At 45.3% G+C, this 288358-nt stretch overlaps 1 protein-coding gene across 2 annotated transcripts; it reads right to left on the bottom strand.

The window, feature by feature from the left end:
• Positions 1-62985: 62985 nt before the first annotated feature.
• On the bottom strand, positions 62986-189048 carry wdr11 (WD repeat domain 11). 2 transcript variants are annotated; one of them, XM_070876672.1, is made up of 29 exons: positions 188843-189048; positions 174354-174465; positions 163102-163255; positions 155019-155192; positions 140940-141123; positions 132450-132615; positions 129991-130105; positions 127901-128099; positions 123240-123346; positions 117222-117398; positions 114171-114255; positions 108554-108660; positions 104209-104284; positions 103522-103630; positions 98556-98680; positions 97257-97404; positions 93909-94015; positions 93499-93613; positions 93075-93246; positions 86159-86267; positions 85805-85867; positions 85032-85097; positions 81558-81714; positions 79311-79406; positions 77753-77918; positions 74252-74349; positions 70091-70236; positions 68138-68214; positions 62986-63968 (listed from the first exon to the last, which is right to left on the bottom strand). In XM_070876672.1, exons 1-29 carry the CDS (start codon positions 188950-188952, stop codon positions 63808-63810), a joined length of 3681 nt encoding a protein of 1226 aa, XP_070732773.1. In that variant the 5' UTR covers positions 188953-189048; the 3' UTR covers positions 62986-63807. The 2 variants fall into 2 exon arrangements, with proteins under 2 accessions (XP_070732773.1, XP_070732774.1); XM_070876673.1 differs by lacking the exons at positions 62986-63968; positions 68138-68214 and adding an exon at positions 67581-67678.
• Positions 189049-288358: the final 99310 nt, after the last annotated feature.

The raw sequence follows: 288358 nt of genomic DNA, 5'->3' as shown, positions 1-288358 counted from the left end.
CTTCATGATTTTAAACACCTCCATCAAATCTCCTTTTAGCCTTCTCTGCTTCAAGGAGAACAACCCCAGCTTCTCCAGTCTATAATCCCTCATCCTTGGAACCATCCTAGTAAACCTCTTCTGTACTCTCTCCAAAGCCTTCACGTCCTTCCTAAAGCGTGGTGCCCAGAATTGGACACAATACACCAGCTGGGGCTGAACTAGTGATTTATATAGGTTTAACATAACTTCCTGGCTTTTGTACTCTATGCCTCTATTTATAAAGCCCAGGATCCCAGAAGCTTTGTTAACCTGTCCTGCCACCTTCAAATATTTGTGCACAAGCACCCCCGGGGCTCTGTCTTCCTGCGCCCCCCTTTAAAATTGTATGATTTAGTGTGTATGGGCTCTCCTCATTCTTCCTACCAAAATGTATCACCTCACATTTCTCTGCGTTGAATTTCACCTGCCACGTGTCCACCCATTCCACCAGCCTATCTACGTCTTCTTGAAGTCTAATGCTATCTCCTTCACTGTTTATTGCACTTCCAATATTCGTGTCATCTGCAAATTTCAAAATTGTGCCCGGTACCCCCAAGTCCACCTCACTATTGTCTATCAAAAACAGCAGTGGTCTTAGTACTGAACCATGGGAACGCCACTGTCTACCTCCCTCCAGTCCAAAAAACAGCCATTCACCACAATTCTCTGTTTTTTAGCCCTTAGCCAATTTTGCTAACAAGTCTATTTTGTGTTACTTTATCAAAGTCCATAAACACATCAACTGCACCATCTCATCCACCCTCTCTGTTACCTCATCAAAAAACTCAATCAAGTTAGTCAAACACAATTTGCCCTTAACAAATCTGTGCTGGCTCTCCTTTATTAGTCCATGCTTGTCCAAGTGGCTGTTAATTTCCTCCCAGATTATTGTTCCCCACTACCGACGATAAACTGACTGGCCTGCAATTTCCAGGTTTATCCTTCTCCCTTTTTTGAACAGGGTATAACATTTGCAATCCTCCAATCCTTTGGCATCACCCCTATATTTAAAGGGGATTGGAAGATTGTGGAGAGCACCTCCACAATTTCTACCCTTACTTCCGTCAGCAACCTAGGAAGCATGCTATCCAGAACAGGTGACTTATCCACTTTAATTACCGACAGTTTTCTTGTACCTCCTCTTTATTTTTATCTCATACAGTATCCCAGCAACCTCCTTGTTTACCATAGCTTTGGCAAAGTCCTCTTCCTTGATAAACACCGATGCAAAGTACTCAGTTAGTACCTCAGCCATGCTTTCTGCCTCCAGCAATAGTTGTCCATTTTGGTCCCTAATCGTCCTACCACTCGTCTGCACCTCTCAGTCATTTTTTTTTAGCAAATCTGCTCCTCTATTTCCTTTCCACTATTCGGTGGCCTATAAAATACACTAAATAGCATAATAGCTCCTTTATTGTTTCTCAACTCCAACCAAATAGATTCTGTCTTTGATCCCTCAAGGACATTTTCTCTTTCTAGCACTGTAATATTTTCCTGAATCAAAATTGCCACGCCTCCTTTTTTCTTTCCCTATCTTTCCTGAATATCTTGTACCCAGGAATATTAAGCATCCAATCCTCCCTTTTTTGAGCCAGGTCTCAGTTATCATCACTGCATCATATTCACACGTGGCTATTTGCGCCTGCAGCTCACCAAGCTTATTGACCAAACTTCATGCATTTACACACATGCAATCCAAACCTTTAATACTTGAAATAAATAATGGAAGCACAGTTTACTGTCACCAATTATAATGTCACCTGAATCCCCACACTAATGAGATTACTACGTGATAATCACCCAGAAATGTCAAACAGAACTTGTTCTTTGCTTCTTGCAGCAGGTTACAGATTGACTTAATCAGGGACATAGGCCGCGATTTTGCTCACCTCGGCGGGTCCGTGGCAGGCGATGTCAGTGGCAGGTCCAGACCCCGCTGTTGGCTCCATCCCAGCCTCAAATGATTTTTCCTTGATTGGCCTTGCCTGCCCAGCGCATTTCCCGGCCAATTAGAGGAAGCGGGTCTGGTGATGTCATTTGCTGATGTGTCATCAGCTGGTTTCCTTAAAGGGACCATGCCCAAATCTATTATGACATTTGTGTTGTCAGTGTTCTACAACATTGAGGTGCTGCAAACAGTGACAATGACAGGGCTGCACCCAGGCTTTTCCAGGACTCTCTCCATATGCTTATAGAGAGAGTCACAATGCGCAGGGAGATCCTCTTCCCTTCTGATGGGCAGAACATAAGAACATAAAAAATAGGAGCAGGAGTAGGCCATTTGGCCCCTCGAGCCTGCTCTGCTATCTAATAAGATCATGGCTCATCTGATCATGGGCTCAGCTCCACTTCCCTGCCTGCTCCCCATAACCCTTTATTCCCTTATCGATCAAAAATCTGTCTATCTCCGCCTTAAATATATTCAATGACCCAGCCTCCACAGCTCTCTGGGGTAGAGAATTTCATAGATTTACAACTCTCTGAGAGAAGAAATTCCTCATCTGAGTTTTAAGTGGGCGGCCCCTGATTCTGAGACTATGTCCCCTAGTTTTAGTTTCCCCTGTGAGTGGAAATATTCTCTCTGCATCCACCTTGTCGAGCCCCCTCATTACCTTATATGTTTCGATAAGATCATCTCTCATTCTTCAAAATGGCCTGCTCCTGCACCTATTTTCTATGTTTCTTTGTTTCTGAACTCCACTGAGTATAGGTCCAACCTACTCAACCTATTTTCATAAGTCAACCCCCTCATCTCCAAAATCAACCTAGTGAACCTTCTCTGAACAGCCTCCAATGCAAATATATCCTTCCTTAAATAAGGAGACCAAAGCTTTATGCAGTACTCTAGGTGTGGCCTCACCAATACCCTGTACAGTTGTAACAGGACTTCTCTGCTTTTATACTCCAACCCCTTGCAATAAAGGCCAACATTCCATTTGCCTTCCTGATTACTTGCTGTACCTGCATACTAACTTTCTGTGTTTCATGCACAAGGACCCCCAGGTCCCTCTGTACTGCAGCATCTTGCAATTTTTCTCCACTTAAATAATAATTTGCTTTTCTATTATTTCTGCCAAAGTGGATAACCTCACACGTTCTCACATTATACTCCATCTGCCAAATTTTTGCCCACTCATTTAGCCTGTCTATATCCCTTTGCAGATTTGTTGTGTCCTCCTCACAAATTGCTCTCCCAACCTTCTTTGTATCATCAGCAAACTTGGCTACATTACACTTGGTCTCTTCATCCAAGTCATTAATATAGATTGTAAATAGTTGAGACCCCAGCATCGATCCCTGCGGCACCCCACTAGTTACTGTTTGCCAACTGGAAAATTACCCATTTATCCCGACTCTCTGTTTTCTGTTAATTAGCCAATCCTCTATCCATGCTAATATATTACCCCCAACCCTGTGAACTTTTATCTTGTGCAGTAACCTTTTATGTGGCACCTTATCGGATGTTTCTATTGGTGAGAAAGCAGGAATGGGGTACTGAAGTTGCATGTTCAGCCATGAACTCATTGAATGGCGGTGCAGGCTAGAAGGGCCGAATGGCCTACTCCTGCACGTATTTTCTATGTTTCTATGTTTCTATGTCTTCTGGAAATCGAAATACACCACATCCACTGGTTCCCCCTTATCCACCTTGCTCGTAACTTCCTCAAAGAACTTCAGCAAATTTGTCAAACATGATTTCCCTTTCATAAAACCATGTTGACTCTGCTTGATTGAATCATGCTTTTCCAAATGTCCTGCTTCCTTAATAATGGACTCCAGCATTTTCCCAACGACAGATAATTGGTCTATAGTTTCCTGCTTTCTGTCTGCCTCCTTTTTTAAATAGGGGCGTTGCATTTGTGGTTTCCCAATCTGCTGGGACCTCCCCAGAATCCAGGGAATTTTGGTAGATTACAACCAATGCATCCTCTATCTCTGCAGCCACTTCTTTTAAGATCCCAGGATGCAAGCCATCAGGTCTAGGGGCCTTGTGCGCCTTTAGTCTCATTATTTTACCAAGTACTACTTCTTTAGTGATAGTGATTGTATTAAGTTCCTCCATCCCTATTGCCCCTTGATTAACCACTATTGGGATGTTTTTAGTGTCTTCTACCGTGAAGACCAATACAAAATATTTGTTCAAAGTCTCTGCCATTTCCCTGTTCCCCATTATTAATTCCCCAGTCTCATCCTCTAAGGGACCAACATTTACTTTAGCCACTCTTTTCCTTTTTATGTACCTGTAGAAACTCTTACTACCTGTTTTTATATTTCGTGCTAGTTTGTTTTCATAATCTATCTTCCCTCTCTTTATCATTTTTTTAGTCTTTCTTCGCTGGCTTTAAAAATTTCCCAATCCTCTGGCCTCCCACCAGTCTTGGCCACATTGTATGTCCTCGTTTTCAATTTGATACCATCCCTTATTTCCTTAGTTAGCCACGGATGATTATCCCTTCTCTTACAGTCTTTCCTTCTCATTGGGATATATTTTTGTTGGGAAGAGACCTCTCCATGAGATCTACACAGCCTGGCTGCACATTGCACAGGAGGGCCCAAGCACGGATCTGGTCAGGGGGACCTGGCTGCAGTGCCGCAAACTTTTCACTGATCTCAGTAGATCACAAAATGTTAGTACAAAGTCACGCTCAACTTCATCCTGTGCCTCGCATCACATCCCCATCACTTTGCCTTCCCTACCCTACTCCTGCACATCCTTATTCACACCAACTTATCTTGCACCTCCACCCATCCCTCTCTCTCTATCTATGTTATCATATCCCCATCTCACTAGCCACCCCTCACACTCACGCTCATCCTAGTGCAATCATACTAACAACACTCAAGGGTAGCCACTTGGGTGTTGTATGCAATGACCATGTAAGGTTTCTGTTAATGTGGTGTCAAACATTGAAATCTTTATTTTCAATATTTTGCGTTCTTGGACATGATGTGTCTGCACCTTTGGAAGTGGCTTCATGCGTTGAAGTGAATGATGAGACGTAACGCTACCCCCACAGTGGCGATGAGTGTGAAAGGAATCGCTTGGGCATTGTAGGGATGCTTTATAGTGTTGGTGTAGGGTGGTGCCAACCTGGTGCATCATGTGGCAGCCAGGGTGCACAGCATCAACTGAAGTAAATCTAGCCATGGTGAGACCACCCCTGGCCTCCCAGGCAGCATGGTGGTTGGGTGTTGATGCCCTCTGTCCTGGGCAGCATCAGTTGATTGTGGAAAAAGTTGCTGTTGTTGGTGCTGGTTGGTGTGCCTGGTGCTGCTGGTGTTGGGGCTGATCGTGGTGGGATTCTGAGGACTAAAGTGAGACTGTATAAAGGACACCCATGCCGATGGAATAGATGGCAGGTCAAGTAGAGATGACAGAGCGATCTGTCAATGGTGAGAGAGGCAATGAGGTCAGACTGGATGGAGCAAAGACTTGCAGCATGATGAATCTGTTGTGGAAATGCAGTGATGAAGAGCTTTTGGCAGAGGGAAGATATCTCGGAGCTTTTACTTGATGTTTGAAGTTGTCAACTCATCAGCTGATTCAATGGCCACTGACCTCCCATCTTAGCTCCACAGATATGGTCTAGCAACAGCGTAAAACTCATGGGCAAGCTGCCAAAATTCAAAAGTCAGTTTAAAACAAGCCACTGATCATTTAAATTGGCTCCCCCGCCGCTGCGTGTCGGGAATGCTCAGTGTTGACAGACCCGACATTCGGCAAAGGTGCTTGGTGGCTTGGTCCCAGCGGGGTCCCGATCCGCTGGGGGGAAAATCCACTTCCCCACCTGACCCACCACCGTGCCACCGCTCCCCTCCACCCCCCACAGTAAATCTCAGCCATTGAGTCAGTTGTTTGCTGTCCATTTATTGCATGAGAAAGGAACTAACAAATATAAGAATGCAGGAACCGAAAAAGGCCATTCCACCCTACTAGTCGTGTACATAGAGAGAAAGGCAAACTGGGATTAAAACTAAATTATTGTAAAAGAATTGTTGCCTTTTCGATGCATACTCCTTGTTACAGAGGCTGACTGGGAGGAGCATCCAACTAAGGTCTGGTCAGGTAATGCAGCTGCAATGTTTGGCACTCAACACCAGGACCTCATTGTTATATAGTTCCAGCAATGACACAAGCTAATTCTAAGTAACCAGCTGCATAGTACGGAAGGAATAATCTGTATAACCTCACCTCAGCAAGTCTAAAGTTAACAATGATTAATTTTCCGACTTCAGACTACTGGTGGGGAGCCTCGCCTGCCAGGGGTGCACGTCGGAAAATCAGGAGCATGCTGCACAGGTCTTTCCAACCATTTAACTGAATGTCTGATAGATGTTAGCTAGCTTGTGACAGGCAAGGTTCCTGGCAGTAGCAGAATTACGCCTGCATGCTGGTTTTGTCCTTTTTGACATTATTAAGAGGTAGCATATTTGAGACACAATACTGTTATTCACCTTAAACAGACTGGTCTGTGCGCTGGACCTAGATCATTGTGGATTAAGGCAGTGCCATGGGAATTCGAGCAGCGATTGATTTATTGGAAAATCCTGGAGGAAATGGACTGCAGCTCACTATAGACTGATATTTGCTGCCCCCCGCTGGAACACACTTTATGAACATCTTCATTGCACATAAATCAACATTTACGATTGATTACCATAACTGCTGATTAATAATTAGTTGACTGTGGCTTTATTCATTTGATTTTTTTACACTATCATGCTAATAGGTCTTAATAGCCTAATACACCCTCGCATGTCACCTGGGTCCTGGCATAACTACCATCAGTCACAGTTAATCAGTTATTCCGTCTGTCCCTCTTTCCCTATGCCTTGAAAAATTACTTGGAATATTAAAAAGCTTTGGGGAAATATATGCCAAATAGGAAGATAGAATCATAACATTTTACAGCACAACAGGCGGCCACTTGGCCCATTGTGCCTGGTTTCCGAAAGAGCTATTCCTTTAGTTCCATTCTCCTGCCTTTACCTGATGCCCCTTTGAAGCTGTCACTTTCAATAATGCCAGTTTTCTCCCCCGTTCAGGCAAAGTTGGAAGTCACCCCCATAAAGTCCAGCAGCATAATACGACCATATTCCATATTTAAATCAATTCAGTTTAATGACAATAATGGTGTAGTTATGTTGTGTCATTCTGCAAGGAATCGGTAAACAACTGATTATGCTAAGTGCTTAGAATAGCCATAGCAATGGTATCAATTTGCTGCAATCAAAGCAGTTGGCAGAAAGTAAAAACTGAATAAAGCATTAAAACTATCCAAAATTACATTTAGTTGAGATCCCAATGGACTATCATCTTTCTTAATTATTAGACAGTATCAGTTTTAACAAGGTGCAGAATAAAGGGGCATTGTATTTATGTAATAAACATGTTCTGTTTGGTGGCTCAATTTACACATATAGGGAACAGTAAACATTTAAAAGTGAAGCAGTGAAATTCCTTTGGAATGGAAAATGGTCCAGAATAGGTGTTGGCAAACTGCAACGCTATAAAGAACATGAAGAGACAGATCTTACAAATCCCTAGTTATACAATTTAACTCTCAGGTTGAAAGACATAACTATATGGGCCACCGAATATAAATAAATCCAGATAGAGGAAGCTGGGAAGAGAGGCAAAGGAATCCTGGCAAAGGTCCTCACTGCTGGATCTATGCTTTCTAGAGGGAGGGGGGAGGTGAAAACGATTGTTTACTACTATGGTTAGGGACTCCAGCAAAATGGTGGTTTAAAATTCAATATGATTGGGTGGGGGCATGCTGTGGGAGCAGGATTTGTGTGAGCATATATATTTATTTTGATAATCTTCAGGGAAATGTTATGCTATTTTGCAGACATATGTTCAAATACCTGCAGATACATGCATAATAGGTGAGGGAAAGTGAGGCAATCTGCAGAGTGTGCCAAATCAGCCTGGGAGCAGTTATTTTCTATGAGGCAATGCATAGCTGATGTATAATTCAAGCATGCGTTACCATGGTGTTTTTCATTTACAAGGGCATGGAGTCCATCCAAAAAGCTACGGGAAAAATATTTTTATTTGGTTCACTGGTCATCCTGACACTCGCAGAAAGCCATCACCGTTCAAGAGTCTCCAAGCCAGGCTGCAGCTTCTATTTACCTGATATGGAGGAAACACCATGTCCCCTAGAGCACATGTCATTTATCTTAGACACCCATTTCAAGTACCAAGGCTTACGGAGCCCAAGGGCTCACAGGAATATTGGTGAAGTTTAATCCGACAAGCAAATTGGTTTACGAGGCAAACGTGACATCTAAGGAAGGGGCTGGTTGAAAAGTGTGTCAGATGGATGAATTAGATTATCACCCAAGACACTGCAAGTTAGTGGGTGTCAGTGCGTTACTGTGCCTCCGAATTTAGTGTCATCTGCAAACTTGGATCTCTGAGTCATTGCTATATATGATGAAAAGCTGAGGGTCCCAGTACAGATCCCTGATAACATCACTTGTTGCATCTTAACGATCAGAGTAACAAACCCTTTGTCCATACCCTCTGTCTACTACCTCCCAACCAATTTCCAACCCTGTTGCAAGTTTGCCTCCAATTCAGTGTACTTTCATTTTTGCTAATAATCTCGTGTGTGTGGAACCTTATTTAATGCCTTCTTGGAGTCTATATAGATAACATCAATAGACATTCCCATATCCATCATGTTAGTGGCCTCTTCAAAATAAATCGACTAGATTAGCCAGATATAATCTTCACCAATCCATGCTGACTCTAACTGATCAGTTTATACGAGTCTAACTGCTCAGTCACTCTGTCCCCAGTGACAGATTCCAGTAATTCCGCACAACCGACGTTGGACTGACAGGGTTGTAGTAACCTGATTTATTTCTCTTTCCGTTCGTAAAATAATGGAGTGACATTTTTAATTTTCCAATCCAATAGCAAATCTAGGGAGCCTTGGAAAATTATGACCAATGCATATGCAACTTCCTCACCTATTTTTTTTTTTTTCCGAGGGTGGAAACCATCAAGTCCTGGAGATTTGTCTATCTTAATTCCTGTTATTTTCTCCATTACCAAGTTTTTAAACTTAGAGTAAATCAAATAAATTGCTCCCCTTGACCTAGGGAGAAACATTGAGTAGTTTTGTCTCCTTTGGAAATACATCATTAAATATAACTTAGGGTGCATTTTTTGCATCTCAGAAACTGGTTTTAATAAATCTAACAGTTTCTCTTTGGTAATTTTAGACGTGTCAGTTGACGGAAATGAAAGCATACAAAACAGAAGGTACATGCTGTGTGTTTGTCCTCTTCCCTGGCTGCTATGAATGCTCATAACTTGTGATGTTTAACTGAATAGGATCATAAACAAAAGACCCTTTTCCTGCATAAGCTATTTTTCTAATGCCTTTCCTGTTAAAATCTGTTAGCAAATGTTGTTATTGGCCTTGACTTGTAATAGGCTAATCTCCAGAAAATATTGCACCATGCCAACCACAAAAAAGAATGTTCTTTCAGTAAAATACCAACCATATTTGCTTAAGTTCTCTGATTACAGTTTTGCACCATTGAAGTCTTCATAAAATCATAGAAATTTACAGCACGGAAGGAGGCCATTTTGGCCCATCATGTCTGCGCAAGCCAGCAAAGAGCTATCCAGCCTAATCCCACTTTCCAGCTCTTGGTCCATAGCCTTGTAGGTTACGGCACTTCAAGTGCACATCCAAGTACTTTTAAAATGTGGTAAGGGTTTCTGCCTCTACCACACCGTCAGGCAGTGTGTTCTAGACCCCCACCACCTTCTGGGTGAAAAAAAATCCCCTCAAATCCCCTCTAAACCTCCTACCAATTATTTTAAATCTATGTCCCCTGGTTGTTGACCCCTCTGCTAAGGGAAATAGGTCCTTCCTATCCATTCTATCTAGGCCCCTCATAATTTTATACATAATCTTATGACTGTTTAGGTCAAAAGTAGGAAATGTCATTGAAGTAGGCAGAAAATGTAAACAAAATGTGTTATGAATGTAGATAAAATAGACAACGATTCCTGAAGATATCTCATACCTGCTTCATGATGAAATAAGGTGGCATGCTCCATCTCCTTAATGGTCCCAATTCCAAGGAAGCACCAGCTGAGACAATTTCCCCCTATTACCCAGCACACAACAGGCACACACACAAATCTAGGTCCTCATAATAAATACTCATTGATTGGGATTTATAGATTTCAGTTATAAATGGATATCATTTGCCTTGCCTCGGGGTGACCACACAGATTTAAAAGCTTGTTAGCACAGCTGTTACACAGTAAAATATCTCCAGCAGTCCATGTGAGATGCAGAAGAGTTTGGTATACAATCAAGTTTGTACATAACAGCTTAAAGTGCAACTTGTGTAATAAAACGACTTCACATTTATACCAAGATGCCAATGTATTATTCTTTCCTTTCCCTAATACTTAATATTCATTTTCTCATAAGGATACAATGAGAAAGGGCAGATCTGAAACCCATTCTTGAGGATAAGCAGCTAAAATACTTGGGTCAGAAAACAGCCAAAGGCAAGGGAAAGGGTTGGAAGTGACCACAATAATTACTTTCCATTAAACTGACAAACCACCAAGCATTGATCATAATGTTATAACTGTTGCAGTAAAACCATTTTGAGAAGCAATAAAAAAAGTGACAATAGTCAATTGTGCGTTTTAAGGAAATTAGTTTTTGATACTCCAACATAGTAGCTCATTCACCATGTCTATTTAAGGACAATTGTCCAACCAGAAGTGATTGAATGTTCGCAACAACAAAAAACCTTTAGTGTTTCTGAAATGTTAAACACTAAATATAACGTATTTACTGGATCAGCTTGTATTTTGCGTGTGGGTAAATGATATGCACCAGAAGGTTTCAATTAATAAAAACTGTGAATGCTTATGCAGCTGTTTTCAATCCAGTGCATAAGAGAAGTAACACACAAACATTAACTGCTGAGCCTGTGCATTTCACCACCTGCAAATTATTCTAAACACTGTTGTGGATCTGAATTTTGGAAAAACAAATCCTGTGAAAATAAATTGTAATTGCAGAAAGTCAGAATCAGACAGTCAGTAAATTCTATACAGATGTTACAGGTTACTTACTATCAATATCTGAAGAAAGGCTACTAATTTCATCTTACATCCCACGAAAACCCTAAATGAGCCACAGCAAAGTAGTTTTATTGTTGCACTGGTTTTTAGAGCTGCCCTTAGCTGTTCTGGGTCCAGAAGGAAGATCCTGTTCCTCTGCTCCCGCCACCCTCTTCTTCAAAACTCCCATTTCCTAGTCAGGACTTCAACCTTTTTTTATCTGTATTGCACTCTACCTTTATGTCATTTAAACGATACAAAATGATTCTTGGCTCTTATCAATGACATTCTTATCCCGTGGGTGTAGAGCTAGAAGCACACAAAGGCATCAGTTAATATAATGTGTTTCAAGAACACCTGTTCTGTTAATACCAAGTATGCCAGAGTTCATTCTTGCATTGTGACAATCTGTTCATTCGGCCCAAACAGATGATCTGGTGGCAGAATCATTCATGTCTGCCTCGAAAGATTCTGAACAGCAAAAAGAACAGGGAATAGAACATGTGAGACTTTCTCTGGAAAGGAAGTCTTCCTACCTCCTCTTGTTCAGGACATAACTTCCCTTATGTTATCCAAGGAAACACAAGGAAACACAATAGTGGAGAGGCGATTGTTTTTTTTCCACTGTCTTTCAGAATCATATGTTTGCAATATTAACTTGTTCACAAAAACTGGACAAGTGGCATGGATCAATTAAAACTGCAGCCTCTGCAGGCCATTTTACCAGCTGATATTAGGTGAGGAATGACAGTAAAAGAAAAATGAAGGACTTGCATTTATATAGCGCCTTTCGTGACCTCAGGACATCCCAAAGTGCTTTACATCCAATTAAGTACTTTTGAATTGTAGTCACTGATGTAATATGCCTGCAGCTAGGTCCCACAAACATCGATGTGATAATAACTCGGTAATCTGTTATTTTAGTGATAAATCTTGACCAGGGCACTGGAGAGGGAACTCCCTTGCTCTTCTTTAAAATAGTGCTATGGGATCTTTTATGTCCACCTAAGAGGGCAGACAGGGCCTTGGTTTAATGTCTCATCCAAAGGACAGCACCTCTGAGAGTGCAGTGCTCCCTCAATACTGCGTTGAAGCGCTAGCCTAGATTTTGATCTCAAGTCTATGGAATGGGATTTGAACCCACAACCTTATGACTCAGAGGCGAGAGTGCTACTCACAGGCAAGAGTGCTACTCACTGAGCCACAGCTGACACATAAAGTAAACTCACCACAATAACTTAAATCGTTTGGGACAACATTTTTTTTTAAATGGAGTTAAGGGAGGAGACAAAATTAAGGGGCCAAAATTGCCCCGCGCCCTGTTTGGAGGCGGTAGCCCTCTGGGCTTGGTACGTTTATTGGTTGAGCCGGAAGTCCCGCCCCCGGCATACAATTGGGCTTTTCACCCCTCAACTGAGGCGCAGTGCAGTCTCAGGCGCTCTGCCACATTAGACGGGCACTCCCGGGGCGTCAGCACCAGACAGAAGCTCCGCGTAGCGCTGGTGCGCTACAATGCCCCTCCCCTTCAGTTAAAGGGGAGGGTCACTGTGCATTCTGCAGGCCTTTTGGTGGCTGCCACTGGGCCACCAGAGACGCGCTTGACTAGGCCAGCGGCCCGGCACCCAAAAGGGAGTGCCAGTCTGCATGATGGTGGCCCGGTCAAGGCGAGCCAGCCCACAAAATAAAATGGCGGCCCAGGGAGCACACGGCCTCTCAGGGGCCTAACGGCGGCGCACATGGCCTCCCTAAGGGGCACCCCGGGCGGATGTCAGTGCCCCACGACAGCCTCACAGCCCACGTGGCAATTTCCCCCAAGGGCCACAAAGAAGTCAGCGCGCGCGGCGATGATGTCATCTCAGGGGCAATTTCGCCCGAGGCGCTACCGCCGCCCGCCCCCAGGAGGTGCTAACGGGGCGCAAAAAAAGAGCAATTTCGGCCCCTAGGTGTTTGAGGAAGCAAGAGTCTGTGGAAAGGGAAAAGTGAAAGGATGAATTGATATATAATGACTTCATCTTGCATCCGTCTGACCTGTATCTCATGCAGACAGATTGCTCCATTTGTTCCTTGCTCCCATTTTGGAGTCTCCCAAGTATTGAGATGTAATTGAGTGAAATTAAACATTGTTTCCTCTCCTTTCTTTATTCTTCCGTGAATGAAAACAAAAACACATTAGCAGCATCTACTATGACTATCAGACAAAAATATAAGATAGAAAAAAGAAAGAAAGACTTGCATTTATATAGCGCCTTTTATGACCACCAGACATCTCAAAGCACTTTACAGCCAATTAAGTACTTTTGAAGTGTAGTCACTGTTGTAAAGTGGGAAACACGGCAGCCCCAACTTGCGCACAGCAAATTCCCACAAACAGCAACGCGATAATGACCAGATAATCTGTTTTTGTTACATTGATTGAGGGATAAATATTGGCCAGGACACTGGAGATAACTCCCCTACTCTTCTTGGATGCCATGGAATCTTTTACATCCATCCGAAAGACAGCACCTCTGACTGTGTAGCACTCTCAGCACTGCTCTGGAGTGTCAGTCTAGATTGATGTGCTCAAGTTCCAGCCTACTGACTCAGAGGCGAGTGTGCTATCCTCTGAGTCACAGCTGACACATATAGAGAAATTAAGAGGAAATATAAAACAGTCCTATGAGTAAGTGAGCTTTTGGTTCTTGAAATTATATTAGTGATTTAAATCAATACAATTAAATCCATCCATACTACCCTTCACCTTCGTCACAAGAATAAATGATATAGTTATGGATCCATTAACCAGTCTGAAGATGTTAGTTAGTTTTAATGCAATATGTGATATAAGTAGAAGAATGTAAAGTGCTCATAAACGTTGCACAAGTGCTGACAGGTAGATTAGAAAATCTTTCAAAAAAGCAATTCAAGTGGGATGAGAAGAATTTATACACAGTGCTATCATGACTGAGAAATGTTAGTCCGAACTGCATGCCTTTCGCAGCCTAACTGAGATGACCATTATATACCACATAACAGTTTTCATCTCTTTCCAGTTTTTTGATGGGTTTCTGACTGCTCAATAGGTCTTCACTGTAAACCATTCTGCTCTGTCATAAATTTTCTATCTATGCTTTTAGCAGCAAAACAATAGACTAGTTTATCAGTTTTCCAACTGACATGAGTTATAATCTAGGGCTATGAATGTAGCCTTCAATTTGCATCCAATGGAATACCTCAGGGGTCTTTTTCTGCTCTATAGATTAATGATCTCGTTAACATTTAGTTCACGACTAAAATTTGTACGTTTGCAAGTGATACTCATTATTCAGCCGACCCTTGGGCCGAGAAATTTGAGCACACCCTAAAACGAGAACAATTGATGCACATGGATAGGCCTGAAGTGCACAGAACATTAGGCCTTGGCTCTCATCATTCAAACCTACGAGCGAGCATAGCACATCTAATGGCCATCTCCAGGTAGCTCGTCAGAGAATAGGAGTGGAAGATCGAACTGTAGCATCACCGACAGCGGCCCTCAGATAAGTTGTTGAAGGGGATTGGAGGAACGGAATTGGTGGCTGACATTGAGAGAGCAGGTATCAGCTGTGATTGGGGGGTTAAGGTCATGATTGGGGTGAGGAGGGTGAGCAGTGGCTGGCAGCGGTCCATGTGATTTAAATGTGGGTGCAGGAGGAACACTCCTGCTCCTCATTCAGGTAAGTATATTTTACAATCTTTTGGTGGTGGCCTGCAGTGGTCCGTTTAAGGACTGAAAAGAAAGACTTGCATTTATATAGCGCCTTTCATGACCACTGGACATCTCAAAGCGCTTTACAGCCAATGAATGTACAATGTAGTCACTGTTGTAATGTGGGAAATGCGACAGCCAATTTGCGCACAAACAACTCCCACAAACAGCAATGTGATAATGAGCAGATAATCTGTTTTTGTTATGTTGATTGAGGGATAAATATTGGCCAGGACACCGGGGATCACTCCCCCTGCTCTTCTTCGAAATAGTGCCATGGAATCTTTTGCGTCCACCTGCGAAGGCAGATGGGGCCTCGGTTTAACATCTCATCTGAAAGATGGCATCTCCAACAGTGCAGACACAGCACTGCACTATTAGCCTAGATTTATGTGCTCAAGACTGCTTGTTAGACTGTGTGTAGTCCACGTTTTCCAAAACACAGTTGACACCGACTACATTAAAGCAACCCAATTATCCACAGGAGGCCTCAAACAGTCATTTGGCCCCTTATCTGCCTGTACAAAGGGCTCAATGCCTGTTTCAGGCGTGGGCCCTGGACGCTTTTATTTTGCTTATACCAATATGGTGGGCAGCTCATATTAAGCGTACATTTCCTGTCCGCCATATTGGAGGCTTAGACCGCCATTGAGCAGCCGCAAAACAGATGTTACGCATTTGAATTTCTAGACCCATGTGTCTGTCAGAAGTTGGCATCCTGTCAAGGGAATTATTCTTGGTTTGTTAGTCATTTTCTCATTCTCATCTGATTCTCAATTGTGATAAAAAAATGTCTTCCTTCTACAGTATGTGTGTTGCCGCTCTCCCGAGATATTTGGATGCCATTTCACAAAGCCCATTATTAGACGTTAGAATTAGAAATTAAGCAATGGTACTGGCCCAAAGAAGAGAATATTAAATGCCATGGTGTGTTAGGAAAAATCAATGAAAAATGACGTGTTGAAAAAAAAAAGAGTGATAGATGAATGTCCTGGTAGAATTTAATGCCAGAGAATGGAAAACAATAACTATAACTTTACCCAGAATTCACACATGCAACTGTTGTCAAAAGTTGAGAAATCTTAGGGCTGGACTTTCCACTTAGATCACTAGGGCCCAAAAATGAGCAATGTTCCAGCTTTGGCGATGTTTAAGCTCTTAGGATTGCCCATTTTTCGGATCGCTACATTCGTTTTTTTTGGGGGGGGGCGATAGCTTAGCGATGTGAAATGGGACTCAGCAATGTGGAAGGCAAGGCATCCCTAGCAATGGCCTTTCTGCGCATGCATTTTTTTTTGCAGAGATGTTTTCCCGAGATTCGGGAGATCAAGGGTCATCCAGGCATATGCCGAAGGTGAGAGAGAGAGAGAGAGAGAGAAAAGGAGAGAGAGAAAGAGAAAAGGAGAGAGAGAGAGAAAAGGAGAAAGAGAGAGACTCTGATGAGACGAACGAGGTCCATAGCCGGTGGGGCCAACTAACCCGGGATGGGCGTGGGAAACCTCCAACCCGGGCCTACCGTAAACTGTGGAGCGAGATCGCCGACGTGGTCTCGGCGGCTTCCAATGAGGCGAGGGCATCGGACCAGTGCCGCAAGCGCTGGAACAGCCTGATTGCTTCGGCAAGAGCAAGTATTAAATATATTTTACATTGTAATGATCCACATAATATGTAAATCTCCCGGATTGAAATTAAGCTGGTTATTCTTGCATATAATCCCTGCTAAGATCTGGGCAGGGCTCAGAACCTGAGCCCTTAAGTCTTTTTAAATCTAATTTTGGCACCATTTCCTTTTGGGTTCCGTTGGTGGATGGGACACGACTGGTCAATGAGGGGTCTGGTGACCTTTACACAGACTGTGTCAGTCTCTCCGGCTGCTGTCATTTACACAGTGAGCCAGCCTGGACTGGGGGAGAGCTGTCCTGGCTCACTTTCTGCCCTGGGACACTTTCGGACATTAGCTCCTGTCATTCCCAAGCGCTCCTGATTACCTCCCCACCCCCCCTGGGGGCCCTCATGGAGATTGTAGTCGAGATGTTTTGTGTCAAGCATTAGATCCTAAACACGATCTTATAAGATATTTTACCCAAACGTAAATGTTATAACCATGCATCAATTGTGGATACAAACCGTATGAGCATATAACGCTGGAACCTGTTGTCTTTCCATGATAGTACCTTAGCTCGTGCCATGCTATTGTCACATTTGCAGAGGAAGATATCGAACTTCTGAACAGAGCAGCGGCACACCAGAGGAGGCCCTGCTCAGTTACAGCTGCTCAAGGACCTCGAGGAGCATGCAGCGGCACTTGTGGGGACCCACAGTCGCTCGGCCACCACCCGTGGTGTTGTAGAACCCTCCCTTGCATCGTGTGAGTAGTATGTAAAGCACTGTTAATTCAAAGTAATGTAATGTCATTTCATTATAATATACGAATGATGTCATGTTATGCATGCAGCTTCTGTGCTACTCTCAGGTTAACAACATAAGAACGTAAGAAATAGGAGCAGGAGCAGGCCATCTGGCCTCTCGAGCCTGCTGCGCCATTTGATAAGATCATTGCTGTTATCTGATGTAGGGTTTGGCTCCATTTTCCTGTCCGCTCCCTATAAACCTTCACTCCCTTATTATTCTGTCTATCTCCGACTCACATATAGTCACTGATCCAGCCTCCACAGCTCTCTGGGGCAGTGAATTCCACATAGATGTACGACCATATGATTAATATGTACCGTCTCGCGGTCACATTTATTGTAGTAGTGCTGCTCCTATGTATGCCAGCGCAGCGCAAGAATCATGTGTTCCCTTTGTTCTAATAAGCTCAGTAAGTTCAATTGTGTTTTGCAGGTCACACAGCACCAGAGGCGCGTAGGGAGGCCGCACCTGCCTCTGCACCTGCACCATTGCAGGTGGTGAGGAGGAAGAGGAGGAGACCACCGAGCCAGAGGAGGAGGAAGTTCTGGAAACTGAGGAGGATGCTCCTTACAGCTCTGAAAATGTTGTACCTGCGGGCACTTCATCGTCGTCTCTAACAGAAGAAGTAGCGGGCCCAGGCGGCTTGCAGCAGGCGACTCCAAGGCATACAGTGTTTCCGCCGACCTCACGGAGGTCGGCACGTGCCACGACGGGCAGATTGCTACGAGGGCATGTACAGACTGTGCATGGAGAGCATCACGATAAGTCGCTAACTCCTCCAGGCGGGTTAACGGAGAACATTGCCAGGATGTCCGCTCGCATACCGGAGGATATGCAGTTGATGATCAGGGAAATGCGTGAACAGACCGCCACCATCCATGCCTTGCGGCATGCGATACTGTCAGGAGACGGCATTGCACTCCAAGGTGCCGTCCCACCAACCGCCAGCACAGATGCAAGTCAGGACGAAGAACTTCCTTCCGGCTCGGAAGTCGTTTAGTCAGAAACATCTTCTCCTCCCCCACCACCCCCTGAGAGGATCCTGCCACCGTCACCTCCCCTCCTCCCTCCCCTCCCCTCTCCCCCTCCCCTCCCCCTCCTCCTCCCCTCCCTCTCCCTCCCCCCCTCCCTCTCCCCCCTCTCCCTCCCTCCTCCCCCCTCCCCCTCTCCTCCCCCTCATTCCCCCCCCACCCCACAGCAGGAAATCTTGATCTCGCTTGCTGCAAGTTGTCCTGGTGCGGTTACTCAGGGATTAAACCGGGTGCTTGGATACGGGGGGGAGGGGGGGCGGGGGGAGGGTACAGGATCTGGAGGGAAGCGTGTCCACAGGTAGGTAGGGGCATGTTTTATTGTTGTTATTGTTGTTATATTGTTCTTATTGTTGTTGTTTTTTTTTATTTATTGTTGGCCTGTTGGGGGTGGGGGGGGGGTGGGGGGGAGGGTGTTACAATAAAAATAAAAGTTAAATTGTTAAATTATTAACATTTTTAATTGCCTTTTACAATTGTTGTGCAGTGTCTTATAATAACGTAAGGTAAGGTAAAACATGAATACAATTGTTGGAAAACAATGGCCAGGCCAGACCAGGCAAGGATGAAACGTAACGCAACTACAACTGTTGTCTTTCCGTAACTGTAACTGTAATAAGTTCATGCAAAGCGTTCATTTATGAGCTGCTGACACAAGAGTTTTGCAGCTGCGTAACTCCCACGGGGCTTTTCCAGTCTTATGTGGGGGCATGGGTTCATCGCTAGGCTGATTGTCCTCCCCGAGGTCCTCGGCATCCTCCTGCTCCTCCTCATCTGCCTTTTCCGCCTCCACTCTTTCCTGAGGTGGACCAGCAGCCCGATCTGGCAATTGTTGTCCTCTCCTTATTTATGCAACATGCAGCACACCACAATAAACTCAGCGACCTGGTCAGGGTGGTATTGCAGGCTGCCTCCACAGTAGTCCAGGCATCTGAAGTGCTGCTTCAGCACTCCAATTGTCTTTTCGACGATATTGCATGTAGCTATATGGCTTTCATTGTAGTGCTTCTCGGCTTTCGTCTGGGGATTATGCAGCGGGGTCATGAGCCAGCTGGCAAGGCCATATCCTTTATCCCCAGCATCCAACCGTGACCTTGTGGCTGTTTATTAAACAGGTCAGAGACAGTGCTCTTATGCAAGATGTGCGCATCATGGATGCTGCTTGGAAAATTAGCATTTACTGCCATGATTATTTGGTTGTGGTCGACACCAAGCTGCACATTCAGGGAGCGGAATCCCTTTCGGTTATGAAACACCTCCGCATCCTTTAAAGGTCCTCTCAGGGCTATGTGCATACAGTCTATTGCTCCCTGCACCTTGGGGAAGTTTGCTATTCTCAAGAAACCCAAAGCCCTCCCGGTCTGCGCCTTCCTGGTCATAGGGAAGCTTATAAAGTCCATCTTGCATGCGTAAAGGGCTTCAGTCACCTGTCGAATGGAGCAATTTGTGGCGGGTTGAGGGATAGTGCAAATGTCGGCAGCTGAGGCCTGAAAGGAGCCCGATGTGTCGAAGGAAAGTGCCGAAGTAATCTTTACCTCAACGGGCAGTGCGGTCCTGATGGTGCTGGTAGGCTGCAGATCTCTCTTGATGAGCTGGTATATCTCAGCGATGACTTCCTTTCGGAAGCGCAGCCTCCTAAGGCACGTGTTATCAGACAAGTTCAGATATGATTGCTTTTCCCTGTAAGTTCGTCTGGTGTAAGGTCTCCTCCTCCGCATCAGTCTGCAACCTCTTAGATTGGGCACGTAATGCTCCTCAATAAACCCATCTTCATTCTCCAGCATGTGATTATTCACCAATGATGGTAGAGAAGTTACAGACCCCATCACTATTGCTAAAAATGGTCTAAATTTTGTCCTCAATAAATAGAAATGTGAGCAGATGATTGCCAAAGAGTCAGTAAGGCCCATAAAATAACTTTCAAATTATTTCTCCTGATAAGCCCCTTCTTCAAGCAGCCTCTCACTTCCTCCGATGTTTAAAATGGCATCCGTAGTGCCGAGTCCTGCCGAACAGTGCCAGTCAGGAGCAGCTTTTACATAAGAACATAAGAAATAAGAGCAGGGGTAGGCCATATGGCCCCTCAAGCCTGCTGCACCATTCAATAGATCATGGCTGATTCGATCATGGACTCAGGTCCACTTCCCTGTCTGCTCCCCATAACCACTTATTACCTTATCGTTTAAGAAACTGTCTATTTCTGTCTTGAATTTATTCAATGTCCCAGCTTCCACAGCTCTCTGAGGCAGTGAATTCCACAGATTTACAATCCTCTAAGAGAAGAAATTTATAAGAACATAATAAATAGGAGCAGGAGTAGGCCATAAGGCCCCTCGAGCCTGCTCCGCCATTCAATAAGATCGTGGATGATCTGATCATGAACTCAGCTCCACTTCCCTGCCCGCTCCCCATAACCCCTTATCCCCTTATCGTTTAAGAAACTGTCTATTTTTGTCTTAAATTTATTTAATGTCCCAGCTTCCACAGCTCTCTGAGGCAGCAAATTCCACAGATTCACAACCATCTGAAAGAAGAAATTTCTCCTCATCTCTGTTTTAAATGGGCATCCTCTTATTCTAAGATTATGCCCTCTAGTTCTAGTCTCCCCCATCAGTGGAAACATCCTCTCTGCATTCACCTTGTCAAGCCCCCTCATAATCTTATATGTTCCTGTAAGATCACCTCTCATTCTTCTGAATTCGAATGAGTAGAGGCCCAACCTACTCAACCCTTCCTCATAAGTCAACCCCCTCATCCCCGGAATCAACCTAGTGAACCTTCTCTGAACTGCCTCCAAAGCAAGTATGTCCTTTCGTAAATATGGAAACCAAAACTGCACGCTGTATTCCAGGTATGGCTTCACCAATACCCTTTACAGCTGTAACAAGACTTCCCTGCTTTTATACTCCATCTCCTTTGCAATAAAGGCTAAGATTCCATTGGTCTTCCTGATCACCTGCTGTCCCTGCATACTATCCTTTTGTGTTTCATGCACAAGTATCCCCAGGTCCCGCTGTACTACAGCACCTTGCAATCTTTCTCCATTTAAATAATAACTTGCTCTTTGATTTTTTTTCTGCCAAAGTGCATGACCTCACACTTTCCAACATTATACTCCACCTGCCAAATTTTTGCCCACTCACTTAGCCTGTCTATGTCCTTTTGCAGATTTTTTGTGTCCTCCTCACACAATGCTTTTCCTCCCATCTTTGTATCATCAGCAAACTTGGCTATGTTACACTCAGTCCCTTCTTCCAAGTCGTTAATATAGATTGTAAGTAGTTGGGGTCCTAGCACTGATTCCTGATCCCTCACTAGTTACTGGTTGCCCAAGAATGAACCATTTTTCTGTTAGTTAGCCAATCCTTTATCCATGCTAATATATTACCCCCAACTCTGTGAACTTTTATCTTGTGCAGTAACCTTTTATGTGGCACCTTGTCAAATGCCTTCTGGAAGTCCAAATACATCACATCCACTGGTTCCCTTTTATCCACCCTGTTTTTTACATCCTCAAAGAATTCTAGAAAACTTGTCAAATATGACTTCCTCTTCATAAATCCATGTTGACTCTGCCTGACCGAATTTTGCTTTTCGAAATGTCCTGCTACTGCTTTTTTAATAATGGACTCCAACATTTTCCCAATCACAGACGTTAGGTTAACTGGTCTATAGTTTCCTGCTTTTTGTCTGCCTCCTTTTTGAAATAGGGGCGTTACATTTGCAGTTTTCCAATCCGCTAGGATCTCCCCAGAATCCAAGAAATGTTGGTAAATTACAACCAATGCATCCACAATCCCTGCCGCTACTTCTCTTAAAACCCTAGGATGCAAGCCATCGGGTCCAGGGGATTTATCTGCCTTTAGTCCCATTACTGAGTACCACCTCCTTAGTGATTGGGGTGATTGTGTTAAGTTCCTCTCCCCCTATAGGACCTCCACTGTTGGGATAGTGTTAGTGTCCTCTACCGTAAAGACTGATACAAAATATTTGTTCAGAGTTTCTGCCATCTCCATGTTCCCTATTATTCATTCCCCGGTCTTGTCCTCTAAGGGACCAACATTTACTTTAGCTACTCTTTTCCTTTTTATATACCTATAGAAACTCTTGCTATCTGTTTTTATATTTCGTGCTAGTTTACTTTAATAGTCCATCTTTTCTCCAGTGATCTCCGGCGATCTTCTCGGCGAGCGATCAACCTAGCAATGTGTGGGCGATGTGGTGAAATTGCGGTTGGTGATCACCTTGGCGATGTGAACTTCTTGTGTGCCGAAAGTTGGGCAGGCGATCTTTGGGCGATATTCCGGTCCAACTTTCCACTTCTAAGGTAAAATGGGTGATAGCCTGCCTATTTGGCCAATAGCCCAGCAATCATCAGAGGAAAGTCCAGCCCTTAATCTTTATTTGGCTCCATGTAACTAGGCTAGACTGCGGGGAAATTTTATTATAAAAACAAAATACTGCAGATGCTAGAATCTGGAATAAAAACAGAAAATGCTGGTATTCTCAGCAGGTCGGGTAGCAGCTGTGGAGAGGAAGCAGAGTTAACGTTTCGGGTCAATGACCCTTCATCAGAACTGGAGAGTGTTTGGAAAGAACAAATTTTTAACAAACACTGAAAGGGAAGGGGAAGAAGGATCAAAAGGGAAGGTCTGTGATAGGTTAGAAGACAGGAGAGATTAGAGAGACAAAAGGGATGATGGTCCAAATTCAAATGGTAATACCAGGAGTTAGAAAAACATTAGTCAAGATAGCGTGAATGATGGGATAACGACCAACTTCCATTAGAGACAAGGAGGGGAGGAGGGTGTGGGGGGGGGGGGGCGGGGCAGGGGAAGGGAGCCAAAGATGGGCAGCGGTTATGCTCTGAAAATTTTGAACTCTATGTTGAGTCCAGAAGGCTGCAAAGTGCCTAAATGAAAGATGAGATGCTGTTTCTCGAGCTTGCGTTGAGCTTTGTTGAAACAGTGTAGGAGACCGAGGACAGAGAGGTCAGAGTGGGAATGGAGTGGAGAATTTAAGTGACAGGCGACCGGAAGCTCAGGGTCACACTTGCGGACTGAACGGAGGTGCTCTGCAAAGCCAGTCACCCAATCTATGCTGGGTCTCCCCAGTGTAGAGGAGACCACATTGTGAACAACGAATACAGTATACTAAATTGCAGGGAAATTTTGACATTTCAACTAAATCTAATCAAAACATTATCCCAGTAATGAAATGAGGCCAGTGACACTGTAAATATTACAAAAATATCAATATATTTTGACACGGCATACTTTCCTTTAAAAGCGTGTAGTCTTTATTAAAAAGTAGCAAGTCTTTGTTTGCAAACACAAGATGTAATAATAAATCCTTCCGTGACATTTTGAATGTTAAGTGGAAACACATTGTTCTTATTGCTATTTTAGAAGTATTTACAGTGCTAGTGAGTCACAGGATTACAAAGTAAAACTACAGATTAAAATGAGTAGTTTTTGGAATCTTATACTGTAGGATAATGATTAAACCATCGGCTGCCATTACATCAGAAAATTCAGTGCATATATGGAAAAACCACTAAATTAACTGAACAACTTTATAAAGAATGTAATAAAGTAAGACTCCTACTTTTCATTATTTTCTCTTCTTTCCTGGTCTCACTTTGCAATAGACATTCTTCAAGGTGGAGGTCACTTGACCTGATCCCAGTCCTCTGCCATTTCTGCTCTAGTCTCCTGGACAACTTTTGACCAATACCACCAAGACAGTGGAAAAGAGAAAACTAAGAGGGGATCTGATAGAGGTCTTCAAAATTACAAAGGGACTCAATAAAGTGGACATGCAGAAACGATTTCCACTTGTGGACAAGTCCAGAACAAGAGGATCAAGAATTTAGGAGGAATTTCTTTATACATAGGAACAGGAGTAGGTCACTCAGCTCCTCAAGCCTGTTCCAGCATTCAATGAGAACATGGCTGATCTGTACCTCAGATCTATTTATCTGTCTTTGTTCCCTTACTCAACAAAAATCTATCGAGCTGTCTTGAAAATATCAATTGATCCAGCATCTGCAATTTCTTTTAATACCAGGGTTGAAACAATCAGTTCCTGAAGATTTGTCTGTCTCAAGTCCCATTATTTTCTCAGCAACCATTTATTTCGCTTACATTAAATCCACAACGTTCCTCAATCTTCCCTTCTGCATGTTCATTTTTGCTCCCACTCCACTGTGAAAAAGGATACACGGTACTCATTTAACAAGTCTGCCATTTCCTTATTATCCATTATAGCCTCGCCTGCATCGATCTTTAATGGGCCCACATTTCCTTTTACTACTCACTTTCTCAATAAATTTATCAAACTTTTACTGTTCGTTGTAATATTCCTTGCACATTTTTTTCAATATTCACTTTTTGCACCTCATTACTTTCTTTGAATCCCTTTGTTGCTTTTTATAGCTCTCCTAATCAGCTGGATTTCCAATCTTCCTAGTATTTGTGTAAGCCTTTTCTTTTAGCTTGATACTGTTGCTTACCTCATTTGTTGACCATCACAGAGAGTGGTGAGAATTTGGAACTCGCTGACACATGGGAGTAGTTGAAGCAGATTACATTAACACATTTAAGGGCAGGCTTTATGCATATGAAGGAAAAGGGAATAGAGGGGTATGGGGGCAGAATGGAATGAGAGTGGGTGGCGACTTGTGTAGGGGGTATAAACACTAGCATAGACCAGTTGGCTCGAATGGTGTGTCACAGTACTGTAAATTCTATGTAAGACATGATTAGTCACTCGTCTTATTGCGGACTGTGAGATTACATAGGATATACAGCACAGAAACAGGCCATTCGGCCCAACCAGTCCATGCTGACATTAATGCTCCACCCGAGCCTCCTCCCATCTTTCCTCATCTAACTATCAGCTTAACCTCTATTCCCTTTTCCCTCATAAGCTTATCTAAATGCCCCTTAAATGCTTCAACCATTCCCTGCGGTCGCGAGTTCCACATTCTCACCACTCTCTGGGTAAATAAGTTTCATCTGAATACCCTATTTGATTTCTTGATGACTATCTTATATTTATGGCCTCTAGTTTTGCTCTTCCTCACAAGTGGAAACACCCTCTCTGTATCTACTCTATTCAAACTTTCCATGATTTTAAAGACCTCTATAAGAACATAGAAACATAGAAACATAGAAAATAGGTGCAGGAGTAGGCCATTCGGCCCTTCGAGCCTGCACTGCCATTCAATATCATGGCTGATCATTCCCTCAGTACCCCTTTTCTGCTTTCTCTCCATACCCCTTGATCCCCTTAGCCGTAAAGGCCATATCGAACTCCCTCTTGAATATATCCAATGAACTGGCATCAACAACTCTCTGCAGCAGGGAATTCCACAGGTTAACAACTCTCTGAGTGAAAAAGTTTCTCCTCATCTCAGTCCTAAATGGCCTACCCCTTATCCTAAGACTATGTCCCCTGGTTCTGGACTTCCCCAACATCGGGAACATTCTTCCCACATCTAACCTGTCCAGTCCCGTCAGAATCTTATACGTTTCTTCGAGATCCCCTCTCATCCTTCTAAACTCCAGTGAACAAAGGCCCAGTTGATCCAGTCTCTCCTCATATGACAGTCCAGCCATCCCTGGAATTAGTCTGGTGAACCTTCGCTGCACTATCTCAATAGCAAGAACGTCCTTCCTCAGATGAGGAGACCAAAACTGAAAACAATATTCCAGGTGAGACCTCAGTAAGGCCCTGTACAACTGCAGTAAGACCTCCCTGCTCCTATACTCAAATCCCCTAGCTATGAAGGCCAACATACCATTTGCCTTCTTCACCGCCTGCTGTACCTGCATGCCAACCTTCAATGACTGATGAACCATGACACTCAGGTCTCGTTGCACCTCCCCTTTTCCTAATCTGCCGCCATTCAGATAATATTTTGCCTTCGTGTTTTTGCCCCCAAAATGGATAACCTCACATTTATCCACATTATACTGCATCTGCCATGCATTTGCCCACTCACCTAACCTGTCCAAGTCACCCTGCAGCCTCTTAGCGGCCCCCTCACAGCTCATACCGCCACCCAGTTTAGTGTCATCTGCAAAGTTGGAGATATTACACTCAATTCCTTCATCCAAATCGTTAATGTATATTGTAAAGAGCTGGGGTCCCAGCACTGAGCCCTGTGGCACTCCACTAGTCCTGCCTGCCATTCTGAAAAGGACCCATTTATCCCGACTCTCTGCTTCCTGTCTGCCAACCAGTTCTCCATCCACATCAGTACATTACCCCCAATACCACGCACTTTGCTTTTGCACACCAATCTCTTGTGCGGGACCTTGTCAAAAGCCTTTTGAAAGTCCAAATACACCACATCCACTGGTTCTCCCTTGTCCACTCTGCTAGTTACATCCTCAAGAAATTCCAGAAGATTCGTCAAGCATGATTTCCCTTTCATAAATCCATGCTGATTTGGACCAATCCTGTCATTGCTTTCCAAATGTGCTGCTATTTCATCCTTAATGATTGATTCCAACATTTTCCCCACTATTGATGTCAGGCTAACCGATCTATAATTCCCCCTTTTCTCTCTCCCTCCTTTTTTAAAAAAAGTGGTGTTACATTAGCTCCCCTCCAGTCAATACGAACTGATCCAGATTCGATAAACTGTTGGAAAATGATCACCAATGCATCCACTATTTCTAGGGCCACTTCCTTAAGTACTCTGGGATGTAGACTATCAGGCCCCAGGGATTTATCGGCCTTCAATCCCATCAATTTCCCTAACACAATTTCCTGCCTAATAAGGATATCCTTCAGTTCCACCTTCTCACTAGACCCACTGTCCCCTAGTACATTTGGAAGGTTTGTGAAGACAGAACTGAAGTATTTGTTCAATTGGTCTGCCAGTTCTTTGTTCCCCATTATAAATTCACCTGAATCCGACTGCAAGGGACCTGCATTTGTCTTCATTAATCTTTTTCTCTTCACATATTTATAGAAGCTTTTGCAGTCAATTTTTATGTTCCCTGCAAGCTTCCTCTCGTACTCTATTTTCCCCCTCTTAATTAAACCCTTAGTCCTCCTCTGTTGAATTCTAAATTTCTCCCAGTCCTCAGGTTTGTTACTTTTTCTGGCCAATTTATATGCCTCTTCCTTGGCTTTAACACTATTCTTAATTTCCCTTGTTAGCCACGGTTGAGCCACCTTCCCAGTTTTATTTTTACTCCAGACAGGGATGTACAATTGCTGAAGTTCATCCATATGATCTTTAAGTGTTTGCCATTGCCTATCCACCGTCAACCCTTCAGGTATCACTCGCCAGTCTATTCTAGCCAATTCACATCTCATACCGTCGAAGTTACCTTTCCTTAAGTTCAGTACCTTAATTTCCGAATTAACTGTGTCACTCTCCATCTTAATAAAGAATTCTACCATATTATAGTCACTCTTCCCCAAGGGGCCTCGCACAACAAGATTGCTAATTGGTCCCTTCTCATTACACATCACCCAGTCTAGGATGGCCAGCTCTCTAGTTGGTTCCTCAACATATTGGTCGAGAAAACCATCCCTTATACACTCCAGGAAATCCTCCTCCACCACATTGCTACCCGTTAGGTTAACCCAATCAATATGTAGATTAAAGTCGCCCATGACAACTGCTGTACCTTTATTGCACACATCCCTTATTTCTTGTTTGATGCTGTCCACAACCTCACTACCACTGTTTGATGGTCTGTACACAACTCTCACTAGCGTTTTCTGCCCATTGGTATTCCACAGCTCCACCCATACCGATTCCACATCATCCAGGCTAATGTCCCTCCTTGCTATTGCATTAATTTCCTCTTTAACCAGCAACACCACCCCACCTCCTTTTCCTCTCTCCCTATCCTTCCTAAATGTTGAATACCCCTGGATGTTGAGTTCCCAGCCTTGGTCACCCTGGAGCCATGTCTCCGTAATGCCAATTACATCATATCCGTTAACTGCTGTCTGCGCAGTTAATTCGTCCACCTTACTCCGAATACTCCTCGCATTGAGGCACAGAGCCTTCAGGCTTGTCTTTTTAACACACTTTGCCCCTTTAGAATTTTGCTATAATGTGGCCCTTTTTTGCCTTGGGTTTCTCTGCCCTCCACTTTTAATATTCTCCTTTTTATCTTTTGCTTCTGCCTCCATTTTATTTCCCTCCGTCTCCTTGCATAGGTTCCCATCCCCCTGTCATGTTAGTTTAACTCCTCCCCAACAGCACTAGCAAACACTCCCCCTAGGATATTGGTTCCGGTCCTGCCCAGGTGCAGACCGTCCGGTTTGTACTGGTCCCACCTCCCCCAGAACCAGTTCCAATGTCCCAGGAATTTGAATCCCTCATTTTGCACCACTGCTCAAGCCACGTATTCATCTGGGCTATCCTGCGATTCCTACTCTGACTAGCACGTGGCACTGGTAGCAATCCTGAGATTACTACTTTTGAGGTCCTACTTTTTAATTAAGCTCCCAGCTCCCTAAATTCGTCTTGTAGGACCTCATCCAATTTTTTATCTATATCGTTGGTGCCTATATGCACCACGACAACTGGCTGTTCACCCTCCCTTTTCAGAATGTCCTGCACCCACTCCAAGACATCCTTGACCCTAGCACCAGGGAGGCAACATACCATCCTGGGGTCTCGGTTGCGGCCGCAGAAACGCCTGTCTATTCCCCTTACAATAGAATCCCCTATCACTATTGCTCTCCCACTCTTTTTCCTGCCCTCCTGTGAAGCAGAGCCACCAACGGTGCCATGAACTTGGCTGCTGTTGCCCTTTCCTGATGAGTCATCCCCCTCAACAGTACCCAAAACAGTGTATCTGTTTTGCAGGGGGATGACCGCAGGGGACCCCTGCACTACCTTCCTTGCACTGCTCTTCCTGTTGGTCACTCATTTACTATCTGGCTGTGTACCATTTACCTGCGGTAAGACCAACTCACTAAACGTGCTATTCACGTCATTCTCAGCATCGTGGATGCTCCAGAGTGAATCCACCTTCAGCTCCAGTGCCGCAATGCGGTCCGTCAGGAGCTGCAGGCGGATGCACTTCCCGCACACGTAGGGCACCGGAAGCGTCCCTGACTTCCCACATAGTACAGGAGGAGCATAACACGTGTCTGAGCTCTCCTGCCATGACTTAACCCTTAGATACACTTAAATTGGCAACAACAATGCTAAAGTTTACTTACTGATATAGAAAAGACAAAGAAAAGCTACTCTCCAATCACCAGCCAATCACTTACCCCCTTGGCTGTGACATCACCTTTTGATTTCTTTCCACTTCTTTTTTGCCTTCTCTCCCCGCTGCAGCTGCACCAGCTGGGCCTTTATAGGCCTCACCACGCTCCCCAGACTGCCCAAACTCCTCCGACTGCCGCCTCACCGACACGCTGGGCCTATAAGAAATAGGAACAGGAGTAGGCCATATGGCCCCTCGAGCCTGCTCCGCCATTCAATAAGATCATGGGTGATCTGATCATGGACTCAGTTCCACTTCCTCACCTGCTCCCCATAACCCCTTATCCCCTTATCGTTTAAGAAACTGTCTATTTCTGTCTTAAATTTATTCAATGTCCCAGCCTCCACAGCTCTCTGAGGCAGCGAATTCCACAGATTTACAACCCTCTGAAAGAAGAAATTTCTCTTCATCTCAGTTTTAAATGGGCGGCCCCTTATTCTAAGATTGTGCCCTCTAGTTCTCGTATCCCCCATCAGTGGAAACATCCTCTCTGCATCCACCTTGTCAAGCCCCCTCATAATCTTATACATTTCGATAAGATCACCTCTCATTCTTCTGAATTCCAATGAGTAGAGGCCCAAACTACTCAACCTTTTCTCATAAGTCAACCCCCTCATCCCCGGAATCAACCTAGTGAACCTTCTCTGAACTGCCTCCAAAGCTGTTGTGTATGCAATAACTCAATAGACTGAATACTGTAAACTCCGAACAAGTACAAACCTGGCTCTACTTTATTAGGACCCAAAGTGATTACATTACAAGATGGCTGGCCTTTTATACCTGGGCCGCACACACGTGCGCTCAGCCCAATGACATCCGACAGTGGCGCCACCTGGTGGCTAGTAAACCCAAGCATACATACATGACAATATCCCCCTTTAAGATATTAGTAACGGTCTTTTTACAAATTGAGATGGTCCGGGACTTTCCGCTCCTGAGTTGAACGTCTCAGTTCAACTCCAGCCTTGGGCGAGTGTTCTGAGGCTGTTATGACTGGGGGCTGGGTAGCTGATCTGATGGGAGTGGCAAAGACCATGTCAGGGATTGAAAGTCCAGATTCATTGATGACAGCGGAGTCCTCTGATGACTGAGGGTAGGTTGGTTGGTCACTGATTGTGTCTTCCTCAGACTGTTCTGGTTCATCCGTGTGCCGCAGCTTTATCTGATCGACATGTTTCCTGCATGTCTGCCCATTCTTGAGCTTAACGATAAACACTCTGTTACCCTCCTTGGCCGTAACAGTACCGGCGATCCACTTGGGACCGTGACCATAATTCAGTTCATACACAGGAGCATTGATAGAAATGTCGCGTGATAGAAATGGAGCGCGATTATGATACTCTTGCTGACTTTGACATCTGTATTCGACACGATTATTCAAGTTGGGGTGGACAAGGGAGAGCCTGGTCTTGAGACCTCTCTTCATCAATAGTTCAGCAGGGGAATGGTGCTGACCTCACATGTTTGATACCATTGAGTTTCATGAAATCTTGAAACTCCATACTGGTGAAGTAAGATCTGTTGTCGCTTACAACATTGTCAGGCAGACCATGCGTAGCAAACATGACACAAGGGCTCTCAATGGTAGCTGTGGATGTGCTGGATGAAATGATTGTACACTCTGTCCACCACAACTAAGAACATCTTTCCCAAGAAGGGACCTGCAAAGTCGATGTGGATCCTGGACCATGGTTTAGATGGCCAAGACCACAGACTCAGTGGCGATTCCGCTGGTGCTTTACTAAGCTGCATGCAAGTGTTGCACTGATGCACACATGATTCCAGATCAGAGTCAATTCTATATATGAGATCTGGCAATGGCTTTCATCGTGACAATACCAGGATGCGTACTATGTAGATCATGCATAAATTTCTTTCTGCCTTTCTTGGGCACAACAACATGATTACCCCACAGTATACAATCTGATTGAATGGATAGTTCGCCTTTGCGACGGATGTAAGGTTTGGTCTCCTCACAAATTTGCTTGGGTATGGCATACCAATCACCACTAAGGATACAATGTTTCACAACCGATAATATCGGGTCTTGGTTGATCCAGGTCTTAACTTGTTGGGCCGTGACAGGGGTTCCTTCACTTTCAAAAGCATCCATGACTAACAGTAGGTCTGCCAGTTGTGGCATTTCCACCTCCAGTGTGGGCAATGGCAGATGGCTGAATGCATCGGCACAATTCTCAGTGCCAGGTCTATGGCGAATGACATAATCATAGGCAGATAATGTCAGCCCCCACCTCTGGATGTGGGACGATGCATACCTTTGTTTTCCGAAAACAATGAAATGAGTGGCTTGTGATCTGTTTTCAGTTCAAACTGAAGACCAAACAGGTACTGATGCATCTTTTTAACCCCATACACACAGGGTAATGCTTCTTTCTCTACCATACTATAGACTCTTTCCGCCTTTGACAAACTTTTTGAAGCATATAAAACAGGTTGTAATTTGCCCAACTCATTAGTTTGTTGGAGCACGCAACCTACTCCATATGACGAAGCATCACAGGCCAATACTAGACGCTTACACGGATCATAATGTATCAGCAGCTTGTTAGAGCAAAGCAGATTAGTAGCTTTCTCAAAACCTCTATCTTGAGACGCACCCTGTAAGGGATAAATTGTAAGAGTTGCAAATAGATGGTCAGAATTATGCTGAAGGTAGTGAACTTATCAGTATTAGGAGGGTCTGTACAATTGCCTATGTATGTAACACTTGCTTATATAGGTATAGCACACTTATATGCATTAAACTATAGCTTAACCTTAGTAACACTTAAACAGCCGAAGTCAGCAGTTTTGTTTAGAAGTCCCTGAGGAAGAGATAAGGAAGCCAGTACAACCACACTAGGCATTGGATAGACTGGGGTAGAGGGCAAAATGGAACAAAACAATGATGAGAGATGGACAGTTGCATGTAGAGCCCGTCGGATAAGAGTCGACGAATCAATGTAACTTCGCTGATAGCAATAGACCTATCGTTGATTTTGTAAGAGGATAGCTCCTCTCCAAAACCTGTAAAAATTGTACTTGAAACCTCTTGTAGGTCAGAGGTTTCACGACTGAACCGTCCCTTGCAATTGCTCGAAATAAAAGCCGGCTGAACCTGGGATTTTGTTTGTTTACTTCTGTGGTGGATATACAGTGGAAGACGGGCGGGTGTCGATTAACTGTATCAGTTAGCCCACCATGAAGGAGAGAAGCCTCCTTTTTACCCCAACATTTGGCGTCACAAACAGGATACAGACCCTCCAACCCCAGGATGTGGCAGCAACTGTGGTGAGAAAAAATCTTTTTACCACCTACAAGTTAGAGCTGTAGCATTGAGGGGGAAGGAGGTAATCTGTATGAAGAAAGAAGAACTGAGTTATAACGAACCACGGAAGGATAAAACCCAAGGTGAAATAAGGTGCATGTCCCAAAGTGTGACACGGTAATAACACGGAAAAGCCGGTATTGATCGTGCGCAGTGCAAACAAGAAGGAATACAACCTAAAAAGGGGGAGAGGACCCCAGCGATCGTTGGAGGAAAAATGGCCAGTGAAGTAAAATGGGAATGGGACCCGCAAGGATTCCTAATATATATGCTAGCTGAGAAAAATAGAAAATTAAAAAAAGAAAAGAAAAATTGAATGTCTGATTGGGAAAAAAAAGTGTTTGCGATGGTCTTCGGTAGTTTAAATTAACAAATTCACAGAGACACAAGCCCTCTGTGTAAAATGCGACCTTGAAAGCTACACCTGCTAGAAAGAAAAACAAAGATGTTTAGGAAAATGGACTGGAGGAAGATCATCAAAATACAAAACCTAATTTGAAGAAAGGAGATTTAAATTGGCTGTGAAAAAGATATTGGTTTAAATATAAAAATTTACGAGTTAAACGTGACACAGCTTTATGCCGAGAAAGAGAAACAAAGATGTTTAATTATGGACTGGAAGAAGGTCATCAAAAAATGATTAAGTTCGGATTCAAAAGGGGGAAAAGACCTAAGCTCTACGAACTCAGCACAGAAAGAAAAACCCGGGAATTAGTAAATTCTTAAAAAAGATGGAATCAGCACAGAAGTTTAGATTTTGTACCAAGAGAAATAAAACACAAGATTTGCTCAGTGACCGGGACAGTAAAAAAAAACAAGTGCTGGAATGTATATAGCCTGTGTGAAAATTGGATTCCAGTAAACAAAATAACTATTAAAAATGTGTAGTCTCGTTTTAAATCAATTAAAAAAAAATCTTTGGCAAGTATTTGAATTGGAAGTTTAGAAAAATTGGAGTTTAATCTAAAATGCTGTCTTTCCCGATGAGAAGGTTTTATTGTGACAACTTTACTAATAATTTCTGCTGTTTTACCGGATTCCTAATTTCTCAGCAAGTTTTGAAGGCACAAAGACTTGGGGAAAATTTTTCCGATGATTACACAAAGTCACGTAATGACGTCAGACCTTCTTACAAACCTGTAAAGGAGTTAACCCTTTCCATTGACAGCTGTTTTATACTGGACATTATTCATTTGGATTTCTTAATAAAAGACAGACAGAGGAAATGGTGGGTTAGTCAGAATAAAAATAAAATGAAGAAAGCGTATGTAATAATACTCGCCTGCTACAGAGGACAGATAGATACTCAAACAAAACAAATTCAAGAGTTAGAAGCTAAGATAAATAAGCTGGAAGAGATAAAGGCAGGACCAGACAGATAGTGCAGTGCACAGCTATAGCCATACGGTAACAGAGCCAATGTACCCCATGGTGGGTAAGTGTAGTCCACAAACCCAACCTAACAGTAAACCAGACTGGGATAACGAGTGCGGAGTAGAGTGGCCCCAGCACATGATAATGGCCATTTATCAGCGGCACCGATACGCACTACCACCGTTCCCACCAACGGACATAGAGCAGCCCACATTACCATACAGGAGGTACCCCTCAGCCCACAGGAGAGACAAATTCTATTGAATAAGTTACCAACCTCTAAAGCAAAATAGTAGAATTACAGAATTTTGACAAAAAGATTGGAGTAGAATACTGTGACCCAAAAGGCAGGCAAAAGGGTTGGGAAGTACGGGGAATGAAAGTGGATTGAATACAAAAACCACTCTGGGGCTGATGACCCCAACAAAAATGATGCAGCATTATTGAAAATGTTTAAAGATGGACTAGGAGAGGCACGTCAAAAGATAATTAAGTTTGGATTTAAGATAGGAGATGATTACGATGAAACTTTGGAATGGGAAGAACATGTAGAAGAGTTAAAATCAAAACAAAGGGAGAGGATAGCAAAAATAGCAGCAGAGACGAAGGAGGAGGCGACACACCCCTGTGTAGTTCGCCTGATGTTTTAGCTGCAATAAGGGAGGAGGCGCAGGAAGGCGAGGCCCACAACAGGCAAAGAAAGGAGCACCCTTTTGCAGCATGTGGATGATACCGTATTGCCTCCAGCACAGAACAACAACACGTACTAGCTTCAACTACAATACTAGGAGCTATACAGAGTGCAGATTAAAAATAAATCCAAGGAAGGTGCAGGTGGGAAGGAGCGAAGTAACATCTAGGATACATGTCAGATGCCTAAGGACAGAAAGGAAGCAATTCAATCAATGGCCAGGCCAGGAACCGTGAAAGGAGTAGGGCAGATACTAGGGCTATTCAACTACTGCAGAAATACCGAGATCAGGAAATTGTGGTTGTAAGGTTAAAACAAGCTCTCACAAGTGCTCTCGCACTGGGATTACCCAACCAGAATAGGCCCTTCCATATCTATACCCACCACAGTAAAGATCATTACATGGGGACAGGCATAGGCCAGTGGCATAGTAATGTCGGGATACATACCCAGCATACCTTAGTGGAATGGGAATGTGGTGGCCCCGGAATGTATCCAGAGGAGCCTATTAAATTTATACCACAGGTATGTCCACACAGGTAGAATCAACATGATAAGCTTGATGTCCAGATGCTGGTGGTGGAAGGAAATGGGTAGAGATATCGAGGACCACTGTAGAAGGTGCGTGACGTGTGCAAAATACAACCCAGGGGGGAAAGTAAAAGTCAGAATGGGACATCAGCCCCGACCGAAAGGACCCTGAGAAAACTTACAGATAGATTTTTCTGGACTGTTACCCAGCAACAAAGGGAAGACATACTGCCTAGAAGTAATAGACCAGTTTATGAAGTGGGTAGAAGCTTTCGCCACTAGAAATTGTTCAGCAAAAACCGTGACCAGAATCCTAGCAGAAGAAATAATGCCACTACAGTAGACTTAAATCAAGGTACCCACTTCACAGGGAAAGTGATGAAACAAGCCTGCGCTTTACTAGGGATTCGGCAAAAATATCCCATATCAGAGACTGGAAAGGAATGGGCAGACAGAATATCCTGAGTACAAATGAAGCTCAAGGCAGCCCCTAGTTGGATGGCAGAACTGACACCCTTTGAACTAAAAAAAAGACAGGCTATGGAAATTTGTAATGGAACTCTGTAAGCAGTTACATAATTTAAAGACACAGGCTAGAGATTAGCAAATCAAGGACTTAGAGAACGACACTAAGGAACAGAAGGTCCAAACACCCCAAATAGGCAATCAGGTGATTACCCCAGAGAGGTCCAGGCTGGCACCCAAATGGACCGGAACTATCAGGTAATAATGGCAAGTTATGGTAGTTATAAGGGGTATCGGCAAGTGGAAACACTGGGCCCAGTTAAAAAAGCATGGTCACGAACTGACCGGTGATGACCGGGAAATATTGTTTTTTTGCAGGACTGTAGTGCTCGTGGAAACAACGTGGGGTAACGCAGCCTCATATCAATTGATAGAGAATTCAAGCTCTGCAGCCCGGCTGCAGTTTTGAAAAAACACAGACCACATTGCATTAAGTCATCAATCAACTTGACATTTTAGGACCTTGGGTAGCGAGCCAATTAAAGGTTAACAGACTACAGACTATCAAATGAGCCAATAAGGTCAAAGAAGGCGAGTTCTTTTCTGTAAATTAAACCAGGTATAAGTACAGCCATTTTGGCCATGTGGTCTCAGAAGGACAAAGGCTTGGCTTAAAGCCAAGAGCTTGTTGCTGCTGCCAGAATAAAATTACATTAAAACTACAACCGGAGATCGTATTTCTGTGGAAATTAAGAGATCTAACAATTTTGGCGTCATGAGCAGGATCGCTGAGGGAAGAAACTAAATTTTGGACATTGGACCTACATACTGAGGTAAGGACTCCTCTTTATAAAAGTCCTCGGACAAAAGTCTAAATTCGCCTCTCCTTCTACGCGATTCCGAAAGCCTCTGGTTTGCGAACCCTCTGGTTGGTAGTTGGCTTGAGGTCCCATAGACGTCTAACTTCGGCGGTATGTTAGTTAATTAATCACCGACCCACTGATCGACTGGAAAGCCTACGACTCGAGACCCCAGTAAAGAAATCAGAATTATGGCAGCAGGAGATAAGAGCAAAGAATTGCCTACAACCATTAAAGGTGGGCGGGCACCACCTGAGGTTTCGATAGATGAAATCCTCCAACAGTTGAAAGAATACACAGAGCAACAATTCAACTTATCTAAAACCTGTATTAAGATCGAACAAAAGTACGGAACCTCCAAAGGACAATGGTCCTTGTATGAGATTAAAAGGGTCTGGGGAACAATGACCCATATGAAAAATAAAGAGCGAACTAGATGGTCCCTAGCCGTTATGGGACAGATCCGAAAGCGGAATGAAATTATAATGCGTTCCCAACATGATCGAGAACTGACCAGTACAAAGGACCAATTGCAAGCTGTTTGTGCACAGCTGCGACAGACAAGACTTGAACTTGAAAAATCGGAAGCGGAAGTTAAAGATCTTAAAGGTAAAATTAAAGAATAGAAAAAATCATTAGGTCAAGAGACAGTAATAGGAAAAGGAAAATGTATTGGTCAATTCCCAGGGTACCCATGTTTGGATAAATTAAAAGCGCAAACCCGAAGACACGACCGAGGAATAGATACGGATTCTGAGTCCTCCGACGATACAGGGTCGCAGGATGAAGAATTAGGGGTGCGCTTTGCCCCGTTTAAAAAAAGACGAGTTGTAGTCAAATCAGAAGAGTCTGCGGATAAGGGCAGAACCAAAAAAACGAGGAAAAGGGTGTATGCAGAATACTTATTTCATGATCCGGCAGACCCAGAGAAAATTGATAAATGGTCCAAGGAGTTGCCCAATCCAAAGAAAGAGGGAGTGAAAACGTGGGACCAATTGGGCCGCTTAAGAGATATATATCAACTTCATCCCTGAGACGGAGTGCAAATTTTGACCATAATGGTGCCAAAAACACAGGGAAGAAAATTGCACGACAAGGTAGAAGAAGCTTTGGGGCAGGATGAGCAAGAATTAAACGCAGGATGGAAGGCGATTAAACACTGGCTGTAAGCCTTCAGTCCAGCTAAGACAGACTGGGGAAAAATTGCAGCCTGCCAACAGAAAGGAACAGAGGAGGTCCTGGAGTATGACGAGCGGTTTAGATGCACGTGGCTAGAACATTCGGGTATGAATAATATGGATGAGGAAATGGATGAACAAGTGTTTGGACCCCTGAAAGCAGCTTTCATGGCAGGTCTAAAGCCAGAATTGTCCAAAATGCATAAGGTAGTGTTACCGGACTGGGAAGGTAGAGGAACTACCTTTGCAGCATTGGTGGATCGATGTAACCAATTAGATCGGGATATGGGAGCTAAAGTCCGAGCTGTACAGGCTATGGGATGGAAATCCCAGGATTCCAATAAACAGTCATTAGGAAAATTACCCGGAAAATGTCATTATTGTGGGAAAGAAGGTCAGTGGGCCAAGACGTGCAGGGCAAAACAGCAAGGTCGTGGCCGGGGAAGAGGATGCAGCCAGGGATACAATTCAGCCAACAAGCCAGGCTTGTCATAATAATGACCTCATAGAAGCATTTAAGTGACTGACAATACAACAACAGAAGGAGTTACTTGGGATAGCAAAAAACGATTAGAGCCCACCCTGGTTCACCTCCTCGCACTAATACAACAAAGGGAAAATGGGCTATATATAACTGTGAGGGTGGGTGATAAGGATGTGGACTGTCTTTTAGACACAGGGGCGTAATTAACATGCTTACCCCTACAAAATGGAGACTTTTTGTTATTGGATGGTAGGGCACGTACAGCCTATGGAGTTGGGGGCCATAAAATGGAAATTAAAAGGACAACACCGGTACTTATAGGGCTGGGTCCACATGAACTAACCACGCCGGTCTGGATAGGCCCAGTAGATCAACCCCTTTTGGGAATGGACGTTCTAATCCAAGTAGATTCATCGTTGCATTTCGAGGATGGTCGGGTGACATGGTCAATTAGAACTTTGAAGAAAGAAGAATTGAAGGAACACCCGATATGGGCTAAAGATAAGAACGATTGTGGCCTACTCCAGATGGGGCCTGCATCATTTACCGGGACCAAGCCTCCATGCACTAAACAGTATCCCATCAGTCCAACTGCCATCGCGGGAATCTTACTGGTTATTCAGCAATTGGAGAAACAAGAGGTGCTTATTAAAACGCATAGCTCCTGCAATAGCCCCGTGTGGCCGGTACAGAAATCTAATGAGACTTGGCATTTGACTATCGATTTAAGGAAAGCTAATGTTCACTTAATGAGTGACACTTTGTTATCATACTGTCAGAACTTAACCAATGCTATTAATTCTGTTTCCCGACAGGTATCGGCAGCTTGGGGTAATCCACCCGAAGGAGGACACGACATCATCCCGTGAGTCTGGGTGTATGTGAAAAAGTTGCATAAAGAACCTTTGGGTGCCAAGTGGGAGGGACCTTATCAAGTGTTATTGACCACCCAGGCAGCTGTTAAAGTCCAAGGAAAGAAAGCCTGGATCCACGCTTCACACGTTAAACGAGCACCCGTAACTGAAGCTGAAATCTAATAAGAACAATTACTTTTTGCCAAAATGTATAAATTTACTGTATTACTGACTGTAGGTATTCTAGGCATTTGCCTACTTCTTACTTGCTGACCCTCTGCACCAAAGGGAAATAGTAGAGTACCAAGGGAATTACATGTAAATACCTTTTTATATATGTCATGCATTTATGCCAAACAAGGTAACATTTCTAGTTGTTGGATGTGTGCGCATATTCCTATTCACTCAAAGGGAGGGATTCCCTTGAGGCCAGTTCCCTTCAATATATCTCGGAAATGGCTGAGTGGATAATTAATCAAAACAAAACAGGAAAGGCATTTCAGGATACGGAAAACTGGGCACGTAAATGGAAGTCAGCAGGTTACAATCTGACTACCTTTGAAGATGGATACCAACCATGCTACAATAATTCCAAACGGCCCCCATTTTTTGTTATCACTAATACAACGGGGATAGGAAGACCGGGGGAATCAGTCTGTCTGATTAGAAACATCAAAGGAGGCCAAAATATGGGGTATAGTAACTGCTCCCGGAATTATAATATAATCAAACCACGGAATCGTCCAAACTGGGCCGATGTGGGAATTCTTAATGCAACGGGGATTCTGAATAAAACAGATGGAAAAGCCTGGACAGGCCCTGGAGTGTTGCTGACAAAGAAACAGCTAACCTTCATTGCCTATAATAGCACCTATTGGGTGTGCGGCCACAAGGCCTACCCTTGGCTGCCCCAGAATTGGACGGGATCCTGCTATTTAGCCTACATTGTGCCATATATGTATCATATAGAGTCACTATCAGAACATTTACACCGTCCTAAGAGAGCTATCACAGAAACAGAGAGATTCTTTGCCAGGTATGGGACTGCCAGACTGGCAAGGGAATCCATTAACATGGCATCCGTTGTGGAACGGGTAGCCAACGATACCTCAGAGGCCCTAGTTAAAATCAATGCAGAAATGGTAGCAATCCGCACAGTAGCCCTACAGAATAGACTGGCCCTTGATTACATCCTGGCTGAAAATGGAGGTACTTGCGCCGTACTCGGAACTGAGTGTTGCACATATATCCCAGATAGCTCCGAAGAAATTACCCACTTAGCAGAGCATATCCAAAAGGAGGTAGAAAAACTTAAGCAACCCCCATCATTCACTTTGTGGAGTGGAGCCACTGAATGGCTAGGTTCAATAGGAACTTCGTTGGTGGAAGGTTTAATTCTATTTGTTGTAATTGTTTTACTTTTATATTGTTTGTTTATGTTGATTAAATGTTGTTGCAACCAGGCGGCTGTAGCTGCTGTCCCGCATGTGAGACACCTTGCAGGTCCCAGCAGACCGTCTGTACGTGGCACAGGGGTATGTTATGCTTAAGTGAAGGTTGTTTACTGGTTGAATTAAGATATTGATTTGGATTAAATTGTAATAAGGTTAATTAACCTACTAAAACCAGACTTCCATTGTGGCCATGATGGAATTCGGGTTGGTGTAAATTTGTGTGGAAGCTACTAGTCCGGACATGTGGCGAAACACATCAACAAATTTTAGAAGGAAACTCTATTAACATGTATGAAATTATTTTTTAGGATGTTTACCCAGTGATACCTGATGTTTTATGATTCAGTTTGTGAAAGAATCAAAGGGGGGATTGATAGAGAATTCAAGCTCTGCAGCCCGGCTGCAGTTTTGAAAAAACACAGACCACATTGCATTAAGTCATCAATCAACTTGACATTTTAGGACCTTGGGTAGCGAGCCAATTAAAGGTTAACAGACTATCAAATGAGCCAATAAGGTCAAAGAAGGCGAGTTCTTTTCTGTAAATTGAACCAGGTATAAGTACAGCCATTTTGGCCATGTGGTCTCAGAAGGACAAAGGCTTGGCTTAAAGCCAAGAGCTTGTTGCTGCTGCCAGAATAAAATTACATTAAAAGTACAACCGGAGTTCGTATTTCATTGGAAATTAAGAGATCTAACATCAAGGACAACAGGTTGAGGGACGGCAAGGTGTGTATTACAGAGACTCAGGCGACATTAGTTTAATAAAGAATCAAAAACACTGATGATGACGGACAGAGCAACAGTAGACTTAAATAATGGGCATAAAACAACGTAACGAGGAAACGAAACAACATTGGGGGTGGGCCAGTAATACGGGACCAATAATTAGTGAGAATATAATCAGGAGGGTCAGAGATACTGCACCCGGGGGAAGGGGCTGCAGATTTCACTCAACATCTATGAATGGTGGTGGAGGGTTATCTCCCAAGATAGACCCACCAACACAGCCCCACCCACTACTTTAGCAACAGTGAGCACTACCAGGGCCCTGATCATCACACCTCCAGCACCACAAACATGTCCAACTATGAACGCGGGGGCAAAAGGGGGATTGATAAGGCAGACCAAGGATAAGATACACTTTGGGGAACGTCAGCGAATAATTACTGTATTCCTAAATTTAAACACTATAACCACCCCCAACTTCTGCGGGTTAAACACTATAAGCCTGTATAAATACCTGACCCTGCGGGCACTTGAAGTCCCTGAATCAAGAACCATGAAGTTTAATGTGGAAAGAATGTCAGTTATTCAATGGAATCGGGAAAAAAGAGGGATACTGGACACGGTAGACACGGGATACGCAGCGGGAGTTGCGATGGTAAACACTATAGACCTACACACAATAATTGATCGAGTCAACGCTCTAACGCGAACCTTACAGCGATTGCTGGAAAGGGATAAGGATATGAAAAGATACAGGCACAACCGGGTAATGGCGCAGAAAGGGAATTATTACAAGTGGCCCACACATTGCGAGACCACGCCAGAACTATAAATTCGATGAATAGAGCTGAACGGAACTTAAGTAAAACCATACAGGCAGAACTAGTATGTACAGGATATGGAGCATGGTTGCTCAATGGAATATAACATAACCTAGAGCAGCTTCAGAATGGAAAGGTGCCAGATTGGATAACACTTGATGTATTTACCAACTGGACCTTGGACAAAAACATGACTCATGCCTGCGAGGTGCGGAGAAACAGTCATGCTTGGGTCCCAAAGGCCAGATGTGTAACCGGACATTTAAATATAATAGGTTTTGTATTATCTATACCACAGTATGATGTGACAAAGGGAGATCCTCTATACCAAACAATGTAGGAGAAATAAGAAATCAAACTCGTGTGTGGTACCATGACAAACCAGAAATGTAACTGAAGAGAACAACAGTAGCAAGAGTCTCAGCATAGATGATTGTTATAAAAATAACCCAGTTGCTTTATATTGAGATCCACTATGAATGATCAAAGATGACTGTGGATATAACCATGAGGACGGGCGCACCTCGAGTATCACCCCTTACACAGGACTACTAAATTATCGCTGTTCCACGAGGAAATGGAGATTGATGTGTGAGCACTATTGCAACTGAAATGAAGAAAGGAACACCTCATGCACCATTACGGATATTGACTTCTGCTTTACTCCGCTTGACGAGACAGATATAAACGTGTTTATTATAACCCCTGAGCTTAAGGAGGAAAGATCAATGGGACAATGATGGACATTACCTGAGGAGGTTATGCGAAGGCCATCGGGCCACAAGGAAAACCAATACTCGAACTGAAAGAGGATCAAACTCAACTGAATTGGACACCATTCAACAACATAGAGGACACCCCAAGTGGGGCAGAAATTCAGCAGAATAGAGAAGACCCCAAGTGGAGGAAATATAAAAGAAACAGAGGATACCCCAGGCAGGGCATAATTCGAACACCGAGAAAATGTTGGCTAAAAAGGACTTATACATGAACTATGCTGAACTAAATGTACTGGTTGTAGTGCAAGGGAACTCATCTTGCTAGTATTATCCTGTAAAAAGGTGTAACTGACGTAAGAGGCAGGCCCTAGCCCATACTACAGTTAAAACATTGAATAAAGGGAAATCAGACAGTCCGGCAGAAAGGACTTAGTATAACTTTGATGGGAAAGCCAACAGGTAGATCCTGCAGCTCGGGAAGTAACGCTCCCTAAGCGAAAGGACAACTTTGGAAGCTCACCCGTGAGGTATTAATTGGGAAATATCTTGGGCATATAGCCAAGGGCCATTAGGGGGGAATTGTAAGGGATAAATTGTAAGAGTTGCAAATAGATGGTCAGAATTATGCTGAAGGTAGTGAACCTATCAGTATTAGGAGGGTCTATGTATGTAACACTTGCTTATATAGGTATAGCACACTTATATGCATTAAACTATAGCTTAACCTTAGTAACACTTAAACAGCCAAAGTCAGCAGTTTTGTTTAGAAGTCCCTGAGGAAGAGATAAGGAAGCCAGTACAACCACACTAGGCATCGGATAGACTGGGGTAGAGGGCAAAATGGAACAAAACCACGATGAGAGATGGACAGTTGCATGTACCACTCAGCCTGTCGGATAAGAGTTGACAAAAATAAATGTAACTTCGCTGATAGCAATAGACCTATCGATGATTTTGAAGGAGGATAGCTCCTCTCCAAAACCTGAAAAATGGTACTTGAAACCTCTTGTATTTCGGAGGTTCCACGACTGAACCTTCCCTTGCAATTGCTCAAAATAAAAGCCGGTTGAACCTGGGATTTCGTTTGTTTACTTCTGTGGTCATTATACAGTGGAAGACGGGCAGGTGTCGATTAACTATATCAGTTAGTCCACCTTTTTACCCCAACACAACCCAAACCCAGTTGTCGCCTTTTCTTAGCAGCATGTACAGTGGCTCTAATAAGGTGTTCAATCTAGGTAGGAAATTACTGAAGTAGTTGAGTAGACCAAGCAACGAATGCAACTCCATCACATTCTGAGGCTTGGGTGCATTTTTGATTGCCATGGTTTTCAAGTCCATAGGCCTGATGCCGTCAGCAGCAATTTTCAGTCCCAGGAATTCGACTTCCGGTGCCATGAAGACGCACTTCGAGCATTTCAGTCTGAGTCCCACTTTGTCCAGATGATGTAGAACCTCTTCCAGGATTGTTCAGATGTTCGGCGGAGTTACGACCTGTGACCAGTATGTCATCTTGGAACAGGACGGTTCTGGGAACGGACTTTAGTAGACTCTCCATGTTCCTCTGAAATATGGCTGCAGCCGAGCAAATTCCAAAAGGGCATCTGTTGTAGATAAACAGTCCTTTATGACTGGTGATGCACGTAAGTGTCGACCAGCTTCTGTTTCATGCAGGCTGACGTCAGATCCAGTTTTGTGAATGACTTCCCCCAGGCTAGCGTTGCAAACAGGTCATCAGCCTTCGGTAATGGGTATTGATCCTGTTTCGGAACTCAGTTGATCATAACCTTGTAGTCTCCACAAATCCTGACAGTGCCATCATTTTTCAACATGGGAACAATGGGGCTGGCCCATTTGTTAAATTTGACTGGTGATGTGATCCCTTCACGTTAGAGTCTGTCCAGTTCGATTTCGACTTTCTCCCTCATCATGTACGGAACTGCCCGAGCTTTATGATGGACGGGTCTTGCATCCGAGTCCACGTGGATCTGCACCTTGGCTCCCGTGAAATTGCCGATGCCTGGTTCAAACAGCGAGGGGAACTTGCTCAGCACTTGAGCACGTGGAGTATCCTCCTCCAACGACAACGCTTTGGTCTCATTACAGTTCCATTTGATTTTTTCTAACCAGTTCCTGCCAAACAGCATTGGACCATTGTCTGGAACAATCCATAACGGTAAATCATGAACCGCGCCATCATAGGACACCTTGATTACTGCACTGCCAATCACTGTTATGAGTTCTTTAGTGTACGTATGGAACTTGGCATTGACTGGACTCAACTTAGGCCTCACAGCCTTAGTATCCCACAGCCTGTCGAATGTTCTTTGGCTCATTATTGAATGACTCGCACCCATATCCAATTCCATCGAGACTGGCACACCATTAAGTTTTACATTAATCATTATTGATTGGCTCTTTGTTAGGAATGAATACAGTCCATACACTTCCTCCTCTGGTATCTCGGATTGCATATCCGGATCCGCACTAGACTAGTCATCATCCTCCATGTGGTGTGTCGCAGCACGCTTGCTCAGTTGCGGACACATGCGCTGGAGATGCCCCACTCTTGAACAGCCTTTAAAAATATACTGTTTAAACTGACACTGATGATGCCTATGATTTCCCCCACAACACCAACACGGTGATATCGGATTCATTCCGGTTGGCGGACTTTGAGCAGCCACAGGTTTCGCGTACACAGTCGGGTAGGCCCTGCCATATGCAGCTCTGCCAAACGACGATACTATCTTGTTTACAGTATTTTCCAAGTTCCGATTTTTCAATGATATCTGCTTTAAGTTTTTGTCCGTCGTCATACATGATTGGGAGACCATGATGGCCTTGCTCAAATCCAGCGTCTCTGCCACCAGTAGCTTACACAGGATCACCTTGTGGTTGATGCCGATTACAAAGAAGTCCCACAGCATGTCTGCCAATGCAGTTTCGAACTTACATGGTCCAGCTAGACGTCTGAGGTCGGCAACGAATTCCAATATATCCTGGCCCTCAGAATGAACATGCATATAGAATCGATATCTTGAGATGATGATGCCTTCATCTGGTTTGAGATGGTCACATACCAGAGCACACAATGTTTCATAGTCCTTGTCCATTGGACTTAAGGGCAAGAGGAGATTCTTTATGAGTCCATAGATTTTCGGACCGCAAACCGTGAGGAGGACTGCCCAGCGCCGAACTGCGTCTTCCTCTTTCTCCATTTTGTTGGCCACGAAGTACTGGTTCAAGCGGGGTACAAAGTCTGCTCAATATTCTCCCTCAACGAATCATTCCAGAATTCCAATTGTGCTCATTTTTGCATGCGAAGGTTCTTGCTACTTCGTCATCAAATGTTGTGTACGCGATAACTCAATAGACTGAATATTGTAAACTCCGAACAGGTATAAACCTGGTTCTTCTTTATTAGTGTTATGTATGTAACCCTTGGCAACCTGTATCACACCACCACCAGAGGGCCTACCTGTTGGAGTCCCAAGGGATCCCAGCATCCCTTCAGAGCACTGTATATAAGCATGCTGTTTAATTAAAGGAGCTAAGGCCATACTTACTCATTGCATACAGTACTCAGTTGTATCACTTCATTATGAGCGTTAACAATTGGCAAAGAGATAACAAACAACCACGCGAAAATGCAAAGAACTATTGGTATCGTGGAGAAATTCACAGAAGGGGATGATTGGGAGGCCTTCATGGAGTGACTCGACCAATACTTCGTGGCCAACGAGCTGGAAGGGGACGAGAATGCTGCCAAACGAAGGGCGATCCTCCTTACTATCTGTGGGGCAACAACCTATGGCCTCATGCAGAATCTCCAAGCTCCGGTGAAACCAACAACCAAATCCTATGAAGAACTTAATATGTCCTTACTATACAGTACAAATGCACTCGAGGCCCATACTAGAGAGAAGGTCACCCTGTGACCAGCAACCTTTGTTCCAGCACTGAAGTGGAGAAGATGGGTGGAGCTTCCCCTTTTATACCTGAAAGTCCAGGTTAGGAGTGTCTCCCACAAGTTCACCACCTAGTGGTCAGTGTTCTCATGGTGTACAACTTAGGTCAGTTTATACATGGATTACAATGACAGTTGAATACATGACATCACCTCCCCCCCAAAGTCTTATTGGGATCACAGGTTAAGTCTCTCTGGTGGTTTACGCTCCCTTGTAGAGTGCCTGAGTTGGGTCTCCGGTCATTGCGCATTGGCCTGAGTGTCTGCTGTTTGCAGTGCCTCAGGCCTGTCCGGACTGCCCACAGTGACTGGGCTCTCCTCCACTTGGTTCCGGTGTTCGGTCACCTGTGGTGGAGTAAACTCTACATCGTGTTCTTCCTCTGCTTCTTCTATGGGGTTGCTGAACCTCCTTTTAGTTTGATCCACGTGTTGGCGGCAGATTTGTCCATTGGTAAGTTTAACTACCAGAATCCTATTCCCCTCTTTGGCAATCACACTGCCTGCAAGCCATTTGGGCCCTGCAGCGTAGCTGAGGACAAAGACAGGGTCATTGACATCAAAGCATCGCGCCCTCGCATTCCCGTCATGGTAGTCACATTGTGACCGGCTCCTGCTCTCAACAATTTCTTTCATAGTAGGGTGTATAAGGGATAACCTGGTTTTGAGCGTCCTTTTCATGAGCAGCTCTGCGGGTGGAACCCCTGTGAGCGAGTGTGGTCGGGATCTATTGGCCAACAGGAGGCATGATAAGCGGCTTTGTAGGGAACCCCCTTGGATTCTGAGCATCGCCTGTTTGATTATCTGCACTGCTTGTTCCGCCTGGCCGTTTGACGCCGGCTTGAATGGTGCCGTTCTGACATGGTTGATACCATTTCCTGCCATGAAGTCCTGGAATTCAATGCCTGTAAAGCACGGGCCATTGTCGCTGACCAAGACGTCCGGTAGACCAGGGGCGGCGAACATTGCCCATAGACTTTCTACCGTGGCAGAGGATGTGCTTGAATTGAGAATGTCATACTCGATCCATTTGGAGGCATCTACGACAACCAAAAACATTTTTCCCATGAAAGAACCTGCGTAGTCCACATGGATGCGTGACCATGGCTTGATGGGCCAGGACCAGGGGCTAAGGGGGGCTTCCCTGGGCGCATTGCCCAGCTGGGCACACGTGTTGCACCTGCGAACACAAAGTTCCAGGTATGCATCTATCCTTGGCCACCAAACGTGTGACCTGGCAATTGCCTTCATCATGACAATGCCTGGGTGCTCATTGTGGAGATCTCGGATGAACGCCTCTCTGCCCATCTGGGGCATGACTACTCAGTTTCCCCACAGTAGGCAATCAGCCTGAATCGAGAGTTCATCTTTGCGCCTGTGAAATGGTTTAAATTCCTCAGGGCATGCCCCATACGTGGTTGCCCAGTCCCCATTCAGGACACATTTCTTGATTAAAGACAGTAGCGGGTCTTTATTTGTCCAGACTTTGATCTGATGGGCTGTCATGGGTGAGCATTCGCTTTTGAAAGCTTCAACAGTCATGACCATCTCAGCAACATGTTCGGTTGCCCCCTCAATGGTGGCTAGTGGGAGCCTGCTGAGTGCATCGGCGCAGTTTTCGGTGCCCGGTCTGTACTGAATTGTATAGTCATAGGCGGCTAACGTGAGTGCCCACCTCTGTATGTGGGCCGACGTATTTGCATTTATGGCCTTGTTGTCGGCCAAAAGGGATGTTAGGGATCTGTGATCTGTCTCCAGCTCAAATTTCCTGCCAAACAGGTACTGGTGCATTTTTTTTACTGCATATACACATGCAAGCGCTTCCTTTTCGACCATCCCATAGTCCCTTTCTGCCTGGGACAGACTTCTGGAGGCATAAGCTACCGGCTGTAACTGACCCTTGGCATTAACATGCTGCAACACACACCCGACCCCATAGGACGACGCAGCGCACATTAAAATGAGTTTCTTACATGGGTCATATAGCGTTAACAGATTGTTGGAGCATAACAAATTGCATGCTCTATCAAAAGCCCTTTCCTGGCTCTCCCCCAGACCCATTCGCGACCTTTGCGTAGGAGCACATGTAGCGGCTCTAGCAGCGTGCTCAATTTGGGAAGAAAGTCACCAAAATAGTTCAGAAGCCCCAGGAACGAACGCAGCTCCGTCGTGTTACAGGGTCTGGGTGCTCTCTGGATCGCTTCCGTTTTGGATGCCATAGGTCTGATCCCGTCTGCTGCTACCCTCATCCCCGGGAATTCTACCTCTGGAGCTAGGAAGATGCACTTCGCCTTTTTCAGTCGCAGACCTACCTGGTCCAGTCTGCGTAGCACCTCCTCCAGGTTGTGGAGGTGTTCTTCAGTATCGCAACCCGTGATGAGGATGTCGTCTTGAAAAACCACCGTCCTTGGAATCGACTTGAGGAGACTTTCCATGTTTCGTTGAAAGATCGCGGCGGCCGAGCGAATATCGAACAGACATCTGTTGTACTCAAACAACCCCTTGTGTGTCGTGATGGTGGTCAGCTTCTTCGACTCACTCGCCAGCTCCTGGGACATGTAAGCTGAGGTCAGGTCCAATTTTGAAAAAAGTTTGCCACCAGATAGCGTCGCAAAGAGGTCCTCCGCTCTCGGTAGCGGGTACTGGTCTTGGAGCGACACCCGATTGATGGTGGCCTTGTAATCACCACATATCCTGACCGACCCATCCGACTTGAGCACCGGCACAATCGGGCTCGCCCAGTCACTGAATTCGTCTGGCGAGATGATGCCTTCCCTCAGCAGGCGGTCCAATTCGCCTTCTATCTTTTCCCGCATCACGTACGGCACCGCTCTGGCCTTGTGGTGTACTGGCCTGGCGTCCAGGTTTATGTGAATCACATGAAAGTGCCAATGCCGGGTTGAAGTAGTGAGTCAAATTTGTCCAGGACTTGTGAGCATGATATTCGCTCCACAGAAGAAATTGCATTGACATCGCCCCATTTCCAGATCATGACAGCAAGACAACTCCTCCCCAGCAGTGCGGGACTGCTCCCCGGGGCAATCCAGAGTGGCAACCTGTTCTCCGAATCTTTGTGGGTCACGACTACCGTGGCGCTGCCTAGCACCGGAATGATCTCCTTTGTATATGTCCGTAGCTGTGCGTCAAATCGGCAATAATTTTGGCCTCCTGGCCTTGGACGTCCACAACTTGTCGAACTGTTTGATACTCATCAGGGACTGGCCCCCGTGTCTAGCTCCATTGATACTGGGGTGCCATTGAGGAGCACTTTCATCATTATCAGTGGCGTCCTGGTGTATGAATTGTATATGTGCTCCACATGAACTCGCTGAACTTCAGCTTCCAGCGATTTCCCCGTGTCCATTTGGCCTCGTAGGGCTTGCATCAGGCCCATCCTCCTCGTACATCAACCTGGCTGCAGGCTTCCTGCACATATGCGCCAAGTGACCGCTGACGTTGCAACTTCTGCAGGTATATTGCTGATACCTGCAAGCTCTGGCTTGTGTTTGCCTCCACACCTCCAACATGAGCCGTTGTTGGAAACAAAAGGTCCATTACCAGTCGATCGTCTCTGACTGTCTCTGTAACTGTCATTAAACGCGCCATTGACAGGTGTTGATGGCCCCATTACTGGCCGCATTGTCCCTTGCGATGGCATGAATCGCCGTTCAGCTAGCCATTGTCTATGTTGAATTCCCCCTTTGGGTTCGACTACATGCTCAGGTATGTCCGATTGCCCCTGTCTGCCTGGAGAACTGTGTGCCACGTTAACAATGTTGACTCCCTCTCCATTTGCTGCATTTAAACCAAGATTTTTGTCAAACATCATTCTGGTCTCTTCCTCCCCTGAGATAAATGTCTGGGCCACTAAAGCCGCCGTTTCCAGGGTCAAGTCTTTGGTCTCAATCAGTTTCCTGAAAACCCCAGCGTGCCCGATGCCCTCAATAAAAAAGTCTCGCAGCATCTCCGCTCTGCATGCATCTGGGAACTTACATAGGCTCGCCAGTTGCCGGAGGTCTGCCACGAAATCTGGAACGCTTTGACCTTCTCGCCGCCGGTGCGTGTAAAACCGATGTCTCGCCATGTGCATGCTGCTCGCCGGTTTAAAGTATTCCCCGAGCAACTTACTGAGCTCTTCAAAAATCTTGTCCGCCAGCTTCTCTGGCGCTAGAAGGTCCTTCATCAGGGAGTACGTCCTGGATCCACAAACCCTCAGGAGATGAGCCCTGTGTTTGTCGGCTGAATCCTGTCCCAACCATTCCTTAGTGACGAAACTTTGCTGTAGTCTCTCAATAAAATCGTCCCAATCATCACCAACACAGTACCTCTCGTCTGTGCTGCTAGTGGCCATGCTCGCGTGGTTTAAATCCCAGTTTCTCGTCGCCAATAATATGTCCTTACTATACAGTACAAATGCACACGAGGCCCATACTTGAGAGAAGGTCACTCTGTGACCAGCAACCTTTGTTCCAGCACTAAAGTGGAGAAGATGGGTGGAGCTTCCCCTTTTATACCTGAAAGTCCAGGTTAGGAGTGTCTCCCACAAGTTCACCACCTAGCGGTCAGTGTTCTCATGGTGTACAACTTAGGTCAGTTTATACATGGATTACAATGACAGTTGAATACATGACAGAACTGTGTACGCTGGTCCAGGAGCACCTAAATCCAAAGGAAAGCGTTTTGATGGCAAGGTATCGGTTCTATACGTATCAACGGTCTGAAGGCCAGGAAGTGGCGAGCTACGTCGCCGAACTAAGGCGCCTTGCAGGACATTGCAAATTCGATGGATTCCTTGAACAAATGCTAAGAGACTTTTTTATGCTTGGCATTGGCCATGAGGTTATCCTTCGCAAACTATTGACTGTTGATACACCGAATCTGAGCAAAGCCATAACGATAGCCCAGGCATTTATGTCCACCAGCGATAACACCAAACAAATTTTGCAGCATAAGGGATCCCAGCATCCCTTGGGAGCATTGTTTATAAGCAGGCCTCCCACGCTGTTTAATTAAAGGAGCTAAGGCCACACTTACTCATTGCATACAGTACTCAGTTGTATCACTTTATTATGAGCGTAACAATTGACAACGAGTTAACGAACAATCACGCGAAAATGCAAAGAATTGTTGGTATTCTGGAGAAATTCGCAGAAGGGGACGATTGGGAGGCCTTCGTGGAGTGATTTGACAAGTACTGTACACAAAGTAATGTCATTTTCAAGCAGGAATGTATATGGCAGAATGTAGAGGCCGGCAGCTGCACGACCTCAGATGACCCATAGTCCGCCATCAATTGTTAATACGAGGCAATTAACACCTTATTGGCGTTGTGGAGGTGATCATCGGGCCCATCAATGCCGCTTCAAACACTATGCGTGCAAAGGCTGTAGAACAATGGGACACCTCCAGCGGATGTGCAGGCGAGCTGTAAACTCTGCAAATCACCACGTTGCAGAGGAAGATCGATCCATGGTGGATCAGACTGAACTAGAGACTCAAACCAAGGAGGCAGAAGTGCAGGGAATACACACCTTCACCACAAAATGTCCACCGATCATGTTAAAAGTTGAACTGAACGGAATTCCAGTATCCATGGAACTGGACACGGGTGTGAGTCAGTCGATAATGAGCAAAAAGGCCTTAGACAGGCTGTGGAGCAACAAGGCACACAGGCCCAAGCTTAGCCCCATTCACACCAAGCTAAGAACTTACACCAAAGAGCTGATCTCTGTTATTGGCAGCGCAGAAGTAAAAGTCTCCTATGATGGAGCAGTGCACAAACTCCCACTTTGGATTGTGCCAGGGGATGGCCCCACACTGTCCAGCAGAAGCTGGCTGGGAAAAATCCGCTGAAACTGGGATGATATCCGAGTGCTTTTGTCTATCGACGACACCTCATGTGCCCAGGTTCTGAGCAGATTCCCGTCGTTGTCTGAGCCAGGCATTGGAAGTTTCTCGGGGGCGAAGGTGCAGATCCACTTAGTTCCCGGTACACAGCCCATCCACCACAAGGCACGGGCGGTACCGTACATGATGCGAGAGAAAGTGGAAATTGTGCTGGACAGGCTGCAGCGAGAAGGCATCATCGCGCCGGTGGAGTTCAACGAGTGGGCCAGTCCAATTATCCCGGTACTCAAGGGCAATGGCACGGTCAGAATTTGCGGGAACTATAAAGTAACGATTAACCGTTTTTCGCTGCAGGACCAGTACCCGCTACCCAAGGCAGACGACCTATTTGCGACGCTGGCAGGAGGAAAGACACTCACCAAGTTGGACCTGACCTCGGCCTACATGACGCAGGAGCTGGAGGAATCTTCGAAAGGCCTCATCTGCATCAACACACACAAAGGTCTGTTCATCTACAAGAGATGCCCGTTTAGGATTCGTTTGACCGCGGCATTTTTCCAATGGAACGTGGAGAGCCTGCTAAAGTCAGTTCCACGCACCGTGGTTTTCCAGGACGACATACTGGTCACAGGTCGGGACATCATCGAACACTTGAAGAATCTGGAAGAGGTTCTAAATCGGCTAGATCGCGTGGGACTCGGGTTGAAACGCTTGAAGTGTGTTTTTCTGGGACCAGAAGTCGAGTTCTTAGGAAGAAGAATCATGGCAGACGGCATCAGACCCACCGACGCCAAGACAGAGGCCATCAAGAACGTGCCGAGACGACAGAACGTAATGGAGCATGGTCGTTCCTGAGACTCCTCAACTATTTTGGTAATTTCCTACCTGGTTAAGCACCTTGCTAGAACCTCTACATGTGCTACTGCAGAAGGCAGATGACTAGGTATGAGGGAAATCACAAGAGCTGCTTTTGAGAAAGCCAGAAATCTGTTATGTTCCAATAAACTGCTTGTTCTGTATAACGCATGTAAACGATTAGTGCTAGCTTGCGATGCGTCATCATACGAGGTCGGGTGTGTGTAACGAATCGGGAACATTGCAACTAGTCGCTTATGCATCCAGGAGTTTGTCCAAGGTTGAAAGGGCTTACAGCATGATTGAAAAAGCTCTGGCATGCGTTTACAGGGTGAAAAAAATGCACCAATATCTGTTTGTTCTCAGGTTTGAGCTAGAAACTGACCATAAGCCGCTCATATCGCTATTCTCAGAGAGCAAAGGGATTAACACCAACTCCTCTGCCCGCATCCAAAGACGGGCGCTCACACTGTCGGCATACAACTATGTAATCTGTCACAGACCAGGCACAGAGAACTGCGCTGATGCTCTCAGTCGACTACCATTGCTCACCACTGGGGTGGAAATGGCACAGCCTGCAGACTTGCTCTTGGTAATGGATGCATTCGAAAATGAAAAGTCACCTGTTACGGCCCACCAGATCAGGACCTGGACCAACCAGGATCCTTTATTGTCCCTGATAAAAAAAACTGTGTCCTCCATGGGAGCTGGTCCAGCGTCCCAGCAGAGCTGCAGGAAGAGATTAAGCCATTCCAGAGGCACAAAGACGAATTGTCCATACAGGCGGACTATCTTTTGTGGAGTAATTGCGTGGTTTTGCCTAAGAAAGGCAGGGAAACGTTCATATGCGACCTACACAGTACCCATCCGGGCATAGTAATGATGAAAGCTATAGCCAGATCCCATGTGTGGTGGCCTGGCCTCAATGCAGATTTGGAGTCTTGAGTGTGCCAATGCAACACTTGCTCTCAACTGAGCAATGCACCTAGAGAGGCACCGCTAAGTTTGTGGTCATGGCCCTCCAAACCGTGGTCTAGGATCCACGTTGACTTTGCGGGTCCATTTCGAGGCAAAATGTTCTTGATTGTTGTGGATGCTTACTCAAAATGGATTGAATGTGTAACAATGTCTGTAAGCACGTCCACCGCCACCATCGAAAGCCTACGAGCCATGTTTGCCACACTGGGCCCTGTTTCACCAGTGCTGAATTCAAGGAATTCATGACGCGCAATGGGATCAAGCACGGCAGATCTGCCCCGTTCAAGCCCGCATCCAATGGCCAGGAAGAACGGGCAGTCCAAACCATCAAGCAAAGCTTGAAACGTGTGTCGGAAGATTCCCTGCAGATCCGCCTGTCCCGAGTCCTGCTCAGCTACCTCACCAGACCCCACTCGCTCACTGGGGTTCCCCCAGCTGAGCTGCTCATGAAAAGGGCGCTCAAAACAAGACTCTATCTTGTCCACCCTGATCTCCATGATCACATCATGGGCAGGTGGCATCAACAAAGCATGTACCATGATCACGCAAACTTGACACGAGATATTGAAGTCAATGACCCTGTATTTGCACTCAACTATGGACATGGTCTTGGTACAAATGTCTGTGTGTGTGAGTTGGTTGGTTCTTTGCTGGGCTGCTGGGCATGGTGAGTTCAGCTTCGTGGTCAACCGTGATGTCAGTTGCCACTTGTGTGTGTGTTGGAGTGTCGAAGTTGGTGATGTCCTATTCAGGTTGCTCGTGGCTGTTTGTGAACCGCAACTTGGTTTGGTCCAAATGCTTTCTGCACGTTAGTCCATTGGCCAATTTGACCTGACATGGTCCCAAATGGCTTGCTGGCACGGTCATAGCCAAAGAAGGGAGTAGGGTGTTTCAGGTCAAATTGGCCAATGGACTAATGTGCAGAAAGCATTTGTACCAAACCAAATTGCGGTTCACAAACAGCCACGAGCAACCCGAAGAGGGCACCACCAACTTCGACCCTCCTACACGCACACAAGTGGCAACCGACATCACAGTTCACCACGAAGCTGAACTCACCATCTCCAGCAGCCCAGCGAAGAACCAACCAACTCACCCACACTGGCATTTGTACCGAGACGATCGACAAGGGAGCGAAAAGCCCAAGATTGTCTCACCCTGTAAATAAGTGTATTATTGACTTTGGGAGAGAGTGATGTTATGTATGTAACCCATGGCAACCTATATCACACCACCACCAGAGGGCCTACCTGTTGGAGTCCCAAGGGATCCCAGCATCCCTTGGGTGCACTGTATATAAGCAGGCCTCCCACACTATTCCAGCACTCTGGAGTTTAATTAAAGGAGCTAGGGCCACACTTACTCATTGCATACAGTACTCAGTTGTATCACTTTATTACGAGCATAACAATTAGGACCCAAAGTGATTACATTACAAGATGGCTAGCCTTTTATACCCGGGTCGCACACATGTGCGCACAGCCCAATGACCTCCGATAGTGGCGCCAGCTGGTGGCTAATAAACCCAAGCATACATACATGACAAAAGCAAGTATATCCTTTCATAAATATGGAAACAAAAACTGCACGCAGTATTCCAGGTGTGGCCTCACCAATACCTTATATAGCTGTAGTAAGACTTCCCTGCTTTTATACTCCATCCCCTTTGCAATAAAGGCCAAGATACCATTGGCCTTCCTGATCACTTGCTGTACCTGCATACTATCCTTTTGTGTTTCATGCACAAGCAACCCCCCAGGTCCCGCTGCACTGCGACTTTGAAATCTTTCTCCATTTAAATAATAACGTGCACTTTGATTTTCTCTGCCAAAGTGCATGACCTCACACTTTCCGATATTATACTGCATCTGCCAAATTTTTGCCCGCCACTCGCTTAGCCTGTCTATGTCCTTGTGCAGATTTTTTGTGTCCTCTTCACACATTGCTTTTCCTCCCATCTTTGTATAGTCAGCAAACTTGGCTATGTTACACTATTAGGTCATCCCTCAACCTTCTCTTTTCAAGAGAAAAGAGACTCAACCTGTTCATCCTTTCCTAATACGTATACCCTTGCATTTCTGGTATCAACCTTGTAAATCTTCTCTGCCTCTATATACTTTTTATAATATGGCAACCAGAATTGTATGCAGTACTCTCAAGTTTGATCTAACCAAGGTTCGATGCAAGTTAGCATAACTTCACTACTTTTCAATTCTATCCCTCTAGAAATAAACTCTAGTGCTTGGTTTGCTTTTTTTAAATGGCCTTGTTAACCTGTGTCAATACTTTGTGATTTGTGAATTTGTACTCCGAGGTCCCTTTGCCCCTCTACCCCATTTAGATTCTTATTTTTCAAGTAATATGTGACCTCCCTATTCTTCTTACCAAAATCTGATACCTCACATTTATCTGTTGAATTTCATTTTCTAATTATATGGCCTTCTGCAAGTTTATTAATGTCGTCTTGTAATTTGTTCCAGACCCCTTCAGGAGTCTGTACGGATCCGGGAAGGCAACGCAAAAGCCGGTTTTCAGCACACAATGTGCATGCGCTGAAACCAGCTTTCCGTTGTGTCAAGTTTCTGGCTTGACAGGTTATCCGTATCTCGGGAGCGAAGACATTTGCAAAGGCAAAATTGCGGTATTTACCCATATCTTGCCCAGCAAATGTCCTGAAATCTCTTGTGCCTGATAAAAGCGGGCGCATAGCGTACTTTTACAGGCGCAAACGTTTTAAAACACAAAAATATAAAATAAAATTTTAAAAACACATTTTATTGTTAAAATCCTCCTCCATTATGGTAAGTTTATTTTAAACCATAATTAAAAAAACTTTAAAAATCGGGAAAATATATATTTTTTATAAGACATAAATAACTTTAATTTAAATTAATGTAAAATATGTGTTTTTTCCCCCTGTTTTTTTTGTGTGTTTGGAGTGGGGGGGGGGGGGGGGGGAGGTCGCGGTTTCTCAAACATAATAATGGGAACTCCAACTTACGGAGTTCCCATTATTATGAATGAGAAAATACTTTACCTGGATTGGCTGCCCAGAGCTCTGTGGACGTCCCAACGTGCACGCGCTCCAACGCACAGTGAGTGAAGGCCTCAGGACCGGGATCGCTCGTGAGCGCAGCAGGTTCTGGTAAGTGCGTATCTCTTTTCCCTTTTTTAGCCGACCGGGATTTCTAGACCAATATTGGACCATGTTATGAAATCCTGAGTATGTTTGATCAAATGTTTATTATTTTATTATCCAATATATGGGTCAAATGCATTGAGGGTATTAGGTATCCCTGAAGGATTTTTGGACATTTCAAAATCAGTCTGAAGGAAACTAAAGGATTGACTAGAACCCTGGGTTAATTACCTGCTAAAGGAACTGAGTTTGATTAAAAGAACTGTTTCATTGACTGTTCAAGGAGGCATGTTGGGAAAGTTGACTAAAGTGTCATGTAGACTGTCTGGAAGTCTACAGATAAGGAGGTCTTGAGATAACCGGTGCTGTTTGGTAGCATCAGGTTGTGAAAGGGAGAATGGAAAGTTACTGAAAAGTTTATTTTTATCAGCAAGAATGACATAAGAGCAGCGATTCTAAAGTGAAAAAGAGGACAGTCCACGAGACAGACCCGAACAACACCTTAATAACCTCTCAGACTCCCGCAGAAGAATTTCCCATTCTGAGTTTCAAGGTTGTACTTCTATTTAAGATTGTACGAATCTCTATCTGTAAAAATTTGTAGCATTTTAATGTTAATAAAACCAATTGGTTAGAAAAGTTTAAAGCCTTGGTTGATCTCACCTCTAATTACCCTATATTAATGTGGGCCAATGTTTGTTTTTAGTTTTGCAGGCATCAGCATTGTGATTCCATCCATGGAACAGAAGAAGTTCTGCTGAAGCTATAGACAAAGACCTATGTTTTACTGAAAGTGAGAGAATAAGGGCACCACCTTTTGGTAAAACAACCAAAAACCATTAAATCAGTGAGATTCTTAATCCAATTTTAATCAGTAAAGAAAGTATAAGAGTTTCAAAACTTGTATCCAAGGATTCAGGGGAAAAGTGTGGAAGTGGGGGAAGATCAGTCTTTTCAAAGACATTTGAAGTATACTTTCTTATAATGAAACTGACGCACATCATTTTTGATCATGTGGACATTGTCCACAGATGTTGCTTAATCTGTTGAGCGTTTCCAATATTTTGTTTTTGTTTCAGATTTCCAGCATCTGTAGGTTTTTGCTTTTTGTTTTATGAAATTCAAAGTTAGACCTACCATTAGTTATATTTAAGATTTGTTCTCAGAGTTCCAGTTGTGAATTTATGTAGCATTAAAATGGAGAAGGATTAAGAAAAGCATTGAACAATTTTCCAGCTGGCTCTCGCATCACTGTTAGGGTCAGATGGTTGTCCAGCCTTTCTCCACATTTGCATTCATATTCATTATTTTTGGTATAAAACCAGTTAGAAAATTGGGGTTGATCACTGCTGGGTGTGGAATTGGGGACTTAATAAACTTGATGAGAAAACGCACTGATAATGCAAGACCTTTATTTCCTTTATTTCACCGGCATGTTTTCTAACTTTCTAATCCTATATTACCCAATGCATAGCAGCATTACCTCCATGACTAGCTCCCTCTGCTACCTATACAATTATATAATAGTGTAAAACACTAGAGACACCAACAGTGGAAAACAGCTACAAAAGATCATAAACCACTCCAAAATGCTGTGACCTTAATTTTTTTTTTTTTACAAATCTTCAAGTTTCCTATCTCCTCCTCTTCTATTTCCAACCTCAATTACTGCTTTGTAGCATTTCAGCTTACTGCAGACAATGAAGAACTTCAGTAATTTTATAAGATAATGAATGGGCCCAATGTAAACCACACTAGTATAACACTAAATATACAGAGTGCAATGAGGCCAGTGTTGATACAGAAATCAATTCTGATAGAGACAATGATGATGACAGAGCTAGCCCACAATATGACCCGACAGCAACTTCTGAATTACATTGTAATCTGAACTACTGAATAGCAGAGGTCTAAGGTTTGGAATAGCTGAGTAGATTTCTTAAAAATCATTCACAACATACCAAAATACATCGATGCTGCCTTGGTTAAACATGTGAAGATGATGAAAGATCACAGGTTGCATAGTCAGAATTCAAATAAACCTACAACAGATTTTATAACAATTTATGGTGAAAAACAAGATTCACTTGAGGGCCTATTGACCAATTGTCCCTGCTGCACTGTAAACTAGTTACCATGGAGAACAGAAAAGTCTGCTCATGGAGTCATTACTTCTGGTTTACATGACACAACTTAAAGAAATCAAGTGATTTCAAGCAAATTCTGTGGCCTGGAAGAAATATTTTGTTGTTGGGAGGATCTTTAAAATGCAGCTGTAACAATGATGGGCGACATTTACTGAGCTCCCAAGTCCACTGTCAACTCAGCCCATTTTTAAATGAAACAGCTAAATGAGAAAAGCCACTAGTGAAGTTTGAAAAAAAAATCAATAGCAATTTTATATCTTGCATAATTATACTGGTGCGTTGGGGCTATTGTCTACTTTGTAACATGTGGCAGAATCAATAAAATGAATTTGAAAACAAAAAATTTGAAAAAAATCAATATATAGTAGATTGCGGTGGGGGTGGGGGAAAAAGAGGGCTGTTTGATTGTTGTCTGATTGAGTCAGGAACCATCCAAAGAGTCTCTGCGTTTTCCAATCGCATGTGAAGACAGCACGCTGTGAGGATGGATGCGTCAGATGACCACAGGCAAGAGCGGGGTAGTTGGAGGGCAGTCATATGATGAAATCTCATGGTCTACATTCAACCAGAATATGCAACCTTATCCAAGTAGGATTGCACTTTGCAGACATGACAGATGACTCCGTTTTAGGTGCTGTAATCATACTAATATGTACCACAAGGAAGCTCATATCAATACAGAAAAGTTAGATTGATAACATTCTTCTTAAAGAACTTAAAAGCACTCTCACAACCCTTCATTGCATAAGTGTGTCCTCAGGCGATTATTCACATCCACCAGAAATAACAGCATAGTCTGAGAGAGGGAATTGAAGGGGAATTTAAAAAAATCTTCAGAATGTATGCAACATTGCCAAGGATGTATTTCTAGTTGCCTGGAGATATTTGTGGTATTTTATATTAGTACCTTATAGATACAAAACAGCACAATATGCTGGAATTTAGCAGAGAGGTATGAAAAGATAAAAATATAGGGGTTGAAATTCCCCAGCGCCCCGATTGGGTGGTAGCTGACGTGAAATTGCGGTTATGGCCCCACAGAAAGTGGAGCGCAATATCGAGCTCCACGTGGCGCTGATGCCTTTCAACGCCCCTCCCCTTCAGTTAAAGAGTAGGGGCGCTACGCACTCTGCCGGGCCTCTGATCGCCTCCACTGGGCCACCAGCCCGGCACCCAAATGGAGTGCCAGACTGCACGATGGCAGCCCAGATCATGCCAAAGAAACAATGAATAGGCCCCACCGGTGAGTCAGTTGGAAAACTGGTCGGCCAGAAGAAATTGGTGGCGTGCGGCGTTCCCAGCTGCCCCTTTCACTTCTGCCCTCTGAGCGGATTGCAGATTGTTTAACAACCCGCGAGGCTGGCGCTAGCACTGCTCGCAGGGCACTGGCCAATTCCTGCCGTGGGACGGAAAAGGGCCTGGCGAGGTTGCGCGGTGAGCCGGGGGGAGGGTTACCGGCAGGGCAGTGCCTCTGCTAACTCCCATATAATTTCTCGAAGTTTCGGGTGCCGTTAGCACCTCAAAGGCGCAAAACTGGGCTATTTCGGCCCCATAATTTTAGTGGAGTGCAGCATCAAAAGGTTGGATACTCAACATTTATCACATTGCTGCTCGTGGGATCTTGTGTGCAATTTGGCTGCCACATATGGTTTCTTCTCCAGGTACCTACACTTTGAATGATTAAAGTACCTTTGTCAATCGTCCCTACGAAAATGAAAGACAACCATTTGTCACTTTTTTCACCCTTACCTGCACTTAACAAGGCCAGGATGGAAAGGAAAGCACCTAAAGTAATGTATGTGAGCACTGTAAAGGAAGAAGGCAAACTTACTTATCCAGTAAAAAAATAAGTAAAATACAAGAAGCCTAGAGGTGGAAAGCTGCAGTACTTTCTTAGAAATGCTTCTGGTGATGGAGTGGATGCAGAGAGATTTACACCTATACTGACCGAGGGCATCATAATATGCTATATAAATGCCAATTTTTTCTTTGAAGATAGGCACCTGGAGATGCTTATATCGTGCTATGTTGTGCCAGAAGAGGGGAATACAGTTGTTCCATCTTAAAAGGAAAGGTAACGAAGTTGGGTCAGCCTTAGCTCGGTCGTGCTCTTACTATGGGTTCAAGCCCCACTCCAGAGACTGGAGCACATAAGTTAGGTTGACACGTCAGTTCAGTAGTGAAGGTGGCTGCACCATTTGAGGTGCCATCTTTTGAATGAGATTTTAAAATGAGGCCCCATCTGTCCTCTCAGGTGGTACTTTTCAAAAGATCCATGGTACTTTTCATAAAAAAGAGCAGAGGACTTCTCCTGCTGTCCTGGCCATCATTTATCCCTCCATCACCACCACCAAAAACAGATTATCTGGTCATTCATCACATTGCTGGTTGCAGGATCTTTTGTGCACTTTGGCTGCCACATACGCCTACAACAGTGACTACACTGCAAAAGTATTTTATTGGCTGTGAAGTGCTTTGGGATGCTCGAGGTTATGAAAGGTGCTATACAAGTGAAAGTTCTTTCTTTCTATAGTAGGGGAAAAGAAGTGAATTGGGCACGCGGGCATTGTACTTATATTGTGCCATAAGGGGCGATCATATAGTTCCATTTTAAAAGGACAAGTGTTCATTTAGTTATTTTTCCTGTTTGTAGAGATAACCTACTACAGCAACACAAGGAAAATATTAAACCCTTTTCCGATCAGTGATGTGTGTAATATACATCATGCATAAGAACACAGGATTGAACAATTTACCTGCAGAAGCAGTCAAACTCACAATAAATTTTCCAGCACTTCAGAATAAAAATATTTAAATAGGTCATGGTGAGTGGAACACTGGGTACCAATAGGAAACATTTGTTCATTTAATTTCTTAGTATTTTACACCACTCTGCTCCTCCCTTCCCCATCTTATCTTTAGACTGGAGGAGTTCCATGGTCAAGAGACTGTTCTGGTCAAAGTCAGTCACTTATTTCACCCTGTTACTGTGGTCTTGTCATCTTTCTTCACCAGCTCTTCTCCTCAATACATCTCTGTGGTACCGATGTCACCTGGTTATATACCCACCTGGTGCTGAACATGCAACTTTCACACTAGAGTTCGGTTTCATGTCTTTAATAGATTTTGGAATCAGCACTTCATAGCAAACTAAACATTGAATTATATACAAAGTGTAGCTATAGTAATATTTGATACTTCATTTTATAAATCACTTATGCACATCTCACATTTGAATAAATCTAGTTTTTTAAGCAACAAACACAATTATTTGTGTAGCGCTAAACAGTTAGAAGGATCGAAGTGCAATTATACCCAGAAAACATTTCCAATCACATAATACAAGATGTTCACATCCTCTAGCCTAACTACAGAAATGAGAGTCTTTTTTAGCATTTAAAATAAATCCTATCCGTCAGAATGACAACTGTATGGACAATTTTTCTTGTCTCTGAGGTTGTCTATGGAAGCCTAGAGGTTGTCTATGGGAGCCTACAAAAATATTGCAGCCAAGGTTATATTAGAGAGGGATTTTATCCAGATTCTTCATCCATGTGGGAGTCATAAACAAAAGAAGCACAATCCACAGTGTACCAAAAGTCTCAATATACCAGAGAGCGTTACAGTGATAGACGAGCGTATAAGTTATTTTTGCTGATTTTCACTGTGGAATAACAACTGGAATGTATTTTATTCAGATCACACAATTGGAAACTGCAACACAACATTTAAAATGCTATACATTAGTCACCAACTGGTTCAATTAACCATTATAACTATGGAGGGCCACTGTAATTTCAAAGGTTTGCATTTACAAGTCATGAAGCATGTTTATCTTCTTTGCTCTGCTCCAGCTCCTTAAGTAGTTCAGCTCCTGCATCTCCTGCTTTCGTGGAAAAGAGAATTGCCCCTTCCTTTAGATTCAGCATCTTTAAGTATTTTGCATAATCTGCATATACTGCATTGTAAAGTTTCTGTGGAATCTTATTAAGGAAAATGCTTTTAAAGTACAACCACATTGCTATTGTCTAAGAATTAAAATTTAGCATGGATCATCAGACATGTATTCAAAATGTTTTTTAAAAAATAATTATGGCTAGTATGTATTTTAAACCAATACAATTCTTAAATCAACAGCACAATCAACTAAAGATAATTATGGACTTATTCTATGTTTTTCTTTGATGTTGCTAAGCAGAATTATATAAAGGTATAATCAAGTTATGGCATTCAATGTTGCATTTTAGGAATCAATAAAGTACTCAATTCACACATAGTAATCTAACCATGTTATAGTATAATGTGCTGTATTTTGAGCAAATGTCCAAACATGTTACTGCAGAACTTTTTTTTCCAGTTTAAAAAAAGTCATTACTGTTTACTCCTTTACAATTTTGTAGAATCATAGAATTTACAGCACAGAAGGAGGCCCATTGTACCTGTGTCCATACTGGATCTTCAACTGGAGATATTTAATCCCAGTTTCTTGCTCTTTCTCTGTATCCTTTTATGTTCTTCCTTTTAAAATATGTGATTCCCTTTCCAATGGTGTTATTGTCTCTCTCTCTCTCTCTCTCAATAGTCGCTTATGGTATAGGATTTCATGCTCTAATAAACCGCTGGTAAAAAAAACCGTCTTCCACAAGAAAAAAAGTGAACACCGTTCAAAAATTCACTTTTACGCAGCTGGGCAAGTTTGCAATAACTGGGCTTTCCAGATTTAGAGCAAAGACATATTCTGCATGAAGATTAATTCCACATGAATAGTGACAATGGACCTGGTGAAACACTGCTATCACTCCCTGTCATTACCTTTGAGTATTATAATAACCTAGGTCAGTAAATTAACATGCAATTTTACCAATATTGTGAAATCATAAAATCTACAGAGTTAGAGCTCCGTGTGTTCTATAATTAAGGTAATCTGTAAACCTGAGGAACAGATGTGTTCCAGAGATCTTCACAATCCTAGCAACAGTGAGAAGTGGATGAACTGACGAATGGATCTCAGCAGCACAAGAACACAATCCACATCTTTCCAAAATGACTTCTGTATCTTCTACGACGCATCAGAAAAAAATAAGATGTTTGGAACTGCAGCTTTTAAAGGGTCCTTTAGTGTGAAAATGGACAACAAAGTATGTGAGGAGATAGGGTGATGTAAGGATCTTAAATAAAACTCGTTTGGACAGGCGAATCTCTGGTCCCAGTAGTTGTGAGCCCATAACACAAACCTGCCTGTAACTTGGTACTAATTGGGCAATTGGTTTGGAAAATGACAACACACTACAGTAGGGGATGTTTGCTGAGGTTGAGGTTAACTCTTTGCACTAGCACAAATCTAAATTAAGGTCTGAACAAACTGTACTGCACTTGGCATTAACCAATTTTGTTTCAGCATGGTTTTAATTTTTGGGGAAAATTATTCCACTACTTCAAACAAAATTCAATATTAATTTAACAAATACAAAAATCTGTATAAAACAGAAAAATGTAACATTGAGGTATAATTTCACAGTCAAAACTTAGTACTATTCCTGTGAAGAGCCTTGGGACGTTTTACTACGTTAAATGCACTATATAAATACAAGTTGTTGTTGTTCTATTATATTAGCACGCCTGCAATTGGTGAAAGAGTTTAGGTAAACTACTGGATTGTTTTCCCTGCACAGAATCTATACACAAAGTGCAAAGTGGAAACATGTCCCATTTTCTCAACTCCATTGCGAGATGAACACAAAATTAACCTTTTCTCATAATAAATTTCACGTCAGTTTACTCACCTCACCAAGTGTTTGTTTGGTCACTCCACCTTCGGAGAGACTGAAGGACTCGTGCGGTTCAGGTTATGCGATCGTGCAAGTAGGTCAGGCAGTGAGAGTCAACACCCATAAAAGTAAAATGGTTAGACTGTTTATGGGACCAAGTGACACTAATGAATTGAAGAACGGATCCACAGCAGACCTGAATTTGTAACACTCCGTAACAAAAGACTGGAAAAAATTGAGATATTTCAGAGCTGAAAGGGGGCATCGAAGGAGACCAGATAGGAGGTATATCAAATAGTAAATGGGGCTGAAAAGATGCGCATTGTTTCAAGTTGAAGGACAAGGAGGCACGAGTTGAAACTGGTGAAAAACAAATTCATGTCAGGAAGTTCGTCCGCACAGGAAGAGTTATTGGGCTCAACTTTCCTCTTTGCCAATTTTTGGTGCCCAGGAGGATTAATGGTAGATTTCTTTGTGCCTGATTGTGCCAAAAAAAAAGTTGGAACTTTCACCTAAGTAAAATTTCATTTTGGCACTGCGGTACCCGAAGTTAAATCTGAGGGTGAAGCTTCAAGTCTGTGCCAAAAGCCGAGTTTGCCAGGGTAACGAGAGACACACTGAGGGAGGTTGCTAAGGGTAATGAGAGACACACACAGAGGGCTGACGCTCCACTTACCTGCAAGTTGAAGTTCATTGGCCAGGGCTTGTCGTGCAGGGGAGGGGGAGATTGCAACAGGACCGGGAAGGGTGGGGACGGCCCACTTAGCCCGGGATTGAAGCAGGACCCGGAGGGGTGGGGGGTCATTCGGCCCGGGATTGAAGTTGGGGGGGGGGGGGGGGGGGGGGGGTGAGGGGGGCTATTCGGCCCGGAGTTGCAGTGGGACCGGGGGCAGGGTGGGCTCCATTCGGCCCAGGATTGGGGGGGGGGGGGGGCTTTTCAGCCCGGGATTGCAGCGGGGCCGGGGGCAGGGCGGGACTTTTCAGCCCGGGATTGCAGCGGGGTCGGGGGCAGGGCGGGACTTTTCAGCCCGGGATTGTAGCGGGGTCGGGGGGCAGGGCGGGACTTTTCAGCCCGGGATTGCAGCGGGGCCGGGGGCAGTGCAAGGCCATTCAGCCCGGGATTGCAGCGGGGTCGGGGGCAGGGCGGGACTTTTCAGCCCGGGATTGCAGTGGGGTCGGGGGCAGGGCGGGACTTTTCAGCCCGGGATTGCAGTGGGGTCGGGGGCAGGGCGGGACTTTTCAGCCCGGGGGCAGGGCGGGGCCATTCAGCCCGGGATTGCAACGGGGCCGGGGGCAGGGCGGGGCCATTCAGCCCGGGATTGCAGTGGGGTCGGGGGCAGGGCGGGACTTTTCAGCCCGGGATTGCAGCGGGGCCAGGGGCAGGGCGGGGCCATTCAGCCCGGGATTGCAGCGGGGCCAGGGGCAGGGCGGGGCCATTCAGCCCGGGATTGCAGCGGGGCCAGGGGCAGGGCGGGACCTTTCAGCCCGGGATTGCAGCGGGGCCGGGGGCAGGGCGGGACTTTTCAGCCCGGGATTGCAGCGGGGCCGGGGGCAGTGCGGGTCCATTCAGCCCGGGATTGCAGTGGGGCCGGGGGCCGGGCGGGGCCATTCAGCCCGGGATTGCAGTGGGGCCGGGGGCCGGGCGGGGCCATTCAGCCCGGGATTGCAGCGGGGCCAGGGGCAGGGCGGGGCCATTCAGCCCGGGATTGCAGTGGGGCCGGGGGCGAGTGCCAAGTACCAGAACAAGTAAGTAATCTTTAATGTAAAGAAATACAAGGAACGTACTAAACATGATCATTATAAACTATCTTTAATGAACAAGACTAAACTGCAAAGAAACAGCTCCGATATAGACTAGAGCGCCGATTTCCTTAAAAACGTACGGTTTGCTGATCGTTACTTAAGGTCACTCTGCGCTGTCCTTAAAAAAAAAAAAATCAGTGTTAGGGAAAATCGCTTAAATGGCTAAAAACGGCGCGGAAATCAGTTTTCACCCAGACCTGCACCAAAATATCTGGTGTACAAAAAATCTAGCGCTGACAGTCGCCGCTGGCATAAAAACTTTGAGGAAAGTAGCAAAATCAAGATTGCTCAAAAAAAATGGCGCAAAATTGAGCCATTTAACACATGGAATGAGATCTTGAATAGGACAGTGGAGGCATAACCTTGGAATAATTTAACAGTCGGATGCTGTGATTGACAGGATGTACGTTTTCTCGATGGATGAGCTAAAATGGAATGAATAGTCTTCCTCAGCTTGTGATTTTGTGATAAAAGACAAAAAAAATGGGTGAATTTATAATAGCAGTCCAACCATGAAAATGTGATTTGGTCACAGAAATATTTAGTTTTGTACCAGTTAAATTAAAAAGGATATGTGACTTTTCATTTATTTCAATAACCCCATATTTGAGACAAGCCTCCAAGAACAGAGCAGCTCTGTCAAAATACCGCATACTGAAATTGGAAAAAAAAGTATATATATTTTTCCAGAAATATTTTAACTCATAACTACTAAGTTACTAACAGAAATAACACCGCAATGTTATAAAAATAAGTGAAGAATTAAAATGTAAACAATTTTAGAAAATTGTAATTAGTCTGTAATTTAAATTATCTAGTTGTTGCTCCTAGCCTAGCCCTACATTATGCACTTTCTTTTCAGCATCATCCTCATTCTACGCTCACTTCCTGGTATATTATTTGATTATTATTTGAATGGGGAGAAATTACAACATGCTGAGGTGCAGAGGGACCTGGGGGTCCTTGTGCATGAATCCCAAAAAGTTAGTTTGCAGGTGCCGCAGGTAATCAGGAAGGCAAATGGAATGTTGGCCTTCATTGCGAGAGGGATGGAGTACAAAAGCAGGGAGGTCCTGCTGCAACTGTACAGGGTATTGGTGAGGCCGCACCTGGAGTACTGCGTGCAGTTTTGGTCACCTTACTTAAGGAAGGATATACTAGCTTTGGAGGGGGTACAGAGACGATTCACTAGGCTGCTTCCGGAGATGAGGGGGTTACCTTATGATGATAGATTGAGTAGACTGGGTCTTTACTCATTGGAGTTCAGAAGGATGAGAGGTGATCTTATAGAAACATTTAAGATCATGAAAGGGATAGACAAGATAGAGGCAGAGAGGTTGTTTCCACTGGTCGGGGAGACTAGAACTAGGGGGCACAGCCTCAAAATAGGGGGGAGCTAATTTAAAACCGAGTTGAGAAGGAATTTCTTCTCCTAGAGGCTTGTGAATCTGTGGAATTCTCTGCCCAAGGAAGCAGTTGAGGCTAGCTCATTGAATGTATTCAAGTCACAGATAGATAGATTTTTAACCAATAAGGGAATTAAGGGTGATGGGGAGCGGGCGGGTATGTGGAGCTGAGTCCATAGCCAGATCAGCCATGATATTGTTGAATGGCGGAGCAGGCTCGAGGGGCTAGATGGCCTACTCCTGTTCCTAATTCTTATGTTCTTTATGTTCTTATGTAGCCAAGTGCTGGTGCCTCAGGAGCAGCTTCCACAAGAACCACCTACAGAAGCACTAATGATCATGACTGTAAGCAGCATCAGTTACACCAGTTTCGGTTATCATCATTTTTGGCCAACTGCCACAAAGCTCCAACAGCGGAACACATCAGCAGTTCAACAAGAATCTTAGCGTTCTGTAAGCTATTCACTAGATTTAATTAACTTACTAAAATTACATAATTAATTTTGTTACATTCAATAATTAAGATACTTGTTGCATTTAATAATAGAATCATACAGCACAGGAGGAGGCCATTTGGCTCATCGTGCCTGTGTCAACTCTTTCAAAGAGCTATCCAATTAATCCCACTCTCCTGCTCTTTCTCCGTAGCACAAAAGATGTTTCCTTTTCAAGTATTTATCCAATTCCCTTTATTATTGAATTTGCTTCCACTAGGCTTTCAGGCAGTGGATTCCAGATCATCATAACTCGCTGCATAAAAATTGTTTCCACATTTCGCCTCTGATTCTTTTTCCAATTACCTTAAAATCTGTGTCCTCTGGTTATTGACCCTTCTGCCACTGGAGACAGTTTTTCCTTATTTACTATCAAAACCCGTCAAGACTTTGAACACCTCCATCAAATCTCCCTTAACCAACTCTGCTCCAGAGATTAAATTCATTATATTTTTGAAAAAAAAACAAAAGCAAATATGAATCAAAAAGTTGCTTAAGAAAACTATTATATTTCTGTCTGTATTGATTAAGTTCTATTATTAAACCCATCCATCTTGCCATATCACTCCCCATATCAACTAGTATTCGATATAAATATAATTTTGTCTTAGCGGAAGCCACATTTCTTACCTGTGTAGCATTTCTGCAACTTTGCTAAAACAGCCCAATGAAAGGAGGACTAGAATGGCTTTGGACTTCTGGTTCACTTGTGGTGAACAAAGATGATCTACCCAACGTTTCAGTACTTCTGCACACTCCGCTGTGTTTAGACGCACCTTTATTAAAGAAATTAAAAAGACCATTCTACCAATATGTACATCTGATCAACAGGATGAGATGAGTCACAGCACATTCAAGGAGTTAACAGGGCACTCACATGAGTGTCCATGATCTTTTAAGTACCACAATTTACTCAGATACATAACCATGGCAGATGAGAACAACATTCAAATGATTCTTACATGGAAGAAAGACTTGTTTACTATGTTATGCATAAATCAATAATGGCAATTTGCAACAGTCTGCCATGAATTCTCAAATGCATCTCTTGATACTTGTGCTTTGCAATTTGACTCCTCAAACAGTAGCAGACAAATGTTTAATGCTCTCATGTGAAATTCCTTTATCTGCTATAATACAGAAGTGCCAACCCATTTATTTTTTGGGTTGAAAAAGTGGGGAAAGGAAATTTCATATGAACAAGCTCATATGCTAATATCTGAAATACGTAATTTCAAAAATTATTGCTAAATAGGCAAGAGTCAGTTGTTGCTTTCCATATATGTTATGTTCAGGACTAGATTTTCCTATGTTCCTAAAATATAAGTCATATTCTCCATTAATTATGGCATTTGGTACTTCTGATAACTAACTGACAGTGTTACCCAAATTTTTAATCTTAGTTAATATACACTTAAAGTTACAGTAACTTTTCTACTAGCCCTGGCACAAGTTCCAATATGAAAAAGTAGACGTCCATCTGAACTGGATGAATGTCTGAGAAGATTAACTTTTCTGATTCCCACGAGTGTGTAACAAGCTTTGCACTACTCAATTACATGCAAGGCATTTTGCAGTGCAAAACATGCCATGTGCCATGAATTAATTAAAAGAGCGAATAAAGTTATGATTAACAGAGGGTCTTTTATTCCGTTGCTTGATAACTGGATTTCGACTAGAACTTGTAACTGAAACAGATACCAAATAACTGAAACCTGTCATTAATTAGAAACATCTGTCTTTTTTATACTGGCCTGAACACGGGACATTGAAAACTGTCACACTATTTAAAATAAAAATATACAATCATATTTTACAAAATGAGCACTTTAGTTATTAGAACTAAAAGAAAAAAATGGAAATGCACAAGTGCGTCAGCAAATGAAAGAGAAAAAATAGGGTAATGGCCCATAATTTATGGTCTCTGTGGTAGTGTATGCTCAGCGTACACCATTGTCAGCCTTCTGAAAGGCCCCGCAAGTTCCGGGTTTCTACATGCGCAAAATCCCGGGACTTGCGATCTGTCAAGGTACGCCTTGACAATTCGTCCAAACCGACTAGAAATTCACTTTTGTTGACACAGAGCTGGGCTATTTGCCCAATTACTGCCCAGCAAATGCCGACACAAAGCTCTTGCGGCTGGTAAAAGCAGGCATAAGGGCCTGCTTTCACCAGAGTAAGGGTTATTATAAATCTTAAATTAAAAAGTAAAACATAAAAAATGACGCACAAACACTTACAATTAGTTTATACAAATCTTGGCCTGGATTAAAATGTTTATTATTTTTTTAAAAATTAACATTTTTATTGTATTCGCTGTAATTAATTACTCTTAATTACATTTGAAAATCAGAACATTTATTTTTATTACAGATGTCTAAATTGTTCAAATTATTTGGGGATTCCAGTTGGGATCATGGGGATTCCATTCATAAATGGAATCCTTTCTCATTGAAGGATCTGGCTCGTGATCCCAGGGACGCTTCCGAACCGCCTGTGTCCCTGGGATCCGTGGGCCTTTAAGCAGGCGTATACTTTGAGGCCCACGACCCAAACTCTCCTGTGCTGTGGAGCCAAGAGGCAAGTTCGTAGATCTTTCATGGTTCGGAGGTGTACTCTGGAGGTATGCCTCTGACCACAAATTCAGGGCCGATATTTCAGATGAATATTCTTTGTGTAAAAAGGACTCTGTTATCTTCCTATACAATTCTGCTGGAGGATTTCCAACCCTGAAAATGTAACCCATTTCTCTTTCCAATTTTAATAGTTCAAGTCAATTCCAGTATTTATTCCTATTATTTGAACAGTACTCAAGAATAGGAAGACATCTCAGATCACTTTACAGTTTAGCCGACAAGAAGCACTGAATGCAAGCAGGAGCAGACAGGGAGAAAGGAAATGGATTAGGGTGGCACACTCAAATAGGAAGGTTTTGAGAAGAATTTTGAGAAGAAATTGAGCAGACTAGGCCTATATTCTTTAGAGTTCAGACAAATGAGGGGTGATTTCATTGAAACATACAAAATTCTTACAGGGCTAGACAGGGTAGATGCAGGGAGGATGTTTCCTCTGGCTGGGGAGTCTAGAACTAGGGGTCACAGTCTCAGAATAAGGGATCAGCCATTTAGAACTGAGATGAGGAGAAACCTCTTTACTCAGAGGGTGGTGAATCTTTGGAATTCTCTACCCCAGAGGGCTGTGGAGGCTCAGTCTTTGAGTATATTCAAGACAGAGATCGATAGATTTTTGAATATTAAGGGAATCGAAGGATATGAGGACAAGTGGAAAGTGTTGAGGTGGAAGATCAGCCATGCTGTTCTATTTTTCCAACCAAAGTGGATAATTTCACATTTCTCCACATCTTTATATTCCACTTGCCATGTTCTTGCCCATTCTCTTAGCTTGTCTATATTACCTTGAAGCCTCTTTGCATCCCCCTTACAACTTACATTCCCACCCATCATCAGCAATCTGCGGGAACCGTTCTAGAATCTATGGAATTTTGGAAGGTAGCTAATGTAACCTCGCTAGTTAAGAAAGGAGGCAGAGAGAAAACGGGGAATTACAGACCAGTCGCAGGGAAAATGCTAAAAAGCATCCACTATCTCTATAGCGACCTCTTTCAAAACCCTAGGATGTGGGGATTTACCAGCTTTCAGTCCCATTAATTTCTCTGGTACTACTTTTTTTTTTACTAATACTAATTAGGATTGAGGCCGAGTGTCCGGACAAAACGTGCAAGCAAAGTCAAGCTTTGAGGTGATGAAGGCATAGTCTAGGGCTTTGGCAGTGACGTAGGGGTGGAGGTAGGTGCTGTTGCAGAGGGGGAAGAAAGCAAGCTTAATAAAGGAGATGTGGGGAATGAAGCTGAGCTCAAGGTTTTGCAACTTGTGACTCAGCTTGAGGTGGCAGCAAGGGAGGTTGATGAAGTCAAGGCCAAGGCATTTAGGCATTGGCAAGAACCAAACAATATGGCTTCAGTTTTGTTGACATGAAACTGGAGGAAAAGCAGTTGGAGAGTTGGCTCGAAGGAGGAGGTGGACAGGTAGAACAATGTGGAAGATAACCCCATGCTTTAGATGATATCACCAAGGGAAAGCATACAAGTTGTGAAGAGGAGGGGACCAAAGATGGACCCTTGATATACATCTCAGGTGATCGTGCAAGCAGAGGGGAGGAGAAGGCATTGAAGGGAATGCAGTGCCTGTGTGTTTAGCATCACCTGGCTGGAGCTGAGAAAGGACAATCTGGGGGGGAAGAATCTTACGGGGGGGGGGGGGGGGGAAACAGAACTTCAGCCTGGACGCAGTCCTTCAGGGCCACAGAGAGAGGGGCAAACGGCACTTTGGTCTTTCTTCACTGACAGCAAACTCTCCATGTCGATTAATCTTGGTGTGTAAAAAATGTGTCCCAGCTGCTCAGTTGTTGATGCCAGTTCATTGGATATATTCAAGAGGGAGTTAGATATGGCCCTTACGGCTAAAGGGATCAAGGGGTTTGGAGAGAAAGCAGGAAAGGGGTACTGAGGTAAATGATCAGCCATGATCTTATTGATTGGTGGCTCGAAGGGCCGAATGGCCTACTCCTGCACCTATTTTCTATGTTTCTACGTATGAATAGAACTAGGCAACAGCAGTCCCACGGAGGTGAAATGCAGAGGAGAGATGCTGGAGTGATGGCCAAGGATGTTGAAGGCAGCAGAGGGGTCAGCAGGATGAGGAGAGACAGAAAAGACAGATTATTGAATCAATATTTGCTCTGTTGTGTCTAAAATGAATTATGAATTGTTACCTTTGCAAGCCATGCAGCTCGATTCCACTCTCCATACGTCTGCAAGTATCGACAAGCATCCACAGCTTTATCTATGAGACAAAGCAGCTGGACTCCTTCTGCAAGGATAACACAAAATAAAAATACTGAAAGTAAATGAAAACACCAAATCAGATGTACAGCATGAGTATATCAGTAAATCTTTACAGGTATGAACAATTCAAATAGATATTGTTAAAAAATTTTTTTTTCCATAATCAGGTACGGAGATTAAGCATGAACCCTTTAAGGCAAAACCAGATTAAGAATCCCTGGCGTCCCGGACACCAAGAGCATTAAGAGCCCTCCGCACCCCCAGCAACAGCAAGTGTCAGTAGTTATATTGTAACGAATCGGTCAACTCTACTTCGCCCCCCTACTGACAATGGGCCATATATTGCGGCCTCTCCGGGTACGTACGACGTGTGCACGCGTCCGAAGAGGCCCCACTAGTTCCGGGTTTAGGCGCGCAAAGCACATGCACCTAAACCCGAAACTTGCGATCTGTCAAAATTTCTCTTGACAGATCCAACGCATACGAAAGTAAAGGGCCTCCGCAGGCAGGGAGTTGGGCAACTTGCCCAACTCCTGCCCAGCGAACATCCTTAAAACTCTTAAGTTGGTAAACGCAAGGCCTGCTTTTACCAGCGTAAGAGTTTTAAAAGATAGAAAAATTAATTTATATTAAAAACCCTGTCCATTAAGGTAAATTTATTTTTAACCCTATTAAAACATTTTTTTTTTAAATTCAAAAAAATATATTCAATTTCAATGAATTTTAAATATGTGAGGTTTTTTTTAATGTATTGTGTTTGTGTTTTGGGGGTATTCCCATTCAAAATAATGGGAGCTCCATACAAACGGAACTCACCATTACTATCAATGAGAATATTCCATGTTCATTGGTGGTCCAGGCCCACATGATCCTAGTGATGCGCCTACGCTTCTGGGATGTGTGGACCTCTGCACTGGGCTGCGCATCTAGGCCTCGGAGCCGAAGAGTTAAATCCTCCGGGACCACCAGGTACTTTCGAAAAAATGTTTGCGATCGGAGGCATCCGCCCCAGGAAGCCTCCGACTGCAATTTCTGGGCCAGTATTTTTTAAATACTAGAATATTTTTATCCAGCTCTGCACTGGTGAGTTTTACTAGAGGCCCCCTATTTACACGGGGCCTCTAGCAAGCATCCCATATTTGGCTGGGGCCTCATAGGCTTGTGCATTAATCTGCCTCTGCATTATAGAAACGACATTGAAGCTATAGAGAGCATATCGCTTAGATTCACCAGAATTATGCCAGGGATGGAGAAACTATAGCTAGGAGAGACTTGAGATACTTAGACTGCTTTCACAGGAGCAGAGTATTCTTGTAAATAAATAACTAATGTTCCGATAAATGAAATATATATGGACGTCTTCAAATGTTGTAAAACGGCTGAAGAGGTTTTGCCTTGAATTTCAGGCACCACAGCTTTGTGATTAGTAGGAAGTATGGTAAGAAGCCTAATATTGGCAGATTGGGGGAGGCAGCGGGATAGTAGAGTGCAATGGAAGATGAACCTGGGTTCATAAGTTCAGTATACTTCCCTTGCACCTCTTGGACTTGGGTGCAACCAGGCTTGACTATTGGAATAAAACTCTCCTTTCTGCCAGCCATTAAAGCTTTAGCAGGTGCTTTAATATTATTTGAATTCAAAGTGTGAGATACAGAATACTCTGCATGTGCAGAACTTTGTTTTCCAAATGGTACCGCATGTTGGCAATGTGACATTTGGCAGGTCCCAAAAAAGATATGCACAGAACTGATTCTAACCATAGACTTATGTTTTAAGAATTTTTTTTCCCCCTCAAAATGTAAAATTTCAGATTCACTCAGTTCAAACACGTCCCCTTCCTCCTCCTTCCCACTCCCAGGAGAACCCAAAACTACAGAGTGTTCTAACTCTAGCCTAATCATTGCTTTATACAACATTTCAGCACTTCTAATCTTCCTTTTCACCTCCCCACTACACTTTCTATATTCCTCATGATTATTTGTAGTATTGTTAGTCTGAACGTTGTATGTCCTTTTTGCTTTGTTTAGTTTTAATCTGTTTATCCATAGAATTCTATTTAATGCACTCTCTTCTCATTGTATGGTAACATATTTGTTTTATACTCTCTGCAGCTCACATTTGGAGATATTCTGATACAGTATCCCAATTTAGTGTCCTGGCTAATATTTATCCCTCAATTAACATCACTAAAACAAATGATCTGGTCATTATCACACTGCTGTTTGTGGGAGTTTGTTGTGCGCAAATTGGCGGCCACATTTCCTACCTTACAACAGTGACTACACTTCAAAAGTACTTATTTGGCTGTAAAGTGCTTTGGGATGTTCTGAGGTCGTGAAAGGCGTTATATAAATGCAAGTCTTTTTTATATTGTTGTCGACCCGTTTGTTAACTTTTCTGCCTTAATTTGAGCCAGATCTCTTATCTCACTGTAGCTCGTCTGTTTTCCAGTTTAGCATCTTATCTGATGCTATTTTTCTATTTTTACATTGAACCTTAATTGAGTACAAGCCAGAAACTAATAGGAGACTTAGAAGTGTGAAGGGTGATGCAACAGTAGTTTTTAGATTCAGGAACCAAAAAAACCCCACGGGTGAGTCACAAAATTGCAGCAGATGGCCAATGGAGTTTATGAGGTGCTGTTGGATTTGCCAGATCGGTGTCTATCTGAAGCTTGACGGAGAATGGCATTAGTGGGAATATAAATATAGAACACATTTCTATATTTTCAGAAGACAGGTGCCTGGCTGATGATTTGAAAAACATAAAATTTGAGCGTGTTGAGACAAGGTAAATGCAAATGGTACTCGCAGTGCCAAAGAATTAAATACATTTTTGAATATTTGTTATTCAATTGCACTTTTAAATTGTGTAGTTGTAAAATCTGAGTCAGACTATGTCCTGAAATGGAGAAGTAGAAAAAGTTCTGATAATTTCCCATTATCTATTAGTTGAAGTTTTAACATTTAATTTAGATTACTAAACTTTTTAGACAGACTACCAAATATGACAAGCAGATAGGTTTGTTGCTGCCTGTGAAAATATTTTCAACACTCACATGAATATCCAGTATAAGTAGTTTTTGGTATGCAGAGACCCCTCTAGGATCTCTAGGTTTTAACTGTTTTGAAGTTCAATTTCTTTTGAGATGTTTTGATCTACCTTGGATTTATCATCAGCTGCCACGCATTGCATTGACTGGGAAAGGACTGCAAACCTGGATAGTTTTCTTTGCTTTTCTAAATAACTCGTTCTCTAGGGCCACTGAAAATGTTCCACAGTATTGGCATTCCAATTTAAATCTCCACAACGAATGCCAACAGTATCAAAGCTACTCTGGAGACTGCTATGTGTGAAAAGCGCACTTGTAGAATTTTAAGTAAGCCATAATGTACCTGCTTGAATTTACCTCACAGATAGAAGATTACCTGCTAGCTTTCCATTTGCTATCATGTTAGTAGCTACCAGTTTTATGGTGCTCTGGGAAGGACCCGAAGAAGTAATGGTAGTAACTAGACAAGCTTTCAGGGAGTCACAGTAATAGCTTGGATTCTCTGCACTTGTTTCCAGTAGCAGCTGCACTGCCCTGTCCGTCTGTCAAACATAAACAGTGACATAATAAGGTCAGTCAGCACAATTCAAAGAGCATATATACCTTTTTTTTACCAATACAGCTATTTCCTGTATCTGTAGAGAAGCTATCTTAATACCAGAAGTGGTATTGCTGATTGACCTTAACAGAATCAATCAGCAAGGATGATCAAAGCGTTTTGAATTTAGTACATCTTTTATGCCCGTATCATTTGATGTGGTTTGAGCTCAGAGCTTGTTTTCCAACAGCATTGCTGCTGGTTTATATCCATTTCACCCCTCCCACCAACAAAAACTTCTAATCAGGCAACTATAGCAGAGAAAATATATATTAAGGACTTGAGCATTTTAAAACATTGATTAGAGTTTCACAGTTCTTTGACTCATGTACATCTATGTATTAAAAGTAACAAAAACAGAAAATGCTGGAAATCTCAACAGGTCAGGCAGCATCTGTGAAGAGGCAGCAGAGTTAATGTTTCGGGTCGATGACCCTTCATTCCGACAAAACGTTTCATCGTTTATTAGCCGAGGCATAGAATACAAGAGCAGGGAGGTTATGCTTGAACTGTATAAAACACTAATTAGGCCACAGATGGAGTACTGCCTGCAGTCTGGTCACCACATCACAGGAAAGATGTGATTGCACTGGAGAGGGTACAGAGAAGATTTAGGAGGATGTTGCTGCACTGGAGAATTTTAGCTATGAGGACAGATTGGATAGGCTGGGAACAGAGGAGGCTGTGGGGAGACCGTATTGAGGTGTATAAAATTATGAGGGGCTTAGATAAGAGTTGATAGGAAGGACCTATTTCCCTTAGCAGAGAAGTCAACAACCAGGGGGCATAGATTTAAAGTAATTGGTAGGAGGTTTAGAGGTGATTAGAGGGGAAATTTCTTCATCCAGAGGGTTATGGGGGTCTGGAAGTCACTGCCTGAAAGGGTGGTAGAGGCAGGAACCCTCACCACATTTAAAGAGTACATGGATGTGCACTTGTAGTACCGGAACCTATAGGGCTACGGATCAAGAGCTAGAAAGTGGGATTAGGCTGGATAGCTCGTTTTTGGTCAGCGCGGACATGAAGGGCCAAAATGACCGTCTTCCATTGTAAATTTCTATGATCTACTGTAAGTGCCACACTTAGTTTCTGCCAAACTTTGTTGATAACACCCCATTTGTAATAAAACTGCCCCCCAAGTGACTGTCAGCAACACCAAGAGATTCTCCCAGTATTGTACAACACACAAGGCTGCAAGTACAAATTCCAATCTATTTTATTCCGATTCTCTTTACAAACCTAATTCCCGTAATTTAAACATTAATATTTTAACTTGCAAACAGAAGTTAGACATTTAGCAGTTTATTGATGGTCGAGGAGGATGTGGATTTCTTACCTGGCCTAATAAAAGCAACTGGTCTGCACATTTCCTTGTGTGATCATATGTTGTTCTTTTTGCCTCTTGCAGGTTAACTCGCTCAATCTGCAATCTCTATAAATAAAAAAAAACATTTTTAAACCTGCAGATAGATGAAAACTGATCACAATATAGCCATTTATGAAAAACATCGGATATTGCCGAGAAAAAAAAACTTTTGTAAGATGCAGAATATTCTCAAAACAGGATATGTTTGGATCATTTACATAAATGAAAGAAAAATGGGGCATAAAATAAATGATTTTATTATACAGGATGCTCGAGTCACTTTATTGTATCTCATTACAATATAACCGTACTATAAACAGGTTGTTTTTCTATTGATGCTCCTTTTAAAATTCAACTACAAAGATTCATGAAAACCTTCAGAATCACTTTTTCTAATTTTTCTTAATACATTTGTTTGAAACTGCAACAAATATCTGCGAGAACTAACTTGGGAAATTTACTGAGCTCATGTGCAGCATGGCGATTAATTAATATAAGATAGCTTTTCACTCCGGAAGTTATAGCATTTCTAATTTGTGTTAATTCACACCTTCAAATGGTCCTCTAAGCCAGTTTAAGCAGAAAAAGTAAAGAAAAATTCAAAAAATGAAAACAAAATCAAGATATACTTCATGTTGCAATGACTTTAAAGCTGCTAATAATGTCACATTTCAGCTGCACTGCAAACACAAGTTTAAGGATATCCAAAACAAGAAACGAGTCAGATAAAGAGATAAAATGTCCACTTTTCCTGGGCATTGGTGTTTTAAATGGCAATAATTGCAGTGCCCCATTTTCTTTAGTATTAAATAACGTTACTTTGAAAATCAGTTCTACAATTTAATTATTTCACCTGTGGTATCAATTGTAACCAAAATATCCGAACCGTTTGCTTTTGATGCACAGGAACAACATGGGAATGATCAATCATGTTGATGTAATTCCTGCAGTCTGCACTATGGGGCACTGCAACCATTTGTTCAATAGGTTATATATTTTACTGCATCACAACCATTTATTCTCATTATCGGTGAGTTACAGATTTCAGTTTAAGCACCTTGTTACATATTTTCCATTTTACTTTCAGCCCAGTTCCTGCAAATCTAAAACTTTTATTGTGAAATCAGATTGTATAAAACATGTTAACGATTAAAAGCATATTTCCTTTGCTTACTTCCAAATCATCACTAGTCTTATAATTTGTACTGTTAATAATACTGAAAAATCAAACAAATGTTTAATTAGGCTGAATCCAAGAATAAAAACATCAGATACACGAGTATTGGAATGGAGATAAAGGAATATAGGAACAGGAGTAGGCGATTCAGCCCCTCGAGCCTGTTCCGCCATTCAATGAGATCATGGCTGATCCGTGTCTTAATTCCAGCCACCTGCCTTGGCTCCATATCCTTTTATACCCTTGTCTAGCAAAAATCTACTGGTCTCAAATTTAAAAATGATTGAACTGGCATGTACTGCTTTTTGTGGGAAAGTATTCCACACTTTTATCATCCTTTGAGTGAGTGTTTCCTAACTTATTTCCTGAATGGCCAGGCTCGGATTATAAGGTCATGTCTCCTAGTCCTAGACACCCCCTCTCCCCCCGCAACACGAGCCAAAAAAGATTTTTTTCTATCTACCCTATTAATTCCTTTCTAAATCCTAAAACTCTCAATAAAATCACCTAACCATGTATAGTCCAGGGAATACAAGCCTAGTTTATGTACTCTCTGCACATAATCTAACCCTTGGAGACCTGGTAACATTCTGGTGAATCTGCACTGCACTCCTTCTAGAGTGTGGTGCCCAGAACTGCTCACAGTACTCCAGATGAGGTCTAACCAGGGCTTTGTATAGCTGTAGCAAAACTTCCTCCCCATTATAGTCTAGCCCCTTAGTTATGAAGACTAATATTCCATAGGCCTTTTTGACTATTTTTTGTACTTGACTACTACATTTTAGTGATCTGTGTATATGCACCCCTAAATTTCTTTGGATCGCCACTGTTCCTAGCTTATCACCATAAAGATGAGCTTTTTATAGACTGGCCAGAAACAGAACAAATCGACATGGGCTGGGGTCCAGGATCATTTTTAAGACATATCTATAAAGGGAATGACCAACTAGAGGATGTGTAGTCTGCTGGGCATTGACGTCACTCATGCGTCACAGGAAGGAGAAAGTACAACAGTGTTTATTAGCTGCAATTTGCATTACCTGGAAGTAGGAATTTTCACAGAGTATGTCATAGCAAATATCCAGGGGATTCTCTTGAACTGTATTTGGTGTAACAAGCTCTTTTCCTTTGGAGAAGCTGTACAAATAATGAGCAGCAACAGTCCAGAACTGTAGTTCTGACTCATCACCAAAAAGTCTACAAGAGAAAAAAAGCAGTGGCGTCATTAGGAGTATATCAACAGTACTGAAGAGCTTTAACAAGGAGACACTATGCGGACGCAATTCGATAGTGCCCGGTTTGGGCTTTAGCGCCCCAGGAAGGAAGCGGGCGGTCAGTGAGGTGTTAATGAGCTCAGTGGGGCGCTGATACCAGAGCGCTATCCAATTTCAGATGACCTGTATTCAGCGATCATCCTTCAATCCTTCACACTGGCTGATTCAAGCTCTTAAAGGGGAGGTTATATCTAACTGCACCTGCTCATTTTCAGCAGTGCTGCATTTGAGAGAGAGCTGTGAGCTCGTGCAACAACCTTCTGGGATGGCTGCTGCAAATCCTGCTGGAAGAGAGAGGGCAAGGCGATTCAATGATGTGACATTAGAGGCATTGGTGGGGGCAGTGGAGAGAAGGAGGGATGCGCTGTTCCCTGCATCTGGAAGGAGGTCATTACCATAACTCTTCAGGACCACGTGGAGAGAAGTGGCTGAGGTGGTGTCGGCCAGCACTGTAGTCGATCGAACCCTCACACAGGGCCGGAAGAAGTTCAACGACCTCAGTCGGATGATGAAGGCGAGTACAAGCTTCCACACCTCCTACCTACCAGCTTTTTAACCTCTGTGTACATTGCGCAAACCACCATTCATCCACCAAATAGATGAGCTACTCAAACTCACATCCTCATCTCATGCCTTGCCTAGATTCACAGCTATTCAGCAACAGAAGGCATATCTCCCACATATATAGCTGGACTGCAGGCCAAGATGGTACATAATCGGAGGGAACAACAGAGGACTGGTGGAGGTAAACCTCAGCTGCAGGAGCTGTCTGATCTTGAGGAGCAAGTGCTGTGGCTCATTGGTCCGCAGATGGTGGGCGGAGACGTCGACCACGCTGAGTGCAACAATGGTATCTTTATCCCTCTCCTTTTCTCATCCCATTTCCCCGTCACACCAGAAGGCTTTATCACTTTCCAGCTCCTGATACTGTCTGCCTTCGCCCCTCTGCCCTTACCTTAACGCGAGTCTTGTGCTATTTATGCTTTCAGATAATCAGCAAGCAGATGAGCAGCCTGTACCTGAGCCCTCCCATGACACTGACGAGGGAGAAGAGGAGGAGGGGGACCCAAGCACTGAGTCATTGCATCTCTCACCTGCAGGCACCAGCTCAGAGACTGGTTCTTAGAGGTTAGTTTAGCAAAGGGGTCTACACTGGGTGATGCACCGGGGCCTAGCAGGCTGCAGCAAGGTCAAGGGGAAAGGGTAGCTCGGGAGTCAGCTCCTCGGAGGGAGAGTTCATGTGTCAATCTGCTGCACAGGACTCTGATGAGGACCTTAATGGGGAGGCGTTCACAAGAAGGGTGATAGCCATGCATTCCAATATGATAGGTGCAATGACAAGGGTGCACAAGAGCCTCTCAGCAGTGGTAAGGTGCGTGGAGGAGTTTGCCTCCAACATTGCACAGAGCTCTGTGCACATCATGGAGCCCATTATTTCTAGTGCAGACGATGGTGGACTCCCAGAGAGACTGTGCAGATCCAGACGCCATGGCGTGTGTCATGGGCAATGTGGTAGCTTCCATTGCAGCACAGGCAGAAGCAACCCAAAGTCTTAGTGCTATCATGCAATCAATGACTGCTGGCATCAAGTCTCAGACTGCTCTCATGCAGTCTCAGCTGAATGCCACGCGAGCTATTACTGCTGACATCACTGCTGGGTCCACTACAGTGTTGCAGCAGGCCACCAATCTGTGCTCTGGCAGATTGGTGGGGGTGCTGAGATACTGCCCTGGGTGAGTGGCACTGGGTCAGTGAAGCAGGAACCTGCTTCTCTCAGAATGACAACATTCCTGCCACTCTGCCATTGCACTTGTCGCTGCCCGTCACCCAGCTAGCCCAGACTGCTGCAGCCCAGCCTGAGGTGGTGCAGTCTACAGCCGGGCCTTCCAGGCCCAGAGCTGGTCGAGGGCATCCTGCAAGGCCATCTGTAGTCTCTGGCCCTGACACACAGCAGCCTTCCACCAGCCCTGCTGCAGCCATGGGGACACACTGTGGGGGAGCTCTAGAATAGTTAAGCCGAGTGTTAAGAGTGGATATAAGATATTGCACGAGGGTGATTCTTAAATATATTTGTTGCTTATGATACTGTTAAATGTTATCAAATAAATTTTAATTGGAATGTTGCATCTTTGTTGGTGTCTCTTATTTCAGTTTTGGGGCTGTGGTATGGAAGGGGAAATCGATGTGCTGTTGAACCGGGAAGTGGGATGTAATTAATTGGAACCGAAATCTGTTAAGACGGTCGCAGACCACCCTTGCAGAATCTCGGTCGAGTGGCTGACTCCTCTGTCGCTGCTCCTCGTCCTCCTCCTGAGGTGGTAAAGCTATGCCTGGTGGCAATGGCTGCGCTCTCGTGATGGCCAAGTTGTGCAGGATGATGACGACGATGACCCGCTCAGCCAAGTACTGGAGGACTCCTCCAGAGTGGTCAAGGCAGCGGAACCGTAGCTTCAGCACTCCGATGGTCTTTTCAATGAGCTATGACAGGAGGGGGGTCAAGGAAGCAGGACACTTTAAGGACGAAACAAGTTTAATGACAATGGGGGAGGAAATAGAAACGAGACTATCGAATAATGGGTAGATATTCTGAGGGAGAGTGAACATTTTGGGTTGGGAGAGAAAGGGGTAGATCTTGGAAGGGCTAACAGAGCCAACACCTTTTGTTTTAAACATGAAAAATTCCATGAACTCCTCATATTTTATGAGAGAACAATGGTTGAAGGAGATGGGCAGTGTGTGAGGACAACGGTTGAAAGAGGTGGGTAGTAGTGGAGAAGAGTTTAGTGTTGTTGCTGTTCTCCAGGATTAACATAAAATAGCACAAGTAGGCTGTGGAAATTGAGCAATGGTAGATATTGAGCTGCTCACGCCTTATTCAGCAATGGACTGACATGCTACTCACTTAAGCTTACGGATGTGAGACTTCAAAGATCGCTGTTGTATTGGGGAGAAGTGGGAATAGAAGTCTGTCTGAAATCTACTGGAGACAAGTGCGTTGAAAGAGGTGTCGGAGAGGGCAATTGTGAATGTGTGGAGGAGTCTTTTATTCCAGGGGTAGGTGGTCATGGTGGAGATATGAGGGAAGTACCTGATAGAGCCTTTTCAATAATAGAGGCCTTGAAGGTTTTGAAGCCATGTGTTATGACAAAACAGGGGAAGTTCATGTGTTTAGATGGTTAAATATGGAGGGCGGGATTGAAGAGGGCAGGGATCTAACTAATCTAGCTCAGTCCAAGTTACCTTGCTATAAGCAAGCATCTCTGCAGCAGTTGGAACTCTGGATCTAGAAGAAGATACTGGATGTCACTGTAAAGAAAACAGATAGCATAATTATTCAACCACATAATCAGAACATAAGAACATAAGAATTAGGAGCAGAAGTAGGCCATTCGGCCTCTCGAGCCTGCTCCGCCATTCTATAAGATCATGGCTGATTTTCTACATCAACTCCACTTTCCTGCACTGTCCCCGTATCACTTGATTTCCTTAATATTCAAAAATCTATCAATCTCTGTCTTGAATATACTCAAAGACTGAGCCTTCACAGTCCTCTGGGGTAGAGAATTCCAAAGATTCACCACCCTCTGAATGAAGAAGTTTCTGCTCATCTCAGTCCTAAATGGCCAACCGCTTATTCTGAGACTGTGAACCCTGGTTCTAGACTTCCCAGCCAGGAAAACACCCTCCCTGCATCTACCCTGTCTAGCCCTGTAAGAATTTTGTATGTTTCAATGAGATTACTTCTCATTCTTCTAAACTCTAGAGAATATAGGCCTAGTCTACTCAATCTCTCCTGATAGGACAACCCCCCCCCCCCATCCCAGGTATCAGTCTGGTGAACCTTCGTTGCACTCCCTCTATGGTATTAAGATTGTTGTAAAATGCACACAAAAGAATGGGATTTCTAAAGTACCATACACAACTGTAAAGTTTTTATGTTAAATAATACAAAATACACCATTTCAATTTTGTGGCATGAAACTCATTCTTTTTTTTTTTAAGTTCTTACTCACTTTGACAAAGAGTTCAATTGCTCCAGCATAAGACATTTTACTTCTTCACTTTCTGAATAATGACTGCAGGAAATAGCAGAAAAAATGGTCAGGGTAAACATATGCGCCATTCACTAACTGCTGGTGCCACAAATAACTGTCCATAAATATACAATTGATATAAAATTAAGTACGGAGAAATGACCAACTCTTAATGGCTTTAACAATATGTTCATATGTAATCAGTAAAAACTAGTAAGCATGATAATAGCGATGTATTCAAGTCACACAAAATATCGATTTCCCTTTAAGCATTTGTTACATTTTGCGACCAATTTTGAAACAAAAATGGAGTTAGGATTGGTACGTACTTACATTTGCATAATATCCAGTGAATACTGTTCATTCCATGGTTGGTGCAACAGGAAAGCTTTTAATACAAGACAAGATCTGGGAAGTAGGAGGTAAGGACACCAAAGTAGATCTACACAAGAAAAACACAATTAAAGTCATTAACTTATACATGAAGCAAGCTTCCTCATGGAGTCACCTCACTTATAATTCTCATTACACAGTGTGATCTCAATTAGTTGCAATGCCATTATCCACATAAGCATTATTCATGATTATTTTGCTGGGAGTTTGGTCAAGTTGGGAGAGCACAGGAATAGAGTCCTGGTTGGAAAAGCAGCATGTAGTTGTGAAATATGAGGAAGAAAGTGTAGAAAGTACCGACATTGGCCCTTTAACTAACTGAGGCAGTAAGATCTCTGAACTCAGAGGAGGGGGTAGAGTAAGCATGCAAGTTATTGGGAACTTTAAAACAAAAAAGTGATTTTGGAAAGTAAAATATATGAGAAATAAAAAATTAAATCTATCACTTGCATAAGAACATAAGAAATAGGAGCAGGAATCGGCCATTTGGCCGCTTGAGCCTGTTCCGCCATTTAATAAGTTCATGGCTGACCTGATTTGGGCTCAGCTACACTTCCCTGTCCGCTCCCCATAACCCTCGACTCCCTTATCATTCAAAAATCTGTCTATCTCCACCTTAAATATATTCAATGACCCAGCCTCCTCAGCTCTCTGGGGCAGAGAATTCCACAGATTTATGACCCTCAGAGAAGAAATTCCTCATCTCAGTTCTAAATGGGCGGCCCCTTATTCTGAAACTATGTCTTCTAGTTCGAGATTCCTCCACAAATGGAAACATCCTCTCTGCATCTACCTTGTCAAGCCCACTCAGTATCTTGTATGTTTCAATAAGATCACCTCTCATTCTTCTAAACTCCAAGAAGTAGAGGCCCAACCTACCTTCATAAATCAATCCCTTTACCTCAGGAATCAACCAAGTGAACCTTCTCTGAACTGCCTCCTTAAGTAAGGAGACCAAAACTTGAGACCAAAACTGTACGCAGTACTCCAGGTGTGGCCTCACCAATATCCTGTACAGTTGTAGCAGGACTTCTCTGCTTTTATACTCCATCCCCCTTGCAATAAAGGCCAACATTCTATTTGCCTTCCTGATTACTTCCTCAATACTAACTTTTTGTGTTTCATGCACAAGGACCCCCAAGGTCCCTCTGTACTGCAGTATTTTCTAATCTCTTCCATTTAAATAATAATCTGCTTTTTTATTTTTCCTGTCAAAGTGGATAACCGCACACTTTCCCACATTATACTCCATCTGCCAAATGTTTGCCCACTCACTTAGGCTGTCTATATCCCTTTGCAGATTCTTTGTGTCCTCTTACAACTTGCTTTCCCACCCATCTTTGTATCATCAGCAAACTTGGCTTCATTACATTCGGTCCCTTCATCCAAGTCATTAATATAGATTGTAAATAGTTAAGGTGCCAGCACCAATCCCTATGACACCCCACTAGTTACCGTTTGCCAACCGGAAAATGACCCATTTATCCCGACTCTCTGTTTTCTGTTAATTAGCCAATCTTCTATCCATGCTAATATATTACACCCAACCCACTGAGCTCTTATCTTGTGCAGTAACCTTTTATGTGGCACCTTATCGAATGCCTTCTGGAAATCCAAATACACCACATCCACTGGTTCCTCCTTATCTACCCTACTCATTACACACTAAAAGAACTCCAGCAAATTTGTCAAACATGATTTCTCTTTCATAAAACCATGCTGACTCTGCTCGACTGCATGATGATTTTCCAAATGTCCGGCTACCGCTTCCTTAATAATAGACTCTAGCATTTTCCCAACAACAGATGTTAAGCAAACTGGTCTATAGATTCCTGCTTTCTGTCTCCCTTTTTAAAATAGGGGCGATTCATGTGCAGATCGATAAATACAAATAAAAAGATGTGGAGACTCTTGGGCTAAGTTAGGAAAACAGCAGGTGTCACGTCTAGGTCAGAAGACCAGACGGAGCTAGGGTTTAGTGAGAAAATCTGTTTAATTAAAAACCTTATTTCATCAGATCTTATAATAAAAGGACTGATCACAGCAAAAGTGCAAGAAAAAAAGGATCAAAAGTAGAAGATAACTAAAGATAGTGAATAATGGCAAAAAGCATTTACATTTAGAATACAAGATGTTTCCCAATAAAATTATATTATTTCCAGCAGCTTGAAAAAAAAACACTATAATGATATACATTCATGAGGAACTTTTTTTTTTAAGTTGACACAAATATCTTGCAAACCCGAAAATTTCATACAAATACCAATGAGTCACAGGAGAACAAGAGCGAGACTTTCAAGTGTGCTTGAAAGGTAAATAAAAGTCTTCAGCATAAACCAATTCCTTCCTTTGAGCACAAGTGACTGCCTCTAACCTAATCTGAGAGGAATGAATAGAAAGATGATAGAAGATGTTTGCTGTAGTGGTGGGGTTCCATCAGTAGGTGGAGTTCAGGCTGCACATAGGGAAACTAAATAATGTAGTACTGTATGATGAGGATTAACACCCATCCATCTGCTCATCAATGGTATAAAGGGATTGCTATTTGTTTCTATAATTATGGCCAACTGTGCATTATTTACAAAGAACATAAATAACACTCAGAACTACAACAGCACTTCAGTACTCAAATCAAAAGGATGACTTTTGTGTAGTTTAGTCAAAGAATGTCAAGAAATAATGTATTTATGATTCTGTACATTGCTGTAATAGTTTACTAAAAACCATTATTTTCAAGTACATAGAAACATGTATCTATAAAATGAGTCAGTTTGACAGACTCAAAGTACTCTGATAGTCTGCAGCTAACACTACTTGAGCTCAGTGCTTATTTTGAGTACTTCTCTTTGGGGAAAGTGTGCCTTTATAAATGATACTCTATTACATGCACTGAAGTGACTTGCACTAGCTCCTTCAATTATTGGCAGAAATCTGTAGCCCCTCGAGACCAATTTCTGCCACCAGCCCAACTAAATTCTGTGGCAAGAGAATATAGATTATTCAGCAGTTTCTGTGGCACATTACTCCATGATGTATACATATTTGTCTTTAGAAAAATGTAACAGCACCAATTTGTAGACTGAAAACACAACACAAGTTTCAAACGAGGTACTTGAACTATAAACTTACACACAACTGATGAGGAAGAGAGAAGACAATGAGCTCAAAGCATAAGAGCTCAAGCTGAGACCTGGAGTAGTCAGTCATCATTATGGGCGGTCCCTCGAAACGAGGATGACTTGCTTCCACGCCAAAAAAAGATGAGTTCACAGGTGTTTCAATGAAGGACCCGAACTACATCCTCAAGGGTGGAGGATGCCTGTGCATGGATTTTTTTTTAACATGTGGTGGCCATTGCACACCAGCCACCACACAGGCTTGACAGAGCTAGGTCTTGGTCCAGTGACAAGGATTAACCAAGTCGACTGGAGACCAGCTCTGCCGTACGGACCTAGTGCCCACACATATTGCAGTGTGGGCTGGCCCGTGCTGCCCCTGGGCTCCGAACTCGAACTCGCGCCTCCCCTGGGCCCAATCACGTCACTCTGCAATCTCTCGCTACTCCTTCGCCCTGACCTCGCCGCTCCTGCTGTATCTGCCCATGCTCCAATCACTGATCTTGATGACGTCACTCTTCGCTGCCGTCGCCCTCCTGCACCAGCTCGCGCTGCTCTCTGAAGTAGTATACCTCCACGCTGCTCCAGAGGCCGCTCGCTACTCCTTTTATGGCCCCAACCTGCTGCTGGTGTTGTCACGCAGGTCGGGGCCTCCACACTGCTCCAGAGGCCGCTCACCGCTCCTTTTATGACCCCGACCTGCTGCTGGTGTTCTCACGCAGGTTGGGGCCTCCAATAGTGTAGTCACTGTTGTAATGTAGGAAACACGACAAGCTTCCACCAACAGCAATGTGATAACAAAAAAACCAGATTATCTGGTCATTATGTTGATCGAGGGATAAATATTGGTCAGGGCACTGGGGATAACTCCCCTGCTCCTCCTTGAAATGGTGCCATGGGATCTTTTACGTCCACTTGTGAGAGCAGACAGGTCCTCAGTTTAAGCCAGTAGCAGTATAGGGAACATACATGGAGCAACCAGCCACAATCAACCAGTAGCAGATAATGGTGGGGGCGGCAAGGGGGTGGAGGGTGGAGAAGGAGGATGGAAATTAAGCTCAGTTACTTGCAGAAACAGTGGCATCATCATCAGGAGCAACCATAAGAGCAGGAAAGCTAGAGAGTTGGGGAGATGCAAGAGATACAGCTGGCTGTTAATGTAAGCTTTTTAGTTAATAAGGAAGTCTTTGGGAAGCAGGAATGACAATGCAAGGTTTCATATCAATTTAGTTAAACGGCGACCAGATCTCTCGCAATGCTCCAGCTCCCGACTGTGCTGCTTCTGCGCAAAGGCAGAAATTCTGCAGAATATTTCGTTATCCTGATCATTCGGGTGAGGAGGTGACCTGACACTTTCAATCTCATCCCACTACTTATACACCCTTATCCATTCTGCTGATCACGTAGCAACATTGGCAGTGATTCTGAATGAGTCTTTTACTTGGATTCTTGCATTCCTAAATTGAATTTTAAAGAAGGTAATTCACCTATAGTGCTGCATTATGGTAATTGTAACTTGGAGGTGAAAGAGCCATAAGAAATTAGTATACCAACCATGACCTCAATCAGCTGGAATGGAATATCATAGGAATATATGCATCTGGTGCGCACTTCGCTGTGTGAAATATAGAAAATACATTGCAGTTTGCCAAAGGATAGGGTTTTATATTCGAACTAGTTAACCTGACTGAACACAAGTGACGTGTGTTAGGAGGCTTGGTTTACAGGTTGCATTTTCAAATACAGGTTGAACCTCCCTTATCCGGCACCCTTGGGACCTGGCCTGTGCCGAATGAGGAGAGGTGATCGGCCTTGAGGGGCGCGGGTGGGAGAGGAGGTTGGCAGCCCGAGCAGGCCCCGAACTGTCGGCGGGCCCTGAAGAGACGGGGCGGCCGGAGCAGACCAGAGGATACGGCCCACTGGCCCGACCCCCTGGAGGGAGCGCTGTGGAGAGGAGAAGCCGGTCCGAGGACGGGGCCCGCTGGCCTGACCCCCCCCGGATGGAGTGCTGTGGGGCCGAGCGGCCGGCCCGAGGACTGTGGCTGCAGGAGTTCCAGCAGGACGAGGAGGAAGCAGCCGATAATCCCTGCATCGAGGAGAAAGATTATATTGGCGAGTAGGATTTTGACCGGCTGCGTTCTGCACATGCGTCACCCAGCAGCCAGGAATGGTGCCGGACGAGGGGGTAGTGCCGGATAAGGGAGTCCCAGATAAGAGAGGTTCAACCTGTATAACAAAAACCCACCAGGGTTAGTCAAGTAAAGAGTATAATGAAAATGCGAAGATTGTGTTGGTAAAGTCGAGTCTGCAGGTGACAAAGGCACAAACAAAAGTTTCAACAGCAGTGAGGTTGAGGAGGCACTCAGAGGTAGAAGTGGGACAGATGACGGACTGGATGTAGGTTTGAAGCCCAGCTTAGGTGTCAAGAATGGGCACTCAGGGTGACGGGAGGGAACAGATGCTTAGGTGCAGAGTTTCTGGTGGAAGCCAAACAGGATGGCTTCGGTCTTGACAATGTTGAACTGTAAAAGTTCTAACTCATCCATAACTTGTTATTCGACAGCACAGCAAGAGCTATGTGATCAGGAGTGGTGCTGAAGATGGGCATTGTTGGCATACATATGGAAGCTGGTTCCACGCTTAATGTCAGTGGCACAACATATAGATACAGAATACAAGGGGGCAAGGAAGGAAGGAGGCCACATTCCTGGTGTTCTGGTATCGTGTTCGGTGTTGAAAACGGTTATGTATGTAACTATGTAATACTTGCCACCAGAGGGTGTGACTGTTGGAGTCCTAATGGTCACCTGCACACACGTGTAGGGCCAGTATAAAAGGGTTGGCTGCCATGTTGTTTAGGCACTTTGGAGTTGTAATAAAGAAGACTGTCACACTAAGTTTAGCTCACAGTATTCAGCCTCGTGGAGTTCTTCTATACACAACAAAAACCGCAAAGATGCCAAGTAGGATGAGAGATAACAGACTATGGCCACAGTAACAAAGAATGTTGCTAGTGACTTAGTTTGGGTGGTAACGAAGCCAGATTGATGGGATTTGAAGAGGGAGAGTGAAAAAGATGAGCAAGGAGTTGAATAACAAGAATAATTTTCAGAACCTGAGTGAGGAAGGGAAAGTTGGAGTGGCTCTTTACCATTTACCAATAGAAACTATGGCCTGGATTTTGTGGTCGGTGGCTTAATTTATAGATTACCGCCAGCATCTGAACTCAATGTGCACTTTCCTGTTGTGAGGCCCCTCACAACAAGTTGCTTTCAGATGCTACAGGATTGAGTGAGCGTAGTGGCCCACAGATCCCAGGGGTGCACCATTTGTGGAAGTGTACCTGGGATCATGTCGGGCGGTGCTCCAATCAGGAAACAGAAGGTCTCCCATTCTCCCCCGCTAGATGCTACGGTATTTTCTAGGGAGAATATAGCAGCTAATGCTGATAAAAGTTTTTAATCATTTTGTACCCTAAAAAGTCACCTGAAGAGGAGAGTAAGGGAAGTATATTTTGGATTTTTTTTTAAATTTGCAAAACTGTCAATTCCCCAAAACAGTCTCTCACTCTACCCAGTCTGGATTTACATTCCTTTTCATATATATTTAAACATATCAAAAATAATTATATGCTTTTGAAAGAAAAATGATTTCAGCAGCATTTGAGCAGTTCTTACAGAAGCTATACAGCACACATATTCAGTCATACCATGCTTTTACATTTAGATGTGTATTCACACCTGTTAAGTCCTGTTCATCTATTCTGTAACTTGCCGATTTCATTGCCATCTCCAGGACCCGGATACAGCCATCGTCTGAAGCCAAAACCACTTTATCGGAACTGCACCAATCTATATCAAGAACCTTGTAGTTGACATTCCGACCAGTCCTCATGCTGCTTACCATCTGAACCTTGAAACAGAAGATTCAAAACTGATTAATTCTATTTTTTAAATGCAGTTAAAGCCATTTCATTAAATTGATTTCTATAGTTTGTGTTTTTGATCAAATGCATTTTATGGGACAGTGTGACAATTTCAAAAAATGAAATAATAAATTTGACAATTTACTAACAGCACATCAAGCGTTATGAACTAGAACTACATAAGAAATACTTATATAAAAAGAAAAGGACAAGGGAAGATTAAACAACATATTTACTACCTCCTTGGTATCCCAGACTTCAGCCCCATCATTAAACATCACCAACAGCTTCAGGTTTCCCTTCCCAGGAGCAAAGCGGATCTTCTTTACCCAGCCTCGGTGAGTCGGAATTCCTCTATTAAACAAATGCAGCAACAAAGTAAGTCCATCAAATTCTAACGTAAAGCAAAAATTTTAATAATGAGCCTCAACATCAGTTATTTTTCAACAAAAAAAAATCAAACACATTTTAAGACAACGATGCAGCTGAAACTGACAACCAAGTGGACCCCCAACCCAAACCTCTGAAGTGAACTCGCATCAGGACGGCAAACACTGGTAGGCCAAAATGCCAAGACATCACACTGCTGTAGGATAGTCAAACATTTTACTACTAGGCGCAACATTCCAGAAGTTCTAATATCCCTTACCTTGAAAGTCTAGCTTTTAAATCCCAGAAGTTCACATTGCCATCAACGTCGCCGAGTACCAGGATGTCTCCCTTCCATGCAATGCATGTAATGCTGCCCATGCTTCCCTGCAATTAGTTTGGAGAGCTATTTCAACAGATTGAACATTTAAGTAGAAAAACAAAATTGTACTACAGCAGCAAACTGTATTCTGGTGCATATACTACATACACACTGTAGATGGAAGATTAGTTGATGATTTCTGTTTGATTACGTAATTTATAGAACCCTGAGTAACTTCAGTAGAAATCAGTCTTCATGCACTTGAGACTATGACCATAACATTTACAGTGGCATTTATGCAGTGTGTGATTTTAGCTTAAAGACAGCATTATTAAAGCATATATAATGCGTATATATTTTTAAATAACAGACATTTTGGGACTGAAAGATTCGATTTGTTTCACACATGTAAGATAATTTCTCATTATCTGGACAGAAACTTTTATTCAAGTCTAATCCACAATTATGCTTTCACTGACGATCTTCTTGCTCATGCTGTGCACCTTGAGCAATTTAGTGATTAATTTTGTATTGCCTTGGACACGTCCAAGACCTTTGACAGGGTCTGCTACCTTGCACTTGTCAACTAGTTAAGACCATTTGGACTTTTACCATATTCATGGATACCCAGTCTCCTCTCAGACAGCTTTAATTGTACAACAGTTGGTGATTCTCCACTGGCTCTTTTTAATGCAACTCCGTAGCTTCCCGTTATGAGGTTGGGAAAGCTATTTTGGATGAAACATTGTTTTGCTCGTTGACATTTTCACCATCAATCAGAGAATACAGAGCAGCGATATAAAAACAGAAACCACCCCTATAATAATCGTCAGCAATAACAGTTAACAGTAAGTTACGGTTGTGCTGACAGTATTAGACAGACCCATTAAAAAATACCAGGGTGTAGCTCATCAGTAATATCTAGTGCTGTTTGCATTTAAAGGGAATGTTATATTGTCATGGTGCTCTTATTTCAAAATAAAATTATAGATTTATTAATTCATAAATTCACAAATCAAACTGCAAGTGAAATTGAAGAAAATGTTGTTGCCATAAATTCACCTGCGTCTCTGAAACATCAACATCTGACAAAAATGCTGTACATTGCATCTGGAAGCGCAGAATCTCATTAAAATGAATTCAGTACACACTCTACAGTGAAGAGTCTGTCAATTATGAAACATTATTTATATATAAACACAAGTGTTGCATGTCAAAAAACAATATGTAAGCAGATGAGTTTTTGTACAGGGAGGCACTTAGAAATGTAATAGCAATTCATTAAAATCATCCTGGGAACTTGCTGGTGCTTTACAATTAACTATACTATAAAGAAACAAGAAACTACACAGAAAATGAAGCATTCCGGCCTGAAAAACAATTGGTAACCACAGCAACACTGTATAGGATAGCACCATACAAATGCTGAAGTACTTTATAGCCACACAGTCTAGGAATGGACCAGCATTTTACAATTATCCAGCCTATAAAGACAACCATTTGCAGCAAAATCGTTATTGAACTTCACTTCTGAGTGTGGTAGGCCAGTACCACAAATAAAATTCCCTAGCTCCAAAAAAATACGTGATTGGCTGTACGTGCACGAGAAATTATCACGAGAATGAAGGCAGGAAGCAGAGATCTGAAAAATTTATTTCATAATACAGTCAGTGGCATGAGCACTGGCCCCGCAAAGCCCTAGTGATTCAGCCTCCTACAGTCCATTCAATTTCTAATTATATTTTTATGCCACTGGGTTTGCCTATTTGAACTTGGTGGGGTTGCCTGTTAGGAAAGTCAGTTCTTAGCAGTGTAGCCTGAATGGAGAACAAATCCTAAATCAAGTAAAGCAGTGCTGAAAACAAAGCTTCCAATTACCCAATCACCTGATCCAAACTCGAATGGTTGAACTCAGCTGCATTAAGAAATGTAACCGAAAAGCAAAGCTCAGCACAAAATTGAGCACAGCAGCCATATTCACAAAGGCAAAGACTCCAGTCCACCAGGGCAATCACAGAGCATTGCAGGTATCATTGCTCAGCAATTGCTCTCCCCAACAAGAACATTTTCTGTTTCTGCAACAAAGTGTTTGCAGGACAGATCTTTCCTCGAAATGATGAATAAAAGCTTCGCTCTGCCCAATGTGTTTTTCAACCCCAACTTCAGAACAGCAGCCTTGATTACATTATCTTAGTATTTTTTCAATCCACACACCATTCACCCTGTGGCTCCACTGTGGCAGACTCAATAATCTGTCAGGCAGGGAAGGTCACTAGCACTCCAGGGTATGGATAATGAACTGGAAGGAGAGAAGGACCAGTCACTGGGAGCTAAGATTCATCCCACCCAGCTTCAGTTAATGCCAAAAGCCAGTGCTGATCCTGGAAGCTTACCAGGGCTCTGTGTCTGCTGTCTAAAGTCCAGCGGCACTCCTACACACATTTGGGATTTCCTAAGCTTTGGCCTTGCAAACCTGCACCTAAGCTCTAGGGTTAGGTGAGGGAGAAAGTATGCACTCCAAATTAATCAAATAGAATCTCTGGTTTGGTGACGTTTAAACATGGCGATGGGTTTTCACGTGTATCAGACAAACGTCAACCAAACTTTTGATTCTTTGACTGAAATCTCTAATTTAGTATCAATTAGGGTCAGCTTTTTGCCACGATCCCATGCCCACAAGGAACTGGATTAATATTGTGAACTTTACAGATCATGGGCCGAGGAAACTCTCATCCCAACAGTCTGAGCTGGATTTGAACTCAAGTCCCTGAGGCGATAGGCCAGTGTCTAACTTACTGGACAACTCAGCCCGCCTGGAAAGCACAGTTATAACAGAACACAAGGAAGCATGGGGTTAGGAAGCAAGAGAAAAGGTAATTCGGTCAATCAAGCCCAGTCTTTCCACAAACTATGTACAGCCAACTTTATAATCTTCGGATGAATGATTTGCATCAATAATCCCTTATTCCTAAATGCAACTAGCAGTTGGGAATTTTAACAATTGTATCTTTATACTCAACCTTCTACTTTTCTTTCAATTATAAAAAAATAAACATCTAAATTCACCTAATGCTGTTCACTGATTCTAAATATTGAAAATTGTAAATTAAAATCCATGATAAACTCAAAATATCTAGACACTACTATTAGCAACAGCACAGAATTTTGCATCTGCTCTTATTACACCAGATAGTTAATTGTCATTTCTATTTGTGAGTCATTTGGTAAGTCGTGCAATTGGACGGAACTTCAGCTGGTATGCGAAACAAACCCATTATTTCACAGCGAGCATTGTCCTGAACTTACATCTGGAGGAATTCTGGCCCCGTCCTTCACCAAGTTTCCTTCTACAGTGAGGTGGAAGACCTGTCCATCGTTGTCAGTAAATATAAAGTGCTCGCGTGCAGAAATATTGTGGCTAATTTCAGCTTTACTTTCTGCCTCCTGCAGCAAACTGGAGAATTAAAATATCAGATGTATTCAATTCACAATCAATACATCTTAACCTTTCTTGACAATTATGGGGCCGAAAATTGCGGCCTCACCGGGTGCGTACGATGTGCGCACACACTTGGCGAGGCCTCGCAAAAGCCGGTTCATGGGGCGCAATGCGCATGAGGCAAGAATCGGCTTTTCCAATCTGTCAAAATTTCTTTAGACAGAGCGCACGCATCCCCGTAGGAAGGACAGCCGCAGGGCAGAGATTGGGCTATTTGCCCAACACTTGTCCAGCGAATGTCCTTCAAACTCTTACGCCATAGAAAATTAAATGTAATCAAATCATTCTGATATTAAAAACCCTGTCCACTAAGGTAAGTTTATTTTTAACCCTACTACAACACATTAAAAAAAATTCCAAAAAATATATATTTTTTCTAAAACATTTAATTACATTCAATTTCAATTAATTTTAAATATGTGAGGATTTAAAAAAAAAAAATTATTGTCTTGTCTTTCTTGTTTTAGGGGGGGGTATTCTCATTTATAGTAATGGGAGCTCGTAAAATCAGAGCTCCCATTATCAATGAGAATATTTGATGTTCAGTGGTGGTCCAGGCCCACTGATTCCAATCTAGACTTACGTACATGCAACGAATGAAGGCCTCAGACCCGGAATCCTACGTTACTCCAGGGCCAGCAGATATTTTCGTCAATTTTTTTCGGGTCGGAGGCGTTCGTCTGAAGGAAGCCTCCAACCGCAATTTTCCCACCATTTTCATGCATGGTGACGTTAATTGACTTAAAAGCCAAATCTCTTAAAAAGGCACACTATGGCACCATCATTCCTAGCACCAAATATAGCAGAAATGGTGAACTAGAATCAGAGAGAAGCAAAACTAATGGTTTCTTCCTTCATTTCTTACTTAGCAAGAGATCACTCTGGGACTAGAACAGGCTGGCAAATAAACTCACAGTAAAGAGAGAAATCTGGTTATGGCGGGATCATCAGTGTTATACATACTGGCATAGTAGGCCCACGCATGCTGGTAATGCAGCCTCATTTTCTGGCCACTGCCTGCCACCCACTCCACCCCATGCCATCAGGGCCTTGCAAAAATCAAACCTATTAACGCCAGCAGTACCCAGCCATCCTTTCTAAGTCACCTGATCATAGGTGACTCAACGTTACTGGCTTCTGCGTCAGAGACAACAGTTTGTCTGGCCATGGCTTCTCGAACTGCAAGCTGCTTTCTTCGCAGACTCTTCAGGTTGTGGGAAGGAGACCATTCCTGTAGATAAAGAAGTGTCGTGAATTCCACTGTGTTGGCAACCCATCAAAGAAAATCCCTCATTTTTTTCTACACACAATATATTAAACTGAGCCTATCAAAAGTCAGCAATCACTCTTCTACCCTTTATGTCACCATCTAGGCATAGATGCCAGTTATAACATTGTTCTGCAATGACTACGACACACAAGGTGGCCATACAAATCTTGCTGAATGTTTAAAAACCCATACATCATCATCAGAGGCGGTCCCTCGAGCGAGGATGACTTGCTTCCACATGAGTTCACAGATGTTTCAGTGAAGGCTCCGATGTTCCAGTCCTGAACTCCAATTGAGGGGGTGGAAGATGCCTGTGCATGGATTTTTTTTTAATGTGTGGTGACCGGTGCACATCATCCATCACACGGGCTTGGCAGAGCTAGGCCTTTATCCAGTGGCAAGGGTTGAAACCAGGATGACTGGAGACCTGCTCTGCTGCACGGACCTAGTGCACACACATATCACATATTGCAGTGTGGGCAGGCCGGTGCTATCCCTGGGCACCGTACCTTCATTCGCCGCACCTTCGCCCACGATGTTCCAGGGTCCGCCGCTCCAGCTCTATTTATAGCCCCGACCTGCGGTGGTGTTCTCACACAGGTCGGGGCGGCCCACGATATTCCAAAAACCCATACAGAACTTATGACATCAGTACATCTAGTTCGTGCTGGATGATGTAGGACATCAAGTCTGGAACTTACAAAATCGGCAACACAGTCCTTAATTGTGCATTTCTTCTACATATTTATTTGATCAGATTTCTTCTCATTTTGTGTTGGCATAATCAACAATGAAACCGATATTCATGTACTTCTGTACATACTATAATTCTGTGAATACGTTAATTTTTCCTGAAATGTTAGTAAAGCCACACAAAAGTGAACACAAATGATCTAGAGTTAGGAACTGAGGGAGCGAATTTGCTGATGACACCAAACCGGGGAGAGGAGAGGGGAGTGGCAAATGTTTTTATGAGATTTGGAAAGTCTGCAAGAGGACATAGATAGACTAGCAGGAAGGGCAGATAGGCTGTAGATGCAGTTAACTGTAGACGCATGCGATGTAACATATTTTTAAAAACATGGAAAGGTTGCAGTGTAGATTGAATAGGATGTTACCAGTGATGATTAGTTAGTTATGAACAGACACTCAAGAGGTTAGGGCTATTTCCACTGGAATCCAGAAGGTTGGGGGTGACTTGATATAAATCTTTATGACGAGTTACGATAGGGTAAATAGCAGTACATTTTTTCCATCTGTCAGAGAGAAGGTATAAAAGGACATGAATTTAAGATAATCACAAAAAGAATTGAAGATTTAAAAATGAGTTCAAAAAAATTCTTTACACAGAGCATGGTTAGAACGTGAAATTCTCTGCCACAAACTTGAAGAGGAGCCCATAAATTATTTGAGAGGGGAATCAGATAGATGTTTGAAAAGAGCTATATTAAAGATTATGGGAGCAAAGAGAGCCGGATTACACTAGGTAGGACATTTGGAAAAAAATACCAATACAGACTTTGCTGAGCCAAATAAGCTGTTTCTGTGTTGTGACATTCTACGCTTCTATGAAAATACTCATGACAATTTCATCACTATCTCATATATATTCTGCTAGTCTAATTAAATATGCAAGCAGTGGATGTTTATTTATTTTAACAAATGGAACTTGATTTAAATTTAAATCTGAATTCTAAGTTGACCTCAACGGGGACCCATACACACCGCTGAGGAAAGCGCCCACGAAAAGCTGCCCGAAACAGGGCAGTAGGCAAGTACCCTGAAAGAAAGGTAAGTTAAAGGTTTTTATAATTATTTTTAAAATTCTAAAACGGCGATTATGTTAAAAAGTGTCTTGAGAATGTTTTATAACTTTTTATTTTTTGTTTAAGTGAAAAAATATTTTTTGAGTTTCCCCCCCTCCCTAGGCCCAACCGTAGCCTCGGACTAAATACCTGATCAAAATCTGCTATGTTAATGTTGCAGAGTAAAAGCAGTTAAATGTTTTGCAAAAATCCAACATCTATTTATACACAAGTCGTGGGAAAATGTTGACACTTCCATAGGGCACAAATCATTTGGACACTTGTAGAGGTCTATTAATCACTTGCTGATGAATAAACGACACATGTCCTACCACGAACTATTTAGGAGCCTCAGTTCCCTCAGTTTCTAAAGCTACCATTATAGCCATGCGAGGAGGCTTGTCAATCACGCGGAATAGGAATAGTGGGAAGAGGCTCCTAATGCTATTCATGCTAGAGGGAATTCCAGATAAAAGTTAAAAGTTTGTTGATCAGCTTTTCACCTTCATCACATCACACAACTATGAAGCATTTGAGTTTAGCTGCAGATGCTTTGCTGCAAGAGATGCCCCTGTCTAATTCAAAGCTGAATACAATGCAGCCTGTCCTTCTGCACAGTGTGAGCAACACCACAGCAAGCCAAAGAGTACATAATAATCATAGAAAATTCTGAACATCTGCCAGAAAAGGTTAACAAGTTGAGTAGAGGTGTCCTAGACAGAACTGAGAGTCTCCATGCAAATGTTAGCTCATCTTTTATTAAGATGTTGATAAACCCACTGTCTATTTCCAGAATTTTAAAATTTTCTTTCTCGAATATGTAAAACAAGCGTTTTAAAGTTTTCTGTGAACCTCTTGGACTAATCTATCTTTTTAATAGTCTGTCTCTATACATTAGTGTTCCTGTGGGATATGGTGACAGTTTCAGCTGTCACATAAGATTGCAATCTAACTTCACTGAGGTGCAGTGCAGGTTATACAGCCCTGAGATAAGGCATTGTGAATTGTTCCGAGAAGGATTTTCTTTCTAGTTAATGATCACAAGTACCTATCCCAGGAGACACTTCCATACAGGAACTCTTCTTACTAATGGCAAGTGTTGCCACCTTGTTAGTTCTTACGGTTTCAGCATGCATTTTAAATTTGGATCAGTTGATGCTCATTTCCTTATCCTCATTTTAATTGGGTCAATTCTTTTTGTTTTTGGTTGCATTTTCCCAGTGATTTTGAGTGTTATTTTTCATTTTGAAAACTGTGTGTGGGGGCAGGTGTCTCACTTTCCTTACTGCAGCAATTCTCATTTCCAACGTGGGCTGAAGCATTTCAGCTTGTTTCATCCTCATTGCGAACTGTGCCAACGCTCCTTAGGACTCAGTTATTGTTTGCTGAGTGTGGTTCATTTTATCAATGAATTCAATTCATCATATGTGAACATAAGCATATGTTGTCTTCCTCTTCAGCCAATTGGATTTGCTGTGCTTGAATTAATTATGTGGCCTCTTAATAGTGTCAAAGCGAACATAACTTCTTACCCAGCAGCTTGTGATGTGTCTCCCTTGTCTGGCCCACTTTTTTGGTGGGATTTTTTTTTTTTCTATGTACATTGCATCACGACCACATCACAAACACAATCATTATGCTAAGTAACTGTTTTGCCATGCACACAGGAAAACAAAGTAGAAAATCCATAATAGACAGTTGTCAGAAAAAGAGCTACTTCCCCTGCATCAGAAATGAATGCGTGTAAAAGACAATTTTAATTGAAAAACCGTGTAAAATTGGGTCTCAAGAACACTTAAGGTAGTTCCAAGAGAAGACATTCAAATTTAACCAATTAAATCACGAAGCAAATTCTCAAGCAGTGACGCATACAGGGCAGACCCATTTTAAAGACCTATTTCTTCTTGATAGTTTTCTAGGCCAAATTTCTTCCTCACCTAATCTCCTGAAGATTGATGACTCCTTCCTGGGGTGCAATTCCATGGAGTGTCACTCCAGTATTGTGTGGTAAAATCTGATAATTTCTCTCTCTGGATGTGTCTCTTTTAATATAATTTGGGTTTAGGGGGGTTAGCGTGTCTAAATAGACTTAGTTTGATGTTAAAAATCTATTTATGTCTCATCCAAGTGGCATCAAGCAGGCTTCACAGGTGAGCCCGATGCGGTCTGATCCAGCATTCAAACAGCATTCAGGGGTTGCCAGACAGCGATCAGAAGCACGAGTACATACGGATTTCCCTCTTCCTATCCTAGGAGTGTAACTGTTGTATCCTACTGAGATCAGCTAACTCAGCACTGACCACGAACTGAATCTGCTGGGACCTTTCTGGTCTGCATGTTGAGTTAGCCATGGCTCAGTGGGTAGCACATTCGCCTCTAAATCAGAAGGTTGTGGGTTCTAGTCCCACTCCAGGGAGTTAAGCACATAAATCTAGGCTGACACTCCAGTGCACTGCTGAGGGAGTGCTGTACTGTCGGAGGTGCCATCTTTCAGATGAGACAGTAAACACAGGCCCGTTTGCCGTCTCAGGTGGACGCAAAAGATCCCGCGGCACTATTTCTGGTCATTACCACATTAAAGTTTGTGGGAGCTTGCTGTGCGCAAATTGGCTGTCGCGTTTCCCACATTACAACAGTGACTATACTCCAAAAGCACTTTGAGACGTCCGGTGGTTGTGAAAGGCGCTATATAAATGCAAGTCTGTCTTTCTTTTTGACTGTTTACGAGCATACATTTTGAAGTGTAAAAAGATAAAATATCTAATAGTTAATCCTCAGGGGCAACATTAATGTGGAGTTAAAATCTTCCTAATAAAATGATCCGAGTTACAGCATATCACCTCCTTAATGATAACTAGCTTACTGAAATTGTACCATGTTTAGTAATTTTACATTAACTGAAGTGTATTATAACTACAATATATACACACACGACCATAGAAGCAGCACAATTTGCAAGAAAATGCTTATATTGCCGGTGGTAAATGGGGTCCATACCAATGCCGTTATTGCAGGAAAGTTCTTTGTCATTTCACGAAGGAGAGTGCAAGTTCTAATATCCCAAAGTTCCAAAGGTTTGTCTCTGAACACCACAACCAAGAACTGCCTAAATAAAACAAATATATCATCCTTTAGGTGGAATTGAAATGGTCTAATTGCTATTTTCAGCAAGACATTTATCATATAAACTGCGACTTTTAGTGAATAAGTAAAACCAGCACATAAATTTTTGCAAAAAGAGCCCAAGACCTATTTAATTATTTTGTAATTTGATTAAGCGCATTTGCTTCATAATTATCTAATCAAGATAAGGACACATCTACGAACCTCTAGTGCTTTGTCCTTCAGAGGGATCATCAGCCCAAGATCAATGACAATGCAAGTATCAAGCTACAAAAAGTGCGAGCGACAGTGCTTATGCACAAGAATGAACAAGCACTATATTCTTAATTTTAAGAACTGTAATAAGCATGGTGTCTTTTAAATGATTCAGCTATCAATAGGATGAGCCAACAAAATTGCCACGGTTATATGTTCATCCTACCTCTAAATATCCAATACAGTATTTGTGAATGGAATAGCAGTGGGGCAAGTGAGCAAGTTTTTAATACTGTAAAAACAGAAGGCACGAAAGCTCAAGGTTACATTGGATATTAGAGCATTTTGGAACACAGCCATACTTACTTCAAATGGGACACTTTAATCATTTCTATTGGTGGTTCGTCATTGCCTCGCTCACCTCTAAATGCAATACTTTTTCCTAGGAAGCAGAGTTATTTACAAAGAATCAGAAAATCAAACCCCATGGAATAGACAAAAACTAATGTAATTGCCCTGCCAAATCTCCTGCATATCAATCTGTTCCAATGCATGCCGTTTGCTGATCAACAGTAACAGAATCAAACAGCATCTCAATGATTTGGTAGAATACCTCAGAATGGCATTATTTATGAAACTACAGCAAACTAATGTTTTTGAATGGCATCAATCAAATCATGACAGCTTGAGGTTTTTCGTTTTGTATTTCAAATGCGTGTCACTCCACGCATTCTTAATATATACATATATTTTACACCAGTCTGATAATATTCTTGCACCAAGAAGTTATTAACAAGATAATAACATTTCTACCAACAGATCTAGTGCACACATTTATACACACAGAATTTAAAAAATTGTCCCCTGTACTTTAGCATATTACGTCTCTTAATATTGCCTTCCACTGCAATGCTGCTTTCGAGGTCAGATTTATATGATTGAACCCCTTATATTTGATGCAGTTCTCTGTTGTTGTCAGTGCTCTAGAAAGCACCCCATTGACAGTATGGGTAAATCCCAACAGCACTGGTAGCTACACAAACAGCTGTTGACAATCACAGTAACAACTTTCTGGTTTATGGACCTTCCAATAGGCTAGTGAGATACATAGCTACATGCTCAGAGCAGACTATAAAATTCGAGTTATGGATGTGACATCCGAAATCCGGAAACCTCGGGACCGAGGCCATTCTGGATTCCTAGTTTTTGGGGATTTCAGAACATCTTTGCCTGGGCCAAGAAAGGTAGGTAGGGAGTGGTGCAGTCAGGTTAGCGAAGGTCGGTCGGGGCGAGGGGTCGGTGTCAAGCCGAGGTCGGGGGGGGGCGGGATGGTGTCGGTCAGGTCGTTCGGGGAGGGGGAAGAGTCGTTCAGGCCGCCGGAGGTCGGGTCGAGATGCCGGGCCAAGGCCGGCCGGGGTTGGAGGGGGGGAGGTCGGGCAGAGGGGTAGGGAGGCCGGGCTGGGGCCGTGGGGGGGGGGGGGGGGGGGGGGGAGGGAGGCCGGGCCGAGGCCGGAGAAGAGTGGTCGGGCCCGAGGGAGGCCGGGGCTGGGCCAAGGGAGGTTGGGCCGAGGCCGGGGAAGGGAGGTCGGGCCTGGGCCGAGGGAGGTCGGGCTTTGGAACATTTTCCGATTCTGGAACTCTGGATTTTGGACGTCACATTCTTGTTATTTATGCAGTTCACTGCTCCTTCGGAACAATAATGTGACCTCCTGCAGCTTAGTGTTATTACTAAAGCTACAAATGTAATAAAGAGCAAGTATCACCATCAGCACTCAAATTATTATAATGAATTTCCAATACTTCCTGGCATATTTCTAGAGGGTTTTTAAAAAATTGGTTTGTGTAAGTTGCAAGACACCCAAATCAGTGGAAAAAGTCATGCTTCAGTTATGTTAAGGGATCAGAGTATGTTTTAATTGAGACCCACTTCAAACATGGCTGTTGCCGTACCATTTCAAGTAATAGTCTTATTTTTGGTTTATGAACCCCTTACTGCAATCCAAAACAGCCCAATACAGGGCATGACCAGAGTGTGCATCATATTTTGCATAGAAACAAATGTAAAAAATATGGGCGTTTGAAGAAAAATTAATATCAACATAATTAAACAGCGGAAGACACTAATACCAAATTTGTATCAATGAACTCCTTGATTAGTGTGACCACCTTAGAAATGTAACCTGAATAGAAAACAATCTTTTCTGGAAATATGAAAAAAACAGTTTATAGATTGAAAGTATTCCCAGTTTCAATCTAAATACACAGAAATCCATTAAGTAATGACAGCTCTGTAAATCTGGAAACACTTTATAGACATTATGAAACTCATTTGAGCTGCAATGCAACAGCGTTCATTAAATTTCGATTACATTAACCTACTGGAATATCTATAAAATATATTTCATGGATACAATAATTAAGATATTTTGTTATACCTCTCCAGATTACTTCAAATATATTCCAACCATATTATTAACATTTTCTTTTATCTCGAGGGCTTTGCTGCACGTTAAACATTGAGAGCTCACTTTATTAGAATAATTAATACTACTGTGAAAGAAATTATACTCCTCTGCTTGAAAAACATAAGTCTACGCTCCAACGGTCTGCTTTTTCTGCAATATAAATTCTCCAGTAAAGCAGAACGATGCAAAATATAAAATGAGATATTTTCAGCATCTCTCTTGAATTCCGCAGACAATATACAATAGCAAAAATTGGCTGGAATTGAATACAACTTAAACAAAATAAAAAGATTTCTTGGATTTAGTTGCTGTCATCATTCTTTGAACATATAAGTCAATCTCCCTTGGAGTTTTACGTGGGGAGTTAAGACCCAGTGAAGTATTCAGGTCAAACATAATTGAAGGCTGGGGTGATAATTGAAACCTGGCTGATGGGAGAGAGGGAGGGGAAGTGGATAGCATTGTGGAGGGCAATAAAGAGGGTAGGAAGGGGTAAGAGTAGGAAAGCAGATGAAATAGAGGGGCAAATGAGAGAAGAATAGTGGAGGGAAAGAGGGATTAGAGCAAGAATTGGTGGGAAGGAGAGGGGAGTGAGGGGGACAAGGGAGTGAGGTATAGAGGGAAGGACTAGGGGAGAGGGGTAAGGTGGGGCACCATTAATGGGACAGGAGGACGGAAGGAGGGAACTGGGCAACAAACTGCCTGTCTGTCGTAACGACCCTTCCATAAACCAAGGAATCAAGGATATATCATCCCAGAATAGAGACAGCTATATCCTGATGTTGCTGGATTTAAGTTCAGTCTACTGACAATCCTCTCCTACACTTTTTAGCAGCAATCAGGCTCCGACTAGGAATAAGATGACTGTCAATTCTTTAGCTATGGAAGGTTGCATGGATAGAGGCACAAAATATTAAACTCAAAAGAGTAAATTCAAATTACTTCAGAGGAACTTGTACTAACTTTGCTGCAAGTTCACAACACTAGAGGGACAATTAAGACCAGTGTCCGTTACAAATCTGGACAGCATAGTTTGCAATTAAAAGGAACTGATCGTATAATCTCACATTAAACAATGGCATTTCTCTATCAAGATCCTTCAATTTTGTACTTTTCTTGGGCCCAATTTTGCCCAACCCCTTTTTTTGGTGCACTTATCTCAAGTGCACCGACTTTGCGCGCTGGAAAGGACGCCGGAAAAAAGGGGCCCCATCCTGGCCGCTCTTCCGAGTCCCGGCGTGGTGTGCATTCTGAAGTGGGGGGCGAAGCAACAGGCCAGCGCCGAAAATAGTGCCGGCACCTGCGCTCATGCTCAGTGAAGTCTGCGCGCATGCTCCTGCCCTCCCAGCATGTCCTGCGGGCTGTGAGCAGGACCCGATGCTCACAGCCCCATCCTCGGCCGAAGGTACGCCCGATCTCGCCGCACCCTATCCCCGGCTGAGTGACCTCCCGCACCGGCCAGCCAAGTTCCCGGGCAAGGTAGGACTTTGGTTTTATTTTTTATTTATTGGTTGTGCTTGAGTGTTTTGATTGGCCAGGGGGGGGGGGGGGGAGGAGGAGGAGAGTTTTGGGAAAGAGAAAGAAAGAGTGTTTTGGGGTGGGGGGGGGGAAGAAAGAGTGTTTTGTATACCTCTCTCTCTCTCTCTCTCTTTTCCCACCCACCCACCCACCCAGTGACATCGCGGCCAGCAGCTCACATTTCTCCGGTAGGATTTACTTCATTTATATCAGTATTTTAATTGTATGAGCTTTTCCTTGCAATGTTTGGTGCTTAGTTGTTGAGGTCCTCTCCACAGTTCCCTTCCCTCCCCTATCCCTGCCCTAATGTCTGCCGAATGTGCGCTGCTTTTTCTTCACTGCCCGCAAGGTTTTTCAAAGCTGGTCACAGACGCTGACCTAAGTCGAATGAGTACGTTTTTGCTGGCCCAAGTGGCATAAATGGCCAAAACTGGCGTAAGTGTCTGGGAATATCCCGTTTTGAATTTTAAAAAAACTGACAAAAAAAAAATCGTACCTAACTGACTTATTCTGGAGCAAATTTTGGGGGGAAAATGGCATTTTTTTTAAACTTACGCCAGAAAAAACTTACTCCAAAAAAATTGATGCCAGTCATGACCAAAGTTGGGCCCCTTCAAAGAACCATTAAGTTTGTCAAGCCTATGAATAATTCAAGGAGTAACTGATCATTCATCATCAAATTTCAGTTATGCATAATATCAGTCAGCAGCAAATTCTGTTCTCCTGACCTGTTGGTAGATCGACCAGCTGTAGCTCATTCCGCACCAATCCCAGGTTGTTCGGTGTTGAGGTGGCAAAAGAAAGAAAACTGGCCAGGCTTGCCCACTCAATGCCCCTATACGAAGTCCAAAAATAAAGATATAACTGAAACTTGTACTCAATCTCAATTCTTATCATAAAGCAACTTTAATAAGCTCAGCCGCATGGAAGTTAGCAACTCATTGCATTAACCTCCAATTATATGGCAGGCATTTTTTGAGGCAACAACTTGCATTTATTTAGCGCCGTTAATGTAACAAAACGTCCCAAGGTACCTCACAGGAGCGTTATCAAATGAGGTAATTGCTAGATGAAATAGTCACAGCAACCAGCAGATTGCTTTTTTAGTGCTATGGCCAAAAAGTGGCTTATACATACATTTTACAACTGTCCAGGAAGTAGTATCTTCATCACTCTGCTCAGTCCCAGATAGCTGGCCTCATAGGTCTATGACTTGCATTACAAGAAATTACTGCCCAAATTGCTTTTAATAAGAACATAAGAAATAGGAACAGGAGTAGGCCATACCACCCCTCATGGCTGATCTGATCATGGACTCAGCTCCACTTCCCTGCCCGCAGCCTATAACCACTTATTCCCTTATCGTTTAAGAAACTTTCTATTTACGTCTGAAATTTATTCAATGTCCCAGCTTCCACAGCTCTCTGAGGCAGCGAATTCCAGAGATTTACAACCCTCAGAGAAGAAATTCCTCCTCATCTCTGCTTTAATGGGCGGCCCCTTATTCCAAGATCATGCCCTCTATTTCTAGTCTCCCCCATCAGTGGAAACATCCTCTCTGCATCCACCTCGTCAAGCCCCTTCATAATCTTATACGTTTCTATAAGATCACCTCTCATTCTTCTGAATTCCAATGAGTAGAGGCCCAACATACTTAACCTTTCCTCATAAGTCAACCGCCTCATCCCCAGAATCAACCTTGTGAACCTTCTCTGAACTGCCTCCAAAGCAAGTATATCCTTTCGTAAATATGGAAACCAAAACTGCACGCAGTATTCCAGGTGTGGCCTCACCAATACCTTATTTAGCTGTAGTAAGACATCCCTGCTTTTATACTCCATCCCCCTTGCAATGAAGGCCAAGATACCATTGGGCTTCCTGATCACTTGCATACTATCCTTTTGTGTTTCATGCACAAGTACCCCCAGGTCCCACTGTACTGCAGCACTTTGCAATCTTTCTCCATTTAAATAATAACTTGCTCTTTGATTCTTTCTGCCAAAGTGCATGACCTCACACTTTCCAACATTATATTCCAACTGCCAAATGTTGGCCCACTCACTTAGCCTGTCTATGTCCTTTTGCAGATTTTTTGTGCCCTCCTCACATTGCTTTTCTTTCCATCTCTGTATAGTCAGCAAACTTGGCTACGTTACACTCAGTCCCTTCTTCCAAGTCGTTAATATAGATTGTAAATAGTTGGGGTCCCAGCACGGATTCCTGAGGCACCCCACTAGTTACTGGTTGTCAACCAGAGAATGAATCATTTATCCCAACTCTCTGTCCTCTGTTAGTTAGCCAATCCTCTATCCATGCTAATATATTACCCCCCAACCACATGAACTTTTATCTTGTGCAGTAACCTTTTATGTGGCACCTTGTGGACTTAGCACAAGCATTTGGGGGGGGGGGGGGGGAGATTTTAACCCCCAAAACAGGTGACTTGGGTAGGAGGTTAAAGTGTTAAAAATTTGAATCCTGACCCCAACCCGCCCACTTGCAGTTTTAATGGAGGCGGGTGGAGGGCGGGCAGCCAACCTAGGAAGCAGATTGGCACTTTAAATATGATAATGAAGCTGGAAGCCTCAGATTTAACCTGCCCATCAATTAGGCTGACTTCTGGGCAGGGAACCTGCCCATGATGTCATACGCATGTGTATTGTTAAAACTCCATTGTGTGGGGAAACCTGGACTTCTCTCTAGCTCTACCAGGCCCCCACCCCACCCCATCCCCACCAGGGCCAAAAGCAAAAGTTTCGGCCTTTGTGTCTACTTCCTCTGATTTACAAACTAGTTTGCATATTGTTCGGAATTGAGGTGATAAGAATTGAAGCTGCCCACAAAGATTTAGAGGGTTCTGTGGCGTCGATTTTGTCTATTCCAACGTTAGTTTCAATCTGGGGCCAGCTTTAGGGGATCCCCGGTGTCTAGCAACAGTGATGTCATCAAGCAGGCTGAGCACCCAAGCAAATTGAAGACTTCTCACAGACCGCAAACCAGGAAGTGAAAAGTACTAATTATCGTTCACTTTTTAATAATTTTACAGAGCTAAAGATTGGGGCATTCACAAGGGAAGATGGACGCTGAACTATAAAACAAACTTTAATAAAATAAAAATTAGTTTTTATTATTTTAAAAATCTATGGAATTATCATGGAAAGACTTGCATTTATATAGCACCTTTCACAACCACCGAACGTCGCAAAGATCTTTACAGCCAATGAAGTACTTTTGGAGTGTAATCACTGTTGTAATGTAGGAAATGCAGCAGCCAATTTGTACACAGCAAGCTCCCACAAACAACAATGTGATAATAACCAGATAATCTGTTTTGTTATGTTAATTGAGGGATAAATATTGGCCAGGACACCAGGGATAACTCCCCTGCTCTTCTTCGAAAGAGTGTCATGGGATCTTTTATGTCCATCTGAGAGAGCAGACGGGCCCTCGATTTAATGTCTCATCCGAAAGACAGCACCTCTGACAATGCGGTACCTCCCTCAGCACTGCACTGGAATGGAAGGAATGACACTCCACAATTATAAAATTAGTTTTTCAGGGCCAGTGAGGTTGTTCAGCAGTAATTGTGACTTACTATGCTGTTTAAAAACTCAATTATACCTCATTCAACAAGGCTCAACTTCTGCAACGGTTTTTATAACGTAAAAAGTTGAGGTTCTTGCCAAATCTCCGATTTCTGTGTTGATTTCATCTGTGAAGACTGCAACAGCACACCCTGTGGAGGAGCAGAGTATCATGGACAGCAACCTCCAGATTTCTGCGTTTAACTATGCATGTGCGGACGGCAGAAGTTGCTGTCAGTTTTACACATTAACAATGGTGAATGCTGACAGTTTCGCTGTAATTACAATCGCAAATTCCGGGCCATTTTATGTCTGTAACACTAGTGAGCCAGCAATGCTGCTGATTAGTCTGCAGCACCAGCCTCTTATCATGGACTAATCAGATTGCAATACTGGTCTATATTAAGCACATGATTCCACTGCCCAATTAGGTCCCCTAAGAACTGTTGTAGGAAAATTGCACGACAGGAAGCAGTTGGGTCAAGTTAGTTAGCTTTAGCAACAAATATATCCACACAGAACACAGACAGACGGAACGAACTGCCGTTATGGCTATTCTTGAGAAAACGACTCTTGATCTAATTTTTCAGGAAAGCAAGTTAAGAAAAAACAGTTGTGAAACCCTCGCAACTGTGTGTTCAAGGTAGACAAATCTATCACTGGGGTCTGGCCTTGTGAGAACCATTGTCTATTCTGAGAGAACAGCTCAAGAATGTGGAGTCAGTTGGAAAAACAAGGAACTGGGTAGATAAGCAAAAGCATATCCCCGCCTGTGAGTCATAGGCGCACCTAGGCATCTGTGCATACCCATCCTGAGTATGCACAGATGCCTAGGGCACCATCAAGCTGGATGTGCTAAATAGATTAAGCAAGCAGAGAATATTCGAATATTGATAGATAAGCACTTATGTGAGTCAAGCAATTATGTGAGTCGAGCACCCGGGGACCGCCCCTGGTAACGCACGGACAGGGACTAAGAGAGGTAAAAGAATGTAACCATTTCTGCGCTCCCCCTCGAGTGGTCGAGAGAGGCTCTCCTTGCATATGCTCGAATAAAGCTTTACAGAATGCCATTCAAGTCTGTGTCAAATGCTTAGATAGTATTCCACAACAAGAACACATAAGGCTGTGATTTCCCTGACTACCCCCCCACCCCCATTAGTAGCAATTAAAAATATATATTTCTAGCATACTGCTTGATGAAAAGAATCTCCCCATGTGTCTGTTTGTGAGAGAGAGAGAGAGAGAGAGAGATTGGATGAGTGCAAGAGATAATTACAGGAAAAAGAAACCTAATTCAAAATTGTTGAGATAACAAGGAGAGAAACCAAACATCTGCCAATCTAGAAAAACATCCAACAATAATTTACCTTCAATTGACCATACGATTTATTTATACCACTTTCTCATCAGAAGTGTAATTAAGGAAAAGGTCAGGTTAGCAGCTCCTGACCCCAGATTGCTCATAAGCAATGCCACAGAAAATCAGCTGGCCATTTAAAATTTTACTTTTAATTGATTTGAATTTATGTCTTCTAGTCCTACTTGAATTAATAGCCCACACTAATCTATGCCATTTAATGCTTTATAATCCTTGATGAGGTTCCCGTTAACCTTCATGTTTCTAGATTGTACACCTCAAAGTCCCTCAATCTTTTCTCATAGCTCATCATATTTGCACTTGAATTAAGAGTGACATGGATTACTTAAGACTTAAAGTTACAAAAAGAAGTTGCAAGATACTAAGCATATATATTTTTTAAGGTTCCAATCGTCATTCTCTTACTCAAAAGTTAACATATAAATTGCTATGTTTTCTGATGTAATTTCCTGAATATATCTAAACTGTCATACAGGCATTATATGTAATCATTACAACAGATGGCTTTCCATTTGGCTCTTCCAACAGCATAATCATATTAATTATGTTTGCCTGTGATTTTTTTTAAATAATAGAGGACAAGCTTTTGTATTTTGAAGAAATGTTTCTCCTTTACCCCTTCTCAATAACCTGCATCATGTGGTCAAGAGCAACCTGCTAAGAAATGTTAGGAAAGGCGTGTGCATGTGTGCACTCCTGAGATAACGACCCATTTTATTTTGCCTCTGTTCCTTTAAGGAAAAAAATGATCTTCTAGTTGCTGCCTCACCACGGTGGTACAACTAAAATGATTAACGGAGGAGACTGGGTAGCATAGAACAGGTCAACTTGAACAGAGTCCTGCTTTGTATGGTTTTGTGTTACATCAGGCAATACATTTACTAACTAAGTCACCTGTGGATGATGCAAATGATCTTAAATAGGTCTTGGACTATTTATATCAGTGCAAACCTCACATGGGTATGGCTAGTGACTAAAGGAACCTTCGCCATTATGAAATGTCAAAGACATCAACTGCAGCCATGCTTTCACAGTGATTACATATGCAAAAAGAGGGTTGAGAATTTGGAAAACAGCTGCTGCTACATTCCGTCTGATGGCATTGCAATGCTCCACTTCTTTTTATTTGCAGCAAGGCATGTGACTACACAGATGTTTACTGGAAATGCTAGTTATGTGGAACAATGCTGAAGCTCTAAGGGAAAAACGCAGGGTCACCTTTCGAAATAGGGAGTCAATTTTCCATTCTTTATGCTAATCCTGTTAAATCAGTGTCTAATACACAGCTGATTCATACTGACGCCAATGACATCTTAAGTGTATTTTTTGCATTGCTTTAGAAAACTCACATGCAAGGAATTTGTACATTGAAAATCTTACTTGACTTCGCAGGAATGAATACTTAATTCCTTCTGTAATAATCCGCTGGTAAGATGATAAATCAACACAGATCCGTTGCTCGTACCTGAAATACATATTGATTAAACAGTTGATGGACATGTTTTTATGCATATAGCAATAAAATAATAACCACACCAATACTATTTATAAAGAAAAATTCTGTTGTCAACTAATTGATCAGAGACAAAAGATGCGTCATGTTGGCTCACCAAGTATAATCCAGTGATAGCCATTGAATAGCAGTTGGTTATAATCACATCTACTGAGGTTAAGATCAATTCTACAAGATCAGAAATACTAAGCCATAGGATCTCGTCGATGGCTCAGCAAGTTTATCCAGCGGCCAGATGAGCCATATCATATCAAACCTGGAACCTTCGAAGCCAAGAAGGTCCCATTTGATCCCCAGTCTTGCTACATTAGTTGATCTCAGTTGGTAGAGTAGCAGGGTGTTACAATTGACTTCAGTCCCCCTGGTTAGGGAAGTAACAAAAAAAGAGCCAGAATTCCTGCTTCGGATTGCTATCCAGCAACCCCTGCCAGGAGTCTGTATGTGCAGTCATTGGGTGGGAACAGGATCGGGATTGGCGCGATGATCCTCACGGTCCCAATAGCCTGCCGGTAAATTCACCGTCAAGATCCACACATGAATAATGGTCTTACACAAGCTACCACAGGTTGACCAAACGCTGATGGACTGGACCAAACAAGCAGCCAATGCCAAAAAGGAAGGAAAAGTAGAGATGGAAAATTGCCAGAAGGGAAAAAAAATGAAGCGTAATTCTAGTTTGGTAAATTAAAGGGCTCCAGAGTAAAAGGTATTAAGAATGAATTAGTATACAATGTAAACAGAAACATAGAAACATAGAAAATAGGTGCAGGAGTAGGCCATTCTGCCCTTCGAGCCTGCATCGCCATTCAATGATTTCATGGCTGAACATGCAACTTCAGTACCCCATTCCTGCTTTCTCGCCATACCCCTTGATCCCCCTAGTAGTAAGGACTACATCTAACTCCTTTTTGAATATATTTAGTGAATTGGCCTCAACAACTTTCTGTGGTAGAGAATTCCACAGGTTCACCACTCTCTGGGTGAAGAAGTTTCTCCTCATCTCGGTCCTAAATGGCTTACTCCTTATCCTTAGACTGTGACCCCTGGTTCTGGACTTCCCCAACATTGGGAACATTCTTCCTGCATCTAACCTGTCTAAACCAGTCAGAATTTTAAACGTTTCTATGAGATCCCCTCTCATTCTTCTGAACTCCAGTGAATACAAGCCCAGTTGATCCAGTCTTTCTTGATATGTCAGTCCCGCCATCCCGGGAATCAGTCTGGTGAACCTTCGCTGCACTCCCTCAATAGCAAGAATGTCCTTCCTCAAGTTAGGAGACCAAAACTGTACACAATACTCCAGGTGTGGCCTCACCAAGGCCCTGTACAACTGCAGCAACACCTCCCTGCCCCTGTACTCAAATCCCCTTGCTATGAAGGCCAACATGCCATTTGCTTTCCTAACCACCTGCTGTACCTGCATGTCAACCTTCAATGACACCCAGGTCTTGTTGCACCTCCCCTTTTCCTAATCTGTCACCATTCAGATAATAGTCTGTCTCTCTGTTTTTACCACCAAAGTGGATAACCTCACATTTATCCACATTATACTTCATCTGCCATGCATTTGCCCATACACCTAATCTATCCAAGTCACTCTGCAGCCTCATAGCATCCTCCTCACAGCTCACACTGCCACCCAACTTAGTGTCATCCGCAAATTTGGAGATACTACATTTAATCCCCTCGTCGAATTAATGTACAATGTAAACAGCTGGGGCCCCAGCACAGAACCTTGCGGTACCCCACTAGTCACTGCCTGCCATTCTGAAAAGTACCCATTTACTCCTACTCTTTGCTTCCTGTCTGACAACCAGTTCTCAATCCACATCAGCACACTACCCCCAATCCCATGTGCTTTAACTTTGCACATTAATCTCTTGTGTGGGACCTTGTCAAAAGCCTTCTGAAAGTCCAAATATACCACATCAACTGGTTCTCCCTTGTCCACTCTACTGGAAACATCCTCAAAAAATTCCAGAAGATTTGTCAAGCATGATTTCCCTTTCACAAATCCATGCTGACTTGGACCTATCATGTCACCTCTTTCCAAATGCGTTGCTATGACATCCTTAATAATTGATTCCATCATTTTACCCACTACTGATGTCAGGCTGGCCGGTCTATGATTCCCTGTTTTCTCTCTCCCTCCTTTTTTAAAAAGTGGGGTTACATTGGCTACCCTCCACTCGATAGGAACTGATCCAGAGTCTATGGAATGTTGGAAAATGATTGTCAATGCATCCGCTATTTCCAAGGCCACCTCCTTAAGTACTCTGGGATGCAGTCCATCAGGCCCTGGGGATTTATCGGCCTTCAATCCCATCAATTTCCCCAACACAATTTCCTGACTAATAAGGATTTCCCTCAGTTCCTCCTTCTTACTAGTCAACTAATCAACTTGCATTGCAACCGCACTGTATTTTTATTCATTTGAGCTGCGCAATATGGCATGTAACAGACAGTTTGAACATGCATTTTAAAACCTTATACAAAACTTTCACATTCTCAATCATCACATTTTGCATTCTTATAGTTTGTTTTTGAACGAAAGAAATGATCTGGACTATATTTGAAACATAACCTGCTCCCAGAATTTTAGCCTTCTTAAAATTAAGCCAGCAGCATTTGAGATATTAATAATCGTTTACGAAGCTGCTCACTTCTACGTTATAATAGAGAACACAGGGGTGAGCAAATGTTGGGCTCTTGACAAAGTAATTTATTGACATAAACATACTGTATGAAACAATGAAAGTTGATACAACTTTTGTTTTGATATATCTAGGAGCAGCAAGATTTTTCTTGTGAAAAAGAGGAAATTATGGATTACTGTAAACAGAACCTATCATCTTTTGTTCAAACAGTAATTTCTACTTAATCTTAATAATACAGTAAACTCTACATCAAGTACTCACCCACAGCCAACAAAGGTTGATAGTTCTTTATGTTCTTGGTAGTGAGTGGTGGACACATTCGTATGACAAACGATGGCAGTGGGAGACCAGACAACAAACCAGTCAGTAGGAACTTCAGTTGAACCTCTTGTTGGTGCAAAACCCGAGGCTGCTCTTCACCTATCACTAAACTTTGTCCTATCAAAAAGACAAATTGTGAGAACAGAACATGTGGCAGATCAAAACAAGTTATCTTAATCTTATATAGCACTGGTGAGGCTAAGAACTCAAGAGGATTGAAGGTTCTAGGAAGAAATGTAGAGACAATCAAATATACGCTAGCCAGTTTTATTCTTGATTAGGTCGCATTCCAGGAATGCAGGGGCTCTCGGGGTTTATATTACTATTTCCACTTCTTTATCCTAGTGGTACAATCGTGGACCCGTTAAAAACAACTGAGCTCGCTCATGGGCACTGGTCTCTTGGAATCCTATCGAAATCAAGACTATCTAAAAACAGATTACTGTGTAGCTGATACCAGCAAAGTATCATCTGTGGAAAGTAATTGGCCAGGATTGAAGGCCGGCTGCAAGTTAGAAGCACTTTGATTCACTATATTACCCAAGAAATTTAGCAAAGCTTTCCTTGAGGACATTCAATGAGTAAAATATATGACAAGATAGATTGAACATAGTTTGTGGAGGGGAAAGGCTTGATGGGCTGACTGGCCATTTCTTGTCTGGTGTTTTATGCTTTTAAATGGTGACCCTGCCGAGACATGAATCACTCTTAACTCAAAAAAAGGTACAATAAGCCCAATATCAGTTAATGCCATTGAATGAAATTCGTGGGATAAAAGTGCACTGCAGAGTAATGGCCATTTTTTTATACTGGCAGTTCAGTGGGATATAAATAAATTAAACAGAATCAAAAGTAACGTGTTTTATTATAATCACAAACTCTACAATAATAGGCTATGGAGTTAAGGTCAATAGAGAAAAGGTGAACAGAGACATTTAATTACTTTATACAAATAGTGAATATATGGAACAGAGAAGGTTGTGGAGGTAGATAGTATGAACAAATTCAAGAGGGAACTGGATAAATATTTGGCAGGAAAAGGAAGATTTTTTTTTTTAAACTTTGAGATCAGCCAGTGCTGTATATTACTCTGGTCTTATTTATGATGTCATTAGAGTGAAACATGGCAATGCTGCAAAATGGATCATTCTACTCAATGTATCTATTTTAACCTACTTCAAACCAGCCATTGTAAACTGGCTCAGTTAGTAATACTCTCGAGTTCAAAAGTAATAAGATTGAGTTCAAACCACACTCTTGGAATCAATCACATAATCTAGAGGAGGGCTAATTGCCCAACTGCCCAGCAATTATGCATGAAAATGTTACGGCTGGTGCACACGGGCACAGGAGCCTGTTTGCACAACATAAGAGGAGGAGGGATATGCAGCAGCTTGAAATACAGCTTTCATGATTAAAAAAATCTTCAAAATATCTATATCCATCTAACTATCTCCGAATCCTCACCCAAGAATGAGACACTGCTTTATTTATTAACATACCGGGGTGAATGAGAGACTGCTTTATTAATTAATTAATTTACTGGGATGAGTGAGACAAAATCATGAATGGACATTGGAGATTTTTGTTCCCTGATTGGAGCACCATCCGACGTGATCCCAGATAAGCTTATGAACACACTGTGCTCAACTCCGCAGCCTGACAGCAACTTCTCGAAAGAGGGTTCCCAGCAGGTAAGTGCAGATTCCATTCGGAGATGGTGGCGTATTCCGAAGCTACTCCGCTGATAATTTCAGGCCTGTTACGTTTTCCCACATCATTGGTTTGTCTTGCTTGATTTAAACAAAATTACTTGTACCCCACTTCATTCTAACCTTATTTTCTTTGCTTGGCCTGACTATTCTCGTTTTCTATCTCACCCATTTACAGACTTGGAGGAACCAGACTTGTCAACACAATGGACTCAAGGTGTTTATTGATTGCTTATTATTTAAAGGTCTATGGGAAACAATATCAAAATTAGATCATTAATATTTTAATCACCGATTATCTCAGGTCTTTTTAAAAATTAGAATGATTACCATTTGCTTTAAAATCTCAACATTTTAAAGGCAACTCTTTTCTTCAAAACCTTTCTATTGAAAAACAATCAAATAAATTGCAAAATCTGACAGCCTTCTATAAATGCATGTTCTTTCTTTCAATACTATTGGAAGAAGGGACAACTGAGCGACAATAAAGATATATAATCTATTAAGATTATTGTTCACGTCATTAAAACATACTTTAAAGTAGAACTGAAACAGGGAATTACTTTCAGCATAAAGTACTTGCTTCAATCATTAGAAACTTAAAAAAAAATTATTGTAGGCTTTGGCACTCATACTTCCACATTTCTGGACTCAGAATCATAGAATGGTTAGAAAGAAAGAAGAAAGACTTGCATTTATATAAAGCCTTTCACGACCATCTCAAAGCGCTTTACAGCCTATGAAGTATTTTTGGAGTGTAATCACTGTTATAATGTGGGAAAAGCAGCAGCCAATTTGTGCAAAGAAAGCTCCCACAAACAGCAATGTGATAATGACCAGATAATTTGTTTTTGTTATATTGATTGAGGGATAAATATTAGCCAGGACACTAGGGACCTCGGTTTAACGTCTCATCCAAAAGGTGGCACCTCCAACAGTGCAGCACTCCCTCAGCACTGTACTGGACTGTCAACCTAGATTAATGTGTTCAAGTCCCTTGAGTGGGACTTGAACCCACAACCTTCTGACTCATGTGAATGTGCTACCCACTGAGCCACTTGTTGCCAAGGCATTTCTGAACTTAAAAGCAGCAACTTAACTCGGGAACAGCAAAGCAGCTCTACAGGCGGCTGCAGGCCAAGGTCCAACAAAAAACCTGTGACCTAAACAATAGATGGTGGGTGGAGAAAGCACAGGAGATTTAGCAGCTGGCCCACAACCATGACATGCGAGGATTCTTTAGCGCAGTCAAGGCCACCTACGGCCCAAGCACCCAAGGCCCCACCCCACTGCTGGCCAAGAACGGAGAGGCACTCATTAAGGACACCGAGGCAGTGAGGGCCCGCTGGAAGGAGCACTTCGAAGATCTCCTTAACCAAGACACGAGTGTCCTCAACTCCATCCCGCAGCATGCTACCTGCCACCATTTCAGCAAAACCCCAGCCCTGCATGAGGTAGAAAAGACTATCCGTCAGCTCAAGAACAAGGCGGCATCAGGAGCAGATGGAACCCCCGCTAAGACACTAAAGTATGGCGGAGAAGCACTACTGGCACGAATGCATGACCTCATCTCTCTTATCTGGAAGGAGAGCGTGCCAGATCCCAGAGATGCCGTAATCGTGACCATCTTCAAACAAGTCCGACTGCGGCAACTACAGAGGAATCTCCCCGCTGTCGGCCACTGGGAAAGTCATCGCAAGAATCCTCCTCAATCGTCTTCTCCCTGTGGCTAAAGAGCTCCTCCCAGAGTCACAATGCGGATTCCGTCCGCTAAAGGGTACAACAGACATGACCTTCACGTGCGACAACTACAAGAGAAATGCAGGGAACAGCGCCAACCCTTGTACATGCCGTTCTTTGACACTATCAACCGTGAGGGACTATGGAGCGTCCTCCTCCGTTACGGCTGCCCCCAAAAGTTTGTCACCAACCTCCGCTTGCTCCACGACGACATGCAAGCTGTGATTCTGACCAACGGGTCCACCACGGACCCAATCCACGTCGGAACTGGGGACAAGCAGGGTTGCGTCATCGCACCGACGCTCTTCTCGATCTTCCTTGCTGCAATGCCCCATCTCACTATCAACAAGCTCCCCGCTGGAGTGGAACTAAACTATAGAACCAATGGGAACCTGTTCAACCTACGTCGCCTCCAGGCTAGATCCAAGGTCGTCCCATCCTCAGTACACGAACAACGCTTGCGTCTGCGCACAGTTAGCGGCCAAACTCCAAGCCATCGTCAACACCTTCACCGAGGTGTACGAAAGCATGGGTCTTACACTAAACATCCATAAGACAAAGGTCCTCCACCCCACCACACAGCACTGCCCCCGGTCATCAAAATCCACGGCTCGGCCTTGGACAACATGGGCCATTTTCCATACCTCGGGAGTCTACTATCAACAAAGGCAGACATTGATGACGAGGTCCAACACCACCTCCTGTGTGCCAGCACATCCTTTGGTTGCCTGAGAGAGTGTTTGAAGACCAGGTCCTCAAATCTGGCACCAAGCTTATGGTCTACAGGGCTGTAGTGATACCCGCCCTCCTATACGGCTCAGAGACATGGACTATATATAGCAGACACCTCAAAGCGCTGGAGAAGTACCACCAGCGCTGCCTCTGCAAGATCCTGGAAATCCACTGGGAGGATAGACGCACCAATGTCAGTGTTCTCGCTCAGGCCAACGTCGCCAGCATCGAAGCACTGACCACACTCGATCAGCTCCGTTGGGCGGGCCACATCGTCTGCATTTCCGACAAGAGATTCCCCAAGCAAGTGCTCTAATCGGAACGCCTACACAGCAAGGGAGCCCCAGGTGGGCAGAGGAAACACTTCAAGGACACCTTCAAAGCCTCCTTGATAAAGTTTAACATCCCCACCGGCACCTGGGAATCCCTGGCCCAAGACCACCCAAAGTAGAGGATGAGCATCCGGGAGGGCACTGAGCACCTCAAGTCTCGTCGCCGAGAGCATGCAGAAATCAAGCAGAGACAGCTGAAGGAGCATGCGGCAAGCCAGGCTCCCCACCCACCCTTTCCTTCAACCACTGTCTGTCCCACCTGTTAGAAACTGTAATTCCCGCATTGGACTGTACAGCCGCCTGAGAACTTACTTTTAGAGTGGAAGCAAGTCTTCCTCGATTTCAAGGGACTGCCTATGATGATGATGATGGTTGCCACTGGTTACAGCACAGGAGGCCGCCATTCGACCAGTCGAGCCTGTGCAGGTTCTCTGCAAGAGCACTTCAGCTAGTCCCACACCCTTGCATTTTTCCCGTAGCCCTGCAAATCTTTTTCAATTTCCTTTTGAAAGCAGTGATCGAGTCTGCCTCCACCACCCTTTCAGGCAGTGAATTCCAGATCCTAACCACTCGCTGCATAATAAAGTTTTTCCTCATGTCGCCTTTGGTTCTTCTGCCAATCACCTTAAATCTGTGCCCTTTGGTTCTCGACCCTTCCACCAATGGGAACAGTTTCTCTGTCTACTCTGTCTAGACCAGTCATGCTTTTGAACACCTCTATCAAATCTCTGCTCAATCGTCTCTGCTCCAAGGAGAACAACCCCAGCTTCTCCAGTCTATCCAGGTAAATGAAGTCCCTCACCCCTTTAACCATTCCTGTAAATCTTTTCTGCACCCTTTCTAATGCCGTCACATCCTTCCTAAAGTGCGGTGGCCAGATTCAGTTAACAACTGCTCAGCTGACTTTTAATTATTTAATTGTCAGCAAGTGGCTCCACAGGAAATTAGCGATTGGCTTCCTTTTACATGCAGGGTGCCAATTAAGAGGCATCCAACCTAGAAATGTCAGTACCAGCCAAATACATAACCTGCATGATTTATCATTGATTCACTTGCTGGAAATCTTATAGTTGATGCCAATTCAATAATCCTTTCCCAACTGAGTGTACACACTCTAAACAGAGCAGGAAGGAATAAAGGGAGTAGACAAAAAGAAACTTCAAGTGCATTCAGTAAAGTCGATTTTTATGATATAATTTAGATTTGGAGTGCTTTATATTAAAGCCCTTGCACCCCTCTTCCCACCCCATATATAAATGTAACTTCTCCCTTAAATGTCTGATTGAAGAGTTTAGGCATCACCAGGGCTTAAAAAAGTACACTCTTTTTCAAATCATATTTAATGTGTTACCACCAATGAATCCATAAGAAATCATGCAAATCAGCATCCACTGCTGTGTGTGTCACTGAGGTAAAAGCACACCAGAACATTAAACAGTTACCTATCATATTATCCAAGGAGAGATCTGGAAGCTTCTTTTGTTGGGTGCCCACAGGAATTCCACAAAATGAAAGAGGACAGTACAAAGGAGAGACTGTGGAGCTTGAGCTGTTACAAATGGAAAACAGAAACAAATAACTCAACAATGACACAAATAAAAATACCAAGCATAACAAATTATAACATCTTTAGCCATCATATATTCACCAGGATTGACATAAAATAGAGATAGAGTGAAAATATGCTAGTCAACTAAATGACAAATGAAGAGATACTTTCAAAAAAAAATACAACGGGAAAGTTAATTTCACTGCTAAATAGTACAAGGTGAAAATGGGAGATGTAATAGATTAGCACACTTCTTTTGCCTCTGTGACACTGTTTCAAATTAAGTCCAAATTCATGAGGTAGGTCTGCATTTTCTGCTGGCTGTAATGGTCCTGTATGAAATAGGTTTGGGCTGTCTGGCTCAGTTCTTAGAAGGCACAAATCAGTGCTAATTAGCAATTTTCTGTGTGCAGCCCATGATGCATATATTCTTGGGGCACTCTGCCAGTAATACGGGAGCCAGTGCAGTATTACTCCAGTGGGCAGCTATATAATTTGGTGGGTTTTACATAAGAACATAAGAAATAGGAACAGGAGTAGGCCATACGGCCCCTCGAGCCTGTTCCGCCATTCAATAAGATCATGGCTCCTCATGCCCATGGCAATAGAATGTTCCTATTGGAGAGAAAGCAGTAACTTCGCTGTACTGAAGTTGCATGATCAGCCATGATCATATTGAATGGTGGTGCAGGCTCGAAGGGCCAAATGACCTACTCCTGCACCTATTTTCTATGTTTCTATGGCTGATCTGATCATGGACTCGGCTCCATTTCCCCGCCTGCTCCCCATAACCCCTTATCATTTAAGAAACTGTCTATTTCTGTCTTAAATTTATTCAATGTCCCAACTTCCACAGCTCTCTCTGAGGAAGCAAATTCCACAGATTTACAACCTCAGAGAAGAAATTTCTCCTCATCTCTGTTTTAAATAGGCAGCCCCTTATTCTAAGATCATGCGCTCTAGTTCTAGTCTCCCCCATCAGTGGAAACATCCTCTCTGCATCCACCTTGTAAAGCCCCCTTATAATCTTATACGTTTCGATAAGATCACCTCTCATTCTTCTGAATTCCAATGAGTAGAGGCCCAACTTACTTAACCTTTCCTCATAACTCAACCGCCTCATCCCCGGAATCAACCTAGTGAACCTTTTCTGAACTGTCTCCAAAGCAAGTATATTCTTTCGTAAATATGGAAACCAAAACTGCACGCAGTATTCCAGGTGTGGCCTCACCAATACCTTATATAGCTGTAGCAAGACTTCCCTGCTTTTATACTCCAGCCCCTTTGCAATAAAGGCCAAGATACCATTGGCCTTCCTGATCACCTGCTGTACCCTGCATACTATCCTTTTGCGTGTCATGCACAAGTACCCCCAGGTCCCGCTGTACTGCGGCACTCTGCAATCTTTCTCCATTTAAATAATAACTTGCTCTTTGATTTTTTTTCTGCCAAAGTGCATGAACTCACACTTTCCAACATTATACTTCATCTGCCAAATTTTTGCCCACTCACTTAGCCTGTCTATGTCCTTTTGCAGATTTTACAGGAACAATGCAGCTGAATTAGGATTTGAGCCAAATTCACAAAACCCATGTGAATATAATAAAACTAATACATTAGCCTCAGAGAAGCCAAAAGAATGATTGGTGTTTTTCTGGGCTTAAAGCACATTGTTGATGCTAAATCGATAAGGTGGAGCCTCACTATGGGCCCAAGTTTCCACACGATAAAAAACGGGCGCCCCTCCGAGCTGGGCGCCCGTTTTTCGCGCCTAAAACGGCGCCGGAAAAAAAACTTGCAATTCTGGAGCGTTCTGCAGCTCCTTGTCTGTTTGGCGCGGCGCCCAAGGGGTGGAGCCTACACTCGCGCCGATTTTGTTAGTGGGAGGGGGCGGGTACTATTTAAATTAGTTTTTTTCCTGCCGGCAACGCTGCGCGTGCGCGTTGGAGCGTTCGCACACGCGCAGTGTGAAGGAAACATTGGCACTCGGCCATTTTTGTAGGGCTTTGTAGCTGTTTAATTTTTGAACATTTTTAAATAAAAGCACATTGCCATCAGCACTTGCAGCCTTCTCACTGTCTCCTTCCCCCCCCGCGGGAAGAACGGGCGCCTCCTCCTCCCCCCCCCCGCGGGAAAGAACGGGCGCCTCCTCCTCCCCCCGCGGGAAAGAACGGGCGCCTCCTCCCCCCCCCCCGCGGGAAGAACGGGCGCCTCCTCCCCTCCCCCCCCCCCCCCGCGGGAAGAACGGGCGCCTCCTCTCCCCCCCCCCCCCCCCGCGGGAAGAACGGGCGCCTCCTCCCCCCCCCTGCGGGAAGAAAGGGCGCCTCCTCCCCCCCCCGCGGGAAGAACGGGCGCCTCCTCCCCCCCCCGCGGGAAAGAACGGGCGCCTCCTCCTCCTCCTCCCCCCCCCCGCAGGAAGAACGGGCGCCTCCTCCCCTCCCCCCCCCGCGGGAAGAACGGGCGCCTCAGGCTGACTGCAGCATTCTCCGTGCCTGAAGCACTTTCACACAGGTAGGAAGATGGTTTATTTAATCTTTTCTTTGCTTATAAATGTTTATTCAGATTGGATTTATTTGTATAATATTTGTAGAAGTATAAATAAGGATTTATTGTAGAATTTAATGACTTCCCTCCCCCCCGCTTCCCCCCCCCACCTCGTTCCGGACGCCTAATTTGTAACCTGCGCCTGATTTTGTAATGTGTAGAACAGGTTTTTTCAGTTCTACAAAAATCTTCACTTGCTCCATTCTAAGTTAGTTTGGAGTACGTTTTCACTGTGGAAACTTTGAAATCAGGCGTCAGTGGCCGGACACGCCCCCTTTTGAAGAAAAAATTCTGTTCCAAAGTAGAACTGTTCTACCTGACTAGAACTGCAGAAAAAAAATGTGGAGAATTGCGATTTCTAAGATAGTCCGTTCTCCACCAGTTGCTCCTAAAAATCAGGCGCAAATCATGTGGAAACTTGGGCCCTATATATCTACAAGTGCTACCTAACTTGATGGCTTGATGCTAACACTGGGTACCATAAGTGAAAAAACATTCTATTCTTCATATATTACATTTTAGCAAAATAAATCAAAAATATATTAATTTAAAAAAGTATTAATATGTTCCATAACTATTTACTATTTAAAAGCTCCTCAATATGCCTTGAGTTTTCAAACTGCTTTTGTTATTTCCTTTATTTATAATCTGACCATTAGTACCATCAATCACAAGGACAATCTGTTGACAGTCAATTGCTTAATTATCAAACTTGTAGTATTGATATCACTGTTTTAGCACGTAGTCTATAACTCAAAGCATAAAATGTAGAGTATGGAATACAATAACACAAGTGGTTATTTTAACACTGTCGATCACAACATTTAAGAGGGAATTAGACAAACATTAAGAAAATTATGAAAGGCTTTAGGGAAACAACAAGAAAACGGGATGTGGATCTGGTACTGCCGGAGGCACAATGGGCCTAATTGCTTCCATTTGTACTGAAATAACTGTTCAATGTATTAACATTTTAAAATGTATGGGGCAGAATTTGCAGTCTGTATGGCGGTGTACTCTCAGAGTACGCCATCACACCGCCTTTGAAATGGACAAGTTCAGGATTTCCACATGTGCTAAATCCCAAACTTGCGATCTGTCAAGTTCTGACTTGACAGATCATTCACCGACATTGAAATCCTAATTGCTGTCGCAGAGTTGGGCTAATTGCCCACCAACTGCCCAGCAATTACGCACAAAATTTTTATGGCATAGCACCTTTAATTATAACACTCTTTGTCCTTTCAGCTTTAGAAAGGGTCCAAGTTTCTGAAAGTAATCTGCTCCCTACCTATTTTTCTACCTCGCACCAAAAAAACCCAGAAAGGTTGAGGAATCAATAGGATGTCTCGATTAAAAACTATTGGAATGTTATATATTTGTTTCAAGACTTAATTTTAGTCATTGATTACTTTCTCTTAAAGGAACAAAGCAATATCATTTTATGTAGTGATAAAATAGAGGGCAACTTTGTTAGAATGATCGCAATGTAAAAAATGTTATACCAAAGTATAAAAGTTCAGATAATTAGCCATTTTATTGCATATCTGCTAGAAAATTCGAGTCATTTCCCTTTCCTAAAAAAGTGCAATTGCATTCTTCCTGCAAAAGTTTGCAAATATATGTAAATGTTTAATTCAATGTCAATATTACCAGCTCAGGATGAATAAATATGCAAATGAACTGCTAGCCTCTAGGACTACAGTGCAGTAAAACAGAGACGTTTCCTTAAACTCTGAAGGAATCAAGCCCCTTACCATTCTCAGCATGTTGGATGCATCAGGTACCTCAGAGCTTTAGGCTGCGCTTCTGGGCTCCGTGACGCACTGCGCTGCGCACAACTCTGCAGTGTCTGAAAGCAAGTTTACGTGTGGGGCCTCGCACCAGGTATGTGCGAATTCCTTTCGGAGGTCGGCGGCGCACTCCGTTAGCTACGCTGCCGACCGCAATTTCAGGGCCCTTATGTTTGGATGTTTTCTCCTATAGCCAGGGCAGAGTAGACAAAGATACCTGTAATAAGGTTTTGGTCCCAATAGGTTGGATTTCAGCTCCCACAACATCACTCTGCCATCACTGACAATCAAAGCAGCAGAATTTTCATTGACAGGACAGCACACCATGTTAAAAGGCCGAACAGTCTTAGTGACTCTGATTGCATCACACTGACAACGCAGGTCATAGGTAAGCTCCTGAACAGGCTGATCTGGATCTAAAAACATCAAGAAAAATGTTATTTCAAACGAAAGAAAATTCTCTGAAAGCAGAATAATTAAACTATGTCCAATCACTATGTAATTTGCCTCCATGCTCCAAAAATATGCAATGTTTTGGGTTGTACCGAGGATGTGATAAGACTATATATAAATGAAAGTTATGGAATCATAGACATTACAGCACAGAAGGAGGCCTGAAGCCAGCTACTCTAATACAATTTCTCTGCCCTTTCCCATCTATATATTATTAATTTTGTTTGTCCTGTCATTTTTCCATTTAAAATAGTCCCAATGAGATTTTCAGAAGTGATCATTCATTATTTATCCTTTCAAAAACCTTTTATAATTAATATGTCTATTATATTCCCCTTAACTAACACTATTCTATGACAATTTTTCATGCCTTAATAACTATAACCCATCATTCAAAGGAATGATGCCCTTTCCATGGTGCCAATATCTTTGCTGCGTAAAACAAAATATAATATTCCAACTGTGGCCTCGCCAATGTTTTGTGCAAATTCAGGATCACTTTCTTTTGCATTTGATGCTCCTATATATAAAACTCAGAACCAATTTGCCTTTTTCATGACCTTTTCCAGCTACTGCAACAACACTTTGCATTTATATCATTCCTTTAATGTAGAAACATCCCAAGGCACATCTGAAAGTGCACTACCACTTATAAAGATCTATGTGTCTGCACCCTTAGGTTTTTTTCCCCTCATCCTTCAGACTTTTACCATTTAGGGCGTCTTTCATTTCAGCGTTTCTCTCTCTCTCCTCCGCCCCCAAAGATATACTACTTAAACTGAACTGCATCCGTCACCCATCTATTCACTCCACTAACATATCTATGCTCATCTGCAATGTCATGAATTCATCCACACAGATCATCACACCCTATAATTTTAAATCAGAAAACTTTCATTCATTCACTTCCAATTACAAGACAACTTTCTTCATTTCTAGTGGGACTGTCCCTTTCATTCTCACATGCTTAGAAAACTGATATTCCCTTTATGTTCGCCATCAATCTTTTTTCCTTTAAGTCAGAATACACTAATTGACTTACGCCGATTGGCTTTAAAATGGAAATATATGCACAAATGTGGCTTAGTTTCAGTTTATGAAATCTGGTATTGATTCATAAGGATGAATTGAAAATTGTAGCAAAGATTTTTTTTAACTTTTCACAGAAAATGCATTTCAAGTAGAGAATTGTGTGTCGTCTGAGTATTATTAGTGGATCCCATGATTCCTGTTAAGAATATGACTATTTTTACAGTGCATTAGAGAGTTATTCACCAATAGTATAAAACATAACGAGTACCTGGAAATTATTACAGGGCAGTGGCCTGATAAATGGCTTCAGATGACATAAATTTAGCAAGCTGTTTATAGTGCTGAGAGGTAAAACGTATTGTATTTGGATTGTGAGAATTAGAGGATATAGTTTTAAAACAAGCAAATCTCAAATCAGATAAGAGATTAGAAGATTTAGAAGAGGGAATGAAAAATGGAGAGATGTCATCTGTGGAGGGCAGTTGGCCAAGATTAGAAAGATGTGGGGAATAACATATATAGTGAGATTTTACTTGATTAACTTTTGGGATCAAAGGGTGTTTATATCGAATTCTCTCTGGAGGCATTAATACAAAAGTAGAGCCGACAATACAGCAGATTGTACATGGTCTGTGAAAAGTGTAGGGCTGATGCATTGAATAGTCTTGTATATTTTCTAATCATTTTCAACTAAACACAAGATTAGAATACAGCCTTGAAATCATTCCAAGGTATTAGTTAAGCTTCATAACATATACTGTTCACTTTATTCAATGAGAAATAATTTGCTGCCCAGTAACTCGGATTGGCACACATGCTCACCCTGCTCTTCACTGAAGAGAGCCAGTGAATTGGAATTTGATCGACGGATTCTTAATGTAATACAGCCATTCTCATGAAGACAGAATAACGCATCCCGCTGGCGACAAGGAATGACCTAGGACAAAAAAAATTACAGTTTAAAAACATCTGTTACTCGGCGCAGTGCAGTATATGGACGCGAGTACTAGAACATTGGCCAGGATTCTGCTCACCCGGGCAGGTCCGGAGCGGGCTACGTCGTTGGCGGGTCCCGACTCCGCTGCTGGCTCTATCCCGCTGTCCAAAATGATTTTCCCTTTTTAAACCCATCCAGCGCGTTTTCCAGTCCAATTAGAGGAAGCGAGTCTGGTGATGTCATTTTATGACGCGTCATCAGCCCGTTTCCTTAAAGGGACCATGGCCAACTTTATTTTGATATTTGTGCTGTCAGTGTTCTATAGCATTGAAGTGCTGCAAACACTGCTAATGGCTGCACCCAGGCACTCCCATGACTCCCTCCATATGCTTATGGAGGGAGTCACAGCATGCAGGGAGGTCCTCTTCCCTTCCGATGGTCGGAAGACACCTCCCCAGGACACCAACAGAGTCTGGTTGCACATTGCACAGGAGGGCACAAGCAGGGATGTGGTCAGGAGAAGCAGGCTGCAGTGGCGCAAACATTACAATGATCTCATTAGATCACGAAACATTAGTACAAAGCTACTTACCTTCATCCTGTTGTGCCACTCATCACATCCCCTTCACTCTGTTTTCCCTACCCTACTCCTGCACATCCTTACTTACACCAACTTACCTTGCACCTCCACCCATCCCTCTCACTACAGCTACATTATTATATCCCCATCTCACTAGCCACCCCTCACACGCACCCTCATCCTAGTTCAATCATACCAACTAACAACACACAAGGGTTCATGTAAAGTTCTGTTAATGCGCTGTCAAACATTGAAACTTTATTTTCAACACTTTCTGTTCTTGGACAGATGTGTGTGCATCTTTGGAAGTGGCTTAGTGAGTTGCAGTGAATGGTGAGATGCAACGGTAACCCCGCAATGGTGATGAGTGTGAAAGGAATGGCTTGGACATTTTAGGGATGTTTTATGGTGTTGGTGCGGGGTGGTGCCAACCTGGCGCATCATGTGACAGCCAGAGTGTAACAGCGTCAAGTGAAGTAAATCTGGCCATAGTGAGGCCACCCCTGGCAGCAATGTACTCGGGTGCTAATGCTCTCTGTACTGTGCAGCATCAACTGATTGCGGAGGAGGTTGATGTGGTTATTGGTGCTGATGGTGCACCTGGGGCTGTTGGTGTTGAGGCTGACCATGTTTGGATTCTGAGAACAAAGGTGAGACCATATAAAGGGCATCCATGTGGATGGAATAGATGGCAGGTGAAGTAGAGATGACAGAATGGTGAGAGAGTTCTTCCAATGAGGTGATACTGGATGGAGAGTGGAAAGTGGAAAGCCTGCAGAACCTGTGCTGGAAATGGACTGAGATACAACTTGCGGCTGAGGAAAATGAAGATCTGTCAGGTGAAAGCTTTTATTGTACATTTGAAGCTGTCCAGTAATCAGTTGGAGCAATGGCCACCGAACTCCCGCCTCAGGTTGACAGATGTGGTCACCGAATAGTATGGTTCTCATGGCCATGAAGTTAAAATGAAACGATAAGTTAAAAAAGCCTGTTAATGATCTATCAACTAGAAGCTAAAGAGTTTAACTGGCTGCTGCCTGTCGGATCTGCTCAGCACTGACAGACCCGACATTGGGAAAGGCGCGTGGCGGCGAGGTGACAGTGGGGTCCCAACTTGCTGTAAAAAAAATAACACTTTTCCACCCGACCTGCCACGGATCACTTAGAAAATTTTGGCCTAGGTGTGTGCTCGGATTTTATAGAACTACTGTGTATAAAATGAAAATATTACAGGGGAAACAGAATATGATCGTTTTCAATATGTTGGATTCTCAACAACAGTAATTTAATTTACATCTAATATTTGTTATTAACTTTACTGCAGTATATATTATTAGGAAACAGCCAGATTATTACAGGTGCTCAAATTATAACCACCGACTACACGGGCAGGGTGCAGTGAACAAATTCATAGACATTGTCAAAGACTACAAAGTTCAACTCAATCTCAAAAAGCAGTAATGAAACTGAACCAGTACTCAATCCTTCATTATCTAAAATTATTGCAACCATATAGCCATCAGATTCTCAATGCATTTCTAATTTTTTAATACCAGAAGTGAGAGTGCAGGAACTGACTACTACAATCCAGAAGTACAAGTTTTCTTTCCTTTTTATCTCCCAGATTTTCATACAAGATATACAAATACTGCCAACTCCAACTTCATTAATAATATCCCAAAAGACCTAACCCCACAATTGTAGTAGTTAAACAGTTTTCTATTCATTCTGAATGTAACAATGACAGTTGTAGAACTTAGTTACCTGTAGAAAGGGAGCTCCTGTTCTTTCAATAGCCACTATGGCTACAGTTTGGTTTACTTCCAAGTCAAGGATCAGGATTTCTCTGGGGTACAGCAGCAGCATATGGTTCCTCTTGGATGGCAGATAGGACAACTGCAGGCAGTCATTCAAAGTTACAGACTCAGCACTGAAATAAATCAGGTGAATAATAAAATGCTATGATAACTGAAACTTTCAATTCATTACTATATGATAAAAAAGTAGTGTATTTTGCCCAATTTGCTAGTGTCCTCCAGGCAATCGGCAGCATCTCGCACTGAAGAATAGTATTCCAACTGAGGCCAAGAACTCAAATGTCATGTGCTCCGACTATAACCATCTAGGCTCGCTGACCTACATTGACTTCTGGTTAAGAAATGCCTCGATTTCAAAATTCTCATCCTTATTTTCAAATCGCTCCATGGCCTTGCCCCTCCCTATGTCTGTAATCTCCTCCAGTTCCCCCCACACCGAGATGTCTGCGCTCCTCTAAATCTGCCCTCTTGAACATCCCTGATTATAAGCACTCAAGCATTGGTGGCCGTGCCTTCTGTTTCTTAGGCCCCAAGCTCTTAACTCTCTGCCTAAACCTCTCCGCCTCTCTACCCTCCTTCAAGATGCTCCTTAAAACCTACCTCTTTGACCAAGCTTTTGGACACCTGCGCTAATTTCTACTTATGCAGCTCGGTGTCAAATTTTTTATCTCATAATACTCCTGTGAAGAGACTTTGGACGTTTCCCTACGTTAAATGCAAGTTGTTGTTGTTGTAGGCTGATACTTCAGTGCAATACAGAGGGAGAACTCTACTGTTGGAGATGCTGGCCTAGAAATCCCAGCCTCCCTCGGTCCGTACTGAGTGTGTATGGTCCAGGGAAGGCATCGCAAAAGCTGGTTTTCAGCGTACAATGCGCATGCATTGAAAACCGGCTTTTCCGATCGGTCAAGCTGCAGTTTGACAGATTCTCCACATCTCCACAGCCAGGACATTCGCATGGGCAAGATTGTGGTATTTACCCATATCTAGCCCAGTGGATGTCCTGAAAACTCTTGCACCTGATAAAAGCAGGAGCATAGCCTACTTTTACAAGTGTAAGAGTTTTAAAGCATACAAAAACGTAACAAAATAACATTTTTAAAACACATTTTATTGTTAAAACCCTGCCCACAAAGATAAGTTTATTTTAAACCATAATTAAAAAACTAAACAAATCAGAATATATAATTTTTTATAAGACATTAATAACTTAAATATGTGATGTTTTTTTCTATTTTTTATTGGTGTTTTGGTATTGGGGGGGGGGGGGGTTTCTCAATCATAATAATGAGAACTCCTACTTACGGAGTTCCCATTATTATGAATGAGAAAATACTGTACCTTGATTGGCTGCCCAGAGCCACATGATTGCAGCTCCAACTTATGTCCGTCCAGATGTGCATGCGTTCCGATGCGCAGTGAGTGGAGGCCTCAGGACTGGATCTCTTGCGGGCGCAGCAGGAACAAGTAAGTGTGCATCTTTTTTTCCCCAAAGTCAGTTGGTCGCCCGCGGGAAGACTTCGACCAGGATATCAGTTGTGATGTTAAACTGAGGCTCTGTCTGCCCTCTCGGGTGGATATAAAAGAGCCCATGGCACTATTCAAAGAAGAGCAAGGGAGCTCTCCCGGAAATTATTTATCCCTCAACCAATATCACTAAAACAGATGATCTGGTCATTTACCTCCTTGCTATTTGTGGTGCAAATTAGCTGCTACTTTTGCTTATATCACAATTGAAACTACACTTCAGAAAGTACTTGGTTGGGAGTGAAGCACCTTGGAACCTCCTGAGGACATGAAAGGCCCTATATAACTGAAGCTCCTCTTCTACTCATGCTGTCAGATTGTTAATCACACGTGAACACAAAGAATGGACTACTTGTTCTATATTTTCATCCAAATCAGCTCGTACTTTCAGCAACTTGCTACGCAAAATATTTAAAACCTAAACGTGCAAGGCTAAACAGCAGGTGCCCTGCCACAGCAAATTATGGACCAATGTGCTTAGAGCTTCAATAATGGTGCAATTTAAACTAATACAAACCCAATCGAATTCCCCCTCCAGACCCACTAGGAAGACGTGCTAGTTGTATTTTATTTCCATTTCCTACTGTAATATTCAACAATACACTTACAGAATTCTTATTACGATGAAACATTTAGCGCTTAGTTGAGCACAAGCATAATAAAATCTCTTGCGCTACTTTGGTCCCATTTTTATTGGCTAACGAAACACTTTAGCCATTTATGTGTGAAAAAAATGTTAAATCTCTTATAGGTACTTAAGTTTGAAGTATTGGAGCACTGTCAGCAAAGCTTACTAAAGTATTACAAAATTAATATATAAATAGTATTTCATTGTCAATATTATGCCTTGACCCAATAAGTCAAGCTACAAGTAAGAAACTTGTGCAAAATAAAAATCAATGCAATTGGACATAACATACTGTATAATGGTAAATATAAAGCCATGACAAAACTAGAAACAAATGTTAAAACAGTTTAATTACAGAGAACTGATTTTTTTTCTTCTACCTTTCAAAATGCACATTGTTAATCATTCATGGGGTATTGTATATGTTTCGATATTGCTAAATATCTCTGACTATGAAAGCCTGAGGATTAATTAGGGAAAGATATTCTAATTTTGTTAATGTTGGGCTCATTAATGCATGTGATATCAGTGCTGAGGAAATAACATTTAAAAAACAAGCTTAAAGGTCGAGAGGGGAATTTGCAGTGAAGAAATATTGGGCCTGAAATCACGCTCCCCATGGGCGCGTATGATGTGTGCACACACCCATGGGTCCCTGCTAGTTCCGGGTCTAGGTATACGACGTGAATGCGCCTAAACCCAGCAATTGCGATCTGTCAAAAATCCTTTTGACAGCAAAGGAAAAGGGCCTCCGCGGGCAGAAATTTGGGCTATTTGCCCAACTCCTGCCCAGTGAATTTCCTTCAAATTTTTATGCTGTTAAGGCCTGCTTTTACCAGCGTAAGAGTTTAAAAAAGAAAAAGAAAATGTTATTACTCATTTATATAGTAAAAACCCTGTCCATTAAGGTAAGTTTATTTTTAATCCTGTTAAAACTTATTTAAAAAATTGTTTTTTAAATTTGCATAAAATATTTCATAAATTGCATTTTAATTAATTTTAAATATGTAATGTTTTTTAATTTATTTTCAGTGTTTATGTTTTTGGGGTATTCTCATTCATATTACGGCAGCTCCGTCCATACAGAATTAACAAAAGTACGAATGGGGATCCCCTGACTCTGATAGGTTGGGCCGGCCCACGTGAGAGGGGATGCGTCGGAGAGCGGGAGTTGGAGCGGCAGCGGCCTATAAAAGGCCCAGCAGTTTGGGGACCAGCGAGGTGCGTCGGAGAGGCGGGAGTCGGAGCGGCAGCGGCCTATAAAAGGCCCAGCAGTTCGGGGACCAGCGTGGTGAGTCGGAGAGGCGGGAGTCGGAGCGGCAGCGGCCTATAAAAGGCCCAGCAGTTTGGGGACTAGCGTGGTGAGTCGGAGAGGCGGGAGTTGGAGCGGCAGCGGCCTATAAAAGGCCCAGCAGTTCGGGGGCCAGCGAGGTGCGTCGGAGAGGCGGGAGTCGGAGCGGCAGTGGCCTATAAAAGGCCCAGCAGTTCGGGGACCAGCGTGGTGAGTCGGAGAGGCGGGAGTTGGAGCGGCAGCGGCCTATAAAAGGCCCAGCAGTTCGGGGACCAGCGTGGTGCGTCGGAGAGGCCAGCCAGTGCAGCTACAGCAGGGAGGCAAAAAAGTAGTAGAAAGAAATCAAAAGGTGACATCACAGCCAATGAGATAAGTGATTGGCAAGTAGTTTTTCTTTGTCTTTATCAGTAAGTAACCTTAAATTTAATTTGGCAACAATAATGCTAATCTAAGGGTTAAGTCATGGCAGGAGAACTCGGACGCGTGTTATGCTCCTCCTGTACTATGTGGAAAGTCAGAGACTACGTGTGCGGGAAGTGTATCCGCCTCCAGCTCCTGACGGACCGCATTGCAGCACTGGAGCTGCGGGTGGATGAACTCTGGAGCATCCACGATGCTGAGAATGTCGTGAATAGCACGTTTAGCGAGTTGGTCTTCCCGCAGGAAAAGGGTACACAGCCAGATAGGGAATGGAAGACCAACAGGAAGAGCAGTGCAAGGAAGGTAGTGCAGGGGTTCCATGTGGTCATCCCCCTGCAAAACAGATACACTGCTTTGGGTACTGTTGAGGGGAATGACTAATCAGAAGAGAGCAGCAGCAGTCAAGTCCATGGCACCGCGGGTGGCTCTGCTGCACAGGAGGGCAGGAAAAAAAGAGTGGGAGAGCGATAGTGATAGGGGATTCAATTGTAAGGGGAATAGATAGATGTTTCTGTGGCCGCAACCGAGACTCCAGGATGGTATGTTGCCTCCCTGGTGCAAGGGTCAAGGATGTCATGGAGCGGGTGCAGGACGTTCTAAAAAGGGAGGGTGAACAGCCAGTTGTCATAGTACATTTTGGTACCAACGATATAGGTAAAAAAAAAACAGGATGAGGTCCTACGAGATGAATTTAGGGAGCTAAGAGTTAAATTAAAAAGTAGGACCTCAAAAGTAGTAATCTCAGGATTTCTACCAATGCCACGTGCTAGTCAGATTAGGAATTGCAGGATAGCTCAGATGAATACGTGGTTTGAGCAGTGGTGCAGAAGGGAGGAATTCAAATTCCTGGGGCATTGGAACCGGTTCTGGGGGAGGTGGGACCAGTACAAACCGGACGGCCTGCATCTGGGCAGGACCGGAACCAATGTCCTAGGGGGAGTGTTTGCTAGTGCTGTTTGGGAGGAGTTAAACTAACATGGCAGGGGGATGGGAACCTTTGCAGGGAGACAGAGGGAAATAAAATGGAGACAGAAGCAAAAGATAGAAAGGAGAATAGTAAAAGTGGAGGGCAGAGAAACCCAAGGCAAAAAACAAAAAGGGCCACTTTACAGCAAAATTCTAAAGGGTCAAAGTGAGTTAAAAAGACAAGCCAGAAGGCTCTGTGCCTCAATGTGAGGAGTATTCGGAATAAGGTGGACGAATTAACTGCGCAGATAGCAGTTAACGGATACGATGTGATTGGCATCACGGAGACATGGCTCCAGGGTGACCAAGGCTGGGAACTCAACATCCAAGGGTATTCAGCATTTAGGAAGGATAGACAGAAAGGAAAAAGGAGGCGGGGTGGTGTTGCTGGTTAAAGAGGAAATTAATGCAATTGTAAGGAAGGACATTAGCTTGGATGATGTGGAATCGGTATGAGTGGAGCTACGGAATACCAAAGAGCAGAAAACGCTAGTGGGAGTTGTGTACAGGCCAGCAAATAGTAGTAGTGAGGTTGGGGACAGCATCAAACAAGAAATAAGGGATGTGTGCAATAAAGGTACAGCAGTAATCATGTGCGACTTTAATCTACACATTGATTGGGCTAACCTAACTGGTAGCAATGCGGTGGAGGAGGATTTCCTGGAGTGTATTAGGGATGGTTTTCTAGACTAATATGTCGAGGAACCAACCAGAGAGCTGGCCATCCTGGACTGGGTGATGTGTAATGAGAAGGGACTAATTAGCAATCTTGTTGTGCGAGGCCCCTTGGGGAAGAGTGACCATAATATGGTAGAATTCTTTATTAAGATGGAGAGTGACAAAGTTAATTCAGAAACTAGGGTCCTGAACTTAAGGAAAGGTAACTTTGACAGTATGAGGCGCGAATTGGCTAGACTGAACTGGCAAATGATACTTAAAGGGTTGTCGGTGGATAGGCAATGGCAAACCTTTAAAGATCACATGGATGAACTTCAACAATTGTACATTCCTGTCTGGAATAAAAATAAAACGGGGAAGGTGACTCAACCGTGGCTAACAAGGGAAATTAAGGATAGTGTTAAATCCAAGGAAGAGGCATACAAATTAGCCAGAAAAAGCAGCAAACCGGAGGACTGGGAAAAATTTAGAATTCAGCAGAGGAGGACAAAGGGTTTTTAATTAAGAGGGGGAAAATAGAGTACGAGAGGAAGCTTGCCGGAAACATAAAAACTGACTGCAAAAGCTTCTATAGATATGTGAAGAGAAAGATTAGTGAAGACAAATATAAGTCCCTTGCAGTCAGATTCGGGTGAATTTATAATGGGGCACAAAGAAATGGCAGACCAATTGAACAAATACTTCGGTTCTGTCTTCACAAAGGAAGACACAAATAACCTTCCGGATGTACAAGGGGACCGAGGGTCTAGTGAGAAGGAGGAACTGAAGGATATCCTTATTAGGTGGGAAATTGATGGGATTGAAGGCCGATAAATCCCCGGGGCCTGATCTACATCCCAGAGTACTTAAGGAAGTGGCCCTAGAAATAGTGGATGCATTGGTGATCATTTTCCAACAGTCTATTGACTCTGGATCAGTTCCTATGGACTGGAGGGTTGCTAATGTAACACCACTTTTTTAAAAAAGGAGGGAGAGAGAGAGAAAACGGGTAATTATAGACCGGTTAGCCTGACATCAGTAGTGGGGAAAATGTTGGAATCAATCATTATGAAATAGCAGCACATTTGGAAAGCAGTGATAGGATTGGTCCAAGTCAGCATGGATTTATGAAAGGGAAATCATGCTTGACAAATCTTCTGGAATTTTTTGAGGATGTTACTAGTAGAGTGGACAAGGGAGAATCAATGGATGTGGTGTATTTGGACTTTCAAAAGGCTTTTGACAAGGTCCCACACAAGAGATTAGTGTGCAAAATCAAAGCACATGGTATTGGGGGTAATGTACTGACGTGGATAGAGAACTGGTTGGCAGACAGGAAGCAAAGAGACGGGATAAACGGGTCCTTTTCAGAATGGCAGGCAGTGACTTGTGGAGTGCCGCAGGGTTCAGTGCTGGGACCCCAGTTCTTTACAATATATATTAATGATTTAGATGATGGAATTGAGTGTAATAGCTCCAAGTTTGCAAATGACACTAAACTGGATGGCGGTGTGAGCTGTGAGGAGAACGCTAAGAGGCTGCAGGGTGACTTGGACAGGTTAGGTGAGTGGGCAAATACATGGCAGATGCATTATAATGTGGATAAATGTGAGGTTATCCACTTTGGGGGCAAAAACACAAAGGCAGAATATTATCTGAACGGTGGCAGATAGGAAAAGGGGAGGGGCAGCAAGACCTGGGTGTCATAGAAACATAGAAAATAGGTGCAGGAGCAGGCCATTCGAGCCTGCACCGCCATTCAATATGATCATGGCTGATCATGCAACTTCAGTACCCCACTCCCGCCTTCTCTCCATACCCCCTGACCTCCTTACCCATAAGGGCCACATCTAACTCCCTTTTGAATATATCCAACGAACTGGACTCAACAACTTTCTGTGGTAGAGAATTCCACAGGTTCACAATTCTCTGGGCGAAAAAGTTTCTCCTCATTTCGGTCCTATATGGCTTACCCCTTAGCCTTGGACTATGACTCCTGGTAATGGACTTCCCAAATTTGGTTCATCAGTCATTGAAAGTTGGCATGCAGGTACAGCAGGCGGGTGAAGGCAAATGGTATGTTGGCCTTCATAGCAAGGGGATTTGAGTATAGGAGCAGGGAGGTCTTACTGCAGTTGTACAGGGCCTTGGTGAGGCCCCACCTGGAATATTGTGTTCAGTTTTGGTCTCCTAATCTGAGGAAGGATGTTCTTGCTCTTGAGGGAGTGCAGCGAAGGTTCACCAGACTGATTCCAGGGATGGCTGGACTGACATATGAGGAGAGACTGGATCAACTGGGCCTTTATACACTGGAGTTTATAAGGATGAGAGGGGATCTCATAGAAACATAAGATTCTGATGGGACTGGACAGGTTAGATGCGGGAAGAATGTTCCCGATGTTGGGGAAGTCCAGAACCAGGGAACACAGTCTTAGGACAAGGGGTAGGCCATTTAGGACTATGATGAGGAGAAACTTCTTCACTCAGAGAGTTGTTAACTTGTGGAATTACCTGCCGCAGAGAGTTGTTGATGCCAGTTCGTTGGATATATTCAAGAGGGATTTAGATATGGCCCTTACGGCTAAAGGGATCAAGGGGTATGGAGAGAAAGTAGGAAAAGGGTACTGAAGGAACGATCAGCCATGATCTTATTGAATGGTGGTGCAGGCTCGAAGGGCCGAATGGCCTACTCCTGCATCTATTTTCTATGTTTCTATGATCCCAGAGATCCGTACGAAACCCTTACGATCCTGGGATACGATGGCCTCAGGACCGCAAGTCGCCAAACCTCCGGGACCACCAAGTATTTTCATAGAAATGATTGCGGTCGAAGGCATCTGCCCGCGGGAAGCCTCCAACTGCAATTTCTGGGCTATTATCTCAACAAAAAGGGAAAAGTGGAAACAGTGCTTGCAAAATTTAGCATTTTATCTTAAAATGTGACTTACTTGGGCTTTTCATTAGTGATGAGGATTTTCACTTTGTTTAAGGCTTTCTTGGCACCAGTGGCAGCTGGTTTTGTGTGGGCGGGACTTGAGTGAGGACTTGATATGTAAACCTTCTTCCCCGAGCTGCTGGGTGCTTTGGATGGTGAAAAATCTGAGACAAACACTATACCCTCACTGGTCAGCACTGCAAATAGGAAACAATGGAAAATAGTTTTCAGCTTAAAAAGCTTTTCAAATTTTATTACAAAATACTGACTTTTTAAAAAAAAACTTGTTGTGTAACCATTATTTTCTCCCTTCTGAGTTACAATGCAAGCTATTTCTCCTCTCTGCAGAGAAACACTTCATCTTCACTCAGTGCCTCTCAGGTGAACTTGCTGTGTGTTAAATTGTAGCACCAAGCTTGTGTGCTATTTTCTTTGGGCACAACAACTTGGAACGTCGAACACACTGGGCTAGCTTCACAGCAACATGTTCAAGACTGTACACAGTCTTTAAAATAAGAGTTTTCCAATGCTTTGTCATGTATAAAAAAGTATAGTTTATTTCATGTTTGCATTGTAGCCTTTTAAATTGATTTGAAAATATTGTTTCCAGTGGCTAGAAAGAGTTATTTGCTAAAGATCAATCTTAGGTGTCAGCCTTGTCTCAGTTGGTAGCACTCTCACCATTGAATCAGATGGTAGTGGGTTCATGCCCCACTCCAGAGACTTGAGCACATAATCGATAGTCTGACTTCTCAGTGCAGTACGGAGGGCACCGCACTCTAGAAAGTGGCATCTTTTGGATGAGTTGATAAACTGAAGCCTTGTCCCCCTCTTAAGTGAACATAAAAGATCCCATGGCACTATTTGAAGAGAAGGGAAGTTCTCCCTGAGGCCCTGGCCATTATTTGACCCTTAACCGACATCACTAAAACAGATTATCTAGTAATTATTTTATTGCAGTTGTGGGTCCTTGCTGTGCACAAACTGTCTGCCTTGTTTCCCTACATTATAATGGTAACTCTTCTTCAAAAGTACTTCAGTGGTTGTAAAGTGCTTTAGGACTTGTAAAAGGCATTATATAATGCAAGTTCGCTCTTTCTTACTTTCCTTAGTGTTGCCTCTGGAAACATTTCTTCTACAAAAAGACAATCTCCAAATAGACGTTGCCTAATATAGGGTCCAATACATGTGCTCTTACAGTCTTAGCCTAATCTACACCATACAACAGGTCAATTTTTAGCACTTGAACAGCAATACAAGACTACCATTCTAATCATAGACTCATAAGGCTCGATTTTTGGCATTCTCCGTTTCAGGGCGAAAATGGAGGCGATGCGTGAAAAATACCCAATTAGCATTAGCAATTAATTGCCGAACTTTCAGCATTTGGGGTCTGCACTGGGGCGCAGCACAAAGGGAGGTGTTGCACTATTTTGGCGGTGCAAAAACGGGATCCTCGCCAACTTTAGTATGGGGCTCGGTGCGCTCAGAGGCGCGCCGTGGAAAGGGGAAAAAAAAGTTTCAAAAAAACATTCAAACAACACTGCCAACACCCTTATCTGACAAATCACTGCAAAAATATAAAAAAAACCTTGGGCTCAATTTTCCCCAATACTGTTTTTTGCCGTATTTTAAGAGTTACGTCTTTTTTTTGGCCCCGACTATTCCAAAAAAATAACTTCAAAGTTTCCCCGTTCTAATTTTTTTAAATTGGCGCCACGCAGCCTGTCCTTTAGCTTCGGGGGGGTGGAGCCTAATGTCTGCACCAAAAAAAGGATGCCACCCCTTCTGCGCATGTGCAACAAAAAAAAAATGTTTATGTGACTGCTATAGGCAAGCATGCCCAGTACACCTCCCGGTCTGCATTCAGCCATTTTTAAAGAGTCAGTTGTGTGTGAGAACCGTGTGAGAACTTTAATTCTCAATGGAAAAAAAATCGGAGCTGCAATATGCAACGCGGCTCAAGGACCAAGAATTTCTCACAGGATGAAGTGGAGGCACTAGTTACTGTGATTGAGAACAGATGGCACGAGCTGGACACCAGCAGAGGTCACACAAAAGTTTCACCGAAAGAAATTAAGAAATACTGGAACCAACTTGAAGATTACTGTGCAATGGTGACCAACCTGAGGACTGGAGGCCAGTGCAAAAAGAAGTGGCAGAACCTTGGTCAAGTCATTAGTGTAAGTAATATTTTCATTTATTCACTGGAATTGCAATTGTAAATGTGACCATCTGTATGCCCCACCCAGCAGAAAGACACCCTCTCTAAAAAGTTATATTTTCATCTTTGCAGAGGAAGGTGGCACACAACAAGAGAGAGAACTCGAACAGGAGACCCAGCAAATTTGCTCCAACTGACACCCTTGGAAGACAGGGTCATTGATTTGATGGGTTCTGCCTGGAGAAAAGCAACCACCACTGCACAAGCTGGGCCTGCATTCGAGGGAGAGGGCAAGTCCTGCAAATTCCACAGTCTGGCTTTGCTAAAAGTCAAGTACTGCACGGGCTAGCCATGCTTCGGTTCATGGGGATGTCCCCTTCAACTACCCTTCGGTTAATGCAATGTGCCATCATTCATCGTGGTCCTTCAAATCAGCCTGCTGCCTGCGCTGTGTGAGCCTACTTGTGCCACCCTGCCCCCTCCTCTGCTGCTAACCATTTGTCTGTTCTGTTATATTTTGCAGAACTTGAGGCCAGCCCTAAGGAGGCTGAAGCCGATGCAGAAGATGATTCAGACGCGGATGAGCCTGAAGAGGAGAACATCTTCCAATCCCACCCTCCAGACCAAGAGCATGGGGGTGAGGGGGAGGGGAAGGATGAAGCCCCCACTATTTTACTGACTTTGGAGGAGGTGCTAGTAACATCCATTGAAGTACCAGCCCCTTTCCTGAGTGGGTACAACTGTTGGGACATTCCATGGTTTCTCACAGTCTGAGGCTGCGGGTCCCAAGTGGGATGCAGCGAGCCATACCCAGGGTGAGGAGGGGAAGGAGAGCTCGACAGTGCTCTCCTGAGGTGCAGGATCTAACAGATGTGGTTCAGATGATGGCAATGAGGGCGGAGAGCACTGACCTTACGCAATCACTCCTGGACACAATCAGTGGGGTGGGTGATGAGGTATCAGGACGGTCGGGAGAAGTGACAACACTCTCACGAGAAATGGGAACACTGTCTGGGAACATGCGGGAGGGAATATTGCAGGTAGCTGAGATGTTGTCGGGGCACGAGGGAGGGAATGTCGGAGATAGCTGCTGCAATAAGGAACACGCCCAGACCCCGCGGCCATTGACGGAATCAACTGCCACTCCCACTCCAATCCCCAGATCAGCCTCTGAAGAGGCCCAAGCCGGGCCTTCCACATTACCGCCTGCTCACGCCCCCCGTCAAGTGCGCGCGCATTACCAGAGATGTCGAAAGAATAAGCTTGGTACCAACCTGAGAAACGCTGCGCCATCGCCTGCGGGCAGGGGTGGAGTCCCCAAGACCGAGTGCAGCGGGCGGTCTTTGAATAAGGTGGAAGAGAGATGGGTGCAGCCTTTGTTTGCTGCTGTTATTATTGTTGTTACTGTTGTAACTGTTCTCAAATTAATAGTTTTTTGTAAGTGATGTAAATTTACAAGTTTAAAAGTTTGTAAGTGTTCTTAAAGTTTGTAAGTGATCGTCACTGAAAACTTAAAAGTTTGAAACAAGAAGATTTTTATTAAAGTTAAGTTCAATACAAACAAGTGTTAAACTTTTGAATAAAATATATTTTAAATTATAACAATCACTGACATTATTTGTTCCATTATTAACACAACACATTACGGAACAGGTCCAAACAGTAAACATGGTCCATTTGGAATAATTGCCACTGAGCCTTCAGTCAATAAAGCGTTCACAGGATGAGCTGCTGGCACAAGGCTCGAGCAATCGTTAAAAGGGCATGACAGCCCGCCTTCCTCCGCCGTCGTGCTCCGGGTTCAGATAGTTGCGTGGCTTCCTCCTCCTCCTCATCATCTGCATCTTGCGCCTCCTCATCAGCCACTGTCACCTCAGGTGGGTCTTCTACTACCAGCTGCTGCTGCCTCATGATGGCTAAGTTGTGCAGCATGCAGCACACAACAGTGAACTGACCGACAATCTCAGGGGAGTATTGCAAGTTGCCTACGGAATGGTCCAGGCATCGGAAACACTGCTTCAAGATGCCAATGGTCCTCTCTATTATGCTGCGTGTTGCAATGTGCGACATGTTGTATTCCCGGTCAGCTTCCGTCCGAGTTACGTGTAGGGGCGTCATGAGCCAGGTGGCGAGGCTGTACCCTTTGTTCCCCAGCAGCCAGCTCTGCCCTTCTGGCTGTTGCTAAAACATGGTAGATATAACGCTCTCGCGTAGGATGAACGCATCATGAGTGCTCCCAGAGTATCTTGCATCAACTGACATGATGCAATGCATGTCATCACAGACAAGTTGCACATTAACAGAGTGGAAGGCTTCTCTGTTCCTGTACATCTCTGAATCCTCTAAAGGTGCTTGCAAGGCGATGTGGGTACAACCAATGTAGCCCTGTACCTCTTGGAAGGAAGCAATCCTGGAGAAGCCCACAGCCCTGTCATGCATTGCCTGGGCGGTCATGGGGAACTTTATATAGTCATTCCTCCAGGCATAGAGTGCAGCTGTCACCTGCCGAATGCAGATGTGTTTTGCATGTTGAGAAATGGCGCACGCATCCCCAGTTGGGGCCTGGAATCATCCAGGTGCAGAAAATAAAAATGCAGCTGTAACCTTTACTTCAACTGACAAAGCAGTCCTCCTGACGCTTCTCGGGTGCAGGTCTGCTTTTATTAACTCAGATCTCGGTTACAACTTGTTTGCGGAAATGCAGCTTTCTCACAGTCTACATCACTCAGGTGCAGGTATGAATGCCTGTCTCGATATACCCAATGTGGGTAAGGCCTCCTGCCCATCACCCTACATGCTCTGAGGTTCCTCAGGTGATGCTGCATAATCAATCTTCTCCTCCGCAGCACAATCATGCTGAAGCCTTGCACGAGGTATGCCATTGTCAATATTGTCCCCATAATTTAATTGGAGCTTTGCAAGAAGCTCAAAACAGCAGGACAAAGCGCACCCCCCCCCCCCCCCGCCACCCAAGGTGGACGCCCTAGTATGGACCACACGCTGGTCTGCGTTTGCTTAGAATGGGAAGCTAGGCACTCAATAAAGAAACAAAGTCCAATACAATTCTTTGACTTTTTTCAAAGTGCCACCCCATCACCAAACGTCTCCTCACCGGGCTCGAGGATCGGCCGGCAGAATCACGCCCTCACCCGGACACAGAGGCCCTGCACTTGCATCCCCCCCCACCCCCCCCCAGGTTCTTTGGAAGCTGCTGTATAGCCTAAGGGTTCTCATCCCTTCAGTTCGGCTTCCACCCCACCAACCGGGCTTCTTCTGAAGCCAAGCCACAAGCCCGTGTCCTGGTGAGGGAGCGATTCTGTTGGCCGACGCTCCGGTCCTCGAGCCCGGTGAGGAGATGTTCGATGGTGGCGTGAAAGCAAAAACAAAGAAAGTGAGTGTGAAGGAGAGAGGAAACAAGCAGGAAAAAAGGGTAAAAAAACAAATTTACAGGCACCATGTCTAAATGCAGGTAGCATTTACAACAAAATAGATGAGTTGACTGCACAAATTGAGACAAATGGGTATGATCTGATAGCCATTACAGAGATGTGGCTGCAAGGTGACCAGGACTGGGAATTAAATATTCAGGGGTATTTGACAATCCAGAAGGACAGACAGAAAGGAAAAGGGGGTGGGGTAGTTCTACTGATAAAGGATGGAATCACTGCAATAGTGAGAAACAATATTGGCTCAAATGATATGGGTGTTGAAACAGTTTGGGTGGAGATAAGGAATAATAAAGGGAAAAAGTCACTGGTGGGTGTAGTCTATAGGCCCCCTAACAGTAGCAACTCTGTTGGTCGGAGCATAAACCAGGAAATAGTGGGGACTTGTAAAAAGGAAACAGCAATAATCATGGGTGATTTTAACCTCCATATTAATTGGACAAATCAAATTGGTCAGGGTAGCCTTGAGGAGGAGTTCATAGAATGCATAAGGGACGGGTTCCTTGAGCAGTATGTAACGGAACCAACCAGGGGGCAGGCTATCTTAGATTTGGTCCTGTGTAATGAGACAGGATTAATAAACAATTTCCTAGTAAAGGATCCCCTTGGAATGAGTGATCATAGCATGATTGAATTTCAAATTCAGATGGAGGGTGAGAAAGTTGGATCTCTAACCAGCGTACTAAGCTTAAATAAAGGAGACTATGAAGGTTATGAGGGCGGAGTTGGGCAAAGTGGACTGGGATAATAGATTAAAGTGTAGGACGGTTGATGTACGGTGGCGTACATTTAAGGAGATATTTCACAACTCTCAAGAAAAATATATTCTAGTGAGGAGGAAAGGGTGTAAGAGAAAAGATAGTCATCCGTGGCTAACTAAAGAAATAAAGGACGGTATCCAATTAAAAACAAGGGCATACAATGTGGCCAAAACTAGTGGGAGGACAAAAGATTGCGAAGTGCTTAAAAGCCAACAAAGAATGACTAAAAAAATGATTAAGGGAAGACAGACTATGAAAGTAAACTAGCACGAAATATAAAAACAGATAGCAAGAGTTCTATGGGTATCTAAAAAGGAAAAGAGTGGCTAGAGTAAATGTTGGTCCCTTGGAGGACGAGACCAGGGAATTAGTAATGGGGAACATGGAGATGGCAGAAACTCTGAACAAATATTTTGTATCAGTCTTTACGGTAGAGGACATTAATAACATTCCAACAGTGGATAGTCAAGGGGCTATTGGGGGGGGGGGGGGAGGAACATAACACAATCACAATGGAGGTGGTACCCAGTAAGATAATGGGACTAAAGGCGGATAAATCCCCTGGACCTGATGGCTTGCATCCTAGGGTCGTAAAAGAAATAGCGGCAGGGATAGTGAATGCATTGGTTGTAATTTACCAAAATTCCTTGGATTCTGGGGAGGTCCCAGCAGATTGGAAAACTGCAAATGCAACGCCCCTATTTTAAAAAGGAGGCAGACAAAAAGCAGGAAACTATAGACCAGTTAGCCTAACATCTGTGGTTGGGAAGATGTTGGAGTCCATTATTAAAGAAGCAGTAGCAGGACATTTGGAAAAGCAAAATTCGGTCAGGCAGAGTCGGCATGGATGTATGAAGGGGAAGTCATGTTTGACAAATTTGCTAGAATTCTTTGAGGATGTAACAAACAGGGTGGATACAGGGGGACCAGTGGATGTAGTGTCTTTGGACTTCCAGAAGGCATTTAACAAGGTGCCACATAAAAGGTTACCGCACAAGATAAAAGATCACGGGGGTTGGGGGTAATATATTAGCATGGATAGAGGATTGGCTAATGAACAGAAAACAGAGAGTAGGGATAAAATGGTTCATTCTTGGGTTGGAAATCAGTAACAAGTGGGGTGCCGCAGGGATCAGTGCTGGGACCCCAACTATTTACAATCTATATTAACGACTTGGAGGAAGGGACTGAGCGTAACGTAGCCAAGTTTGCCGACAATACAAAGATGGGAGGAAAAGCAATGTGTGAGAAGGACACAAAAAATCTGCTAAGTGAGTGGGCAAAAATTTGGCAGATGGAGTATAATGTTGGAAAGTGTGAGGTCATGCACTTTGGCAGAAAAAAATCAAAGAGCAAGTTATTATTTAAATGGAGAAATATTGCAAAGTGCTGCAGTACAACGGGACCTAGGGGTATTTGTGTATGAAACACAAAAGGATAGTATGCAGGTACAGCAAGTGATCAGGAAGGTCAATGGAATCTTGGCCTTTATTGCAAAAGGGCTGGAGTATAAAAGCAGGGAAGTCTTGCTACAGTTATACAGGGTATTGGTGAGGCCACACCTGGAATGGTGCATGCAGTTTTGGTTTCCATATTTACGAAAGGATATACTTGCTTTGGAGGCAGTTCAAAGAAGGTTCACAAGGTTGATTCCAGAGATGAGGGGATTGACTTATGAGAAAAGGTGGAGTAGGTTGGACCTCTATTCATTGGAATTCAGAAGAATGAGAGGTGATCTTATCGAAATGTATAAGATTATGAGGGGGCTTGACAAGGTGGATGCAGAGAGGATGTTTCCATTGATAGGGGAGTCTAGAACCTGAGGGCATAATCTTAGAATAAGGGACCGCCCATTTAAAACTGAGATGAGGAGAAATTTCTTCTCTGAGGGTTGTGGATCTGTGGAATTCGCTGCCTTAGAGAGCTGTGGAAGCTGGGACATTGAATAAATTTAAGACAGAAATAGACAGTTTCTTAAACGATAAAGGGATAAGGGGTTATGGAGAGCGGGCAGGGAAGTGAATCTGAGTCCATGATCGGATCAGCCATGATCGTAATAAATGGCGGAGCAGGCTCGAGGGGCTGTATGGCCTTCTCCTGCTCCTAGTTCTTATATTCTTAGCCTTCTTGACTCCCTCCAAAATTTCATCTAAAAACAATGGCATCTTTCTGCACTAATTTTGTGCACTGGTTTTTTGTAAGTGCCCAGGTGGTTTTTTGGGAGTGGTCACATACGCCGTCCTAGGAAAAATGTAAGTTGGCCAAACTTGCTTAAATGTGAAAAACTGGCACAGACATCATGTTATGACGCAAAAAAATACTAGCCTAAAAAAATCGTAACTAACTGAGTTACGCTGGCGCAGAAACTTTGGGGAAACTTGGAGATTTTAATTTTACGTCAAAAAAAGCGTCGCATGCCAAGAAAACGGCGCAGATAACTGGGGAAAATTGAGCCCCTTAACTTACCCCTTTTTTCATTTTTTTTTCAACTTACTGCTGCTAGCAGGGCTGGACCACCGTGTTTTCCCTGGCGGTCATCGGGATGCGGCGTACGGGTCGGGTGAATCTCGAAACTCGGATGGTATTGCAATCTGAGTCGTTACTCCCTGGTGCAGCTCTCCCCGGTGGTGCTTCTAAGCGGCGCCGCAAGAATCGAGCCGAGGATCGCGACCGGACGAAAAACAGCCGAGCGCCCAATTATTTGCGGCGGATGGTCAAAACACGGCAAAAACCTGGTCACTACCCCCTCGAAAATCCAGCCCATAGAATAGTACAGCATCAGTAGGGTTTATTTCCTGTTTGCATTGTAGCCTGTTAAATTCATTTGAAAACTACAGTTTCCAGTGGCGAGAAAGTGTTATTTGCTAAAACATCAGTCTTGGATGTTGGCCGTGCCTCAGTTGGTAGCACTCTCACCATTGAATCAGATAGTTGTGGGTTTATGTCCCATTCCAGAGACTTGAGCACATAATCGATAGTCTAATCTATAGCCATTCGGCCCATCGAGTCTGTGCCGGCTATTTCGAAGAGCAATCCAGTTAGCTCCACTCCCCCACTGATTCCCGATATCCCTGCAATTTTTTCTCCTTGAAGTATTTATTCAATTCCCTTATGATGGCTACTATTGAACCTCAGCCTTCAGATGTTTGTAGAGCTGCTTTCTTGTTCTCGAGTTGTGTTGTTGTTTCCAGTTCAAGAATGCCTTGTGCTTGTGGCTAATTAGCTTATTAGCCCCTGTACATGGCCTTCTTTGACCTCACAAAGGCCTTCAACACTATCAACCGTGAGATTATGGAGCGTCCTCCTCAAATTCGGCTGCCCTCAAAAGTTTGTCACCATCCTTTGCCAGGTTCACGATGACATGCAAGCCGTGATCCCGATCAACGGATCCACCACAGACCCAATTCATGTTCAGACCTGGGTCAAGCAAAGCTGTGTCATCACACCAACGCTCTTCTCGATCTTCCTTGCTACAATTCTCCATCTCACCCTCAATAAGTTCCCTGCTGGAATGGAGCTAATCTTCAGAACAAATGGGAAACTGTTCAACCTCTGCTGCCTCCAGAACAGATCCAAGGTCGGCCCATCCTCTGTCATTGAATTACAGTACACAGACAACACTTGTGTCTGCGCACACTCGGAGGCCGAACTCCAAGCCATCATCAACACCTTCACCGAAGCGTATGGGAGCATGGACCTTACACTAAACATCTGTAAGACAAAGGTCCTCTACCAACCTGACCCTGCCAGACAGCACTGCCCCCCCCCCCCCCGATTATCAAAATCCACGACGAGGCCTTGGACAACGAGGACCATTTTCCATACCTCAGGAGCCTACTGTCAACAAGGGCAGATGTCGATGACTATGTCCAACACCGCCTTCAGTGTGCCAGTGCAGCCTTCGGTCATCTGAGGAAAAGTGTGTTTGAAGACCAGGACCTCAAACACGGCACCAAGTTCATGGTCTACAGAGCAGTAATGATACCCGCACTCCTATATGCTTCAGAGACCTGGACTATGTACAGCAGACACCACAAAGGACTAGAGAAGTACCACCAGCGCTGCCTCAGCAAGATCCCGCAAATCCATTGGCAGAAAAGGTCAATATTCTCGCTCATGCCAACATTCCCAGTATCGAAGCATTGACTACCCTCAATCAGCTCCGTTGGATGGGCCACATCGGTCGCATGCCTGATACGAGACTCCCAAAGCAAGCGCTCTACTCGGAGCTTCAACATGGCAAGCGAGCCCCAGAGGAAACGCTTCAAGGACACCCCCACCGCCACCTGGGAATCCCTGGCCCAAGACCGCTCAAAGTGGAGGAAAAGCATCTGGGAAGGCGCTGTATGCCTCGAGTCTATTCGCCGGGAGTAAGCTGAAGCCAAGCGCAAACAGCGAAAGGAACGCACGACAACCCAAGCACCCCACCCACCCGTTCCTTCAACCACCGTCTGCCCCACCTGTGACAGAGACTGCAGGTCCCGCATTAGACTCAAGTCGCCTGAGAACTCATTTTTAGTGTGGAAACAAGTCATCCTCGACTCCGAGGGACTGCCCAAGAAGGAGAAGGAGAACTTGAACTTCCTTAAGAATTTGTTACATTTCGAACTATTGCCAGTTCTGACGAAGAGTCATCGACCTGAAACGTTAACTTGGTTTCTCTCTCCACAGATGCTGCCTGACTCAGATTTCCAGCAGTTTCTGTTTTTATTTGGGATAAAGTCTCCCATTATCACTACTCTATAGTTCTTGTGCCTCTCAGTAATTTATTTGTAAATCTGCTCCTCCATCTCCTTCCCATTATTTGGTGGCCTATAGAATACAAGTAGTGTAATAGCCCCTTTATTGTTTCTCAATAAAGTAATACAGCTACTTAAACAAGTAGATGTAGATTGCTATCTGGACTGTGAAAACCAGTGTTATTCTGAAGATTGTACATCACTGGGTCTGGAACTGAGCTCAGCTAGGAGAAAGCTCCATGTATTCGTAATTACACACATGCGCAAAGCTCCACTCCCATTCCTTCAAGTTTTTAGTATTTTGGGAACTGGCAAGAACACTCACATTTGCATATTATAATAAAGACTATGCAATTAGAAAGGGTCCAGGTTGTCCATCTACTTATGGCTTGACATCTCAGAGTATGGCATTTCTGAACCAGAAATTGTCAAAATACTGTTTAAATTATTTTTTGTAATATTTCAATAACTTTGCTGATACACTGATCCCAATATTTCAAAGTAAGTGCCTTATGTAGGAGATTTATAAAACCTCCTCCCCACCATGTATGAATAATTGAACTGTTTCATCTTAACTATTAAATGTGGACTAAAGTAGCACAAAATAAATAGACATGCGCAGAGCTCTCCAGTGACTGAGCTCAGTCTGAGATAGAGCAGTAGCTTTAGCATATGTCAGCCTCAGAATGCTGATCTGGTACTGAAGCTGGTACAGAAAGGGATAGACCGGCCAGTCAGCTTAACCTCAGTGGTGGGAAAATTATTGGAAAAAATCCTGAGGGACAAGATAAATCTTCATTTGGGAAGACACAGATTAATCAAAGGACAGTCAACATGGATTTGTTAAGGGGAAATCGTGTCTGACTAACTTGATTGAATATTTCAAGGAGGTAACCAGGAGGGTCGATGAGGGCAGTGCATATGGATTTTAGCAAAGCTGTTGATAAGGTCCCACGTGGCAGACTGGTCACAAAAGTAAAAGCCCATGGGATCCAGGGTGAAGTAGCAAGTTGGATCCAAAATAGTCTCAGAGGCAGGAAGCAAAGGGTAATGGTTGATGGGTGTTTTTGTGACTGTTTCTAGTGGGGTTCCGCAGGGCTCAGTGCTGCATGCCTTACTTTTTGTGGTAATTATCAATGACTTGGACGTAAATGTTGGGGGCATGATCAAGAAGTTTGCAGATGACACTAAAATAGGCTGTGTGGTTGATAATGAAAAAGAAAGCTGCAGACTGCAGGAATATATCAATATACTGGTCAGGTGGTCAGGTGGACAGGACAGTGGCAAATGGAATTCAATCCGGATAAGTGCAAGGTAATGCATGTGGGGGAAGCCTAACAAGGAAAGGGAAGACACATTAAATGGTACGACACTGAAAAGTGTAGAGGAACAAAGGGACCTTGGAGTGCAGGTCCACAGATCCCTAAAGGTAGCAGGCCAGGTAGATAAGATGGTTAAGAAGGCATATGGAATTCTTGCCTTTATTAGCTGAGGAATAAAATACAAGAGCAGGTGGGTTATGCTTGAACTGTATAAAACACTAGCTAGGCCACAGCTAGAGTACTGCGGCAGTTCTGGTCACCACATTACAGAAAGATGTGATTGCACTGGAGAGGGCACAGAGGAGATTTACCAGGATGTTGCCTGGACTGGAGAATTTTAGCTATGAGGAAAGATTGGAGATGCTGGGTTTGTTTTCTTCGGACAGAGGAGGCTGAGGGGAGACCTTATTGAGTTATATAAAATTATGAGGGGCATAGATAGAGTGGATAGGAAGGATCGGTTTCCCTTGGCAGAGGGGTCAACAACCAGGGGGCGTAGACTTAAAGTAATTGGAGGAGGTATAGAGAAGATAGGAGGAGAAATATATTTACCCAGAGGGTGGTAGGGGTCTGGAACTCACTGCCTGAAAGGGTGGTAGAGGCCGAAAGCCTCACCACATTTAAAAAATACTTGGATGTGCACTTAAAGTGCCGTAACTTACAGGGCTACGGACCAAGAGCTGGAAAGTGGGAATAGGCTGGATAGATCTTGGTCGGTCGGTGCGGACACGATGGGCCGAAATGGCTTCCTTCCGTGATGTAAATTTCTACGATTCTATAGAACATATTTGCAGCATCATTAAGAAAAACCACAAGAATGGCCTGTGTGAGTGAGAAATATTACAAGAGATGCAGTACAATAGGGACTCTGGGAATTTGGCCATGAAAATGAAGACAAAAGTTCCATTCCCATCGATACGAAAGTAGAAAAGTCATTCAGGAGGTTAGTGGAACTGCTGCAAATTACAGATAAAGTAGAAAATATTCCATTCATAACCTTGATGAAACATAATGTTGCTATAAAGTGCACACCACATTACGGAGGCATTTCTTGGCCTCGAAGGACAGCACTTAAAAGAACATTCCACAGTTAGGCTGCATAAGGACGGCGCCCTGGAGTATTCCTGACAAAACTAGATCTCTAGCTTTTTCTTTATTAAAAATATATTTTGTTGTAAAAAGTTAAGATTTTTAAAATATATACATACATGACTGAACTCCCATTTGGAACAACCATTTTTACATCGATTATCAAATCTTATGCAGTTAGAAAAGCAGAAACAAATGATGTTTCACCACAGTCCAATGTTCCCAGCACCTTAACTATCCCATATAGTCAATGCAGTATGTCTTGGACACAATTTTCAAAATTTGTTATAAGGTTTATAAAAAAATAAACTTGCAGCATAATCCTTTTGAATTTCCAAGATATGGGATTTCCTCGATAATCACTCAGGGTTTAATATTTAATCTACCACATTTTAGTTACTGTAAATTATTAAATTGTGGTAGATGTGTAGGATCATAGTTGTTTTACAGAAATCACTGCAACCAGCAACAGGAGGATGTTATACTGTAACAGCAAGTCAAGTTTTAATCCTGCCTTGCCAAATGATCAGATTAATACCTTTAATTTAAGGATAAACTTAAATCAACTTACATGCTAGATTCGACAGCTCAAAAGGATCAAACGAGAAGGAGAGTATGTTTTCTGCATAACTTTTCTTCCATAATTTGGTACCAGTATCCGCATTCCAAAGAACAATGTAGTTTGGTGGATGGACCGCTAATAGCAGGTCCCGGGAGGCATCCTGATTCCATAGCCACTCCATGTCTATTTGCAAGAAAGAAACAGCAAATGTCAGTCACAATATTTCCTTTTGATTGAGAACAGGAACGTGGATGAGTTTTACAACAATATATAATTTAATCGTAGTATCTGAAAAAAAACTAAGATTCTAGAGACAGGGTGGCACAACTATATAGCATACCGTCTCACCTTTAGGACCTGGTTCAACTTCAGAGTAGGACAATGAAAGATAGTACCTTTTACAGTCGACAGAGAAGGTAGTATGTGAAACAAGATTGAGTAGTTTCAACCATCCCATCCATCAATTCCTTAGTACAGTGCAGGCAGAATTCCATTACTAATTCTTACAATTACAAAGCCAGTACTCTGCAATCCAAGTGTCTCTTCCATGGTGAGCATTAAAATAAATAAAAATGTATTGTTGATGATTAATTTTATATGTAATTTGCTTTAATTATCAATTTATAAACTGATAATTAAAGCAAACAAGACTTGCATTTATATAGCGCCTTTCACGACCACCGGACGTCTCAAAGCGCTTTACAGCCAATTAAGTACTTTAGGAGTGTAGTCACTGTTGTAATGTGGGAAACGCGGCAGCCAACTTGCGCACAGCAAGCTCCCACAAACAGCAATGCGATAATGACCAGATAATCTGTTTTTGTTGTGTTGATTGAGGGATCAATATTGGCCAGGACACCAGGGATAACTCCCCTGCTCTTCAAAATAGTGCCATGGGATCTTTGCTCAAGGAGTTAATAATAGAGTCCTAACAAACCAACTGCTCCTTTTCCAGCTCACCCAAAGAAAAAATAAAGTTTACAGACAATTCCACAGAACATTGTGAACAGCCAGAGGTCGTTGTCCATATCTCTACTAACGACATTGGTAGAAAAAGGGGTGAGGTCCTGCAGGCAGATTTTAGGGAGCTTGGAAAGAGATTAAAAAGCAGGACCTCAAAGATAGTAATCTCTGGATTACTCCCGGTGCCACGAGCTAGTGAGTATAGAAATAGGATAGAGCAGATGACTGCGTGGCTGGATGGGTTACACCTCAACAGAGCCAGAACTAATGTCCTCACCAGGGGGGGGGGGGGGTTGCTAGTGCTGTTGAGGAGGGTTTAAACTAATTTGGCAGGGGGATGGGCACCAGGATGTAGCATTAGAAAGGAGAAACAAAGTGCGCAAATTCTGGGGAGAGACAGATAGCACTAGAGTAAGAAATAGTAAGGCATTAGATAGGGTCAGACTAAAAGAGAATACAAGAAGGTCTAACACAGGTTTACAGTGCGTGCGTGTAAACACACGAAGTGTGGTAAATAAGCTTGGTGAGCTGCAGGCGTAAATAGCCACATGGGAATATTATGTCATGGCGATAACGGAGACCTGGCTCAAAAAAGGGCAGGAATGGGTTTAAATATTCCTGGATATAAGGTGTTCAGAAAAGATAGGGAAGGAAAGAAAGGATGGTAGTATTGGTTAAAGAAAATGTTAGTGTGATGGAGAGAGAGGATGTCCTGGAGAGGATCAAGGACAGAATCTATTTGATTAGAGTTAAGAAATAATAGAGGTGCCATTACACTACTATGTGTATCTTATAGGCCATCAACTTGTTGGAAAGATAAAGAGGAGCAAATTTGCAGGGAAATTACAGAGAGGTGCATAAAATTACAGAGTAGTAATAATGGAGGACTTCAACTATCCTAATAGGCAGAGAGGGGGAGAATTTCTGAAGTGTGTTCAGGAGAACTTTCTTGATCAGTACGTTTCTGACCTAACGAGGATAGAGGCATTGCTAGATCTGGTTCTGGGGAACGAGGTGGATCAAGTGGAGCAAGTGTCAGTAAGGGAATATTTAGGGAACAGTGATCATAGTATCATAAGGTTTAGATTAGCTATGGAAAAGGACAGGGAGCAATCTAGAATAAAAATACTTAATTGAAGGAAAGCAAATTTCAGTGGGTTGAGAACGGATCTGGCCCAAGTAAACTGGCATCAAAGATTGGCAGGCAAAACTGTAATCGAACAATGGGGTGCCTTTAAAGAGGAGATGGTTCGGGTACAGTCGAGGTACATTCCCACAAGGGGGAAAGGTAGGGCAACAAAAGAGAAAATAAGAGGAGCAGAGAGAGTACTAGATAGATTGGCAGCCAGCATAAGAAAGAATTCAAAAGTCTTTTATAGGCATATAAATAATAAATGAGCAGTAAGCAGAGGGGTGGGACCGATTAGGGACCAAAAAGGAGAGCTAAGCATGGAGGCAGAGGGCATGGCTGAGGTACTAAATGAACACTTTGCATCTGTCTTCACCAAGAAAGAAGATGCTGCCAAAGTCATGGTGAAAGAGGAGGTGGTGGAGATACTGGATGGGATAAAAATTGATAAAGTGGTGGTACTAGAAAGGCTGTCTGTACTTAAAAGTAGATAAATCACCAGGCCGGATGCATCCTAGGATGCTGAGAGAAATTAATGAGGAAACCATGATCTTCCCATCCTGGGAAATTAAAAGCAAACAGCAGCTGAATGTTGAAGAGAACTATAGAAAAATTCCAACATTGTTCATGATCAAAATAATGTTTTGCCCAAGACTTTTAGGCCCCAAGTTTCCACATGATTTGCGCCTGATTTTTAGGAGCAACTGGTGGAGAACGGACTATCTTAGAAATTGTAATTCTCCACATTTTTTTTTTCTGCAGTTCTAGTCAGTTAGAACAGTTTCACTTTGGAACAGAATTTTTTCTTCAAAAGGGGGCGTGTCCGGCCACTGACGCCTGATTTCAAAGTTTTCACAGTGAAAACGTACTCCAAACTAACTTAGAATGGAGCAAGTGAAGATTTTTGTAGAACTGAAAAAACCTTGTCTACACATTAAAAAAATCAGGCGCAGGTTACAAATTAGGCGTCCAGAACGAGGTGGGGGGGGGGGGGGGGGGGGGAGGAAGGGAAGTCATTAAATTCTATAATAAATCCTTATTTATACTTATACAAATATTATACAAATAAATAAAAATTTATAAGAAAAGATTAAATAAACCATCTTCCTACCTGTGTGAAAGTGCTTCAGCCAGGGAGAATGCTGCAGGAAGCCTCACAAGTTGAGGCAGTCGTTCCTGTGGGGGGGGGGGGGGGGGGGGTGGGGGGAGGAGGCAGCCGTTCGTTCCCGCAGGGGGGGGAGGAGGGAGGAGGCAGCCGTTCGTTCCCAACGGCAGGAGGGGAGGAGGAAGCCGTTCCCGACGGCGGATTGGGGGGGGGGGGGGGGGGCGGGAGTGCGGGCCCGACCGAACGCAGCGGGGGGGGGGGGGGGCGGAAAGAGAGGAAGCCGTTCCAGACGGCGGCTGGGGGGGGGGGAAAAGGAGGCAGTGAGAAGGCTGCAGGAAGCCTCAAGTTCAACAGCGATTCCCAAAGACTGGGGGGGGGGGGGGGGGGGGCCGTCGGGAAACGACTGCCTCAACTTTGAGGCTTCCTGCACCTTCTCACTGCTGCAGGTAGCCTCAGTGCTGATGGCAATGTGGTTTTATTAAAAAAATTTCAAAAATTAAACAGCTACAAAGAACTACAAAAATGGCCGAGTGCCAATGTTTCCTTCACACTGCGCGTGCGCAAACGCTCCAACGCGCACGCGCAGGGTTGCCGGCAGGAAAAAAACTAATTTAAATGGTACCCGCCCCTTCCCACTTACAAAATCGGCACGAGTGGTAGGCTCCGCCCCCTGGGTGCCGCGCCAAGCAGACATGGAGCTGCAGGGCGCTCCAGAATCGCGCGTTTTTTTTCCGGCGCGAAAAACGAGCGCTCAGCTCGGAGGGGCGCCCGTTTTGTAACGTGTGGAAACTTGGGGCCTTAGTGTGGGTCATTCTACAAAAAGTCTTCCTTGAAGTCTTCAAGTTGCAATTCAAACGACAAATTGCAAATGTGATTGAGAATATAAAATCCCAAGTCTCAGAACTGGAAGAAATAATAGGACCATTATTGTATTGAAATAGTTTTACATGGCTTTTCACGTGCAGTCTGAATCCTGGTCCCTGGGTAACGTTATCAACAGAATTTCAAATAAAGCCAAGCATTTTCAGTTAAATGTTACAGCAGGATCCTATTGGCTAATCGGTTTCAACACTCGACTTCATGTTATGCCAACACTCTAATCTGCTAAAACTCAGTCTGTGCTCACCCACACACTTCTTATTTCATTATCTACCCATACCTCATTGTGCACTGGACAACAAGATAAAAGTTTGACGAGTCTCAAATTCTTCCCTGGGACAACATTTATTGACTAAAACCATAATTCATGTCATTTTATGTTCTTTAATGAAAATATTTTATGCCCTGAGGAGACCTGCAGCACAAAACCAACACGAGGTTGTCCAAGTTATTAAACTAGTAAAAGGATTTGCCATTACTCCAGAAAATCAAAGAGGCAGAGATAGAGATTAGACCCTATCTAGGTTGTTGATGGATTGACATCGTGCAAAGAACAAATACAATATTTCATGAATATACAACAGAAATGCTTACAAGTGCTCATGATTACACCTACATATTTTGCCTAAACAGGTTTCTTATTCTGGAAATTTCAATAATCTCAACAATGAAGCCTAAATTTAGGAAATATAATATAGATGAACATAGAAGATTGTGATAGATACACAAATTGATTAACGCCATCACGGCAGGATAAAAACTACTGCTTTAAAAAAAAAAGCATAAAACTAATTAATACCGAGGACTGATTATAAAACAATCTCATACACGAGTTCAGACCACAACTTCATTACTATTTATTGGTTTCCTGGATGTGATGACATTGGCAAAGCCACACTAATTGTTTAGCGCTAGTTGCTCTGTGAATGATGGTGGGCCTCCTTAAACCATTGCAGTCCTTCTGGTGATGGTGCTTCCACAATGGGGTTAGGTAGGGAAATCCAGGATATTGATCCAGTAACACTGAAGTAATGGCATTATACGTCTAGGTCAGGATGGCATGTGTCTTGGAGAGGAGTCTGGAGCTGTTGGTGTTCCCAAGACATTTTTGCTCTTGTTCTTCTCATTGGCAGAGATCACAAGGGAGGGAGGTGCTGTTGAAGTAAGCTTGGCGAGTTGCTGCAGTGCATGCTGCAAATAGCACATACTGCCATTATAGTGCGTCAGTGATGGAGTGTGTGGATATTGAATCCATGGTAGCGACAGCAATTTGTTCTGCCCTGGGAAGACAATGAGCTTCCAACAACTTGCTCTGATACAGCATCTTGAACATATAGAAGCATCCAAAAGATACAAGGAAGAAAAGGATGTCAAGCGAAAGGAGATAGTACGAGGGGTGAGCAAAAGTTGTATCAAAGAAGTGAGTTTTAACGATGGTAAGGAAAAAGAAAAGAGGAAAATGGAGAGGAGGGGGGGTTTTGGGAGGTGCATAGGTGGCTGAAGGCATGGCTGCCAACTGTGGGGATACAGGAGAAAAGAGCATTCAGGCATGGGGTTGTTAGTGTTGGAGGAGATTACAGAGGTAGGGAGGGGAAAAGCCATGGAAGGATTTAAACACAAGGATGAGAATTTTTAATTTAAGGCATTGGAGGACCAGGAGCCAATAAAGTCAGCAGAGACAGGCATGATGGGTGAGTGCAAAAGGATATAGGCAGTAGATGGGTTTGGATGAGCTGGAGTTTAGAAGGCCATCCAGGATAGCATTGGAATAGTAGAGTCTGGAAGTGACAAGGGCATGGCTTAAGGTTTCAGTGGCAGATGGGCTGAGGTAGGCAATTTTATGAAGGTAGAAGTAAGCGGTCTTTGTGCGAGGATACAGGATTGAAAGATCAAATCAGAGTCAAATAAGATGCCAAGGTCACGAACAGTCTGGTTCAGCCTGACAGAGCCTGATTCAGCGGCCGGGAAAGGGGATTGGGATGGAGACGGCAACAATGGTGTAGAGCTTGCGACCACAGCGCTGAACCACTCCTTACAGAGTACCAGTCTTTGCCCTACTGTTAGAGCCATGATCCAGGTAGCCGTCTGCTCAATGGTAACCCCCAAGATGTTGATGGTGGAGGACTCTGTGATGATGGTGCCAATAAAGGTCAGGAAGAGGAGTCAGGGTCTTTTCTTGTTGGAGATGGTCACTGCCTGGCATTTGTGTGGCACAAATATTGCCTACCACTTGTCAGCCCAAGCTTGTATTTTGTTGGCCTGGGCCGCTTCATTATAAAAGAAGTTGTGAATGGAACTGAACATTATGGAGTAGTCAGTGAACAGTCCAATTCCTTACTTTTATTTAGGGAAGGTCATTGCTGAAGCAGCTGAAGATGGTTGTGCCAAGGATACTTCTCTGAGAAACTCCTGCAGCAATGTTTTGGTGCTGCATTGGGGCCTCTGACAACCACGACCATCTCCATGTCAGGTGTGATTCTGGCCAAAGAAGGGTTTTCCCTTTCACCCCCAATAACCTCCGTTTTTAAGAATTTCTTGGCGCCATCCTTGGTCAAATGCTGGCAAGGTGTCGAGAAAAGCTACTCTCACCTCTCCTCTGGCATTTAGCTCGCACGTTCCATTCTGGATTAAGGTTGCGGCGAAATCTGGAGTCGAGTGGCTCTGGCAGAACCTGAACTGAGCATTGGTGAGCAGGTTATGGATGATTAGGTGCCATTTGATGGCACTATTGATGACTCCTACCAGCACGATACTGATGATCAGCATGGGGCTAATGGGACAGCAACTGGCTGGGTTTGATTTATCCTTTTTGGGGGGAGATAGGACATGCCTGGGCAATCTTCCACATTGTCAAGTAAATGCCAGCATCACAGCTGGACTGGAACAACTTGGCTAGAGGGATTGCTACTTCTGGGGCGCAGGTCTGCAGCACTAAAAGGGGATGTTGTCATGGGGTCTATGGCTTTGCTGTGTCCAGTGCACTCAGACACATGGAGCAAACAAAATTGGTTGCACACTGGCATCTATGATGGTTAGTTCTTCAAAAGGAGGCAGAGTAGGATTTTCCACTCGGCACTTGTGGCTAAAGGTGTTTGCAAACACTCTGGCCTTGTCTCTTGCACTAGCATGCTGGCCCTACCATGGTTGAAGATGCGACCATTAATGAAGCCTCCGCCTCCCATTAGTTGCCTGTTACAGTAAAATTGGAGAATTTTTAATAATTTTCAAAGACACTAAGTAAATTACAATCTGGCCCAAGATAAGAATATCAAATTTCAAAAACAAATTAAGAGGCATGATCACTCCATCATTTTGTCAGAGTAAGTCAGTCTAACAGTAATAAGCTTCAATATGTAAACCATCAGGTAAAGGACGTAAATATATAAACAGATTTAAAAACCAGAGAGAAATAGTCAGAGAGAATTAGCAGATGATGAAAGCAGAAGTTCGTTAAACAAAAGCTTGCAGCTGTGGGGACTCCGGACTCGAACTTCTGAAACCAGCTCTAAAATATCGGTGAGCGGCTTAGGCACATTTCGAACCCCTATATATTTAAAAGGCGGCTCAGCAACAGAGAATAGTCTACTTTTTCAATGTTTTTAATTTATTCATGGGATGTGGGTATCACTGACAAGGGCATTTATTGCCCATCCCCAATTGCTCTCGAGAAGGTGGTGGTGAGCCGCCGCCTTGAGCTGCTGCAGTCCTGAGGTGAAGACTTTCCTACCGGTTTGATACAGCTGAGTGGCTTGCTCGGCCATTTCAGAGGGCAGTTAAAAGTCAAGCACATTGCTGTGGGTCTGGAGTCACATATAAACCATACCGGGTAAGGACATCAGCTGCCATGCTGGAATTTGAACTGATGTCCCCCAATCATTAGTCCAGGCCTCTGGATCACTAGTCCAGTAACATAACCACTATGCTACTGTTCCCGTAAACATTAGCATCACACTGCATCGGTGTAGAACTCACTAGACTTGCGCTACGCCAGCTTCAATCATAACTTGATCTCTTACCTTGAATGGGTTTGGTGTACTCCTGAATCTCACATCGAGCTACTCCTGTAGCAACATCCCAAACTATGATCTTTCCCACAGTATCTGCAGATGCCAGACGCAAAGAATAGGGAGAGCCAATGTTATGGTGGTAGTTTTCTCGAGCCCATTTTACCTGTGAAAATTAAACCAGACCCTGAAATTAGAAATAAAAAGAGGAAAATGCTAGAAATATACCGCATGTCATTCAGCATCTGTAGAACAGGCAAGTTATGACATTTTAGGTGTGCAACTCTTCATCAGAATTCAATTTAGACTTGTCAGCCATTGGACATCAGGATCAGTAGTTGCCAAAATAAACAGATTAAAAACTAAACACATTACAGGAATAATGCCCGTTGGAATCATCTAGTGAAAAACCTATCAGCTGGTGAAAAATCTCTACAAGAAACTGCCTGTATGCTAAAGTTCAATACAGTAAGCATAAATGGATATCAAAGTACATTCACCTAGATAAGATCTTCGAACAGCACCAACATCAATAAGAATCTACATTATTGGCAAGCATGTTGAAAAGTATTGAGGAGTCCGAAGGTACTGGGTTCATATTGGCAATTCACAGGTCTAAACACAACCTTAAGTAAACTTTACAAGCATTGGGCTCAATTTTCCCCAGTGATTTGCATCGTTTTGTTGTCACGCGTCACTTTTTTTGGCCTAAATTTAAATATCAAAGTTTCCCCAATCTTTTTGTGCACCAGTGTAACTCAGTTAGTTACGATTTTTTTAGGTTAGTTTTTTTTGCGTCATAGGGGGCCTAACCTGATGACTACGCCAGTTTTTCACAATTATGGAAGTTTGGCCAATTTAAATTTCTCCTAGGACGGCGTATGTGAACACTCCCGAAAAACCTTCTGGGCACGTAAGAGAAACCAGCGTACATTAAAAAACCGCCGCAGAAAGACGCCATTGTTTTTATGCAAAGTTTTGGAGGGAGTCAAGAACACATAAAGATCCATAATCAAGCTTAAATTTTTAAATATTAAAATGCAGGAACTGAAAGTTTAATGAATTTCTTTAAGTTTTCAGTTTTTTAAAAAACTGACACGCCACCACCGAATGTCTCCAAACCGGGCTCGAGGGTCAGAGCGACGGCCGGCAGAATCGGTCCCTTGCCGGACACAGGGGTTGACTTGAAAAGAAGCCCACGGGGAGGGGGAGGGGGAGGGGGGGGGGGGGAAGGCAACGGAAGGCATGAGAAGCCTATACCACGCATCAAATGAAGCCCGGGGGAGTTCCCGATCAATGCACCTGCTCAGATCTGTGTGTGGTCCATACTAGGGCGTCGAACTTTAGGAGAGAGAACAAACAACCTTGTCCTGCATGTCATTTTGAGCTTCTTGCAAAGGTAAAATTTAATCATGGGGGCAATACTGACAATGCCATACATTGTGCAAGCCTTCTGCATCATGGTGCTGCAGAGGAGACAATTGATTCGACGTCATCACATGAGGAACCTCAGAGTCTGTTGGATGATGGGCAGGAGGCCTTACCCACATCGGGTGTATCGAGACAGGCGTTCATACCTCCACCTGAGTGATGTAGACTGTGGCAGAAGGCTGTGTTTCCGCAAAGAAGTTGTAACCGAGATCTGTGAGTCAGTAAAAGCAGACCTGCACCCTAGATGCGTCAGGAGGACTGCTTTGTCAGCTGAAGTGAAGGTTACAGCTGCACTTTCATTCTATACATCTGGATCGTTCCAGGCTACAACTGGGGATGTGTGCGCCATTTCTCAACATGCAACACATATCTTCATTCGGCAGGTGACTGCTGCATTATATGCCCGGAGGAATGATTACATAAAGTTCCCCATGACCGCCCAGGCAATACATGAAAGGGCTGTGGACTTCTCCAGGATTGCTGGCTTCACAAAGGTACAGGGCTGCATTGATTATACCCACATTGCCTTGCAAGCACCTTTGGAGGATTCAGAGATGTACAGGAACAGAAAAAGGCTTTCACTCAATTAATGTGCAGCTCATGTATGACGACATGCATCACATCATGGCAGTTGATGCAAGATACCCTGGAAGCACACATATACGTTCATCCTACACGAGAGCGTTATATCTGCCATGTTTCAGCAGCGGCCAAAAAGACAAGGCTGGCTATTGGGAGGCAAAGGGTACGGCCTCGCCACCTGGCTCATAACGCCCCCACGTGTAACCCGGACGGAAGCTGACCGGGAATACAACATGTCGTACATTGCGACGTGCAGCATCATAGAGAGGACCATTGGCATCTTGAAACAGCGTTTCCGATGCCTGGACCATTCCGGAGGCTACTTGCAATACTCCCTTGAGATTGTCGATCAGTTCACTGTTGGGTGCTGCATGCTGCATAACTTAGCCATCATGAGGCAACAGCAGCTGGTAGTAGAAGACTCACCTGAGGTGAGAGTGGCTGATGATGATGAGGAAGATGCAGAAGACGAGGAAGCCATTCAACTACCTTAACCCGGAGCACGACGGCGGAGGAGGGCGGGCCGCTATGCCCCTTTAACGATTACTCGAGCCTTGTGCCAGCAGCTCATCCTTGAACACTTTGCTGCCTGAAGGCTCAATGGCAACTATTCCACATGGACCATGTTTACTGTTTGGACCTATTCCGTAAAGTTGTGTTGATGGAACAACTGATGGAAATTATTCTTGTTTACTTCAAAAAGTTGTGTTAATAATGGAACAAATAATGATTCAATTATAACTTAAAATATATTTTATTCAAAAGTTTAACAAACTTAAATTATAATATTCTTGTATCTAACTTTCAAGTTTTCAGTTAAGCTCACTTACAAACTCTAAGACCACTTAAAAACTTCTAAACTTGTACATTTACATAACTTACAAAAATCTTTTAATTTGAGAACAGTAACAACAACAACAGCAGCAAAGAAAGGCTGCACCCATCTCTCCTCCACCTTATTCTAAGACCACCTGCTGGCTTGGTCTTGGTGACTCCACCCCTGCTCACAGGTGATGGCGCAGCATTTCTCGGGTTGGTACCAAGCTGATTCTTTCGAACATCTCGGGTAATGCGCACTTCTTGATAGGGGGTGGCGGGGGTAATGTGGAGGGCCCGGCTTGGGCCTCTTCAGAGGCTGGTCTGGGGATTGGAGTGGGAGTGGCAGTTGATTCTGCCAATGGGCGCGGGGTCTGGGCGTGTTCTCCTTTTGCAGCAGCTAACTTCGACATTCCCTCCCTCATGTGCCCTGACTGTGTGTCAACTAGCTGGAACATTCCCTCCCTCATGTTCACCAACATTGTTTTGACTGACTGAGACATTCCCTCTGTCATGTGCCCGGACAGTGTTCCCATTTCTCGAGTGTTGTTACTTCTCCCGACAGTTCCGATGCCTAATCACCCACCTCACTGATGGTGTCCAGGAGTGATCGCCTAAGGTCAATGCCCTCCGCCCTCATTGCCATCATCTAAACCGCATCTGTTAGATCCTGCACCTCAGGAGAGCACTGTCGAGCTCTCCTTCCCCTCCTCACCCTGGGTGTGGCTCACTGCATCCCACTGGGACCTGCAGCCTCGGACAGTGGAGCCCTGGATGTGCCTCACTGCACCGAACTGGAATCCCCAGCCTTGGATGGTGCGAAACCATGGAATGTCCCACCAACACTCAAATCACTCAGGGAAGGGGCTGGCACCTCAATGGACGGCACCTGCACCTCCACCAGTGTGAGTACAACAGTGTGGGCTTCATCCATCACCTGCCCCCCCCCATGCTCTTGGTCTGGAAGGCGGGATTGGAAAATGTTCTCCTCTTCAGGCTCGTCCGAATCTTCTTCTGCACCATCAGGGTTGGCCGCAAGTTCTGCAAAATATAACCGAATCGACAAATGGTTAGCAGCAGAGGAGGGGGCAGGGTGCGTGGCAAGAGTAGGCTCACACAGCGCAGGCAGCAGGCTGATTTGAAGGGATACGATGAATGATAGCACATTGCATCAACCAAAGCGTAGCTGACGGAGACATCCCCATGAACCGAAACTTGGCTAGCCCGCGCATTACTTAACATTTAGCAAAGCCAAACTGTGGAGTTTGCAGGACTTGCCCTCTCCCTTGATTGTGGGCCCAGCTTGTGCAGTGGTGGTTGCTTTTCTCCAGGCAGGACCCACCAAAGCAGCGACCCTCTCTTCCAAAGGTTTCAGTGGGTGCAGATTTGCCGGGCCTCCTCCTGTTCAGAGTTCGTTCCGTTTTGTTAGGTGCCACTTTCCTCTGCAAAGATGAAAACATAACTTTTTAAAGAGAGGATGTCTTTCTGCTGGGTGGGACATATACAGTTGGACAAATTTACAATTGCAATTCCATTGAATTAATGAAAATATTATTTACACTAACTACTCGACCAAGGTCCTGCCATTTCTTTTTGCACTGGCCTCCAGACCTCGGGGTGGTCACCATTGCACAGTAATCTTCTGCAAGTTGGTTCCAACGTTTCTTCATTTCTTTTGGTGGAACTTTTGTGTGACCTCTGCTGGTGTCCAGCTCGTGCCATTTGCATTCAATTACAGTAACTAGTGCCTCCACTTCATCCTGTAAGAAATTCTTGGTCTTGTGCCACATTGCATCTTGTATTGCAGCTCCGATTTTTCCAATGAGAATTAAAGTTCTCACACACAACTGGCTCTTTAAATTGGCCGAATACAGATCGGGAGCTGTACTAGACATGCGCGTCCATAAGAATCACATCAAAAACTTCCTTTTTTTTGCGCATGTGCAGAAGGGGCGGCATCGTTTTTCAGCGCAGACATTAAACTCCACTCCCCGAGGCTACAGGACAGGCTGCGGGGCGCCAATTTCAAAAAATAGAACAGGGAAACTTGCTACTTTTTTTTGGAGTAGTTGGGGCCAAGAAAAGCGAGCGTAACTCTGGCAATACGCCAAAAAACAGCATTGGGAAAAATTGAGCCCATAGAATTAGCCTCTGGCAACAGTAACATCTTCTACCCCAGCTCAGAACGCCCTTGAAATTATGGGCACCATAATTCGAAGAATTAAATTATGCCTCCACTAATTAATACACTTTGGTTGCTTTGGTTAGTAAAAGGTGTTTTTTTTGAAGGAGGGCTTTACTGTAACATTATTAAGCCAAGTTAACAGTATGAAGGATAATGTTTATGCCCCTAGGCAACATTTAAAGAAGAAAAGCCCACAGGTTGCACTCTTAGTAGAAAGTAACCTTCCATCTGTATCATTTTTTTTAAACTGGAAGGGGTTTCCTCCAAGTTAGGCACTCACTTTCCCTTCCATGGTGGCCCATCATTTTACAACTCTCTGCACCCACAGCTGCTCTGTTAATGCAAGTTATGAGAACAGCCCAGTGAATCTTGAAGCAGTTACCACCCATACTCCCATACACTATTCCAGGCAAAAGTAAAGCATTACACACATCACAAAAAACACAGCAATGACCAAATCCTACCAAACACAAGTATCAAAATTAGCACAAAAGCAACACAGTAAAACACTCCATCTGCCAAGATTTAATTTTCAAATTAATATCAACTCAAATAATAGAAACATTTCAGCTCCTCAACAGCAGCTAATGGAGCACACAGTAATCGAGTAATTATACAGAAGGGACAGCCAGATAAGGGAAATCTACGCCTCCAAGCCCATGATTTGCAATCCCACCACATTTTTCCACACTTAGTTCCCTTGACTTGGGTTAGTGATAACAAATATTGCCCCTATAGCAGATACTTATCCAGTATAGATGTTGCCGATGAGAGGATTCCTTGCAGTATTGACTCCAAAGAACGTATGCCATCTTGTGATCACCTCCAGAAAGTAACTGGATTTATATCATTCAGGTATGTTGTGTTCTTTACTTCTTAAGCACCTTGGAAAATCACTTTTGGGGATGGATTTTATTTTTGGGCACCTGAAACTAACTGGTGGCTAAACAGTAAATTTTCTTTAGCCTTAATAATGATCAAACCGCAATCCCACGATTGGCAGTATTTGTTTTTGCATATGTACATCAATTTGGGAATCTTTTGCACCTTCAAGAATGCTGACAGATTTTCCACTGTTGCATCAAAGACGCCTTTGCAAGTAATGTTGCTTAACAGATTTCCCACCCTCCCCATCACACGTACCTTCACACACAGGATGTAGACCATACAGTAGTACCTTTGTTAGTCTGTCTCTGAGATCAGCATGGTCTTTCACTCACAGATCTTCAATGGATATTTTAATACTGCGGATCCCCTTAAAAAGCAGAGAACTTTTTGACCTTTTAGACAATGTTACTCGTTAATGGAAACCCCAAAAATCACCAGTGTGTTTCTCTCCAGTCATGAGCTTCCTGTTGGTTCAACGTTAATTATACTTGCTAGCATAATAATCATTTATATTTCAACAAACTTTCAGTGCGCAAGTTGATAGCTCTGAGGGAAAAAGAGTTCTAGAAATAGTAGCTAACCATTTTGTTACCATCTGCTATTCATTTGTCACATCCCTCCACTAAAACATACATTTCTATTTTTACTTCACACCCATATGAATTATGTTGAGGACATCAGATATCATTAAATATCTGATTTATTAAATACCAGTGAGAATCTTTGGGATTCTATTCCCCAGAGGGCTGTAGATGCTCAGTCATTGAGTATATTCAAGGCAGAGATCGGTAGATTTTTGGATACTAAGGGAATCAAGGGATGTGGGCAATGTTCCCGCTAATTTGTTTTGGGTGCGTCGCCCCTTTAACAGGCTGCGCAGTCCAATTTCTCGCACATGCGCGGTTATTTCAATCGTAAAGCCATTGAGCGGCTTGCGCAGGACCTCCAGATCAGGCGCATTTTAACAGGAACATTGATGTTCCCGGGATAGCGTAGGAAGGTGAAGTTGAGGCAAAAGATCAGCCATGATCTTATTGAATGTCGGATCAAACTCAAAGGGCTGAATGGCCTACTCCTGTTCCTATTTCTTATGCTCTTCAAGGGTACAAAATTAATCAAAACCTATTAATTACTAGTTTTGTTTTAACGACAAGCAAAATATCATCACTTGATGCTATGCATAGTTAAAATCGGATAAGCAGTTGATGAATGTTAACTGGCAATTTTTCAGAACAGTGTTAACCGTCAAACACTGAAACAAAAGCAAAATACTGCAAATGTTGGAAATCTGAAATTAAAACAGAAATTGCTGGAAATACTCAGAAGGCCAGGCAGGCCAGGCATATGTCGACAGAGGAAAGGAGGGGAAACATTACAGGTCAATGGTCCGTAACATTCTCTCCAAGAATGCTGCCTGACCTGCTCAGGTCCAGCATTTTCTGCCAAACACCGAATCCATGATTAGCTCCATAAGCCAAGAATAAAATAACAAATTCGCACTGACAGAACAAATTGCTGCAAGTTGTTTTGAGCCTCACTACTGAAAATGAAATCACCTGAAGGAACACAGGCCCGGATTTTGTGGTCAGCGGTGAACATAAGAAATAGGAGCAGGCTTAGGTCATTTGGCCCCTCGAGGCCACTCGCCATTCAATAAGATCATGGCTGATCTGATCTTGGCCTCTCCCTATAACCCTCGACTCCCTTATCATTCAAAAATCTCCACCGTAAATGTATTCAATGACCCAGCCTCCACAGCTCTCTGTGGTAGAGAATTCCAAAGATTCACAACCATCAGAAAATAAATTCCTCCTCATTTGCGTTTTAAATGGGCGACCCCTTATTCTGAAATTATAACGAATGGTGCTAATCATTCATTACACTTACACTTGCCCACAGACTTTCTATGGGCTTTTGCAAAGAAAAAATCCTTTTCTTATATTTACTGGAGGGAGGAGTTCTGGTCGGACATCCGGGTCACCCCGAACACTGCGGAGTTTTAACTTGGTTTGCTTTTTTAGTGGCCTTATTAACCGGTTTTGCTACTTTTAGTGATTTATGTATTTGTACTCCAAGATCCCTTTTCCCCTCTACTCCATTTAGATTCTTATTTCCAAGTAATATGTGACCTTCTTATTTTTCTTACCAAAATGTAATAACTCATACTTATCTATGTTGAAATTAATTTGCCAATTTTGTCTGTTCTGCAAGTTTATTAATGTCTTCTTGTAATTTGTTGCAGTCCTCCTCAGTCTTGACTATCCCCTCCCAATTTGGTGTTGTCCGCAAATTTAGAAATTGCATGCTTGATTCCAAAGTCTAAATCGTTAATATAAATTATGAAGTGGTTCCAGCACTGATCCTTGTGGGACCCCACTTCCCGCCACTCTTTCCACCTATTCTCTGTTTTCTGTCTTGCAACCAGCTAGCTATCCATTCTGCAACTTGTCCCGACTGCATGCTCTGACCTTATTCATTAGCCTATTACATAAGAACATAAGAATTAAGAACAGAAGTAGACCATCTAGCCCCTCGAGCCTGCTCCGCCATTCAACAAGATCATGGCTGATCTGGCCGTGGACTCAGCTCCACTTACCCGCCCTCTCCCCGTAACCCTTAATTCCCTTATTGGTTAAAAATCTATCTATCTGTGACTTGAATACATTCAATGAGCTAGCCTCAACTGCTTCCTTGGGCAGAGAATTCCACAGATTCACAACCCTCTGGGAGAAGAAATTCCTTCTCAACTCGGTTTTAAATTGGCTCCCCCGTATTTTGAGGCTGTGCCCCCTAGTTCTAGTCTCCCCTACCAGTGGAAACAACCTCTCTGCCTCTATCTTGTCTATCCCTTTCATGATTTTAAATGTTTCTACAAGATCACCCCTCATCCTTCTGAACTCCAACGAGTAAAGACCCAGTCTACTCAATCTATCATCATAAGGTAACCCCCTCATCTCCGTAATCAGCCTAGTGAATCGTCTCTGTACCCCCTCCAAAGCCAGTATATCCTTCCTTAAGTAAGGTGACCAAAACTGCACGCAGTACTCCAGGTGCGGCCTTACCAATACCCTATACAGTTGCAGCAGGACCTCCCTGCTTTTGTACTCCATCGCTCTCGCAATGAAGGCCAACATTCCATTCGCCTTTCCTGATTACCTGCTGCACCTGCAAACTAACTTTTTGGGATTCATGCACAAGGACTCGCGGCCTTCCGCGAGAGGTGGGCACCGGAGGGACTGGAGTGCATCATCACGCCCGGCAACCAAATTTTAATTTGATTTTACGTTTTAAAGTTTAATTTGTTTTCATTGCCGGTGCTTTTAGTGTCCCCCTTCCCTTTTATAGGGGGCACTGGGGAAAATTGTGAATTTAGTGCCAAAAAAAAACAGAAAAAAAAACAAAAAAAAGGGGGAAAAAAAAGGGCCTTGTAAATGTCTGGAGTGTCACCCAGGTCGGGTGGCACAGTTTAATGTTTTATGTTTTGCAGGTGAACTCCAAAAAGAGTTTCATGCACAAGGACCCCCAGGTCCCTCTGCACCTCAGCATGTTGTAATTTCTCCCCATTCAAATAATATTCCCTTTTACTTTTTTTTTCCCCCAAGGTGGATGACCTCACACTTTCCGACATTGTATTCCATCTGCCAAACCTTCGCCCATTCGCTTAACCTATCCAAATCTCTTTGCAGCCTCTCTGTGTCCTCGACACAACCCGCTTTCCCACTAATCTTTGTGTCATCTGCAAATTTTGTTACACTACACTCTGTCCCCTCTTCCAGGTCATCTATGTATATTGTAAACAGTTGTGGTCCCAGCACCGATCCCTGTGGCACAACACTAACCACGGATTTCCAACCCGAAAAGGACCCATTTATCCCGACTCTCTGCTTTCTGTTCGCCAGCCAATTCTCTAGCCATGCTAATACATTTCCTCTGACTCCGTGTACCTCTATCTTCTGCAGTAACCTTTTGTGTGGCACCTTATCGAATGCCTTTTGGAAATCTAAATACACCACATCCATCGGTACACCTCTATCCACCATGCTTGTTATATCCTCAAAGAATTCTAGTAAATTAGTTAAACATGATTTCCCCTTCATGAATCCATGCTGCGTCTGCTTGATTGCACTATTCCTATCTAGATGTCCCGCTATTTCTTCCTTAATGATAGTTTCAAGCATTTTCCCCACTACAGATGTTAAACAAACCGGTCTATAGTTACCTGCCTTTTGTCTGCCCCCTTTTTTTAAACAGAGGCATTACATTAGCTGCTTTCCAATCCGCTGGTAGCTCCCCAGAGTCCAGAGAATTTTGGTAGATTATAACGAATGCATCTGCTATAACTTCCGCCATCTCTTTTAATACCCTGGGATGCATTTCATCAGGACCAGGGGACTTGTCTACCTCGAGTCCCATTAGCCTGTCCAGCACTACCCCCCTAGTGATAGTGATTGTCTCAAGGTCCTCCCTTCCCACTTTCTTGTGACCAGCAATTTTTGGCATGGTTTTTGTGTCTTCCACTGTGAAGACCGAAGCAAAATAATTGTTTAAGGTCTCAGCCATTTCCACATTTCCCATTATTAAATCCCCCTTCTCATCTTCTAAGGGACCAACATTTACTTTAGTCACTCTTTTCCGTTTTATATATCTGTAAAAGCTTTTACTATCTGTTTTTATGTTTTGCGCAAGTTTACTTTCGTAATCTATCTTTCCTTTCTTTATTGCTTTTTTAGTCATTCTTTGCTGTTGTTTAAAATGTTCCCAATCCTCTAGTTTCCCACTAACCTTGGCCACCTTATATGCATTGGTCTTTGATTTGATACTCTCCTTTATTTTCTTGGTTATCCACGGCTGGTTATCCCTTCTCTTACCGCCCTTCTTTTTCACTGGAATATATTTTTGTTGCGCACTATAAAAGAGCTCCTTAAAAGTCCTCCACTGTTCCTCAATTGTGCCACCGTTTAGTCTGTGTTTCCAGTCTACTTTAGCCAACTCTGCCCTCATCCCACTGTAGTCCCCTTTGTTTAAGCATAGTCCCTTGATATTGAACATCAATACGACATAGCATTCTTACCAGGTTAGCACTAGAAAAACTGAAAGGTTTCTCTCCAATTCTAAAACAGACAAGTGGAAACGTGGAGTAATTAATAGTTAAAGGAGCAGTATGCTTTAATTTTAGACTAAAGTATTTTATATTAAAGAAATTGCTAAAGGGTTTTCTTTTAACATTTGCCAACAGCAGTATCCATTTTAACAAATTTAATTATTTGCTACTAAAGTATTGCATTACAGCATGAGTGTACTTAATAGGTTGGCAGATGCACTCCAAATCTAGCCAATACTCTTGGTGAACAATAATAATTACCTTCACAACATTTGCTTTGTGCCGTTCCAGAACCTGAATTGTCTGCGAGGTGCATGGATCAATGATCAATACAAGTGAATGGCAGCCATGAGCAATTAATCCTTGCCAACCCCTGGAAGAAAAAAACTGCAGTTAATTATTTAAAGACAGAAAACAATACGGTATACAAAACGTTCCCATAATTAGTTTCACCAATGCAATTTCAGAGCTATTTGTAATTTTTTTTTTAAAGTTATACCTCCAAATAAAGCTGCCAAATCAAATTTTAATAGTTTAGGTGTACTGTAGAATAAAATACATCACTGCCGGGATTCAATAGAAATGCTTAAGTGGGTATCAAAAATATGTTAATGTTGCCCTTCTGACTACTCAATTACCTTTAGATTGTAAATCACACTGTATAAATTAGGGAGGTGTATAAATTACAGATGCTAGATTAATCCAAAACAACATTCCCAATAAGTGACTAGGGCCTTGTTGACTTCATTTCACAAGGAAAAAAATTGATTTTTAAATGGTTTCTCGTCCTTGATTTTGTTCATGTCACACACATGCTCAGAACTCCACTGTCATGGGCAGAGCATAAATTGGGAGCTGGTAGTGTCGGGCACGATAATATTTCACTCAGAGCAGGAGATACAAAGAGTGGTTTGCTGTCAGCAGCATCTATTTTATGTGAACTGCAAATTGCCTAAGAGCATTGAGAACATGTGGTCTGCTCAGAGAAAGTACATTTTAAACGTTCAGGAGAGTCCATTGTCTCTAAACATTAAAAAAGCCTCTGGTTAAGGTTATAAAGTGCCCAGTAAGTCCAAAGGAAGCTGAAAGATGTTTTTAAACCCAGCCTGATTCTCACTGAAATCATACCTCATACGGTGTTGACCTCAAGCAGTTCAAGGTGGGTCCCACCAAAAGCATCTCAACTAGCTGCCTTCAGTCAGAATGGGACCAGACACCAGAGTTATACCATCACTCTTTCATCACTGCGAGGCAGAAATTCTCTTCATAACACAATAGAGACTGCATCTGCACCAGCACTGCCAATTTAGAGTTCCATCTACAAGTATTGGTGCTCTAGTATAACTCGCCACTTAAAACCAAAATTTGTTTTTGTCCAAATAGACGTTGATCTATTTCAGTCAGGCAGAATTACTGTAGAATTCGCAATCCATAAATCTCATTGGTTATGGAGGTACCTTGTATCACTCCCGACCCATATTCCCCTTCCCAAATCCAAACCTACTTCCTTCTGCATCCGCCCCTGGGAAAAAAGTCTCTACAAATTCTATTACAACTGCATTTATCAACTCGAAACTGTCCAACCTTTGGCCTTCTTTTAACAATGACATTTCTTCAGCCACCGATCTGCTCAATCACACTCTCACTACCACCTTTGATGCCCTTGATTCTATTAAAATGATTACTCTCTCTCCCACCCTTACTGTTCCCCCGGTACAGCCCTCATCTTCGCTCCCTCAAGTCAAAAGGGCGCAGACTTGAACGGATGTGGCAGACAACTGGTTTAGCCATTCACCGCCAGATCTGGCTCGAACACACAAAACACTATCACAGTTCTTACTCCTGTCTACAAAAACTGCTCACTATTCCATGATCATTCTGGATTGCAAAAATAACCCCCGGCTTCTATTCTCTGCTGCTAATAGTCTCCTTAAACCCCTCTCCCACGTCTCCACCAACAAATGTGAGGAGTTCATGGACGTCTTTGTATCAAAGATTGAGACCATCCGATCAGCTGCCTCTGCGAGTTCCCTTCCTTCCCCTAGCCCACAGGGCCAAACTTCCTCTGACGCTGCCACCTGCCCTAGTCCTAAACTCACATCTTATTCTAGTTTCTCTTTGACCTCCCCTCTTAATCTCTCCAAACTCATCTTATCCATGAGACCCACTGGCTGCTCTCTTGACCCTATTCTCACTAAACTGCTGACCACCCAACTTTCTTTTCTGGCTCCCATGTTAGCCGACATTGTTAACGGTTCTCTGTCTTCTGGTACTGTTCCCCTCTACTTCAAATCTGCTGTCATCATCCCTCTCAAAAAAACCAACCCTTGACCCCACTTTGCTTGCTAGCTGTCGCCCCATCTCCAACCTCCCTTTCCTATCCAAAGTACTTGAACGTGTTGTTGCCTCCCAAGTCCGTGATCACCTTTCAATGAATTCAATGTTTGAATCCCTTCAATCTGGCTTTCGCCCCTGCCACAGTACCAAAACGACTCTCAAAGTCACAAATGACAGCCTTTGTGACTGTGACAAAGGTAAACTATCCCTCCTCGTCCTTCTGGACCTGTCTGCAGCCTTTGACACAGTTGACCACTCCATTTTCCTCCAACGCCTCTCCACCAATGTCCAGCTAGGTGGGACTGCACTCGCCTGGTTCCATTCTTATCTATCTATTCGTAGCCAGAAAATCTCCAGCAATGGCTTCTCTTCCCACTCCCGCAGCATTACCTCTGGTTTCCCACAAGGATCTGTCCTTGGTCCCCTCTTATTTCTCATCTATATGCTGCCCCTTGGCGATATCATCCGCAAACATGGAGTCAGTTTCCACATGTACACTGACACCCAGCTCTACCTCTCCACCACTTCTCTCGACCCCTGCTTGGTATCTAAATTGTCAGATTGCTTGTCCCTCATCCAGTACTTAATGAGCAGAAATTTTCTCCAAATAAATATTGGGACGACCAAAGCTATTTATTATCTTTGGTCCCCGCCACAAATTACGTTCCCTAATTGACTCCATCCCTCTCCCCAGCATCAATCCGAGGGTGAACAAGACTGTTCGCAACCTAGGTGTCATTTCTGACCCTGAAATGAGTTTCCAGCCACATATCCGCAGCATAACTAAAACCGCCTTTTTCCACCTCCGTAACATTGCCCGCCTCCGCCCCTGCCTCAGCTCTTCTGCTGCTGAAACTGCTATCAGCTTGCATTTTCAGCAACTTTGTGGGCAACAGTTTTTGAGCTGAAGGGTGCAGGGGCAAGTCTAACGAACGACAGACATCATTAGATGCCCTGCTACTGCAAAATCTGGCCCAATAAACCATACTAAGCAACTTGAAATTAATTCTTGATCATTAACTTTTCACATTTCATTTACAAGGAAGACTAAATTGCTGTATCATTTTCAATGTAAATTATCAGCCTTATTAAAAGCCAAGGTCAACAATCCCAACAGTAATAATCTGCAACATTAAACTCAAGGCAGCCATTAACTCAATGTTTTGAACCGTATATTTTTTAATCAGAGAGAAATACATGCATCACATTCTAGGGCACAACATATATATTAAAGATACAGTAACATTGACATCAATAATAGTTTTCTCTCAATTCAACACACACAATGATTTTTGTGCTTTAGATTTAATGTTTATGCATCTGTCCTCTCGCTAATCAGTTACCCTACTCTGTGCTACAATAAGCCATAATTTTAATCTAGTCAATTCTGTTCTGTGCTTAATTATTTAGCAGGTTATTTACTAATGCATTACCTTTCAAAACGCCTGAAAATTATTCAATTATTCAACAGTAGAAATATTCAAGTCATACGGTCTCTTTTTAGGTATTTATAGTACATTTTGGCACATTGATTTTTATTTTGAACAAGGGTCCTTGGGGAAAAGTGGAGGTGTCCTAACCTTGTTCTAAGGCACAGCAAATGACTAGAATGCAAGAATGGTTCAGATTTTTCACACTCGTCATCAATAGCACAACATCCAAGTACTGTAGTCAAAATGGCCCCCATCCCTTGAATCATGTTTGTGTTGATTTGCAGGATGGGTAATTTTATGATTCACGAGACCTATAATCTGGCCGAAATTTGGATAATAAACAAAAAAAATCTTTTTTTAATGCAAGAGGCACAGTCAGATCTGCCCTCCAAAGTTTAAATCGGGTTGCTCTGAATGTTACAAATCGAGTTAAGCATCTGATTTTAGAAAGATATAATGAATATTAGCTAGAAAATCATAAAACTGCCGTCTCTAAAATGAGCTTAGGGTCATTTCTGGCACGAACAATCTTTTCAAAACCAACCGAGTTCCAATTTCATTCCCCATAATGCAAAAGGCTGCTACTGAAAAATACAACTATATACTCTGATGACTTCTGGGAATTTAAGGCAAACTGCCATTCCAATTAAAGCAGAAGCAAGCTTTGAAGGCATAAATTAGTGTTGATTTTTAAATCCAATAATCATATGTAACTGCGACTGCTCTACATCCTGGATCAGATTCAGGGTTAACATCACATATCAAACAGGTAAATATCACTCTCTCCATAATAAACATATTGATCTTCTGGCTGTGGTTCATTACGTCCTCCCAATATGAGCTCAGGTAGCATGGTGGCAAATCTAATTAATATAACATGCCTTGATCATTTTGATTAATAAACATCAATGCTGAGTTTGAAACCTCAAAGCAACTGAATACATAAAAAATTAATAGAATGTATAATGTTAGATAACAAACATCGCCCACAAAGAATAGCAAAATTAAAAATGTTTTCTACAGTGGCCCACTGATGAGTTGCTGTCTAGTATCCATTTTTGTAATTTAAAAAATATATTGTTTAATTTCTAACTTCAGTTTTCTCTGGCTCTCCAAGTAAGAAAGTTATGAGGAACATACTGGGTTTGTGTCTTCAGTCTGTTACGATCCAACAAATGGGGATTGGAGGGGGGTGAGGGGGGGGGGGAAGAGAAAGAGGGCACACCCCAGGGAACAGGATTAAGTTTCTCCATTACAAACAGGGTCTCGGGGCTCGATTTTGTCCAAGCCCGTTTTTCAGCGCAGTTACCGGAGTTGCGGCGCTTATGTACGTTCGGCGATGCGCCGGTAAAAAAAAATGTTGGAACTTTGGCTGCTGTCTGGCCTCTTCACTGCAGTCGTGCAGCATGGCCAGTCGACTCGGGAGGTGGAGTCTGCGTTCTGCGCTGGAAAATGTACCGGGATGTCTGCACATGCGCAGTGGAGAATGGTGATGTTCGCGCATGCGCAGTAGCGCTGCGAGTTGGCAATCGGCCATTAAAGAGTTGTTTGCGTCTTCGCGACCGAATTTCTGAGGTAGACTATCTTGCTTTCTTGTTATTCATCAATTCATTCAGGGGTTACTTCTTACAAGTAATTCATCCAACAGAAGACACTAGACTTTCTGTTTTCACTCATTTCTCAAAGAATGAATAATTCAGAATTCTGGTCAATATGCACTTTTCATAAAGTACACCTTGCAAAACGAGAAGTGTCTGAAATACAGTGATTGTGAGATAAAGGCCCCAATATTTACGGGGAGGCGGGGAGGGAACTCATTTGCTCGCGTTCGGATATAGCTCTGTAACGGAAATGAAAAGCTACTTCTACTTTTACTGAATCAATGTTCCCTGTTGATTTATTCAAATGTGTTTACTGCTGTTATCTAGAATTGTAACCTCTCTCTCTCTGTGGCCCCCGATGCTTGCCAGCTCCCTCCCTCCCTCTCCCTCCTCTCCTCCCCCCACGCCCCCGTTAATTTGCTTGCAGCCTCTCTGTTGAATCCCGATGCCGGCCAGTTCACTCGTTCCCACCCCTAGCCCAGGCCGAGTGGCCTCCAGGTGCATTGTCACGCCCCTAGCCCAGGCCGAGTGACCTCCAGGTGCATTGTCCCGCCCCTAGCCCAGGCCGAGTGGCCTCCGGGTGCATTGTCCCGCCCCTAGCCCAGGCCGAGTGGCCTCCGGGTGCATTGTCCCGCCCCTAACCCAGGCCGAGTGCCCTCCGGGTGCATTGTCCCGCCCCTAACCCAGGCCGAGTGGCCTCCGGGTGCATTGTCCCGCCCCTAACCCAGGCCGAGTGGCCTCCAGGTGCATTGTCCCGCCCCAGCCCAGGCCGAGTGGCCTCCGGGTGCATTGTCCCACCCCTAGCCCAGGCCGAGTGGCCTCCCACACTGGCCCGCTGCCTTCCCCAGCTGAGTGCAGAAAGGTGAATTGCAGTTTGAAGATGAAGGTAGGACTTTAATTTTTTTATTTCTTATAGAATTGTTAGTAGTTTTTGTTTGCAAACATTGCTATGGATAAGGCTTGGTTGGTTTAGGTCCAGGTCCTCACCCCGCTCCTATCCCAGGCCGAATGGCCTCCGATGTACTTATCTGCGCCGATTTCTTTAACTTTCCGCAAGGGTTTTCTCAAGTGGCCACATATGCTGGCTTAAGTAGTCATGGAGTAACTATTAGCTGGCCAAAGTTGCCTAAATGGGCAGAACTGGCCCATTTAGGCAACTTGAGAAAAAAAACTAATCTAAAAAAAACGTAACTAAGTGAGTTACACTGGTGCAAATTGATTGGGGAAACTGGGTATTTTTAAGTTACGCCAGAAAAAACAGCCTACTCCAAAAAAAACGGAGCAATTCTTGGCCAAAATTGAGCCCTCGGAGAGCAGTGGGAACACACACTTCTCTATAAGTGACTGTGGGGAAAAAAAACTTTGTTAAAGCACTGAGATGGTGAGTGGTCCAACAACTTTTGTGCCAATCATTAAACCAATACAATACAAATGAAATAAAAAGACCTGCTTTAAGCCAATTAAGTACTTTATTTTGTTAGTGTAGTCACTGTTGCAATGTATGATACACAGCAGCCAATTTGCACACAGCAAGTTCCCACAAACAGCAATGCGATCATGACTAAATAATCTGATTTTTTGTGTGATGTTGATTGAGGGATAAATATCAGCCAGTACACTAGGGATAACTCCCCTGCTCACCTTCGAAATACTGAGGGCAGATAGTGATTTAACGTTTCATCCGAAAGACGGCATCTCCGACTGCAGCACTCCCTCAGTACTGCATTGGAGTGGCAGCCTAGATTTTTGTGATCAAGTCTCTAGAGTGGGACTTGAACCCACAACCTTCCGATTCAGAGGTGAGAATGTTACCAACTGAGCCACAGCTGACAGAGCCATTTTTGGATTCTCTGATGTAAAGCTTGGGCCTCGTTTCTCCAACAGTAATTATAACATGCTACATTTTGAGTCTGAGTTTCTGCGTTTTGTGATACATAAATCACACTATTTAAAATTAATTGTAAAAATAACAGCAAAATGACTGTACTGATCAATGGCAATTTTCAAAACATAAATGTCCCCGCTTATAAAGACTACAAAACCTGGACAGCAGTTTTAACTCTTCATCAGTTTTGCGAATACTGTCATCGCTCCACCATTGGTGGCCGTGTCTTCAGCTGCCAAGGCTCTGAGCTCTGGAATTCCTTCCCTAAACCTCTCCGCCTCTCTATCCTCCTTTAAGACGCTCTTTAAAAGCTATCTCTTTGACCCAGATTTTGGTCAACTGCCCTACTAGTTCTTGTGGTTCGGTGTCAAGTTTTGTTTCAGAACGCTCCTGTGAAGCGCCTTTGGAGATTTCACGACATTAAAGGCATTATATAAATGCAAGTTGCTGTTGTTTTGTGGGCGTTGTGTTGAAAGTAAGAAAGGTCCAAATAAAAAGTTTTCTACTCTTTATAACTGGTGACAGCGTCCAATATTCTCTAGGCAAGTAAAGTACTGCACATACTATGGAATGATATAAACATTCTTAAGCCCCCTCTGCACCAGCCAAACTGCCTGAACAGCAGTCCAAATCAAATCGCTGCAATATATCCATTTCTACATTCATCAACCTTATAGTCCCCTTTGCAGTAACAATTAACTCCAAATGAGTTAGCAGTTTTATAATGCGGCCTCACTTCTGGGTTGGGACCTGCATAGTTACCAGCCAAGCTCATTTCACTTCAGAATCTACAGCTTTCAAAATGATAACATTTCTGTCTTCCCCCATCTGTCCTGAATTTAAATAGTTATCAAGTGTGAAGGCAACATTTTATCCCACGATGTTTAACAAAAGGTAGTTTAAGATCCTTTTTTATATTAAAAGTCAAAAGCAATACATTTTCCATCAGCAGCAAATATAATCTAAATGCTGCATTCACAACAACCGTTTGTTCATTTCAAGGATGTTGCACTTTATCAAGGAGGCTTTGAGGGTGTCCTTGAAACATTTCCTCTGCCCACCTGGGGCTCGCTTGCCGTGTCAGAGTTCAGAGTAGAGCGCTTGCTTAGGGAATCTCCTGTTAGGCATGCGGACGATGTGCCCCTGCCAACGGAGCTGGTCGAGTGTGGTCAGTGCTTCGATGCTGGAACCTGACAATCCCTGGCACAAGACCGCCCAAAGTGAAGGAAGAGCACCCAGGAGGGCGCTGAGCACCGAGAGTCTCATCGCCGAGAGCATGCAGAAATCAAGCGCATAGTGAAAGGAGTGTGCAGCAAACCAGACTCCCCACTCACCCTTTCCTTCATCCACTGTCTGCCCCATCTGTTAGAGACTGTAATTCCCGTATTGGACTGTACAGCCACCTGACAACTCACTTTTAGAGTGGAAACGTCTTCCTCGATTTTGAGGGACTGCCTATGATGATGATGATTCATTTCATAGACCCTAAAGCTCATTGAGAGAACAATGCTGTGTTAATCGAAACAGCATCTAGACAGTGTAAAATGCCTTTTCAACACAGCGGTGCACTAAACGTCAATCCATTCTGCTCGAAAAAGGAACTAAGGACTCAACATGATGCAGCTGCTCATCTATATTATGCAGAAAAAGTTTAAAACACTGAGCAAACTCATCTTCAATGTGCATCCTCTTTGTTTAGCCATACTGTACTGCTTCCAGAAAAGAAGTCTTCGATATTAAAAATATATTGTGCTTTCCAATGATGTGTCTTTTTTCTGATCCCTAGAGGGTATGCAAGCACCAGGCAAAATTGCCCCAAATTTGGCATCTCAGAGGCAAGATTGTATGGGAACGGAAGGAGTACCATACTGGTTTTGTAAGGAACGCATTTCTAAAGTTGAGTCAAGGCACATTCTTGGAGCAGAGCAGATGATAGTTTCTTAACATCTAAGCCATGCTGTAACTGACAAAGTGCTCGATGTTCTAATTTCCCAGCATTATAATCCCAGTCATGATAAGTATAAACATTCATCTAAAAGAACTCCTTTCTTGTGGAGGAAATGATTGATCACCACTTTCTACATTCCTTTGATAGCATAACCAAAAATCAATTACTAGAAGAATTAAGCTTCACTGTAATGGAACTGAATTAACATTGTAACAAATCATTCACCTCGCATTCATTAGGTTCAAAAACTCATCCAACTTATTACCCAAAGCCATCTGCAATCACCAATTAACACAAAACACACAGAAGCAAATGGTTATTAATATTTTATTACCATTCCATTTTTAAAAGGGTATGAATGACAACAATTTCTCTTCAAAAGAAACATTACCAACAGCATTCATTTTCAAAGTCATTCGTTTTCATATTGTGCATAAGCAATGAGTATTGGTGACAGGGGAAAGAAAATAACCAGGTTATGAATAAAGTCTTGCGCAGTAGTGCAAAATAGGTGATAGCACACCACCCAATTTTCTTTTCCATGTCTTCAACGGAAAAGAAAATCGTGTGGATTGCAAAAAAGGCTGCCAATTCTCTGTTCCTCAAACTCCGGCTTCTTGTGCATCCCTGACTCCTTGACCATTGGTGACGAGGCCTCAAACTCTGAAATTGCCTTCCGAAATCCATCTGCCTCACCGCCTTCTCTTCCTTTAAGCCCCTATGTAAACCCACCTCTTTGACCAAGCTTTTAATGGCCCCTCCCAATGTCTCCTTTGAAGGCTCGGTACCAATTCTTGCCTGATTTTTTTTTTCCATTTTCGGGAAATGGGCATCAGTGGCAAGGCCAGCATTTATTGCCCATTCCTAGATGCCCTCGAGAAGATGCTGGTGGGCCCTCTTCTTGAAGCACTGCAGTCCATGCACTTACACAATGCTGTTAGGTAGGGAGTTCCAGGATTTTATAATAAAGGCTAACATACCATTAGCTTTCCTAATTGCTTGCTGTACCACATATAGAGCCCAAGTTTCCACACGATAAAAAACGGGCGCCCCTCCGAGCTGGGCGCCCGTTTTTCGCGCCTAAAAAAAAATCGCGATTCTGGAGCGTTCTGCAGCTCCTTGTCTGCCTGGCGCGGCGCCCAGGGGGGGCGGAGCCTACACTCGCGCCGATTTTGTAAGTGGGAGGGGGCGGGTACTATTTAAATTCGTTTTTTTTCCTGCCGGCAACGCTGCGCGTGCGCGTTGGAGCGTTCGCGCATGCTCAGTGTGAAAAAAAACATTGGCACTCGGCCATTTTTGTAGTTCTTTGTAGCTGTTTAATTTTTGAAATTTTTTTTAATAAAAGCTCATTAGCACTTGCAGCCTTCTCACTGTCTCCTGCCCCCGCCCCCGCGGGAAGAACGGGCGCCTCCTCTCCCCTCCCCCGCGGGAAGAACGGGCGCCTCAGGCTGACTGCAGAATTCTCCGTGCCTGAAGCACTTTCACACAGGTAGGAAGATGGTTTATTTAATCTTTTCTTTGCTTATAAATGTTTATTCAGTTTGGATTTATTTGTATAATATTTGTAGAAGTATAAATAAGGATTTATTGTAGAATTTAATGAGTTCCCTCCCCCCCCCACCTTGTTCTGGACACCTAATTTGTAACCTGCGCTTGATTTTTTTAATGTGTAGAACAGGTTTTTTCAGTTCTACAAAAATCTTTACTTGCTCCATTCTACTTTAGTTTGGAGTACGTTTTCACTGTGGAAACTTTAAAATCAGGCGTCAGTGGCCGGACACGCCCCCTTTTGAAGAAAAAATTCTGTTCCAAAGTAGAACTGTTCTACCTGACTAGAACTGCAGAAAAAAAAATGTGGAGAATTGCGATTTCTAAGATAGTCCGTTCTCCACCAGTTGCTCCTATAAATCAGGCGCAAATCATGTGGAAACTTGGGCCCATTAACTTTCAGTGATTTGTACAAGGGCACACTGGTTCCTTTGAATACCAACATTTCCCAATCTCTCACCATTTAAAAATACAAGTTCAGCGTCAAAAATCCGGAAGCCTCAGGACCGAGGCCGCTCCGGATTCTGGGTATTTCCGGACTTCGGAACATCTTTCCGATGTCCCAAAACCGGAAATGCCTACCACTGATGAAACTGGTATGGAATCACGTGATTAAAAATAAAAATATGAATGCATCAGGGTTTGTTGAACAGATCCAGTTGAGCATCCGGAACACTATGGAAGATGTTACTGACCTGGTCAGCATTGAGGACATGGCTGCGGTAGCTCGTGAGTTAGAGATATGTGTCGATGAAGAAGTGGCAGAGGAAATTACCACTGCGATAAAAAACCATGAAAAATGTGGCAGAATACAAAATGAAAAAGTTACCGTTACAAGGAGGTGTCCGGCGAGGTCTCGAGGCGGCCGAGGTAGATCCCGAAGTGGGCGCAGTCCGGATTTCGGAACATTTTCCAGATTCAGGACGATCCTGCCACAGACCGGCCCGGTGTCTGGAACATTCCGAATTTCGGAACTCTGGATTTTTGACACTGTGTCTGTACTCTGCTTTTCTATTTTTCCTACCAAAGTGGATAACTTCACATCTCCACATTATCTTCCATCTGCCATGTTCTTGCCCACTCACTTAGCCTGTCTATATTATCCCTTTGCAGCCTCTTTGCATCCTCCTCACAATTTAGGCTCTCTCTTGTTGAAGATAGTAATTGCCTGGCACTTGCGTGGTACAAATGTTATTTGCCACTTATCAGCCCAAGCTTGGATGTTGTCTAAGCCTCGCTGCATGCAGGTATGGACCACTTCAGTTTTTGAGGAGTTGCGAATGGAGCTAAACACTGTGCAATCATTAGACAACAGCCCAATTCTGATAGGATGGAGGGAAGGTCGTTGATGAAGCAGCTAGAGAGTTGGGCCAAGGATGCTGCCCTGAGAAACACTTGCTGAAATGACTGGTCTCCAACCATCTTCCTTTGTGTCAGGTATCACTTCAGTCACTCTAGAGTTTTCCCCTCGATTCCCATTGTCTTCAGTTTTACTTAGGCTCTTTGATGACATACTCATGCTGCCTTGATCTCACGCTCACTTCACTGCTGGAATTCAGCTCATGCTCATGTTTGGACCAAGGATGCAATCCGGTTTGGAGCCGAGTGATCCTGGCGGATTCAAAACTGAGCATCGGTTATTGGTGAGGAAGTGCTGCTTAATAGCACCATTAATGATCCTTCCATCACTTTGCTGATAATTGAGAGTAAGCTGATAGAACTGTAATTGGCCAGGTTGGATTTGTCCTGCTTTTTGTGAACAGGAACATACCTGGGCAGTTTTCCACATTGTCAGATTGATGTTAGTGTTATGGCTGTACTGGAACAGCTTGGCGAGAGGCGCAGCTAGTTCGGAGCACAAGTCTTCAGCACTACAGTTGGGATATTGTCAGGGCCTGTAGCTTTTGCTATGTCCAGTGCACTCATCTGTGGAATTAATTGAATTAGCTGAGGACAGGTATCTGTGATGGTGGGGACGTCAGGAGGAAGCTGGGAAAGATTATCTACTTGGCACTTCTGGCTGAAGATGGTTGCAAACCCTTCAGCCTTGTCTTTTGTACTCAGTCATGTATAGGCCAGACAAGGTAAGGATGGCAGGTTTCCTTCCCTAAAAAGGACATTAGTCAACGAGTTGGGTTTTTAATGACAATCCAACATTTTAATGGTCACTTATACTAATAGCAGCTCTTTATTCCAGATTTTTTTATTTTTAAACTGAATACACCTCTGAAGCACCTTGGAGTGTTTTTCTACATTTATAAAATGGTGCTATATGAATGCAAGTTGTTGATGTTTCACATACCCAGGATGATCAAAGCACTTCACAGCCAATGAAATCCATTTTGAAGTGGTGTCACTGTTATAATATAGGGAAACACAGCAGCCAATTGCACACAGCAAGGTCCCACAAACACCAATGAGGTAAATAACCAGGAAAGGGTTCATGAGGGTAGTGTGGTTCATGTTGTGTATATGGACTTTCAAAAAGGCGTTTGACAAAGTGCCACATAAGAGACTTGTAGGCAAAATTAAAGCCCATGGAATTAAAGGGACAGTGGTAGCATGGATACCAAATTGGCTGAGGGACAGAAAGCAGAGAGGAGTGAACAGTTGTTTTTCAGACTGGAGGGAAGTATGGAGTGGTGTTCCCCGAGGGTTAGTATTGGACCACTGATTTCTTTGATATTACCTGGATGTGTGTAATAATCCCACTCCCTGGCTCTGTTCCCACAGCCTTGTCATTTCTTTTTCTCTTCAAAGTTATTAGTGAATCTGCTTCCACCACCCTTTCAGGCAATGCATTCGAGATCACAACAACTCACTGCGTTTTTAACAATCCTCATGTCGCCTTTTGTTCTTTTGCTTGTCACCTTAAATCTGTGTCCTCTGATCGCTGACCCTTCTGCCACTGGAAACAATTTCTCCTTAGTTACTCTATCAAAACCATTCATAATGTTGAACACCTCGATCAAATCTCCTCTTAACCGTCTCTGCTCTAAGGAAAGCAACCTCAGCTTCTCCACATAACTAAAGTCCCTCATTCCTGGTACCATTTTAGTAAATCTCTTCTGCACCTTCCCAAAGGCCTTGGCATCCTTCCTGAAGTGTGGTGCCCAGAACTGAACACAATACTCTAGCTGAGGCCTAATCAGTGTATTATCTGCTCAAAACTATAGTTTTCTTAGCAATCAATAAAGAGTAGCCAATATCTGCAGTACACCTGTCATTCCATCATTTATCAATGGTTTTGTGTGGTTTTTCACAGATCAAAGTGATATGATAATAGCCAGGGATATAAAATTAGTTTAATAGTGGATTTAGATATTTTGAGAAAAAAAACTAAAGATGGAGATTTGCACAGAAGTTAAGAGCACATGCCATTAATTTCCCCAGGCTGCATACCTAAGAATATCCTAAAACAGATGTGTTTTCTTATGTAACCGTGATAAAGCTAATAAGTTTTGACAGTTGAATTATGCCTGTATATTCAAGTTTAACAAAAAGCTAGAGGCACATTTTTGTACCTGATTTGCCAAAATAAAATTTCTAAACTGCACATAAGGATGCACTGCGATTTTATGTTTTATAAAAGGCATGTGAAATTCTTTACAGAATTGCGTTTACAGCAGCTATTTCAACACCGTTTAGGCAGGAGCAGTTCACCGCCACTTGATCTAGGAATGAATTTAAAGGAAGTTACTGGAATATGGAAACTTGCCATTCATTACTAGTCCTGGCCGCCGAACTGAACTTTGATTATTCGAGCTTCAGGTTTAACATTCGCTTTACAACAACAAGAAGAAATGACAAACGGCCACTCGCTTTACAACACACACTCTTAAATGACAAGCTGTTGACCTGGCAACTCGGGAACCGCCTCAGAAGGAGTGAAGCTGCATTTTGTGCGCAGCTTGTGTTCAGTGTGCTGCGGGCCCGGGGAGCTGAGCCTGAGACACGGGTCAGTCAAAGTGCAAGGCCCAGCAAGCAGCCTCACTCACCAGTCCACCGCCCCTCGGTTCTGACCGTTCAAGGTTCCCGTTAAGGTCCTGGCGGAGAGTTTGATATTCACGATAAACTGCATCCTCTTATTTGTGTTTTCTGTTGCCATCCGAACCGTCGCTTCAAGCAAAGATCCCCGCCAGGCAACAAGTCGCCTGTTCCCTCACAGCCACCCCAACTTCCGGGCTGCCATTGCCATGTAAACAGGAAGTGAGCGGGACCCAGAACATTCCCCTGCTCCTATCGGGTCCGCCTTCCTCCTCCGAGCCCGGCTCCGAGCGCCCGGCGATCCCAGCCCTGGCCAGCAGGGGAGAACGGGCGCTGTTCTCACCGAAGACAATCAGCTCAATGGCTCTCCTGCTCCTGCAGTGCAAAGCTTGCAAACTTCATTTAAAGTTGACCTTTTATTGTTAAGCGTTGGCATTAGACTATTTGCATCACGTTCTGTGTGATTGTCCTATGAGGAAAGATTGAGTATATTCAAACCCTATATTCTCTAGCGTTTAGAAGAATTGAGAGGTTCATCTCATTGAAACGTACAACATTCTTCCACGGCTTAGAAACATAGAAAATAGGTGCAGGAGTAGGCCATTCGGTTCTTCGAGCCTGCACCACCATTCAATAAGATCATGGTTGATCATTCCCTCAGTACCCCTTTCCTGCTTTCTCTCCATACCCCTTGATCCCTTTAGCCGTAAGGGCCACATCTAACTCCCTCTTGAAAATATCCAATGAACTGAATATATCCAATGGCTTGACAGGGTAGATGCAGAAAGGATGTTTCCCCTGGTTGGGGAGTCTCAAAACAATGGTCACAATCTCAGAATAAGGGGCCGGCCATTCAGGACTGAGATGAGGAGAAATTTCTTCACTCAGAGGATGGTGAACCTCTGGAATTCTCTACCTCAGAGGGCTGTGGAGGCTCGGTCGTTGAGTATATTCAAGACATAGATCGATAGATATTTGGATATTAAGGGAATCAAGGGATATGGGGTAGAAGATCAGCCATGATTTTATTGAATGGCGGAGCAGGCTCGAGGGGCCGAATGGCCTACTCCTACTCCTATTTCTTATGTTCTAAACCCGCAATAGTATAGCTCATAGGTGATACAGGACTTTGGGAAAGTTGTTTAATATTTACTGTGCAGCCTGAATGGGACAGCAAGCTCAAATAAATTGCATGATGATACTGGAATATACAGGCCTTAACTCACAGATATATATTGTAATACCAGTTACTTATCATTTTCCTACGTTACAACAGTGAACATAACAAAAGAACATAAGAACATAAGAATTTGGAACAGGAGTAGGCCATCTAGCCCCTCAAGCCTGCTCCGCATAACCCTTAATTCCCTTATTGGTTAAAAATCTATCTATCTGTGATTTGAATACATTCAATGAGCTAGCCTCAACTGCTTCCTTGGGCAGAGAATTCCACAAATTCACAACCCTCTGGGAGAAGAAATTCCTTCTCAACTCGGTTTTAAATTGGCTCCCCCGTATTTTGAGGCTGTGCCCCCTAGTTCTTGTCTCCCCGACCAGTGGAAACAACCTCTCTGTCTCTATCTTGTCTATCTCTTTCATTATTTTAAATGTTTCTATAAGATCATCCTTCTGAACTCCAACGAGTAAAGACTCAGTCTACTCAATCTATCATCATAAGGTAACCCCCTCATCTCCGGAATCAGCCTAGTGAATCGTACTCTGTAACACCTCCAAATCTAGTATATCCTTCCTTAAGTAAGGTGACCAAAACTGCACGCAGTACTCCAGGAGCAGCCTCACCAATACCCTGTACAGTTGCAGCAGGACCTCCCTGCTTTTGGACTCCATCCCTCTCGCAATGAAGGCCAACATTCCATTCGGCTTCCTGATTACCTGCTGCACCTGCAAACTAACTTTTTGGGATTCATGCACAAGGACCCCCAGGTCCCTCTGCACCGCAGCATGTTGTAATTTCTCCCCATTCAAATAACATTCCCTTTTACTGTTTTTTTTTCCAAGGTGGATGACCTCACATTTTCCGACATTGTATTCCATCTGCCAAACATTAGCCCATTCGCTTAACCTATCTAAATCTCTTTGCAGCCTCTCTGTGTCCTCGACACAACCCGCTTTCCCACTAATCTTTGTTTCATCTGCAAATTTTGATACACTACACTCTGTCCCCTCTTCCAGGTCATCTATGTATATTGTAAACAGTTGTGGTCCCAGCACCGATCCCTGTGGCATAACACTAACCACTGATTTCCAACCCAAAAAGGACCCATTTATCCCGACTCTCTGCTTTCTGTTAGCCAGCCAATTCTCGATCCATGCTAATACATTTCCTCTGACTCCGCGTACCTTTATCTTCTGCAGTAACCTTTTGTGTGGCACCTTATCGAATGCCTTTTGGAAATCTAAATACACCACATCCATCGGTACACCTCTATCCACCATGCTTGTTATATCCTCAAAGAATTCCAGTAAATTAGTTAAACATGATTTCCCCTTCATGAATCCATGCTGCGTCTGCTTGATTGCACTATTCCTATCTGGATACCCCGCTATTTGTTCCTTAATGATAGCTTCAAGCATTTTCCCCACTACAGATGTTAAACTAACCGGTCTATAGTTACCTGCCTTTTGTCTGCCCCCTTTTTTAAACAGAGGCGTTACATTAGCTGCTTTCCAAGCTGCTGGTACCTCCCCAGAGTCCAAAGAATTTTGGTAGATTATAACGAATGCATCTGCTATAACTTCCGCCATCTCTTTTAATACCCTGGGATGCATTTCATCAGGACCAGGGGACTTGTCTACCTTGAGTCCCATTAGCCTGTCCAGCACTACCCACCTAGTGATAGTGATTGTCTCAAAGTCCTCCCTTCCCACATTCCCATGACCAGCAATTTTTGGCATGGTTTTTATGTCTTCCACTGTGAAGACCAAAGCAAAATAATTGTTTAAGGTCTCAGCCATTTCCACATTTCCCATTATTAAATCCCCCTTCTCATCTTCTAACATTTACTTTAGTCACTCTTTTCCGTTTTATATATTGGTAAAAGCTTTTACTATCTGTTTTAATGTTTTGCGCAAGTTTACTTTCGTAATCTATCTTTCCTTTCTTTATTGTTTTCTTAGTCATTCTTTGCTGTCGTTTAAAATGTTCCCAATCTTCTAGTTTACCACTAACCTTGGCCACCTTATAAGCATGGTTTTTAATTTGATACTCTCCTTTATTTCCTTGGTTGTCCACGGCTGGTTATCCCTTCTCTTACCGCCCTTCTTTTTCACTGGAATATATTTTTGTTGCGCACTATGAAAGAGCTCCTTAAAAGCCCTCCACTGTTCCTCAATTGTGCCACCGTTTAGTCTGTGTTCCCAGTCTACTTTAGCCAACTCTGCCCTCATCCCACTGTAGTCCCCTTTGTTTAAGCATAGTATGCTCGTTTGAGACACTACTTCCTCACCCTCAATCTGTATTACAAATTCAACCATACTGTGATCACTCATTCCGAGAGGATCTTTTACCAGGAGATCGTTTATTATTCCTGTCTCATTACACAGGACCAGATCTAAGATAGCTTGCTCCCTTGTAGATTCTGTAACATACTGTTCCAAGAAACAATCCCGTATGCATTCTATGAATTCCTCCTCCAGGCTACCCCGTGCGATTTGATTTGACCAATCGATATGTAGATTAAAATCCCCCATGATTACTGCCGTTCCTTTTTCACATGCCTCCATTATTCCCTTGATTATTGTCCGCCTCACCGTGAAGTTATTATTTGGGGGCCTATAAACTACGCCCACCAGTGACTTTTTCCCCTTACTATCTCTAATCTCCACCCACAATGATTCAACATTTTGTTCATTCGAGCCAATATCGTCTCTCACAACTGCCCTGATATCATCCTTTATTAACAGAGCTACCCCACCTCCTTTCCCTTCTTGTCTATCTTTCCGAATTGTCAGATACCCCTGTATGTTTAATTCCCAGTCTTGGCCACCCTGTAACCACGTTTCTGTAATGGCTACCAAATCATACCCATTTGTAATGATTTGTGCCGTCAACTCATTTACTTTATTTCGAATGCTGCGTGCGTTTAGGTAGAGTGTTATAATACTGGTTTTTAAATCATGATTTTTAGTTTTGACCCCTCCTGCAGCCCCTTTATATTCATACATATTGTCCCTTCCTATCACCTTGTGGTTTACACTTCCCCCAGTGCTACTCTGCTCTGTTGCCTCCTGCCTTTTGCATTCTTTCTTGGGGTCCTGTTCATCTGAGCTCTCACCCACTCTAACTAGCTCAGAGCCCTCTCCTGGGTTCCGAATACTCCTCGCATTGAGGCACCGAGCTTTCAGGCTTGCCTTTTTATTACACTTTGACCCTTTAGAATTTTGCTGTACAGTGACCCTTTTTGTTTTTTGCCTTGGGTTTCTCTGCCCTCCACTTTTACTCATCTCCTTTCTGTCTTTTGCTTCTGTCTCCATTTTGTTTCCCTCTGTCTCCCTGCATTGGTTCCCATCCCCCTGCCATATTAGTTTAACTCCTCCCCAACAACACTAGCAAACACTCCCCCGAGGACATTGGTTCCGGTCCTGCCTAGGTGCAGACCGTCCGGTTTGTACTGGTCCCACCTCCCCCAGAACCGGTTCAAATGCCCCAGGAATTTGAATCCCTCCCTGCTGCACCACTGCTCAAGCCACGTATTCATCTGAGCTATCCTGCGATTCCTACTCTGACTAGCACGTGGCACTGGTAGCAATCCCGAGATTACTACTTTTGAGGTCCTACTTTTTAATTTAGCTCCTAGCTCCTTAAATTCGTCTCGTAGGACCTCATCCCTTTTTTTACCTATATCGTTGGTACCAATGTGCACCATGACAACTGGCTGTTCACCCTCCCTTTTCAGAATGTCCTGCACCCGCTCCGAGACATCCTTGACCCTTGCACCAGGGAGGTAACATACCATCCTGGAGTCTCGGTTGCGGCCGCAGAAATGCCTATCTATTCCCCTTACAATTGAATCCCCTATCACTATCGCTCTCCCACTCTTTTTCCTGTCCTCCTGTGCAGCAGAGCCAGCCACGGTGCCATGAACTTGGCTGCTGCTGCCCTCCCCTGATGAGTCATCCCCCTCAACAGTACCCAAAGCGGTGTATCTGTTTTGCAGGGGGATGACCGCAGGGACCCCTGCACTACCTTCCTTGCACTGCTCTTCCTGCTGGTCTTCCATTCCCTATCTGGCTGTGGACCTTTCACCTGCGGTAAGACCAACTCTCTACACGTGCTACTTACGTCATTCTCAGCATCGTGGATGCTCCAGAGTAAATCCACTCTCAGCTCCAACTCCGCAACGTGGTCCGTCAGGAGCTGGAGGCGGATACACTTCCTGCACGCATAGTCGGCAGGGACTTCCCACATGGAACAGGAGGAGCATATCACGTGACCGAGCTCTCCTGCCATGACTTAACCCTTAGATACACTTAATTTGGCGACAACACTGTTAACAGGTTACTTACTGATATAAAAAAGAAAAAGACAAGCTACTCACCAATCACCAGCCAATCACTTACCCCTTTGGTTGTGACGTCACCTTTTGATTTCTTTCTACTTCTTTTTTGCTTTTTCTCCCAGACCTCACCCTGCACCTCGAGCTCCCGCCTCCGATCAGCCGCCGCCTCTCGCAGCCGCTGGGCCTTTTGTAGGCCTTGCCCCGCATCTCGAGCTCCCACCTCCGATTTGCCGCCGCCTCTCGCAGCCGCTGGGCCTTTTGTAGGCCTCGCCCCGCACCTCGAGCTCCTGCCTCCGATCTCACTTCAAAAGTACTTCAATGGCTATAAAGTGCTTTGGGACATCCTGAGGTTGTGAAAGGTGCTATAAAGATGTAGGTCTTTTTTTTACAAAACTTGCTTAAAATGCAAGTATAGCCCACTCCCCGATCATTATTTTTTACACTTATCTTAACGTGTTGCTACACCTTCCCTCGCCACTGTTCCACGCAGGCTCTGGCTCAAGTGTTGAAGTCCCTCACATCTTTAGATCTGCATGACTCTGATAGTAGAGGGCATTCTAGATAATACTCCATTGTTTGAGATGCCCACAGTCGGTAGTATCAATTTGGCTGTAAACCCACTTCTGCATGAGGGCTCTGCAGCGGCTGACACCAGTCCTGAGGCGATTGAGACACAGCCAAGTAGGCCAAGTCTCACAGGCTCCTTTTGGAAGAGACTTATCTTGGTCAAAAGGTAGCTGTGTGGATTTGTCTGCAGATCCTTTGACCCAGCATCTCGTCTGCAGCTGTTGGATTATATTCCAAGGGCTGGACAGCATGTACGAAACTGCTCCTGGATTTGAGCCTCTTAGTTGCTGGCTTGTGTTGAAAAAGTGGATGACGGGGATAGAAACATAGAAAATAGGTGCAGAAGTAGGCCATTCGGCCCTTCGAGCCTGCACCACCATTCAATATGATCATGGTTGATCATGCAACTTTAATACCCCATTTCTGCTTTCCCTCCATACCCCTTGATCCCTGTAGCCATAAGGGCCACATCTAACTCTCTTTTGAACATATCTAACATATCTAACAAACTGGCCTCAACAACTTTCTGTGGTACAGAATTCCACAGGTTCACAATTCTCTGAGTGAAGAAGTTTCTCATCATCTCGGTCCTAAATGGCTTACCCCTTATCCTTAGGTCACTTGTCTGCTTTGACATTTCCACTCTTGATGGAACTTGCCTTCTTATGAAAGGTGGGGCAATACCAGCAAGCAGGTAAAGATCATCCACCTTCGGTGGTTTCAGACAACAACAATAACAACTTTTATTTATTTATATAGTGCCTTTCATAGAAATTTACAGCATTTCAGCCCATCGTGTCCCTGCCGGCCAACAAAGAGCTATCCAGCCTAATCCCACTTTCCAGCTCTTGGTCCGTAGCCCTGCAGATTACAGCACTTCAAGTGCACGTCCAAGCACCCCTTAAACATGATGAGGGTTTCTGCCTCTAACACCCTTTCAGGCAATGAGCTCCAGACCCCCACCACCCTCTGGGTGAAGACATATCCCCTCATATCTCCCCTAAATCTTTTACCAATTACTTTAAATCGATGTCCCCTTGTTGTTGACTCCTCTGCCAAGGGAAATAGGTCCTTCCTATCCACTCTATCTAAGCCCCCTCATAATTTTATATACCTCAATAAGGCCACCCCTCAGCCTCCTCCGTTCCAAGGAAAACAAACCCAGCCTATTCAATCTTTTCTCAGAGCTAAAATTTTCCAGACCAGGCAACATCTGTACCCTCTCTGGTGCAATCACATATTTCCTGTAATGAGGTAACCAGAACTGCACACAGTACTCTAGCTGTGACCTTACAAGTGTTTTATAGAGTTGAAGAGTTGCTCTTGTACTCTATGCCTCGACTAATAAAGGCAAGTATTCCGTATGCCTTCTTCACCATCTTATCTACCTGGCCTGCTACCTTCAAGAGATCTGTAGATCTGCACTCCAATGTCCTTTTGTTCCTCTACATTTCTCAGTGTCCTACCATTTCATGTGTATTCCCGTGCATTATTAGCCCTCCCCAAATGCATTACCTCAGACTTCTCCGGATTGAAGTCCATTTGCCACTGTTCTGCCCACCTGACCTGTTCATTGATATCCTCCTGCAGTCTACAGCTTTCTTCTTCATTAACAACTACACAGCCTATTTTTGTATCATCTGCAAACTTCTTAATCATACCCCTACATTCAAGTCCAAATCATTGATATATACCACAAAAAGCAAGGGACCCAGTACTGATCCCTGCGGCACCATCTTTCCAGTCACAAAAACACCCATCGACCATTACCCTTTGCTTCCTACCTCTGAGTCAATTTTGGATCCCACTTACCACTTTGCCCTGGATCCCATGGGCTTTTACTTTTGTAACCAGTCTGCCATGTGGGACTTTATCAAAAGCTTTGCTAAAATCCATATAAACCATATCAAATGCACAACCCTCATCGACCCTCCGTGTTATCTCTTCAAAAAATTCAATCAAGTTAGTCAGACACGATCTTCCCTTAACAAATCCATGCTGGCTGTCCTTGATTAATCCGTGTCTTTCTAAATGAAGGTTTATCCTGTCCCTCAGAATTTTTTCCAATAATTTTCCCACCACCGAGGTTAGGCTGACTGACCTGTAATTACTCGGTCTATCCCTTTCTCCCTTTTTAAACAACGGTACAACATTACCAGTCCTCTGGATGTAGTAAAATGTCCCAAGCAGTGTTATAAGAACATAAGAACATAAGAAATAGGAGCAGGAGTAGGTCATAAGGGTGTTTGAGCCTGCTCCACCATTCAATAAGATCATGGCTGATCTGATCATGGACTCAGCTCCACTTTCCCGCCCGCTCTCCATAACCCCTTATCCCCTTATCGTTTAAGAAACTGTCTATTTCTGTCTTAAATTTATTTAATGTCCCAGCTTCCACAGCTCTCTGAGGCAGCGAATTCCACAGATTCACAACCCTCTGAGAGAAGAAATTTCTCCTCATCTCAGTTCTAAATGGGCGGCCCATTATCCTAAGATCATGCCCTCTAGTTCTAGTCTCCCCCACCAGTGAAAAATCCTCTCTGCATCCACCTTGCCAAGCCCCCTCATAATCTTACACATTTCTATAAGATCACCTCTCATTCTTCTGAATTCCAATGAGTAGAAGCCCAACCTACTCAACCGTTCCTCATAAGTCAACCCCTTCATCCCCGGGATCAACTACTGAACCTTCCCTGAACTGCTTCTACAGAAAGTATATCCTTTTGTAAATATGGCAATTTATTTATAAGGCAAAATAAATAAATTTGGCACCTAGCCACATAAGAAGAAATTACGGCAGATGACCAAAAGAGGTAGGTTTTAAGGAGCGTCTTTAAGGAGGGAAGAGAGATAGAGAGGCAGAGAGATTTAGGGAGGGAGTTCCAGTGCTTAGGGCCCAGGCAGCTGAATGCACGACCATCAATAGTTGAGCAGTTATAATCAGGGATGCTCAAGAGGGCAGAATTTGAGGAGCGCAGACATCTCGTGGGGTTGTGATGTTGAAAGAGATTACAGGGATAAGGAGGTGCAAGGCCATGGAGGGATTTGTAAACAAAGATGAGAATTTTGAAACCGAGGCATTGCTTAACCGGGAGCCAATATAAGTCAGCGAGCACAGGGATGATGGGTAATCGGGACGTGATGCGAGTTAGGACACGGGCTGCCGCGTTTTGGATGACCTTAAGTTAAGAAGGGTAGAATGTGGGAGGCCAGCCAGGAGTGCGTTGGAGTAGTCAAGTCTAGAGGTAACAAAGGCATGAATGAGGGTTTCAGCAGCAGATGAGCTGAGGCAAGGGCGGAGACGGGAAATGGTACAGAAGTGGAAATAGGCAGTTTTAGTTATGCCGCGGATATGTGGCCAGAAGCTCATTTCAGGGTCAAATATGACACCTTGGTTGCGAAAAGTCTGGTTCAGCCTCAGCTAGATGCTAGGGAGAGAGATGGAGTCAGTGGCTAGGGAATGCAGTTTATGGCGGGGACCAAAGACAATGGCTTCGGTCTTCCCAATATTTAATTGGAGAAAATTTCTGCTCATCCAGTACTGGATGTCGGACAATTTAGAGACCATGGAGGGGTCGAGTGAAGTGGTGGTGAGGTAGAGCTGGGAGTCATCATATGAAAACTGACGCTGTGTTTTCGGATGATATCGCCAAGGGGCAGCATATAGATGACAAATAGGAGGGGGCCTATTGCTCTGCAGGCTGCGTTGAGAACTGGATCCATCTTTTTAGCATACAAGGAGCGTTCCCAGACTGGGCAGGCATATGCAGCTGTTGAATAGCACAGGGCAAAGGCAATAGTTCATAAGGTCCTTGGGTCAGTTCCCCATTTAGAGTTGGCGAACTTCCCAAAGATGTTGTTTCTGGCTCCCACCTTCACCATTGTTTTGATGGCATGATCTGAGGGTACGATCTAATATTACGCCAAGGTATATTGGCTTAGAGTTTGCCAATCTTCTTCCATACTACTACACATTAATTTTTTGGTTTGTATCTCTGTTCTTAAGATGAAAAGTACTGATCTGTGTCTTTTCAGGGTTGTCCCACAGATGATTGGTCGCATAGTAGCTGGTTAGCTCACCTCGTGCATCGCCAAGGGACTTCTGTACTTTATCAAAGGATTGGTCCTCAGATGTTATGCACAGATCATCAGCATAGAAGAAACTTCTGGTGTGTGGATGGTTGGGCTGGTCATTGGTATAGATGTTAAACAGCAAGGGTACGAGAACACTACCTTGATGTAACCCATTCTTCTGTCTGCACCATCTGCTTCACTTGCCACTGAGCTCAACAGAGAAACTTCTGTTGGCCAGCATGTTGCATATCACCTCAGTCAATCTGGCATCTTTTGTTATGTGGAATATCTTCTGCACAAGGATCTGATGATTGACCATGTCATAAGCAGCAGATAAATCCACGAAGGCTGTACCTGTTATGTTAAGTTCAGAATAACTCCACGAGACTGTGCTGTAAGCTCAAACCATTGTGACCTTGGTCTCTTTAATATAACTCCAAAGTGAGGCAGCAGTGTGGTGGACTGCCTTTTATACCTGCTTGCACCAGGGTACACAGGTGACCCATAGGTCTCCTACAGGTGTGCCCTCTAGTGACAAGTCTTACACACAGGTGCGGTTCACATACATAACATCACTTCCCCCGCTAAAGTCTTGAGTATGAGTTATTTACAGGTTGAGGCGATCTGGCGGTCTGCGTTCCCTGGTCGATCGCCTGAGTTGACATCCTGGCATGGGTGAGTTGATCGGACCATCGCTGCACGGCAGCTCGGTTGGTCTGATCGGACTGTCAGACAAGGTGGGTTCATTCTCGTGGTTGACAGCGAGGTCAATTACTGGTTGGGTGTGTGTTGATGGATCATAGATGGTAGGGTCTTCTTCAAACTGTTCTTGGTAGTCCGTGAATCGCAGTTTGGTCTGATCCAGGTGCTTTCTGCACGTTTACCCATTCAACAATTTCACAACAAACACTCTATTCCCCTCCTTGGCTAAGACAGTGCCAGCAATCCACTTGGGACCGTGACCGTAATTTAGAACAAACACCGGATCATTGACTTCAATGTCACGCGATACAGCCACGTGATCATGGTACACGTTGTGCCTGTGCTGCCGGGTTTCTACATGATCATTGAGGTCTGGGTGGCCTAAGGAGAGCCTGAGTGCTGTCTTCATTAACAATTGTGCAGGGGGAACCCGGTGAGCGAGTGGGGGCGCGTCCGGTAGCTGAGCAGGACCCTGGATAACCGGATCTGCAAGGAGCCGTCCGTTACACGTCTCAAGCTTTGCTTGATTGTTTGGACTGCCCGTTCCACTTGGCCGTTGGATGCGGGCTTAAATGTGGCAAACCTGACATACTTGATGCCATTGCGGGTCATGAACTCGTTGAATTCCGAGCTGGTAAAACATGGTCCATTGTCACTGACAAGGATGTTGGGCAAACCATGGGTGGCAAACATGGCCCTGAGGCTTTCAATGGTGGCAGTGGACGTACATGATGACATTATTATACATTCAATCCATTTTGAGTAAGCGTCCACTGCTACTAGAAACATCTTCCCTAGAAAGGGACCAGCGAAATCTACGAGGACCCCGGACCACAGTTTGGAGGGCCATGACCACAGGCTCAGGGGGGCCTCCCTGGGTACGTTGCTCAGCTGTGAGCAAGTGTCGCATTGTTGTACGCATGATTCTAATTCAGAGTCAATGCCGGGCCACCAGACGTGTGACCCTTCACCATGACAATACCTGGGTGGGTACTGTGTAGGTCACATATAAACGTTGCCCTGCCCTTTTTGGGCAAAATCACACGATTCCCCCACAGGAGGCAATCCAACTGGACTGACAGTTCGTCTTTGCGTCGGTGAAAAGGCTTAATTTCATCTAGCATTTCCCCGGGAGCCCCCGACCAGCTCTCATTGAGGATGCATCTTTTTACCAGTGATAACAGGCGGTCTTGGCTGGTCCAGGTCCTGATCTGGCGAGCCGTGATGGGTGATCCCTTGTTCGCAAAAGCATCCATTACCAGAAGCAAGTCTGCGGGTTGCGCCATTTCCACCCCGGTGGTGGACAATGGCAGCCGACTGAGGGCGTCAGCGCAGTTCTCTGTGCCTGGTCTGCGGCGGATTACATAGTCATATGCAGACAATGTTAGTGCCCATCTTTGAATGCGGGACGAAGCATTGGTGTTGATATCTTTGCTTTCTGAGAGCAGTGAAGTAAGTGGTTTGTGGTCGGTTTCGAGCTCGAACCAGAGACCAAATAGATATTGGTGCATTTTCTTAACCCCGTATACACAGGCCAATGGTTCTTTCTCAACTATACTGTAGGCTCTTTCAGCCTTGGATAAACTTCTGGATGCATTTGCAACCAGTTGCAGTTTGCCTGACACATTTACTTGCTGTAACACACAACCGACCCCGTACGAAGATGCATCACATGCTAATACTAAGCGTTTACATAGGTCATATAATACAAGTAACTTGTTAGAGCATAGCAGGTTTCTGGCCTTATTAAAGGCTGTTTTCTGAAATTTACCCCAAACCCAGTCGTCACCCTTTGCATAGCAACAAATGCAAGGGTTCCAGCAAAATGCTCAACCCCGATAGAAAGTTACCAAAGTAGTTGAGGAGTCCCAGGAACGAATGCAGCTCCGTCACATTCTGTGGTCTGGGTGCATTCTTGATGGCCTCCGTCTTGGAGTCCATGGATCTGATGCCGTCTGCCGCAATCTTTCTCTCCAGAAATTCGACCTCTGGCGCCAGGAAAACACACTTGGAGTGTTTCAGCCTGAGTGCCACTCTGTCCAGTCGCTTTAGAACCTCTTCCAGGTTGTGCAAGTGTTCGCTAGTGTTGCGACCAGTGATCAAGATGTCGTCTTGGAATACCACTGTGCATGGAACCGATTTCAGCAGTCTCTCCATGTTCCTCTGGAAGATGGCTGCCGCCGAGCGAATCCCAAAGGGGCATCTGTAGTATATGAACTGTCCTCTGTGCGTATTGATGCACGTCAACTTCCTTGACGGTTCAGCCAACTCCTGTGTCATATAAACGGAGGTTGGGTCTAGCTTGGTGAACGACTTTCCCCCTGTTAGCGTTGCGAATAAGTCCTCTGCTTTGGGTAGCGGGTACTGGTCCTGTAACAAGATTTTGTTGATCGTCACCTTGTAGTCCCCGCAGATTCTGACTGTCCCATCGCTCTTTAGTACCGGCACGATTGGACTGACCCACTCATTTTTGTGACTGGAAGGATGTTTCCAGTGGGGTTCCGCAGGGCTCAGTACTGGGTCCCCTGCTTTTTGTGGTTTTTATCAACGATTTAGATTTGAATATAGGGAGCATGATTAAGAAGTTTGCAGACGACACTAAAATTGGCTGTGTGGTTGATAATGAAGAGGAAAGTCATGGGCTACAGGAGGATATCAATTTACTGGTCAGGTGGGCAGAGCAGTGGCAAATGGAATTTAATTCAGAGAAGTGTGATGTGATGCACTTTGGGAGGGCTAATAAGAAAAGGGTATACACATTAAGCAGTAGGCCACTTAATAGTGTAGATGAACAAAGGGACCTTGGAGTGCTTGTCCACAGATCCCTGAAAGTAGCAGGCCAGGTGGATTAGGTGGTTAAGAAGGCATATGGAATGCTTGCCTTTATTGGCCGAGGCATAGACTATAAGAGCAGGGAGGTTATGCTTAAATTGTATAATACTTTGGTTAGGCCACAGCTGGAGTACTGCGTGCAGTTCTGGTCGCCGTATTATAGGAAGGACATGATTGCACTAGAGAGGGTGCAGAGGAGATTTACTAGGATGCTGCCTGGAATGGAGAATCTTAGTTATGAGGACAGATTGGATAGGCTGGGTTTGTTCTCATTGGAACAGAGAGGTTAAGAGAAGACCTAATTGAGGTGTACAAAATATTGAGGGGCCTGGACATAGTGGATAGTAAGGGTCTATTGCCATTGGTGGAGGGGTCTATTATTAGGGGGCATAGTTTTAAGGTGGTTGGTGGAAGGTTTAGAGAGGATTGAGTGGGGGCTTCTTTACACAGAGGGTTGGGGGGATCTGAAACTCGCTGCCTGGAAGAGTGGTGGATGCAGAAACCCTCACCACTTTTAAGAAATGGTTGTATGGGCATTTAAAGTGCCGTAACCTGCAGGGTTATAGACCTAGAGCTGGTAATTGGGATTAGACTGGATGATCTTTTGTTGGTTGGCGCAGCTATAATGGTAAGTACTGCAGGGAATAGAATACGGCCAGGGTGATCTCCTGGACTAGTTTCGATCGCTTGGATAGGTCAGAGAGGAATTTTCCCAGATTTTTTCTCCCTAAATTGGCCTGGGTTTTTAATCTGGTTTTTGCCTCTCCCAGGAGATCACATGGCTCCGGTTGGGGTGGAGTGTAGATGTTTTTAGTAAAAGGGGTGTTGCAGTGGTGTGGGACGGACTGATTAGGCTGGGTGCTCTTTGCCTTTCCGTTATTGTTCATGGGTTTGTATGCTGACGAAGGGCCATGCGGCTCTTTGTTGGCCGGCGCAGACACGATGGGCCGAAATGGCCTCCTTCTGCGCTGTATATTTCTGTGTTTCTATGTTTCTATGTTTCTATCATATATGGGACTGCTCGAGCCTTGTGATGAATGGGCTGTGCCCCAGGAACAAGATGGATCTGCACTTTGGCGCCTGTGAAGTTGCCGATGCCCGGCTCAAATAACACCGGGAATTTGTTTAGCACCTGGCGTCATCCACCGAGGACAGGGCTTTGATGTCGTCCCAGTTCCACCAGATCTTGCCGAGCCAGCTCCTGCCGAACAGCGTTGGGCCATCGCCTGGTACAATCCATAGTGGTAAATCATGCACCTTTCCGTCATACGATACTTTCACTGCCGCACTGCCGATAACAGGTATGAGTTCTTTGGTGTAAGTGCACAGCGTAGTGTGAATCGGGCTCAGTTTTGGCCTCTGTGCCTTGTTACTCCACAGTTTCTCAAACGCCTTCTGGCTCATAATCGATTGACTCACCCCCCGTGTCCAATTCCATGGAGACTGGAATGCCGTTAAGTTTGACTTTTAACATTATCGGAGGGCTTTTGGTGGTGAAGGTGTGTACCCCATACACTTCCTCCTCATCGTCCGGTTGAGTTGCCTCTCCTGCTCGTTCAGCGTGATCCGTGCTGGATCGGTCGCTCTCTGCTGACTCTGCCACGTGGTGACTCCAAGGTCGCTTGCAAATTCGCTGGAGGTGCCCCATTGTTCCACAGCCCTTGCACACATAGTGCTTGAATCGACATTGATGGGCTCTGTGACTGCCCCCGCAGCACCAACATGGTGTTAATGGATTCACATTAGCACTCCCCAGCGGCCTCCGAGTCACCCTGGGCCTGGCCTCTGTGGTCGTGTGGGCCCTACCATGTACAGTCCTGCCTGCTGAAGGCAATATTTTAAGCACAGTACTTACCGGTGAGCTTCGATTCTGTGAAGATATCTGTTTCGTGTTGTCGCTCGTGAATGTAAAGGCTTGGGCCCTGCTCAGAACCAGGGATTTGGCAGACAGCAGTTTGCGAAGGATGACCTCGTGGCCAAGTCCAAGCATGAAAAAGTCCTGCAACATTTCCCTCAAGGATCCTGCAAAGTCGCACTGCCCCACAAGGCATCTTAGGTCGGCGACAAAACTCGCCACGTTCTGGCCCTCGGAGCGACGGTGCGTGTAAAAGCGGTACCTGGCCATCAGGATGCTCCCTTTTGGCTTGAGGTGTTCCTTAGCCAACGTAGACAGCTCTGCATAGGATCTGTTCGTTAGTTTGACCGGTGCCAGCAAATCTTTAAGGAGGCCATATACCGATGATCCACATACGGTGAGGAGAATCGCCCTGCGCTCGATCTCTGTTTCAGTCGTGTCCAATTCGTTGGCCACAAAGTACTGGTCGAGGCGCTCAATGAAGGCTTCCCAATTATCACCCTCAACAAATCTCTCGAGGTAACCAACGGCAGCCATTTCCGCATGAAAGTTCGTGATCTGTAACTCGTCGCCAGTTGTTAAGTTCAGAATAACGCCACAAGACTGTGTTGTAAGCTCAAACCATTGTGACCTCGGTCTCTTTAATATAACTCCAAAGTGAGGCAGCAGCATGATGGACTGCCTTTTATACCTGCTTGCACCAGGGTACACAGGTGACCCATAGGTCTCCCACAGGTGTGCCCTCTAATGGCAAGTCTTACACACAGGTGCGGTTCACATACATAACATCATTTCCCCCGCTAAAGTCTTGAGTATGAGTTATTTACAGGTTGAGGCGATCTGGCGGTCTGTGTTCCCTGGTCGATCGCCTGAGTTGACATCCTGGCATGGTTGAGTTGGTCGGACCGTCGCACGGCAGCTCGGCTGGTCTGATTGGACTGAGGTTCACATACATAACATGTTATTAGCCCAATCTCGAAGCCACCTTCAATAAATTGGGTCAGATTTAGAAGCTGGCTTGTGCAGGACTTTCCTGGCCTGAATCATGCTTGGTCAGGGATAAGACATTAATCTACAAAGGAGGCCAGGCGATTCAGGATGAGTCTTTCAAACAGTTTAAAGGTGTGGCATAACAGGGAGATTGGCTTAAAACTCTTACGGGGAGAAATTCGGTCGCAGCTCTGTTGCGGCATTAATCCAGGCGGAGCAATACTTTTAGTGCCTTGAAAAAGTTTGCGCTTCCCGCCCAGAAATTCATCAAAATCGGTCGAAGAGCTGACAGGGGCAATAAATCAGCCATTGCACACCAGAGCTGGGGTGGGGGGGGTGCGATAAATCAGCCATTGCACACCAGAGCTGAGGGGGGGCGATAAATCAGCCATTGCACACCAGAGCTAGGGGGGGCAATAAATCAGCCATTGCACACCAGAGCTGAGGGGGGGGCGATAAATCAGCCATTGCACACCAGAGCTAGGGGGGGCAATAAATCAGCCATTGCACACCAGAGCTAGGGGGGGCAATAAATCAGCCATTGCACACCAGAGCTGGGGTGGGGGGGGGCGATAAATCAGCCATTGCACACCAGAGCTGGGGGGGCGATAAATCAGCCATTGCACACCAGAGCTAGGGGGGGCAATAAATCAGCCATTGCACACCAGAGCTGAGGGGGGGGCGATAAATCAGCCATTGCACACCAGAGCTAGGGGGGGCAATAAATCAGTCATTGCACACCAGAGCTAGGGGGGGCAATAAATCAGTCATTGCACACCAGAGCTGAGGGGGGGGCGATAAATCAGCCATTGCACACCAGAGCTGAGGGGGGGGCGATAAATCAGCCATTGCACACCAGAGCTAGGGGGGGCAATAAATCAGCCATTGCACACCAGAGCTGAGGGGGGGGCGATAAATCAGTCATTGCACACCAGAGCTGGGGGGGCGATAAATCAGCCATTGCACACCAGAGCTGAGGGGGGGGCGATAAATCAGTCATTGCACACCAGAGCTAGGGGGGGCAATAAATCAACCATTGCACACCAGAACTGGGGGGGCGATAAATCAGCCATTGCACACCAGAGCTAGGGGGGGGCGATAAATCAGTCATTGCACACCAGAGCTGGGGGGGCGATAAATCAGCCATTGCACACCAGAGCTAGGGGGGGCAATAAATCAGCCATTGCACACCAGAGCTGAGGGGGGGGCGATAAATCAGCCATTGCACACCAGAGCTAGGGGGGGCAATAAATCAGCCATTGCACACCAGAGCTAGGGGGGGCAATAAATCAGCCATTGCACACCAGAGCTGGGGTGGGGGGGGGCGATAAATCAGCCATTGCACACCAGAGCTGGGGGGGCGATAAATCAGCCATTGCACACCAGAGCTAGGGGGGGCAATAAATCAGCCATTGCACACCAGAGCTGAGGGGGGGGCGATAAATCAGCCATTGCACACCAGAGCTAGGGGGGGCAATAAATCAGTCATTGCACACCAGAGCTAGGGGGGGCAATAAATCAGTCATTGCACACCAGAGCTGAGGGGGGGGCGATAAATCAGCCATTGTACACCAGAGCTGAGGGGGGGGCGATAAATCAGCCATTGCACACCAGAGCTAGGGGGGGCAATAAATCAGCCATTGCACACCAGAGCTGAGGGGGGGGCGATAAATCAGTCATTGCACACCAGAGCTGGGGGGGCGATAAATCAGCCATTGCACACCAGAGCTGAGGGGGGGGCGATAAATCAGCCATTGCACACCAGAGCTGGGGGGACGATAAATCAGCCATTGCACACCAGAGCTGGGGGGACGATAAATCAGCCATTGCACACCAGAGCTAGGGGGGGCAATAAATCAGCCATTGCACACCAGAGCTGAGGGGGGGGCGATAAATCAGCCATTGCACACCAGAGCTGGGGGGACGATAAATCAGCCATTGCACACCAGAGCTGGGGGGGCGATAAATCAGCCATTGCACACCAGAGCTAGGGGGGGCAATAAATCAGCCATTGCACACCAGAGCTGAGGGGGGGGCGATAAATCAGCCATTGCACACCAGAGCTGGGGGGCGATAAATCAGCCATTGCACACCAGAGCTAGGGGGGGCAATAAATCAGCCATTGCACACCAGACCTGAGGGGGGGGCGATAAATCAGCCATTGCACACCAGAGCTGGGGGGGCGATAAATCAGCCATTGCACACCAGAGCTAGGGGGGGCAATAAATCAGCCATTGCACACCAGAGCTGAGGGGGGGGCGATAAATCAGCCATTGCACACCAGAGCTGGGGGGGCGATAAATCAGCCATTGCACACCAGAGCTAGGAGGGGCAATAAATCAGCCATTGCACACCAGACCTGAGGGGGGGGCGATAAATCAGCCATTGCACACCAGAGCTGGGGGGGCGATAAATCAGCCATTGCACACCAGAGCTAGGGGGGGCCAATAAATCAGCCATTGCACACCAGAGCTGAGGGGGGGGCGATAAATCAGCCATTGCACACCAGAGCTGGGGGGGCGATAAATCAGCCATTGCACACCAGAGCTGGGGGGGCAATAAATCAGCCATTGCACACCAGAGCTGAGGGGGCGATAAATCAGTCATTGCACACCAGAGCTGGGGGGGCGATAAATCAGCCATTGCACACCAGAGCTGAGGGGGGGGGCGATAAATCAGTCATTGCACACCAGAGCTAGGGGGGGCAATAAATCAACCATTGCACACCAGAGCTGGGGGGGCGATAAATCAGCCATTGCACACCAGAGCTAGGGGGGGGCGATAAATCAGTCATTGCACACCAGAGCTGGGGGGGCGATAAATCAGCCATTGCACACCAGAGCTGGGGGGGGGGCGATAAATCAGTCATTGCACACCAGAGCTAGGGGGGGCAATAAATCAACCATTGCACACCAGAACTGGGGGGGCGATAAATCAGCCATTCCACACCAGAGCTAGGGGGGGGCGATAAATCAGTCATTGCACACCAGAGCTGGGGGGGCGATAAATCAGCCATTGCACACCAGAGCTAGGGGGGGCAATAAATCAGCCATTGCACACCAGAGCTGAGGGGGGGGCGATAAATCAGCCATTGCACACCAGAGCTAGGGGGGGCAATAAATCAGCCATTGCACACCAGAGCTAGGGGGGGCAATAAATCAGCCATTGCACACCAGAGCTGGGGTGGGGGGGGGCGATAAATCAGCCATTGCACACCAGAGCTGGGGGGGCGATAAATCAGCCATTGCACACCAGAGCTAGGGGGGGCAATAAATCAGCCATTGCACACCAGAGCTGAGGGGGGGGCGATAAATCAGCCATTGCACACCAGAGCTAGGGGGGGCAATAAATCAGTCATTGCACACCAGAGCTAGGGGGGGCAATAAATCAGTCATTGCACACCAGAGCTGAGGGGGGGGCGATAAATCAGCCATTGCACACCAGAGCTGAGGGGGGGGCGATAAATCAGCCATTGCACACCAGAGCTAGGGGGGGCAATAAATCAGCCATTGCACACCAGAGCTGAGGGGGGGGCGATAAATCAGTCATTGCACACCAGAGCTGGGGGGGCGATAAATCAGCCATTGCACACCAGAGCTGAGGGGGGGGCGATAAATCAGCCATTGCACACCAGAGCTGGGGGGACGATAAATCAGCCATTGCACACCAGAGCTGGGGGGACGATAAATCAGCCATTGCACACCAGAGCTAGGGGGGGCAATAAATCAGCCATTGCACACCAGAGCTGAGGGGGGGGCGATAAATCAGCCATTGCACACCAGAGCTGGGGGGACGATAAATCAGCCATTGCACACCAGAGCTGGGGGGGCGATAAATCAGCCATTGCACACCAGAGCTAGGGGGGGCAATAAATCAGCCATTGCACACCAGAGCTGAGGGGGGGGCGATAAATCAGCCATTGCACACCAGAGCTGGGGGGGCGATAAATCAGCCATTGCACACCAGAGCTAGGGGGGGCAATAAATCAGCCATTGCACACCAGACCTGAGGGGGGGGCGATAAATCAGCCATTGCACACCAGAGCTGGGGGGGCGATAAATCAGCCATTGCACACCAGAGCTAGGGGGGGCAATAAATCAGCCATTGCACACCAGAGCTGAGGGGGGGGCGATAAATCAGCCATTGCACACCAGAGCTGGGGGGGCGATAAATCAGCCATTGCACACCAGAGCTAGGGGGGGCAATAAATCAGCCATTGCACACCAGACCTGAGGGGGGGGCGATAAATCAGCCATTGCACACCAGAGCTGGGGGGGCGATAAATCAGCCATTGCACACCAGAGCTAGGGGGGGCAATAAATCAGCCATTGCACACCAGAGCTGAGGGGGGGGCGATAAATCAGCCATTGCACACCAGAGCTGGGGGGGCGATAAATCAGCCATTGCACACCAGAGCTGGGGGGGCAATAAATCAGCCATTGCACACCAGAGCTGAGGGGGCGATAAATCAGTCATTGCACACCAGAGCTGGGGGGGCGATAAATCAGCCATTGCACACCAGAGCTGAGGGGGGGGGCGATAAATCAGTCATTGCACACCAGAGCTAGGGGGGGCAATAAATCAACCATTGCACACCAGAGCTGGGGGGGCGATAAATCAGCCATTGCACACCAGAGCTAGGGGGGGGCGATAAATCAGTCATTGCACACCAGAGCTGGGGGGGCGATAAATCAGCCATTGCACACCAGAGCTGGGGGGACGATAAATCAGCCATTGCACACCAGAGCTAGGGGGGGCAATAAATCAACCATTGCACACCAGAGCTGGGGGGGCGATAAATCTGTATTGCACACCAGAGCTAGGGGGGGCAATAAATCAACCATTGCACACCAGAGCTGGGGGGGCGATAAATCAGCCATTGCACACCAGAGCTGAGGGGGGGGCGATAAATCAGCCATTGCACACCAGAGCTGGGGGGACGATAAATCAGCCATTGCACACCAGAGCTGGGGGGGCGATAAATCAGCCATTGCACACCAGAGCTAGGGGGGGCAATAAATCAGCCATTGCACACCAGAGCTGAGGGGGGGGCGATAAATCAGCCATTGCACACCAGAGCTAGGGGGGGCAATAAATCAGTCATTGCACACCAGAGCTAGGGGGGGCAATAAATCAGTCATTGCACACCAGAGCTGAGGGGGGGGCGATAAATCAGCCATTGCACACCAGAGCTGAGGGGGAGGCGATAAATCAGCCATTGCACACCAGAGCTAGGGGGGGCAATAAATCAGCCATTGCACACCAGAGCTGAGGGGGGGGCGATAAATCAGTCATTGCACACCAGAGCTGGGGGGGCGATAAATCAGCCATTGCACACCAGAGCTGAGGGGGGGGCGATAAATCAGCCATTGCACACCAGAGCTGGGGGGACGATAAATCAGCCATTGCACACCAGAGCTGGGGGGACGATAAATCAGCCATTGCACACCAGAGCTAGGGGGGGCAATAAATCAGCCATTGCACACCAGAGCTGAGGGGGGGGCGATAAATCAGCCATTGCACACCAGAGCTGGGGGGACGATAAATCAGCCATTGCACACCAGAGCTGGGGGGGCGATAAATCAGCCATTGCACACCAGAGCTAGGGGGGGCAATAAATCAGCCATTGCACACCAGAGCTGAGGGGGGGGCGATAAATCAGCCATTGCACACCAGAGCTGGGGGGGCGATAAATCAGCCATTGCACACCAGAGCTAGGGGGGGCAATAAATCAGCCATTGCACACCAGACCTGAGGGGGGGGCGATAAATCAGCCATTGCACACCAGAGCTGGGGGGGCGATAAATCAGCCATTGCACACCAGAGCTAGGGGGGGCAATAAATCAGCCATTGCACACCAGAGCTGAGGGGGGGGCGATAAATCAGCCATTGCACACCAGAGTTGGGGGGGCGATAAATCAGCCATTGCACACCAGAGCTGGGGGGGCAATAAATCAGCCATTGCACACCAGAGCTGAGGGGGCGATAAATCAGTCATTGCACACCAGAGCTGGGGAGGCGATAAATCAGCCATTGCACACCAGAGCTAGGGGGGGGCGATAAATCAGTCATTGCACACCAGAGCTGGGGGGGCGATAAATCAGCCATTGCACACCAGAGCTGGGGGGACGATAAATCAGCCATTGCACACCAGAGCTAGGGGGGGCAATAAATCAACCATTGCACACCAGAGCTGGGGGGGCGATAAATCTGTATTGCACACCAGAGCTAGGGGGGGCAATAAATCAACCATTGCACACCAGAGCTGGGGGGGCGATAAATCAGCCATTGCACACCAGAGCTGAGGGGGGGGCGATAAATCAGCCATTGCACACCAGAGCTGGGGGGACGATAAATCAGCCATTGCACACCAGAGCTGGGGGGGCGATAAATCAGCCATTGCACACCAGAGCTAGGGGGGGCAATAAATCAGCCATTGCACACCAGAGCTGAGGGGGGGGGCGATAAATCAGCCATTGCACACCAGAGCTGGGGGGGCGATAAATCAGCCATTGCACACCAGAGCTAGGGGGGGCAATAAATCAGCCATTGCACACCAGAGCTGGGGGGGCGATAAATCAGCCATTGCACACCAGAGCTAGGGGGGGCAATAAATCAGCCATTGCACACCAGAGCTGGGGGGACGATAACGAAAAATTTTCGGTACATTTTGCGGGCACATTGCGCATGCATGGAACTCTGAATCAGATCCCGGAAAAAGCCATGTCTTAAAGGCACGGCATAATAATGCACCCATTAAAGTTTTCAAAATCTTTTGTTTTCAAGCTGTACTGTTATGTCTGTCTGCCGCTGCAAATTCAGAGGCTCATGCACCGTGCTGTGTGTAAACGTTGCACTGACTGTGACCTCTGAGGGAAGCGCTTCCTCATCCCTTTAAGTAGCCAACAGTTAACGTCTCTGCAAGCCTGTACCAACTGTTTTTCCAGACGTTATTGGCAGGCACTCAATGAGACACACGCACCGAATTTAGCGATCGGGGCGCAAGTGTGCACGTTGCCCCAGGAATACTTTATGATCGGAGTGATTGTCAGCAGCCAGGCACTAGCGGTTTACGCCCCCGGTGAATCTCTAATTAATTTTCCATCAGGGGCGCTAAAAGCTGTGCGCCCGGTCGCTAAACTCTAACGCTTGCATTAACACCCCCTCTGGCCTATAAGAAATAGACAATCGAAAATCCAGCCCTTTGTGTTGGTTGGGTTTTTGCCGGGCTTCAGAACTGCCACTAAATCCGATCAGCAGGCCGGTGCCGTTGGAGGGAGCAGCGTGCGGCGGCATACCAGTGCAGGGAGCAGCGCGTGCTGCTGCAGGAGGACGACGGCTACGAAGCCAGGTCACTGATTGCAGTGCGGGCAGGCACAGCAGCAGGGGCAAAGGAGCGGCAAGAGTTTGTAGAGGTACGTGATCGGGGCCTAGGAGAGGTGTGAATCTGGGGCCCAGAAGAGGTGAGGGCCCAGGGGCAGCACGGGCCAGCCCACATTGCGCTATGTGTTCGCGCTCGGTCTGTGCAGCAGAGCTGCTCTCCAGTTCGTCTTGGGTAATCCTTGCCACTGGACCAAGACCTAGCTCTGTCAAGCCCTTGTGGTGGCTGGTGTGCAACGGCCACCACACGTTATAAAAAATCCACGCACAGGCATCTTCCACCCTCCAACATTTAGTGCGGGATCTGGAATATTAGGTCCTTCATTGAAACACCTGTGAACTCATCCCTTTTTGGCGTGGAAGCAAGTCATCGTCACTTCGAGGGACTGCCTATGATGATGATGCCATGGGTCCAAAGTGCTTGATTTGCTCCCAGAGAATATCGTCAAGTCCATCTGCTTTGTTGTTTTTTCTCACTTTGACACCGAGGAACACCTCGCTCATGGCGAAGGGTCTTGTGAAGTCAGAATCCTCCTTGTCAACTTCAGCAGGTCTTGGGTATTTAACTCTGCTGGGACGATGAGTTGTGTTTCCTCAGCTGTTTAAGAGGAGCTGGTGAGCGACTTGATCTGCCGTGACTTTATACTGCGGTTGTGCTTTAGTGAAGTCGTTTCCGAGCATCCTGATGGTTTGCCATGCTTTCCAGCTGCACTAAAATCAATAAGCTAATAATTGGTATTAACAACAACTTGCACATATTGTAGAAAAACGTCCCTCAGCTAATAACACAGCAAAGTGAGAATTTAGTACTCGAAAATTTTGAATTCGATCATTTGAATTAAAAGGAGATGGGAACCGTATCCTTCCCTTCCAAAGTAGCTCATTGCTGCATGTTGGATCTTGCTGTGTGACAGGCATTATATATAAACGCAACTCTCGCTTAAACCCAGCTTTTAACATTACAAAAAAAAACGATTTTTGCCCTCACGAGTGCTTTATTTGTTTAAACTTCACACTTCTGTCTCCAAAACCTTGTACCTTTTTTCCAGTTATTAACATTATTATAAAATATATTCTTTTTCTCCCACTTGTTTTCCATGAGAGATGTAGAGCTGTTATTTGTGCAATTGTTCCCAGGGTGTTATTTTCCCATTGTCTCCAATGTACTCTTCTGGGTGGCATTAATAATCCTGGCACTGGGAACTGCCTCACAGTACAAGTATCAGAGCTGTGTCTGGGAAACGGCCATTTACTTACAAGCTTCTATTTTGATGGTGACAACAATAACTTGCATTTATATAGCACCTTTGATGTAGAAAAAAATTCCAAGGCGCTTCACAGAGGCTTAACAACAACAACAACTTGTATTTATATAGCGCCTTTAACGTAGTGAAATGTTCCCAGATGCTTCGCAGGAGTATTATGAGATAAAAAATTTGACATAAGTATAAGTAGAAATCAGCGCAGGTGAGTCAAAGAGGCAGGTTTTAAGGAGCGTCTTGAAGGAGGAAAGAGAGGTAGAGAGGCGGAGAGGTTTATTGAGGGAGTTCCAGAGCTTAGGACCTAGGCAACAGAAGGCACGGCCACCAATGGTTGAGCGATTACAATCAGGGATGTGCAAGAGGGCAGAATTAGAGGAGCACAAGCATCTTAGGGGGTTGTGGGGCTGGAGGAGATTACAGAGATAGGGAGGGCCGAGGCCATGGAGGGACTTGAAATTAAGGATGAGAATTTTGAAATCAAGGCGTTGCTTAACCTGAAGCCAATGTAGGTCAACGAGCACAGGGATAATGGGTGAGCGGGATGGTGCGAGACAGGACACGGGCTGCCGAGTTTTGGATCACCTCTAGTTTACATAGGGTAGAATGTGGAAGGCCAGCCAGGAGTGCGTTGGAATAGTCAAGTCTAGAGGTAACAAAGACATGGATGAAGGTTTCAGCAGCTGAGGCAAGGGTGGAGACGGGCGATGTTATGGAGGGGAAAATAGGGAAAAATAAATGGCAAATACATCTAAGAAATACATCTAAGTGTCAGCTGTGGCTCAGTGGGTAGTACTCTTGCCTCTGAGTCAGTAGGTTGTGGGTTCAAGTCCCACTTGAGAAACTTGAGCACATAAATCTAAGCTGACACTCCAGTGCAGTGCTGAGGGTGTGGTGCTGTCTTTCAGATGAGACTTTAAATGGAGGCTCCATCTGCACTCTCAGGTGGATGTAAAAGATCCCATGGCACTATTTTGAAGTTTGTGGGAGTTTGCTGTGAGCAAGTGCTTTGAGATGATCGGTAGTCGTTAAAGGTGCTATATAAATGCAAGTCTTTCTCTCATTTCTTTAAGGAGGCAGACAGCTTCGATTATGCCCTGAGTCCCACTGTGGAACTTTCACCCAGCGATACCACCTAGACAGCTGATATCAGTTAGTATAAACTGAGGGTGAAGTTCCTGGAATGCAGGATTAGGTAATAGTGAAGCTGAGGGGAGTTGGGAAGACGCTGGACTGTTCACACTATTACTGAGCTCAACCACTATAATGTGATGTGAGTTCAGTGCTAGGGCAGGAAAGAGCCTGGGGCAGATTTAGCTTGCTGAGAAAGAGGGAAACAGCAGAGGTGAAAGAAAGAAAGACCTGCATTTATATAGCGCCTTTCATGACCATCGGATATCTCAAAGCACTTTACAGACCAATGAAGTACATTTGGAGTGTAGTCACTGTTGTAATGTGGGAGACATAGCAACCAACTTGCAGCCAGCAAACTCCCAGAAACAGCAACGTGATAATGACCAGATAATCTGTTTTTGTTACGTTGATTGAGAGATAAATATTGACCAGGACACCGGGGATAACTTCTTCGAAATAGTGCCATGGGATCTTTTATGTCCACCTGAGAGGGCAGACGGAGCCTCGGTTTAACGTCTCAGCCGAAAGACGGCACCTCTGACAGTGCAGCACTCCCTCAGCACTGCAATGGAGTGTCAGCCTGGACATTCAGTTAGCTGAATGGATGGTCTTATCTTAGTGGTAAATAAGTCCATGAGATCCTCGCACTTGCTGTTGGAGGTGAGTGTGAAGGGGGCAGGTTAGAGGGGTTTAAGTGGATGATTGATGATGGATGGCACGACCAGCCAAATAGGCTCAAATCTGCATCTTTTAGACATGAGGAAGTGAAGATGGGGACCATGGTTTGGAGAGACTAACTTGGATTGGAGAGAGTAAAGTTTTCGCTGGGAGCAAGAACATCAAAGGTGAGGTCTGGGTTGAGCAAATTGACAACTGCAGAGGTATCCTGTAGACAACCAACACTTTGATGGAGTAGAAGCCTTTGAAGTTCATGAAGGCAAAGGAATTACATGCATGAGCCACCACTGATGCCCTGGACTTTGGGGAATCCTGCCATCTGAAAAAGTACATGCAGTGCCCACTCATTCTGCTGCTTTTTGTCCATGGGGAAGGCAAGGAAAATCTTTGCCCTGACAACACATCAGTCATCTTTTTTTTTACATTTGTTAAATGAAGATTAACTGGGGCCGAAATTCATGATCCGGATAAGGGCCGTTACCGCAGTTTTGCGGCCACCATGCGTCGGAATCGAGTGGCCGCCACGTTCCAGTCGATTGGCCACCGTGACCCATATTAAGCGCGGGAGTTTTTGGGGCGGAGTCCACTTCCGGCCAAACCGCAGACTTCCGCTGCGGTGTGGGTCCTGCGGCCATGATGATGTAAGTAAAGTGCGCACTGTTGCCGCGCCATCTATTTCCACTATAAAAAAGCCTGCGATTTTTGTGACAGTGTCCCCGCCAGCTCTTTGGATCGGTGCACTTTGCCGAGCTACTCGAGACTGCCAGATGAGGACAAGGGACGGTTGGTGCGAACGGGTATTTTGTGCGCAAACTGTATCGGATATTTCTGTGAGTATTTGGAAAACCTGCAACGGGCTTTTAAGAACTTTTTGAGAGTTTACAACACTTTTTTTCACTCTCATTGAATAGTCGTGGCCTGTGGGCCTCATTTCCTGCTATTCACAGGCCTGCTTGTGAGGGTCGAGCCTGCAGACAGAATGGGCTCAGTGTTGGCAGGCCTTGTGCATATTGCCAGAGGCAGGGCAGCACTCAGGCGAAGGCGGCGCTGACAGCAATGTGTACAGAGGCTGCAGGCTAAGGGAGGCAGCAGCCATGGCTGCCCAACAGGGAGAAGGGCCTGCAGAAGGCCGCAGACCTCCACATATAGATGGTGGCCAGGAGGGAGATGGCGTGGGGAGGAGGATCAGGTACGCTGACCTCCCCACACCATATACTGGGCCAGGAGCCTTGCCAGCAGCAGCCTGCAGAGGCTCCTGACCATGTGGAGGAACAGCCTGGTGCCATCAGAGGGGCCCAGCACAGACCTGGGGGAAGGAGGCCCCACCGTCAGAGGCGTGTACCGACGACAGTTTTCCTTCCTGGAGCTCAGTGATGAGCAATGTTTGCGAAGGCTGCGATTTAGAAAGGACATACTGAGGGAGCTGTGCAATGTCCTGTGGCCAGATCTGGAGCCTCACACAAGGCTCAGGACAGCTCTCACCATAGCTCTGCACTTTTACGCGAAGGGCTCGTTCCAGTCTGTCACTGCAGACATATCCAACATTTCCCAATTCTCTGCCCATCACTCCATCCGGCAGGTGACCGATGCTCTGTATAAAAGAAGAGTCCAATATATCTCCTTCCCGATGACCAGGGAGAAGCAGGTGGAGCGACAGGCCGGATTTGTCAGGATTGCAGGATTCCCAGGGTGTGGGTGCCTTCAACTGCACACACGTTGGCCTGCGGGCCCCACTGAACCATCCCGAACTCTTTATGAACAGAAAGGGATTCCACTCCCTGAATGTGCAGCTGGTGTGCGACCACTAGCGTAGGATCCTGGCAGTTGATGCCCGGTACCTCGGCAGCAGCCACGATTCCTTCATCCAGAGCAGTGTGCCCGCCGTCTTCACCGGGCCAAACCAGGATTGTGGATGGCTGCTTGGGGACAAGGGATATCCCCTGTCCACTTGGCTGTTAACTCCACTACGGAACCCCAGGACAGCGGCCGAGCATGCCTACAATGACACTCATTCTGCCACCAGGTGCATCATCAAGTACTGCATCAGGATCCTCAATCAGAGGTTCCGTTGCCTGGACCGGTCTGGTGGCACCTTACAGTTCTCTCCTGAATGGTTCTCCATATTCGTGGTGGTTTGCTGCATGCTGCACAACCTGGCTCTCATGAGGGGCCAGCCACTGGAGGTCAAGCCAGCAGTACCACCTGAGGAGGAGGCGCAGGAGGAGGAAGAGGAGGAGGAGGACCAGGATCCCTGTAGCCACCCACCCAGGAGATGTTGCCATGCCAACCCTGCAAGGAAGGTGCAGAGACGTCTGATTGCTGCTCGATTCAGATAATTTCATCCCCACATGACTCTTCAGCTTCTAATTTCCTTGGCCATCCCAATGAATGCCTTCATGCATAATTGCCCACTCTCAAATGATACACCTGGCCAGATATAGGTGCAAAAAATTAAAAATTATCATATCATGCAAATCAGTGCAAAACCCTAACACAACAAAAAAACAGTCCAACAAACTTACACGGCATCATTTCTCACCCTTGTGCATTTGATTATAACCCCTCTTATATGTGCCTAATCTATTACTATGCCTCAGTGTCTCCTATGGCTGCCTTATGGGTCTGGGAAGGCTGCTGTGTTTTCTGTGTGGAAGCTGCAGATGTCCTAGGATGCCCTCGAGCAGCTTTGGGCCTGGAAGGGCCGGCTGCAGACTGGTCAACACCCTCCTGGGGGGATTCAGTCTGACTTGGCTCGGGCGAGGCCATGCGTGGAGGCACTGGCGGAGTGACAGGTCTGGAGCCAGGAATGCTGCGATCCTGGGGGAGCGCATCATCCGTATCCTGGCCCGAGGAGCCTGAGTCACCCTCCGGGGGTGGCACATTACCACTGTCATGTATTTCACCATCTTGCAATGACAATAGTTATGTAACTGTAACTCATGCATACTGTACCTGTACCCTTGTAATGCACACCCTGACCACAGGGAGTGAGCTCCTCACCTGGGCTTCCAGGTACAAAAGGGGAGGTCCCACCCAGGATTGGCACTCTTCAGTCCTGGAAATAAAGTGAAGGTCACAGAGTGACCGTGTCTGATATATCCATGCCTCGTGTGAGTTTGTAACAAGGTGCAAAGACACTACAACCACCACCATCAATCTGAGGGCGGTCAGGTCGGTGCTGTGGTGCAAGACCAGGAGGTCTCCCATGGCCCATGGCGGACCCAGCCGCGAAGTGAGGTGGCATCGAGCTGTGACTGCATGAGAGCAGCCACAATCTCAAAGCCACCAGATATGACAGCACTTAGACGCTCCGTAGCCTGTTGCCCAGAGTGTATAAGAGCATTCTGAGCTTCCAGGGCCGTGGTCCTCCTCTCCAAAGCAGCACCGATACGCTCGTTCCCTCATGCCTGTGCTGCAATGGCAGCTGCCACATCACCTACAGGTTGCGGCATCACAGCTGGATCCGCACGGACAATCTGGGAGTCCACCATCGCCTGCACACTGGCAATGTTGGGCTCCATGGAGTGTGCAGAGCTGTTGACTATTCAGGAGGCGGACTCCTCCACGCTCCTCACCACGTCCGACAGACTCTCTGGCATCCTTGCCAGTGTCCCCAACATCTTGGAATTCATGGCCTCCACCCTTCTCTCATAAGCTGCTACATCGATGGGCTCATCGGAGTCTTCCTCAGCAGAACTCTGGTGCGGACTCGCCCCCCCCGGAGAGATGGCACCTGAGGTTGCCTAGTCCCGTCACCATGCTGCAGCCCTCTATGCCCCGATGCAACATCCAGTGCAACCCCTGTACTATCTGAACTAGATCGGACTGTGCACTCCCAGTATCTGAGCTGGCACGTGTGGGTGGAAGCAGTGACGTGGTTCTACCAGCAGTTTCTTCCTCTTCCTCATCACTGAGGACCCCAAAAGATGGAGTGCGCTCCAGAGTGTCAACAATGCTGGAGCCCTCAATGCCGTCTATGCTGTCATTCAGCATATCGGAACTGGCACTTGTCTGACGGTGCCTCTCTCTGTCCTGTGCTGCCACTTGGTCTCTCATCTGCAAGCTTTAATGGGAGAAGGGCTGCCGTGAGGGGGAGGTAGGGGATTGACGCATGGAGACTGCAACTAGCACACCTTTGGAAGGAAAGACACATTCAGGGAGGGAGATCATTAAAGGAGGGCCTTTACTTACCCACTTTCAGGGAGAGATAGCATTAAAGGAGGGCCTCACTTACCCATGCTGCCCACATCGGCATCGCCTGTTATGTTCAGAATAACTCCACAAGACTGCATTGTAAGCTCAAACTGTTGTGACCTTGGTCTCTTTAATGTGACTCCAGAGTGAGGAAGAAGCATGGTAGATTACTTTTTATACCTGCTTGCCCAGGGTGCACAGATGACCCTTAGATCTCCCACAGGTGTGCCCACTGGTGGCAAGTCTTACATATTGGTGAGGTTTACATACATACACAACATCACTCCCCCTCCACAAAGTCTTATGTACAAGTTATTTACAAGTTGAGGTGATCTGGCGCTCTGCGTTCCCGGGTCGATCTCCTGAGTTGAAGTCCTGGCATGGGTGAGTTGGTCGGATCATTGCTGCACGGCCGCGTGGCTGGTCTGATCGGACTGACGGGCATGGTGGGTTCATCCTCGTGGTTGACAGTGAAGTCGATTGTGTTAGTGGGTCGCTGGGGGCCAGGTCCTTTCACCGTGGTTCCTGGTTATCTGTAGTTCGCAGTTTAGTCTGGTCCAAATGCTTTCTGCGTTTGCCCATTACATGGTTTCACAATAAACACTCCATTCCCCTCTTTGGCTAATACAGTTCTAGCAGCCCATCTGGGGCCATGAACATAGTCTACATCATTTATTCTGATGGCGCGTGGAGGAGCCGTGCGATCATGGTACATTCTCTGCTGATAGCATACGGAAGGTCAGGTCTGAGTGATTCTGTCCGGTGATTGCATAGCACCCCGGATAGCCGGGTCTGTAGGGAGTCTACCGTGACACGTGTGGTGCTTGGCTTTATGATTTGGGCTACCTGCTTCGGACTGACCCTAAGGTCTGGCAAGCCAAGAATGGCCAATATGGCCTTGAGACTTTCAGTAGTGGTGGGAGGCCGCGTGGTCCCCATGGATCCTGGGCCATGGTTTGAAGGCCCCGGACCACCGACTGTGTGTAGCCTCCCTGCCTTTCTTTGCAACGTTGCAGGATTGCCCCATGGGGGCAATCTGAGGGGATGAGCATTTCGTCTTTGCGACGGATAAGCTGCAACATCCCGTCTAGAGGTTCGCCGTTAGCAGGTAGTAACGTGGGATCCTGGCTGGTCCAGGTCCTAAACTGGGGAGCCATTACGGTTGACCCCTTGCTCTCTAGCACTTCCATAACAACGAGCAGGTCTGCAGGCTGCGCCGTTTCCACCCCGGTGCTAGACAACGGTAGCCAACAGAGGGCATCAGCACCGTTCTCAGAGCCTGGCCCGTGGTGGATCATGTTACAGAGCACAGGCAGTGTTAGACATATTCGAAACAAAGCATTGATAATAGTGTCTCAGCTCTCCAAAAACTGTGAGATAGGCAGCTTGTCTGACGCGAGCAAATATTGGGATACTCTTTGGTACGTCTCTTTTGTCCTATGGCCTTAAGGAAGTGGCCATAGAAATAGTGGATGCATTGGTGATCATTTTCCAACAGTCTATCAACTCTGAATCAGTTCCGATGGACTGGAGGGTAGCTAATGTAACAACACTGTTTAAAAAAGAAGGGAGAGAGAAAACGGGTAATTATAGACCGGTTAGCCTGACATCAGTAGTGGGGAAAATGTTGGAATCAATTATTAAAGATGAAATAGCAGCGCATTTGGAAAGCAGTGACAGAATCGGTCCAAGTCAGCATGGATTTATGAAAGGGAAATCATGCTTGACAAATCTTCTGGAATTTTTTGAGGATGTAACTAGTAGAGTGGACAAGGGAGAACCAGTGGATGTGGTGTATTTGGACTTTCAAAAGGCTTTGGGGTGCTGGTGTTGCATGTTCAGCCATGAACTCATTGGGTGGCGGTGCAGGCTCGAGGGGCCGAATGGCCTACTCCTGCACCTATTTTCTATGTTTCTATCTCTGTTTTAAATGGGCGACCCCTTATTCTGAGACTATGTGCCCCCTAGTTCTAGATTTCCCCCCCCCCCCCGAGGGGAAACATCCTCTCTGCACCTATCCTGCCCAGCCCCCTCAGAATCTTATACGTTTCGATAGGATCACCTCTCATTCTTCTAAACTCCAATGAGTAGAGGCCCAACCTGCTCAACCTTTCCTCATAAGTCAACCCCCTTCATCTCCAGACAGCTTTTTTAAAAACACAAAATGCCTGTTTTCAGCAGTGGTGATTTTTCGGTGCTCGTTTGGCGGAGGATGGCACGAAATAAAATCCTGACTCGAGTTGCTGTAATGAAAAACCTCCTGCTGTTTCTGCCCACTGGGTTGGCGCTTAACGTGGCCTGAAATCGGGGCGCGTTTTCGTCTCTCCGTCCAGCTCGTGCCGCGTGTCATTACCAGGATGTTGCCGGGACTGGAGCATTTTAACCACGAGGAAAGATTGGATAGGCTGGAGTTTGTTTTCTTAGGAACAGAGGAGGCTGAGGGGAGACCTGATTGAGGTGTGTAGAGTGATGAGGGGCCTGGATAGAGTGGATAGGACGGACCTGTTTCCCTAAGCAGAGGGGTCAATAACCAGGGGGCTTGGATTGAAAGTAATTGGGGGGAGGTATAGAAGGAATTTGAGGGGAAATGTCTTCACCCAGAGGGTGGTGGGGGTCTGGGGTGGAACTCACTGCCTGAAAGGGTGGTAGAGGCAGAAACCCTCACCACATTTAAACAGTACCTGGATGTGCACTTGAAGTGCCGTAACCTACAGGGCTACGGACCGAGAGCGGGAAAGTGTGATTAGGCTGGGTGGATCTTTGTCGGCCAGCACGGACACGATGGGACGAAATGGCCTCCTTCCGTGCTGTAAATTTCTATGATTCTAGTCCCACACAAGAGATTGGTGTGCAAAATCAAAGCGCATGGTATTGGCGGTAATGTACTGACGTGGATAGAGAACTGGTTGGCAGACAGGAAGCAGAGAGTCGGGATAAACGAGTCCTTTTCAGAATGGCAGGCAGTGACTAGTGGAGTACCGCAGGTCTCAGTGCTGGGACCCCAGCTCTTTACAATATACATTAATGATTTAGATGAAGGAATTGAGTGTAATATCTCCAAGTTTGCAGACAACACTAAGCTGGGTGGCGGTGTGAGCTGTGAGGAGGACACTAAAAGGCTGCAGGGTGACTTGGATAGGTTAGGTGAGTGGGCAAATGCATGGCAGATGCAGTATAATGTGGATAAATGTGAGGTTATCTACTTTGGGGGCAAAAAACACGAAGACAGAATATTATCTGAATGGCGGCAGATTAGGAAAGGGGGAGGTGCGACGAGACCTGGGTGTCATGGTTCATCAGTCATTGAAAGTTGGTATGCAGGTACAGCAGGCGGTGAAGAAGGCAAATGGTATGTTGGCCTTCATAGCTAGGGGACTTGAGTAGAGGAGCAGGGAGGTCTTACTGCAGTTGTACAGGGCCTTGGTGAGGCCTCACCTGGAATATTGTGTACAGTTTTGGTCTCCTAATCTGAGGAAGGACGTTCTTGCTATTGAGGGAGTGCAGCGAAGGTTCACCAGACTGATTTCCGGGATGGCGGGATTGACATGTGAGGAGAGACTGGATCAACTGGGCCTTTATACACTGGAGTTTAGAAGGATGAGAGGGGATCTCATAGAAACTTACAAGATTCTGACAGGACTGGACAGGTTAAATGATGGAAGAATGTTCCCGATGATGGGGATGTCCAGAACCAGGGGACACAGTCTTATGATAAGGGGTAGGCCATTTAGGACTGAGATGAGGAGAAACTTCTTCACTCAGAGAGTTGTTAACCTGTGGAATTCCCTGCCGCAGAGAGTTGTTGATGCCAGTTCATTGGATATATTCAAGAGGGAGTTAGATATGGCCCTTGCGGCTAAAGGGATCAAGGGGTACGGAGAGAAAGCAGGAATGGGGTACTGAGGTGAATGATCAGCCATGATCTTATTGAATGGTGATGCAAGCTCGAAGGGCCGAATGGCCTACACCTGCACCTATTTTCTATGTTTCTATGCCCTGTGAACTGCCTTGGTTAACTTATTAGATACATGTATAACCGGGTGGAGCTCGCCCGCTACTTTGACTTGCTGTACTGCACGCCTGACCCCGTGTGATAACACATCACTTTCTGCAAATACTTTGTCAGATACATATATGACCAATTGGTGTTCGCCCGCTACTTTGGCTTGTTGTAAGGTACCCCCGACCCCATATGATAATGCATCATTAGCCACGAAAGAGCGCTCACATGGGTTACACAGTGCAAACAACTTATTGGAACGTGGTGGGTTCCTGGCCTTCTCAGCGGCCGCCCCTTTACTTTGCACCAAGCCCAGTCATCTTCCTTGCTGGGCAACACATGCCTCTGTTTTATTGCGGCAACATCCCGTGGTCTGGACACTCTCTCGTCCCGTGGTCTGGACGCACTCTCGTCCCGTGGTCTGGACGCACTCTCGTCCCGTGGTCTGGACGCACTCTCGTCCTGTGGTCTGGACGCACTTTTGTCCCGTGGTCTGGATGCACTCTCGTCCGTGTCCGTGATGCCAACTGCCGCGATCTTACTCCCCAGGGATTTTGCCTCTGGCATCAGGAAGATTCGGATTGTTTCGTCCGTAGTCCCACTCTGCTTGGTCGACTTGGAGCCTCTTCCATTGTCGCGAAGAGGCCATCGGCTTCAGGTGGTGGGTACCGTGCCTGTAGCGCTGCTCGGTTGATCTTTACCTCCTCGTGGTTGTGATGAGCGGCCTGTGCCTCGGGGATCTGCAAATGGATCTGCACTTCGATGCCTGGTTCAGCTGAAGGCGGGGGCTTGCTCAGCCTTTGAGCAAGGGAGACGTTGTTTGCCGGAGAAGGTACACAGAAGTCTTCCCAGTTCCATCGAATCTTCCCCATCCACCTTTTACCAAGCAGTGTTGGCCCATCACCTGAAACAATTCACAGTGGTAAATCATGCACCTCTCCCTCATGGGATACTCTTATGTCCGCACTACCAATAACTGGTATTAGTTCTGATACGTCCTTACTATACAGTATAAATGCACACGAGGCTCATGCTTGAGAGAAGGTCAGTCTGTGACTTGTCCTTTATTTCATAGCACTCAAGTGATGGAAGTGGGTGGAGCTTCCCCTTTTATATCTGAAGGTCGAGGTTAGGAGTGTCTCCCACAAGTTCACCACCTAGTGGTCAGTGTTCTCACAGTGTACAACTTAGGTCAGATTACACATGGATTACAATGCTGGTTGAATACATATCACCTCCCCCCGCAAAGTCTTATTGGGATCACAGGTTGAGTCTCTCTGGTGGTTTACGCTACCTTGTAGAGCACCTGAGTTGGGGCTCCGGTTGTTGGGCGCTGGCCTGAGTGTCTGCTGTTTGCGGTGCCTCAGGCCTGTCCGGACTGCCCACAGTGACTGAGCTCTGCTCCCTTTGGCTCCTGTGTTCGGTCACCTGTGGTGGAGTGAACTCTACATCGTGTTCTTCCTCTGCTTCTTCTATGGGGTTGCTGAACCTCCTTTTTGTTTGATCCACATGTTTGCAGCAGATTTATCCATTCGTAAGTTTAACGACCAGAATCCTATTTCCCTCTTTGGCAACCACAGAGTCTGCGAGCCATTTGGGCCCTGCAGCGTAGTTGAGGACAAAAACAGGGTCATTTCCATCAATACATCGCGCCCTTGCATTCTTGTCATGGTAGTCATATTCTGACTGGCGCCTGCTCTCGACAATTTCTTTCATTGTGGGGTGTATAAGGGATAACCGGGTTTTGAGTGTCCTTTTAATTAGCAGCTCTGCGGGTGGAACCCCTGTGAGCTAGTGTGGTCGGGATCTGTAGGCCAACAGGAGGCGTGATAAGCGGCATTGTAGGGAACCCCCTTGGATTCTGAGCATCCCCTGTTTGATTCTCTGCACTGCTTGTTCTGCCTGGCCGTTTGAGGCCGGCTTGAACGGTGCCGTTCTAACATGGTTAATTCCATTGCCTGCCATGAAGTCCTGGAATTCAGTGCTTGTGAAGCACGGGCCATTGTCGCTGACCAAGATGTCCAGTAGACCGTGGGTGGCGAACATTGCCCGTAGACTTTCTACCGTGGCAGAGGATGTGCTTGAATTTAAAATGTCACACTCAATCCATTTGGAGTAGGCGTCTACTACAACCAAAAACATTTTTCCCATGAAAGGACCTGTGTAGTCCACATGGATGCGTGACCAAGGCTTGGCGGGCCATGGCCAAGGGGCTAAGGGGGGCTTTCCTGGGTGCATTTCCCAGCTGGGCACACGTGTTGCACTTGCGAACACAAAGTTCCAGATCTGCGTCTATCCCTGGCCACCAAACGTGTGACCTGGCAATTGCCTTCATCGTGACAATGCCCGTGTGCTCATTGTGGAGTTCTCTGATGAACACCTCTCTGCCCATCTGGGGCATGACTACGCGGTTTCCCCACAGTAGGCAATCGGCCTGAATCGAGAGTTTATCCTTGCGTCTGTGAAATGGTTTAAATTCCTCAGGGCATGCCCTGTACGTGGCTGCCCAGTCCCCATTCAGGACACATTTCTTGACTAGAGACAATAGCGGGTCTCTATTTGTCCAGACTTTAATCTAACGGGCTGTCACGGGTGAGCCTTCAACAGCCATGACCATCTCAGCAGCATGCTCGGTAGCCCCCTCAGTGGTGGCTAGTGGGAGCCTGCTGAGTGCGTCGACGCAGTTTTCGGTGCCCGGTCTGTGCCGAATTGTGTAGTCATAGGTGGCTAACGTGAGTGCCCACCTCTGTATGCGGGCCGATGCGTTTGCATTTATGGCCTTGTTGTCGGCCAAAAGGGACGTTAGGGGTTTGTGATCTGTCTCCAGCTCAAATTTCCTGCCAAACAGGTACTGGTGCATTTTCTTTACCGCATATACACATGCGAGCGCCTCCTTTTCTACCATCCCGTAGCCCCTTTCTACCTGGGACAGACTTCTGGAGGCATAAGCTACCGGCTGTAACTGACCCTTGGCACTGACATGCTGCAACACATACCTGACACCACAGAACGATGCATCGCACGTTAACACAAGTTTCTTACATGGGTCATATAGCGTGAACAGATTGTTGGAACATAACAAATTGCGTGCTCTATTAAAAGCCCTTTCCTGGCTGCCCCCCCAGACCCATTCGCGACATTTGCGTTGGAGCACGTGTAGCGACTCTAGCAGCGTGCTCAATTTGGGAAGAAAGTTACCAAAATAGTTCAGGAGCCCCAGGAATGAACGCAGCTCCGTCGTGTTACGAGGTCTGGGTGCTGTCTGGATCGCTTCCGTCTTGGACGCAGTAGGGCTGATCCCGTCTGCTGCTACCCTCATCCCCAGGAATTCTACCTCTGGAGCTAGGAAGACGCACTTCGCCTTTTTCAGTCGCAGACCTACCTGGTCCAGTCTGCATAGCACCTCCTTCAGGTTGTGGAGGTGTTCTTCGGTATCGTAGCCCGCAATGAGGATGTCGTCCTGAAAAACCACCGTCCCTGGAATTGACTTGAGGAGGCTTTCCATATTTCGTTGGAAGATCGCGGCGGCCGAGCGAATCCCGAACGGACATCTGTTGTACTCAAACAAGCCCTTGTGTGTCGTGATGGTGGTCAGCTTCTTCGACTCACTCGCCAGCTCCTGGGTCATGTAAGCTGAGGTCAGGTCCAATTTTGAAAAAAGTTTGCCACCGGATAGCGATGCAAAGAGGTCCTCTGCTCTCGGTAGCGGGTACTGGTCTTGGAGTGACACCCGATTGATGGTGGCCTTGTAATCGCCACATATCCTGACCGACCCATTCGCTTTGAGCACCGGCACAATCGGGCTCACCCAGTCACTGAATTCGACTGGCGAAATGATGCCTTCCCTCAGTAGGCGGTCCAATTCGCCTTCTATCTTTTCCCGCATCACGTACGGCACCGCTCTGGCCTTGTGGTGTAATGACCTGGCATCCGGGTTTATGTGAATCACTACCTTGGCCCCCATGAAAGTGCCAATGCCGGGTTGAAATAACGAGACAAATTTGTCCAGGAACTGTGAGCATGATACTCGCTCCACAGAGGAAATTGCATTGACATCGCCCCATTTCCAGTTCATGACAGCAAGCCAACTCCTCCCCAGTAGTGCGGGACCGTCCCCTGGGACAATCCAGAGTGGCAGTCTGTTCTCCGAATCTTTGTGGGTCATGACTACCGTTGCGCTGCCTAGCACCGGAATGATCTGCTTTGTGTAAGTCCATAGCTGTGCGTCAATTGGTGATAATTTTGGCCTCCTGGCCTTGGATGCCCACAACTTTTCGAACTATTTGATACCCATCAGGGACTGGCTGGACCCCGTGTCTAGCTCCATTGATACTGGGATGCCATTGAGGAACACTTTCATCATTATCGGTGGCGTCCTGGTGTATGAACTATATACGTGCTCCACATGAACTCGCTGAACTTCAGCTTCCAGCGATTTCCCCCAGCATTCATTTCTGCAATTTCTGCAGGTATTTTGCTCACCTCTGCAAACTCTGGTTGAGTGTGTGCCTCCACGCCTCCAGCATGAGCTGCTGTTTGAAACAAAAGGTCCCTTGCCAGTCGATTGTCCCTGACTGCCCCTGTTATTGCCCTTGAGTGCGCCATTAACAGGTGTTGATGGCCCCATTACTGGCCGCATTGTCCCTTGCAATGGCGTGAATCGCCGTTCAGCTTGCCATTGTCTCTGTCGAACTCCCCCTCTGGGTTCGACTACATGTTGGGGCATGCCCGACTGCCCTTGTCTGCCTGGAGAACTGTGTGCTGCTTTAACAATGTTGAATCTCTGTCCCAACCATTCCTTAACACAGTACCTCTCGTCTGTTCTACTAGTGGCCATGCTCGCGTGGTTTAAATCCCAGTTTCTTGTCGCCATTGATACGTCCTTAATGTATAAATGCACACGAGGCCCATGCTTGAGAGAAGGTCAGTCTGTGACTTGTCCTTTCTTTCATAGCACTCAAGTGATGGAAGTGGGTGGAGCTTCCCCTTTTATATCTGAAGGTCTAGGTTAGGAGTGTCTCCCACAAGTTCACCACCTAGTGGCCAGTGTTCTCACAGTGTACAACTTAGGTCAGATTATACATGGGTTACAATGCTGGTTGAATACATGACAAATTCCTTGGTGTAGGTGCGCAGCTTTGCCTGAATCGGGATCAGCTTGGGTCATTGTGCTCTGTCGCTCCACAGCCTCTTGAATGCCTTCTGGCTCATTATTGATTGACTCACCCCCGTGTCCAATTCCATGGAGACTGGAGTGCCTTTGAGTTTAACTTTTAACATTATCGGAGGGCTTTTGGTGGTGAAGGTGTATATCCCATATACTTCCTCTTCATCCTCAGATTGAGTTGCCTCTCCTGCTCATTCAGCGTGATCCTCGCTGGATCAGTTGACCCTTAGGTCTCCCACAGGTGTGCCCCCTGGTGGCAAGTCTTACATATTGGTGAGGTATACATACATACATAACATCGCCAATACCGAAGGCCACAGGGGCGGTCTCATCTGAAATTCGCTGAAAATCGATCGCCTTCCCGCTGCTAACATAACGGTGGTAATCACGCAAAAAAGGCGGCAGGTGTGCCAGGTTTGTGGTGGGCCTGAATTTCAGCCCCACTGTCTCTTATGGTAGTTTGGAATGAGTAACAAGCATACGAGGTTTAGGATTGTGTTAACCTTGGCTGTCATGGGCAATTCTGGCCCCGTGATGGATGTTGGGTGGAAGTCAGTTTGCAGGAGAACATTTCTTCACTGCCTCTCGAATGAAGCACAAGATGCGGATAGATTTCCTGAGATGAACAGGTGGCTAGGCCTGCCTGTAGATATAGCTTTGTGGTAAACAGCAGGTACGGGCAATCCATCTCAGCTGTCATCGTACCTCTCTGGCATTTCTCCTTTTCTCCTCTTCTTAATCCTAATAGCACAAAAAAAATAATGGGAATCCCAATGGAATGCCCATGTTGTAAGTTATAGGTGATGCAGCTAAAATTATCTCAGTCAAAACTCTTGTATCAAAATGTAGCAAACATTTTGGCAGACTTTGTACAGGCACCACAAATTTCCAATTAAACTGTCAAATTCCAGCACTCAGAAATCTTTTAGAATTTGACTGCTAACCAACTTTCCCTGCGAGGCCCAGTTTACATGAGTGAGACTAATACACATCGCATTTCCAGTGAGAATTTCATTTGCACTTATCTACATGCCATCACTGTAAAAAAGTTCTCAACTGTTTTGAACGCGTGGTTTATCTGCCTGTCTTCCCAGCAGTGTGTGTGTGCAGCCCATACGGAGTGGAGCAGCAGTGATTGGGTTTTCCAACTGATATCCAGACACACAATTGCCTGTTCTATGCCACTCCAGTCGTGTCTAGAAGTTGGCACTTGTACTGTGAAACAATTATGCCCATTTTACCAACATTCAGAACCTAGTCCACACAATGGCGTGGAAATCCCGGCTTCCTCGGGTCCGTACGGATTTTCTATGGATCCGGGAAGCTATCGGAAAAGCCGGTTTTCAGCGCACAATGCGCATGCGCTGAAAACCAACTTTTCCGATCTGTCAAAGTTTCTGGCTTGACAGATCCTCCATATCTCGGGAGCGAGGACATTTGCATGGGCAAGATTGCGGTATTTACCCATCTCTTGCCCAGCAAATGTCCTCAAAACTCGTGCGCCTGATAAAAGTAGGCGCACAGCCTACTTTTACAGGCATAAGAGTTTTAAAATACACAAAAACATTTTAAAATAAAGTTATAAAAACACATTTTATTGTTTAAAAACCCTCTCCACTATGGTAAGTTTATTTTAAAGCATAATTTTTTTAACTTTTTAAAAATCGGGAAAATATATATTTTTTAAATACATAAATAACTTTAATTTAAATTAATAAAAATATGTTGTGCATTTTTTCTATCTTTTATTATTGTATATTAGTGTTTTGTGGGCTGGTTCTCATTCATAATAATGGGAACTCCAACTTACGGAGTTCCCATTATTATGAATGAGAATATACTATACCTGATTGGCTGCCCAGAGCCATGTGACTCCAACTCCAGGCCTGCGCACGTCCTGATGTGCATGCGCTGCAACGCGCAATCAGGAGAGGCCTCCGGACCGGGATCCCTCGTGGCCACAGCAGCTTCAGGTAGGTGCGCATCTTTTCTCTCTATTCCATTTGAACACCCGCGGGAAGGAAACACCGGGATTTCTGGGCCAATGTTAACAAAGTGACTTAAACTCAGAGCACTTTAGCTTGTTATTAAATTCAGGATCATAGCAGAAACTCAGGACACGTAGCCACCCCAACGAGAGAAATTTGCATAAGAACATTAAAAGAAAATGTGGCCAAAAAACCCCCTCTGCCTTTTATCTTTTTCCCTAAATGTAATAGTCCAGGCCAGACTACACAGGAGAGGTTGCTTCAGGTGGAAGCATATTGCCTGATCCCTTTTAAGTTTGGAATTCATCCAATTCATTTTTGAATGTTTCACTGAATAATGCATTTACTGCATTCAATCATAGTTTATTCATTCTTAAATTGTGTTGCTGCACAGTTTTCACAACTAAATATATTCAAAAGGGAGTTAGATGAAGTCCTTACTACTCGGGGGATCAAGGGGTATGGCGAGAAAGCAGGAAGGGGGTACTGAAGTTTCATGTTCAGCCATGAACTCATTGAATGGCGGTGCAGGCTAGAAGGGCTGAATGGCCTACTCCTGCACCTATTTTCTATGTTTCTATGTATCATCGTGCCTCCCCATTCTGTCTATTCATTCTGAACAAATGCCAGTACATCTACTTTGTCAATTCCTTTCATTGTTTTAAATACGAGAATCATTCCTTCTCATTTTTTCAATGACAGCTAATTAAACACCTTAGGCCTTCCCTTACAGTTCAATTATCTAATACCTGTTTGTTGCCCTATGTTTTCCTACTTCTATCCTTTCACAGTGTGGTTGCATCAAAGTTTCATAGAAAGTCTTGCTCCTTCCTTAGATGCATACTCTGAAAATTGACTTATACACTTCAACACTCTTTGTTTGTACATGATGTTCCTCAATCATGGAAGTCCAGCTCTTGAAGCCCAGGCAGCTCAGTCCTATTTGTACTTATTTGCTGGATTGTCCATATGGGCCTGGAGGTTTGGAAAGGACTCTGTTTAGCATTGTTAAAATCTGGGTTACAACATCAAGATCTATTTGTTCCATTAATTTGCATATATCTCCAGTTGTTGATAATTTGATTCAAACTTTATAGCTTTCAGTGATCTGTGTACATGGACACCCAAATATCTTAGCCACTCCACAACGCCTGCTCTCACCATTGAGAAAATATTCTGATTTGTCTTTCTCAGATCCAAAGTGAATGACCTCACACTTCCCCAAATTGAACTGCATTTGCCATAGTTTTGCCCATGCACTTAGTCTGTTTATGTCCATTTGTAACTTTCTGCTCCCATCTACACAACTTACCTTGCCTCCTAAATTGGTGTCATCTGCAAACTTCGATATATAACTCTTTATTCCTTTATCTAAGTAATTAATATATATGGTGAAAAGCTGAGGCCCCAGTACAAAGGGAACACCAATTGTCACATCTCGTCAATCAGAGAATGTTCCCATTCTCCCTACTCTCTGTCTCTTTACTCCCATCAACCAATTACTAAACCAGGTCATAAAGTTATTTCCAATTCCATGCAAATTCATTTTTGGTAATAATATCCTGTGCGGAACTTTATGAAATGCCTTCTGGAAGTCCATATGGATAACAACCAGACATTCACCTATCCACCATACTAGTTACATTCTCAAATACTTCAACTAGGTTAGTCAGACACGACCTACCTTTCACTAATCTATGCTGACTATCTTTGATCAACTCATACTTGTCCAAATATTCAGTCACTCTGTCTCATGCTAGATTTCAGTAACTTCCCCACAACTGATGTTATACTGATGGGTCTGTAGTTACCTGGTTTCCCCCTCTCTCCCTTCATAAATAATGGAGGGACATTTGCTATTTTCCAATCTAAAGGCTGATGGATTGAAAAATTTCCCCCTTTGTTAATTTTTTGATATATACAACTATAATCACCTTCCTCAATGTAAGTAACAGTTTGTGAGATGTTCAATCCCATGCAATACCCTTTTATCCTATAGGTGCTCCCACACATAATATATCCACGTGGGGGATGTATTGACCTTTTAGCAAAAGAAAACCCATTTACTCTTGTCATTATTGTACTTGTATTCATATCTTTTGTGAATAACATACTGATCATTGTGCATATTGTGGTGGCAACAGTGACAAAAATGTACTAGTGCCTCTGTCTACATCAGTATTGTACCAACGCTCATTTTATGTGACATGCTCTGGCACATAAGAAATAAATAACGTCAATGATATTAACTTTGAGTCTTCTGATGTAATTTTAGTCTTGATCCGAGTGTGACCATGCATCAAATCATAACACAGAGCATGATATAAACTAATTGGATGTGTCTTTCTGCCTTTTCCCACCACACATTGGGGTCAAGTTTCGGCCTGAGTTGCTCCTATTTTTTTGGAGCAACTAGTTTAGAATGGAGTATCTTAGAAATTGCAATTCTCGGCCTTTAGTTTGCTCCAGTTCTAGTGAGTTAGAACAGTTTCATTTTAGAATAGATTTTTTTTTTCAAAAGGTGGCATGTCCGGCCACTTACGCCTGTGTTGCAAGTTTAGGCAGCGAAAACGATTTTTGTACACTCAGAAAAACCTTGCCTACACTTACAAATCAGGCGTAGGGAACGAGGGGGGGAGGGGTTAACAAACACTAAACACTTCACTTTTACAAATAAAGAGCCATCATCAATAATAAATGATAAATAAACCAATAAATCAATCCAAATAAATTAAAACATTTAAAAAATTTAAAAACACTCAATAAATAAAAAAAATATTTCTACTCACCTACTGCAACACCAGGGAGAAGAGGGAAAGAGAAGATGATGGTGGGGGGGGGGCGGAGAGAAGATGAAGGGGGGGGAGAGAAGATGAGGGGGGGGAGAGAAGATGAGGGGGGGAGAGAAGATGAGGGGGGGAGAGAAGATGAGGGGGGGGAGAGAAGATGAAGGGGGGGGAGAAGATGAAGGGGGGGGAGAGAAGATGAAGGGGGTGAGAGAAGATGAAGGGGGGGAGGAGAAGATGATGGGGGGGGAGAGAAGATGATGGGGGGGGAGAGAAGATTGCGGGGGGGGAGAAGATTGAGGGGGGGGAGAAGATGATGGGGAGGGAGAGAAGATGATGGGGGAGGGAGAGAAGATGATGGGGGAGGGAGAGAAGATGATGGGGGAGGGAGAGAAGATGATGGGTGGAGAGAAAATGATGGGGGAGAAGATGATGGGGGGGGGAGAAGATGATGGGGGTGGGAGAGAAGATGATGGGGAGGGAGAGAAGATGATGGGGGGAGATAATGGAGGGGGAGAGAAGATGATTGGGGGGATATGATGGGGGCGGGGGGAGAGAAGATGATGGGGGGGGAAGAGAAGAAGATGGGGGGGAGATGATGGGGGCAGAGAAGATGATGGGGAGGGGGAGAAGATGATGGGGGGAGATGATGGAGGGGGAGAGAAGATGATGGAGGGGGAGAGAAGATGATGGAGGGGGGAGAGAAGATGATGGGGGGGAGAGAAGATGATGGGGGCGGGGGGAGTGAAGATGATGGGGGGGGAGGGAGAGGAAATGATGGGGGGGGAGAGAAGAAGATGGGGGGGTAGATAATGGCGGGGGGAGTTGGGGGGGGGAGAGAAGATGATGATGGTGGGGGAGAAGATGATGGAGGGGGGGAGGGAGAAGATGATGGGGGGAGAGGAGGTGATGGGGTGGGGGGGAGAGGAGATGATGGGGGGGAGGGGAGATGATGGGGGGGTTAGGGGAGATGATGATGGGGGGAGGAGAGAAGATGATGGGGGGAGATGATGGGGGGGGAGAGAGAAGATGATGGGGGGGGAGAGAGGAGATGATGGGGGGTGGGGGGGAGAGAAGAAGATGATGGGGGGGTAGATGATGGGGGGGTGGGGGGGAGAGAAGAAGATGCTGGGCTGCTGCCGCTGCCGCCGACTCTTTGGGCGGGGCCCGCCCCAGAGAGATGCAGGGTGGGCGGGCCCCGCCCCGAGGTAAGCTGCGCAGGCCACTCGGCCGGGGATAGGGGCGACGTCCCTTCGGCCTGGGATAGGGTCATCGCCCCAGAGACAGGACGCCGGCAGCTACTGCGCACACACACAGCTGCCGGCACTGTTTTCGGCGCAGGGCTGTAGCTCCGCCCCCAGCAGCTCCTGCTGCGCCGCGCCGAGGTGGAATTGGGCCGACAGCTATCGGAGAATCGCGAGGTAAGTATTCGGCGCAATTTTTGTTCTATAAATTAGGCAGGCCTCTCCGATGTGCACCGTTCTAGTGGGCGGCTGAAACTTCACCCCATTCATAACTATCTTAAATGGTGCTTACATTCTGCAATATAAATTGTTTATCACTGTGTTAAACCTAAGTAGGTATACAATACTGCCTAAAACTGCTTTACCAACTGAACTGCAATGTCTGAATATTGTATAAAAATTACGGATATTTGGAATATTCTCCCATATTCACACAAACTAAATTCACCCACTGGTTTTATTACATTCTCAAAGTATTCAAATACATTTTAGATGTGAGGTGCCTTCGTGAATCCATGTCCGATTTGATTCAATGCTTTGACTTTCAATTTGTTTTCAAAATCTGAATAATTTCTTGCAGGATAAGTTCCAGTAATTTTTATAATGTCCTGGAATTTATTTTGCATGATGTTCCTTTGTCTCCTTCCCAACTCCTATTTCAAGGCTTCACAGCCAGGCTCTGGGGAAGTCTGCAATATGATTTAATGATCTTTCTCCGGCCTATGGTACAATATTAAACCTGATGATCTGAAAGATGTTAGAGCTCAGGTTCTCCCTAACCAAGAAAAGACTTGCGATTTGCATCCTCCATTTCTCACATGGTTTCCTTATTTCTTGCAAACAAATTTGATTTCGATCTTTCATGGGTTGGTAAACAATTCAAGAAAATTTGAATTTTTTTCTCCCTTGGCTTTTGCATATTTCAATGCAGATATCACAGGAGCTGTCATCTCAAGATTCATTTCTTTTGGATAACCATCAGATTCTCTCACCAGTAATGTTGTCCATTGCAGTCACTTCTCCAGTTCTGAATATTAGAAACTTTGCTATATGAAATTCAAATTCATCCATAGATTTTATTTCACTCTTTGATTTCATGCACACTTCCCTACCATCGGTACCTTTTATTTTTACATAGTTGGCTCCCTCATCCTTCCCAATGCCTCTATCATGGCTTTACAACCAGCTCCCCCAGTCTGTGATATAATTTAGTTATCTTTTCCTATAGCCTTCTTTTTGTGTAGAAACATTCTCATTAAAATGATCCCGACGACCAGACTCCCTCTTCGATCTTTATATACAGACTACTAATTATCAGATCTCCTTTGTTTGTAGCTTTTTACTCATTCCTTTTCTTTACGAGTTCTTCATAGAACATCAAAAGCGCTTGAGCTGCAATATATACACCACACACACACACGCATCAATATAAATCACATGGCTCAGACATTTGCCAGGTGTATGCTAGTCCATGCAGAAAATTCACTGGATTTTATTTAGACAGACTGAAATTATTTTTCTTTCCATGATTTGTCCAAAGAGGGACTAGCTCCAATTTAGGATGCCTCAGAAAACTCCCCCAATGTGTAAAAGCACCACCTGATGTAGTAATGAGTCAAACTGACCAGAGGGTGCCAGCTTCGAGCTCAAGTATGTGATAAGCTAATTGATGGTTAAGCAGGGCATCAGTTGAGGCAATACAATTGGCCTCAGCACTCCAGGTGTAATTAATGTACCTGTGAGTATGCTCAGAGGGGGCACTTGAAAAGTTTTTTGAGTGTGCCCTCCCCTTTGATCAGGGGGGCACTTAATTACTGATACAACTAAAAATAGTTGTAGAGCTGTTGACGGAGGGGAGAGGGCAGGTCGGAAGGCCTTCTCATAGAACTGTTCCTGGGCATGTCCAAGGGGGCCATCAGCCAGTCCAGGCAGTGAGCGGTCGAGGGGTAGCCTGCTGAGCGCGTCAGTTGTCTGTGCCTGGTCTGTGCCTTATTGTGTAGTCGTAGGACGCCAGCATGAGTGCCCACCGTTGAATTCGTGCCGAAGCGTTGGCGTTTATTGCCTTGCCCTCAGATAGGAGGGACGTGAGGGCCTTGTGGTCAGTTTCTAATGCGAACTTGGCCCCGAAAAGGTATTGGTGCATCTTTTTGACACCGTACACGCACGCGAGCGCCTCCTTCTCTACCATTCCGTACCCGCGCTCCGCCCGCGAAAGTGACCTGGAGGCATAAGCTATGGGTTGTAATTTGCCCGCACTATTGACATGTTGCAAAACGCACCCGACCCCATACGCTGACACATCGCATGTGAGAACTAGCTTTTTACCTGGGTCAAAGAAAGTCAAAACACTGTTGGAACACAGAAGGTTGCGTGCCTTATTGAAGGCGCATTCCTGGGCGTCTCCCCAAAACCAATCGCACCCCTTTCTGACTAGCACGTGGAGAGGCTCCAGCAGCATGCTTAAGTTCTGCATAAAGTTCCCAAAATAATTGAGTAGCCCGAGAAAGGCACGCAGTTCTGAGACATTCCGGGGCCTGGGTGCCAGACGAATTGCTTCTGTTTTGGACTCTGTTGGGCGGATTCCATCAGCGGCAATCCTTCTGTCCAAAAATTCAACCTCGGGTGCGAGAAACAGGCACTTGGATTTCTTGACTCGTAGGCCTACCCGATCCAACCGCTTTAGTACTTCCTCCAAATTACGGAGATGGGAGGCGGTGTCCCTGCCCGTGATAAGTATGTCGTCTTGAAATACAACCGTCCCCGGGTGGACTTGAGCAGACTCTCCATGTTGCGTTGGAATATGGCAGCTGCCGACCTGATGCCTAATGGGCATCGATTGTACATGAAAAGGCCTCGATGTGTGTTGATGGTGGTGAGTAGCTTGGATTCCTCGGTCAATTCTTGCATCATATACGCAGATGTGAGGTCTAATTTTGAGAAAAGTTTACCTCCAGCCAATGTGGCAAATAAGTCCTCCGCTCTGGGCAGCGGGTACTGGTCCTGTAGGGAGACTCTGTTTATGGTAGATTTGTAGTCCCCACAGATTCGTACGGATCCATCAGGCTTCATGACTGGGACGATGGGACTTGCCCAGTCGCTAAATTCCACAGGTGATATAATGCCTTCCCGCAGAAGCCTGTCTAGTTCATGTTCAATCTTTTCCCTCATCACATAGGGTACAGTTCTGGCCTTGTGATGGACCGGTCTAGCATCCTGTGTGATGTAGATTTAGACTTTGGCCCCTTTGAAAGTGCCCACACCTGGCTGAAAGAGATGTTCAAATCGCTTTATAACTGTTGAGCAGGAGGTCCATTCCTCTAATGACATGGCATGTACATCATCCCATTTCCAGTTTAGTTTTGCCAGCCAGCTTCTCCCCAGCAGTGCTGGGGGGTCTCCGGGGACAATCCACAGGGGAAGTCGGTTCACTGTCCCTTTGTGTGTGACAGAGAGCGTGGCGCTGCCGAGGACTGGTACGATTTCTTTGGTATAGGTCCTTAGTGTGGTGTCGACCCTTGTGAGTTTTGGTCTGTCTCTTTTATGCGGCCACAGTTGTTCAAATTGTTGAGCGCCCATGAGAGATTGACTCGCTCCCGTATCCAGCTCCATGTTGACAGATATCCCGTTGAGTAGGACCCTCATCATTATAGGAGGCGTCCTGTTGTAGGAGCAGTGGCCATTGATTGTGTTGACCCGCTGTACTTCGGTGTCCCGGGTACTGTCCCCACCATCTTCTGGTCCGCTTTCCGACCCATCCGATTCGTATACCAGCCGAGCTGCCGTTTGTTTGCACATGCGGGCCAAATGCCCTGTATTCACAATTTCTGCAAACAGCCTGTTGAAATCGACATCCCCTTGACAAGTGCCCACCCCCACACTTCCAGCACAGACCTGTTCTATTGTTTAAAGTGTTCCCAAAGAATGAGCTGCGTCTGGCTGATCTCTCTTGAGCTTCTCTCAGTTTGTAGTTGATTGATCGCATTGTGGGTTGATGAGGTGTGAACGGCCGTTCCTGTGGCCCTTGATGGCTTCTGCCTGCTGTCGGGAGCCTGTTCTCCCAGTTTTGTCTGTGTGTGGGGGTAGCAGCTTATTTAGTGCTGTGAACTTCTTCCGATATTTCGTTAGTTGTCGTACCTGCATGGTAAATCAACCTCATTTCTTCTTCCCCTACCAAGAATGTCTGTGCAACCAGTGCTGCTGCCTCTAAGGTCAGGTTTTGGTCTCTATGAGCTTTCGGAATATGCCTGTGTGGCCTATTCCTTCAATGAAAAAGTCTCTCAGCATTTCTCTCCTCAGTTCATCGGAGAACTCACATAAACTAGCCAACTTCCGAAGTTCCGCCATGAAGTCTGGTATGCTCTGGCCCACACAGCGTCTGTGGTTGTAGAACCTGTGTCTGGCCATGTGTAGGCTGCTCGCTGGCTTCAGGTGATCTCTTACCAGTGTGCTCAATTCTTCAAATGACTTGCTTGCTGGTTTCTCGGGTGCCAATAGATCCTTCATTAAAGCGTATGTTTTCGAGCCACAGCTGGTCAAGATATGGGCTCTTCTCTTGTCTGCCTTATCGTTGCCTAACCAATCTTTGGTTACAAAGCTTTGCTGGAGCCTTTCTATAAAGTCCTCCCAATTGCCTCCCGCATTGTACTTTTCATCTGACCCGTTGTTCGCCATTCTGTGGATTCTGTAATCCCATAATCCGTCGCCACTGTAAAGTCCTGTCCCCTCAGTACAGATTCACACGAGGCATGTAGTGAAGTCAAGGTCACTCTGGACCTGCACCTTTATTTCACAGCTCTGGAATGCTGCACTTGCCTGAGACCTGTCCTTATATACCTGTCTCTTGCAAGTGCACCCCTGGTGGTAAGGTATGCTGGTGGTTACAGGTCATATCTTATTACAGTCATGTATAGTATGTTAGGATACAGTTATATATAAATATGTAAGATACATGACACGAGTAGCGTTGGTTCATCACCTGCAACAATGCACAGTAGTGCACCACGCCATCATGGAGTACCTTAACATTCGCACTACCAACGACTAGGATGAGTTCATTGGTGTAGGTGAGCAGCCTTGCTTGAACCGGGAACAACTTGGGTTGTTCAGTTTGATTGTCCCATAGCCTCTCAAAGGCTTCTTGATTCATTACTAACTGGCTTGCCCCCATGTCCACCTCCATGAGGACTGGAGTGCTGTTTATCTCAACTTCCATTCTCAACGGGGAACATTCTGTGGTGCAGGTAAACATTCTGCACACCTCATCGTGGGGCTGAGCTGCCTCTCTGACCGCCTCTTCATAATCCACGCTGGATTCGTGGCCCTCTGCAGACTCTTCATCAACACGGTGAGTCGTATTTCTTTTACACATTCGCTGGAGGTGGCCCTTTGTGCTGCACCCTTTACACACAGTCCTAAAAACGGCACAGGTGAGCCCGGTGATTTCCTCCGCAACGCCAGCACGGTGCTAACCAATTAGCCCCCCTCGGCGGACTCAGAGTTAATTGACTCGGGGGCCTCTTCTCTCTTCCGTGAGGAGATTCATGTTCTGCAGTTCAGCCTCTAAAAGGCACCAGTCTGTGTACAGTACTTGCCGGGTTTGAGTCCTGAGGATGAGTCATCCACCTAGAGCCGCAGGTCGAGGTCATGAATGCCTGGCTCATGGTGATGGCCTTCTGCAGTGTGACTGTGGTATCCGCAGAGAGTAGCCTGTGAAGAAGGCCCTCGTGGCCGATTCCGATGACAAAGATAGCCCGCAGTGCTTCGGTGACGTGTTCGCCGAAATCACACTGTGCCGCCAGCCTCCTGAGGTCTGCAGCATATTTTGCGATTTCCTGGCCTTCGGGCTGTCAGTGGGTGTAAAACCGGTATTTGGCTGTGAGGATGCTCTCTTTGGGCTTGAGTTGTTCTTGGATCAACGTTACAAACTCTTCGTACGTCTTGGTCGTTGTCTTCGCTGGTGCCAGCAAGTCCCTGACGAGGCCACAGATGGTGGGCCCACAAGTGGTGAGCAGGATAGCTCTGCGCTTATCAGCCAGTGTGGCTGGATCATCGCCTGCCAGGTCGTTTGCTGTGAAGAAATGGTCGAGCCTCTCCACAAAGGTGTCCCAATCATCCCCATCGGCGAACTGCTGCAACGTACCAAAGTTACATTTTCACGTGAAAGTCCATAATCTCGTCACCAATTGTTATGTTTTTAGACGCTCTGATAATGAATCCACGAGGCAAAGCATTGCACTTGAACTGTAATGAACTTAGTCCGTTTAATATAACTCCAGAGTGAGGATACCACATGGTGGACTCCCTTTTATACCTGGGTACCTGTGGTGTACAGGTGACCCCCTGGGCCTCCACCGGTTACGCCCTCTGGTGGTGCCAGCATAGTGTATACAGTGTGAACTTTGTTGATGGTACCTCTGGTAAACAAGTCTCCATCTTATGCAACTATACAGTGACTACACAAAGAGTATATCTATAGTATGCATACATAACATAGGGGATGAGTGACCATCAGGCAGAGCAGTGCAAGGAAGGTAGTGCAGGCGTCCCCTGCGGTCATCTCCCTCCAAAACTGGTGGGGGAGATAGCTCATCAGGGGAATGCAACAGCAGCAAAGTTCATGGCACCATGGGTGGATCTGCTGCACAGGAGGGCAGGAAAAAGAGTGGGAGAGCTATAGTGATAGGGGATTCTATTGTAAGGGGAATAGATAGGTGTTTCTGTAGCCGCAATCGAGACTCCAGGATGGTATGTTGCCTCCCAGGTGCAAGGGTCAAGGATGTCTCGGAGTGGGTGCAGGGCATTCTGGAGGGAGAGGATGAACAGCCAGTTGTAATGGTGCATATAGATACCAACATTATAGGTAAAAACGGGATGAGGCCCTACAGGCTGAATTTAGGAAGCTAGGAGTCAAATTACAAAGTAGGACCTCAAAGGTAGTAATCTCAGGATTGCTACCATTGCCACGTGCTAGTCAGCGTAGAAATAGCAGGATAGCTAAGATGAATACATGGCTTGAGGAATGGCGCAAGAAGAAGGGATTCAAATTCCTGGGACTTTGGAACCGGTTCTGGGGGAGGTGGGACAAGTACAAACCAGATGGTCTGCACCTGGGCAGAACCAGAACCGATGTCCTAGGGGGAGTGTTTGCAAGTGCTGTTGGGGAGGGTTTAAACTAATATGGCAGAGGGATGGGAATCTATGCAGGGAGACAGAGGGAAGTAAAATGGGGGCAGAAGCAAAAGGTAAAATGGAGATAAGGAAAAGTGGAGGGCAGAGAAATCAAAGGCAAAAATTAAAAAGGGCCGCATTACAACATAATTCTAAAAGGACAAAGAGTGTTAAAAAGACAAGCCTGAAGGCTCTGTGTCTCAATGCAAGGAGCATTTGTAATAAGGTGGATGAATTAACTCAGCAGACAGCTGTTAACGGATAGATGTAATTGGGATTACGGAAATATGGCTCCAGGGTGACCAAGGCTGGGAACTCAACATCCAGGGGTATTCAATATTCAGGAAGGATGGACTGAAAGGAAAAGGAGGTGGGGTAGTGTTGCTGGTTAAAGAGGAGATTAACGCAAAAGGGAGTTAGATGTGGCCCTTACGGCTAAAGGGATCAAGGGGTATGGAGAGAAAGCAGGAATGGGGCACTGATGTTGCATGATCAGCCATGATCATATTGAATGGTGGTGCAGGCTCGAAGGGCCGAATGGCCTACTCCTACTCCTGCCTCTATTTTCTTTGTTTCTATGTTTCTTTGGTTCCTGCTCGCAGTTGCTATCTAGTGACCACTTCTGGAAAGTGTGGACGTTGAGCGAGAACAAGATCAGGAACAGGCTCAGCTCTGATGCTCTACACAGGAGAATAAAGGGACTCATTATCTAGGCTTCCACATAAAGAATTGCTACTTGGGTGAGGTACTGGAGGACTCATGGAATCAATAGAACTGTAACCCAGTCAAGAGCAGAAAGAATTATATTACTCCTTCCTATTACACACCCATCATCTTTCAAGGTATTGCACATGGGGAGTCAAGACCAACTGTCGTCTTCAGGTAACACAGGGTTCGAGGGCAGTGTATAATTGGACCAAGGCACACAGATGTAATTCAATCCCTTTTTTAAAATCATACATTTTGCCCTTATTTTTACAATTCCATTAAAAATAAGACGCCTTTACAATTTTCTAACAATGGGGGAGGGAGAGATTGCTTCTGTACTTTAGGTCTAGAGAAATTTGTAAACCCTTTTATAAAAGAACTGCATTTTGATTTCATTGAACTGAACGCACAGAGAAAATCTTCCCTTAATATATGAGTGGGCTATACCCAGCTGCAGTAAATTGTAGGGGCAACTTTATTCTGCATCCAATCCATGCTATATGTGACTTGGGAATTTTCATCATAAGCACTGAATGCATACATAAAAATAACATTGAGCTTTTCAGCCGTGGTACACACTTTCTTCGATAAGTGCAACAATAAATGGCCTGGTTCTAAATACCTGATTGTGAAGTGGTCTTATGAATATTTTAATGTCCTGTTTGGAGGTTATTTGGCATATCTGAAAGTGATGGTCACTGCAGAGTATGTACTATAGTTGCAGCATCCCGAATCTGGAACCCTCGGGACTGAAGCCGTTCCAGATTTTGCGTTTTACCGTATTTTGGAACTTCTTTCTGACGTCACGAATCCGAAAACACCCGAGCCTAGGTTCGGGTATTTCCGGATTTTGGAATGTCAGAAAGGGAGGGGGTGCTCGTCGATGAGCTGTTCGAGTGTTCGGGCGTGGCCTCGCCGCCGTGGAAGTGTTCACGCGGGCCCCGTCGCCGAGATGCTCGCGCGGGCCCCGTCGCCGAGGGCCTGATCAGGCGGGGCCCACCGCCATGGAGGAACTCCTTGTCTGGCCCGGGGTCAGACAGCTGAGGTAAAGGGGAGGGAGAAGGGCCGAGGCAAAGTCGGGGCGAGTTTGGGGCGGGCAAAGTCGAGGCGAGTTTGGGGCGGGCAAAGTCAGGGCGAGGTGAGGGACGGGCAAAGTCGGGGCGAGGTTAGGGACGGGCAAAGTCGGGGCGAGGTTAGGGACGGGCGAAGTCAGGGCGAGGTTAGGGACGGGCAAAGTCGGGGCGAGGTTAGGGACGGGCAAAGTCGGGGCGAGGTTAGGGACGGGCGAAGTCAGGGCGAGGTTAGGGACGGGCAAAGTCGGGGCGAGGTTGGGGGCGGGCAAAGTCGGGGCGAGGTTAGGGACGGGCGAAGTCGGGGCGAGGTTGGGGCGAGATTGGGGGGCGGGCGAGGTTGGGGGGCGGGCGAAGTCGGGGCGAGGTTGGGGCGAGGTTGGGGCGGGGCGAAGTCGGGGCGAGGTTGGGGCGGGGCGAAGTCGGGGCGAGATTGGGGCGGGGCGAAGTCGGGGCGAGGTTGGGGGGCGGGCGAAGTTGGGGCGAGGTTGGGGAGCGGGCGAAGTCGGGGCGAGATTGGGGCGAGGTTGGGGCGGGGCGAAGTCGGGGCGAGGTTGGGGCGAGGTTGGGGCGGGCGAAGTCGGGGCGAGGTTGGGGCGAGATTGGGGCGGGGCGAAGTCGGGGCGAGGTTAGGGACGGGCAAAGTCGGGGCGAGGTTGGGGGCGGGCAAAGTCGGGGCGAGGTTAGGGACGGGCGAAGTCGGGGCGAGGTTGGGGCGAGATTGGGGGGCGGGCGAGGTTGGGGGGCGGGCGAAGTCGGGGCGAGGTTGGGGCGAGGTTGGGGCGGGGCGAAGTCGGGGCGAGGTTGGGGCGGGGCGAAGTCGGGGCGAGATTGGGGCGAAGTCGGGGCGAGGTTGGGGGGCGGGCGAAGTCAGGGCGAGGTTGGGGCGAGATTGGGGCGGGGCGAAGTCGGGGCGAGGTTGGGGGGCGGGCGAAGTCGGGGCGAGGTTGGGGCGGGGCGAAGTCGGGGCGAGGTTGGGGGGGCGAAGTCGGGGCGAGGTTGGGGCGAGGTTGGGGCGGGGCGAAGTCGGGGCGAGGTTGGGGGGGCGGGCGAGGTTGGGGCGGGGCGAAGTCGGGGCGAGGTTGGGGCGGGGCGAAGTCGGGGCGAGGTTGGGGGGGGCGAAGTCGGGGCGAGGTTGGGGCGAGGTTGGGGCGGGGCGAAGTCGGGGCGAGGTTGGGGCGAGGTTGGGGCGAGGCGAAGTCGGGGCGAGGTTGGGGCGGGGCGAAGTCGGGGCGAGGTTGGGGCGGGGCGAAGTCGGGGCGAGGTTGGGGCGGGGCGAAGTCGGGGCGAGGTTGGGGCGGGCGAAGTCGGGGCGAGGTTGGGGCGAGGTTGGGGCGAGGTTGGGGCGGGGCGAAGTCGGGGCGAGGTTGGGGGGGCGGGCGAAGTTGGGGCGGGGCGAAGTCGGGGCGAGGTTGGGGCGAGGTTGGGGGGAGATTGGGGCGGGGCGAAGTCGGGGCGAGGTTGGGGGGAGATTGGGGCGGGGCGAAGTCGGGGCGAGGTTGGGGCGGGGCGAAGTCGGGGCGAGGTTGGGGCGAGATTGGGGCGGGGCGAAGTCGGGGCGAGGTTGGGGCGGGGCGAAGTCGGGGCGAGGTTGGGGCGAGATTGGGGCGGGGCGAAGTCGGGGCGAGGTTGGGGCGAGATTGGGGCGGGGCGAAGTCGGGGCGAGGTTGGGGGGCGGGCGAAGTCGGGGCGAGGTTGGGGCGAGATTGGGGCGGGGCGAAGTCGGGGCGAAGTCGGGGCGAGGTTGTGGCGGGGCGAGGTTGGGGCGAGATTGGGGCGGGGCGAAGTCGGGGCGAGGTTGGGGGGCGGGCGAAGTCGGGGCGAGGTTGGGGGGCGGGCGAAGTCGGGGCGAGGTTGGGGCGAGATTGGGGCGGGGCGAGGTTGGGGCGAGATTGGGGCGGGGCGAAGTCTGGGCGAGTTTGGGGGCGGGCGAAGTCGGGGCGAGGTTGGGGCGGGGCGAGGTTGGGGCGAGATTGGGGCGGGGCGAAGTCGGGGCGAGATTGGGGCGGGGCGAAGTCGGGGCGGGGCGAAGTCGGGGCGAGGTTGGGGCGAGGTTGGGGCGGGGCGAAGTCGGGGCGAGGTTGGGGCGAGGTTGGGGGGCGGGCGAAGTCGGGGCGAGATTGGGGCGGGGCGAAGTCGGGGCGAGGTTGGGGGGCGGGCGAAGTCGGGGCGAGGTTGGGGCGAGGTTGGGGGGCGGGCGAAGTCGGGGCGAGATTGGGGCGGGGCGAAGTCGGGGCGAGGTTGGGGCGAGGTTGGGGCGGGGCGAAGTCGGGGCGAGGTTGGGGGGCGGGCGAGGTTGGGGCGAGATTGGGGCGGGCGAAGTCGGGGCGAGGTTGGGGTGAGGTTGGGGCGGGGCGAAGTCGGGGCGAGGTTGGGGCGGGGCGAAGTCGGGGCGAGGTTGGGGCGGGGCGAAGTCGGGGCGAGGTTGGGGCGGGGCGAAGTCGGGGCGAGGTTGGGGCGGGGCGAAGTCGGGGCGAGGTTGGGGGGGCGGGCGAAGTCGGGGCGAGGTTGGGGCGAGGTTGGGGGGCGGGCGAAGTCGGGGCGAGGTTGGGGCGAGATTGGGGCGGGGCGAAGTCGGGGCGCAGTCGGGGCGAGGTTGGGGCGGGGCGAGGTTGGGGCGAGATTGGGGCGGGGCGAAGTCGGGGCGAGGTTGGGGGGGCGGGCGAAGTCGGGGCGAGGTTGGGGCGAGGTTGGGGGGCGGGCGAAGTCGGGGCGAGGTTGGGGCGGGGCGAAGTCGGGGCGAGATTGGGGCGGGGCGAAGTCGGGGCGAGGTTGGGGGGGCGGGCGAAGTCGGGGCGAGGTTGGGGCGAGGTTGGGGGGCGGGCGAAGTCGGGGCGAGGTTGGGGCAAGATTGGGGCGGGGCGAAGTCGGGGCGAGGTTGGGGCGAGATTGGGGCGGGGCGAAGTCGGGGCGAGGTTGGGGCGAGATTGGGGCGGGGCGAAGTCGGGGCGAAGTCGGGGCGAGGTTGGGGCGGGGCGAGGTTGGGGCGAGATTGGGGCGGGGCGAAGTCGGGGCGAGGTTGGGGCGAGATTGGGGCGGGGCGAAGTCGGGGCGAGGTTGGGGGGCGGGCGAAGTCGGGGCGAGGTTGGGGCGAGATTGGGGCGGGGCGAGGTTGGGGCGAGATTGGGGCGGGGCGAAGTCTGGGCGAGTTTGGGGGCGGGCGAAGTCGGGGCGAGGTTGGGGCGAGATTGGGGCGGGGCGAGGTTGGGGCGAGATTGGGGCGGGGCGAAGTCGGGGCGAGATTGGGGCGGGGCGAAGTCGGGGCGAGGTTGGGGCGAGATTGGGGCGGGGCGAAGTCGGGGCGAGATTGGGGCGGGGCGAAGTCGGGGCGAGGTTGGGGCGAGATTGGGGCGGGGCAAAGTCGGGGCGAGATTGGGGCGAAGTCAGGGCAAAGTCGGGGCGAGATTGGGGCGAGATTGGGGCGAAGTCGGGGCGAAGTCGGGGCGAGGTTGGGGCGAGATTGGGGCGAAGTCGGGGCGAAGTCGGGGCGAGGTTGGGGCGGGGCGAAGTCGGGGCGAGGTTGGGGGCGGGCGAGGTTGGGGCGAGATTGGGGCGGGGCGAAGTCGGGGCGTGGTTGGGGCGAGATTGGGGCGGGCGAAGTCGGGGCGAGGTCGGGGCGAGGTCGGGGCGAAGTCGGGGCGAGGTCGGGGCGAGGTCGGGGCGAGGTCGGGGCGAGGTTGGGGCGGGCGAAGTCGGGGCGAGGTTGGGGCGGGCGAGGTTGGGGCGAGGTTGGGGCGGGCGAAGTCGGGGCGAGGTCGGGGCGAGGTTGGGGCGAGGTTGGGGCGAGGCTGGGGCGGGCGAAGTCGGGGCGAGGTTGGGGCGAGGTTGGGGCGAGGTTGGGGCGAGGTTGGGGCGGGCGAAGTCGGGGCGAAGTCGGGGCGAGGTTGGGGCGAGGTTGGGGCGAGGCTGGGGCGGGCGAAGTCGGGGCGAGGTTGGGGCGGAGCCGGGGCGAGGTTGGGGCGGGCGAGGTTGGGGCGAGGTTGGGGCGGGCGAAGTCGGGGCGAGGTTGGGGCGAGGTTGGGGCGAGGTTGGGGCGAGGTTGGGCCGAGGTCGGGGCGAGGTTGGGGCGAGGTTGGGGCGAGGTCGGGGCGAGGTTGGGGCGGGCGAAGTCGGGGCGAGGTTGGGGCGAGGTCGGGGCGAGGTTCGGCGAGGTTGGGGCGAGGTCGGGGCGAGGTTGGGGCGAGGTTGGAGCGAGGTTGGGGCGAGGTTGGGCCGAGGTCGGGGCGAGGTTGGGGCGAGGTCGGGGCGAGGTTGGGGCGAGGTTGGGGCGAGGTCGGGGCGAGGTTGGGGCGGGCGAAGTCGGGGCGAGGTTGGGGCGAGGTCGGGGCGAGGTTCGGCGAGGTTGGGGCGAGGTCGGGGCGAGGTTGGGGCGAGGTTGGAGCGAGGTCGGGGCGAGGTTGGGGCGAGGTTGGGGCGAGGTCGGGGCGAGGTTGGGGCGAGGTCGGGGCGAGGTTCGGCGAGGTTGGGGCGAGGTCGGGGCGAGGTCGGGGCGAGGTTGGGGCGAGGTCGGGGCGAGGTTGGGGCGAGGTTGGGGCGAGGTCGGGGCGAGGTTGGGGCGGGCGAAGTCGGGGCGAGGTTGGGGCGAGGTCGGGGCGAGGTTCGGCGAGGTTGGGGCGAGGTCGGGGCGAGGTTGGGGCGAGGTTGGAGCGAGGTTGAGGCGAGGTTGGGGCGAGGTCGGGGCGAGGTTGGGGCGAGGTTGGAGCGAGGTTGAGGCGAGGTTGGGGCGGGCGAAGTCGGGGCGAGGTTGGGGCGAGGTAGGGGCGAGGTTGGGGCGAGGGCGAGGTCGGGGCGAGGTCGGGCCGAAGTCGGGGCGAGGTTGGGGCGGGGTCGGGGCGAGGTTGGGGCGAGGTTGGGGCGGGCGGAGTTGGGGCGGGGTTGGGGCGGGGTCGGGGCGAGGTCGGGGCGGGGTCGGGGCGAGGTTGGGGCGGGCGAGGTCGGGGCGAGGTCGGGGCGGGCGAAGTCGGGGCGAGGTCGGGGCGAGGTTCGGCGAGGTTGGGGCGAGGTTGAGGCGAGGTTGGAGCGAGGTTGAGGCGAGGTTGGGGCGAGGTTGGGGCGAGGTCGGGGCGAGGTCGGGGCGAGGTTGGAGCGAGGTCGAGGCGAGGTCGGGGCGAGGTTGGGGCGGGCGAAGTCGGGGCGAGGTCGGGGCGAGGTTCGGCGAGGTTGGGGCGAGGTTGAGGCGAGGTTGGAGCGAGGTTGAGGCGAGGTTGGGGCGAGGTCGAGGCGAGGTCGGGGCGAGGTTGGGGCGGGGTCGGGGCGAGGTCGGGGCGGGGTCGGGGCGAGGTAGGGGCGAGGTTGGGGCGAGGTCGGGGCGAGGTTGGGGCGAGGTCGGGGCGAGGTCGGGGCGAGGTTGGGGCGAGGTTGGGGCGGGGCGGGGCGAGGTCGGGGCGAGGTTGGGGCGAGGTCGGGGCGAGGTCGGGGCGAGGTTGGGGCGAGGTCGGGGCGAGGTAGGGGCGAGGTTGGGGCGAGGTCGGGGCGAGGTTGGGGCGAGGTTGGGGCGGGGCGGGGCGAGGTTGGTGCGAGGTCGGGGCGAGGTTGGGGCGAGGTCAGGGCGAGGTTGGGGCGAAGTCGGGGCGAGGTTGGGGCGAGGTTGGGGCGAGGTTCGGCGAGGTTGGGGCGAGGTCGGGGCGAGTTTGGAGCGAGGTTGAGGCGAGGTTGGGGCGAGGTTGGGGCGAGGTTGAGGCGAGGTCGGGGCGAGGTCGGGCCGAAGTCGGGGCGAGGTTGGGGCGGGGTCGGGGCGAGGTTGGGGCGAGGTTGGGGCGGGGTCGGGGCGAGGTTGGGGCGGGCGAAGTCGGGGTGAAGTCGGGGCGAGGTTGGGGCGGAGTTGGGGCGGGGTTGGGGCGAGGTCGAGGCGGGGTCGGGGCGAGGTTGGGGCGGGCGAGGTCGGGGCGAGGTCGGGGCGGGCGAGGTTGGGGGGGGCGAGGTCGGGGCGGGCGAGGTCGGGGTTGGGGCGAGGTCGAGGCGGGGTCGGGGCGAGGTTGGGGCGGGTGAAGTTGGGGCTGGCGAAGTCGCTTCGCTGAGGCAGGGGGAATCCGGGTATCGGAAATTTTCCGATTTCCGGACGATCCCGCCACAGATCGGCCCGGTCTCCGGATTCCGGAACATTCTGGATTCCGGAACTCCGGATTTTGGAGGTCATACCTTTATCTGTAACCAAACTCTTATCTTGATCAAAATTAATTTAAAAATGCTATAAATTATTAACATGCTAGGAAACACCATTTTTATCTGACTTTGGACAATGACTTACTGATGCCCACAATTATTCATACCAGGATCTGAAAAAAGCTGAAGAAAACTGAGATGAGCAGTATACAAGTTATGGTAACATGATAGTCTGGATGCACCTTTAATTTCTCATAAGAGTTAGGAAGTATTTACTGATTGAATCGGAATGAAACGGTGCAAGTCAAACCAATCTATCAGATATGATCTGCCTATATGTCTGAAAGATGGTTGTTGTTTATACAGCTCAACTATGATGAAACTATCAATGCACATTCACTTTTGTCACCTTTCATTTTGTCGAGAAATTGCAGTTTTTTTTACACCCCTTTTGAATTGTTTAAATACCATGAAAATATACCAATTTATGCTCCACAATATCCCATAACGTAATACACAGAAGTGTTTAATTTACATGGATGTATAAAGATTATTGTGGAATGTAAGTTATGACAATAGACAAGGGAACAGAGAGGTCTTCAATGAACTGTCTTTCTTTAATCATAAGTAGTAACCTGTAGGTCTGATCTGCATCCCAATTCAACCTGATGATGTCTGTACAGACATTTCCTTAAAGGCAGAAAACTGGTGGATACACTTTAGAAATTACTTTAGTCTGCTCATTCCTGTTTAATAATGGTTCTATTGACATTATTGCATACGTTTGTTCTTCTTTAATGTGCTTTATGGAATACAAAACTGTGATTGAAAGGCATTTTATGAAGTTAAGTTGAATTCCCACGGAATACCTTGGTATAATTCTGTGGCCGGAACCTTACCAGCCCTGAGAATGCGGGTTTGGAGGCGGGCCCGCTGTCAAAATGACCGTGATTGACAGCAGGGTGGGATCCCGCTCTGAACCCGCCTCCTGGTCAGTTTCCAAAATTCTGGGTCTGGCTGCGGTTCACAGACCCGCCACCAACAGCGGGCCAGCCAATTAACATCATTAAGAGGTACTTTAAAGATATTTTTTAAAGAATTTTACCAAATGTAATATATCCAAGTTTGCTGATGATACAAAGGATTGTAAGTTGTGAGGAGGATGCAAAGAGACCTGAAGGGGATATAGACAGGCTAAGTGAGTGGGCAAGAACATGGCAAATGGAATATAGACCCCAAGTTTACACATGATTTGCTCCTGATTTTTAGGAGCAACTGGTGGAGAACGGAGTATCTTAGAAATCGGAATTCTCCACATTTAAGTTTTCTGCAGTTCTAGTCAGGTAGAACAGTTTCACTTTTGAACAGAATTTTTTTTTCAAAAGGGGGCGTGTCCGGCCACTGATGCCTGATTTGAAAGTTTCCACAGTGAAAACGTACTCCAAACTAACTTAGAATGGAGCAAGTGAAGATTTTTGTAGGCTTGAAAAAACCTTGTCTACACATTAAAAAATCAGGTGCAGGTTACAAGTTAGGCGTCCGGAACGAGGTGGGGGGGGGGGGGGGTGGGGGGAAGGGAAGTCATTACATTCTACAATAAATCCTTAGTTATACTTATACAAATATTATACAAATAAATCCAACCTGAATAAACATTTATAAGCAAAGAAAAGATTAAATAAACCATGTTCCTACTGTGTGAAAGTGCTTCAGGCAGGCCTTTCAGGCAGCGGTTTCCTGATGGCAGGGGGGGGATGGCAGGGGGGGGGACGGCAGGGGGAGAAAGCTGCAAGAAGCCTCAGTGCTGATCATGGAAGGGCAATGTGGTTTTATTAAAAAATGTTAAAAATTGAACAGCTACAAAGAATTTGAATAGTCTCAAACAAGTGCATGTGTCCCGTTTATCACAGTCTATCTTTAATTACAGAATGCACTCCCTCACCCTCACACACAGAAATATCAAGAAAATTAAAATACAAGCCTTTGCAAGGGTTCAATAAACAAATTTTCACTTTTTCTGCAGCATTTTTTAAAATGGCCGAGTGCCAATGTTTACTTCACACTGCGCGTGCGCGAACGCTCCAACACGCACGTGCAGGGTCGCCGGCACGAAAAAAACTCATTTAAATTGTACCCGCCCCCTCCTACTTACAAAATCGGCGCGAGTGGTAGGCTCCGCCCCCTGGGCGCCGCGCCAAGCAGACATCGAGCTGCAAAGCGCTCGAGAATAGCGCGTTTTTTTTCAGGCGCCGTTTTCGGCGCGAAAAACGGGCGCCCAGCTCGGAGGGGCGCCTGTTTTGCCACGTGTGGAAACTTGGGGCCATAATTTGGAGAAATGTGAAGTTATCCACTTTGGTAGGAAAAATAGAAAAGCAGAGTATTTTTTAAATGGTGAGATTGGGAAATGTTGGTATTCAGAGGAACCTGAGTATCCTTGTACATTAATCATTGAAAGTTAACATGCAGGTATAGCAAGCAATTAAGAAAGCAAATGGTATGTTGGCCTTTATTACATGAGGATTTGAATGTAAGAGTATCTCACTACAATGATATAGGGCCCTGGTGAGACCATACCTGGGTCCCGAACTTGGTGGAAACTAAGTTCCGCCCCAGTGCCAACCAAAGGATCACTGAGATCGTATGTTGGACGGAAGCTTCATGAAAAATCCTGGAAAGACCGTCCGGCGACAAAAATGCGGCTTACGCCCTGAATCTGGGCGACAGCGGGCAGCAGCTCCCATTCTCAGCGGCAAGTGCAATCCTCGGCAAAATACCGGCGAGGATTGAGTCGGGCCCAGGGAGGGAGGAACTGATTAAATAAAACTTTTCAAAAAATTAAAAATAAACACTACAAATCCTTCAGGGGACCCCATCCACTGAATCGCTGCAATAAAAATAAAGAAAAGAAGTGTACTAACTTTTTTTTTTGCAGGTCTTCATACTTACCGTTGAGGTTAGACCTGCCTCCATGCGGTGGTCTTTTCCTCTGCTGCACGGAGGACCGCCCGGACCAAACTGGCAGCTTGGTGGGCAGGAGGACACTTACGCGCGTTGCACGCCAGCGGACATCAGCGGGCGGTACCCAGCGGTCCTCACTCCCTGCCGGCGGGAGGCCTCCACCAAAGTCGCTCGGAGGGGAGACCGCCCAGAAAACTCAGCAGCAGGGGATGGTAAGTCCACCAATTTTGGCCCCCTGGAGTATTGTGTACAGTTTTTGTTATGTCTTGCATAAAGAATCTGACCAGACACTGTCAGCTCAAAGTAACGTGTGACCGTCGTCCTTTATTACAGGCCTCCATAGTGCCTCTCCAGCCTGAGAGGCCTCCTTATGTACAGGTGCTCCCAAGGGATTGTGGGATCCCTTGGGACTCCAGGGGATGAGCCCTCTGGTGGTTAAACAAGGTATTTACAGGTTTACATATATAACAACACTTCCCCCCACAAAGTCAATAGTGTAACTATTTACAATGTGAGTTGATCTGAAGACTTCCTTTCCCTGGTTGATTGTCTCGGTGCAAATGTTGGTTTTGGTGAGTCATTTGTTGGGTCCTCACTGGGCTGCTGCACAGCTGGCCTTGCAGGGCTGCTGGGTGTGGCGAGTCCTGCTGGGCTGCTGCAGGTGATGGGTTCTGCTTCATGGTCAACCGCTGGGTCGGTTGCCACTTGTGTGTGTGTTGGGGGGTTGAAAAAGGTAGAGTCTATTGTGGGTTGTTCTGGATAGTCCATGAATCTTAGTTTGGTTTGGTCCAAGTGTTTCCTGCAGGTGAATCCATTTGAAAGTTTGACCTGAAACACCCTGCTCCCCTCTTTGGCCACTACAGTGCCAGGAAGCCACTTGGGACCTTGTCCATAGTTCAACACAAATACAAGATCATTAATCTCAATTTCGCATGACACATTTGTGCGATCATGATGTATTCTGTTGAGGGCACCTGCTCTCTACCTGTTCGTGTAGATCAGGGTGGACTAACGAGAGCCTTGTCTTAAGTGCCCTTTTCATGAGCAGTTCAGTGGGGGGAACCCCAGTAAGCGAGTGGGGTCTTGTGCGGTAACTAAGCAGGACTCGGGATAGGCGAGTCTGCAGTGAGCCTTCAGTTATCCTCTTCAAGCTCTGCTTGATTATTTGCACTGCTCGCTCTGCCTGACCATTGGACGCTGGTTTGAACGGGGCAGAAGTGACATATTTGATCCCATTGCGGATCATGAACTCTTTGAACTCGGCACTGGTGAAGCACGGCCCATTGTCAGTCAGGAGGACATCAGCCAGGCCGTGCATGGCAAACATGGCCCACAGGCTTTCAATGCTGGCAGCGGATATGCTTGCCGACATTATCTCACATTTAATCCATTTGGAGTACGCATCCACAACCACAAGGAACATTTTTCCCAAGAATGGGCCTGCATAGTCGACATGGACTCTAGACCACGGTTTGGAGGGCCAGGACCATAAATTTAGTGGTGCCTCCCTGGGTGCATTGCTTAACTGGGCACATGTGTTACATTTGTGCACGCAGGACTCTAAGTTTGCATCGATACCGGGCCACCACACGTGGGATCTGGCTATCGCTTTCATCATTACAATGCCAGGGTGGGTACTGTGGAGGTACCACTACCTGATTACCCCATAGGAGGCAGTCTGCCTGTATAGACATTTCATCTCTGCGCTGCTGGTACGGCTTTATTTCTTCCTGCATCTCTAACGGGACACTAGACCAACTCCCATGAAGCACACAGTTTTTTACTTAAAGACAGTAAGGGGTCCTGGCTCGTCCAGGTTCTAATCTGTCGGGCGGTAACAGGTGATTGCTCACTCTCAAATGCTTCCATTACAATAACTAAATCTGCGGGCTGTGCCATCTCCACCCCTGTGGTGGGCAATGGCAGCCTACTGAGAGCATCGGCACAGTTTTCTGTGCCTGGCCTGTGGAGGATGGCATAGTTGTATGCAGAAAATGTGAGCACCTATCTCTGGATGCGGGCCGATGCATTCGTGTTTATCCCCTTATTTTCAGAAAAGAGGGATATAAGCGGCTTATGGTCGGTTTCCAGTTCAAATTTGAGCCCAAACAGATATTTTCTTTACCCCATAAACACACGCTAACGCTTCTTTTTCGATCATGCTGTAGGCCCTCTCAGCCTTAGACAGATTTCTGGATGCATAAGCAATCGGTTGCAATTTCCCAGATTCATTAGCTTATTGCAATATACACCCGGCACTGTATGACGATGCATCACATGCTAGTACCAAACGTTTACATGGATCATACAACATAAGCAATTTGTTTGAGCATAACAGTTTTCTAGATTTCTCAAAGGCATTTTCTTGGCTTTTACCCCATACCCATTCATCTTCTTTACGCAGTAAAGAGTGCAGTGGTTCTAACAATGTACTAAGACCCGGTAAGAAGTTACCAAAGTAGTTCTGGAGTCCAAGACCCGAGAAACGACCACAGTTCTGTCATGTTTAGTGGTCTTGGTGCATTCTTGATTGCCTCCGTCTTCGAATTGGGGAGCCTGATGCCGTCCGCCGCAATTCTTCTCCCCAGGAACTTCACTTCAGGCGCCAGGAAAACGCACTTCGAGCTACCATTTCACAGCTGTTCACTTTCCAATCTCAGAAACTGAAACCTTTAGGATTTGGAAGACACTTTTGCAGTTTGGAAGTGTTTGCAGTGAACTTTCTATCCACTGTCACCTCCTTGAAGCAATCTCTCTTACCATTGACAGATCGCTTCTGTCATCTCAGCTTCAGCTGCCATCTATTCTAACAGCATCGGTGCCCTTGAGAAAATCTCACCTTTGGTCCTCAGAATCCCACCACGATCAGCTGCAACACCAACATCACTAAACACACCAGCATCACCAATGGAAACACCAACCTTCTATGCAATCACCTGAAGCTGCACAGGACGCATAGCATCAGCACCCGACCACGTTTCTGCCCAGGAAGCCAGGGTTGGCTCACCATGGCCCCAATACTTCACTTGACGCTATACACTCTGGTTGCCACATCATGCGCCAGGTTGGTACCACCCCACACCAACACCATAAAGCACCCCTGCAATGCCCAAGCCATTCCTTTCACACTCATCACTATTGTGGGGGTACCGTTATGTCTCACCATTCACTATAACTCACTAGGCCACATCCAAAGGGGCACACAAATCTGTGCAAGAAGGCAAAGCGTTCAAAATATAGATTTCAATGTTTGACAACACATTAGCAGAAACTCTACATGAACATTGGTTAAAAGACCCAAGTGCCTACCCTTGTGTGTTGTTAGTTGGTATGATTGGACAAGGATGAGGGTGAGTGGGAGATGTGGCGAGTGAGATGGGGATGTGATAATGCAGATAGAGAGGGATGAGTGTAGGTGCAAGAAAAGTTGGTGTGAGCAAGAATGTGCAGGAGTAGGGTAGGAAAGAGTGATGAGGATGTGATGAGTGACACAGCAGGATGAAATTGAGTGTGGCTTTATAGTAACGTTTCATGATCTGCTGAGATCATTGAAAGGTTTGCACCACTGCCTGCTGCTCCTCATCACGACATCCCCTTGTTTGTGCCCTCCTGTGCAATGTGCAACCAGGCTGCGTTGGTGTCCTGGGGAGGTCTCTTCCGTCCATGGGAAGGGCCGAGAACCTCCCTGTGTGCTCCGACTCCCTCCATAAGCATATAGAGTGAGTCATGGGAGAGCCTGGGTGCAGCTATGCACCTTTGTGCACCTCAATGCTGCAGAACACCTGTCAAAATCAATGTGGCCATGGTCCCTTTAAGGAAACCAGCTGATGGCGCATCATCAAATGACGTCATCTGTCCTGCTTCCTTTTAATTGTCTGGGAACTTCACAGGGCGGGCTTAACAAGCCCCATCAACGGAAGATTCTTTTCACAGTGTGGGCTGGAACCAGGAGCGGGGTCACCATCTGCCACCAACCCCTGCCGTCCTGGACACATCACGGTTGGCGAGATCGCGGCCTAAGTGTGGGATCTTTATATACTATATAATGGCAGTCAGCTGATTACTGGACACACACATTGTGCTTTTTATAATCATCGTAATATAATTGATTTTATATCAATCAATTGACAAAGATCAAGATATATAAACAAAAGCAGAATATTGCAGATGCTAGGAATCTGAAGGAAAAAGATATTTAAAGCCTCTTAAAACCATTTAAATAGGTAGGTAGCTCGGTATTTTAAGAAGTAATAAGACGAGTTTGGTAGCCAGACAGGTTACAATAGTTATTCAAAAGCAAAATACTGCAGATGTTGGAATCTGGAATAAAAACAGAAAATGCTGGAAATCTCAGCAGGTCAGGCAGCATCTATGGAGACGAAGCAGAGTTAACATTTCGGGTTGATTAAGACGCAGGGTCATCGACCCGAAACGTTAACTCTACTTCCTCTCCACAAATGCTGCCTGACCTGCTGAGATTTACAATAGTTATTGATCAGTTCAACCAAATGTCAACTGGGTTTCAGATTTCATTAAACACAGGAAGAAATCTGTTGTGTTGTGATGTCTTCTTTTACTGTAACCTTCATACAATTGAAGCAGCAGACTTCAAGCGAAAGACAATGGTTTGACTTCAAGAACAACCAGCTGCTCACATTACAATGCTTCAAACTGATGCTCCTCCTCAGTGATTTACTAAAAACAAATCGCGAGACTAATTCTACTCCACTGAACAATGAGTAGGTCCTCTATATACAATTCTGAATAGAAACATCGAAACATAGAAAATAGGTGCAGGAATAGGCCATTCGGCCCTTCGAGCATGCACCACCATTCAATAAGATCATGGCTGATCATTCACCTCAGTACCTCTTTCCTGCTTTCTCTCCATACCCCTTGATCCCTTTAGCCGTAAGGGCCATATCTAACTCCCTCTTGAATATATCCAATGAACTGGCATCAACAACTCTCTGCGGTAGGTAATTCCACAGGTTAACAACTCTCTGAGTGAAGAAGTTTCTCCTCATCTCAGTCCTAAATGGCCGACCGCTTATCATAAGACTGTGTCCCCTGGTTCTGGACTTCCCCAACATCGGGAACATTCTACCCGCATCTAACCTGTCCCGTCCCGTCAGAATCTTATATATTTCTAAGAGATCCCCTCTCATCCTGCTAAACTCCAGTGAATAAAGGCCCAGTTGATCCAGACTCTCCTCATAGGTCAGTCCAGCCATCCCTGGAATCAGTCTGGTGAACCTTCGCTGCACTCCCTCAATAGCAAGAACGTCCTTCCTCAGATTAGGAGACCAAAACTGAACACAATATTCCAGGTGAGGTCTCACCAAGGCCCTGTACAACTGCAGTAAGACCTCCCTGCTCCTATACTCAAATCCCTTAGCTATGAAGGCCAACATACCATTTGCCTTCTTCACCGCCTACTGTACCTGTATGCCAATTTTCAATGAATGATGTACCATGACACCCAGGTCTCATTGCACCTCCCCTTTTCCTAATCTGCCGCCATTCAGATAATATTCTGTTTTTGCGTTTTTGCCCCCCTAATGCATCTCCCATGCATTTGCCCACTCACCTAGCCTGTCCAAGTCACCCTGCAGCCTCTTAACATCCTCCTCACAGCTCACACCGCCACCCAGTTTAGTGTCATCTGCAAACTTGGAGCTATTACACTCAATTCCTTCATCCAAATCATTGATGTATATTATAAAGAGCTAGGGTCCCAGCACTGAGCCCTGCGGCACTCTACTAGTCATTGCCTGCCATTCTGAAAAGGACCCGTTTATCCCGACTCTCTGCTTCCTGTCTGCCAACCAGTTCTCTATCCACGTCAGTATATTACCCCCAATACCATGTGCTTTGATTTTGCACACCAATCTTGTGTGTGGGACCTTGTCAAAAGCCCTTTAAAAGTCCAAATGCACCACATCCACTGGTTCTCCCCTTGTCCACTCTACTAGTTGCATCCTCAAAAAATTCGAGAAGAATTGTCAAGCATGATTTCCCTTTCATAAATCCATGCTGACTTGGACCGATCCTGTCACTGCTTTCCAAATGCGCTGCTATTTCATCCTTAATAATTGATTCCAACATTTTCCCCACTACTGATGTCAGGCTAACCGGTTTATAGTTATCCGCTTTCTCTCTCCCTCCCTTTTTAAAAAGTGGTGTTACATTAGCTACCCTCCAGTCCATCGGAACTGAACCAGAGTTAATAGACTGTTGGAAAATTATCACCAATGCATCCACTATTTCTAGGGCCACTTTCTTAAGTACTCTGGGATGCAGACTATCAGGCCCCGGGGATTTATTGGCCTTCAATCCCATCAATTTCCCTAACACAATTTCCCGCCTAATAAGGATATCCTTCACTTCCTCCTTCTCACTAGACCCTCGGTCCCCTAGTACTTCCGGAAGGTTATTTGTGGCTTTCTTCGTGAAGACAGAACCAAAGTATTTGTTCAATTGTTCTGCCATTTCTTTGTTCCCCATTATAAATTCACTTGAATCCGACTCCAAGGGACCTACGTTTGTCTTCACTAATCTTTTTCTTTTCACATATCTATAGAAGCTTTTGCAGTCAGTTTTTATGTTCCGGGAAAGTTTCTTCTCGTATTCTATTTTCCCCCTCTTAAACCCTTTGTCCTCTTCTGCTGAATTCTAAATTTCTCCCAGTCCTCATGGTTGTTGCTTTTTCTTGGATTTAATGCCTCTTCCTTGGATTTAACACTATCCTTAATTTCCCTTATTAGCCACAGTTGAGCCACTTTCCCTGTTTTATTTTTACTCCAGACAGGGATGTACAATTGCTGAAGTTCACCCAAGTGATCTTTTAAATGTTTGCCATTGCCTATCCACCGTCAACCCTTTAAGTATCATTTGCCAGTCTATTCTAGCCAATTCACGCCTCAAACCATTGTAGTTACCTTTCCTTAAGTTCAGGACCCTAGTCTCTGAATTAACTGTGTCACTCTCCATCTTAACAAAGAATTCTACCATGTTATGGTCACTCTTCCCCAAGAGGCCTTGCACAACAAGATTGCTAATTATTCCTTTCTCATTACACATCACCTAGTCGAGGATGTCCAGCTCCCTATTTGGTTCCTCGACATATTGGTCTAGAAAACCATCCCAAATACACTCCAGGAAATCCTCCTCCACCGCATTGCTATCAGTTTGGTTAGCCCAATCAATATGTAGATTAAAATCACCCATGATAACTGCTGTACCTTTATTGCATATGTTGTGTATCTGTAAAGCATGCACTCCCATGTTCCGCCACCAGCATCCCTTGGGAGCGCTGTATATAAGCCGGCCCCTAAGGCCTGTTCCTCACTCTGGAGTGTCTTAATAAAGACTGAGGTCACTGTTACTTTAACCTCCCTGTGTGCAGTCTCATCTGTGTTAGGAACACAATAACTGGCCACGAGTATACGAATCCAATGCAAAGATGCAGCAAACTGTGGGCATCCTGGAGAAGTTCTCGGAGGGTGAGGACTGGGAAGCCTATGTCGAACGGCTAGACCACTACTTTGTAGCCAACGAGCTGGATGGAGAAGGAAGTGCTGCAAAAAGGAGAGCGGTCCTCCTCACGGTCTGCGGGGCACCGACCTACAGCCTGATGAAGAATCTTCTGGCTCTGGTGAAAGCCACAGATAAGTCGTATGAGGAGCTGTGGACACTGGTTCGGGAGCATCTTAACCCGAGGGAGAGCGTGCTGATGGCGAGGTATCGGTTCTACACGTGCCAGCAATCTGAAGGTCAGGAAGTGGCGAGCTACGTCGCCGAGCTAAGACGACTTGCAGGACAATGTGAGTTTGATGGCTACCTGGAGCAGATGCTCAGAGACTTTTTTGTACTGGGCATTGGCCACGAGACCATCCTACGAAAACTTTTGACTGTAGAAACACCGACCCTCAGTAAGGCCATTGCGATAGCACAGGCGATTATGTCCACCAGTGATAACAACAAACAAATCTCTCAGCACACAAGTGCAAGCAATGTTCATAAATTAACTGGAACTGTGTTTGCGAGCAGAAATGTACAGGGTAGAAACCACGAGTCTGCAACTGCCAGCAAGCCTCAGGTGACCCAGATGACTCGGAGTCCGCAACAAAGGATGAATGCAAGGCAATTCACACCTTGTTGGCGTTGTGGAGGCGTCCATTCAGCCTATTCATGCCACTTCAAAGGGTATGTTTGCAAGAGCTGTGGAACAATGGGGCACCTCGAACGAGCTTGCAGATGAGCTGCAAGCTCTGCAAAACCTGCTAACCACCACATGGCAGAGGAAGATCGGTCCATGGTGGATCAAAGCAATTTCGAGACTCAGAGAGAGGAGGCAGATGTTGAAGTACATGGGGTGCACACATTTTCGACAAAATGTCCACCTATAATGCTAAATGTAAAATTGAATGGCTTACCCGTAGCCATGGAACTGGACACTGGCGCTAGACAATCCATCATGAGTAAAAAGATGTTTGAGAGACTGTGGTGCAAACAAGGCACTCAGACCAGCCCTGAGAGCCATCCACACGAAACTGATGAGCACCAAAGAGCTCATCACTGTCCTGGGCAGCGCCATGGTCAAGGTCACCTATGAGGGCATGGTGCATGAACTGCCACTCTGGATTGTCCCGGGTGATGGCCCCACACTGCTTGGAAGGAGTTGGCTGGGCAAAATCCGCTGGAACTGGGATGACATCCGAGCACTATCACATGTCTATGAGGCCTCATGTACCCAGGTTAACAAATTTCCTTCCCTTTTTGAGCCAGGCATTGGAAACCTTTCCAGGGCGAAGGTGCGGATCCACTTGGTCCCAGAGACACAACCCATTCACCACAAGGTGCAAGCGGTACCTCACATGATGAGGGAGAGAGAGGAAATCGAGCTGGACAGGCTGCAACGCGAGGGCATCATCTCCCCAGTGGAATTCAGCGAGTGGGCCAGCCCAATTGTTCCAGTACTCAAAAGTGACGGCACGGTCAGGATTTGCGGCGATTATAAAGTAACTATTAATCTTTTCTCGCTACAGGACCAATACCCGCTACCGAAGGCAGACGACCTATTTGCGACGCTGGCAGGAGGAAAGACGTTCACCAAGCTCGGCCTGACTTCGGATTACATGACGCAGGAGCTGGAGGAGTCTTCGAAGAGCCTCACCTGCATCAACACGCACAAGGGACTGTTCATCTACAACAGATGCCCGTCTGGAATTCGGTCGGCTGCAGCGATCTTCCAGAGAAACATGGAGAGCCTACTCAAGTCGGTACCACACACGGTGGTTTTTCAGGACGACATATTGGTCATGGGTCAGGACACCGTCGAGCACCTACAAAACCTGGAGGAGGTCCTCCAGCGACTGGATCGCATAGGACTGCGGCTGAAGAGGTCGAAATGCGTCTTCATGGCAAAAGAAGTGGAGTTTTGGGGGAGAAAGATTGCGGCGGACAGCATTCGGCTCACAGATGCCAAGACAGAGTCTATCAGGAACGCGCCCAGGCCACAGAACGTCATGGAGCTGCGGTCGTGCCTGGGACTCCTCAACTATTTTGGTAACTTCCTACCGGGGTTAAGCACCCTCTTAGAGCCCCTACATATGTTATTGCGTAAAGGTGAGAACTGGGTATGGGGAAAAAAACAAGAAATTGCTTTTGAGAAAGCCAGAAACGTTTTATGCTCCAAAAGCTGCTTGTATTGTATAACCCGTGTAAAAGACTTGTGCTAGCATGTGACACGTTGTCGTACGGAGTCAGGTGTGTATTACAACAAGCTAACGTTGCAATCTGTCGCCTATGCCTCCAAGAGCTTGTCTAAGGCCGAGAGGGCCTACAGCATGATTGAGAAAGAGGCATTACCATGTGTGTTCGGGGTAAAGAAAATGCATCAGTACCTGTTTGGCCTCAAATTTGAGCTGGAAACCGATCACAAGCCCCTCATATCCCTGTTCGCTGAAAACAAGGGGATAAATACTAATGCCTCAGCCCGCATACAAAGGTGGACACTCGCGCTCTCAGCGTATAACTATACCATCCACCACAGGCCAGACACTGAGAACTATGCGGATGCTCTCAGTCGGCTACCATTGCCCACCACGGGGGTGGAAATGGCGCAGCCTGCAAACTTGTTGATGGTGGCGCAGCCCGCAGACTTGTTGATGGTCATGGAAGCGTTTGAAAATGATAAATCACCTGTCACGGCCCGCCAGATTAGGACTTGGACCAGCCAAGATCCTCTGCTGTCCCTAGTAAAAAACTGTGTACTGCATGGGAGCTGGGCCAACATCCCCGTTGAAATGCAAAAGCTAATCAAGCCATTCCAGTGGCGAAAGGACGAGCTGTCCATTCAGGCAGACTGCCTGTTGTGGGGTAACCGTGTAGTACTACCCAAAAAGGGCAGGGAGACGTTCATCTCGGATTCTCACAGCACACGCCCGGGTATAGTAATGATGAAAGCGATAGTCAGATCCCACGTGTGGTGGCCCGGTATCGACTGTGACTTAGAGTCCTGTGTACGGCAATACAGCGTGAGTGCTCAGTTGAGCAACGTGCCCAGAGAGGCACCACTAAGTTTGTGGTCCTGGCCCTCCAGACCATGGTCGAGGATCCTTGTCGACTATGCGGGCCCGTTTCTCGGTAAAATATTCCTGGTGGTGGTGGATGCTTTTTAAAATGGATTCAATGTGAAATAATGTCGGGAAGCACCGCCGCCACCACCATTGAAAGCCTGAGGGCCATGTTTGCCACCCACGGCCTGCCTGACATACTGGTCAGTGACAACGGACCATGTTTCACCAGTGCCGAATTTAAAGAATTCATGACCCGCAATGGGATCAAACATGTCACCTCGGCCCCATTTAAACCAGCCTCCAATGGGCAGGCAGAGCGGGCAGTACAAACAATCAAACAGAGCCTTAAACGAGTCACAGAAGGATCACTACAAACCCGCCTGTCCCGAGTACTGCTCAGCTACTGCACGAGACACCACTCGCTCACAGGGGTGCCCCCGGCTGAGCTACTCATGAAAAGGACACTTAAAACCAGACTCTCGCTGGATCACCCAACCTGCATGATCAGGTAGAGAGCAGGCGGCAGCAACAAAATGTAAACGCTGGTCACGCCATTGTGTCACGGGAAATTGATCTGAATGACCCTGTGTATGTGCTAAACTATGGACGTGGTCCCAAGTGGATCGCGGGCACGGTGATAGCTAAAGAAGGGAATGGAGTGTTTGTAGTCAAACTAGACAATGGACAAATTTGCAGAAAGCACCTGGACCAAACGAGGCTGCGGTTCACAGACTGCCCTGAACAACCCAGCAGACATCACCTTTTTCGAGCCCACAACACACACCCAAAGGATCAACGACACCACGCCGGACCAGGAAATCAAACCCATCACGCCCAACAGCCCAGCAAGGCCAGGCTCATCCAGCAGCCCTGCAGGGCCAACAACACACCAGCCAAGCGAGGGCACAGCCAACACACCAGAACAGACATTTGTACCGAGGCGGTCCACCAGGGAAAGAAAGGCTCCCGACCGCCTCACCTTGTAAATAGTTTTCACTTTGACTTTGGGGGGGAGTGATGTTGTGTATCTGTAAAGCATGCACTCCCATGTTCCGCCACCAGGGAGTGTATCCACTGAAGTCCCAAGGGATCCCAGCATCCCTTGGGAGCACTGTATATAAGCCAGCCCCGAAGGCCTGTTCCTCACTCTGGAATGTCTTAATAAAGACTGAGGTCACTGTTACTTTAACCTCCCTGTGTGCAGTCTCACCTGTGTTAGGAACACAATAGCATGCATCCTTAATTTCTTGTTTGATGCTGTCCCCAACCTTACTACTACTGTTTGGTGGTTTGTACACAACTCCCACTAACGTTTTCTGCTCTTTGGTATTCTGTAGCTCCACCCATACCGATTCCACATCATCCAAGCTAATGTCCTTTCTTACTATTACATTAATTTCCTCTTTAAGCAGCAATGCCACCCCGCCTCCTTTTCCTTTCTGTCTATCCTTCCTAAATGTTGAATACCCCTGGATGTTGAATTCCAAGCCTTGGTCACCCTGGAGCCATGTCTCCGTGATGCCAATTACATCATACCCGTTAACTGCTATGAATGAAAATAACATGAGGAAACTGTTAAAATGAAAAATAAAACAACCAGGGCATAAGTAGGATACCATATATATGTACTGATATTCAAAACTTTTGTACAGATTCACTACTTTGACTTATTTGTCATGCATTAGTGTCAGTAATTCCATGAAATTTTATTGCGTCGATTTTCTTGACTTACATCATCAAAGTAGTCCGATGACCAGTGTGAATCATGGCACATCGTATGCTGTGGGTGACTGCACCCCGAGACCACGCAATATACAAATCCTCTTTAGCATATCAAGCATGCACGTGAGCCAAATTCCAGTTTATTTTACAGAACAAATATTTATGTATGGGCATCAACTTTTTTCAAAAAGGAGCACTTAACATTGTTGTTTAAAAAAAATAGATAAAATGTCTGCAGCATTTGTAATACAGTATTCAAGACTATTTCCCTATAACACAAATTATGGAATGCAATGCAAAAGTACTCCAATTCCATTTAAATTCACTTGTTAATATTTATTAAGTGATGCAAAAGTAGAAAATAGTGCATATAACTCAGTATCCTGAAAGACTATGAGGCCCAATACTTCAGCTTCCACACAATTAATTTTAAAGGGAAATAGAATTTACTCTTTAATTGTCTCTTTCTTGTTCAGTTGGATCATCAGCTGTGAAAAAGTTTGTTTTGTTAAACCGACATAACTATGCTCCACATGGCAGTGTTCACAACAATGTGATCTCTATATCTACAATAACTTACATAGAAACATAGAACTTAGGTGCAGGAGTAGGCCATTCGGCCCTTCGATCCTGCACCAACATTCAATAAGATCATGGCTGATCATTCAACGTCAGCACCCCTTTCCTGCTTTCTCTCCATACCCCTTGATCCCTTTAGCCGTAAGGGCCATATCTAACTCCCTTTTGAATATATCTAATGAACTGGCCTCAACAACTTTCTGCAGTAGAGAATTCCACAGGTTAACAACTCTCTGAGTGAAGAAGTTTCTCCTCATCTCGGTCATAAATAGCTTACCTCTTATCCTTAGTCTGTGACCCCAGGTTCTGGACTTCCCCAGCATCGGGAACATTCTTCCTACCTCTAACCTGTCCAATCCTGTAAGAATTTTATATGTTTCTATGAGATCCCCCCTCATTCTTCCAAACTCCAGTGAATACAAGCCCAGTCGATCCAGTCTCTCCTCATATGTCAGTCCTGCTAGCCCAGGAATCAGTCTGGTGAACCTTCGCTGCACTCCCTCAATAGCAAGAATGTCCTTCCTCAGATTAGGAGACCAAAACTGAACACAATATTCCAGGTGTGGCCTCACCATGACCCTATACAACTGCAGTAAGACCTCCCTGCTCCTATACTCAAATCCTCAAGCTATGAAGGCCAACATGCCATTTGTCTTTTTCATCGCCTGCTGTACCAGCTTGCCAACTTTCAATGACTGATGTACCATGACACCCAGGTCTCGTTGCACCGTCCCTTTTGCTAATCTGTCACCATTCAGATAATATTCTGCCTTCGTGTTTTTGTCCCAAAGTGGATAACCTCACATTTATCCACATTATACTGTATCTGCCATGCATTTGCCCACTCACCTAACCTGTCCAAGAAACCCTGCAACCTCTTAGCATCCTCCTCACAGCTCATACTGCCACCCAGCTTAGCGTCATCTGCAAACTTGGAGATATTACACTCAATTCCTTCATCTAAATCATTAATGTATATTGTAAATAGCTGGGGTCCCAGCACTGAGCCCTGCGGCACCTCACCAGTCACTGTCTGCCATTCTGAAAAGCACCCATTTATTCCAACTCTCTGCTTCCTGTTTGCCAACCAGTTCTCTATCCACATCAATACATTACCTCCAATACCATGTGCTTTAATTTTGCACACTAATCTCTTGTGTGGGACCTTGTCAAAAGCCTTTTGAAAGTCGAAATACATCACATTCACTGGTTCTCCCTTGTCCATTCTACTGGTTACATCCTCAAAAAATTATAGAAGATTTGTCAAGCATGATTTCCCTTTCATAAATCCATGCTGACTTGGACCGATCCTGTCACTGCTTTCCAAATGCGCTGTTATTTCATCTTTAATAATTGATTCCAACATTTTTACCACCACCGATGTCAGGCTAACCGGTCTATAATTCCCTGTTTTCTCTCCTTTTTTAAAAAGTGGTGTTACATTAGCTTCCCTCCAGTCCATAGGAACTGATCCAGAGTCGATAGAAAGTTGGAAAATGATCAGCAATGCATCCACTATTTCTAGGGCCACTTCTTTAAGTACTGTGGGATACAGACTATCAGGCCCTAGGGATTTATCGGCCTTCAATCCCATCAATTTCCTTAACACAATTTCCTGACTAATAAGGATTCCCTTCAGTCCCTCCTTCTCGCTAGACCCTCGGACCTCTATTATTTCCAGAAGGTTATTTGTGTTTTCCTTAGTGAAGACAGAACCAAAGTATTTGTGCAATTGGTCTGCCATTTCTTTGTTCCCCATTATAAATTCACCTGATTCTGACTGCAAGGCACCTACGTTTGTCTTCACTAATCTTTTTCTCTTCACATATCTATAGAAGCTTTTGCAGTCAGTTTTTATGTTCCCTGCAAGCTTCCTCTCGTACTCTATTTTCCCCCTCTTAATTAAACCCTTTGTCCTCCTCTGCTGAATTCTAAATTTCTCCCAGTCCTCAGGTTTGCTGCTTTTTTTGGCCAATTTATATGCCTCTTCCTTGGATTTAACACTATCCCTAATTTCCCTTGTTAGCCACGGTTGAGCCACCTTCCCCATTTTATTTTTACTCCAGGCAGGGATGTACAATTGTTGAAGTTCACCCATGTGATCTATAAATGTCTGCCATTGCCTATCCACCGTCAACCCTTTAAGTATCATTTGCCAGTCTATCCTAGTCAATTCATGTCTCATACCATCGAAGTTACCTTTCCTTAAGTTCAGGACCCTAGTCTCTGAATTAACTGTGTCACTCTCCATCTTAATAAAGAATTCTACCGTATTATTCCACTTTCCCAAGGGGCCTCGCACAACAAGATTGCTAATTAGTTCTCTCTCATTACACAACACCCAGTCTACGATGGCCAGCTCTCTAGTTGGTTCCTCGACATATTGGTCTAGAAAACCATCCCTAATACACTTCAGGAAATCCTCCTCCACCCTATTGTTACCAGTTTGGTTAGCCCAATCTATATGCAGATTAAAGTCACCCATTATAACTACCTTTATTGCACGCATCACTAATTTCCTGTTTGATGCCTCACTACTACTGTTTGGTGGTCTGTACACAACTCCACTAGCTTTTTCTGCCCTTTGGTATTCCGTATTTATAATGCACCTTTAATGTAGTAAAACGTTCCAAAGAGAATTATCAACCAAATTTGATGCCGAGTTAAATAAAGAGATATTAGGACAGATGACCAAAAGCTTGGTCAAAGAGGTAGGTTTTAAGGAGCGTCTTAAAGGAGGAAAGAGAGTTAGAGAGGCGGAGAGGTTTAGGCAGGGAATTCCAGTGCTCAGGGCCTTGGCAGCTGAAGGCATACCCACCAATGGTTGAACTATTATAATCAGGGATGTTCAAGAGGCCAGAATTGGAGAAGCGCAGATATCTCAGTGAGTTGTCAGGTTGGAGGAGGTTACAGAGATAGGGAGGGGCAAGGAAGAATTTGAAAACAAGGATGAAAATTTTGAAATCGATGCATTGCTTAACTGGGAGCCAGTGTAGGTCAGCGAGCACAGGGGTGAAAGGGACTTGGTGTGAGTTAGGATATGGGCAGCAGAGTTTTGGATGATGGAACATGGGAGACCGGCCAGAAGTGAGTTAGAATTGTCAAGTCTAGAGGTAACAAAGGCATGCATGCGGGTTTCAGCAGCAGATGAGCTGAGGCAGGGGCGGAGTCATGCAATGTTACGGAGGTGGGGATATGCGGTCTTTGGTGATGGTGCAGATATGTGGTCAAAAGTTCATTTCGGAGAGAAATACGACACCAAGGTTGTGAACAGTGTGGTTCAGCCTCAGACTGTTGTGAGATAGAGGGATGAAGTCGGTGGCTAGAGAACGGAGTTTGTGATGGGGACCAAAGACAATGGGCTAGACTTTCCACTAGGTGGCTAAGGCCCAAAAAAATGGGCCTTGTTCCAGCGATGTCTCGCCCGTACTGATCGCCGGCACAAGGCTCATTTTGTTTTGCGCAATTTTCCACTCGGCCTTACCTCGGCGATGTCAAATGGGCGATCTGATTTTTCGGCGCTCTCGCGATCGGCCAAAAAAAAGCGGAAGTCAAACGAAGTCAAAAAAAAAAGTTTCCCTCGCAACGCTATTGTGCGCATGTGTGAGATGTCTTTTTTGGCTTGATTTTTTTTGCCGCGTTTGGAGAGTTCATGGATCATTGCACAGGCTCAGAAGCACAGGGAGGGTCAGAGAGAGCGGGAGAGAGAGGAGAGAAGGAGAGAAGCAGTGAGGAAGAAATCTTTGAAACTTTGACAAATCTATTAAATATCTTTATTAAATTTGATTGGAGTGATAGCTAGTAATAGCTAGTATAGTAGCTGTTATCTATTTTCTATTCGCTATTTGTTATCTTTTATATATTATCAATGCAAGCACAAAAGCAAAGGGAGATGGAGAGGCAAAGGACAAAAGCTTTTAGTGAGGCCCTTGTAAATGTGATCTCAACGAGGTGGGAGGACTTGACACAGGGTGGCCATGGGAAACCTCCACCCCGTGGAGGAGAATTTGGCTGGAGATTGCTGATGTCGTGACATCGGCATTGAATGAGGTGAGGACTGCTGACCAGTGCCGCAAGAGATGGACCAGCCTGCTGGCAGCTGCCAGAGTAAGTTGGAAAATATATTCTATATTTAAAACATATTTAAAAGTCATATTTAAAATCACACATATGTATTATTTACTTGATGTTTATAAATTGCAAATAAAATCCTCAATGTAATTTATTTATAATGTAAAGTATAAATGTAATTTAAAAATTACATTAAATAAAAATTACATTTATTCACCATAATAGAAAGTTGAATGTTATAGTATTAAAAATTATTCATATGCAGCGACCAGAGTAAGTTGCATTTTAATATTTAAAACATATTTAAAAGTCATATTTAAAATCATACATATGTATTATTTACTTGCTGTTTATAAATTGTAATTAGAATAATATTAAAAATTATTCATATGCAATACAATGTTATGTAATAATTAAACATTTAAATCTGTCAGTCTTCAATGTTTATTGTCAAGTACATTAGCTTATGCTGTGCAATGTTAAATTATCATTTACAGAAAAAGGTATGCATCAAACGCGCGGAGCAAAGGAGGATGGGTGGCGGCTCTGCGACGGTGCACATTCTTAATCCATACGAGGAGCTTGCGGTGGCCTTGGTGGGGCCTGAAAGCCATTCAGTCCCGACCCGTGGCATGGCCGAGCCCACCCTTCAGTCTCGTGAGTAATGGGAAATGTGCAATTTGTCAAACATTACTAAATACATACGAAAAATATCGTAGTTACGCATGTAATGTTATGCAATTATAATTCAAAAATTTCGATGTAGCCTTGATCTACGAATGAGGCCATGTTAACCCTGATGAACCCTTGTGCATATAGAGTTTTGAAAAGTATTACAATGTTTTGGGTTGTTGAAGTATTAATATTGATATTGATATTGAAATATTGCCAAATATTGATATGTATTGTTATGAGTTGTTTAGAAATTTCATTCATCTTTCTAAGGTCAAGTGTCCGTTGAGCAATGCAAGATAGTGGAGACATCCACAAATATAAACCCCTCCAACAGTTCGCAGGAGGAAGATTCGGAGGAGGGGGACGTGACAACGCAGTCCGTCAGTTTACTTGAGGCAGAGCAAGAGGAAGAGGAGCAGGAGGAGGAGGATGAGATTTTTTTTGTGGGGGGGGGAAACAACCTGTGGTCATCTCGATTGAGATGGAAGAGGCACCGGGACCAAGCGGTGTGCAGGTGGCGACGCCAAGGCGCGTAATTTTGCAAACGCCGACCCCACGGAGGTCCGGTCAGCATGGTGAGCAATTGCCTACCATGGAGGGCCAGACAGAGAGCTTAATATCCCTGTGCAGAGAGACGGTCGCGATTGGTCGCAACCTTATCCAGGGTTTCGCGGGATTCTCTGCGAACTGGAGCGAGTTCTCAACGAACTGGAGCCAGTTTCCAGCATCCTGGAGTGAGTTCTGCACGAACTTCTCCAATTGGTCTTCCGAGCAAGCACAGACTGCAAGGGAGACGTTGGAGGCCATTCGGCAGCAGATAGCCGCAACCAATGCCCTACGGCATGCGTTGCTGGCTGGACACGGCGCTGCACCCCAAGGTGTCGTGTCTGCTCGCAGCGAGACCCCGAGCACGCAAGTGAGTACGGAGGGCACAGTTCCTCCTGACTCGGAAGTGGAGCTTCAGGCTTCTGCTTCTGCTCCATTACCTCCACCACGACAGGAAGTCCTGCTGTTCCACCCTGCACGACATCTTGGTGTCGGTCTGCATAGACCAAAACAGGCGGGTGGGGTACGAACATGGGGTGGGACTGGACCTGGAGGGAAACGTGGCCACAGGTAGGGAGAGGGGAGTTTTTTCACAAATTTTTGATAAATTTTAACTTGTTCACTTGTTCTTTTTCTTGTTCTGTTAGTTGTTATTTGTTAATTGTTCATTGCTAATTGTTTGAGGGAAGGGTGGGTTCATGTGGGGGGTGGGGGGGAGGGGGTTGGAGAGATAGTTTATCAAATTTTTTTCTCATATTTGTTAAAATAAAAAAAATTATCTTTGATTCAATAAATTGTGTGTGTCTTCTCTCTAGTAGTTACATTAGTTATCAGCTATACAGTTGTTAATCCATATTTGTTTATTCTTTTAATATACAAGTACTTGAGTAACAACTTCACTATGTAAAAGCTATTTAACGAATTCAATATTTACCAAAAATAACGTAATAATACCTATTTATATACCCTGTCCCAATATTCTGAGTACAACTAACTCTCTAAATAACTCACAACTAATGCTCCATCCTTCCTCTGAAGTCAAAATGGCGTCCGTAGTGCCCATTTTCCTTCTCTTAGGCCCAGAAAAAACAACTATTTCTCAACACTCTTTTGGGCCTTACATCGGCCCAGCGAAATGCATGCTAGGTGCTGAAACTTGGGATGGGCCTTGTGTGGGCTATCATTTTGGCGATCTTCTCGGCGATCAAAGTGGAAAGTTAGCCACCTGTTTTTCGGGCGATATTTTGGGCCTAGTTTCCACTTTTTGCTCAAAATGTGTGATATAGGTCCATTTTGGGCCATATATGGATCATAGATGGGCGATGTGAAGTGGAAAATCTAGCCTAGTGACTTCAGGTCTTTCCAATATTTAGTTGGATGAAATTTCTGCTCATCCAGTACTGGATGTCGGACAAGCAGTCTGACAATTTAGAGACCATGGAGGGGTCGAGAGAAGTGGTGGTGAGGTAGAGCTGGGTGCCGTCAGTGTACAAGTGGAAACTGACATTGTGCTTTTGGATGATCTTGCCGAGGAGCAGCATATAGATGAGAAACAGGAGGGGTCCATGGACAGATCCTTGGGGGACACCAGTGGTAAGAGTGTGGGAGTGGATAGAGAAGCCATTACAGGTGATTCTCTGACTACGACTGGATAGATAAGCATGGAACCAATCTCACCCAGCTGATGGCAGAGGGGAGGGGTTGGAGGAGGATGGCATAGTCAACCGTGTCAAAGGCTGCAGACAGATCGAGAAGTATGAGGAGGGCTAGTTTATCATGATTACAGTCACATAGGATGTCATTTGTGACTTTGGTAGGCGTTGTTTCTAATTCATAATGAATATACTTTCTAAAAATATATAATCTTGGAAACAAATTGTTTTCTTAGTTCTGCAGAAAACTTAATTCTGCTATCGTACATTCCACTAAAAACCAAATCGACAGGTATGAGAATGATTCATTGAAAAATATGAAAATTAGTTAATACATTCATTAGAATGCTTTATTTCTTTTTTTTTATTCTTTAGTGATTGCTTTTCATTAAAAATGCTTTATTCGGTTTGACCCTTGCAGTACCAAACAATATTCTGCTCTACTGAAATCATGACCTTCACCAAGACTAGCTTCTATCCCCTGGAAATCATTGGCTTTGTGTCAGCAGTGATTAACTGACACTGAATATGGAAAGACTTAGGAATGCAGATGGAAAGTGGAAACAAATGAAAATTGATTGCCTTAGGTTGGTATACTACATGTGCAAGACATACTCCTGAAGCAGAATTGAGTTTTGCTAGTTAAATAAATAAGAAACATTTTTAAAAGCGTTTAAAATAACATAATAAGCTGACTGTCATTTTTAATGACTCCACTTATGTAATACTTACAGAACAATCAATGTGCTGTACGTTGCTAATAGAGGAAACACCACACATCAAAGTGATCCACAGCCATTAAGTAAGGACATTAAGATAAGTTTATTTTTAACTCTATTAAAACATTTTAAAAATATTTTCAAAAATATAACATTTTTCCTAAAACATTTAATTTAATTCAATTTCAATTAATTTTAAATATGTGAGGTGTTTTTTTATTTATTGTATTGAGTTTCTGTGTTTTGTTGGGATATTCTCATTGATAGTAATGGGAGCTCATACAAACGGATCTCACCATTATCATCAATGAGAATATTACGTTGTGATTGGTGATCCAGGCCCATGCGATCCCAGGATGCCCTTATGTTCCTGGGATACGTGGGCCTCTGCGCTGGGCTGTGAATCTAGGCCTTGGAGCGCAAGTGTTCGTTCCTCTGGGACCACCAGGTACTTTCGTAAAAAAAAATTTTGGTTGGAGGTCTCCGATCGCAATTCTTGACCCAATATGTTTGAAAGCAAATTCACAAAAGATTAAGTCAGGAAAACAGATTGAAAAAGGATTGTTTACCAATGACAAAAGACCTGAGATAAATAAATGACGATAAGGATGATTAGATTGCGACAGTAAGAGGATTGAAGATAAAAATTTTTAACTTGATTCACATGAAAAAAGACAGGAAAAGGAGTAGCAGTGATTTTAGAATGAGTATGCCTGATATGGTTGATGTTTCTCATAAAATATAGATTATTGAGAAGAGCACCGTTTAATGAAGAGGTCTGGATCATGCTTTATTTACTTCCATCAAGCATCTAGAGAAGAGGCATTCTCAATTCATATGGTGCGTGTGGATAACGCAGCTATTCAAGAAGTTACATAATGAAATAGAAGCACATATGGAACATCAAGTTAATTGCTGGTTAGGTTACAATGTATCTTTAACTTCAGGCAGGCACATGTTATTGAGAAACCAGAAACTGCCTGCTTCAAACGCCACAGTAAACTAAACTCCAAACTTTTATTCCAAATGCGTTATAATATAAAAACCATTAAACTTTAAAAAGGAGAATAAATCAAACAAGATAAACTTAAATTTTTTTTTAAAAGCCTTGCATTTCTCATATCTGATGTCACTTAGTACAGTCCTAAAGCAAATGCGGTAAACCTTTTTGTGCACAGCAAGATCCCATAAGTAGCAACAAGTTGAATGGCCAGCTTCGATCTTTTATTTAGTATTGTTGAGGAAAGTAGTATTGACCAAGACACTGGAAGCATTGTCTATTTGTTTGGAATCTTTAAAGAACTACCTGAACCACTGGAGAAGGCAGCGGGGCCTCAACTTAAGGAGGTTCTAGCATCAAAACGACAACACTTCCTTTAGCACCGCATTGGACCTACGTCTGCTTTCTTACAGTTACAATATTAAAGACGCTCCCAATTTCTAGAACTCCAGAGTCAATTTTCAAACCAGAAAACTGTTTGGTACGTGCCGAATCCCACCAATAATGTATACAAAAGCCAAGTTCGTCCTTTGTGAGGTCAGCAAAAAATTTAAGGCTCAGAATTCAAATGATCTGAACAAAGTCAATTTGGAGTAGAGTCCATTATATATCCAATCACATTCTCAGTGCAGCAGAATGCCTAGATACTCTGATGTTTTTGAAGACCTCTGCATTCTTGAATGCTGCGGGCAGTCAATTGCTCCTTGAATCCTCGGGAAGCTCACTATCCTGGCAAACCCACATGCGCGCTCATTCTGTTTCTCTCTGGTTATTGGGAAGTTGATGAAGTCCATTCTGCATTTGTAGAGAGCCTGCGTAATGTCATGGATGCAGCAATGTGCTGCGAATTGTGAGACGTTGCATATGTCCCCTGATGCAGCCTAAAAGGAGCCGGAGGCATAGAATGTGAATGCTATGGGCAGTGCAGTCCTGGTGCTGATGTGAGGCTGTAGGTCTGCCTGCAGGAGATGGCATATCGCTGTAACTACCTCCTTTCAGAAGTGCAGCCTTCTGACACACTGCTCCTTGGACAGGTCCAGGTATGAGCTTTGCTGCCTGGGGGCAAAGCTGTGGGGGTGGGGGTAAAGCCTCCTGCCCTGATGTCTAGGGGCTCTCCTTCCTCAGCCGCCGATATAGCCAACAGCCCTTCTCTCTTGGCGCTGCCTTACTAGAGCAAGTAGAATGCGATGTTAGCGGCACAGTAGTGCACCCATTAAAGTTTTCAAAATCATTTGTTATCAACCTGTACTGTTATGTCTGTCTACCGCTGCTAACTCGGAGGCTCACGCACCGTGCTCTGTGTAAACGTTGCACTGACTGTGACCTCCGAGGGAAACGCTTCCTCATCCCTTTAAGCAGCCACCAGTTAACGACTGGAAGGTAGTAACGATTGTTTTTTCAGACGTGATTAGTGGCGGTCGCTAAATGAGGCGGCCGCACCTCATTTAGCGAGCGGGACACAAGCGTGGTCGTTGCACCAGGACTGGCGTCATGATCGGAGAGATCATCAGCAGCCAGGCGCTAGCGTTTTGCACCGCTGGTAAAGCTCAATAAATGTTTCGTCAGGGCGCTACAAGCTGCACGCCTGGTTGGTAAGTTATTACGTTCGCATTAACACCCCCCCCGGGCCGCTAACTGAGGCGCTAGACAACCGAATTTCCATCCCTATGAATCTAAGTTTAGTTCAAGTAAATGAACCTTTCCAATATCATGAAAGCAGTGGATCATATACTGGTCCAGACCGATTTACTTCATCAAGCATCTAGAGAAGAGGCGTTCTCAATTCATATGGTGCTTGTGGATAACGCAGCTATTCAAGAAGTTACATAATGAAATAGAAGCACATGTGGAACATCAAGTTCATTGCCGGTTAGGTGACAATGTATCTTTAACTTCAGGCAGGCACATGTTATTGAGAAACCAGAAACTGCCTGCTTCAAACAATATGTTAGCTGCCACAGTAAACTAAACTCCAAATGCATTATAATATAAAAACCATCAAACTTTAAAAAGGAGAATAGGTAATACAAGGCAAACATAAAAATTTTTTAAAAGCCTTTCATTTCTCATTTAGTACAGTCCTAAAGCAAATGTGGTAAGCTATTTTGTGCACAGCAAGATCCCATAAGTAGCAACAAGTTGAAGGGCCAGCTTCGATCTTTTATTTAGTATTGTTGAGGAAAGTAGTATTGACCAAGACACTGGAAGCATTGTCTATTTGTTTGGAATCTTTAAAGAACTACCTAAACCACTGGAGAAGGTTGCGGGGTCTCAACTTAAGGAGGTTCTGGCATCCAAAGGACAACACTTCCTTTAGCACTCAATTGGACTTACGTCTGCTTTTTTACAGTTACAATATTAAAGACGCTCCCAATTTGTAGAACTCCAGAGTCAATTTTCAAGCTAGAAAACTGTTTGGTACGTGCCAAATCCCACCAATAATGTATACAAAAGCCAAGTTCGTCCTATGTGAGGTCATCAAAAAATTTAAGGCTCAAAATTCAAATGATCTGAACAAAGTCAATTTGGAGTAGGGTCCGTTATACATCCAATCACATTCTCAGTGCAGCAGAATGCCTAGATACTCAAAGCACAGCCACATTCATGGGTGCAGCATGCATATCTTGGAACTAGCTATGTATTGCGAAGTACTCAAGAAGAAGTTTTTTTTAAAACCTACTGGGCTAGGTTTTATACTTTTGTGCTTATCACCCCAAAATGGGCGTTATTTCCGGTGGGGGCGGTAAAAATGGGCTTTCAGATCGCCGGCTTCTCGCCCATTCTCAAAGCACCTAGTCTCCATTTTTGAAATTGGGCGTTACCGCGAGCGATATGAAATGGGCGGTAGCATTAAATCTCGCTGACCTTCTGTTGTAAAGTGTCGCCGTCCTTAGCAACGGCATGGCAACACTCAATTCCCGCAATTCAGGAGGTCAAGAGTCATCGTGACATGCGCAGAAGAGGAGACAGATAGAGAGGGAGCTGAGAAGGACTGAAGGCGTGTGTGGCTGTGGTGTCTGGCTGTTGTAGGAGGCACGAGGGAGATTCACCAACAGCAAAAAGCCTACCAAACACCAAGAACATAGTTGGCACCAAGTTTTTGTACAAAAAATAAGATATAACATGGGAGGGATGGTGGAGGCGCTGGAGCTGGTAGCCAGGAACACTAGTGGCAGAGGGCTCCCAGTGGTCCCGGAGCGTGGCACTGCACCCCAAGGTGCCACACCCCCATTGCCAACCACACATGAGAGCCAGCAGCAACATCTTGCTTCTGGCTCGGAGCACGTTCCCACCTCGGGACTGTCCTCTCCCGTATCCGTCCAAGCAACGGGTCGGCCGTCACAGCCCCCCGCCCCCCCCATGAAGCATCGCCTGAGGAGCTCCTCGGACAGGTGGCCTGGAGTCAGGAGGGGAAGGGGAAAGGGTAGAGGTGGGGAGGAGAAGTGGAGGGGGGAGGGGAAGGGTTGGTTTTTACAGAAATACTCATGATTTTAGACTAATGTTCGGTTTAAATGTTTTTTATTTAACAGAATCTTGTTGTGCATTGGCTCAGATAGCTACACTGTTATACGCTGGTGATTCCTTAACATCAAAGGGTATAATGACACTTAACTTCAATCAACTTAACCTTTAAATGTCACCAAGGTATTGCCCACTATTGATGTATGACCTGCACACCCAGCAGTGTGTCAGCTTTGTAAATACCACCAACGTTCTTTCAGGCAAAGTGCTCATTGTTGAGCTCCTGACGTAAGGCTTGTGCAGCTATCATACCACCACGGGCCCGTTCATGCGGTCTACAGGAGGGCGGGGGGCATGGCTTCATCGTCAGCCTGATTATCTGGGCCGATGTCAGCGTCCGCCTCCTCCTCCTCCTCTTCCTCTCTCTGGTGAGGTGGATTGTCAGACTCATAGAAACATAGAAACATAGAAAATAGGTGCAGGAGTAGGCCATTCGGCCCTTCGAGCCTGCACCGCCATTCAGTGAGCTCATGACTGAACATGTAACTTCAGTACCCCATTCCTGCTTTCTCGCCATACCCCTTGATCCCCCAGTAATAAGGACTACATCTAACTCATTTTTGAATATATTTAGTGAATTGGCCTCAACAACTTTCTGTGGTAGAGAATTCCACAGGTTCACCACTCTCTGGGTGAAGAAGTTTCTCCTCATCTCTGTCCTAAATGGCTTACTCCTTATCCTTAGACTGTGACCCCTGGTTCTGGACTTCCCCAACATTGGGAACATTCTTCCTGCATCTAACCTGTCTAAACCCGTCAGAATTTTTAAACGTTTCTATGAGAGCCCCTCTCATTCTTCTGAACTCCAGTGAATACAAGCCCAGTTGATCCAGTCTTTCTTGATATGTCAGTCCCGCCATCCCGGGAATCAGTCTGGTGAACCTATGCTGCACTCCCTCAATAGCAAGAATGTCCTTCCTCAAGTTAAGAGACCAAAACTGTATACAATACTCCAGGTGTGGCCTCACCAAGGCCCTGTACAACTGTAGTAACACCTCCCTGCCCCTGTACTCAAATCCCCTCGCTATGAAGGCCAGCATGCCATTTGCCTTCCCAACTGCCTGCTGTACCTGCATGCCAACCTTCAATGACTGATGTACCATGACACCCAGGTCTCGTTGCACCTCCCCTTTTCCTAATCTGTCACCATTCAGATAATAGTCTGTCTCTCTGTTTTTACCACCAAAGTGGATAACCTCACATTTATCCACATTATACTTCATCTGCCATGCATTTGCCCACTCACCTAACCTATCCAAGTCACTCTGCAGCCTCATAGCATCCTCCTCGCAACTCACACTGCCACCCAACTTAGTGTCATCCGCAAATTTGGAGATACTACATTTAATCCCCTCGTCCAAATCATTAATGTACAATGTAAACAGCTGGGGCCCCAGCACAGAACCTTGCAGTACCCCACTTGTCACTGCCTGCCATTCTGAAAAGTACCCATTTACTCCTACTCTTTGCTTCCTGTCTGACAATCAGTTCTCAATCCATGTCAGCACACTACCCCCAATCCCATGTGCTTTAACTTTGCACATTAATCTCTTGTGTGGGACCTTGTCGAAAGCCTTCTGAAAGTCCAAATATATCACATCAACTGGTTCTCCCTTGTCCACTCCACTGGAAACATCCTCAAAAAATTCCAGAAGATTTGTCAAGCATGATTTCCCTTTCACAAATCCATGCTGACTTGGACCTATCATGTCACCTCTTTCCAAATGCGCTGCTATGACATCCTTAATAATTGATTCCATCATTTTACCCACTACTGAGGTCAGGCTGACCGGTCTATAATTCCCTGTTTTCTCTCTCCCTCTTTTTTTAAAAAGTGGGGTTACATTGGCTACCCTCCACTCCATAGGAACTGATCCAGAGTCAATGGAATGTTGGAAAATAACTGTCAATGCATCCGCTATTTCCAAGGCCACCTCCTTAAGTACTCTGGGATGCAGTCCATCAGGCCCTGGGGATTTATCAGCCTTCAATCCCATCAATTTCCCCAACACAATTTCCCGACTAATAAGGATTTCCCTCAGTTCCTCCTTCTAACTAGACCCTCTGACCCCTTTTATATCCGGAAGGTTGTTTGTGTCCTCCTTAGTGAATACCGAACCAAAGTAATTGTTCAATTGGTCTGCCATTTCTTTGTTCCCCGTTATGACTTCCCCTGATTCTGACTGCAAGGGACCTACTTTTGTCTTTACTAATCTTTTTCTCTTTACATATCTATAGAAACTTTTGCAGTCCGTCTTAATGTTCCCTGCAAGCTTCCTCTCGTACTCTATTTTCCCTGCCCTAATCAAACCCTTTGTCCTCCTCTGCTGAGTTCTAAATTTCTCCCAGTCCCCAGGTTCACTACTATTTCTGGCCAATTTGTATGCCACTTCCTTGGCTTTAATACTATCCCTGATTTCCCTTGATAGCCACGGTTGAGCCACCTTCCCTTTTTTATTTTTACGCCAGACAGGGATGTACAATTGACTCATCAGGCAATTCTTGTCCCCTCCTGATAACCAAGTTGTGCACACCACCAAGCATTGAGCTACCTGCCCAGGGTGGTATTAGAGCTCGCCTCCCGAGTGGTTCAGGCATCTAAAGCGCTGCTTCAGCACTCCAATGGTTTTCCCCACAATATTGCGAGTTGTTCTGTGGCTCTCGTTGTATCGTCTCTCGGCTTCAGTGTGGGTGTCACGCAGGGGGGTTCATCAGCCAGGTGGCGAGACCATATCCTTTGTCACCAAGCATCCAGCATTGACCTTGTGGCTCATTGTTAAACAAGTCAGATACAGTGCTCTCACGCAGGATGTGAGCATCATGGATGCTGCCCGGAAATTTAGCATTCACTGCCATTATAATTTGCTGGTGGTCGACAATGAGTTGGACATTCAGGGACTGGAATCACTTGCGGTTCCTGAAAACCTTTGCATCCTGAAAAGGTGCCCGCATCACGATGTGCGTACAGTCTATTGCTCCCTGCACCTTGGGGAAGTTTGCAATTCTGGAGAGTCCTAGAGCCCTCTCACTCTGCGCTTCCCTGGTCAATATGTGACATGCTGAGACAGATCGCAAATGTCGCCAGCTGAGGCCTGAAAAGAACCCGACGCGTAGAACGACAGTGCCGCGGTGACTTTGACCTCGACAGACAGTGCAGTACTGATGGTGCTGGCAGGCTGTAGATCTCCCCTTATGAGCTGGCATACCTCAGTGATAACCTCTTTGTGGAAGCGCAGTCTCCGAAGGCAGGTGGTGTCCGGCAAGTCGAGGTAAGACTGCTTCTCCCTGCATTTGCGGGGATGTAACGTCTGGTCCTCCTCGTCAGTCTGTCACGTCTTACATTGAGCACATAATGCTGTGGAGCGTATCTTCTGCCATCTCGAGTCTGCAGCATGTAATTGGTCATCAAGAGAGGGTGAGAAAGGACAGGCCCCATTGCAATAGCTCTCTGTTTTCCACCGATTGTTCACAAACAATGAATGTCCCGACGAAGACACCTATTCAATTCCAATCGGTCACAGTATGGTCAAGATGTTTGTACAGATATTCACATCAACTCCAACGATCTCTAGAGTACATCCGAACTCCCTCAAGATTGAAGCACAGCAGCCTTTTAAAGGATGCGACATGTGATCTAGAACATGGCGTCCATAACGCTGTGATTAGTTCCGGTTAGTTCCACTTTTTCTGGGCGTTTTTTTGGGCGAGTGATATTGTGGGCGATATGTGTGCGAGGTGGTGAAATTGATGATGGGCGATCTCCATGGCCGCTAGTTTGGGTAAATATGCTCTTTACGACAAGAAACAGTGGGCGGGCGTTAATATTGAATCTCGGCATTAATTCCGTGCAGAAAATAACGCTGGGCGATATTATGGGTGTTGAATTCGCCCATTCTGCTGATTCTGCCCCCAAAAAGTGGGCAGGCGGTAATATTTTTTCCCAGCATTACGCACATGGGGAAAGTAATCCTCAGCGATAAATTTATGAAAAATGCCCGTCAGTTTCCATTTTGTGGCTAAATGGGCGATATATGGGCGTTACACGTCATTTCAGTGGTAAAATGGACGTTAAGTGGGCGTTAAGCATGCAAAAAATGAAGAAACTCTACCCTGTAGTTTCTACAATAGTGTTGTGGAAAAGGTCATATTGCCAAAAAATATACATCATTTCTGTGCATTAATGTAATGAACAGTTCACTTGCAGATTCATTGCAGTTTGCTGTGTGTTTTATACTCCCCCGTTTTGTTCAATTATATTTTTAGATTGACAACATCAACCATGCAATTTGCATGAGATTTAATCATTTACTCATTTGCGTGAAGAATATTTTTGGCTGGATATATTGGGCAAATGTAATCTGAATATGTATATTTTGAATCAGTTAAAAATCAAGATTTTCTGTCATAGCAAGCCAAAATAATGTAGGATGTCTCGGAGTGGTTGCAGGACATTTTGGAGGGGGAGGGTGAATAGCCAGTTGTTGTGGTGCATATAGGTACCAACGATATAGATAAAAAAACAGGTGAATTTAGGGAGCTAGGAGTTAAATTAAAAAGTAGGACCTCAAAGGTAGTAATCTCAGGATTGCTACCAGTGCCACGTGTTAGTCAGAGTAGGAATCGCAGGATAACTCAGATGAATTCATGGCTTGAGGAATGGTGCAGAAGGGAGGGATTCAAATTCCTGGGACATTGGAACCGGTTCTGGGGGAGGTGGGACCAATTCAAGCCAGATGGTCTGCACCTGGGCAGGACCGGAACCGATGTCCTCGGGGGAGTGTTTGCTAGTGCTGTTGTGGAGGGGTTAAACTATGGCAGGGGGATGGGAACCTATGCAGGGAGACAGAGGGAGTAAAATGGGGGCAGAAGCAAAAGATAGAAAAAAGAAAAGTAAAAGTGGAGGGCAGAGAAACCCAAGGCAAAAAAGCAAAAAGGGCCACATTAGAGCAAAATTCTAAAGGGGCAAAGTGTGTTAAAAAGACAAGCCTGAAGGCTCTGTGCCTCAATGCGAGGAGTATTCGTAATAAGATGGATGAATTAACTGCACAGGCAGCAATTAATGAATATGATATAATTGGCATCACGGAGACATGGCTCCAGGGTGACCAAGACTGGGAACTCAACATCCAGGGGTATTCAATATTCAGGAAGGATAGACAGAAAGGAAAAGGAGGTGGGATAGTGTTGCTGGCGAACGATACTTAAAGGGTTGATGGCAGATAGGCAATGGCTAACATTTAAAGATCATATGGATGAACTTCAACAATTGTGCATCCCTGTCTGGAGTAAAAATAAAACTGGGAAGGTCCCTTAACCGTGGCTAACAAGGGAAATTAAGGATAGTGTTAAATCCAAGGAAGAGGCATATAAATTGGCCAGAAAAAGCAGCAAATTTGAGGACTGGGAGAAATTTAGAATTCAGCAGAAGAGGACAAAGGGTTTCATTAGAAGGGGAAAAATAGAGTATGAGAGGAAGCTTGCCGGGAACATAAAAACTGACTGCAAAAGCTTCTATAGATATGTGAAGAGAAAAAGATTAGTGAAGACAAACGTAGGTCCCTTGCAGTCGGATTCAGGTGAATTTATAATGGGGTACGTAGGGAAATACTGGAGTCACATGGGCCTGGACCACCAATCACTGCCTAATATTCTCATTGATAATAATGGGAACGCCGTTTTTATGAGTTCCTATTACTATCAATGAGAAAACGCTCCTGAAACAAGAAACACAGCATAATAAATTTAAAAAACACCTCGCATATTCAAAATTAATTGAAATTAAAGTTAATTACATGTTTTAGAAAAAAATATTTTTTTTTGGATTTTTAAAAAATGTGTTTTTTTAATAGGGTTTAAAATAAACCCACCTTAATGGACAGGGTTTTTAACATAAAAATGTCTGATTAAATTTAATTTTTATGTATTTTAAAACTCTTACATTGATAAAAGTAAGCTATGCACCTGCTTTTACCAGGCGTAAAAGTTTCAAGGACATACGCTGGGCATGAGTTGGGTAAATAGTCCAATTTCTCCCGTGCAAATGTCCTTCTCCCGGGGATACGGCGGATCTGTCAAGAGATATCTTTACAGATCAGAAAAGTCGGTTTTCGGTGCATGTGCTTTGGCTTTTGTGGGGCCTCGCTGGGTCCGTGCGCACTTCGTACAAACCCGGCGAGGCTGGAATTTTCGGCACATTAATTTGCATCACTCATGGTAGTCATTGAGTGCTAAGTAAGTTGCGGTAGTTGCGGTTTTCCAATTTTTTGAGAAATACCCAACAATCAATTGCTGAATTGTTTTTATAACTTATCACTTCTACCCACCAATAATAGTCAGGAGCAGGGGTAATAGTTTATATATACTGAGGGAAGAAAGAAAGACTTGCGTTTATATAGCACCTATCATCACTACCGGACGCGCCAAAGCGCCTTACAGCCAATGTAGTCACTTTTTGAAATGTAGTCACTGTTGTAATGTCGGATACGCAGCAACCAAAATACACACAGCAAGCTGCCACAATCAACAATGTGATAATGACCAAATAATCTGTTTTTGGTATATTGATCGAGGGATAAATGTTGGCTAGGACAGCAGGAATAACACTAGAGGAGTAGAGAAAGTGCAGGGGTGCAGGGGTGCAATTAAAAAGGACATTTGGAAACCAAAGAGAGAGCATGAAAATTTTTGGCAAGTGTAATCAAGGAAAACCCAAAGATGTTTTATAAATACATTGAGCAAGAGGATAACTAAAGAAAAATTAGGGCCTATTAGGGACTATAAAGATAACCTGTGTGTGGAGACGGAAGACTCTTAATGAATTCTTTGCATCTGTTTTCAAAAAAGAGAGTGACGATGCAGACATTGCAATCAGTGAGGAGTGTGAAATGTTAGATGAAATAAACATAGTGAGAGAGGAAGTATTAAGGGGCTTAGCAGCTTTGAAAGTGGATAAATCCCCAGGCCCGGATGAAATGTATCCCAGGCTGTTAACAGAAGCAAAAGAGGAAATAGCAGAGACTCTGACCAACATTTTCCAATCTTCTCTGGCTACAGGTGTGATGACGGAGGACTGGAGGACTGCTAACGTTGTACCTTTGTTTAAAAAGGGAGAAAGGGATAGACCGAGTAATTACAGGCCAGTCAGCCCAACCTCGGTGGTGGGATAAATCTTCATTTAGAAAGACACGGATTAATCAAGGTCAGTCAGCATGGATTTGTTAAGGGAAGGTCGTGTCTGACTAACTTAATTGACTTTTTTGAGGAGGTATCAAGGAGGGTCGATGAGGGTAATGCCTTTGATGTAGTGTATATGAATTTTAGCAAGGCTTTTGATAAGGTCCCACATGGCAGACTGGTCATGAAAATAAAAGCCCATGGGATCCAGGGCACGGTGGCAAGTTGGATCAAAAATTGGCTCAGAGGCAGGAAGCAAAGGGTAATGGTTGATGGGTGTTTTTGTGACTGGAAGGCTGTTTCCAGAGGGGTTCTGTAGGGCCCGGTACTAGGTGCCCAAAATTCGCCACCATTTAGCTCCATTTGTTTTGAGCTAACAGTGTTTTTTGGAACTAACTTAATTTGAAGGTGATTTTGCTAGTTTTGGCAATGGTATGATGCCGTCCTTAACAGATAATGGCCGTTTTTTAAAGTACCGTTTTCCTGACGTCACTCAGGCTCAAACCCACCCATAACGCCATTTTTGCGAGTTTCGCCAATAAGGATTTTTTTAAGGACAGCGCTAAGGACCACTTTTTAAAACCTTGCTTTACCAAATCGGAGTCCAATCGAAATTGGCATTAACGGGGGCACCTCGGCCGTGACCCCTGGGCTTAGGATTGATTTGTGGTGTTGATCTGTATTTATTATGTTCCTATTGAATGTAGTGATGCAATAGTATCTTCGAATTACTTCATTATAAAAGAAAGTTATTTTATTTTTAGGACTTAATATTTACTGATAAAATACTGACACTTCAAAATGATTCTGTATGTAGCTGATGGCGTCAGTTGTGCTATGTAATTGTATTGACACAGTTTAATCCTTCCTATACCAATTCACCTTTCAACAGGGACTGAAGGCAGCCGATTCCTCCGGTGGCTCGGCCGGGGAGAGGGAAGGCTGCGGCGCACCATTTGGCCAGGGATAGGGGCGGCCACGGTGGACCAGTTGCGAGCTGTCGGCAGCGTCCGGCGGCTCGGATGGGGAGTTCACGTTTCAGCATCAAATCACTCCCAGGGCAGGCACAGCACGGGTTAGCTACAGAGTAAAGCTCCCTCTACACAGTTATATAAAAGTAGCCCTCAGCCCACATTTCCTTCCTCCCACGCTCGGGAACCGGAGAGAGACAGCTCGTTCCCTCCCATTGTGCCTCGTGTTACCCTGGAAACCTAAATGCTTGGGCATGCGCAGAACGGGCGTAATTTTTTACAACAAAAAATATTAGCTCGCTCCTAAAAAACGGAGCTATTTCTGCGCTGCGCCAAAACGAAAAATAATTTTGCCGCAACTTCCGCCTTATATTTTTGCCGTTATTTCGGACTAAAAAAACGGCCTTTAATCGGAAATAATGCCAAAAAACGGCAATGTGGAATTTTGGGCCCTAGGTCCCTTGCTATTGTGGTATATATCAATGATTTAGACTTGAAAGTAGAGGGTATGATTAAGAAGTTTGAAGATGATACTAAAATCAGTTGTGTGGTTGACAATGAAGAAGAAAGCTGTAGACTGCAGGAAGATATCAATGAACTGGTCAGGTAGGCAGAACAGTGGCAAATGGAATTCAATCCAGATAAGTGCAAGGTAATGCATTTGGGGGAAGCCTAACAAGGCAAGGGAATACACATTAAATGCTAGGAAACTGAAAAGTGTAGAGGAACAAAGGGACCTTGGAGTGAAGTTCCACAGATCCCTGAAGGTAGCAGGCCAGGTAGATAAGGTGGTGAAGAAGGCATTCGGAATATTTGCCTTTATTAGCTGAGGAATAGAATACAAGAGCAGGGGGGTTATGCTTGAACTGTATAAAACACTAGCTAGGCCACAGCTAGAGTATTGTGGCAGTTCTGGTCACCACATTACAGGAAAGATGTGATTGCACTAGAGAGGATACAGAGGAGATTTACCAGGATGTTGCTTGGACTGGAGAATTTTAGCTATGAGAAAAGATTGGAGATGCTGGCTTTGTTTTCTTCAGAACAGAGGAGGCTGAGGGGAGACCTTAGTGAGGTGTATAAAATTATGAGGGTCCTGGATAGAGTGGATAGGAAGGACTTGTTTCCCTTAGCAGAGGGGTCAACAACCAAGGGGCATAGATTTAAAGTAATTGGTAGGAGGTTTAGAGGAGATATGAGGGGAAATTTCTTCCCCCAGAGGGTGGTGGGGGTCTGGAACTCATTGCCTGAAAGGGTGCTGGAGGCAGAAACCCTCAGCACATTTAAAAAGTGCTTGGATGTGCCCTTGAAGTGCTGTAATGTATAGGGCTACAGACCACGAGCTGGAAAGTCGGATTAGGCTGGATAGCTATTTGTCGGCCAGCGCAGACAAAATGGGCCGAAATGGCCTCCTTCCGTGCTGTAAATTTCTATGATTCTATGATTCTCTAACTCCCCTGCTCTTCTTCGAAATAGTGCCATAGGATCTTTTATGTCCACCTGAGCGAGCAGATGGGGCCTCGGTTTAACGTCTCATCTGAAAGACAGCACCTCCAGCAGTACACACTCCCTCAGCACTGATCTGGAGTGTCAGTCTAGATATTTTATGCTCAAGTCTCTGGAGTGGGACTACCGAAGTCAATGGAACTGAATAGCGGGTAGGCCACCTACGGGAACCCACAGAAGAAAATGGCAGGGAAGTTTTTTTTTTTACACTTCCTCCTCTATGGAGCGTGGAGGAGCAAGAGGAGTGCTCCTCCCAGAATCACAGCACTCCTGTGGGCCATTGCCTGCCTGTACTCAGCCCTCCTGCATTTCACTCACCATCTATTGAAGCTTCCGATGCAAAATCAGGGCGTGCAGCTCGGAGAATCCTCAGTCTCTGTACTCTTGCTGCCATTTGTCCACCTGTGGAAACAGTTTTTTTTACTATTCACACA

The sequence above is a fragment of the Pristiophorus japonicus genome, chromosome 3 (genome assembly GCF_044704955.1).
Source record: "Pristiophorus japonicus isolate sPriJap1 chromosome 3, sPriJap1.hap1, whole genome shotgun sequence".
In the NCBI taxonomy this organism is placed as follows: domain Eukaryota; kingdom Metazoa; phylum Chordata; class Chondrichthyes; family Pristiophoridae; genus Pristiophorus; species Pristiophorus japonicus.
Note: the sequence above shows the minus strand (reverse complement) of the source record. Positions and strands in the feature narration are given on the sequence as shown.

What these genes read in the sequence shown, in the direction of transcription:
- wdr11 (XM_070876672.1), bottom strand. Translation starts at nt 188,952, where the DNA reads ATGGCAACAGAAAACACAAATAAGAGGATGCAGTTTATCGTGAATATC. An exon ending in CAGGAGCTCCCTTTCTACAG is followed by an intron (nt 130,106 to 132,449) that starts GTAACTAAGTTC and finishes TTTTTGTCCTAG; the next exon opens with GTCATTCCTTGTCGCCAGCG. An exon ending in GTTGCAGAAATGCTACACAG is followed by an intron (nt 68,215 to 70,090) that starts GTAAGAAATGTG and finishes TTCCAATTTCAG; the next exon opens with TATGCGGTATTTTGACAGAG.